The sequence below is a fragment of the Ostrinia furnacalis genome, unplaced genomic scaffold (assembly GCF_004193835.3).
Source record: "Ostrinia furnacalis isolate ACB-3 unplaced genomic scaffold, ASM419383v2 OfSCF0313, whole genome shotgun sequence".
In the NCBI taxonomy this organism is placed as follows: domain Eukaryota; kingdom Metazoa; phylum Arthropoda; class Insecta; order Lepidoptera; family Crambidae; genus Ostrinia; species Ostrinia furnacalis.
Window position 1 is genome coordinate 26837 of NW_021130552.1, and position 283159 is coordinate 309995.

Here is a 283159-nt window from a genome sequence, read left to right on the forward strand (position 1 = left end):
TGGGCATAGGCCCAACCACTTGCTATTCAATAGTCTAGTCCTTGGTAGAAGATCCGGTCCAGTCTAGGTCAGTCAGCCATTCAATGACTTTCCTTCTGATTCCGCTGCACAGTCGAGTACGAGGCGCAATTTGGGTTTGTACGGGTTGTAGACAGCAAAGTGAGGGAGCCACCAACTTTTGTTAGTCAGCTTCGTCGGGGTCTATTTTTGACACATAGCCCTTGTTCACGTTATGGATAAATCTCTCTCTGTATTTATTCGCAATGTCATCGGACTTATGCATTTTGAGCTGGATATTCCTGAAACGTTTCCTCGCTTGCGGTAGACTGTCAAGAAGCACGGGGTCGTCGGTCCTCCATAACAGCCCCGTCTCGTACCGGCCCTCAGGAAGCATCCGCGTCGTGCGCTCCATTATTTGCAGCGCCAGCTGATCGGCCCTTGACTTAAAGTTCAGTTTTAAATCTAAGGACCACTTGAACCGTCGTCGTCGTGACGGTTTAAGAAAAAGTCAGGCTTAAATAGTCGGACTGGATTATTTGTCTTTTTAAACAATATTAATTAAAATTCAAAATTTCAAGATAACAATTCCCTACATTTTTCCTCGACTGTCAAAAGTCAGTCGTCTTGTTTCTTTGTCAGCTAGTCCTCGTCGTCTATGTCTCTGACCATGCAGGCTGGACGAAGCGACAAACATGAAATAACTACCTAATCGCTAAAAATGCGACACTGAAATATCTACATAATTATAGTAATTGTATCGCCCAAAGGAAAGATCAATTTTCCCTTATATCTTTTTTCTACTGAATGATGATATTACACTGATTTGAGTTCAACAGTAGTGCGGTTACACACGTATCGTACTTTTTTTAATAATTAGATTCAAAAACTCGTACCTTCTCACATTGCTAAAAAAATTTCAAGATGATCTTGGCTCATTTTCGGGCAAAATGAGAATATCATTGAAAAGGCCTTTAGCACTTTCAGAGCATACACAAAATCCGAGGAAGCCGGTGTAACGGTATGAGTCCATAATACTGGCTGCATCATTTTAAGGATGTTTTATGTTTTTGCTTTGTCCAATAACCTGAAAACTTTGGTTTTCAATATTCAAAGCACGTTTGTATCCGTATTGATGTGTCCTGGTTTTCAATATTCAAAGCACATTTGTATCCGTATTGATGTGTCCTGGAGTAAAACATCACATTGGCCATTGATAACTTTTATACAATCAGCTGTCGCTTGTACGAAATTAGGAATGTTTAGTTGATTTTCACACAAGTGCATCTGTCATACTTTGGCTGAAAAGTTGAGATGCGAGACGGACATTCATTAATTGATCCACAACTGGGATCAGAACATCGACGGCTAATGAGCGTTGACTTCTGGCGGAAGAGCCACGAGGCAAGAGCGACGGCAAATACTCCTTTACCCAGCTACTCGCTCGCTGGGACTTGCGCCAATCACTCCAGCTCAGGAGATCGCCATTATCTACGCTCATTGGAACTGGATGAAGCACCTCGGATGAAATGAAAAGGTGTGAGGGCTTCAGAGCAATCGGGTTCAGCTGGTATATCTGTAAGTGGGCGGCTATTAACAACTTCTGCTTCCAGCAACGTTGTGTGCAAAAGCTCCTCCTTATGCGTACGTTCTCGGAAACAAAAGTGCGTCCAGTATTAGGTGCTTCGTCACATTCTATAATTTTCAATTCGTCTATGATGAGAGCTGCATATTTTTTTTTTGTTTCATACCCTCTCTTTAATAGCTTTTGAAGCTTCAGTGGTAATTCCTGGCTTGCCGTCAATAGTGCTATTACCATTTTTGCAACGTTCTGGGTGATGGCAGACAGGTTTGAAATACTTTTCTTACTTATTCGCATGCTCTTGCAAAATAAAAATGCAACGTCATCAGCGCAAATTTCTTTAGAATTTCGGTAATATCAACTGGGACTTCGCCAGATAGCATTAAGTTTACCAAAAGAGTGATGTTATGTAATAAAACTCTAACAGCGTCACCGACTGAGACAGAGAAGGTGTTAATCGAAATAACTATTCTACTAATTCATAACGTAGCAATAAAATGCAGTTTTCACCAACGTAGGTATTTCGTATATTTTCCAAACTTGACAGCCATAATAAAAAAACGAACATCGAAAATCAATAGACAATAAAAAACAGCGTAAAAAGTATAAATATTTATGAAAGAGTGTCCGTTCGTGGATAGAAAGTCTTTCAAATGTTGAGGCGAGAGACCGTCTAGGCCGCTGGCAAATCACTTTTGAAAAATAAGATTGCAGATGATACGTCATCTTCTTTGCAAATTATGTGGGCAACGGTAGGATCAGGAGGCGGAAGCAGGAGGAGATTCGGTGCTGGAGGTGGGTGCTTATCCTCAAGAGCACTGAGTGTTTCCTGGCAGTCGACGGCGACAACATCATTGTTAAATAAGAGATTGGCGGCTCCACTGAGATCACCATCGCTAACTTTAGATTCGATTAATTTTATGGATTTATTAGAATTTTGGGGCCGAGTGGGAGGAATAACAGTGAAATGAACAGAAGGATTTAGTCGGCAGTTTTCTTTTTTTCTGTTAATGACGTGCATGTATGAGTGGGACTTTTTTCCTGTCCGATGTTGAGGCGAGAGACCGTCTAGGCCGCTGGCAGACCCACTTTTGAAATATAAGATGGCAGATGATACGTCATCTTCTTTGCAAATTACGTGGGCAACGGTAGGATCAGGAAGCGGAGGCAGGAGGAGATTTGGTGCTGGAGGTGGGTGCTTATCCTCAAGAGCACTGAGTGTTTCCTGGCAGTCGACGGCGACAACATCGTTGTTAAATAAGAGATTGGCGGCTCCACTGAGATCACCATCGATAACTTTAGATTAGATTAATTTTATGGATTTATTAGAATTTTGGGACCGAGAGGGAAGAATAACAATGGAATGAACAGAAGGATTTAGTCGGCAGTTTTCTTTTTTCTGTTAATGACGTGCATGTATGAGTGGGATTATTTTACTGAAATAATGGTTCTTTTCGTAATTCTTTATTTTATTAAAATCGTACATCTTGTACTGGTTTTTTACAAATCTATAGATCGAAAGAATAAAGGTGTAAATAGAAATAGTTCCCATTTTACTCATGCTGAAAAAATAAAGGCCTTATACAAGATTGCTTGCATTTATTTCCTTTTTTTTTTGCTCGACCCATATACTTTATTTATGTAATTTACGAGGTACCTACTTGTTGTCATTCAACTACCGCTTAGCATGGTTTTCTGGAAGATAATACCTGCTGACTTTCCGCAAATTGTAGATTTTTGTTCAAAAAGGGTTTCCTGCCTGAAATACAAATAGAATGCTTTTCTTTGTCGATTTTCAGTTTTCAAGAGGAAGAAAAAAAATTAAAAAAAAAATCAAAAGCTAGTGAATATGTTGGGGCTAGACTGGCGTGTGATGGATTCGAACCCCCGACCGCGGACATAGTTCGCCGCTGTGCCAGGCTGAGCTAACACGCCGATGTTTGGTTCCAGGAATTTTGCCCTCCACTTCACCTCGGCGTACTGCGCAGGCTCGAAAACGAGGGAATCAATCTCAGCAATTACAGTCTGTCTGGGTGCTATCACGATGGAATATACACCTTAAACCCATGCGTTTCGGTCCAAATTCGACTGTGTTCTTATCGAAAGCTTCTAGAATGTTCGATGGCTACTGTGGTGAACTATGAACCTTAAGCCTGTAGGTTTCGATCCATATTCATTTGATGTTGATATACTGTTTAGCTCTTTAGTTCATTGGAGATCAATTTGTCTATTTTTAGAACTAGCTGTAGCTCTATCATATTCACATAATGGACTATGGTACTCTTGTACGAAACCATACCTGATTAAAAACCAATGCATGATTGAGATAAAATTCTTCAATATCACAAATAAAGAAGGGGTTAAAATAAATGTAAAAATAATTTGAAAAAAATTGGCGCAGGGAATTCAGTTACCTTTGTCTACATACCTCTTATTTATTACAGGAAATACCTAAGTGTCATTAACAAAACCAAATTAAAAGTACCGATTGGTACTATTCGAGGTTTCCGGACATAGGTAATAAATGGTTTGAGAGATTAATAAAGCACTTTGGATACTTGTAAAATTGTCACGTTATGAAATGATTTAGACCAGTTTAGGTATTTAGCAAACTCCAATAAAAAAAAAAACAGTACGAGTATCAACTGGAGAAACCTCTTATCCAGCTCCTCAAAATATTTTGAAAGACATTTTAATATTAATTAATTGTTTAAATTATCAAGTTGGTAAGCAAGTTTGAAGTGATTGTCTAGACTTAGGCTTTAAATATTTGTGAAACCCGTTCGATCGATTTAGCACAAAATTTGAAAGAAAATAGTCTATCCGTAACTTTGGACTGTGAATTATTTTTAATTCACCCATATTAATTGACTTGATTTTAAAAATAGAAGTAAATATTGTAGAGCACTTCAATGAGTTTAATATCTTAAAAAAGTTCCATAAAAGCATAATATTACGTAACGGTGAACATTTATTTTATACTCGAAGCCCTTTATTAAATAGGTCGCCTGTGTTACCGGGCTGCGAGCTAAAATCAATACAGTGCACAATTCCTGGAAATTCAGGTTCCGCCTCTGCATCGGTGGACCAATCACGAGCGACTACTGCATCAGGTGATGTGCCTGGCCAATCACAAAGTGGTTTGGGTCGGCCATTGCATTGACGTCATTGAAATAAGAAGAACAAAAGCCTTTTGGTGCTGGTTTATCATTATCATATTACTATTCGGTTGCGAACTACATAATTATGAGAATGTACCTACCTAAGTATGTTACGTAAGCTTTTTTTCAAAGTCTACATAGTGTTTTAAGCCTCAAAGTTTAAATTCAAATTCAAAATTATTTTTAAATTTTACTCGTATACATGACGATAGAATAATTTGTAGTTTGTCAAAAGCTCCTCACATCTTTCGAAAAACATCAATCATTAAGGGAATTTAAAAAATTACGACTACCTTAATTCTTGAGGAGTCAACAGAAAATAAAGAGGAGATTAAATTTTAAGCGACAAAAGGCACGTAATAATTAACATACTACATACAGTGGAACACAAAACTTTTTAACTAGCTCGAAGTCTATAGAATAGGAAAAATTGCCTTCACGGGCTTTCTACATTCTCCTCATCTGTGCTTAAAAGCTCTACAAGTTCGAGACAAACAATGGCACGTGTCGAAACGACGCCGCGACGCCGGCACAACAAACCGGACTCAACTTGTTGCCAGATAATTGTCTTAAAAAGAAAAATTTGCAAAAAGAGAGTACACCACTAAAGTGGTGACTAAACCCTAGATAGGTGACAATTTAGAGTATTAATCTTCTTCCAATGGTCAAGCAAACCCGGGCATAAATGATATATTTAAAGAAAAATGGAAAATTCCGAAGCTTTTGTTTGAATTTTCCGCTCCCTCCACCGACGCACTGAGCGAGGCCTGGGGATTTTAGGGTTGTCGCTCCTCGAAACAACAAGCAGACACTGGTTTTATCTATTTAATTACTTAATCAGATTCTATTTTAATCTCTTTATTCACTTTACTTCTTAATTTTAAATATTTTTTTACAATGTAAATTATCAAAAAAAAAATTACACTCGCGAGCAAAAGTATGGAATCACTTACATGAAGTTGTTTCCACGCGATCTTGTGTACTAACGAATTTGCTAGTAACTAAAAAAGTAGCACCATTTTAAAGATTAAACTTTTAACTTTAAATTGATACCAAATTCATTTAAATCACACCGGTATTTAAAAAGATATCCCGGCTGATGTGAAGAAGTAAGAAAAAAGACATGTACCAACTGTTTGATACGTCGCGAGTTGCGGCCTATTTACCCCCTATAAAAGCACGTGTTTTCGGATTTTTGCGTTCACACGTTGATCCATACACATCTCGGCTTCTTTTGACACTTTACCTGGGATTCTACACCTTCAGAAGCAGCACAAATCGTTGCACTATTGCAAGAAGGGCTAAGCCAGCGGGCTGTCGCACGTCAGCTCCACATAAGCCAGTCCTGGGTTTCAAAAGTTTTAAGACGCTTTCGGGAGACTGGTGGCTTTATCCCGAGACCAAGTTCTGAACATTGCCGGTGCACATCGCAGAGGGAAAACCGTTTTTTCATGTCAACTTCTCTACGAAATCGTCATTTGATTGGTATCGACGTCCAGCAAGAGCTCAGAAATGTTCGTAGGATAGCTGTTAGCGAGTGGACAGTTCGTCTAAGATATGAGCAATAAAATTTGACTCCAAAAAGGCCTGCCACAGGCTGGAAACTGACGGCAGGTCGCCGACAAGCACGCTTTCAATTAGCTCGCACTCGGAAGGCGAGTAATGGAGGCGAGTTTTGTTCTCCGATGAATGCAGACTGTTTTTGCAGTGCAGCAGTCGAAGAGGTCGGGTCTATAGACGGCCTGGGGAGCGATTTGTGCAGTCCTGGTTCGCTAAAACATTGGCTTATGGGGGTGGCTTGCTCGACTTCCCATCGAGATGTGTAGGAGCAAATTGAAAGCGTGCTTATCGGTGACCTGCCGTCAGTTTCAAGCCTGTGGCAGGCCTTTTTGGAGTCAAATTCTATTGTTTATATCTTAGACGAACTGTCCACTTGCTAACAGCTATCCTACGAACATTTCTGAGCTCTTGCTGGACGTCGATACCAGTCAAATGACGATTTCGTAGAGAAGTTGACATGAAAAAACGGTTTTCCCTCTGCGATGTGCACCGGCAATGTTCAGAACTTGGTCTCGGGATAAAGCCACCAGTCTCCCGAAAGCGTCTTAAAACTTTCGAAACCCAGGACTGGCTTATGTGGAGCTGACGTGCGACAGCCCTCTGGCTGAGCCCTTCTTGCAATAGTGCAACGATTTGTGCTGCTTCTGAAGGTGTAGAATCCCAGGTAAAGTGTCAAAAGAAGCGGAGATGTGTATGGATCAACGTGTGAAAGCAAAAATCCGAAAACACTTGCTTTTATGGGGGGTAAATAGGCCGCAACTCGCGACGTATCAAACAGTTGATATATGTCTTTTTCCTTACTTCTTTACATCAGCCGGGATATCTTTTTAAATACTGGTGTGATTTAAATGAATTTGGTATCAATTTAAAGTTAAAAGTTTAATCTTTAAAATGGTGCTACTTTTTTTGTTATTAACAAATTGGTTTGTACACAAGATCGCGTGGAAACAACTTCATAAAAGTGATTCCATACTTTTGCTCGCAAGTGTACATTATAAAAAATAGACTTAAAAATAGTTAATCCGCTGGCAGCAGAGCAGGGCCCAAGCTACCGGTGGTCAGGGTCACAGGCTGAGGAACCTCCGGATAATGCGTACCGTGCGTTTTAATTATTATTATACATGTGAAAGATTGTTGTATGGATAGTGAATGGCATGAATTTTTGTTACTGTTTAAAAACTATTAAACGGATTAGACAGAGTAACGTCATATTGAGTTAATTGGCTAATTAATAATGTTGAGAGTCAAATAGACTCATTTTCGAAAATTGACAGTAGTTATAACAATTTGGAAAAAATCCAAACATTTCGACTATCGAACTACTGGTAGGACTAGATGGAATACAGGGTGGCGCCGCGTACCGCTCGTGTGTCCACCATAGTTAATAATCTGGCTCTCATAAATATTTTAATTTGTTAGTATTTAGGATAGATTCGATTTCTGTAGTGTCTTTTAGTCCATCGTGAGCCACTAATCCACTAATAGCAAAATTCGTTCAAATTGTAGTTTTAAAGTTATTAGGAAAAAACAGATTTTGCTGCGGTAACGTTTCAAACATTACATTTATAAAGTCGTTCTATCCCGGAACCAAATACATGGATAGATAGCTTTTGTTGCGTTGTAATTAATTTGTCCACGAATAACAAAATTTGTTCGTGTTCCGGTTCTCAAGTTATTTAGAATTTTGCTGGGGTAATGTTTTGTGATGTCCCAGATCTCGTAAATGGCTCAGCGCAGAAGTTTGAAAAAAAAAATACCAATGATAGACCTTTTTTAATTTGTCCAAATTAGTTAAAATATTAGTTATTGATTTGAATGATAAACACCAGTGTAAATAAATGATTTCGAAAATCAGATAAAACGGATTTGTGAGTAAACCAGTACTCTTACAATCGAATAAAAAGGTGAAGCATGTGCCCTTCGTACACCTTTATAACCACAGTAAATACGAGTGATGTGGCTTGGCGCAACAGAGAGATTTCAAGAAATCTATTTTAATTTAACAGTCTTACTTTCGTGACCGAATACGCAATTCCCATAAAACAACATGGGGACATGAGATACGATGGACAAATTAAAATGTTCCTTGAATTAGCTATCCTGTTAATTTCAGCTTTATATAACGACTTATAAGAAAGTTATTGAACTGCAAAAAAATATCAGGAATTCTTCTATAAGCCAATCAAATTATAAAGGGTACAGAAAAGCGACCGCTCCATACATAATCCTTGTCATCTTAAATGAACGGTATAATATTGATGTTTCGTCAGTACCGTTGCGAACAAAGGTGTTGTGTAGTTGATAGGTCAGATTATTAAAATAATAAAACATTTTATTTTTAAATTACCTACATTTATGTTTTATACTAATTTTTTACATTCACATTGTACCTACAACTAGCGGCCAACAATTTCATCGTTCTAGTTGTTTCGGAGCCTATTCAATACAAACATATATAAAAATACAAATCTTTCCTCGTGGTGGTTTCGATTCAATACAAACATAAAAAATAGAAATCTTTACTCATTTTGTTAACCCACCAAAAATAAATTTTTGTTCGAGACGAATCGATCGTCTCCTCACATTAATTTAGCAGAAGTAGAATTTAGACAAATTATAAGCGACTTTGAATAAACAAACAAATATTACAGTTAAACTTAATTACAAAAATATAAAAGAAATAGAAATAGTAATCCGAACAAAAATCCAAGAGCAAGTCGTAGGCAAGTGTCAAAAGTGACAACTCAAAACTTTCTTTTTCATTTGCCGGCCAATGAGTTTTGATTGTGGGCGTACCTACATAGATCGCCACATTTTCATGTAAACACCTTAGTCAAAAATGTGGCTTGGCCATTTCGCTACATACATTCACATGAGCGCAAGGTGAAAAATTTATTTACTGTTTGTTCATCTTTTCTATTTTAAAATAGTTCTTGTAGTAATGAAAGGGCCAAGATTATTTTGGCTCTACATGAGATCTGATAACTTTTTTACAGTGCGAGTCATTATGATCTCGTCTTGGGATTTAATTTATTTTTGTTAGTTGATTGTTATATTATTTTTTTTTCAATAAAAAAATATAATAACTCGTCTTGGCGAGGGCACGGTAGAGCAGGCAGACTAGTATTGATGTACTTACCAAATTTCATTTAAATCGGTCCAGTGGTTTCGGAGCCTAATAATAAAACCTCGTGAAGGCCGAGAAGGAAAAGCAAAGCAAATACCTTGACTTGGCCCACGAGGTGACCGCCATGTGGGATGTTGACTCGACGATCATTGTCCCGATAGTTGTCTCGGCAAACGGGCTAATAGCGAAGAGCTTCGACCAACATCTAAAGAAGCTCTCGCTGGATGGTTGGCTCAAGGGTCAGATGCAAAAGGCGGTGATCCTCAGCACGGCACGCATTGTCCGGAGGTTCCTCAGCCTGTGACCCTGACCACCGGTAGCTTGGGCCCTGCTCCGCTACCAGCGGAATAACTATTTTTAAGTATTTTTTTATAATGTATTTTTATTTATTTTTTTTTTGATAATTTACATTGTAAAAAAATATTTAAAATTAAGAACCAAAGTTAATAAAGAGAATAAAATAAAATAAAATAAAAGTGTTTTTTAAGAGCTGCAGTGGAGTCGGCTGAACCAGCCAAACGGCGCAAATATAAGTCACTTGCTAATGATTACTTACTGGGGATATTAATTTTTTTTTAGTGTCATTTGTTTTTTTAATTGGTCATAATAATACCCTAGTGTTCCAGGAAATCAAAAAGAGCACGTTGTATACAAAAGCGAAATACCATTTACTGATTAATCATGCCTTCTCAGAAACTAACACTGTTGGTCCTTCGAGCCGGATCAACAAATGGTGTGGCGTGTAAATAGCCACACCAGGAATATTTGCGGAGAAGAGAAATGATGCGGGGGTTGGTTGGTGACTCCAAACAACTCAAAAATACAGCTGCATAAAACGGAAACCACCGACCTGCGGATCAGGAGACGGAGACCAGGCTTCGAGGGTAGACCCGTCGATATTTCTTGCGGTTTACTTGCGGTTTGATTATTTCAGTTTAAATTCAGCGGATTTTTCCCATAATTTTGACAGACGTTCTAAGACAACGAGTGCGGTTTTTTCCTTCATAATTTTCTATTGAGGTTTCTCGCGTGACACTTAACACTGGCCACTTGGCTCCTGCGAAGGTGCTGGTCCCGAATCCGATAAACAGATTGGTGGGAAACCAGCTAGATAATTTTGAGAGTTGGAGCCACCGAAGAAAAGGAAGAAATTTGGGCATAGGCCCAACCTAACACCTACAAACTTGAAATTTGGCAGGTACATAATTAGTTCCATAAAAGGTGTAGTTAGCACTCGCTAAGATGGATTTTACTAACTGCACCCAAAGTGGGGGTTGGAAGTTTGTACGAAAATCCATTTATGCATACGAAGTCGCGGGCGGCCTATTCAATATATTTAGAACTTTTGTAGGGTTGAGTTTCTCGGCTCACAAGCGGGGTGAAGGGCTCCAAATAACAACACCGCGTTGATGCAAAAATTCTGTACTTTTATTGCAAAGTACGGGGGCAGGTACAAAAATGTGGGTGCGGGCGTCTCCCGTCCGTCAACCAATTCACGCAAGGACGTTGGAGACAGACGCGGGAGAAATCGCTGGCAAATTGTAATGCGCCTTCGGAAGTCCCAATCTGCGATTCCCCTGCAGGTCTTTAAAGGAAAAAAAAGCTGGACACCGCGGTGCAGAAATCGGCACTCAATGTGCTAGTGTCATCTAGCGGCGAGCGGCGCAAACATTTCCCAAACTAGATATAGCCTGACCAGGAACATAAAAACCCTGGCATAGAGGCGCGTCAATTGCATTTGATAGTGCAACACTGAGTACAGTCGTACCTGTGTTAAATTAATAGGCTAACTTTATGTATCAGGATTTAGGATTACGGGCTAATTTGATATTTTCATAAATTAACGAAAAAATATTATTATAGGTAACCTGGTTTAAATAATTTAAATGAAACCATCAATCGAGCTAGTAGGATTTATTTTATTATTCATCAATAATCAAATTCAGAACTNCTCGTATAAGTATAACTAGATGTGCCCGTGACTTCGTAGTTCGTACTAGTGACAATAGGTTGAATAATATTTCCCGTTTTTGAAACATTTTTCTTAACTGTTCCATCCCTATTAGCCGTAGAGGTGACTTTATATAGCCTTCCTCGATAAATACGGGACTATTCCCACCTCTCGTTCCCACCACTGCAACTCCTGTGTAGCCAGGATCTACAGCTTGACCGCCACAAAAACCCAACCAATGAAGGTCAAGTTTGTCCCGGGGGAAAGTTAAACTGTCATTGGACCTGCAACGAAATTAATCAGAAGAACATAGGAGTTCGAAATTAAGGTTCGACTTCCCTCCATTGCAAAGCGGATGACAGGTGCCAAAAAAAGGTTTAAAACATGAGTGAGATGGCGGGCGCGTGCTCTCTGCTCGAATCGTCCGGCGCCCTGCGCGTGGGCGGCGGGGCGGCGCGCGCGCGGCGCCTGCGCCTGCAGTGGGACGAGGCGGAGCTGGCCGCCGCGCTGCGGGACAAGCCGCTGCTCGCCGCCATCCTCGCGGGAAACGTCTGCCTCTAGTCTGTATGTAGACTCAGGGCTACCTTAAATCAGTGTTTTTCAACCTGTGGGTCGCCAAAAATTTTTTCATACTAGGGGGTCGTGTCATGAAAAAGGTTGAAAAACACTGCCTTAAATAAAGCCCCGCTTTATACGCGCATGTTTATGGTGCCTACCCACTGCCATTTAAGTCACGCTCGTATAAGTATAACTAGATGTGCCCGTGACTTCGTAGTTCGTACTAGTGACAATAGGTTGAATAATATTTCCCGTTTTTGAAACATTTTTCTTAACTGTTCCATCCCTATTAGCCGTAGAGGTGACTTTATATAGCCTTCCTCGATAATAACGGGACTATTCCCACCTCTCGTTCCCACCACTGCAACTCCTGTGTAGCCAGGATCTACAGCTTGACCGCCACAAAAACCCAACCAATGAAGGTCAAGTTTGTCCCGGGGGAAAGTTAAACTGTCATTGGACCCGCAACGAAATTAATCAGAAGAACATAGGAGGAGTTCGAAATTAAGGTTCGACTTCCCTCCATTGCAAAGCGGATGACAGGTGACAAACAAAGGTTTAAAACCTTTAAGAAAAAGATTATGCACCACGGACAATAAATTAAATTAAGGGGACCTATCTTATGAGCAATTAGCAACTACCTGCCAATAATACGGTGTAGCGCTAGTAGTATTGATAGATAAATGTGATGTTGTTACAGAACTATTATTTAAAATAACATGAGAAACTACATATAATTTAAATATAAGAAATTTGGCAGGGCAGGACAGAGTGTAGACATCCGCTAAATTTATTTACGACACTGCATCCCAAGGGGGTAAAACGCACTTCAATTTATGTGGCACTATTGTTAGGTATTTTATTTTATACTTATTACGTAAGTGAACGTAAAAGAAAAATTATGCACTAAGAATAATTTCTTGTGATAACAACGATCACATCAATCGATCACACGATAGAGTGACAATGTTATTTTGAGTGGTGTTTTTATGACGTTGTCAAGAATGCGTTTTTTTAATTTTATTTTTAAAGTAGGTATCGCTCCTGGCTACCAGCCCCCCCGTAGACAAGTAGAAAAACGTGACAATTGTAATTTCGAAATCGCGTCGTCGCGGCGTCGTAGAGTCGCTACAGATAATCAATAGCCAATACGTTTATTGGTAGGTACATCTTTTATCTTTTTGGCTAGAAGATTTTTTTTAACTTGCAGCTTAGACCTTTAGTTACAGACCCTAGACAGTATTTTTGAAAAATACTTACGCATGGTGGAGGATGGAACGCTCTAGACTCTAGTCTACAAGGAGCCACATGAACTCCAGCCTTAAATCCGTTGATATCTGCTGCATCCGCCATCTTTTTGGCTAGAACATTTTTATATCTTGCAACTTAGACCTATAGTTACAGACCCTTGACAGTATTTTTGAAAAATACTTACGCATGGTGGAAGGACGCTAATTTAATATTTGAAATTTAATAAGAAATTTAAATACACTCAACATCAAATAAACCGCACCTTCCGCGACGCGAACTTTAATGATTTCCTTCTGACACAATCATGGTACCCCAACAATATTGGTGTTATTTGAAAGCCCAATAAATATCCTTAAAGAAAAATACATTTCATTTCTAAATAAATGATTAAAATATACCATAAATGTGACTTGAAAATAGACCTTACTTTGGGCTCACCTCTGGGATCAATTAGACCAATTTTTATGGTTATAAAACCAAATAAAGATCTCACGTGTCCTCTTTAACAGATGGATAGCGATTATTTCCCAACTTAACAGTTTTATAGTCATAAAAAATGGCTATAGCGTAACTACCTATTTTTTGAAGAAGTGACTCTGGATCCTTGTAAAGACACATTTTTGGGGTAAAAACCTTTCCTTTAATGAAATGAAGTTTAGAACTAGGCTTTCAAATGGTACCAATGTTTGTGGGAAGTGGAGATGCATACGTTTGATAAGTGCTTGTCGCGGGAGGTGCGATTTATTTGATGCCGAGTGTATTTAAAAATCGGTTGCACGAATTACAATATTCCACATAACACAACTGTACAAAAGATTGACAGCTAAGCTACTAATTTGCGAAGTTTATCTGTATGTAACCTTTTTAATTTGGTCGGCTTATAGAAGAATTCCTGATAATTTTTAGCAGTTCAATAACTTTCAAGTCGTAATATAGATAAAGCTGAAATTAAGAGGATAACTTATTCAAGGAACATTTTAATTTGTCCATCGTATGTCATGTACCCTTGTTATATGATAATTGCGTATTCGGTCACGAAAGTAAGACTGTTAAATTAAAATAGATTTCTTGAAATCTCTCTGTTGCGCCAAGCCACATCAATCGTATTTACTGTGGTTATAAAGGTGTACGAAGGGTACATGCTACACCTTTTTATTCGATTGCAAAAGTACTGGTTTACTCACAAATCCGTTTTATCTGATTTTCGAAAACTTTTGCATTGAGTCATTTACGAGATCTGGGAATTCTAAATAAATAATAAATTCTAAATAACTTGAGAACCGAAACTGCTATTCGTGGACAAATTACTACTCAACAAAAGCTATACATATATCCATGTATTTGGTTCCGAGATAGAACGACTTTAAAAAAAAATTGCCAGGGTAATGTTTGAAACGTTACCGCAGCAAAACCTGTATTTTTCTAATAACTTTAATACTATAATTTGAACGAATTAGCCTATTAGTGAACAAATTTCTGCTCACGATGGACTAATTATCTGCTTTACTCTCTGTTAGGGATATATTAAGTCCGCTACAGAGCAATAAACACAGTGGTTGGTAGTAACATAATAAATATAAGTGATGCCTTATACGAGGCAAAGGTTTGGTGAAAATATCTGCCAGCATATTTTCAGTTGCCAAATGTTCTAAAGTTATCGACTTATTGTCACGCAGCACATCCCTCATAAAGAAATGCCTAATGTCGATGTGCTTACTTTTCGCGTGATAAACACCGTGATCTTCAGCTAGACAGATAGCAGCCAAGTTATCAGCATGCATGCTTACCTTAGACCAATGGTGAAGACCAAGTTCCTTCAGTAAGCCATTCAAATACACTGCTTCTTTCATAGCTTCCGCTAAACTTACAAATTCAGCCTCACAAGTCGACGTCGCAACGATGCGTTGCTTTTGTGATGCCCATGAGATACCTGCTCCGCCTAAAATGAAAACATAGCCGGTAAAAGATCGTCTATCTGTTTCACAGTTACCCCAATCTGCATCCGCATAACCTTGAATGCACTTACCCATCGGTTTAAATGTTAAACCCTGAGTAATCGTACCTTTTAGGTACCTAAGGATCCGCTTTGCAGCTCTCCAATGAGTTTCCTGAGGATTCTCTGAAAATTGTGCGAGTTTTGCCGTCGCGTTCGCGATATCTGGTCTAGTCGCTACGCTCAAGAACATAAGTGCCCCTATGAGTTCTCGGAACGGAAAAGACTTTCCTCCTTCATCCTTCTCTTTGCCACTCATAGCTATCTTTCCCATCTCCATTGGAGTTTGTACAGGATTACAGTCCTCCATGTTAAATCTCTTCAAAATGGTCTTTACATATCTCTCCTGTGACATGTGATATTCATTACCATTTTTCTTTATGTCGATCCCTAGACAAAAGGTTGCTTGGCCAAAGTCCTTTAGTTCAAACCTCTTTGCCAGTTCCTGCTTGAATTTATTTATGGTTTCTCTCTTGCGTGAAGCAATTAATATATCATCAACATAGATAACGACAAATAGGTCTGCTCCATTATTGTCACATTTATGATACATACAAGGTTCACTCACTGTTGGTCTCAAACCCATTTCTCTAAGTTTCATGTCCAGCTTCATATTCCACTGTCTTCCAGCTTGCTTGAGACCATATAACGACTTCTTCAAAAGACAGGTGTCACCCCCTGCTTTCATATTCTCAAGCATTTTCACAGCTCTTTTGCCTATTTCGCTTTTTCTGCCATCCAAGCTTATCAGCTTTTCTAAACTTTCTTTGTTCTGAAGCCTGAGAAGACTTCTTTTTCTTGCAATCGGATGCCTTATGTCCAAAGTTATGACATTTGAAACATTTATACTTAAATTTTGTTTCAGGTCCAGTCCCATTCTTCTTCTGATGTTTATTTATATACATAGCTCCTTCTATCCTCTCAACTTGGGTATTGCCTCTCGAACTGTATTCTTCGATAATTTTCACCCTAAGTTGTTCAGGCTTTGGCAGCTCGTCTCTACTTTCAATGGCGCATCTGAAGTTCTCATAGCTTGCTGGTAAACTATACAGCAACATAATCGCTAAAAGATCATCATGGATCACGATGTCCATTTCTTCTAACTTATCGACAGCTTCAAAAAATAAATCAAGATGTTCGCATACGTTCTGATCCTCACTCATCTTGTGTAGCATGAGCCTTTTCATCAGGGTCGCTTTTTTCGCAGGTCCACGTGATACGAACAGACTCTCTAATTTCAGCCAAACCTCTCGTGCAGTCTTCAATCTTTTCACATGATGAACAACACTCGGATCCAATGACAAAATCAACTCCGATCTTGCCTTTCTGTCAGCAAAATCCCATGCTGTTGATAATGTCTCATCCGTGGGTTTTGACTTTTCTCCACTTACATATTCCCAAAAATCATTTCTGATCAATAGGGCTTCTACTTGCACTTTCCAACTATCATAGTTGTCTTTTCTCAATAACTCAATACGTACATTCGACATTCTGTTCACGTCACTTTATACGAAATTATTTTCACGACAAACTATTTTAAAATGTTACTTTGCTCTGGGGCTCTGGGCCCATAACCCTTGTTAGGGATATATTAAGTCCACTACAGAGCAATAAACACAGTGGTTGGTAGTAACATAATAAATATATTGGTATCAAAGCACACGTAGAATATTTATATATAGAGAGTTCGGCACAGCCATTACACAGCTAAAGACAACATCACATTTGAATATAAATGACAGTTCTATCATAGCGGTTCCAGCTAGCCAGCTCTACGTTATACAGCATGAAGGTGCTCATCAACACTCTCCACTCTCTAAAGCACAAAATTTATAAAAAAATTGCTGGGGTAATGCACTCGTGCGAAACCGCTCTAAGATAAAATATCACAAGCAGGCTGCACTATAATAATGGTTATGTTAATTTGTAATTTTTTGACTTATAATTTTATTGTAATCGATGTGGTGACTACACATGTAAGCGCTTTGGGTTTTCTTTAAGCTTATTATGTTGCTCATTAAATAAATAAACAGTCAAACTTGAAAAAGTGGCAACCCTATCTGTAAGAAGCCTCCGCTCCCGAACCCAGACGCCTCTGACTGCGCATGCTCAAACAGATTTATGAGAGGATGCCAATCTAGATCGAACTCTACCCTGCTAGATATAGAATACGTATTCCCTTGTATTACACTACACTACACTGGGATATCAAAACTAAAACAGAAAGTCCATCCTGCATGACTTTTTAGAAAAGGTTAAAAATAATACATATTATTATTATTATTATTTTAGTGAAAATGCTTTGTTATAATTTTAAATAATGTTGCAAATAGCTTTTCATCTTCTCAAGATCATTTTTTAAACAATCATAGATAAAAATAATGATAATTTAATTTTATTATTAAAATAAAATATAATCGTTCGTTTATTTAAACTCTAAATATTTTTTTAAGTAAATAGCTATTGTAGTGTAACTTGTTTGGCATGTAGGTTCCTTTAGAGTGTAGACATTCGCTAAGTACGGATTTTACGAAACTCCACCCCGTGGGTAAAACGGGATCCACACGTACAAAGTCGCGGGCGGCCGCTAGCAATGTACAAACAGCAACACTGTTAACTGACCATTCAAGACGCAAAGCTTAGTGCGAGAAAGGGATAAAATAAAGTTTTATAATGTCGTTGTGTGTGTGTGTCTTTAGTTTGACATAATAACTTGCCTTATGGCACGTTTATGGTTTTGACATGCTTTGAGTTGTTGCCGCTCTCCCAACGTGAAACACGGCAACGTCGCTACAAAAAACATACATTTTAAAAACGATAAAATTAAGTTTGTTGAGTTTTCAAGTGCGTTCGGCTGAGGAGAAATTTTAATTTTGTGATGCATTCAAAGAAAATTATTTTTTATATCATACTTGAGTCGTGCTTGAGTGCCTAATGAATGAAAAATATGCGATAATAATTATTTGTGGTGCTGAAAAAATTCACATAATCATAACTACACAATCTTTCTTCGTTAAATTAATTTTTCAATTATACAACCTATCAAAAACTGTTGAATGTCAGAAGAAGGAAGTAGAGAAACAGATAAGGAACGGTGATTTTGTTTTGAACTTACTTACTTTAGAAATTAATAAACTTTGACTCATTTGACGCTTTTTCATGAACAATAAAAAGAAAAAATATTAAAAGAAGCTTTATTAAGAGCCTTCGTGCGTGCCTTCACGCACAAACTACAACATTCTTCAATAATGTTTTTTCTTCGGGTAACATCTAAGGTAGTCAAACGAGCAGGGATTTTATTGGAGTTTTCTACTTCTCAGTCCTTTTCAACGACGTGGTTGCAGGTCTCCTTCAAGTTACGAAACCTTTCGTTCCTGAGCATAAGGGACTATTCCCACCTCTCGTTACCACCACTGCAACTCTTGCGTAGCTAGGATCTACTCTAATTCTTAGTACTTAATCTTGAATCGGTCTTGAGCAGCTTTCATCAACTTTCATCTGGCTTTTGTCTTGATGCAGTCGTGCCCTTGCATTTGCGGCCTTCCTCGTGTGCATTTCTCGCCCCGCTGTTTGCATTCTAGTAGCGCCTTGTGTTTCGGTCTCTCAGTGTAGACCTATCAGTTTTCTAATTCTTTCAGGCCACTTGGAGTTTTAAAATAAAATAATGTAAATTTATTAACACCTAAATATAAAATGTAACACCATCTATGTGACGAATTTTATGACAGTTATTGACAATACGTTTCTATGTCAAAAAATAAATTCGGCCTTCTTACTCAATTAAAAATCATTCACTATCAAAACTTTGTTACCTTACACACATACGTAGTGATTATTATCTCTTTCTTGCAATATTTTGATCACGTGATGGTGTATACTTAAGTGTGTTGCTGTTTGTACATATTTATGTAAATTAACCAAGTATTTAATTAGCCACGACCGTAACGTAGCATCTCTATTGGTTTCAACAAGTTGCACTTCGGACCATGTGCGAAGGAATCTAATAATTTAATCTAAATCTAAATATTTTATATTATAATTCAAAGGTGACTGACTGACTAACATAGTGATCTATCAACGCACAACCAAAATTTGGCATGCAGGTAGATGTTATGACATAGGCATCCGCTAAGAAAGGATTTTGTTTCGTAGAACATAAATTATAACGCTTTTTACGGTTTTACAAATATATTGAAATCATGACAATTCAGTACGATGACAAAAGCAAGAGAGAGAACAAAAGAAGTCCTATACTAATTAAAAATAAAACGCCGCGCCGCGCACAGATTAGAGCAAGGAGGCTGAACGCCGCAACAGATTTTACGAAACTACACCCCTAAGGGGGTATAACGGGATCCATGCGTTCGAAGTCGCGGGCGGCCACTAGTTACTCAATACAAATACAACATCTATCTACTGTTAGGTATACTGTAATCATTGTATCCTACTCGCATTTAGTTGACTATGTAACTAAGCAGTGAGAAAGATAAGGCAATACTGACATTGAAACGGCAAGGCTAGTATATTTTAGCTATTTTCACAGTGTATAATGTCATACGGTATATTGATATATTGTTGTGGGGCTCAGCCACGGACATTGAAACTGTGTGTTTCTTCTGCAGAAGAGAGAGCAGTGCGAGTTATTTATAACCTTGGACCCCGATTTTCCTTGAAAGAATTTTTCAAGGAAATCAACATACTGACAGGGACAGGATTTTGCTTTTGAGTTTCCTTTCAAGCTTAATTTTACCCCTTTAAAATTCCACAAACCATCTAAAAATTGTATCATAGGATAGAGTTAAGTTACCATATAATGCTGATTGTAACAGTTAGAACTTAATTGTTCATTAAACTAAATTTAAAACTGCATAGATCATAGCACGCTAATGTTCACGGTGAAGTTCCCTAGATTGGAATAAAAAATTGGCCAAGTGCGTGTCGTGCCACGCGCAGTGTAGGGTTCCGTAGTTATCCGTCGTTACCACAATATACAGTGTGAGTCACGTTAAAGTGTACATATGAAAACAGGTGAAACTGGACCTATTTTTATCGATAAAAAAGAGGTCAAAAATTTTTTGAGATTTTTTTAAAAAAAATTATAGATTTTTTTTCTTCCAGTTACTTATTGTAAAGAAATCGTAATAACTTTTTAACTAAGAGGTATATCCTGATAAAATAAAAACAGTAATAATTCTAAATAACAGGCAATAGTAAAAAAATACATAAAATACTCAGAAAATGCCAACAAATAATAAAAAATGATACTTTTTGAAAAAAAATCTGCTTTTAAATTCGTGTTTTTTTGGTTATTTGATAAATTTCTTCAAAAAATGCCCCTATAACAGGTGATTTTTATTACTTTGTATTATTCTCTATCGTATTACTTTGTAAAACCAAAAATCGCATGTCTCTATCCATATCACAATGTTTGCAATGATCGTTTAAACTAAGCCTCTCCGGGCGCTCCATTCAACGCTTCGTTAACAACGAAACTGAAAACGGCTCTAGATTTGTAATTTTGATAAAGACAAGTTAGATTTCAAATAAAAACAAAAGATTTCGAAGTAAAATAAGCATTTTAGTTAAAATTAAAATTGTCCCTACCTGTAGCGGAGAATAATATTGTGGCAGGCCTTTGTTCAAACGATCATAGCAAATGTTGTGATAGGGATAGAGACATGCAATTTTTGGTTTTACAAAGGTAATACGATAGAGAACAATACAAAGTAATAAAAACTACCTGTTATAGGGGCATTTTTGGAGAAATTTATCAAATAACCAAAAAACACGAATTTAAAAGCAGATTTTTTTCAAAAAGTATCATTTTTTATTATTTGTTGGCATTTTTAGTGTATTTTATGTATTTTTTTAATATTGTCTGTTATTTAGCATTATTACTGTTTTTATTTTATCAGGATATATCTCTTAGTTTAAAAGTTATTACGTTTTCTTTACAATAAGTAATTGGAAGAAAAAAAATTCCGTAAAAAATTTAAAAAAAATCAAAAAAATATTTTGACCTCTTTTTTGCCGATAAAAATAGGTCTAGATTCACCTAATTTCATATGTACACTTTAACGTGACTCACACTGTATTTCAGTGTGCTTACCATGAGTTTACGTTAGGTGTGCTCGCTAGCGACTGCGTAAAAAAATGACATTAATTGTATGACATATTGTGCAGCGTGCCTAGCGGCTACTTTCAAGAAACAAAATCTTCATAGAGATTTTTGACGTACTCGCTAGCGAGCACACTTAACGTAAACTCATGGTAGGTACACAGAAGCAAGCAATTACTTCATCTTAAGTCACTTTTCATATTTTCTTCTAAGTATTTTTTACTGGTTAAGAAATTTTAAAATACACTGGTCATCACAAAAATCGACCCTCCCGCGACAAGCACTTCATGCAAAGGTATGCATCCCCACTTCCCACCAATATTGGCACCATTTAAAAGCTTAGTTATAAACTTCATTTCACTAAAGGAAAGGTTTTTACCCCAAAAATGTGTCTGTAGAAGAATCCAGAGGCATTTCTTCAAAAAATAGGTAGTTACGCTTGAGCCAACTTTTATGGCTATAAAACTGTTGAGTTGGGATTAATCGCTATCCATCTGTTAAAGAGGACACGTGAGATCATTATTTGGTTTTATAACCATAAAAATTGGTCTAATTGATCACAGAGGTGAGCCCAAAGTTTTTTTCAAGTCACATAAATTTATTGTATAATAATATGTTAATCATTTATTAAGAAATGTGTTTTTCTTTAAGGATATTAATTATTGGGCTTTCAAATAACACCAATATTGTTGGGGTACCATGATTGTGTCAGTAGTAAACGTGTTTTCCTGTAAAACGTAGGTGGGCCGATTTTTGTGATGACCAGTATAGATGAGACAAATGACTAATCTTAAACTACTGATGTATTTTAAATAGCTTTCCGCCTGCGACTTCGCGCGCGAACCCTATTTTTTTCCAAAATAAAATTTAGCCTATGTTACTCGTGGATAATGTAGCTTTCGAATGGTGAAAGAATTTTTAAAAACGGTCCAGTAGTTTTTGAGCCTATTCATTACAACCAAACAAACAAACAAAGTTTTCCTCTTTATAATATTAGTGTAGATGTTATAGTTTTCCTTGCAAGTTTATGAAAAGCAGTATTATTACGAATTTTTAAAGTCCACAGTTTAGTATTTAGACGGGGGGACGAGGAGCAGCCTCCATCCATCACCGGGAACCAGATGCAGGTTAGCGTACCACCTGCATGGCGGCGTACTTGTCAGACGTAACTTGTATCGAATCCAGAGTTAACTTGTAGTAGAGATTGGTCAGCGGAAGTGGTTGTTTTACCTTCGATTAAATCTGCCACATACACGTCAATAAACTAGTTCCGTCTCCTTTTTGCGAGTGTTCCACTGATGATGTCAGTCATGAGCAGTCTGCCCATCATATTATTATCTTGGGGGAGTGTGATCTTTGGAAACATGAACGTGACGTGATATAATGCTTAATTCAATACAACATACATCTGTTTCCGCAATTTATTACACCGATCTTGTCGCGACAAGGAAAAATTTCCGTGCTTTTAAGCGATTTTGTGAAAAATATTATGGGCAGGTAGTTGCTAATTGCTCATAAGATAGGCCCCCTTAATTGATATTTATTGTCCGTGGTGCATAATCTTTTCTTAAAGGTTTTAAACCTCTGTTTGTCACCTGTCTAGGAACTCTAGGAACTAGAACCACTAGTAGAAGTGAAGAGTGCTGATAGAATTAAGATTTGAAGAAAAAGAAAGAGAGTGATGAGAGATAGACCGTGTATATTATAGAGAGAGAAGTGACAGATATATGTAAATAAACAGTACAAAGGTCATATTCAAATATAGCTATCAAAATATAGAATGTATGTAGGTACAGCCAGTTCTGGTTACTTATGCAAACAGGTTTTTACAACCTGTCATCCACTTTGCAATGGAGGGAAGTCGAACCTTAATTTCGAACGCGTCCTATGTTCTTCTGATTAATTTCGTTGCGGGTCCAATGACAGTTTAACTTTCCCCCGGGACAAACTTGACCTTCATTGGTTGGGTTTTTGTGTCGGTCAAGCTGTAGATTCTGGCTACACAGGAGTTGCAGTGGTGGGAACGAGAGGTGGGAATACACGTCAATAAGGAGATTATCTCGTGCGAATCTTTCTTTTGATTGCGACACCGCTTAGTCGTAATTTTCGGCTGATGGTGGGAAACTTTCAACAAGACTTCTGCTGATTAATTTTCTTTCATGCATTGAATCAAATACACTCGACAGCAAATAAATCGCACCACCCGCGACGCGAATTTTAAAGATTTTCTTTTGACACAATAATGGTGTCCCAACAATATTGGTGTTATTTGAAAGCCCAATAAATATCCTTAAAGAAAAACACATTTAATTTCTTAATAAATTATTAACATATACCATAAATGTGACTTGAAAAAAGACCTCATTTTGGGCTCACCTCTGGGATCAATTAGACCAAATTTTATGGTTATAAAACCAAATAATGATCACACGTGTCCTCTTTAACAGATGGATAGCGATTAATCCCAACTTAACAGTTTTATAGCCATAAAAGTTGGCTCAAGCGTAACTATCTATTTTTTGAAGAAGTGACTCTGGATCCTTCTAAAGAAACATTTTTGGGGTAAAAACCTTTCCTATAATGAAATGAAGTTTAGAACTAGGCTTTTGAATGGTACCAATATTGGTGTGAAGTGGGGATGCATACGTTTGAAAGTGCTTGTCGCGGGTGGTGCGATTTATTTGCTGTCGAGTGTATTAATACTTGTCGTACTTTACATAAGAGGGGCAACGTTTTCTCGGTATCAGTATGAAAAATAAAACGCGAATCAAATCAAATTACTTTTATTTTCTAATGTAATCTTCCATAACCTCAATACAATTATTACTTTCTGTTATTCCCTTTTACCTATACCTTACAAAAAATAACTTTTCTCCTTAAAAGAAAAATGACTACCTTATGTTCTTTATCGTTGGAAAAAAGCTTTCCACAAAGGCATTTTTAAAATTGAGGAATGAATAATTAGTTTAATCAGTCACTAGGGGATAGGTTTCATCAAAACCACAATCTCGCATAGCAGCGTTTAGTTTACCCCGTCTTTGTCTATAGTTGCATCCTTTAAGTTACACAGAGTGGTTGCGAGAGTACTCAATCAATAAACATCCCTTAGCATCCTAAAACATTATGGCCATTTTTCCGGACGAAAATAACTTCAAATTTCTTTGGAAGGTCTGCACCTTTCTTTTGCCACTGTACGGACTCTTATTTACTTTCAGGGCCATGGTAATGAACCTACGTATCATCTGCTATAGCAATACGGTAAAAAATTCTCACTGAATCGTCACCACAGAGCTCCAAAAAAGCACTCGACTCACACTTGTCTCCGAGGCGCAGTGAGCATTCGCACTCATCTTGCACACTTTTAGGAGGTTAAGATGGCGATGAAGAATTGTATGTATGGTATCGTTGGATAGATTAGTTATTTTTAATAATTTTTAGTCTTTATTCGAGTATCCTGAAGTACAGGTTTTTCAATTTCTTCACGTTTTCTCAGAAATGGCAGTAACTGGGCCGCCCGAGCGAGGATCATCTTCAATGCTTTCTGACCATTTTAAATATACTTGACCACTTTTAAACTGTAGTTAATAAAGAGACAGAATCCTTGTTAACAGTTGACATCCCTTTATGAATAATTTTATAGCCTTTTTCTTGTTTTGTGAGCAATTTTATCACAGCGCGATGTTCGATTTTCTTTAACATTGTCGCGTCAGTCGTTTCGATCGTCTTTCACAGTGGATAACTTGGGAAGTAAGGAGTCTTGGGAAGAGTGATTTTTTCTATGTATACTTTGAGATAGTGTAATTATTTGATAAAGTTATTGAATTGCCCCCTTTATTAGTGAATATCTTCGATACCGAGAATATATTGCACGCCCCTGTATCTATTGGTCCACGTGGACTCTTTGAATTGGCCCCAGAAACCAATCCAGCCCCTTAAATTTCCTTCAAATTTTCTCCAATGCCAAGAAACCATCTGCTGTGTTAAGTTGTGAAACACCGATGTAGCAGAACCCCGGCCAGTCCGCGTCATCCACGTCCTCGTCGTCACACACGTCGTCGTGAAAACAGAATCCCATCACTAGGGAGGATACCCGGAAAAAACCGAGCGAGTCCAGAAGCTCTGAGGTGGCAGCCCCACCACCGGACTAGGGTACAGAAGGTTAATCACCCACTTGCCCGAAAATAATCGATTAACGAAACGAACACCGACCCGTTAGGGCGCAGTAATATGATTAATTTTATCGACAAATCCACTGGAATGAAACATTTTATCTCTACTATTAAAAATTACAGCTATTTTTTTTTTAGTTTCCGAGTCCGAATGGATTCATTTATTTAGCAAATTTTACCAAGAACAAGACCTATAAGTATAAAAGTGAGTTCGACAGCTAAAAATTAGCAATAATAAGTAAGCAATAGTAAGTTGGTGTACCTAATAAATAAATAAGTTGACATCAAAAAGTTTACCAAAATCTCCCATTGGATTTAAATCTCTTAGAAACACTTGAAACGTAAAAAATTAAGTAAAAACTAATGCTTTTTTTAAATTTTTCAATAGTAAAAAAACTAGATTGTGAATATACCTCTTTTTCCACTTTTTAGATGCACTAAATCATTAGGTACCTAAAAACCAATGTTTTTTTTTTATGATTGCTATTGATATGCACCTGCAATTGGAGCTTGTGGAGTACTCGAATTGCAGTGCGGTGATTTAGTTTGTGATTTTTATTGTTGTAATGACAATGTGTTGGCTGCTTATGTTTGGTTGAATTTCTTTTAAATGATCGACTATATTGGTAATGTAGGCTTTAAAACTTTTTGCTGTATCTTCTTTTCTGATTATTTCTGAAAGATTGTATGGATCGATGTTTAACAAACGGGATATCATTTCATGATTATATCGGGCTGAAGCAAATCTAGGGCACTGTGTTAAAAGGTGTTTCCAAGTCTGTGGAGTCTGGTCATCGCAGGGACAGCGGTCATCTGCGACGATATGGAAACGATGTAGGTATTCCTTATGATAACCGTGGTTGGTTAAGACCTGGGTGGTGGCAAAGTCCGGCCGAACGATCTTTATGAACACCTGCAAGGTGTTGTATGTTGGCAGGAGAGATCTTGTATGGACGCAGGTGTTCGGGTCCATATACAAAGTTTTGGCCGATTCTTTGCATTTTTGCCTATTTTGATGTTTAACGAGGCTGATGGGTACTCTTTGGAAGTCTGGTATTCTGCGCAATGATGTAGGTCTGGCATGCACTAGCTCTTAGTCTATTAGGTTATCGAAGTGGACTTCTTATCCAGTGTATCCAAGACCATAGACCATATCCAAGACTGAAATATGTATGAATCTCGTTTAACATAATCTGCAGATCTCAACATCATCATCATTTCATCCATAAGACGTCCACTGCTGAACATAGGCCTCCCCCAATGTTTTCCATGTTGATCGATTAGTAACGGCCTGCACCCAGCGCTTCCCTGCTACCTTTATGATATCCTCGGTCGTACGTTACTTTCTCACGTGAAAACTACTGAACGGTCTTTGGTGAAACTTTACACCACTATTGTTTATACATCAGAAATAGGCTATAATTTATAACTAAGTGAATTTCACGCGGGCAAAGCCGTGGGCAAAAGCTAGTGTATCCCATAAATCACCTGCGGATATAATTTTCGGAGCCATATTGCTTACTTTCTTGGCTGGTCTCTACTACAGTTTATGGCGAGAAAAGTGCTTAAATTATGCCAAGGAATTTTCCTTGGCGTGTTTTTTCTGATTTGTTTAAGCTGTGGTTAGTTTGGGCAGGTGGGCTGGGGGGGAACGCATCCAGTCGCTTGGAACTGTAACGTCGTATCTCTCATGCAAGGGGTTGCTGGGGGTAGCAGGGGGAGAGACACGTTAAGAGTCGCGACCCCCGCCCGCCCTGCCTCATTCGACTCCGAAGCTCCGACCGGGTACGACGCGCGCTCTCGGTCGCTTCGCACTTTGCTATTTTTCCAGTTATTTCCATATTATCAGTGCTTAAAGAACAAAATAAATTTAAAATCAGTGTTGCTTGAATCGATCGGTGTTTCAAAGTACTTTTTAAAATATAAACCGGGTTTTCGACTTAAAATAAAAGACTTTTAAAACAAGTTCGAGATACCTGCTTGCCGTTGCTGAATCTTGATGGTAAGTGGCCGAAGTCTTTCAGGATTTTCTTGCGGCGATCCCGGTGCAAGCCGGCTTGGCAACAGGTAGGTGGTTTTCTTTAAAAGACATCAACGCGTCGATCTTGTTTTCTTCGTGCTGAAAACCCCTTTTCAGTATTGCCTCAACTCTTTTTTTTTTTCATTTTTTTTATATTCCATTTAGTGTTCCTATACCCCTCAACGGCTGTGTTTAATCGATTTTCCTTATATTCCCGTCTTATTTAACGGCGGTAGGTTAGTAAATAGTTAACAAATATTTTTGACTGTGTAAATAAATTAAGTAGTCCTAAATTAAGAAGATATTGTGCTAGAAAAATCAGAAACGTGTTTGAAATAGTTAAATTAAACTCTAACCATCTAATTTGGCTTATAAATGCTCGTGCTCGTCGAGTTAACAATTGATATCACCGGGAATCGAATCCCCAAAGTAAATAATTATTTGGACTATCAAATAAATTACAAAGTCCAAAACTACCAAATATTTTACTAGAAAAAGCATAAATGTACTTAAAATAAATAAAAATGGCTCTATTATACTCAAACAGCCATTTGCCAACAGCCATTGTTTGCTCGTTTGCCTTCTGTCACATAAAAAAAAATGTGCTCATCGCAGTAACGTTTGATATTACGGGGAATCAAATCCTCAATAAATAAATAATTAGGTATTTAAACAATACCAAAAAATTACATAGTCCTTAAATTGTAGTAGAAAAATCATAAACTTACTTGAAATAATTAAAAAATGGCTCTTTATATTCATATCACCATTATTTAGCTCACAAATGCTCGTGCTCATCACATTAACGGTTGATATCACCGGGAATCGAATCCCCGATCAAAGCTGGCGTTATAGTCCATTAAATTAACCACAGGCCTAGCGGCTGTCTTAAAATAAGCTGTGCGAGAAGCTTTAACTGGCAAAAAGCTTTGCTTTACGCGAATGAGGCAAAAAGATTGTGTATAACTTAACGCAAAGGCATATGAGTTAAACTTTCCCCCGGGACCAACTTAGCATTCACTGGCTAGGTTTTTATTGGCGGTCAAGCTGTAGATCCTGGCTACACAAGAGTTGCAAGTGGGATTAGTCCCGTAAGAAATAAATTAAAAAGGATATCTTTGAATCTAGACTGCATCCCACTTAATATCAGGTGCGATTGTGGTCAAATACCTGCCTTGTTATGCATAAAAAAAATCTACATTAATTTAATTCTTAGTAAATAAATTAATGTAAAAATGCTTCGCTAGGTTTTTATGATCATCGGGTTCGATTTCCCGTTTGATTATAAAAATGTGATCACGCATTAGCAACTTAATTAAATAAATAAATTCAAATCTGCTGTGCGCTCATTTTAATTGCAAAAAGTAATTAATTAATGATATATTCTCGCAAAAAGCTAAGTTACTAAATTATATTTGCTTAGGATAATGTTAAATATTAACTGGTATTGAGGTACAAATACTTTTGATGACCGCATAGGCGCTGTGGTTAAATAGGCTAGTTCGCCAGATGTCAAGGGTTCGATCCCCGCGCAATTAAAAAATTGTGTGCGCAAACACACCCGTTAAAAATGTACATGGATATAAATGACATTAAAAGATTTTTTCTGTATAATTGATCTGATTTTCAAAGTACAATATTTGCTTAATTTGGGACCTTTGAAAATAAAAAATAAGGATGATAGTCCACCGAAATATAATAAAGACATGATAACTAAACAAGTTCCTTCGTTGAAGCTAAATTATTACTTTAAAAAATTAACGTATACGACACTCTTGATAAAGTAATTGATTAAAATTTCATAAAAAATGAAGTTTTTACCATTATAAATTATGGTATTGATGACTTGGTTTTAAAATTTTCGCACTATATGAGGCAATAAATACATAATAAATTGCTCTACTTATGTCATCTAATGCAATTTATGCTGTTATAATGAAAAATAAGCAATTTTGCTAAATTTCGTGCCTTATTTGGCATAATGCATCATCTCTAATAAAAATACAAATATTAATGACACAAAATTAATCATATTGACTAAATTGAGTAAACTAATTAAATTAGGCTTTGGCCAAATGCAACACAGTTGCATAAAGAAGTAGAGCCGAGAGAGATAATGTCATAAAGGGGTTTTATAAGATACAAGAAAATATGAAAGCTAAAGCTCCTTTTAAAAATTCTAGTAGGTAACTAAGTTACCTTTTTGCCTTTTTAAAAAACATACAATTGTCCATTTGAAAAACCAAGAATTAAACAATTGAAAATAATAAAACTTGGTTATATCGGTGCAGGGGTAACTAGAATTTTTAATATCACGCGTATAAATGAAAATAAGAACATTTTTGATGCTTAGCAGAGGCTGTTTAGTTTTTGCTATATCGGCAGTAGCACACTGCCGTGAAACCGCGGAAACAAATCCATTTCAGTATACATCTCTGTGTTCGCTTCTCCATATTAGTAACGTGGCGAAGTGAACGCAGAGATGCGTATTGAAATATTTTTGCTGTCTTGGTTACGCGGCGGTGGTGTGCCACCGGCATAATATAGCGTAGGAAGAGCCGCCTACACGAATTCTATTTTGATCGCCAAATTCAAATGGGTCGATTTTACTTCTACATTGAGCAGAATTGAGAGCGAAAAGACTAAAATTGCTCAACCAAGCAAAATTTGACATTTTTTTGTAATAAAAAATTAAGAGGACCTTTGGGTTATCTTCTTTTAATAGAAAGACGCCATTAGGAGTATTATGACAAGTAAAACTATGATGTAAGTATTTAATAAAAGGTCGTTTTCGGTGAAATTAGTAACTATTTAGGTAAATAGGCATTGACAATACTCAAAAGTATTTACTTAAAACTCACCCATCTCAGCCAAATAAGCTTAACCCAACGCCGATTTTGAAATTGTATTAATTATCGTACATTTATAATATTTAGACAGAATATTGGTACAGAATGCTGTGAGGCAAAACCTATTGTCTTTCTTTGTCTTATAATAAAGTAAGCGAAGGGTAGGTATGGTCTTATCAACTTTTAGAATATCACCAGTAAGATTTTGGCCCACGAGATGTGGAAAAAAAATAAGACGTAAAATTATTACTTAAACTAGATGAAAACCCGGCTTCGCTCGGGTGAAATTTGACTCATAATACACAATCCTAGGTGCAAAAATATAGATAGATGTTTCTGTAGTCATCGGTTCTCAAAGAATATTAAATATAGATTCATATAGCTTCGTTAGTTGTGTTTAATAAATATGGTAAATAAAAAATGCAAAAGTTTTTACACAAATTATTTTTATTTTAAATCAACATTCAAAATAAACTAAGACAAATTAACAAAACAATCGAATTCAATCGTTAATATAGGTTATGTAAATAACTCTTATTAAGGCGGTTATCACACTGCAGCACTGTTTTGTTAAAAAAAATTAATAATCATTGTATGCAAGTACCTTAGTTTGTATAGAAAACACGCGCGACACTTCACACTGACAACGCGTCCGCGCGCGTGATTTTTTATATGAAAATCACGTTTTTCAGCGTAAAATAATGGGCTAAAATTTTTACGAACAGCAAGTCTATACTGATAAAATTGTAACATTGTAAGACGGCTTCGAGCAGTTCGACTCTCTTCTCTGTGTTGAAGATTTTCATGCCATCCGAGTTCTCCATTAGGAAAAAGTAGAGGAAAGGTTAAAGGGTCAATATTGGGACTGGTTGATTTCAAGTTTGAATTAATGGATGCCATTGCAAATGCTGAATTATATAGTCGTATATTAGCCTTAAAATGATTAGCATCAGACGTATTGCCTTTGTATAAATCTAATAATATTTCTGGATCTATGTATGTATACCTTACCATTATGACAACAATTTTTAAAATGATTTTTAATTTTTTCACCTAAGAAATGAAGTGCTTGACATTGAACACTTTCATAAATCATAGAACCAACTGAATGTACTGATACTTGAATGGTGTTATTTGAAAGTGCTAAATATAAATAGTTAGTCCTGGGGGGCTGATATTCTGTACTAAACCTGCTTGAATATTTACGTTTTTTCGGGGGTCTGCCCGCCATTTGATATGTTTTCTTTCTCTTCTTTCTCTTCTTCTTCTAAAGGAATAAAATCACTGCTGACTGACAGCAGCTGTTTTTCCTTGTTGTCCGAAGAAGCATCATCACTGCTGACTGACAGTAGCTGTTTTTTCTTGTTGTCCGAAGAAGCATCATCAATCATCAATGAATCCTCGATTAGCGTCAACTCCTTGTTATCAACCTTAAAAGAGAAATATATTTATGAATAGCTAATTTAAAGCTTTAATTTAAATTTTTAATGCTATATTGTGTTACTCTTATTAAACAAATTTAATAATTGAACCTACATCCTCGACTTCTCCGTTGTCGCGCTCTTACCATCTGAGCTGAGTTTAATAAGATAAATATATTTTATTTTTAGACAAATATTCAAATAATAATAAGTATTGTGAATATACAGGGTGTCCCAAAAACAATGGATAACCCTGTAACCATCGATAGGCCTCGCCATGGTCTCCCTAACGTCCAATTTTGACCCCAGTAAAAATATCACCGTTTTCAAGATTTTTAAGTTTTTGTGCATTTTTAGAAAATTGCCACCTGCGATTACTTTTTCTCATGCCATTTCTACAAATGAGGATACTTTTCAATCTAGTTTTTTTCCTTATCACAAGGGATAGTTGGACTATCAAAAGAATAGATTAAAGTTCAACAAACTAGTTTCAAAGTATGAAAATTTTAAGAAATTGCAGAGAAGAAGGGAAAATTAATTCATTGTCTTGCACTTTTGTTCAGCCGTCATGTAAAAAAAATGTAGGAAGACCATCGTGCCCATTACCTTAAAAACTTCCTTGAGCGATAAATTGTGGTTTTGGATGGGGCTTCATTACCAAATGCAGAAATCATCCGGTCAACACACTGTTTTTGTGTTAAACCACTTCAAAAGTCATAATAAATCATCGCTCTTGAATTTTCTCGAGTCAATTCCATTTTCTCAACGACTAAACAAGTTTGACAAGACCTTGTGATACGACCGAGAATCTTTTTTTAAATAAATAAATGGTATACGATTTTTAAAACCCTGGACTTTGCAATTAAATAGATTTTAATATGACTGGAACAGTGGAAATATTCCATTCCCGATACTTTTAGTGCAGCCCTCGTAATCGCAGGTGGCAATTTTCTAAAAATGCACAAAAACTTAAAAATCTTGAAAACGGTGATATTTTTACTGGGGTCAAAATTGGACGTTAGGGAGACCATGGCGAGGTCTATCGATGGTTACAGGGTTATCCATTGTTTTTGGGACACCCTGTATGTAGGTGTAGGTATATCCTCCCACCTCTATATTTATTTTACTTTACTCAGTGACCTACACTATTAACTTACCTAAATGAATTTGATGACTTCAAATAAATCTTGTGATTCAGCAGAAGCAGCTTTTTGCTTTTTAGGAAAAAGGTTTGATAGTGCCCGAGCCTTGTTTATTCTTAACTGCCTAATTGTTTCTAAGCCACAACACTCGCAATAATTGAAATTATCTGCAAAAATATATTACACAATTATTTATAATAAGAACCAGCCGAGCTCAAGTGGAACTTGCGCTTGAAGGAGTCTATTCCGTTATCAGAAAAAACGGTGCAAAAATCGTGTCTGTTTCTGTATGTTGATAACAACTCAACACAGGCTATGCATGTGGTCAAATATTATTATTTGTCGGGTTAAATAAAAAAAAATATTAAGCCGCTTACCGAGTATAATGTTGTCGCATTCCACACATCGACTGCACATTTGCATTTGTTTGCAGTTTCTTACAAATAAATTAACGAAAACATATTATTATAGGTAATCTGGTTTAAATAAATTAAATGAAACCATCAATCGGGATAGTAGGATTTATTTAATTATTCATCAATAATCAAATTCAGAACTTGAATATTCAACTGCAATGTCTGCTCATGAAGGCTTCAAACTCGGTACTTCTTTCCCAATTCCATAAAATTCAACACTTAGAAAGTGACAAAAAACTTCAAAATAGGTAGTTGAAACAAACCACAGCTAATTTTCATAGTGGACTGTACTATACGATAAACATGTCAGTCAATTTGACAACCTTTGTTGGAAACATTATTCAATGAAAATATTGTCCGAACCCTTGGTATTTCTCTTCGACAAATACTTTTACACATTGTGAACCACTTTTCTTTCACGACTATAAAAAGATTTTAGCAATTTCATTCACAAAATCAATTGCGCACATTTAAAATACAGTTTGTTTACACTTTGACAGCAATAGACTGACATGCAAGGTGACATGTCAATGAAGTTTTTAGTTATTGTTGCCATTAAAAGAAATTAGTACCATTAGATTTCCGCAACATGGCGAGGGTTTTTATGTTCCTGGTCAGGCTATAAAAGAAAAAACACATAACAAAGAGTGTATCATAAAAATCGCGAAACGCACTGATCTCCATTTATTTATGGATCGATGACAACCCAGCAAATATAATAGTAAGGTTTTGGCGATGATCGCATAGTGAGTGGATAGTGAACTACTAAAGATGGCGACAGCAGTTTGTTTGAAATTGTTTGTCAGTGCCATCGGAATTTAACGAAATTCTCTTTTATCCGAATTTTGCGGATATATGTTGTCGACTCAAAATCGTTATTTTTTTATGCTTTGTTATTCATATAAGGTTTCGATCCAGTCTACCGTACCCCTTGACGAAATTATTAATATAGATTAGTGAACGTTGTTCTTTTACCAAAATAAAAGATTTAAAGATGGAAATTTTTAAAGCCGTGAGAAAAGCCACAAAATACATTTTCACATCGTGTCGTGGCGGAATATTTTCAGTTTCCACGCAATATTCAAAATGGCGGACATGACGCCGCGTCGGGCGTCCTCCGCATGCGCTGAAACGGCGTCACTTTCTTGACACGTGTCGCGGCAGTATCCATTGCATTTTCTTTGGAGAAACTGGCCAATAAGTGTACGAAATAGTATTAATTACAGTTTTTTGTTTGAATAAAGAAATAAAAAGCTAAAGAGGCATCAGATTTTGGGTTTCAGTGCTAAAAATAGCACTCTATGGGTAGGGGGTGTGGAGTGAGAGGTTGCGTCATACCCGTCGCGCATGCGCGATGCCCAGGATAAATCAATAGCTGGGGCATAGCGACGCCATCTTTGCAACGCGGCCTCCGTAGTGAAAAGTCGTCGCTGGTGTTCCGGTTTCATACAGCTTTATCTTTTTTTAATATAAAATCAAGTTATAAAGCTTTAGACTGCTTATTGGTGAGTTAATTAACCATATTTAATGAATGTGAAATGTGCTTCTACCGTCCGCTATCCTTTACTCGATACGATTCCTTTGTTCTTTGTTTCCATGCATGTATTATAATACCCTACTAAGTATATTTATTTTATATTATTATTATTACTCCTTTTCAGGGATCTTCAGACGTGTTGATGTCTTTTAAATGTTATTCCGATCGATGTTGTAAATACTCTAGAATGAACATAGGTTAACTTAACATTAATTTAATATAATAATTATAATAAAATTTATGGTTCAATATTTCAATTGTAAAAAATTAAGACAATAAATATTTGCATAAAACAAATAGTTATATTATGTTCATTTTAGAATCTAATTATTTTTTATCGATATTTATACTTTTTTGGCACTCAAAAAATATTTAACAAATAATGATTTGCTCGCTGCAATTAAATACTTTAAAATAAACAAGTAACTTATTTTAAACAACTGGACTTTTTTTTATAAAATCGGTTAAAACAAAATGATGTTGATTGGCATTAAATGTTTTTGATTTGAGGCCGACACGCTTCCTAATTTTTTGAAACTTTGGAAAAACTAACTGATAGAAACAGTTATTTCCTTAAACTCTTATTACCGTTACATTTTTAAATATTTGATATTATAGCCACTTTTTATCTTAAGGAAATAAATTACGCATTTATTAAACGTTAGTAAGTCTTTTTCAATAAAATGGAAACCATTTCGTATGGTTCTCATATCATAGCGATGAATGTTACCTACATAAAATATTTAATCTGGTGTCACACAAACTACCATACATACACTTTGATAAACACAAACACTAATGCCCAGAACAGACGGTGAAACTCAACTGCAACGAAACTACAACTTTCTGATGATTCTGATGAATGAAACTGAAACTGAAAGTTTCAAACTGGTCGCGTCATGTGTGGTCTCTCAACGAACGCTTGGCAGAAACTTAGATGCAACTCAAAAGTAACTAGCAGTTGCAGTTTCGTTGTGTTTCACCGTCTGTTCTGGGCCTAACAGTTTTAAAATCAATGATGAGACGGTAAAATAAAATAAGAAAATATTTCTGTGATCTCGAAGCATTTATGACTAACATATTTATTTAACTTTTCTAAAGTGAACATTTAGACAGTTAAAACATTATTTATTTATTTCCAAATTATACAGTCAGATTTAAAAATTCCAACGAACATAATCGTTGGCCATGTTGAATTACCCAATTCCTGGGAATTTTTAAACAGATTCTCAATTAGAACCAAGATATTAAAATTATCAAATCCTAAATAACACGTTATCTCTGATGTCAGACTTAATAACACAATGATTCACATTTTTTTACTCCGTAAAAGTGCAGCTCAAAAAAAGACTATGTTTTATGTTATATTGGTATGTAGGTACTTTAATTGGTCGGTTTTCTGTTTCAATCCCGTGATACGTCATAATTTGAATTTGTCGTCATTTTCAATTTTCATTCGTTTTCAATTTTCATGTCAGACTTTATGAGGCACGGTAGCTTTTAACGTGCTCTCTGAATTACTGAACTATCATTTTAATTAGATAAAAGTATGTGATATATTATGATAAGTAGCCGTAGAAGGCTCAGAAGGGTGTTCCCATTAAGGGCTGTATATTCCCTAAAAAAAACGTTAGCAGTCACAAGCGAAAACCAGTCCGACCAGTGGATATGGTCATGGGTGGTTGGTGGGTTTAGCCAGTACCTTCTGCTTGCTCTGAAGTTGAGGAGGATAAAGTATCCACTTTATCCCGTAAGCCTCACTTATAGGGTAAATGACAGCAACGGTGGCAATCACAAAGATGGCGCGGTGGAGTGCAATATGCCCTAGGCTGCCACATTGCCGCCCATATCTCCCGCGATTCGGTCAGTGGATATGGCCATGGGTGGTTGGTGGGTTTAGCCAGTACCTTCTGGTATACTTGCTCTGAAGTTGAGGAGGATAAAGTATCCACTTTATCCCGTAAACCTCACTCAGAAGAAAAATGACAGAAACGGTGGCAATCACAAAGGAAAAAGGACGAAAAAAAACAATATGTAGAGTGTCAAGAAGTTCGGTACAGCGAAGCTCGAGACTGAAATACGAGTAGATCCGAAAAGCCTCATTTATATTTAGAAGAAAAATGACAACAATGGTGGCAGTCACAAAGGATGAAGATAAACAATTTGTAGGGTGTCAAGAAGTATAGCGCGGCGAAGTGCAATATGCCCTAGGCAGCCGCATGGGTGGTTGGTGGGTTTGACCAGTAACTTCAGGTATACTTGCTCTGAAGTTGACGAGGATAAAGTATCCACTTTATGCCCTAAACCTCACTTAGAGGAAAAAGTGACAGCAAAGGTGGCAATCACAAAGAACAAAGAAGAAAGAAAAACAATTTGTAGGGAGTCAAGAAGTTCGGTACACCGAAGCTCGAGGATGAAATACGAGTAGATCTGAAAAGCTTCATAGAGAAGAAAAATGACAACAACGGTGGCAGTCACAAAATACAAAGGACGGGAAAAGAACAATTTGTAGGGAGTCAAGAAGTGTAACGCGGTGAAGTGCAATGTGCCCAAGGCTGCCGCAATTCCGCGCACATCTCCCACGATTCGGCCAGTGAGTATGGTCATGGGTGGTTGGTGGGTTTGGCCAGTGAAATCTGGTATAGTTACTCCTGTAGCTGAGGAGAATGAAATACGAGTAGATTCCAAAAACTTCACTAAGAAGAAAAATGACAACAACGTTGGCAGTCACAAAAGACGAAGAAAAACAATTTATAGGGAGTCAAGAAGTGTAGTGTGGCGGAGTGCAATATGCCCTAGGGTACCGCAATCTCGCGCACATCTCCCACGATTCGGCCAGTGGATATGGCCATGGGTGGTTGGTGGGTTTGGCCAGTGAAATCTGGTATAGTTGCTCCTGTAGCTGAGGAGAATGAAATACGAGTAGATCCCGAAAACTTCACTAAAAAGAAAAATGACAGCAACGGTGGCAGTCACAAAGGACGAAGATAAACAATTTGTAGGGTGTCAAGAAGTGTAGCGCGGCGAAGTTCAATATGCCCTAGGCAGCCGCATGGGTGGTTGGTGGGTTTGATCAGTAACTTCTGGTATACTTGCTCTGAAGTTGACGAGGATAAAGTATCCACTTTATGCCGTAAACCTCACTTAGAGGAAAAAATGACAGCAACGGTGGCAATCACAAAGAACAAACAAGAAAGAAAAACAACTTAACAAGATAGAAAAACAACTTGTAGGGAGTCAAGAAGTTCGGTACAACGAGGATGAAATACGAAAAGCCTCATTTAGAAGAAAAATGACAACAACGGTGGCAGTCATAAAATACAAAAGACGGAAGAAAAACAATTTGTAGGGAGTCAAGAAGTGTAGCGCGGTGGAGTGCAATATGCTCTAGGCAGCCGCAATTCCGCGCTCATCTCCCACGATTGGGCCAGTGGATAGGGTCATGGGTGGTTGGTGGGTTTGGCCAGTTAAGTCTGGTATATTTTTGCTCTAAAGTTGAAGAGAATAAAGTATCCACTTTGTCCCGTAAACCTCACTTAGAGGGAAAATGACAACAACGGTGGCAATCACAAAGAACAAAGAAGAAAGAAAAACAATTTGTAGGGAGTCAAGAAGTTCGGTACACCGAAGCTCGAGGATGAAATACGAGTAGATCCGAAAAACCTCATTTAAAAGAAAAACGACAACAACGGTGACAGTCACAAAATACAAAAGACGGAAAAAAAACAATTTGTAGGGAGTCAAGAAATGTGGCGCGGTGGAGTGCAATATGCCCTAGGCAGCCGCAATTCCGCGCATATCTCCCACGATTCAGCCAGTGGGTATGGCCATGGGTGGTTAGTGGATTTGTACAGTACCTTTTGATAAATGTACTTGCTCCGAAAGCTGAGGAGGATAAAGTAGATCCCAAAAACCTCACTTAGAGGGAAAATGACAACAGTGGTGGCAGTCACAAAATACAAAGGACGGAGAAAACGATTTTGTGTGGCGCGGTAAAGTGCAATCTGCACAAGGCAGCGGAAATTTTGCGCACATCTCCCGTGTTTCGGCTTGTATGACCGAGAGTTTGGTTTGTTCATTCCAGCGCATTCGGGTGTTCTTGCTTCTATTTGAGGAGGACAAAGTTGATTCCAAATACCTCTCTTAGAAGAAAAGTAAGCAGTGACAAATATCATAACGGCGCTGAAATAATATGGAGAACGAATCAGGGTCGTGAAAATCAAATGATCGTGCAATAGCAAAGCTGCGATGAGAAACGAACTTTGTTGAAAAGGCTCCTGCATCATAATGCATTTTCTAAGCGTATATGACTTTCGTTTCTAAAAAATGAGTTTTTGTTTGTTATAATGTTTAGTTAGTAGGTATCCTATTTCATAGTGAAATTCCGTTAATTTAGCAAAACAATTAACGGTCATTAGAGTATCCATGAATATGCTACGAGGGCTGCACTAAAAGTATCGGGAATGGAATATTTCCACTGTTCCAGTCATATTAAAATCTATTTAATTGCAAACTCCAGGGTTTTAAAAATCGTATACCATTTATTTATTTAAAAAAAGATTCTCGGTCGTATCACTAGGTCTTGTCAAACTTGTTTAGTCGTTGAGAAAATGGAATTGACTCGAGAAAATTCAAGAGCGATGATTTATTATGACTTTTGAAGTGGTTTAACACAAAAACAGTGTGTTGACCGGATGATTTCTGCATTTGGTAATGAAGCCCCATCCAAAACCACAATTTATCGCTGGTTTCCTGAATTTCAACGTGGACGTGTCAAGCTCAGTGATGATCCCCGTCAAGGTCGTCCAAAAACTGCAGTCACCTAAGAAAACGTTGATGCTGTGCGTAAGCTGATTGAAGAAGATCGACATGTGATATACCGCGAAATTCAGGCAACTTTAGACATTGGCATGAGTCAAATACAAATAATCTTGCATGAACAATTAGGTGTAAAAAAGTTGTTTTCCCGATGGATACCGCATTCGCTCTGTGAAGAGCAAAAAGCGGCTCGCGTTACTTGGTGCGTCAGAACTCTCGGGAGATTACATGCAGGATCCTCAAATGCTGTATACAACATCGTATCAGGTGACGAATCATGGATATACGCGTACGAACCCGAAACAAAAAACCAGTCACGAGTTTGGGTGTTCGAAAATGAATTAAAGCCAACAAAAATTGTTCGTTCACGGAGTGTTGCAAAAAAAATGGTGGCCACGTTTGTCTCCAAAACCGGCCATGTTGCGACTATTCCTCTTGGGGGACAAAGAACGGTTAATGCAGATTAGTATGCTAGCATTTGTTTGCCACAGGTCGTTTCTGAACTCCGTAAAGAGAACTGCAACCGCCGCATCATCCTCCATCACGACAATGCGAGTTCTCACACCGCGCACTGAACAAAAGAGTGAGTTATGCAAGAAAACATAGAATTATTAGTCCATCCGCCGTACAGCCCCGACCTAAGCCCTAATGATTTCCATACTTTCCCTAAAATAAAGAATAAATTGCGTGGTCAGAGATTTTCATCACCTGAAGAAGCTGTGGAAGCCTACAAAACGGCCATTTTGGAGACCCAAACTTCCGAATGCAATGGTTGCTTCAATGATTGGTTTCGTGTATGGAAAAATGTGTCAAATTTCGCGGAGAATACTTTAAAAAGCAATAAATACATTTTTAAATAGTAATGTTGTTTTACTTCCTTGATTCCCGAAATTTTCAGTGCCGCCCTCGTAGAAGATACAACTACCATTTTTCTGACAGCCAAGTTGAAAATGTCAACAACAGTGTCATCACACACTGCTACGGCCATCAACACCATTTTTGTAGCAGATATTCTGGTTGGGATGAAAAGAATTGCATCGGAACTTTATGACACAAAAGACAAAATCACGTTTGTTATCATTACCACAGAATAAATAATAGTAGTCATTACATTGACAGTAGACAGATCCTGTTAATGTAAATCTATTTCTTTGCCATCTCTTATTTTTAGCGTTTTACATTTAAATGTAGCTGAATTTCTACATGAGACTGACCTGTATTATGTGAGACAGGCGCTTTAATTCCAATGCGATATTATCGCTTCCAAATACTAGGCACGTGCCATTCGTAAGCTTCGCGGATACTTTCGTGGTAGTATAGGGTCTTGCAGACGTTTTACTTGTATCACTATAAAACAGTCTGTTACCGTCTGGGTTAAAGGTTTAACCTTTAACCCAGACGGTAACGGGCAATCTAAACCAATACAAGCCTCTTAATGGAATATACTGCATGACTATAAATTAATAAATTGGGAGGAAGTAAAGAGAAATTCAAGGAGGAGCCATAAGGAAATAATATTGATAAGAAAAACAATGCTTGCGTGGCTTATTATCAGTTCAAGAATTTCAGATATTTATTTCTTTTTTATTGGAAATGTATTAGGTATTTCAAACATACAAAACACAATTTGTAGAGCTAAAATCTAGGTTCGTTTAAGAAATTCAAAAGACAAGCTTATTTATTCTTTTTTACTGTTTCGGAATGGTCTATGATTATTTCTAATCAAAACAGTAGATCTATGTAGTTATAAAAGGGATGATTTAAGAGAGGGTGTGAAAGCTTGAGGATTCTGTGAGAACGTTATTTATTTTAAAATTTATTATATTTTTTCGTGTTTGCACAATGAATTAATTCATTTTAAAGTGGGCTCATATTGATTTGTTTTATTTATTTTATGATGTTGTATACTCTTTGATAATTACGATTCTATTATTCTGTTGTGTAATTGTTTGTTAAAATTTCTGTCAAAACATTTGTTATAAGTTTACTTTTTATAGTTTACTACTTACTATTATTCATATTATTACTATTCATATTTTATTTTTACCAAGTGTTTCGCAAAGTTAATGTAAAATTTGACTTCAAATATTCGGCTGTTATAAGCGCTTTAAAAATTGAGCTTTAAAATGCTATGTTACAACGTGAAATATTTATTATTTTGTGCTGCTTTTAATGACAAGTCTGCTGTAGAATGTTTGGAACTTTTAACTGCCTAGCTCGCATCAATTTATAACTATGTATAAAGACTGTAAACCCTTGAAAAGGAGGCTGACAATAGTTACTGAGTTTCTTGCGCTGCTTCTTCTCAGCACTGGCCCATTTATTGTCCCGAAGCAGTGGTAGAGTTAATACTGGGACGTGCAAAAGTGCTTTTTAATAGCCTATTTGCAAAAATATATGAGTTTTTTTATTGTAAAATATCAGGAGCATTACAAGGAAAATTTTAAAAACAACTAGATTACTCAAAGCTCTCGTAATTTTTAAAATGAAGCAGTATTCTACTAATCTACACTAATATTATAAAGAGGAAAACTTTGTTTGTTTGTTTAGTTGTAATGGATAGGCTCAAAAACTGCTGGACCGATTTTAAAAATTCTTTCACCATTCGAAAGCTGCATAACTCACGAGTAACATAGGCTAAATTTTATTTTGGAAAACAATAGGGTCCCGTAAAATATTTGGGATTTTCATAATACGTGGAAAAGCGCCATCTATCGTCATTGCTTAAAATCTTCTTGCGCCTGACAAAAATTTTTGAGGTACGTAAATATTCATGAAGGCAAAGCTGTCAAACGACATCTATCGACATCATTAGTAAATTAGTAACTAAATATTACATGTACTATGAATAGCGCTGTTCGTAAATAATATTGAAAATTTAATAAATAAAGATATTTTATGTAATTGAACCATTCACTGTGTTTAAACGAGCAAGTCAAAGTGTTCATTAGTGACTTTTTACAAACTTCCTTGCAAATTCTTACTATGTGCTGCCATCTACCGAGATGAATATTAGGGTACGGTTCAGCGGCGGACAAATGGGATGGGCGCGTGGGCGATTGTAGTTAAATAGGATAAGAATTACTTCGTTTTTATTTTCTGTATGTAATTTGTTAGTTTTTTGGTAGGGTCTTTATTTTAATTACTTANCGTATACAGAAGCTCAGTTGCACAGCGTGCTATGGAGAGGGCTATGCTTGGTGTTTCTTTGCAAGATCGAATCAGAAATGAGGAGATCCGTAAACGAACAAATTAAAAGTCGCTGACATAGCCCATCGGATTAGCAAGCTGAAGTGGCAATGGGCAGGGCACATAGTACGCAGAACTGATGGCCGATGGGACAGAATGGTTCTGGAATGGAGGCCGCGTACCGGAAAACGTAGCGTGGGACTTCCACCTACAAAGTGGACCGACGACATCGTAAAGGTAGCAGGGAAGCGCTGGACGCAGGCCGCTTCCAATCGATCAATCAACATGGAAAGCATTGGGGGAGGCCTATGTTCAGCAGTGGACGTCCTATGGCTGAAATGGTGGTGGTGGTGGTGGTACATACTGAAAATGTATCATTAGAAATCAACCACGGGGGCTAAGGAGATAAAAGGAGGGTTGGAAGTTTATATTATGAAAGTCCTATGTGTTTAAAGTAAGAGAGTTGAAATTTAAAATGTATGCGCTATAGATGCTAAGAGCGGATTTTAAGAAACTCCACCCCTAATGGAGTAAAACGAGGTCCACGCGTACGAAGTCGCGGGCGGCCGCTAGTACATAATAAGGATTAGTCAAGATAAACAATTTCAGATTTGTTAACAATTTCAAAATTGATCTATACATTTAATATGAATAATTGAATAATTATGAGTAAACTATCTATCAGAACTTGTTAGTTGTTCACATGTTTGACGAATGTTATTCAAAAATAAAAATAAAAAATCAAAATCATTTATTCAGTTTAGACCACAAGTGGCACTTATGAACGTCAAAATGTAAATAATAAAAAAAGAAAAGGTAGCCCTTATGGGGCACTTTACATGTCTCCTTATCTTTTGGGCCCTACCAGCGCTTCGAGACAAACATAATATTATGTATGAATGTTACTCTTACTGAAATATAACTTTTGTAAAATTATTTAATTTTTAATGCCGAATTATTTACGTCGATACTGAAAAACAATAGGGTAGTTGACACTAGTTCTCACTCTTTATGAGTCGTAAAAGTCGTCGATTATTTTTTTCCAACTCAATTATTATTATTGATTTCAAAGATACTACATTATAATATTTAGTTAAAAGCTTATTTGGTTTTTAAAGCTATAATTATCATAATCATAATTTGTGCCTTAGAGTTATTGGGGTAGATACGGTGCCAACTACCCAATCATGTGCTTATTTTGTTGCATACCTAGTACCATGTATTTTATTAATTCGATTTGTGCATTCATTCATTCCATTTATTCATTAACGGGGAAGAAGATACCAAAAACAGTGCCATTGTATAAACTTTATGGTCTCTTCTTCATAATTCTTAATACTTAATACGTCGCCCTAGTAATTCTTGCCAAACATCACTATCATGTCTGAGTCATAATATTATACTATCGGTTTTCTAATTTATTCTAAATTGTGCCAATATCTGGGGTGGTGGGAGTGAAATATTGGTTAAAGTTCTGGCCACAAGTTGCATTTTTAATTTAGGATAGGTTTGGAGGGAGCCTCGTCAATGCGATGGTCAGTGGACTGATGTCAAGTGGACGGATGTTAAGCGGACCAGACAATATCAGCATCTTTACTGACATTATTTTCGGTAACGACATTCTAAATCACATTTAAATAGTCGCTTAACCGTCATTCCTTCCAACCACCACACTGTCGTCTTAATGCCATGTCATAATGTCACCATAATGGCATTACATTCAAGTAAATTTAATGATATTGTCTGATCCGTTTTAAAAGCGTTCTCTATTTGTCAGGGCTTCGTACGTTTTTGCTACAAGTCGCACGGTCTCCCACGCGTCGACCTGAATCCTTCCGGGCATACCCTAAAACTATCTACGGAGCTGACGTGTCGTGGAAAAATGGGAAAACCTACAGAAGTTGGAATAAGAAACCAGTCACAGCCATCTGCACACAGCCCTCCCTGTGATAGTGGGTTGTTTTTTTCTCCCACAGCACAGCGGGACTGTGACCCCAGAAGGCTGTGCATATCCAGCAGAAACTGTGAAGAAAAATCTTGACTTTGCCAAAATATTAAGTGAAATATCAAATAAAACAAACTTAATATGAGTCCTTAATAAGAATTTCAATAGGTCTCTGCCTATTGCAGATATTTTTTTTACTGCAAAAACGAAAAAATGATATAAAAAACATTTACCAGTTCTGATTCTCAGTCAGTTGGATACTTGCATCGCTAATGAACATGACAATAACACTGAAAAATCCATTGTGGCTAAGTCATGATCCGATTAGAAATACCAATGCTTACTGACCCTGAGTAGATAAACACATTCATTCAATTCGTCTCACAGCATCCTCATCGTTTTCATCATTATGACCTTTATTTTTGTCTGGTATGAACTTAATTTTCAAATTCACAAAAAAGTTTCATCTAATAATAATTTTGGATAATCTGGGGTTAGTTTGGAATAAGTACTATTTGCTTTATTTGATTTTTAGGGATTCTGGACTTATTTCATATTACAGAAAATTTGAAAGTGATAGAGAGCGAGAGTTTCACTATAGGTACAATGAAGCTATGTGACGTGTCGAACATAATGTGACGACGAAAAAAGTTCTTGTTTTTTTGTTTTGTTTGATCTTACGTATCGGGCTGACAACTTTGTTAGATTAACAGAAAAAAGTAATTATTACGTAATAAATTATCTAAATCAGCAGTACGTGTGATTCAAAGGACAATAATAGTACCTCTCCAAGTCTGTGCAAAGTTTTCTAGCCCAATCGGTTAACACTTCTCATACCAAGTACCTGAAAAAACCTTACGCAAGATAAAGCAAGTAATGTATTAGCCTCTTCCAAATTAGAGACAGGGGTTTACTCTACCAAACGACTGTGGCTGTCTCTATATCTCATCCTATGATGAGTGAGATGGCAAAAAACATCTAAAACGTTTTTCAGAGCTTGCCGTCAGGATTTACGATATTTTGATTTTCCAATCAATTAAGAACTCTGTTTATTATGTTACTGAACGAAATAACATTTAATGAGATCGCTAAAAAAATTGATATCTAGCAGTGAAAATTCGTTCAGTAATTTTCAGACCTATACAAACTAGAAAAAAATATACCTACATAATTGGGTGTTATAATTTTGGACTTCATTGGTCTTCTTAGTTATGATATAATTGAAAATCTTTTTTTAACTATACACAAATAACACTTTATAGAATTTTATGTAACAGATATTTTTATAGCGTTTTTGTACACAAAATATGTAAATGAGTCAATGATCATTACACATTTGACACGTATTGTGTAGCCTTTTATTGTACCTACATACATACATACTATTTTATACCTATGTACAAACATTTTTGTTTTCACAATACTTTAATACGTGCCAAATGAGTCGCTTATTACTTGCAGTTACACCAATTGTCAAATTTGTCAAAAGGTGTCTTATTGTATTAAACATTTAAATGTAATTAAAATTAAAATGTGTTTCTATTACGGCCATTCGTTCGCCATACTTGTCTGTACGAGTGTGGTTACAACGCTGGCCTAGATCAAAAGCAAGTTCCACTGTCGCTTTAGTAAAAATTTCTAAAGTGATTGCTACAAACTTGCGACAATCATATTATACTTTATTTAATTTTATTTTTTGTTTCCTTTTTGTACGCTTTACATTGACTCATTTGTATTTTTAAAGCTTTGTTTTATTGCAAGCAGTTTTCCAATACATTAAAAGCTCTACAAAGTGTAAACATTCCATAAAAGTCTCACTCCTATTTAAAACCAATATACTGCTAAATGTTATGAAATCATTACAATAAAATTTAAGTCTATATTCAGCTTTGTAAAGCTCAGAGATTTTTACCCGACTGTGGTAGAAGGAAGGTTATGTTTTTGTTATGATGTTTATCTTAACTAACAGTCTGGGGATTATTTTATGAATCAAATAAAAGCTAGAACTTCTTTCTACGCTCAGTTTAAAAAATAATAAGATCTTGATTGCCAAGTAACATAAATCATGAATACAGGAGTTCCACTCTGAAAACGTTTTCAATATAAGTATTCGACTCTCTATTATAGTCAAATGAGAGGGATAAAAATTTGCAGAGTACACCTCCGTCTTACAATTGAAAGCGGTTGTGTATGACATTACTTGCTACATAATGTATAAGTTTTTTTCAGGTATCGTCAGACTGAAGAAGAAACATTAGGAGCTGTGCTCGACAGTATTCTTCAACTTTTTCTTGTGAAGAAAAAATTGGGGAAAATTGTCGAAGCGCAAATCCAGCCATGAAAATACAAAAAAGGTGTTTACATCAAGAAAAATAATAACGGCAAAATAAGCTACTATTTTGTTAAAAAAGAAATAAAAATTAAAATATAAAAATAAATAAAAATATGAATAAATATACAAATGAAATAATAAAAATAAATAGATAAAACGCAGCGCTAGCCGCATCTTCTGTCGCCTCTCGGTTCCTCTAATGGCAACGATATCCTTTACTCTTTATTGTACTTAAAACGTAAAGGACTCGTTGTAATGTAGGTTTCTGAGACATTCCGTCGATATCGAAGAATTAAAATCAAAAAGCAGCAAATTGTGAGATCTTGGACTGAATTTTAAACATCGTTTAACGTAAAGTTGCTGCTACAGCTATAGTAACAGCAACTTGACGTTATCAAAGAAATAATAAGTATTTTTTTCATTTCTTTGTTATCAAAGAAAACTACCTCATTGATTTAAAAAACCGTGACTTCTGAATCAAACTTATAAGTCAATTCAAATATCGAAGTTGCTCAAGGGACATCCTTAAGTAATCATGAAAATATCGTCAACTAAGGTATTTCAGTAATAACTTAAAGAAAATATGAAATGGAACGCGCATCTAGAGCGTAAACGGATACTTACTTAAGTAATAAACTTAGAGATAATTATTAAAATTGTATTTCTTTTTTATTTGGTTATTGAATTGTTATTGTATTTTATGTAAGTTTTATAGTTGAAATTATTGCTAAGGCTCACATACACCTTTTGACAAATCGATACCTCTGGGCTCAAAGGTCGTAAAGGACAAAATACCGAAAATGAGTTATTTATACAGTTTTACTCAGAATTTAATTCTCTATCGATCTGTATATTTAGTTTGTCGAAATTCTCAAAAAAAGTGCCTTTACGACCCATCATTTTTGATAAGCTAAACAGAAATCATCCTGAAAATTGGGATGTAAATACCATTTAATTTTTTAGTACAGTTACCATGGTAGTAAAGAACAAGTAAACACATTTTTTTGGGCGTATATGTGCATGAAGTATATCTATTGTCCTATACAACCTAACATTTTCATACCAAAGTCTAAATAATTTGTCCTTTACGCCCTTAGATTATCTAAACAAATATATTAAAAATCTACAAAGAGAAGATATTATAATAACTGAGAAGGTTAATTTTATAGACGTTTCTTGTTGTATTTAAGTAGGTGCGTTTGGAACAATCGAAAGAACTAAAAAAATCATCAAAAATATGTAATAAAACTATTTTAGAGTGTATTTATGTGATTACTACACACGACAGCACATCAGGTTACCCATTTTTGTTGCCAAACTCGCCCCTATTACAACTGCTCAAGAACCCACAGTGGTTACGTTGACGTGCCGTCGTCTGTAATATTAAATGTTGATATCTACCTACATCGGGTAAAGAAATGTTGCTTTTTATTATTTCTCATATTTGAAGAAACTACGTATTTGTCAGGTAAAAGATCATTAAAAGATGATTTAAGAAAATGAAAACATGTTATAGCATGTTTTTATGATTTTTATGATGACTATCCTAACTTAATTAAGTTAGGATAGTCTTCATAAAATTTTAAAAAATGAAAAAGCTAGATTTGTTAAAATATTATGAGAAAAATTACCTTACTGTAGTACCTTAAGGTGTCATTATTTTCTATGCACAAATCGCACAAATGCTACACTTATCAATTGTTTTTAATGATTTCCTAGTAATTTTGACTAACGCCCTTGGTCAAAACCACTTTTACTGTAGGTACTAACAATTATAATAAATAAGTATAGTTTCTAAAGTTATTTGGATCAGCTAATATTTATCTAGTAGGAAAAATATTTACACAACGTGGGAAAATATAGTGTCAGTTCGGACTTAATCTACTAAAAACCGTGAATGCACTTTTTTTCGAACTTATATTTTATATTAAAAATAATTGGCTTTTAAAAACGGTATTATTACTCCTACAGTAAAGTAAGTGGATGTACTTTACTGGAATTAAAGCTTCCTACTTGTAATCTTACTTACCTAACCTTTCTACTTTTATATCAAGTAAAATGACATAATTTTAAGCTAGTATTAATAATAATGTTTAATTTATTTAGAATAATTTATAGTTTGGATTTCGCTTGTCCTTAATAATTCTATCCAATCTGCATTATCATAAGCTCAACTGGTTCACAGACTGCCCTATGGAATTAAGTCCGCCATTTGTAGTTTTTCGAAACAATAATAATGATTAAATAAATAAATAAAATTAAATTGATTTCGGCTTTTCGTATATAGTAGGTACACATTTATGAAGTTTTATTTTAAAGCGTCATAATATTTATTTTCTAAATTCGCTCTTATATCGGAAATGGTATCTTCTAGTTCGAAGATATCAAAACTTCTGCTTAAATAGTTTCATAAATTGTGTGCATTAAATTATGAAGCTACGAAAAATCATTTTATTTTATTTAAAAGACCATAATTCATTAAAAATGTGTGAAGAAATGGTATATTACATATCAAATACCATAAAACATTAAATATTTAAGCTAAATTATCAATTTACCCTTGCATAATACCTTACCTGGGTGTTCCGTTACGACCTATGAAAACCTATAAAACTACGTAAATTGTCATTTATTACCTTGGTTTTGTAGTTTTGTGAAATAAAAAGAGACTTACGTCCTGAGTAACTTGCCTAGGACGAATATTTGAGGGGCGTAAAGGTCTTTTTATTGTAATTTTGAGGACGTAAAGGAAATCTATCTCTGTAAATACAGCTCTAGTCCAGTTTCTCAATACCTCTTCGGAAAATGCTGTGAATTCTAAGCACTTTCTTCCTAAGTCATATTTTAATAGCTCAAAAAACAAAAAAGTTACTGTCGAATAAAAAAATAAAAAAACGTTTTTTGCTTCTCCTGAAAAGTCGTACTTTGTCCTTTACGACCTTTGAGCCCAGAGGTATCGAAATGCTCAAAGGATGTATGTGGGCTGAAGGGATAACTTTCTACCGGCCTATCCCTCCTCATGCACGTTCATTGCATGCATGGTTGGTTCCTTTCGTGGCCAAGATCAACAGCAAGAGAAACTACGATCACTATAGTTGTCCATCTATTGTGGTTGCCTAAACTTGCGACAAACATTTATTTATTTTTTAAAATATATTTTAGATAGCTCTGGTTTATTTTATTAGACTTTATTTGTTACTTATGTCAGGATTAGTGCCGTAATGCTCTAGGTCCGAGTGATTTTACGCCAAAATTAATATTTATCCATTGGCCCATGAACAACCTTTTTTGATATTTGCACTGTCTTAAGATTAGACCTTCAAATCCACGGTTACTAAAACTAGATTTATTTCGATCCTAAATAATATGTATCTTAGACATTTATCTTTTGATCTAATGTATTATTCAGACTAATATGTATCTTATAGTAAAACTTTGACAAACTAGCCATCATCTAACTATTCAAAATAGCAATGTTAGCCTTATTTTCTGAACCAGTCAAATATCAAACAATTTGAGTTCCATCATTAAGGACCTCAACTCACTAATTCTCACAAATTATATAAAAATGTCCAAGGATGGATAACTGAAATTTATCGCTCGTCTATTGAAAAACATTTCAAGACTTCAACTGAAATCAAGAGCCAGAATTCCTAAAAAGGAGACTAAGGAAATCGTCTACATCTTATTTCAGCCTTATGTTTTTTGCTTTACAGTACCTCTAGCATGAAAAACTTTCGACTTCGAATCGTTTGCGTATTCGAATCGCCATTAAAAGATTTAGTACGAAAACTTAAACAGCGCCCTTGTGAACGTGTCGTATAGAGTGAACTTAGTATGAGAAATGGTTGCATTAAACTTATTTTGACAATCAAAATAATTGTCACGTTATCGTTTAATTCGAAGGTTCAGTATCGAATATTGTCGAATACGCAAACGATTCGAAGACGAAAGTTGTTCAGGTACAGATGCTAAATACAATCAGAGGCTAAACGAAGAAGATAGGTGACAATTCTTGAACTGATATGGAAGCCTCAATATCTAAAGAAATCTGTCTTCTTTGAATTTGCAATAGCAAATTCCTGAGACCCGTATTCAATCTCCTCGTATCTTAAATTTCACGACTAATTCGAAGTTTACCGTAGAAATAAAAAAATATTTCTAAACCGTGTACTTAATTAATTTGTGTATAATCTACAAAAAAATTGAAGAAAACAATTCCATGAGGTTATCACTCTCACACGATTTTGCAACATAAACTTTTTATAACGGTACATATCTGTTTAAACAACGTCGGGAAGGTACTGTTGTCTCTGAGGGTAAATTATACGAAAAATTCAACATAATAGTTTAAAATTCCATGAGGCTCCTTTAGTCGTCAAACGGACGACAAATCTTTACATTTATTTTTTGTTTAATAGGTCTAAGTTGAATTTAATCGAGAAATGAACCAAAGACTTTCGATTTTGACCTCCTTGTGACACCACCTATTTGTGTTCATTTTAAAAATTTTGTAATTTATGAAAGAAACCTTTATAATCGATTTCTAATAGAATAGGATACCAATATACTTTTTGAGATTTTTTATTGTACCTGGGTAAGTATCCAGTAGGATTGGCATTACCATCATAACATAAATCACCAATTTTAACCTTGCTCATCTCAGTCAGAGAGAGGAGTATAGGGTTGGATATTCCATGGCCTACCCTGTACACCCGCCCTTTAGACTGAGTTGAGGATCGACCTCAGGAAAACTATAGTTAAATTCCTGCCTGTAGACAAAATCAGGGAGAGAACAAACGACACCATCTCACACTGCACCACGACCCTATCTAATTTACCAAAGGCAAATGAAAGAATAAGACGGATAAGCAAGCCGAAGTGGAAATGGGCAGGGCACATAGTACGCAGAACTGTGATGTGTGAACTGTGGAGGCCACATACCGGAAAGCGCAGCGTAGGACGTACACCCACAAGGTGGACCGACGACCATAAAGGTGGCAGCAAGGCGCTGGGTGCAGGCCCCGACCAACTGGTCATTGTGGAAATCATTGGGGGAGGTATATAGGCCAATGATTTCCACAATGTCCAGTTAGCCTGTGGACCTATGGCTGAAATGATGATAATGATGAAATGAAAGATTTGGCAAAACTGCCTACGTGGGTCATACTGTCAACCGAGCTTCAACGTCCACCGAAAGAGTGTGAGTACCTCATCCTGCTCTGCACTACCGGATCCGAGTTGCCAGTAGAAGGCACATAATGCTCTCATCACATAGTAAACAAAGATTTTGATGAAACTTTACAATATTTATTGTTTATCAGAATAACTTGTTGATTAAATTTATTGCGATCTGTGACAAACTAAAATTTTGGGCAAAAGCTAGTTATTCTATAATTTAATTTGATATGCATGTATCTATTGTCATGTCATGAACATTTTGTACGTGTTTTATTTTTATTCTATCACAGAATTAGGAACTTGTAATTTTCGGATGGTGTCACAATCAATTTGGTTCATTGTCTCAAACATCATCGAAGTGTCCTTGTTTCAAATCTGCCGGAGAGTTGTAAAATTTTACATAATATTTTTTATCATGTATAATAACTTTGTCACAACTTAATCTCTTACAATATTGTGTGTTCATGAATTCAATCGTTCGCGTCATAAAGTCTGACATCTGACATTGTACTCGTATGTACCTATGTACCTACTTGATATGGTATTCGGTAGAAGAAAAACTGACATTGGCTACTTGTACAAATTTCCTTTGACTATATTTTTTAATGCTTTTTCGGCAAAATTTTGTGGTCTTTTATGTCTGACACCAGGGTGAAATTTATTTCAGAATGCCAAATATGAAATTCGTAATATTATTTGGGCTGAAATTCGTGATCATTATACGAATACGAGTAAAGTACTTATAATGTATTAACTACTAATTAACTGTGTTCTACGGTAGGTATTACAGATAGGTACAATAAACACAGGAAGTGTGATTCATGGAGGCCAAAATATTTATATTTTCAAAATTTGTCTTTACATGATTCATTTGGGTATGGACTCGAATACTATTGAATGGATTTTATTTATTTCTACTCTTTGTGAAAAAAAGATTGCTGATTTGCATTGCACGAAATATTATTTAAAATCCCGCTAACCCCTCCTAACTAAGGTCTAAGGTTGTAGGTTCATCACAATTTTCAATGGACGACGGGTCTCGTACCGGTTAATCCGTGAACGTCAGAATGGCGGGTGTATGGTCACAGAAATGAATAATATAAATATGAATTTTTAATACCTGAGGTGTACCTTTATGTACCTTTAGTTATTAATTTTGTACTTCCCTAATACGGGAACAATTTAAATTACAAAATGAGCCGCCAACCTGATATCAGGTTGGCGGGTGTATGCTGAAATTGGACGAAACAGGTAAGTTATGGTTTTCTTATATTTACCATTATTTAGTACCTCAAATGTACCTCACAAATATATTATGATAAACCAAATGCGACGAATAATTAACGAGAAAATTGATACGAAAAATTTGATGTCCACCATTTTTTTGATGGCCACCATTTCTTTTAACAAGTTAGAAAGTTGACACTGACACAGATAATACATACCATACAGATATTTTTTAACCCGCTATTACACTAATGAAAATACACTTATTTACCTACTTATGTGGCTAGATTTTGTTTCTCCCAGCGCGTAGTACCTATTAACATGACATAACATCGTACATACTCACGAGTGATAATTTTTGGTAACGTAGGTTTAGTGTAATCTAACCTTTATGTGTGTGAACGTAGAATGAACGCGCGCGGCCATTGTTCGTACTCGTATGAATGAAATGAGTAAAGAAAGAGAGGGAGGCAGTGAGTGAAGACAGGATGGTTGTAAAAATAATATCTTTTTTTTGTTAGGAAAAGTAAAAACAAAAACTAGCCTGATTTTTTTTTAAAAACACTTGGGTTGTATTTGTATGATTTTATTAGATGCGTTGGTAAAGTATGATCAGTATAAAAAATAACACCTTATACAGGTAGGAAACGTTAAGTGATCTCAGTCGATTATTTCTAAACTATACAAGATATCGAAAAACTGATTACTGATTCTGAAAGTGCTTCACAAGCTCTTTCAAACGGTACCAATAATAGGTTATAGAATAAACTGGATCTATCCGAAAATTCAATGTTTCCAGCTTCCATACAATTAGTAAAACCACATAATATTAAAAACTATACAAGATATTCAAAAACTGGTTATTGATCCTGAAAGTGCTTCACAAGCTCTATCCAACGGTGCAATAATAGGTTACAAAATAAATAGGATCTATCCGAAAATTCAATGTTTCCAGCTTCCATACATTTAGTACAGCCACAGTCATGGCACTCATGTCTTGATAATATTATAGCAAGTAAAGCCTTAAACCAATGTTTTTAAAGAATAATTTTGAATAAGAATGCAATTTAGGAGTTCATTTTAAATGTTTATTATTTATAAAAAAAATAATTCAATATTGTTTGGCTGGCATACATTTAGTATGGAGGCTGGAAACATTTAATTTTTGGATAGATCCAGTTAATTCTGTAACCTATTATTGGTACCGTTGGATAGAGCTAATGAAGCACTTTCAGGATCAGTAACCAGTTTTTCGATATCTTGTATAGTTTAGAAATAATCGAATGAGATCACTTATCGTTTCCACCCTGTATAATAGAAGCGAGACTTTATGCACTATTTATAATTGATTATTTACACTGATCGTTAAAAAGCGTATTGACGCAACGGATTTCCCAACTACCCCCCTTCAAAAAATAGGTATTGCAGAAAATAGTGGGTTAGGTTAGGTTAGAACAGTGACCATTAACGCGCGAAGGCGAGCGAAGCGTGCCGCGGGAGCGGCCGCCGAGCGCCAGAATCACCTCTTGTTAATGAATATTTCGATAAAAATAATGAAATAGGTTGTTTGCGATGTGATAATTTCGGAAACGTTTTTGGCCAAACATTAGTAATCCAATCACGTCATATTATTAGTTACTGCACGCTATGGCTGTAGAAGATTTAAACAAGATGTTTGACGAGAAAATCAATTTTCGCAGGACATATCCGGTTAAATATCCGTGTTGTAGTTAAAGCTAGAACTAACTCTGACATTAAACTGTTAATAATTAAAATCCTAAACACTTCTTAACGTGTTTTGTTGCATGGAGTATTCAGTTTTTTTTTGAATACTGGGTTTTAATCAATATTTAACGAATACATAATAGTCCAAAACCAAATGATATAAAGATTTTTTAACAATTTTACAAGAAATTGTTTTTTTTTTATAACTTATTATCTGTGTCAGTGTCAACTTTCTAACTTGTTAAAAGAAATGGTGGCCATCAAAAAAATGGTGGACATCAAATTTTTCGTATCAATTTTCTCGTTAATTATTCGTCGCATTTGGTTTATCATAATATATTTGTGAGGTACATTTGAGGTACTAAATAATGGTAAATATAAGAAAATCATAACTTACCTGTTTCATCCAATTTCAGCATACACCCGCCAACCTGATATCAGGTTGGCGGCTCATTTTGTAATTTAAATTGTTCCCGTATTAGGGAAGTACAAAATTAATAACTAAAGGTACATAAAGGTACACCTCAGGTATTAAAAATTCATATTTATATTATTCATTTCTGTGACCATACACCCGCCATTCTGACGTTCACGTTAATCCAACATCAACATAGGGCTATTGTTACCTTCATTATTATTGATTGATTGATTATTCATCTTTTTAAAAAAATCCTGCTTCTTTTTTCTCTTTCATTAGCTGTTTATTTCTCTTCAGCCTACTCTAGTACATCTTGTAGACAATTAGGTATTATTATTATCCTATGAAATAGCCGTTTTGTATGAAAAGTTTAATGTTTTTAAAGGAACCACAAATCACAATTTTATCAAATTTTGTGCGGCATTAAACTATGTCGAATGATAAAAAATATTTTAAATTAATATTCATACAAAATTGTTTATTTATTTTCAACAGAATTGTTTTTAAAAACTGTCGAATTTTAAAATAAAAACAACAATGGAAATAGCCATTGAATTACTGTATTGAGGTATAGACTGGAATTGTATACCCATCAATAATTATGAAAATAGTAGTATGAAAAATACTTAATATCGGCAATTTCATAGGATAATATCTAATGCTTAGCTTTTATACATATTACATTATTTTAGAAGATTACTACTTGCCTGTTTTTTTACTTATTACTTCAACTTTGGAATAAAATATGGAATATGCATAAAATTATTATAGCATAGACATCCCCATTATCGAAATAAAAAAAAAACTCAGAATTTTAACATGACGTGACATAATTTTATATCAAATAGCTTTCCGCCCGCGGCTTCGCCCGCGTGGGATTTCGTTTGTTAAATTTTCCTGAATTTTCTTTGCTATAAACCTCACGGAGCCCGAGACCTTTCCAACGAATGCAAAACCGTGGAAATCGGTTCGTGCGTTCTGGAGTTATAGCGTCAGGAAGGAAAACCCGACTTATTTTTATACAGTGTGTCCGGGCATGTAGTGATCAAACTTTAAGGGCGTAATCTATGGACAATTTTATCGATGAAAATACTTCAAATTTGGGGCCTGACCCATTTCTCGAAAAATTACATCGATTTAAGTTTTTAATTTTTAGTTTACACCTCTTCTTTAAAAAATAAGTGAAAGCGTGTGTAGCTTAACATTAATAGGCAAATATTTTATATCATGCGATAGCCAATAAAATTATCTATTAGTTGAAGAAGAAACCAGACACAAGTTTCATACATTTTATGGGAGTAAGAATGGATTTAATTAGAAAAATACATTACTTTTTTCACTTCTTTTTCAGTTATTTTCCAACACAAGAAAAACCAGGTCGTTAAGGTATGTTTTATTTGCATTGTATTTTTAGTATTTGAGCTATTCTATAAAACAAATGTAAATTTATTAGTCTACGTCTATTAGTTTGGACGTAATTGTTGAACAAAGATACCCCTTCCCAGCGGTTTCCATAGTAATCGGAATAGGTTGTGTGATTCTTTCAGGCAGTGCATTTTCGCATGTCGCGTGCGCTATGGAAACCGCTGGAAAGGGGTATCTTTGTTCAACAATTACGTCGAAACTAATAGACGTAGACTAATAAATTTACATTCGTTTTGTAGAATAGCTCAAATACTAAAAATACAATGCAAATAAAATATACCTTAACGACCTGGTTTTTCTTGTGTTGGAAAATAACTGAAAAAGAAGTGAAAAAAGTAATGTATTTTTCTAATTAAATCCATTCTTACTCCCATAAAATTTATGAAACTTGTGTTTGTTTTCTTCTTCTACTAATAGATAATTTTATTGGCTATCGCATGATATAAAATATTTGCCTATTAATGTTAAGCTACCCACGCTTTCACTTGTTTTTTAAAGAAGAGGTGTAAACTAAAAATTAAAAACTTAAATCGATGTAATTTTTCGAGAAATGGGTCAGGCCCCAAATTTGAAGTATTTTCATCGATGAAATTGTCCATAGATTACGCCCTTAAAGTTTGATCACTACATGCCCGGACACACTGTATAGTAGATATTTTTAAGAGTAGCTGCCAGTCTAGAGTACCTACTTGTTACATCTACGAGTATTCTATCTTGTCTAAGCACCAAATTAGAAACTTTCCTAATTGAAGTCATACATTTCTTGGTTCTTAAATTTGTTTTACAGACTTGTATAATTTTTAACCCTCGATGTCAAAAGTGAGGGGTGTTATAAGTTTAACTTTGTGTTTAATCGTATATTAATGTGAAATGATGGTGGATTTTAACCTGTAATTATTCGTTTAAATGAGTGCAGGCAAATAAAACAAAACAGTGTTACGTCAAGTAAGTCAAGGGGAAGTGGGAATCATTAGTCATTCTTCAATCATCATTCCTTTAATGATGATTACTGATATGATAAACTGTATAATAATATGCATATTCCATATTACCTACAAATATATGCAAAATCTGGCTAAATGTTCTTCACTTTTAAAAAGTACATAACTTATCTTTGCAGTTGAAACACACATAAAATACACTCGACATCAAATAAATCGCACCTCCCGCGACAAGCATTTTCAAACGTATGCTTCCCCACTTCCCACCAATATTGGCACCATTTAAAAGCCTAGTTCTAACCTTCATTGCATTAAAGGAAAGGTTTTTACCCCAAAAATGTGTCTTTAGAAGGATCCAGAGTCACTTCTTCAAAAAATAGGTAGTTACGCTAGAGCCAACTTTTATGGCTATAAAACTGTTAAGTTGGGATTAATCGCTATCCATCTGTTAAAGAGGACACGTGAGATCATTATTTGGTTTTATAACCATAAAAATTGGTCTAATTGATCACATAGGTGGGCCCAAAGTGAGGTATATTTTCAAGTCACATTTATGGTATATGTTAATCATTTATGAAGAAATTAAATGTGTTTTTCTTTAAGGATATTTATTGGGCTTTCAAATAACACCAATATTGTTGGGGCACCATGATTGGGTCAGAAGAAAATCGTTAAAGTTCGCGTCACGGAAGGTGCGGTTTATTTGATGTTGAGTATATTTTTAACGATCATGTTTAGAACGTAGGAATTAGTAATAACAAAATATAACATTGGAAATATTATTTTGTCCCCTCTATTGTAACTATGATATTTATTTACAACAAATTATTAACCTTTATGAATTTCATAAAGGTTATTGCAACAAGCATATTTATGGTTCTATTGAATCCAATCAAAATTATATAAGCCCGTAAGCGTCACTAATTTGTAAAATCATCTTTTTAAACTTACATTGTTGAAGTAACTAGAGGGGCAAAAAAATCAAAATCAAATCAAATCAAACATATTTATTCAGTTTAGACCACAAGTGGCACTTATGAACGTCAAAATATTATTATAGAAAATAATAAAAAAAGAAAAGGTTAAGTGGCATTTACCTTTTAACTGAAAAAGTACCTATGTACTTTAACATAGTCACTTTAGCATGCGTCTTATTTTCGTGGCCTTTGATAACCTAAAATAATGTGATTCCCTCGCCATATTGAACACCTCAAATATTATTGTTAGTAATATTAGAGCACAACTCAGGTATTACCATGCGTTTTTGTGAGACTCTTTTTTTTTCTTTTCAGAAAACTTCAAGACTTTTTTAATTCCAAATGGCCTTTCATCAGAATGTAAGATACCTCAAACTACAAAATAGAAAATTGAATCAAAATGGTGTAGCCTCTCAATGAAAATGGCAGAGAGAGAGAGAGAAAGCCAATCATCATCAGAAAAAATCGAAGCTAATCCGCAGCCGTCTGTTAAAATCCCTGAACGTTTTGCTAATAAGAGGGTGGCAGTAATTAGAGCGCTGTCGCCTATTATAAATAGAAACGCATTGACTGAACAAAGCTCTATAATAGATATTGATGAAGATAACTACGATGAAGAAGATGAAGACGTCTTAGCTGTCCACGGGGACAGCTTGAACACCATGGCATACTCTAGAATGCCAGTGCAACACCAGCCTCAAATTATACACGATGGAAATTACGAGCTAACAAGGGACAGCCCGTATACATCCCTACCAGTAACAACAAATGTGATCGTGCCTCGTGGTACCCAAGGAATACAAAATCACAACCGATTCAACGAGTTCAATTTTAATAACTCAAACGGGTTCCAAACAGCACAATTTAACCAAAATGGACATCAAATTCAGCACAACTCTAGTTTAGCAAGACAACATTACATTCAACAGGTACCAAGGAATGAAGTACCCCATCACTCGCAATTAAACGATATTGATTATATTCTAATAGAGGAGATAAGTATGGATGGCTCAAACAGCTTCCCATCTACAAGGAATGATATGCTTGTGCCTTATGGTATGCCACAATTTATCCAAATTGGACATCAAATTCAGGACAGCTCTAGTTCAGCAAGACAAAATTACATTCAACAGGCACCAAGGAATGAAGTACCTCATCACTCGCTATTAAATAATATTGATAACAATCTAATAGAGGAGTTAAATATGAATAGCTCAAATAGTTTCTCATCTACAAGGAATGGCATACTTGTACCTTATGGCGTGCCACAGTTTGGACTAAACGAAAATCGAATTCAGCACAACTCATCTTCAGCAAGACAACGTGATTACATTCAACAGATTCAGCCGAATTATTCGGCTAACTCTATACCTAACACTAATTCCACCTTCGGAAGGAGAACAATGGATATTATGATACCACCTTCAGCAAATATAGCTAATATTCCCATGGGTTTTGACTCCAACCAAATATTATCTAATCAACAACAGCGACCATTTTATGATATATGTATAGCACAGTACAAGAATGTAGAAATATACGCTAGGCATTTTCCGGTGGAATGTGAAAACAGGAGAGGTTGTATGCCTTCATTTTCTATGACAACTAATGGACAAAACCCAAATGCTTTTTTTAACCACTCCCAAGCAAACCAAGGTCAAAATTTTGGCAATGTAATATGGCCATCAGCAGGACCAGTTGGTTTACCCACGATGGGGCCCTGTCCTCCAAGTACACCGACCATAACTCAAATGTGCTACAGTCAAGCACAGGCTGCAGAAACAAATCAACGTCCAAATTTTGACGTCGTTGAACCAACTGGTATACCTGTGATTCAAAATCTCCTCACCTCCACCTCTACACCTTGCCCAGTAACAAATGGTTTTCCAAATGGAGGAATTGTTGACTCTAGAGCTTCTGCACCTTCTCGGAGAGACCTGATGCACCCAACTGTTCACGAAATAAATGGGATGACTAACCAATATATCTTTGACACCGACGAATCAACGATTTCTACAAGACCTTTGAGTATATCATCGCAGTCTTCGAGTATAGACGAAGAAATCAGAGAACTCGAAACGGCTATTAGAAATACTACCCAATCGGTAATAACTGAAAATCATAGTAATAGCCAATCAGCGAATAGTCAAAATGAAAATAAAACGGCTTCAAACGCACCAGAGGAAAAGAGTACCAAAGAGAAAGAAAGGAGACCAGTCATCCTGAATAAGATATCGACTAAAGTGCAAGTTAGATCGAATCCTTATTTATTAATGGCGAGGGATATACCTACAGATTTGTCGACAGGACCCCCTATCGGTCCATTAGACCTCTCTATCGATAAATAAAATTTCAAAAATTAATCATAAGAATTCTTTGTTAGTTTTATTAGGCTCTTTTAGTCCACTTACGTGTAACTATAGCTAGGTTTAGACATTAATAAGTCTCTTTCCACTTTGTTATTTAAGCTTGTGTTTATCTGTTGATTATATTGAAATGCATTTACCTATATGCACAACCTGTCAGGTATTTGACCGCAATCGTACCTTGTTTTTAAATCAGATGCAGTCTAGAATGGTACATATCTGCACTGTAAACAAGTGCCTATTCACTCATGCCTTGAAAAGGCCCGAAAAGGAAAGTATAGTGTTCGGGAAATTTCAGTCCCTAACTGTTCGCATTATAAAAGAATTATCGAAACGCTTAGTGTGAGCTTATTGACTACAGATATTTCGTCATTGAATCAATCATGACTATTTGACAAGGGTACCTGTATTTTTAAATATATGAGATGTTTAATAGAAATGAAGAAAATAAAAATTATTTTAAAATACAACAAGTACAACTACTCGTACCAAAATAATACAAGTATAATAAAGGTGATAAGTTGTGTCTACAAGTTGGTGTGATATCAAAAATTTTAAAACTATTTTATCGACATGAGTCGATAGATATTAAGGTATGGGTCTGACATACAAACAGAACGTCATGATTGTTATAAGATAAAAAAGGCACAAGAAATCTGATGCCATGAAACACCTTGATCGGTTAGGAATAAGGCCAACACAAAGATATCAACGATGATTGAAGTGGTCAAATAGTAATGAAGCTGTTTAAGCTACTGGGCTTTAAACGAGTCTGTAGAAAATCGAGCAACTCAGCAGAAAAGCTGGTTAGTTCCATTTCAATTCTTAGCTTCGACATAATAAGGGCTACCGTATTTCATCTTACCATTTAGCGCCTTAACATACAGGATGTTGATTTCAATCCTCGCCATATTTATTTAGGTTATCTATAATTCAGTATTTAATGTTGAATTTGAGCAACCGTCTACTGAAAAAATATTATAATACCGCCATTTTGTTGTTGTGTTGAAAATGAGTGATTTTCGCACGAACAAAATAATTTCAAACAAAAACGCGTGAGCGGCGTGACTCAAGCGAACGTGAGCATTATTATCCACCAAAAAAAATTACAAATGAATGTGGAATTTTTAGCGAATGTTTTCCGAGCGACATTAACCCTATTGTGGATCGCAATACCGCGATACGTTTACACTGTAAAGTAGAGCAGATCGCTCGCTTATCATGACGGATAGCCTACTGAAGGAAGCTACATAAAGTAGGACTACCTACTATTTATTAAACTTATTTACACTAGTAAATAAGTATTTTTCTTTGACTAACTAAAGTTAAAGTTCGTTTTAAATTTTTTTCGAAGTCAATTTTTTTACTGATTCGTGACCAGAATAAGCTTCTTAATCAACTCTCTAAATATGGCGAGGATTGAAATCAACACCCTGTATAAAAAGCATTTACAAGATGGCACCACTATCTTAACCACGCGAATGCAAATTAATATGATAGCCCGAACTGCATGAATGAAAATTATGAACTATCTATCAGTCTTTCTATCACCTAATTTTGAACATCTTTCATCTTCAAAACACATTGTTTGAGTATGTTTATTTTAAACTTTTTCCATGTTATTTGCATCTTATATTATTATCTTTACTTATGAGTGTGATACAGGATATTACTCGCAAGAACTGGTTAGAAGAAACTTAAAGGAATACGTACGAATTTATTTTTTTACGCAATATTTAGTTAGTTTTATTCTTAACCAACTATGCCCACGCCTTCGTACACTTGAAATATTTTGAATAATATTTCTCGTTTTTGCAACATTTTTCTTTACTGCTCTGCCTGTAATCGCTGCAGGGTGATGTTATAATATAGCCTAAATAAAGTGTTCCTCGATAAATGCGTTATCCAACACATTTTTTTTTCAAATCAGAGAATTAAACTCATAATGTGGATTTAAGAGTTTAATAGTCCTAGGATGGATATTTTATGCCCATCCCAGGACTTCAAGCTATCTCGGGATATAATTTAATTAAAATCGGTTCAGTCTGTCGTCAGTAATTATTTACATTACTGTTGACCGTATTTCTGTTGCAGCCACATTTCCAGAATTTTATTGAGTTTTCTGTTTTTTTCACCAGTATGGTTGGGGTTAGAAAAATCATCATCATGATTATAACGAGTACCTTATGTTTCTATATTATTTAACGCTTTATTTATTATATGTCACTAGATACTTTCATAGCCGTAGACAGTAGGTAGAACCTTCTCGAATAACTAAAGTTCGATTCTATTATGTATACACACACAATACGCTAGCTCTGCATAATATACTAGAATATGCATATCAAGACTGCAGTGCACGCTTACTTTTGCACTTGCATGGAGATTCTCAAATATCATTCATAATCACAGTAAAAGTTTGCAGTAATCTCATTTAAATCGACACGATTTATTTATTTCTTTCAGAGTACATCAAGATACCTAATTAAAAAATAATCAAGTTATGACGACTGGCGGAAATAGTCATAATAACAATGATGATGACATAAACTGCTCCAACTGTTTCGGAGACATGGACGATTTCATCAACGTATCCAAGCCATCGCCATGTTGCGCAAAGGATACCTCAGCAAAGTATCAAAATACCTTAAAATCCTCTGCAAGTTCCGCAGAACCAACTGACGATAATAATGAAAAAGAGTTCGAAAATATCAATGACACTGGGCCCTCGCAGATTCCCTCATCATCAAAAATAGATGATAATGATAACCTGGATTGGATGGTTGATATTCCAATAGCTGGCCCTTCTAGGCAGACGGAAAACCTCTCTCCCATTCCCGAATGGGCTCTAGATACATCCGGTCTCCCCGATTACGAGTGGGAATGGTCCGCTTGTTCTGACAAAAGCCTTAAAGAATCGGCGCCAGTAATCGGACGGGAAAGCGTAATTGTTTATGACGATAGAAGGGGGACCTACAATTATTCCAGTAAAGATGACGATAATAGCCGCTCAAGGACCCCGATACCAGGCTATGACAGTTGGAACACACCAAACATAGACTGGGCTTCTTTATCAGCAGCTGGATCTTCTAGAGGATTTGAAAGGAATCCACCCCTTCCTCCAAGAACATCTACATTAACGTCTGGAGCGTATTCTCTTGCTTCATCACTCCCACTACCTACAATAAGTACTGATGAATGGATAAAAAGCTATCAAGAAAATCCCAACAACACCATAGCGGCAGCTTTATTGAGAAAAGTAGGTGAATTATATTACGAGAATTCATCGACCTACCAACCACAAACTACTATTCAACAATCAATTAACAATTTCAGTAACTTTGAAAATAGCCGTAATCTCCAAAAACCTTTAAAAAAACAAGTCAATTTTGATAGCTTTGTCAAAGATTATTCGAGGTATTCTGCACCAACCGTTAAACCAAACGCTTCGCCTTCCACGGCATTATTCCAGCCTATAACATCGCCAGCACCATTTACAAAAAAACAAACATATTACAATGCCCACATTCCCAATAGCGCGTATAATAATAATTGGTACTCTGGCTACCAGAGCGTACCGAGCACTTCTAGAGCCATACCTCCATTGATTCATTATGAACAAAACAGGGCCTTCAAACACACTGGCTATCAAAGCCCATTGGAAATAAATACAGTTATAAGGGACAATCGAAACAGAGAATCAGAGAATCAGAAGAAGAAGTCAGAATTTAAGCGGTTGGACAAGTATTCACCTCTTCCTCAACGATCGCAACAAGAACGTAAGAAAGGGAGGGGTGGTGGAAAAAAATTCAAACCAATAATGAGTCCGAGTACATCGGTGTCCACGACACTGACGCTTCAAACACAACCCAATCCAACAGCGCCAAAGAGGCACGACTTTCCGATGTTAGAATCCAGACTTAAAATTGACGAAGGTAAGAATATTTGTTTTTAACTTCTATCATGTAGTCTAGTGATGTTGAAACTAGGCGTTGTATTTCTATGCCACACAGACTGAACCGTCGCTTTAGATGTCAAGTGCGCACCTCGATTGCGATTTAGTTATAGAACCCCATCTAAACTTTGATCAAAAACATGTAGACACTACAGATATTTAGGAATTTAATGACTTCTGATATTAATTCCCCAAAGCTATAATATTTTGAACTGTCCTACTTATAAACCTATAAACTTATTATCATTCTAATAATATTACCTATTTAAAAAAATAGAATGAGAATAAAATATTAACTAAGTAGTTTTTTATACTATAATTAAAACCTGGTCAAATTTTCAGGTTCAAACCCAAAGAAGAACAAATAAGAGAAAACCGAGAAAATACATGTTACCGCCAATGGTATGGAACAACTATCATTTATCTCTGCAAAAAATAATTACTTAACCATTACTAACTCGTATATACCTAAACAAAAATATATTATATTAATAGTAAAAATAATTTTAGATACATTAACAATACATTTAAAGTTTAAAGGCATCATGCCCCACTAGGTGTTCTTACATGTGCTAGGACATTAAGTATAATAATAATAAACATAGTATTACAATTAGTAAGTTATGCCAACAAGCGATGACTAAGTGTTATTTATTTCGTTATTGCTTATGTAACTTATTTGCGTAGGTATTTTTGTAGAAAAAAATAATGTCTTTTATCCACTAAGTGTAGTATTAGTATTGTATATTTACCTTTGTTATAATATTACATAATGTAAGCTAGCCTACGTGTCGAAATACGACAATAGTTATACAAAACCGAAAGTTTCATAACTATTCAAGACAAAGACATTGCTCCTTTGCCATTAAAGCTTTAGATAAGCAATTCAAAATTATGTAACATATTGAAGGATACTTTTCTCGATAGGAACACAAAATTCATGGAATTATGTCAATGTATTATGACAAAACTACATGATTTATAAAAATAATTACGAAACAAAGTAATTGTCCACCCAATCTAGATGAAACCACCGCAAAATCAGGAGTGTACTAAGTTAAAAAAAATAGTAGTTTGAAAAAAAAAATGTAAATAACTACTGTTACATAAAATTGTGATGTTTTAAGACGCTTAAAATAAAATCGTTCGATTTTACGGATGCTTTAATAAGGTGGTGTATGATCCATCTGAAAAAAACAGGTTGGGAAAATTGACCAATTTTAAATAACATGTTCTTGTAGATATTAAAGGTTGTTCATTTTAAAAATGAAAAACTGTTACGACTACTCTTAAGTAATTTCAATCGTGCCAAAATTATTTAATTTGATTACTACTGTGCCTACTTGTTTGTACTCAGTCAAGTATAATATAATATGCTTGCATCTTTCTTTATTCACTCATCATCACACAACCATAATATTTAGGACAGATTAATCAATAACTTGTCTTCGTTTTATGTCAAATTAATTACTACTTCGCTCTTTCTACTACTGTTGCACGATTAACATCAAATATCAACAATTGTCTTGTGTTTTATCTACGAATCACCTACGGAAGAAACTAACTACAACAAGCACAAACTCCAAACTCATCACATTGGTGACCCCGACGTGATCTCCGTGATAGCACATCTCAAATTGGTCTTCCACCAGCGGATCTCGCCGATTTGAGATTCAAGAGGCGCAATGGATCTAATTCAAAGATCTTTAAACCGAAGAGGAAACAAGACACCGCATCATTAAAATGACACTTCAAGGACCACCCTCGCAAACGTCTGAAATATCAGCCAGTGACAGTTCCATCAAGACTTCCTGAATACTGGTGCGATCAACCTCGCTTATGATTCGTGCAGTGTGAAGCAATTTTGACACCACAGAAAATCTGCGACGGGGCAAAATTTTACTTAGTGGTAACAAAAATAAGAAAAGACAAAAGAAATGAGTGTCATTTTACTGAAACCACTGGAATCCAAAAAATATGAATGTTAGCCGTATATGAAGAGTCAGAAAATCGACTATAACAAAAAATACTCGACGAAATTGCCCTAAGAGACTAGAAGCCATCAAAGCGACACTTGGCGTGATTAGGCGAGAGGCAAAATACCAGTCAATTGTTGATTAATATTACTTGATTTTATTCGTGCAACAGTATTTAGTACAAAGAGTGAAGTAATTAAATAAAACAAAGACAAGTTTATAACATGATTAATCTGTCCTAATTATTTGGTATACATGGTTATCTGATGAGTGCATAAAGAATGAGGCAATCATATTATTTATCTGAGTACAAGTAGGCACTCTACTTGTTCTTTATGAAGAGAGAAATGGATTCATTTTGCCACAGATTTTCAGTCGCTTCTGCGGCTTCTTAAATAATTTCAGCAACGATTTGTGCTATTATTTAGTTAGGTATTATAAAGATAGTCGTAGTATCTCCACAAGAATTGTAAGAATCGAATAAAGTGTTGCGTACACAAAGCACGAATTAATATCGGAATATCAATCGAATTGCGCAACGATTTTTTTCGTCGACGACGTCTCATGATAAAGGACACTCTTATAATACGGATAGTTGAACTATTCTAGAGGTGACAAAATGACCCTCAAATATCGTTAATTGAGACAAACAAGAACAATTTTGGCCTTCTTGCCGAATGGAGAAGAAACCAAGATTTTAATGACAATGTATGAAAGTGCGCACATTACACCGATTTGGTGGCGCCCGATTCTTCATACGAATTAGAATCGGGCCAAACTCCGGCCAACTAAAAGTCGATGGTGTGTAAGGTTTGCTTTGGGAGCTTGTAAGTGCTATAACTTTGCAATTTATATGCAAGTTCCAAAAGGAAATGAAATGCTACTAAAGTAATAGAAATCTTTATAAAAATCAATTTTATTTGCATCCAACTTGCTTACTGCTCGTGAAGCAATCCAAATAATTATTATTCTTCATTTAATACAATGTAATTTTATGTGATTAAAATGTTCCTTCATTTTTTATATTATACCTAATTGACAATAAAATAAATATAAATATTTATATGATAGTACCTTAGGTCTTAATTAAGATGATTATATTTTATTTACAGTACTTATTTTAAATTAGAAAATCGTTTAAATCAAATATCCTTTGAAACTTTTTTATTGTGAATGTACCTTAGTCATTTAGACAATGTCCTATGACATATTTTTAAAAAATTAAGCAAATGCTTAGGGTTTGTCCAAATTATGTAACAATATTATACAGTGTGAGTCACGTTAAAGTGTACATATGAAAATAGATGAAACTAGACCTATTTTTATCGACAAAAAAGAGGTTAAATTTTTTTTTAGATTTTTTTTTATTTTTTTATAGAATTTTTTNCACACTGTATACTCGTACATATAATTATAATAACTTTTGCTATAAGTATAGCATCTTAATTAAAGAGTAAGTCTACGTGTCAATTTTTATCGAAAATGTGTGTTGTAGGTTGTGAGGAAGCGTAGCGGAGCGGAGCATAGCGGAGAATTGTTTTGATTAACCAATCAGATTTCATTATTCCCACTTCTCTTCTTCACCGCCGCGCCGCTGTCATATTCTAAAAGGCCTATTCAGACCTAAGCGGTATTCGCTACCGTCTGCGGCAGAGAAAACGCTCTAGCCGCGTTACTTGATACTAAATACCTGAGCGAAACCCGCGCGGTATGTACATACCTCGAATATCGCTCAGGTTTGAATAGGCCTATAGAAAAATTTGATGGCCCGACATTTCTCCGCTCCGCTCCGCCTAGCAGAAACCGGGCCTAAGTATAGTTAAGTACTAGGTTCCTCCCTCATTACCGTCCCCTACAAATATAGATATCCTACTTCGATAAAGTACCTACTTACCATATTTTGTTTTCTTAATATTCGATTAGGTATAATAATTATGTGCTTAGTAATACATTGAGTGTATTTTTAGGTTTTTGTGCCAAATGTGTTACGCAAAAACTAGGCTTAAAGACGTCCCCTTATCATAGCATTGGTTATTCTGCCAATTTCGACACATTATTTTTTTGTTTTTATGACGTATTGTTATCACTCGCGTTAAAGGACGCAAATAATTTACTGTATTATCTAGAGTCATCTTATGTTATATCGTTTTATGCTATTTTCCCCTTTTTAATACTTGTGGTTTCTTTACAAGTACTTTAAATCTTACGAAAAATTCAATTTTTTTTTAAATTGTTATTTTGAATTGTAATAGGTAATAATATTAGCTATAACAATACTAATATAACATACGTATTTATTGATGTGACGTATATTTAAAATTTGTGTATAAAGGGAATTTGTGCAATTCTAATCTGCCTTTTTTTCACTCTCCTGTCCACCTACACGAATCATGAAATCATTTTAAAATTCTAGATGTGCCGTAAATTGAATTAAAATCCATTCAATTGTACTGGGTGGCGCAAAAGTAAAGACCCTATTTGGTTCAGCTATAACATTTTTTCTAAATTAGAAAAGTAGATTTAGGTTTTTTTAAATGTACTATCGGGGACTCGAACGCCTTGACACCTTAAGGGCCTAAATTGTTTGCACACACACGCTCGATTAAGCTCCGCCCCCGTTCATTCATGTTTCGGGTCTAAGCAGCGTCGGCGCATCACTGTAGATGTTTGCCCTAGCAAACCAAGCTCTATGTAAAGCATTTAGGATTGAGTATTGCTTATTACCCGCATCCGTAGCGCTCGTTTGGCAACGTCGCATTTTAGTCAATTTGAAACTACAAAATATTATATGAGGCTTCGTGTAAAATTTGAACTAGCGATTGCCCGCTCGGGTCACAAAATTGCTATCGCACATTCCGAGGTAACTATGCAATTTCCCGAGAAAAAAGTAGCCCTTTCTACAATTATTGTTGATATTATGAGTGTAAATCTCATGATATTAGTTTAGCTAGTTAGGGTGAGAAATACAAAATCATACAGTTACTTAAGAATTTTACTTATTTAATAGGTATTTAATTTATTCGGAACTTATAATTTAAAACAATATGTTATTGAATTAATTGATAAAGAGTTAAGGAATATTTGTGGCTTAAAAACAATTATTGTAAGATCTGGCTAAAACTTTCTTAAATCCTTGAATGTAAATAAAAACTTATAATAGGTTTCTATTTATTTTTAATGCATATTTTGTTTTCCGTTTTAAAGAAACACTTATCTACGTTATTAAAATTTAATATCAATATTGCACTAGGTAGCAATGATCCAGGTAATTGGTTATCGTAAATATTATAATATTAAGTTAGTTTTATTTCAAATTCAATTTTTTATTGCACATTAAGTGTCTTTACACAAGGTCTTAAATCAATAACAATTAAACTTCAAACTAAATAATACTTAAACAGTTAACAATGTATAGATAAGTTTGTAAGTAAATATAAGAATTATTTTGAGAGGCATGGTTCAGTAATCGAGCGGAGGTCAATAAAAAGGCAATCAAACAGTCCAATTACTAGCACGGGTCAACACAAATCAATCGGTTATTGATCACGAAACTTCACAAAAAAACAAAGGAGAGAATATGTCAACAGATCGCCAAAGCAAAAAGCATACAGACCTCGTATAAAAACACATAGAGGTGTTTCTTGAATAATGCGCGGATTTTCAGTGCCCCAGAACCGAGTATTCTGCTTATTGACATGCCCTGAGAGATGGAAATGCGCTTCGTCACTCATAACCAATTTTGAAGGAAAATCATCCTCTTCAAGGTTGAGGTTTATGACGCGCTGGCAGTAATCTAGACGAGCTCGGTGGTCAGCAGGCAGCAGCTGATGAGTCATTTGAGTTTTATACGGGAACATCTTTAAGTCTTTCACCAAAATACGCTGCAGGGTCCGTCTGGAAATGCCCAATTGCGTGGCACGTCGCCTCGTTGATGTTTCTGGACACTCTTCCACATCTTCGCGCACAGCATCGATATTTTCAGCTGAACGGCCTGTTTTTGGTCTCCCAGACTTAGGTTTATCCAATGTTGAGCCAGTTGCTTCAAGGCGTGTGGCAAAGCGTCGAATTGTGCGACCAATCGGTGCCGGACGGTGGGGAAATCGTCGACGAAATTCACGTTGTGTTCTTATCACTGATGAATAATTATTCATCAGTGATAAGAACACAACGTGAATTTCGTCTATTCCGTAAGAACATTGACACAATTATTCCACGTTCTTGGGGAGTAAAACGGTCCATGTTTATTTTCAGTGTATTTTACATTTGTTCACTACACAATTTTCAACAACAAAATGACAGAAAATGTCATATAAAAAAAAAGTATTTTCTTTAGTGCCAGTACTTTTGCGCCACCCAGTATATCGAATCCGTATTCACATCAGACTATAAATTTTTGTTGCAAATTAGCACCTATTACAATCTACATAAGAAATCCACAATGTTTAAACGTGCTGCCGTAAGTAGGTACTCGTACACAGATTACATAAAAATTATATACATCGCAGATTTGGTCTCATCCTGATTTCGATTCAAAATTATTTCATTGCATAATAATAGTCAAAACACACATTTGAAAGTTTATTATTTAATTTTGTACAGATAATAGATTCATTAATAATATAATTAAACAGAACCACACAAATATAATAGACTACACACACATTCAATCTTCTAACAAAATTTACTTTTTTGCCTATCAAATCACACAACTTACGTTATTTTTCTAGTAATGGAAGCTTAAAGTCATTCACTATATGCGTAAAAATACCTAATCTCATGGCACTCAAGCTCCTGAAAGTATCATAACATATAAGTAAGTAGACCATCCTACTTGTAAAATTCCTAAAATTAGATAAAAAATAACTCTTTCAACAGTGTCGGTCTCCAATCACAAGGTAAATCAATTTTTTTTATAAAATAATTTTATTTTCAAATTGTTTCGAGCACGTGAAGTAGAATGTAACTATTCTGTATTATGGCCCTGAAGGTAAAATTGTATTAAGCCTTTATGAAGGAAAAATAAAAGAGCTTTTGGAGCCAGTTAAAGTGTCTTCGCGTCACAAATTAGAGAGTAAAAAGTTAATAAATGAGCATCAAAAGAGGATTGTTGGTGAAACTGCCAATACTCATTAATCTAATGAACCTCATATTTCTTTGAACCTCTGATAAAATAATATTGTGTGAGGTAAAGAGCGGCTAGAGGGGAGAAGGAAGCCGCTTTTATCACAATTTGAAGACAATTATTTATTAGAGTAAATCATTATTTAATTATCTATCTTATTATAACTTAAACTCACGTCAGTCTTCTTTTACATTTGAGTGCCCTTTTTATTATGCCTTGATGAAGAAGAAATAACCCAGCTTTTGAAGCCAGTTAAAGTGTCTTTACGATATAAATTAGAGAATAAAAAATATACTAAAAAGTTAAACATATTAAATTAGCATCAAAAGAGGATTGTTGGTAAAACTGCCAATACTCATTAATATAATGAACCTCATGTTTCTTTGAACCTGTGATAAAATAATATTGTGTGAGGGAAGGGGTGGCTAGAGGGGAGGAGGAGGCCGCTTTAGGGCTTGCAGCCCTTTATTTTATCACATTGATTATTAGAGTAAATTAATGATTTATTCATTTAACTCATATTATGATTTAAACTCACATCTGTCTTCTTTTAGATTTGAGTGCTTAAATATAAGTTTAAATACACGAACTTTAAATGCACCAAAAGTTTTTTTGTTTGCTTCAATTGATGTGAGTGAAACCTATTGAAGTTTGAAATCAAAGGAAACGTTTGTGTGATATTTCACTCACACCTCAAAAGGTCTCAAAAGGTAATCTCAATGAAAAATATTCTCTTTTTTATTGAGATTATCCGTAATTCTACGTTTAAACTCGATATAATTATCCTCTTTACAGGTTGTATCGTGAAAGACAAACCCCAAAGAAGCGAGAAGAAACTGCGCACTGGTTTGTTACGAGTAAGTACCTACTTATATTTTTTATACCGTTTGATCCTTTGAAAACTCGCTAATTATTCATCTTAGTATGAAACATGGAAAGTGCTTTAAAAAACTAAATCTAATCTTGTTTTGTTACAGTAACCGAGATTGGCAGTGGGACCGTAATTAAACACATTACATCACATTAACGAAGATGCAAAAAACCCGCTACCCACCAATTGTTGTCGAACAGCTTCCAGACTGGTCAAATCATTACGTGACATTGACAAATAAGCTAGGATATGAACCTAATATAAAAAAAATTGCAAATGGTGTGCGTTTCCTCCCCAGCAATCATGAGGAGTATAAATTAATAAAACAGCATTTGCATGATGCGCAGGTGTGCGATCCAGCCATTATATTTTACTCCTACGCCCTTTATAGTGAACGTCCCATTAAAATAGCCCTTAGAGGGCTACCCACAGATACTCCGATAGAAGAAATAAAGTTAGCACTTCAAGAACGTGGTTTTTACGCCACCTATGCACGCCCGGTACCGCCACGCGGTGGTGGCCCGAACCGCTTGTTTTTTGTCCAGCTGGTACATCTGAAAGAACCAGAAATACAACGTCTTTGTAGCATAACAAAACTCCTTCATATTAATGGAGTTAAAATAGAGTTATGGAAAGGTGCCATCCCTACTCAGTGCACACGTTGCCAAGTTTTCGGACACTTGGCGTCCCATTGCTTCAGACCCATTTTGTGTGCACACTGCGCTGGCAATCATATGTCCCGCGACTGCCGACAGCCACCTGATCGACGTATATGTATTAACTGCAAATTTTCACACTCGTCGAACGATCACAGCTGCCCCGAATTTAGACGAAGATATAAAAAATTAAATAAAAGACCAGCATCAGATTCAAACCCTACAATGCCAACCCCTAGTGCACCGATGCCCGTGCCAGGTACAAGTACTACTTCTATTAGTAACCTAGCAAATGCGATGCAGAGGGCGACACTTATGTCAACGGCGAATGGCCCGACAGAGCGAGGAAAACCTCTGAAAAAACACCGTCGTCGTGGCAAGCGGCGCCAATCTCAGCGATCATATCCACCATCTCGTACCGATGTCTAGACACCACTGCGCATCTCCCAGTGTGTCTCCGACTGCCCGTCTCAGAGCACAACCTTCTCAACCAGAACCCAGAACTTTACAATAAAATATTTAAATACCTAGCTAATAAAAAGACATACAGACTTCCTGAACATGATCGACAGGTTTTCTCAATCATCGTAGTCACACAGATACCACAGCATAAAGCTTTAAACTAAAATTGATTGGAAAGAAGACATCTCAATATTGATCAAACCGCTACTTCAGATGTTAAGACGTGGTGCGAACACCACTAAATCCAGGTTTCAATAGATGCCGTCGCTATCACTCGTTCTGCAGTTTCTCTCATGACTTTGCTGCAACCACACCTTCACCATACTCGTAAGCTGCGCTCCTAGTGGGGGTCTTGCTGCTGCCAAAGGGTTAAGAGAAAACTGAAATAAGAAGCTTTTCGGGAACATGTTATCTGCCTTATATCAAAAGAAAACATATACAAAAAAAGAAGATTGAAAGGCCACTGCCACACATTGACAAAAGCAGAAGTGGTTCTGCAACAATTCTTGTGGAGAGTCTAAAAACATTTGTCGATTTTTCCAAAGCCCCGTCACGAGAATATATCCCCATAATTGAAGGCATCATTGAAGATGACGATGATCCGCCATCGTCCCTTCAGCCATGGAGCTCGCCGTATACCACCAGTAAGTCAGCCATTCGTTTCATTTGTACTACTTTATCTCTCTTTTGTCCCTTTAAAGGTGTCAACTGCTAATCCCTAAGACAGTCATTAACCGATCCCACATTATTGACATAATAAAGTTTAGACTTTCTGATTGATGCACACATGAAAAATTACCATTACTTCATAAAAGTTGAATCTGCCTTTTAGGGCATATAAATTAATACCTACATTAATCCTTCAAGCTCTGCGAATCTAGACACAATAGATAATCAATTGTTATGACATTAATTAATGCCGTCTGGGACTCAATCGGTTAATAGTAAAAAATGCCGAAAAATGATTGGTTATGAATCATTATTATTATATTAATTTGACAATTTTATTTCAGATTCTACCGGCGACACCTCATCCTTACGTAAGTATTACACATTGAGTTATAATGTACGTAGTAATATTACTTCAATGGTATTACATAAGATTATATTACAATACTACAGATTAAATTGATGTTTATCGTCCGTAGTGTATCTTTTCATAAAGGTTGTTTGTCACCTGTCATCTTCTTTGCACTGGAACGTTAACTTCGAACTCCTCCTATGTTCTTCTGATTAAATTCGTTACGGGTCCAATGACAGTTTAACGTACCCCTCGAGACAAACTTGACCTTCACTGGTTGGGTTGTTTATTGGCGGTCAAACTGTAGATACTGACTACACAAGCAGCGGTGGGAACGAGAGGTGGGAATATTCCCGTTTAAAAAAACTACAGTTAACCCTGTGATATTATGTTTCTTGTACGAGAGAGCAATCTAACCCTCGAATTCTGTAATATTAACATGGAACTTAATTTCCTTCATAATTTTCTCCTTTGTTAAGAACGAGAGGAATTGCGGTTAATTAATTATGTTTTTTTCTTACCAGGCATGCACAACGACAACGCCTGTAACCAATATCACCTACACCCGCCACCTTCAGAGATGAGGCCCTTGGCTGCGCCCGCGCAAGCTGCCGAGGGTGGATTGCAGAATATACCAGAAATAACGTCTAGAACCACCAATGTCAGGATGAAGAGCCTGTTTCTGACGGATCTTCACCCTGAAACAGCACCCTGCAAATCCAACTCTAGGTAAGTTTTATCTCCTCTACACAGTTATAATATCTAAAAATGATAACATTATTTTCTTAAAAATTATAAAATCATCTTCATAAGGGCAAAATTACCTTTATTTTTTCTACATAATTAACTATTACTAAATGATTACCAAGATATTTTTTTGATTAGAAATAGACAAACTCATTACAATAATTTGTATTTTTCTTAACAATAGGCAATGGAGCCATCTAGCAAACAATCATTTACTTCTTACTCGCCTGAGACCAACATAATTATGTGATGCGAAAGAGTAGCATCTACAAACTCAAAGATGGGACTATCTCCACTGGAATTTCCACTCGTGCTCCTTCCTTGAAAACATGTTTACTGCCATAAAGATCTATGGAATTATATCCAAAATAAGAAAAAGGCGAGTTCCTGGAATCTCACATTTCGGCGAAAAAACTTGAAAACCAATCTAATGGGTCTTGTATAGTGTCAGGTAGAGCTTTACACGATAACGATATTATCATAAAGAATACCGACCACATAATATACCTACCTACTGCAGCATCGATTTGTCAGATCAGTTTCATAAATGCCATGCTCGAACTTAAGATCAACTTCGACTTTCTTTGAAAAAAACTGTCTTTGACGTAAATACGGGAGCTCCACAATTTGGAGTTACTAACATTTTGTGAATACCTTCTACCTAATATTTAACTAACAACTTGTTACAAACTGATTTTAAATCTGACTGGATACTTGTCAAAGTAAAGCTATGCAGTGTGCATAGTGAACATGAAAATAATATTAATTTAACTTGTTCTTTGAATAGCATGACATGAGTGAATAAATTATTAAAAGATTTAATTGAATTAAGTAATACTACATTAGGGTATTGTCATGAAACTATTAGAAACTGATTCCGACTAAACATGCCAGTAATACCGATGCCATAAATATTCAATTGAAAATAGCACATGTACCTATACTTCGTGAATAATTCGACGTTATACTCGCTCGACATGTGTCATTTTTGATTGAATAAATAATGGCATCGGTAGCTCTCAGGGGAGCCTTGACCCTAGAGAGCGCGTCCCCAGGGTGGCGGATTGGGGGAAGCTCGCCGGTGGCCGTCAGCTGTTAGCCGCTGGAGGGTAGGAGGGAAATAAAATACCTCCCGTGGACCAAAAGGCCGGAGAGAAAGAGAAAACTCCGATATCAAACACTCAGCAGGACCTCTTCAAAAACACCCAATTCAGAGGTCCTAAAGTAGATATTATGTTGGTCGATCTTCTTTGTGATAAGGATCCTCCTTACGATCAATAAAGTCAATTAAATACAAACACCTTCAAATAACTTGAAGGTAAATGAGATAAGTTATGACATTCAGTAACACCTAGACGAGAATTTGGTCATAAAATCATCGTATTTGGCTTTTCCACTCTACCCACCCAAGTAACATTTTACTCCATTTAAGAGTTCAATAGTCGTTCACATGTACTCCACAAGCTGTGTATGTCAGCTGTATACGAGCTGTATAGCTTGCTATAATGGTTTTATAGAACCAGTTTGGGCACAAATTAGACAGCTTTAAGTTCACTATGGCTGTACATTAGCAGTATAATAGCATTATAATAGCAGTTTAAGTAGTAACATCGTACTTAAGGCTGACTTACAGCACTATATGGGACGCAGTGTGAACCATACAACGTACGTGAGGACAATAAAGAGTAGCAAGTGGCTAAATGCACAGCTTTCAAAGTTATAAAGTCCGACAAAAGTACTCCAATGCTACCTAAAGTTCACGTGTGTCTTCAATTATTTCCACATTTTAATATTAGTTTGGTATTTGTACGTGAGTGCCAATAGGGAAACAACTCGGGCGGATAATCATTTATGCAAATAATAACACGGGTTTTATATACTGAATAATGTTAATGCCATTGGGAATGCAACTTTATCGTGAAATGTATACATATTTACAGCTAAAATATTTACGCGCCTCTGTAAAAACGCGATATTCATTTTAAAATATTTAAAACTGGCTGAGAGGAAATCTACAATTTTCAGTTTTTGATATTGGATTGACATTATAATTATATTACGGTAATTAATTATAACATGAAACCAAAACTCAATCGCTCTATCTGCGAATTTTGTGATAAATCTGCATTAATTTTGGAGATTTATTTGGTAAATATTTTAGGTTATGTAGAACAAAATGGTGGAAATGAAATACGGCCATGTGAACTGTTATAACTCCAATTTAATGCGGTGAGCGTATATTAGGTTCACATGTGTTCTGTTAGAATGCTGTTATCTATATGAAGTTCCACATTTGTACCACTACAGCGCTAATGTCTATAAATTTATTCTAATGTGAACTTATGTACAGCTTTAAGATGTACCTAGTTCAGGTCAATTGTGTATCTTTAATTCTTTCAAATACTGAAATTTTAGAGATCCACAATAAAAATTATTAATGTCCGTTAAATCGCCTAGCCCAGGTACTAATAGTCAAGTATGAATACCTAAAGCATCAGACGGTAGTGTTCCCGGTTTAAATTCGTTTATTATGCTTGACAATTTATTCAAAGCGGAATGAGGAATACGATTTTCAATAGCCCATGTTCTTATTTTTTTTTGCGAAAGGTTAAATAATTGTCCAAATCAAAATGGTATTCACTATCACAAGAACTGCAATCATCACACTCTGATATCTGGTATATTTTGAAGGGAAATTTCAGGTTCAGGCATAATATTTTCCTCTGCATCATGTACAGAACCACCATGAACAACTAAAAACAGGCTTGGGGAAATGTGTAATAGAATATCACATTCACATTCGTGTTCAGCTTAAAGCAAATAAGAGTAGTACTTGTGGACAAATAAACTGCTATTGATGTTAATGGACAACACATATAGTCCTTTTAACAGCCTACAGTGTACATGCGAACCATTGAAACACTTTTGTACAGATAGTAAAAAAAGGTTATTTTAATTATCACAAACAAGTCCTACTAAAGCTACTAGCTGTATAACAGTCTAAAACAAGTAAACATAACAGCCTTTGGCTTTATAAATGACCACGTGTGTTCTATTAAAATGCTAGCTCTATAACATCGTACAAGTAGGCCGTTAAACAGCGGTTGCCGTATCTCTACCCTCCTATAATGCTCTTAGTCAGATGGCTGACTAAAGGATAGTTGTTAGAGTATTATAACACCAACAATCGTATAAAAGTATAACTCTACACTAGTCTACACTCCTATAAGTCCCTTAGACAGGTATAGGTGTAATTAATTGCAATAATACAGCTTATACATCACGAGTGAACTGTACTAATGCTTTAAATACACATTGGAACTAAATGTGAACTCTTAAATGGAGTAAAATGTTACTTGGGCAGGCACAAAGACCTAACAAGATCCTCTAAGCAAATAACCATAGCAATTGCTCGGTTGAACCGATTCCTTAATGGACTGAAAGAATTTCCCAAAATGTCTTGAGAAGAAAATCTACCTACTTAAAGGAAACTTGCAGCAAGAACAAAAATTTGATTGTCAAAGCCAATGGCATTTTCGCTTGCCACCCGAGAGAGACCCTTAGTAGAGACCAAACAAATAAGGCTCAAAGAAAGAGACCGCCCAACTAATAGTATTTACGAATTTAAGAAACCCTGATAAGTAGTCACGAGTGGAAAACAGCGGCACGTGTTCAACCACAAAATGAAACGTAGAAAGCAAAAATTAATAAAAGACTAAATTGAACACGACCCTATAAAGGAGCAGAAAATTTGAAAATGTTGTTGCAGACGTGTTTCGTTCAGTTCCATTTTGAAGTCTAATGACGTATTAAGAAGACGGACTGAGATGGACATAATATTAAGGCACTGGTCTTCGATCTATCGTCACCTGTCTACTTTTCCAATCATAAGATCTTCACGACTGCGAAAAATTATAACAAAGACTTGTTCTGCAACTAAAGATAATAAAATATCTCAAATAGCTTAATGAGAGGAGATCACAAATATTACATATTATTTCTGTTGAGAAGCTAAGGTATTTTTATACAAAGACTGTTCTGTGATGTGCAATGGTGACAGACTGATAAAATAAGTGTTTTTATGTGTGTATTACTCGTATGATACTCATGATATATTACTCATATGATAAGACAGGTGTTGTAGTACTTTTTATTAGATAACATTTGACGAAATTAACTGTGTATTACAAATATTATATCGTAAGAATGGATATAACTTACTATAGGTGCATAAGGTTTAACTTTATATTTTTTAATTTTTTGAATAAGTTAAAAATCTTGAGCAAATATTACTACGTTTCTCACTCTTAGATCTAAATTTCATTTTGATCTGGATTGACGTCACGGACATTATTTAACCTCCTCTAGGCCAGAATTTGGATATGAGTTGCCCATGATATTGATATTGTGCAGGAGCCTATTAGACCCACTTTCTTCGGTTTGTGCCCCCTCCATTTTGGACCTAACGTCAATGTAGAAAGGTTTATGATAAATTCACGTTGCTAAGTGCCGTGCGACACGAAACGGTCCGAGATCGGCACGTGTTTTAAGGTGGGCGGGCGCACGTGCTCGCAAGACACTTGACATCTTGCTCACTTAAAAGCTGGGTGAGCAAGATGTCGAGCGTGCGAGCCTGGCGAGCCTTGCGCCCGGTATGGAAGCACCTTAACGATTATCGCACGTTCCACGCACGGCACTCTACAATGTGGCTATGCTTGATACACAACAGAAAGCAGGAGCGCTATTACGCGTTTTACACCCGCGCTTAGGTCGTTTTAGCCGAGGCCCGAGACCGTTATCATGAGAAATTATCCAGTGTTCTGTGTGTACCATTTAATAACAAAAAAAAAAATAGAAAAAAAAAACTTTTAACCCAATTATTCTGCATTGAATTAAAATCATGAATGTTTGCTACCAAATATAGCTCTAAATGTTTCAATTCATAAAGGCTCTCTGCGATGCCTATTGGGCGAAATGAAAATTCGTCGATTACTGTAAGTTGTCGACTATCGTCCATTCTCTAGTTTTACTAACTCGTAAATAAAACTGGACCATATTAGATGCAAACAGTGCGAGACTTTACCCACATTTGCCATTTTGAAACTGGATTATGTGTACGCTGTGGATGGAAATGCGGTAGTTTCAAAGTACCTACGTGTCGGGGAAAACCCGTTATGATATCAAATAGTCGGTAGCTAAGGAAGTTCTCGCACAGTTTTAGGATTTATGAATTGGATCAAAATGCCTGAGTTAACGAATAAATTCCCATTGCGCACTTGTCACCTGTTAGCATAAAAAAAAGGCACTTTACATAACAGCCATTTGTTCCTTCGAAATATGCACACGGCGCGTGTATTGGCTTACTTACTGCTGTTGAAATCAACCCTTTGCTGAGTCAGATTGGAATAGATTTAAAGAAACATTGAGAGGCATATAGCTACAAACATTCACGTTTCGAAGCAGGATATGAAGGCCTGAAGTTTGGTATCGAACCTTACTACGTTGACTTTGGACCCAAAATGGAAGTGTCAGAAGAGACGTATAAAAGCTTCATTAATGACTGCAGCGGACATAGGTTTGTATTTTAAAATGTGACTCAAACTCTATTCAAACTCAAGCGTAGATTCAATTTCGTAATTGGTCGAGTTTAAGTATTGAACCTGTCACGGACATGAACCTACATATTTTGAGTAAGATTCGTATTTGAGTCTCATTTTAGAATACAAACCCATTTGTTCAAAGTCCTTTAACGCGATAAAATAGAACATCTTTTACTAAATCTGGAAGAAGGAAGAACTAAAGCCCGGTCTGTGAGCACGTAGAATTTTGTCCAATGACCCCAAGCTATCCATCCTTATCGCTCGCGCGTAATTATATTGCTGTCGCGACTGTGCGACGGGCACCCGCAGTGAGTGTGCGAGCGCGACAGCAATATAATTACGCGCGAGCGATAAGGATGGGTAGCTTGGGGTCATTGGACAAAATTCTACGTGCTCGCAGACCAGACTTTTATAGTTCATGACAAGTCTTCGGGGCAGTGTCGTACTTTTAAAATACAATCTTGCTTCAAAATAGCACTCGAAATACTTGTATTACCTACACTCACTTTTGTTAATTAGCTAGTTTGACGTTGTTGTTGTAGTTAATTGTTCTTTTAATCTTAGTGCCGATTTCTTTCAATCGTTAGATAACTTTTAACTGAAGAATAAGTTTGGCGCATAGACAGTTTTAGTATGGGAAATATGTCAAAATGACAAGGTTATTCTTCAGTTAAAAGTTATCCGACTATTGAAATATCAGCCCTTAATCCAATAATTTTATTTGGCTTTATATGTGCTTAGTCTCGGTGTCCACCAAGGCGGAACAGAGCGGACGGATCGGAGCGGAGAAGTGTCGGGCGGACGAATTTTTCTATACAATGTTACAGCGGTTGCGGCGCGGCGCTGAGCGGAGCTGTGCGGAGCGGAGTTGTGCGGAGCGGAGCTGTTCAGAGCGGAGAAGAGAAATGAAAATAATAAAATCTGATTGGTCGTTCAAGACACTTTTCCACTCCGCTCCGCCTTGGTGAAAACCGGACCTTATTCTAGAATGTCTTTTTCTCCGTGATTCCGTAGTTTATGATCATATTTTTTCTCACAGGGTCTTATTATAAAAAATAAACGCACGTTGAACACTTGTTTAAATTGAAAATTATGTCGGAAATATCAATTTAAACTAACGTTCAACGCGAGTTTACTTTTTGTAATTTCACTGACAGTGTTTAGCTTGACGTAGTTGTTGTAATTGTTCTTCTGCTTGTTTTTCTGCTTGTTCTTTTAATTAAGATTAATTAAGATTTTTCTTTTAAGTAAGATCCAATAATCTTATTTGACATAATACTTAGGCTCGGTGTCCACTAAGGCGGAGCAGAGCGGAGCGGAGAAGTGTCGGGCGGACGAATTTTTCTATAGAATGTTACAGCAGCGGTTGCAGCGCGGCGCTGAGCGGTGCTGTGCGCCGGAGCTGTGCGGAGTGCAGCTGTTCAGAGCGGAGAAGAAAAATGATAATAATAAAATCTGATTTTTCGTTCAAAACACTTCTTCGTTCCGCTCCGCCTTGGTAGACCACCAGGCCTCATTCGAGAATTACTTTTTCTGAACATAATACTTTTCCTTTTTAATGTTGACTTATCAAGTAAAGACTACGTTGTGCCCCAAAGATTTGAGCGATGCTGTAATGCTTCAACCAAACTATTTTTTCTTTTCAAGAGGACAACAATATTATTATTGAGTAAAAGGACTCAAATTCTCACGCGACAGTCATTGAAACTGAACCAGAACTTTTATCCGTCTCTTCTTACAATTTCACGTCCAAAATCAATGTAAAATGGTCCGATATCAAACTTTTGACCTTTGTATCTTGCTTTGAAATGTGAATGTTTGTTTTTGTTATTCAATTTATCTGCGAATACCAATCTGACTCAGCAAATAGCTGATATATGGCAGCTTTATTAAGCGTCAACATCAATAGGTCATACACGCGCCGTGTATTACACTTTGTAAGGAAAAATGGTCATCAACGGTACTCTTATGTCAGCAGTGAGCGTCTTATAGTTCGTGATGGCCAAAGTAGCCAAAAAATTCGCAACACTTCATTGTTGCAATTGGAATAAGATTGTGTTGTCAAATTTTTGGTCACTTTGGCAGTCAGGAACTATTTGACGCTGGTCACAAGAGGTCACGGTCACGGATGCTGAATGGGAATTTATCGGTTATTTCAGACATTTTGATCCAATCCATGAATCTGTAAACTGAGTCTCAAAGTCCAGAGCTATCAACCTCTTGGCCTTCTAACGATTTTTGCTCTACACGTAGTTGGAAGGTGCCGTAGTTCTTTTAGCATCGTACACATACCCCCATGTTCAGAATGGCAAATGTATTTAACGTATCGCACTGTTGGTATATACTATGGTCCAGGTTTCTTTTCAAGTCAGCGAACTGGCAAGCGAGCCAGAGATGGCAACTAATTGGAATCGGCGAAATTATATATCGTTCAATAGGGATCGCAGAACATTTTTCTGCAGCCCCAGAAGATTCCAGAATTTATTGCCGATTTGCTGACTCGAATCGCATTAAAAACTCAATGGACGATGGAGTTATAGAATAATGTACTTAGGTAAGGTGTAGAATCGATGTGCAAGTTAATGGTCTAGTTTGTAAGTTTATATTAATGGAAATATTGTTACAATGAATAAGGTTTCGTGATGTTGGACTATGATGACTGGAAAGTTTTTCTGAGCTTATTGAACTTAAGGACATGTTTTCATCTTGTTATATTTTTGTTTTTTACCCACTAATCGAACTATTAGTATTATATTCATGGCCTGTGATTATTTTTATGTTAGTGTAATAATAAAAAAATACCTAATTAGAGTGAGTAGAGAAGTTTTGTTAACGAATTTATGAAATTGTATTAAAATACAAAAAAAGACATTAGTTACATTGGTCTTTAACTATACTTTTATTGGAAATTTTTATGCTTTAATAATTTTAGGGACCAGATATTATTGATTATTTTTAATGGTTTTTATTCAAATATTTTGTATTATATTCTAAGACATTAAGTTTTTATACATGTTTAATTAAAAATATTAAGAAGATTCAAGTCCTAGATATTTTTTAGAAAAACGATTAGTTTAATCAATAACTAAGAACGTCTCGTTTAAAAAAAATGCATAGCAAGAAGGTATGTAATGAGTTATTCATTGTGGTTTGGATAAACCTTAGAATTAAGATTATTTATGATATCTCTATATAATAATCATAATATAACATTAAATAATGTCTCGTACAAGTAAGCACTTTGTACTGCTTTCAATTAAAGAGAGCAATTAGCAAGTAATCTCAATTATATAACCTTTTGAATTTAAGATTATTAAGGGACAAACAGGTGCAATATCTTGCCCTCCCACTATATTAAATGTTTAGGCATTAACTTAACGAATATTGTATTCTCTGTGTCGTAATAAATAAATGGATGTCTTGAAAAAAATATATTTTCATTCACTGCCTATTGACCCTATTACCATTTTATTAAGCATGTTCTTCCACAAAAGATGAGCTATAAATTATTGAGTATTGAAGAAAATCTATTAATGCTTGACTAACACAACTTACATGGGTTAGTACATCTTTTGTGGGAGAACAGTCTTAATATTAACTTAGGTACTCACCTGTAGGTACACCATACTAGTTTCTTCATAACACATACAATTACAACACCTAGAAACCGAGTAGGTATATGCAAGAAAAGTGAGGCATTTCAAACTAGATCTAATAATATCTTATTGTTGCTATACGTACCGACTTTGTCAAAGTCAAACACTATAAAACATTTTTGATCGATCACTAAGGCTCTTATGATTTTTGTCTCACTTTATCTGGAGTTCTTATAAAGACTTATCAGTGAAAAGGAAAAAGACCAAGATTTGGCAAGAAAAAGACAGATATCACACTAAAACTTGACTTAGGGGAGACCAAGGAGAGTTGTAACAGAGGAGAGTTGAGACATTGTCGATTTTTTGGAACATATTAACTACTAGCGAGCTCGTAACAGTGCGCTCTTTTTAGTTCAAGTCTCTAGCTAACATAATACGTGCTGTTGCGAGCTCGCTGATCTATTATTATAATAAATCTGTATAAAGGTCAATTCTGTACATGAAATATATTTTCAAAATAACTATCAGGGGGTGATTAGTGATCGATACTGATGCCAACAATGCAATCAGTAAGATTTTTGTCTGTCTGTCTGTCTGTCTGTCTGTCTGTCTGTCTGTCTGTATGTTCCTTATAGAAACAAAAACTACTCGACGGATTTTAACGAAACTTGGTACAATTATTCTTCATACTCCTGGGCAGGTTATAGTATACTTCTTTAGGAATTCCCACGGGAACGGGAATAAGCGGGAAAATCCTTTTGTATGAAAAATCTAAACCGCTTAAGCTAGACGCTTGAAATTTGGCATGCAGGTACCTTAGTAAACTTAAAGCTTAGTTACAACAGGATATTGCAAAATTCCCACGGGAACGGGAGTTAGCGGGAAAAAACATTTGTATGAAAAAATCTAAACCGCGTAAGATAGATAAAGGGGGTAAAACGGGAACCACGCGTACGAAGTCGCGGGCGGCCGCTAGTAGTTAATAAGTTCGAAAAAATCGACAATGTCTCAACTCTCCTCGGTCTCCCCTACATATTACAGGAAAATTCAACTAGCTATAACTCGTCTCACTTCTTACTAAAACCAGCGTTGTAACCTCAGTTGTTACAACACACGTAGGTTAGGTAACATGAGTCTTATATTGAAACCTATTAATTAAAAAAAATATTCAATTTCCTACTTAATAGCTGTAAATAGATATAGCTTTGCTGAAATTTGTGCTAGGTAGGCAATAAAAAGTTCATCAAGCTGCATTATCGAGCAAGTGGCAGGTCCCGCGTGCACCGCTGCTCAGTCTTCAACCATGTTACGTAAGTATTCACGAAGGTAGGTGCTAATATCAATTCAAAATGTGAAATTAACTCTATTTGAGCCTTTATTAATCAATAGATCATGGACTTTATAGACACAAATAGAATCTTAGAGCAAGACATAGACTAGGCTTGTTGCAAAATTACCTGAAACTCAAAGGGAGTAAAATAGGGGATGAAAATATACCTGTAATCCTGTGCGTCGTAGACGTCTTATTCGAGGTAGAACATAGATAAATAACACAAGTAAAGTGTATCATTCCTTGATGATTCAAGTGTCTTCACTCGACTTGCTGCTCCATTTTACACCAGGGTTGTAACCTTAGTTGTTACAACACACTTACTAGAAGGAGAAAAGGAGAAAGAAATAAACATTAATTTCAACAAACAAGAAGGAATTACCAAAATTAAAATGAAATAAAATAGTTTATTCAGTACATAGACCTTTTCCAGACGCCTTAAACCGTGTTATGACGATAGCTACCCCCACAAGTAGGCTGATATTTAATGATGATAACATAGAATATTTTATAGATGAATGTTCGGTAATAAAACTGCTCAGCTTTGCCCACATGTTATACACTAGCCACTAAAACCAAACGAGTATAATACCTTGATATACAGGTTATACAAATACTGAAAAGTAATGCCAGCCCGCTTATTACTTGTAGCAACCTTCAACTCCCTATCTTGAACTCGTCTTGCTGTTCTTACTAACACCAGAGTTGTAACCTCTGTTACAACACATTCAGGTACAACAAAAAAAAAGACGACAACTTTGAATTGCCTTTTAATTTGATTTTGATTTTGTAGGGACACATTGTATTTCGTTGAGTTTGCAATATTGTATTTCAAACGAGTCGCATTCTGTGGCGCTCGCCAATCGTTCCCTGCATCGCATAGAGTAAGCCCGCTACCAAGCCACTATTGCAATTGTACGCATTTGATTTGATTTAAAATTAGTCTCAAATTCAAATTCTATTAACTAAATGTTATTCAATCACCTTTAATAGTGTAAATGGATATAACTGCTGAAATTTGTACTAGGACAGGTAAAAAGAAATCACCAGTCTACATTGTCGAGTAAATGCCAGATCCTGCGTGCACCGCTGGAAAACAGTCCAACCCTGTACGTAAGTAGGTATCCACGAAGCAGGTAATTTATGACATAATAATTATTAACAATACTATAATACTAGGTCCTCATAAAATGTGAAACTGTTTGTTCACGCCTGTACTTCACATGAACACAAATTTTGAATCTTGGAGAAAGACATCTACTTTTTATTGCAAAATTACCAAGAACTTTAAGCGAGTGAAATATTGAATGAAATGATCGACATAGGTACCCACCTGTACGCGGTAGACATTGCTTTTTTGAAGTAAAAAACAGTTAAAAACATACCTCAATTATTCCTTGAAAATTCTACTGTCTCAAGGGGATAGGTAGGTAATCGAATTCGCGATCTTTCACAACTCTTGTTGCTTTTATAACACAAAAGAAGCACATAATATTCACATTATTTCTAGGCTAACCTGTTAAAATTACAGAAGATATTTTCTTGGTAAGCCAATTTACGAATAATTGATGGGCCTAAATCTTGCTTGTTTTTGTTTCGTGGAAAAAAGTACATTATTATTGTCGACTCGTTAAAAACGTTCATTTACAAAAAAAATATCGTGACGCAGAAAAATTTAAACACGGGAGTGTCGAGAGCAAGAGAAAAACAAAAGAATATCAAAACTGGTCGTCGACAAAAGCACGCAGTCCACGCAGTTTTCTTGGTGGCCAGTGTCACGCAATCAGGGAGGCGATGGTTTGTGGCCGCAACATCTGCTTATAATGCCCAGTTTTTTTTATTCGTATTTAAAATAACCATTAGTCAAAATTGGCTACTGAAATAATGTTTTATACTATTTATGACTTTTTAGATTATTTAGAAGATTATTAAGTTGTTAGGTTTCATAATAATGAGGGCTATCGTTTTAGCGCTTACCAGTTAGCGCCACTGTAGAGTAAGGTCTTGTCACTTGCTAGTAGCGAAGACAGTGGCACCAACTGGTGAGCGCGAAAGTGGTAGGAAGACTATCGCATTTGCACTCATCAAGATGGCGCCACTGTAGAGTAAGGTCCTGTCAATCGCCAGGGGTGCCAACTGTTAAGTATAAAAACGATAGCCCTCATTAGGTTAGGTATAATTTAACCTCACATGAAATGAACTTTTGTCTTTCGAAGCCTGAATAAATCCAGCGCGGTGAAACTACTACCGCCATCTATTGGTTTCACAGTTTTCAGTGGGACAGAAAACTCTGTATAAAATTGAGTGTGTTCAACTAATGTAAAAGCAAAAGTAGCACTGTCTGTCTGTAAAACTTTGCTGCAAGGTTACGAAGGTTTCATATGGATGTATATTTGCTGAAATTTGTGCTAGGATAAATATTAAAAAAGAATTTCACCAGTCTGCACTATGGAGTAAATGTCAGTCCCGCGTGCACCGCTGGAAAACAGTATCCAACCCTGTGCGTAAGTATCCACGAAGCAGGTAGGTAAAGTACAATAAGTACTATAGACTGCCTCATACCTTGTAAATGTAAAAAAACTCTATAAAATTTCATGGATTTTGGTACAGAGAAACTAAAAACGAAAAATGGTCATGAAATTAAAACTCAACCAAATTATATTAAATTTTTATGAGACCAAATGGCAACCATTCCGCATCGATCATATACCTAAAGAATCACAGAAATCGGAGCAGAAACCTCGCGTAATCGGTGTCGTCGTTTCAGCCGAAAGACGTCCACTGCTGGACAAAGGCCTCCACCAAGGATTTCCACAAAGACCGGCCCTGCGCCGCTTGCATCCAGGTACTTCCCGCGACCTTCACCAGATCGTCGGTCCACCTAGTGGGAGGCCTGCCCACGCTACGTCTTCCAGCTCGTGGTCGCCACTCAAGAACTTTCCTGCCCCAGCGGCCATCAGCTCTTCGAGCTATGTGCCCCGCCCACTGCCACTTGATTTTAGGTGTACATACATAAAATAAACAACCGAATAGATAACCTTCTCTTTTTGTTGACGTCGGTTAAAAAATAAAAAAGGATCTTAGAGAAAGAATTGTGCCCGTTTTTACCATCAATCCCTAATTTTTAAGTGACCCCTATGTAAATAAAATTTCTGTTATTTGTTACTAAAGGGGTCACTTAAAAAATTGGGATTGATGGTGAAAACGAGCATTAGACTACTTTTAGATGCAAAATCTATACTAATATTATAAAGCTGTGTGCTTACCATGAGCACAGAATAAGTAATAGTACAGGTACAGAAGGATTACTCCGCAAGACGATTTAAATAAATGCGAGTCTTGCTACGACGCGATACAGTGGAATTCAGCTCGCACAGCACTACGTACCTACAATTTTATTCACCTACAAGTTTTGTCTCTTTCTATCGCGTGCCTCTGAACTCTTCTTACGTTGTTAGGGTTGCTGTCTAGTGAAAAATTAATTAATCTACTTATAATTATGTAATGACAATGAGGTACGTATGTAGGTAAGTACGCATTCATTATGGAAAACCTTGGGAGAGGCCTTTGTCCAGCTGTGGACGTCATTTGGCTGAAACGAACGAACGCATTCTGAGCACTGAGCAGTAGTCATGGTAGGTTAGGTTCCTATACTATCCTAAGAATTATTGATTACCTACATGACCAACATACCTTTCAGCATCTTTGGGAAGCGAAAAAAAAGATAAATCCGGTGTAGATTTCTTTTCGAATTTTAACACCCGAACCCCGCACAATATTTATTTCTTTTTATGTCCATTTTTAAATAATACTTCGATCATAGAATTAGGTACATACTACAACGCACGCCAGCGTCCTGACGGGCGCGCGCGTGACACTCGACTGATATAATACCCGCCGGCGGGGCGCTTCGCTGTAGGTAATTATCGGATGTACCGCGCGGAGTGAGCCAGGCCTGCCATGAGTTTACGATAGGTGTGTTCGCTAGCGAATACGTCAAAATTTTTTATGAAGATTCTATTTATTGAAAGTAGCCGCCAGAGGCGCTGCACAATATGTCATACATTTACTTAAATGTCATTTTTTTACGCAGTCGCTAGCAAGCACACCTAACGTAAACTCATGGTAAGCACACTGAAGAGTTTGTTTGTTTACTTGAACGCGCTAATCTCCGGAACTACTGGTCCGATTTGAAAAATGAAGCCCATTTATCGAGGAAGGCTTTAGGCTATACAACATTACGCTACGATCAATAGGAGCAGAGCAATAATGAAAAATGTTGCGAAAACGAGTTTTCACGCGTACGAAGTCGCGGGCACACGGGGCACAGCTAGTTATCAATAAGTAAAATAAAATTTAACAAGAATTAAATTATTGACAAAGGTACTCCTGTACAGTAAACATTGCTTATTCAAAATAGAGCATACATAAAAACAACACAAGAAAACTGTATTATTCACTTGAAAAAAAACTGTTTTATGGGACATACCAATGCACAACTACACTCGTCCTGCTGCTCTTAACATCTTACCTCAGTGGTTACAACACAGACGTTAGATGAAGAAACAATTTTTTAGATTCACAGCTGTTAAAATTATAGAAGGTATAATTTTAATAAATTGTAGGTAAGTCAATTTACGAATGTATTGGTAGGTACTTACATAAATATGTATTTATTGCAGTCGCTTGATGGGCCTAAATATTTTTTGTATTTACTTACACTGGGTAGAAACGCTCTCATAATTTACAGAACATTTATAAAAAAAACATCGAGACATAGAAAATGTATGCGTTAAAAAACGAGAGTCAAGAGTGTTGAGAAAGAAACAAAAGAATATCGAAATTGGTCGTCAAAAAAAGAACCTTTTCTTGGTGGCCAGTGTCGCGCAGAAGGATGCGGTCGTGTGCGGCTACTAAACTTATTAAAAACTTAAATAAAACTATTTTTTTTTGGACTGAAAGGCTTTCTTTCACATAGCGTTCATTTGCGACGCAGTGTGACATCTTCCATTAGATTAACATAGACGATCACATTGTCGTAGCAAGAGGACGATAGGTGCTTTAAGACTAGGCGCAGACCATCGATTTTTAGTTGGCCGATAGTTAGCTGTGCCCGATTTTAAATTGAATGAAGAATCGGCCAAATCAAATCGGCGTAATGTGCGCACTTCCATTACATGCCCATACTGATCAACTGCCCGACTAAACTATCGGTCGACGAAAAATCGATGGTCTGCGCCTAGGCTAAATTAAACTGTTGTTAAAATCTCTGTGAATAATACAGACAAAGCCTACTATTATACGTAAATGTGAAAGTTTTGAGGATGGATGTCTGCTGAATCATTTTCATGAAATTTTCAGAGTAAACAAAGATTGGAACTTCTACAAAAATGAGAAATATAATATGAAGTCGAAACTAAGTAGGTAGGCATTTTCAGATAAGGTATTGTGTATTTTTTAATAAAATATAATTATATTTCGACCGTAATTTCATTTGAAATTAATGTTTAGTGACATGCGGACAGTCCAGTACGGACCCGCTCCGCACGGCCAATCTGTATGAACTTCTAGGGAGCAGCATTTTAGAGTAATGCGGTCCGGAGGAACCGCTCCGCTCCCTAGCAGTTCATACAGATCGGCTGTGCGGAGCGATCCGCACAGACAGTCTGCGTGATACTAAAACCAGCCATATTGGTGGTAAATAAATAATAAATAATAAATAATAAATAATAAATAAATCTTTGGACAATTTCACACAGCGCCAGCTAGCCCCAAAGTAAGCAACTTAATGCTTGTGTTATGGGTGCTAGCTTAACGGATATACTACTTATATACTTTTTTTTTTTAAATACATAAATATTATACATAGTCACACCCAGACCCGTCACAGAAATTAAAATTCATCATATCAATTTCTGCCCGGCCGGGAATCGAACCCGGGACCTCTCGGCATAGTAGTCCGTTCTGAACCACTACACCAAACGGCCGACTTATCCCTTCAAGTACCAATGAAAGTGAAATATAAATTCGAATTTCTTGCTTACATACTAAGTAATTGATAAATGACACAATAGAAATCAATTGTTACAGTCTCATGCGACCACGGCCCAGAACAGACGGTGAAACGCAACTGCAACGAAACTGCAACTGCTAGTTTATTTTGAGTTGCATCTAAGTTTCTGCCATAGCGTCCGTTTAGAGACCACACATGACGCGACCAGTTTGAAACTTTCAGTTTCAGTTTCTTTCATCAGAATCATCAGAAAGTTTCAGTTGCGTTTCACTGTCTGTTCTGGGGCTAAGGGTTTATTTATTTATCAATTAATTTGGTTATTAGCAACATACTAAATAATTATGCATCATAATTATAAACCCTGTAAGGGTGTGGCAATAATTATTATTATTAACTAAACATAAGTGCTTAAATAATTAATTATTTAGCCTTAAAATTTAACCCAAGAGTTAAGATGACATAATTCATAAAAACCTACTAAAACATGTTTTTTCATCTGAGCGAAACCAGCGATTAAACTCTTAGCGCCACCTGTTGGTTTCATAGTTTCAAGTGAGTAGGACTGAAAGGCTATCTTTTGCACTGTAATGTGTTAAAATAATGTAATTCTCAAATAAAAAATAATACGAAATCGTTATTTTCCATGTTATGCGAATATAATGTGAAGACCTAAAGGATTGAAGCTGGAAAGTCGTCACAAAAATTCCAAAATCAAACGTAAACTAAAAAACAAATGTTTTAATATGAAATGTTATAATTATGTAATGAACCTAACTAATAACAATAGGTGTAAGTAGTTTTCCGATTAAAAATAAATAAAATATTCACTATGGATAAATTAGTTTTATGAAATTTTGGCGTACCTAGACAACTAGACTAAACTGGACCTTGTATAAAAATAACAAAGGCATGAACTCGAAACCAGGCATTTTAGATATCATTATGTAAATTTTTTGTAATAATCTTATCGACTTATCGATACTTGTATTAATTTCATTAAATTCATTAAAGTTATTCAAATCGCAGTTTGATTAATACATATAAATCAAAATGTAGCTAGAGGATGGCATAATCAATAAAATTCTACAATTATTATAACATCGCATGAAAATAACTTTTAGAAAAGGTATTTTTCATGAACACCACCAGCGATGGAACTCTTAGCGCCATCTGTTGGTTTCATAGTTTCAAGTAAGTAGGATTGAAATTGAAAGGCTGTCTTTTGCACTGTAATGTGTTAAAATAATGTGATTCTCTTTACAAAAAATAATACAAAACCGTTATTTTCCATATTATGCGAAAATAGACTGTCTTTGTAACCTTTTTACAAGCTTTTCTCTACTTTCAAATGTCTGTACCTCTAGTAGGAAAAACTTTCGAGTTCGTTTCGTTGCGTATTCAAAGTGTCATCGAAAAATTTTGTATGAAAAATTAAACAGCGCCCCCTAGGGCGGCTATAATATAGGGGGCGCTGTTTAATTTTTAATACAAAATTTTTCGATGACACTTTGAATACGCAACGAAACGAACTCGAAAGTTTTTCCTACTAGAGGTACTGGTGTAGGTGTCGTCAAATCTTGCAACTTCAAATTGACCCACTTCCCGACTTTCCATTGAACTGAAATTTTATATGCATGTGTAAGTCGAATGACTATGCAATATTATGATGACATGGAGCTGATCTGATGATGGAGCTGGAAGGCAGCCACAGGAACTCCGCAATAAAACGACACAACCCCATTGTGTTCGGACTCGTTTGATACGTATTGACAAGTACTTACTTCCAATCTTACCAGGTAACCAACGTGCAAGATGAGCTGGAAGGTGGTCATAGATAAGTTATGTCGCAATAGACCGTAATATAAAAATTTTAAAATAAAAAAGATTGTCTTCCACATTGGTTTCATTAAAAATACAAAGTAGATACCTTTTATTTATTATCCTATTGATACTAAAAATGTGAAATATTTCAAGATGGATAAAAATGCTGAATCATTTTAATTAATTTCAGCGGAGACAAGGATTGGTCGTTGAAGAAGTACCACGGCTGAATGCATCAACATAGCAAAATTAAAACGAATATTGGTCATTAATTTATGAGCATCATACCTATATCATGAAAGCAATAATTTATCTTAACAAAGACGAAATAAAGCCAGCGATGGAACTACTAACGCCATCTGTCTTCACAGTTTGCGTAGGACTGGTGGGACTGGAAAACTATTTTTAACAATTTCAGGGAAACTGGACAGTAAAACAATTATTCAGTCTAATGTTTTTACAAATTAAAAAAGCTCATTTACAGAAAATTACAATTACCTGAATATTTTGAGTAACTTTAAGGTACAAAGTCAGTGCGCAATTTCATATTTTTTTGTTCAAAGTTACCTTAAAAAATATCCAAGTTTGGGTAACTTTGATATTTTTTAAGGTAACTTTGTAAAGAAACAAAGATCGAATTTTAATTTTCTAGTAACTATCTGAGATAGAATCACGACGAAGATGTTTAAGGCTGAGTTACCCCATCTAACTTTGACCATAACTATAACGATAACCGGTGATTTTGTATGGAGTTTGACAGATTTTTGACGTTTGTCAAAGTTATTATTGCTGCAATCCAGATTAATTAACTGACTTGGACTAGAGTGGAGAAGAAAATCATTTCGTAGTTTCTTCTTTTAATATGTCCCTGATTACTCTAAGACGTATAATTTCTATATTAATGCCATTTATTCAGCAATATTTCAGCTAATTCACCAGTTTAACCAAAATACTGAAAATACAATGTAGTTACCACAATTATTATTATTTTAGAACTATAAATAATTTAATAACAGAGTCAAATTGTCATTCATAACTTGAGGCGTCGATATTATCTTCGTGAGTTAACCGCCTCTGTGGTCTAGTGGTAAGACCACCTGCTTCAGACGCAGAGGTCCCGGGTTCGATTCCCAGTGGGGGAAGATTCTTCTGTTCGGTTTGGTTGGTGGTATTGCTTGTTCTAAGTCCGCCTGGCTAGCTACCACCATCTTATCTAAGTCTGTCGCCATAACAACAATGTTAACAGCATTGTTGTGTTCCGGCAGTTAGAGGTAAGGTAGCCAGTTCCTCCGTGGTTGTGGATTCCGGGTGAAGATCGCTTCCACCTTCGGTCTGATCGTCACTTACCATCAGGTGAGATACCAGACCAAGAGCTTCCTCGTTGTGGATAAAAAAACTAATATAAACGATTCTTTATTCAGGCGTTATAGTAGGTAATTAATTAGGTATTGCAAAAAAACTATAAGTGCTCACCTCACCAGAATGAGAAAATAGGTACAACAAGAGTTGTAAATCAGGAAAAGTCAGTAATAAGTAATAATATCTAAATAGGTTTAAGGAAATTATAGGTTACAAATGGTGAAATAGTTTTTCAAATCGGTCCTGTAGTTTCGGAGTCTATTCTATGCAATCAAACAAACAATTCAATATTTCCTCTCTAAAAATATGGCATTGAAAACTCGTGAAAACGTAATGATACAAAGCCTGAAAATCAGCAATGAGTCTCTCACCGCCATCTATTGAGTTTGCGGATATTTAAGTTCTACTGAAAGGCTGTCAGTTTTGGGTGCGTTCAAGTTACTAAAAATGTACTGAAGTTTTATAACGAATCGGTGTTGGTTTTCACGGTAACGTTATCGAAATAACCCTATAGCGTTGTTCGTTATAACGAAAATAAATTATAACTTAGCGTGATAATAATTTTTCCTTCTTTATTACGAGTACAATGCATTTCATATTATGTAATAGGTAAAAATAATATTGTATTCAACCCTCCAACCCAAGGGTTGAGGTTGGAGGAGGGTTTCCGAGCAAAATGCATTAGTTTTATTTCATACTAGCTGACCCGGCGAACTTTGTTCCGCCTTAACGGCAATAAATAAGCAGACTTTTTTTTATTTCGAACGGGATAAAAAGTATCCTATGTCCTTCTCCTGGCTCTAAACTACCTCCCTGACAATTTTCAGCTAAATCGGTTCAGCCGTTCTTGAGTTATAAGCGAAGTAACTAACACGACTTTCTTTTATATATATAGATTAGATGCAATAGGTACCTACTTCTGTTTTTTAATTTGACGCCAGCATTATGCAATATTACAGAGGCGATGCAACATAACCCCATTGAAAACTATGATTTAAATGTTACTTAACACATTGTGGTATAAAATCAATTTCCAAATCTTACAGTAGACCAGGTATTAAACATTTTTTTATGCATTATATCAGTATTTTTAGGAAATTAATACTAGCTAGATGAAGGCCGTTTAAACCAGCCAATCTGAAAATCATTGGAGGATACCTATGTTCAATTGTTCAGCTGTAGACGCCTATTAGTCCTCATTATACGTAGCGTTACGACTGTAATAACTAATTAATTAGTACTGACATAAATAAAACATAGCAATAACAGTTACAATTTTTATTTCATATAATTCCCAGGGTCGTGCTCTTTGGATGTCTATCTAAATAGGGCAACACAGCTTATAGCAAACAAGTAATACTCAAATGTATATAAATATACACTATTACAACAAATTACAATGTTGTAAATATAACGATTGCTTCACACAGTTTTTCTCAAAATATCTACAAAATTTTTTGACTAAAACAATAAATTATCTCAAACGATTCCACTAAACCTTATCAACGTGTGAAACAATAAAAAAGCATGGAAAATAAAATAGAAACAAAAACTTAACATTGTGGTAACTCGACTACACCAAAAACGATGTCGATTCACAAAATAAATAAAATGCATAGAAATAAACTTAAAACACAAATCAAATTAGCTTCTTACGCGCGCTGTTCCTTCGATTTAATATTATCCTGAAATAGAAACGTTAAATTACAATCTGAAAGTGAAGTCGCTCAGCTATCGACAATGCTATCGCCAAGCAAAGTAAATGGGTACCCAGAATTCGCCGTGGCCAGAACTCGAATGCAACTTACATCGGCCAAGTCAAGCTTGGACATGGCATCGAAGCTCAAACTGTGCATCAGTCTTGTCGAGACGGTCGTCTTCTGTAAGTGAGAGACTTCCTCGGAGAAGCGCTGTACGACCTGACTCCAGCGTAGAACTTCCCCTTCTGAGTGATCACCTCAAGCCTCGCAGAAGCCTCAACTCTGCCCAAATCGTTTTCCAATGTTATTCTGTACACGCCAACGTCTTCGATTGTCACTTCCTCGATCTCCAAGATCCTTAAGATTTCGTCTTTTTCTTTTATTGTTATTCTAGAAGACGGTGTGATGATGACGCCGTCTTTGTCCCACGTGGCCCATGGGGCAGGCAGGCCTTTCACGGCGCATTGGAAGACCACGTGGTCACCTTCTTCGACGACCTTATTGAATGGGTACGTGTAGAATTTGGGAGGCATCTGACGTGACGGGCTGCAGAGACGACGAGGGTCAGGACCTGGAGTGAATGAAAGAAAGAAAAATAACTTATTTTGTTCAAAATACACAACTTACAATATGTGCACGAATTAAATAATTTCTGAACTATTGAAAGACCTAGAATTTCGTGAGTTACGTGGGCTAGTTATAAATCTTTTTAAACTTTAGATTTTATCTGTCTCCTTTGCTGGTTCTTTACAATGTGGGTTTTGACGCGCATTCTAGCTTAAGTTTTAAATTGTTCCACCTAGACAAAAAAGTTCTATGTACATAAGCTAGATGGCGTTTAGGCTTGATTTCCTCCTACGCTGACGTCGGTCGCGTACATCGGTCGAGCGTACGAATAAACACAATGTTCTATGAAGCACCGCACTGCAACGCCGTCGTCAGCGGCAGATGATTACATAGAACTAGTGTGTAATCGTGCGCGCCGCTGACGCCGGTCACCGATGTCAGCCTAAAAGGAAATCAAGCCTTATCTGTCTTACGACTTAGGGACCTCAAAAATCAAGTTTCCCATTGAAATGAGCTGCTAAAAATATTAAAATCTTACCAGGAGTTCTAGTTCTGGACATTGATCTTGCAGGGGTACTCCTGGGCGTTGACCTGGGAGTGGATGCAGCAGACAGAAGCGCTGGCGGTCTCCGGAGCCTTTGACTGAGGGTGTTTGGCTCTCCAGGTGCTGGAATAAGTCCGTTATGACATTAAAATCTAATCAAATTAGTACTTACAAATTGTGAAATGCTTTTAAGGAGCTTATTATACATGTCTCATTCTTTTTTGTTCTACCAGCGCTTCGAGACAAACATTTCGCAAGTACTGAGAAGAAGCTCCGCAACAAACTCAGTCACCACTGTCTGCCGGTTTAATAATATAAAGAAGTAGAAAGTTACAATACATTCAGAAGCAAGTTACTTACAACGCGGTCCCATTGCATTGATAGAATGTGGCCATAAGACTCATCTAGCACGAGACCGCGTGGCAGTTTTAAATATTATATTTCTTTAGTGCCGTGCTAATTTCTAGTTAATTGTAACGTTTTTATGGGATTGATTGTAACGTTTGAAAGTTATTAAAATTAATTATAATGTTCAATATTTTTGCTATTTATCACAATAATACGAGTTTAAAGAAAGGTTTCATTAAGACCTACTTGCTACAACTCCAGCTTATCTAAGTACTTTCATTTGCAGTAGGTAGTAATAGCAGAAATTATTTAAACAATAATCGGGTAAATGACCTATTTATGATTTTTACAATATGGCCGACTCGAGATCCGAGGAACGCGGGTTCGAATCCCACCGCCGCTCGACTATTGTGGTGAGCCCACTCGTAACACAAGCTTATTTAGCTTAAAACGAGGGGCTAAGGTAAGTGCCCCCTACTTCGGTATATTAAGGCTCTTACTACTTTAACAATTTATTTAAAAATAACCAAGCATGATATCAGTATGAAAGCTTTTGTATGCTAAACTTTGGTCTTTTGACAGTAACTTAATACATAAATTATAGTTATATTGTTTGAACTTTTTTTAATATTAATTGTTTTGCGGACCTCTTGTTTGGATCCTGTTTCGTGATAAAATTTTGCTCTGTTTCTAAGTTCGTGAACTCATGTCCCCTATTTCGGGATAAAGCTTTACGCATCGAGTTACGATATTTTAATAATGAATAAGGGTTCAATAAATTTAAAAACGATAGTATAAATTTAGAATAAAAGAATTCTGTGAAATTTACGATATTACTTACCTACCTGAAATATTCATAAGAAATAATGTGAGTCTAGCTAGGTAGGTACGTACCTTCGTATAAAGTTTTGATTTATTATTCTAACAATATGTGAAAATATTTATATAATCATTAGAAATGTAGGGGGGCCTTACCCCCCCCCCCCTTATCTATCCCATATAAAATACAAATAAACCAAGAAAAATAAAACGAATCGAATTAAAACCAAAATTACGCTGGTAGTACTTATGCTAATTTATCTTAAAATTGGTCATTTATGTGAACTTCAAACTCGTGTCATATAAATTCTAGTGAACGAAACATATACCGAATTTAGATCATGAGAAACTTAAATAAATGTATTATTTGTTTCATAACTTACATTTTAATTAACATAAATAATTATTAAAAAACCAAGCATCAAAATATTATCCATAATATCCTTGATTCGGTAGTATCACGAAACAGGGGACACCCGAAAAATAATATGTACGCTATTTCGTGAGTCAAATAATCGCAATTTTAAAGGAATTCTACGTTTTCATATAACTTTTTTCTAAGCCAAATCAATTGTCAAGGAACACATGAAACCACTATTACAAGTTTTATGCAAATGGACGTTTCTTCGCCTTTCTATAAGCTTTTAAGAAGTTGGAGCGCTAACCTTACGGTGAGAGCAACATTTTCACGCCGCACGGCTGTTTTTGGCTCTCTGAGAGTTTGAAGCTTCGTATTGCTCTCATTTTTGGCGCCACAATGTTGGTACTTGGTTTTTTAGATAGCTTAAATAATAGAGTTTTTGTAGTAATAAAGAATTTTTATAAATAATATTCCATTTGCTTATTATTTGAGCTAGAAAAAAAACTTACGAACTTACGTACTATCACGAACTAGTAGCCGTTTACCTTAATGGGACTATTAGTAATTTGGGCAATACAGATTGCTAATAATCTTTAAAAAAATATGTTTGATGTAGTCCTACAGTCGTCAAAAAATCTTTTTCCAGATTAATAGACAGACTGTTTGAAGAATGTAAGTAAAAGTATCAACGATTTCTTCTTCATAGTTTTATTTTTTATCTCAACACTAGTGACCCACCCCTACTGTACATTGTAACTTAAAAAACCTTCCTCTTGAATTAGGTACTCCATCTATTAAAAAAGCTGCATCAAAATCCGTTGCGTAGTTTTAAAGATCTAAACATACATAAGTGACAAACAGGTAAGCGACTTATAATAATTGATGATGATGCTTACGATAAACTACGAGGCAAGCGCTGGTGGTAGCCTTCCCGAGGTTGTTGGACGCCTCGCAGAGGTATGTGCCCTCGTCTTCAGCGGTCACCTGTTTGATCTTCAGGCGAGCTGTTCCGTCTACCAGCGACCATTCAAAGTCCGGATTTTCTCTGATCAACTGTAAGCAACGTTAAGTTCGTATTAAATACAGATTTGAAGGTCATGCGTGTCGTCTTCGGCGTCGTTTCAGCCGAATGACGTCCACTGCTGGACAAAGGACTCTGCCAACGATTTCCACAAGGACCTGTCCTGCGCCGCTCGCATCCAGGCACCTCCCGCGACCTTCACCAGATCGTCGGTTCACCTAGTGGGAGGCCTTATTTTGTGAATTAGCAATTATTTTGCTAATTGTTTAAGCCTCTCTAAATGTTTCTAACAGCAACTAAACGGTGTCGTGAAAGTGTTTGTGTCGATCGCATAGGCGCGTCCATTATTGTATTATGTAGGTACCTCACTTGCCATCCAACTCTCATACTGTAAAAGTATATCTGAATAGATTTGCGTTACTAAAATATAAAATTTGTCAAGTCAAAAATCAAGTTTTATTTCGCTACCATACTGTGCCTAAACACTACAGTATTTTTTATGAACAAGGTGACAATAGCTACGATAGTGTTGGACTGATGGTCGCGGCATTGCCGAGGTCGGTACTTCGAATCCTGTCGCTGCTGGACCACTCTGGGGAACCGACGCATGTTACCTTGTCACACTTGTGATATCTCGCGATGTTAACGGGACTAATAAGTAGTAATTTGTGGAATACAAAGATTTAAAGCCACTCAACAAACCTCTGTATAATGGAACCATCTGATGTCTGGCTCAGGATGCCCGGAGACGCGACACTCAAACTCGATGGCGTCACCATCGTAGCACAGGAGGTCTGTCAGCTCCCTCTCGAACCTTGGGATGACGTCCACTCGTCTGTAAAAATACAAAAAGATACGTTTAAATCTGCAGGAGAACTAAAGTGACTGACATAGCACGAAGAATGGCTAAAATCAAGTGGCAGTGGGAGGGGCACATAGCTCGTAGAGCTGATGGCCGCTGGGGCAGAAAAGTTCTCGAGTGGCGACCATGAGCCGGAAGACGTAGCGCGGGCAGGCCTCCCACTAGAACTAGATGGATCGACGATCTGGTGAAGGTCGCGGGAGGTGCCTGGATGCGGGCGGCATATGATTGGTCTTTGTGGATATCCTTTGGGGAGGCCTTTGTCCAGCAGTGGACCTCATTCGGCTAAAAAGAACGAACGAAAAAACATAATCACTGCTATAAAGTGTCCCACATTTGTGGTTGTTCTTTTATCAATCGTATAATTTGTAAGAAGGGCACAATCTAGTTCCAAAACCAAATCACGAGAGTTGAACTCTCACCTCAGCCGCGGTTTGCCTGCCATTTAACACATGTTCACAAAAGAACTTATTTAAAACATTAATTAAAACTTACCCATATCTTATGTTGTGCTCTTCGGTTGAACTGGGGTCTGCAAGGAGAATAAGTTATTTTAGTTAATTGGCCCAGTGAGTGTTGTTGGATAGAGATCAAAACCCTGCTGTCAGATTAAAAGGATAGTGCCAGGGTCTGGACGACAGTGCGATTCGGTTTACAAATTAGTATTGGCCTGAGGAACAAAATGCACTATGGTTTCATTCTGGGCAGCAGTTGGTCCAACTTCCATACATGGATTGGCACTGTCCTTTCATGTGATGCCCTAAAAGGTGTCTTCGAACTCTGACAGTAGGGTTTTGGGTGAGTGAGCTTACCTTTAGCCAAAATCTGCAGTGATATGATAGCCTTGGCCTCTCCGTGCACGTTGCGAGCTACGACCGAGTACGCTCCGGTGTAGTCCAGCTTGGCGTGCGGGATCTCAAACCGATACTCGGGACCATCGCCCACCCTCTTGAAGTGAGTCGCGTCGCGGTAGTAGTCAGGCTGAAGAAAATGATATTGAAAAATTGTAGGGCATGTTACGGTCGATAGCACGATGATATTAACCTCTCTGGGCTGTCATAAAGCACCAGTCCTTTTTCACTACATTACATATTTTATGACATGGTCACCCTTCTAGACTAGTAGGGCAACGATGCGCGCCACGCTACGTAAATCTTATCGTTTTCAGACCACTAGCCCATACTTTTGTCGTCTTAAATCGATAAAATACTACAATCCTACGGCTATCCTAGCACGGCTGACCAAACCAATTAGGCAAGCCCAAAAGGAAATCTTGCAGCTATAGAAGACGAGTTAAACAAGCAACGAGGCGTAGGCCCAGACCACCAAGGCGGAGCAGAGTAGAGAAGTGTTGGGCTGTCAAAAATTGTTCTATAGAATTTGACAGCGGCGACGGCGCGGAATTGACATGAAAAGTGGAAATAATTAAATCTTATTGGTTACTAGCGGCCGCCCGCGACTTCGTACGCGTGGATCAGATTTTTTCATACAAATGTTTTTTCCCGCTAACTCCGTGGCAATTTTGCAATATCCTGTTGTAACTAAGCTTTAAGTTTACTAAGGTACCTGCATGCCAAATTTCAAGCGTCTAACTTAAGCGGTTTAGATTTTTCATACAAAAGGATTTTCCCGCTAATTCCTGTTCCCGTGGGAATTTAGAGAATTCCTATCTTGGTGCACCTCTACGGTACTTAAGCTACGTCACTTCCAAATTTCAAGTGCCTACATTTAGCCGTTTAGGCTGTGCGTTGATATGTCAGTCAGTTTCTCCTTTTATATATTTAGATTCAAAACACTTCTCCGCTCCCCTCCGCCTTGGTGGAAACCGGCCTTACAAGCGACAAGGTAACAAAAGGCGTACCTTCAAGAAGTCCCTCAACCAGTACACGTCAGGCTTTGGGTCTCCGACCACCTCGCACTGGATGATAACGGTGTCTCCTTCTCTCGCCTCGCTCGACCGCGGCTTGCGGACGAACATCGGCTCTTTGGAGTATCTATGAAAGAGCAAAAAAGTAAGCCTTTTATATTAAACGTCCCATCCCACAAAAAAGGTACAAAATCAAAGCAGACGATCGTGTCGCCGCGACTCACAGGTTTCTATGGATGGCGTTTTATTGAAATAAGTACATATGCATAGAAACCAATAGTGAATAATACACCGACACAGTTACACGAGCAAATGGAATGCTTAGGATTTCTGTTCAAGGAAAAATGTGCTTAAAAATCAACTGTAGATTCAAGAGATTCGTCCACTCTTCAATCTACATAAAAATATTTCGTTAAACAATATAACTCACGGCACATCAGGACTGATAAGCATCGGCGGTGTCTTCTTCTTCACGACAGAACCGTCTGCGATCACCTCCACCTTCCCTGACGTGGTGGCTCTGCCCACTTCATTTGATGCTGTGCAGGTGTACACGCCGGCATCCCTTGGCGTCACGAAGGCGAGGGCAAGCTCGATCTGCCCGTCTCGATCGAGGGTCATGATGGCCCGGCGACTCGGTCTGAGACGCACCCCATCACGGTACCAGGTCACCCCGACTGTGGGGTACGCTTCTACTACCGCTGATATTCTTAGCTCTTCTCCTGTAATTTAAAGTGTACCAGTAGATAAGAGACTCTAAGGAACAATAACAACATGCACGCTTGCGTCCACAGATCACAGAAACTAAAGGGAGATGTGAAAAGGGGGCGGGACAAAAACAAAACACATTATTCATGACAGCAATGATGACAGCAGCGACGTTATATGTGTAAACAGTTTACATTGCTTTCGTAGTACTAAAGATTACCTATTCTAATGCTGAGCTACTGATACCACAGTGGATAATGAGCACGTTCAAACCTCAGGTTCAAACTAACAGAATACATTCAAGCGCACGCTCAATGCAATGTGTGCATTACACATACCTACTCTTCGCTACGTGTTGTTTTTATTTTGATTACTTTGTGTGTCTGTATTTCTTATGACACACTGGGTTTCAAACACAGCGCACTAGTTGGCATCTCTCTAGCTTGATCTCTATGCTTGCGTCGGTACGTAGGAAATAAGTCAGTAAGAGAATTAAGAGATTTTTGGGCTTCGGCTATTGATGTGCACAAAAGCTGTAAGCTGAACATCACAGCCACGTACGCCTTGATAAACTTATCAATCACGAGATTACAATAGCAGAACATAGGTTTACAACTGTTCCAGAAAACAATCAATTCTACGGCCTACGCATGAGTGTACTAAAAAATTTACTTGTTACCTTCTTTTAGTCGGTACAAGGGTTCCAGCCCACAGCAGAATTCTGGAGCCACGTACGCCCTGATGCCCTTGTCGACCACGAGGTTGCAGTGGCAGCTGATGGCTCCACAGCTGTTGCGCGCCATAGCCTCGTAGATTCCACCATCTTCGAGGCTGGTTGGAGCGATCTCCAGAGTGTGGAAGTGCTCGTCTTGAGATTTGGTGTGGCGACCTGGAAAATAGAAATAGGAAAGGTTTAAATCAAATATTGCAATAGTTTGAGGTCTTTCCACTCGTTCTGTGAGACACTCCCTCACTCACCTCATTACTTCAAATGTGATTAATTTATTTTGCCATGTCTTTTTACGTAAAAACATGTATTCCTAAATACCGCAGCTTCTAAAGGATCATCGAAGTCCCAATATCTTGTTTAAAAGCTTTTTTCCCTCATAATACTACAGTTTTTTTTATTTGCCTTACAAAACTGGGTACAATCAGATAACATACACAAGTAATGAATTTAAAATCAACACACTGATTTACTCTACTCGACGTAAGCACAGCATGCATACAATCAAAACACTGATGCTGGAATCACATCATTAATGAACCTATTAGTGTAGATAAAGCTAAGGTGAATTCCCCTACCACCATAAATAAACCAACACATTTTTACAGTCATAAAGAATCCCGCATTTCAAAAGTATAATAACCTAATTTTAGATTTTCGATAGGAAACCGATGATGCGTTATTGGCAGACGTCGAATATAAACATAGTGCGACACTTGGCAGCCATTCTGGTGCAAAAATAGCGTCGTGACCGACTATCCTTTCATTGTTGGACTGGGATGTAATCAAACATTGTCGGTGTTACGACGTTATGATAAAAAGAGAACACATACTCGTATTGTTTGATACTATAGCTATCTTTATTCAAGACTAAAAATGAGAAGCAAAATCATTAATTTTCAAAATTGTACTTAATTACCTTCATATTTTGACTTCTCGATCTCAAAAAAGGCGTGGTGACAATTAAAAGTTTCAAGATTCTTTAGAGAAGATACAAGGCCTAATCGTTAAAGGCTATTTCTCATCGCCACGGTTCTCATCGTCACCTTCGTGGCGAATTTTATTTCTAACTTATTTCAACTTTTTGTAAACAAAAATTGTAGCGCTTGATGTGAAGATTGTATTCTCAGTAACTCAGTCAAATAGTGAGTCTCGTTTGGAAGCTTTAACGTTTTGAATTTTTTGATGCCACGAAAGTGATTCTGTACTTCACAGCAATATTTTTTTCAAACTTTACTACTGTAAATGACTCTTAAGTGTTTATAACCTCCCCAATGGTCGAAGCGCGACTGACGTTAACCGAATAGAACGCTGTGATTGGTTGCTGGTGTTCGGTTTAACGGCAATCTTGTATTATAACTCAAAATTTTAGGTACCTAAAATCGTGTGACCAACGTATTTCGCTTTCTCAATTCAAAATAATTATAAGAAGATATTTTTTTGACTATTGTGTGGAAAGCATATTTAATTACGATGATTTTAGTATATGCTGCACACAAATTGAATGAAAATTGTGAATGCAGTAACCAAATGTTTCATTGCAACCGAAGGTGTGACACGATGAGAACGCGAAAAATGACCCCGTTTTTTATCGTTTCATGTGATTTTTTCGTATTATTTTTGCTTCTATTACGATAAAATTTATTTTGTATGTAGCTAAATAGATATTTTATCATCTGATTTCAAAGTTATTGTTCTAACTTATACCGTTTATGAACTATTATTGTGTGACCATCAAATTTGAGTGTAAATGAGAAGTACCCTAAAGCAATATTTTATTACTGCCTTTAGTTCAATTCAATGTTCAAGTAATAGCTCAAGCAAGCTCAAATGAAGGAATAAGCTTATTCGCAATGCAGATTAAAATCATTCTTAAAACACAAGATCTCTTTCTGTTTTAACATTTATCACAGAGGTCTTGAGATGTCTTAACATTACTGCCATTTGGACTTTACTACTTACCACAAAACAAATACCACCCATCTTTACCAATGGGAATAAAAACGTCCCTAATTCACAACAAACAATTCTAACAGAAAATCTCCAGTGCATAAGTTACTCACTGTCAAGTATAACATCCTCTCCATCCTTGAACCACGTGACTGTAGGTGAGGGGCTGCCCACAACTTGACAGGTCAGCCTGACAGGATAGGTAGCCTGGACCCGTCTGTCACGGAGACGCATCGTGAATTGGGGGGGATACTCTCCGGCCGCATCGGCTGATCTTTCCCTGGAATTAAGATTAAGTTCATATAGCAATCTTCTTTGACAATGAAGAGAGGTAAATTAGAGCAGTTGCTTTTTTACATTCGAATATAAATCCAAACAAGAGATCGTGTACAATATTAACAACAAAAGCCTACATAACAAAGGCTGGCCTATATTGAGAACAACGCACATTGAAAATACACTTTTTTTTTTTGGAAATTCGAAATATTATAGTTTGCACAATTACATACCTCTTGAGCTTAGCATCGGCTTCCCAAATAAGTCTGTCAGTGACCACCGCCAGCCGAGCGTAAGTTGAGGCCCTTCCATGCACGTTGGTAGCTTCACAGCTGTACCGCGCTTCATCCTCAGGGTTGATCCCATTTATGGTCAAGCTGCAGTTGAACCCATTGAACGAGGTCTTCACCCTAGCGTCGTCATCCTCCAACTCATGTCCGTTCTTCATCCAAACAACTTCCGGGGTCGGCTTGCCTTTGACACTACAGCTTAAACTAGCCGTCTCGCCGACCAAAACCTTTAATAGACCCGGGAGAATGTCGACGAATTCCGGTCTATCCCCTGCTAATCCAACGCCGAACGGTGAGGAAGTTTGCACAGATTCACCCCAGCCGTATCTGTTCCGTGGCGTGACTCTGAAGTGGTACTCCTCGCCCGACTTCAAGTTGAACGCGTCGAAGGAGTTCAAGGGCGTTATTCCTAGTTCTGCCCACCGCGCGCCGCCTTCCTTCCCGACCAGCCAACTCTCGACCTTATACGCTAGTACCGGCGCGGCTTCACTAGGCTCGGGCTTTGGCCACGCGAGGGACACCCAGTTGTTTCCACCGTCCACGACGCTCGGTTCGCCCGGGATGCGGTCAGGCACAGCTGAAAACAAGTTTCAATATCAACGCGACAATGACCTTATGAAGATACTTGATTGGGTGCCAGCTGACGATTTGTGCCAATCACCTAATTGGTATCTCGGCTTGATAACTGATGGATCAGATTATACGATTATATTGATATAGATCACCATAATGCCACCATTTTATGATGTTGTTTCTCAGATAATTTCTGACAAGTTGTTTAGCGAGTAGCGACTAACAAAAGGTGATTTTCTGTATTCAAGTCCCGTTAAAGTGATAAGTATTGTATTTTATGAGCTCGTAAAAACTAGACTAAACTGTTGTTGAGAGTAACTAACTACTTTTAATAACTTACATTTGTACTTCCTTTCGGTTATTGACAATGCTGAATCGTCCATAGGGTATGTCCAGTCCGATATCAAATTTTCTGAAGATGCACGCTGTCTTACCTGAAAATGAGAGAATGAAATAGTTATTAACCTATTCTAAAACATTTATTGTTAGAACATATTTCTAAGAAATAGGCACATAAGCAGAATTAGGCCACCCTAAAATGTAAATCAATAAAAAAGTTCTGGTAAACGCTGGAAATACTTACCACAACAGTCACAAAGGCCCTGTCGCAGCCGTATGCGTTTCTGGCCAAAATGCAATAAGTACCAGCGTCCGATACGACAGACCTCTTCACAGTGAACTTGACGTAATCATCAGAGGTCATTTTGCACACGCGTTGACTGTTGGTGATGTCTCTGATACCTTTCATGAATATTACTGCAATGAAAAGTTTAATATTAACGTTATCAGGCAAAACTATCACTAAAACCGAAAATTAAAAAATATTATCGCCCATATTCACAAACATTGCTTGCTTAAGAGAAGCAGAAAAACAAACGCACAGCGTTGAATAGAGCTCTGTGATTGGTTCGTGTGTCACCCTGTGCTCCCACGCGCACTATGAGTCTTCATAGTAAGGTTTATGAATACGGGCGTTAGAATCCTGAATTTGAGATTATTGCCTTCATGACGTGAGTAGTTTTTACTGATGTTTTGTAAGTTTTCCTACACGACTCGACACGACAGATATTTTAGTGCTTTACCTGTGCTTTTACTTCGCAGTAGCTAAAGCTTACCTTTGGGCCTGGGTTCTCCTTGTACCCTAAACGATATATTCAGGTCTTCACCAACAGATATCAACAGATCCTTTTCAGGTCGCCCTACAATAATCGCTGGTTTGCCTTCGAGCTCATTTGGCTGTACCACAGTAATAGCGGCATTCATATCCACAGTTCCATGACTGCTCCAAGCTCTGCAAGTGTATAAACCAGATTCCCTCTCAGTAACATCTGGTAGCGCCAAAGTGTACAAGCCTTGTTCTACATAAGTCTTCGCATTAGTGTAGGTCTCCACAACTGATCGACCTTCACGTAACCACTCGACTCTGGTTGGGCATCCTTTGATTTCCACTTGAAGTCCAATTGTGCCTCCTCTAGTAACTTTGTAATCAGTCAAAACATTGCTAAAGTGCGGCCTTCGGGATTCTAACGCCTGGCGGTTGAAGCGAGATCGCTCAATTGTAGCCAGGTTTGGACCTAAACAGCTTTCTCTACCTGTAAAATTGGTTTATGACAAATTAAATGATGTAATCTCTTCATTAAAAAAATCACAAAGTTGTAACCAATAATGATAGAACTCACCCGTGAAGTTAACAACGTGTGTTATTTGGTCTGACCATACAGAATTTTCAGCTTTGCAAGTGTATTTACCACTGTCTTCGGGCGTGGGAGATGATATAGCTAATCTGCAAACGCCATCAGCCAGATAGTAAGCTTGGAATCGCTCGTTTATGCTAACTGGCCTGTCGTCTTTCAGCCAGGTAATGGTGGGGAGAGGCTGACCCCGTATCCGACATTCAAGGACCAATTCATTTTCAGCCAAATGATAGGCATCTGTAAGATCATAAACGGTTAATAGTTATACCAATAAAATGAATAATTAGTAAAATCTAACATTTATTTATACGTACCGCGTATTGATCGAGTAAAAGTAGGCGGAATAGGTGAAGCTTCAAAACTAGGATACACTTTCAAGTTGGCTGACGTATTTATTGACCCGTTCTCGTTTTCAACTGTACAGCTGTACTCGGCAGAGTCGCTTGGAACTGCATTCAAAACTTCCAAAGTTATGAGACCATCCATCATTTTTGTTCTGTATTTCAATTTGTTGTCTAATAACACGCCGTTTTTGTACCAAGTGACCTTAGGGTCTGAGGAGGATAGAACGCTACAAGTAAGTTTGACTCGAGATCCTTCAACAGCAGTTCGGTCTGTCAGGAACGTGGAGAAGACAGGTTTCCTCTTGATATCGCGAGAAGCGCTCGTGCGTTTCTCAGAAAGTATGCTCCTAGCCTCACTCAGGGCTTTCGATCTTTTTATTTCCGACCTCCTTTCCAATGGTTCACTACTTCGGCTTGATTCAGGAACGATAGCCCTAGGAGGCGCCGACGATCTCAGTTGCGCATCCATCTTCAAGTTATTTGCTTTGTAAATATGTCCCGTACCAGAATTCGTATCAAAAGTCGTGAAGCTATCGACTTCGATAGTCTTCTCTCGATACGCAGAAGGCCTGGCGAATTCCATTGTATAATCTCTATGGTTATGGTCTATGAATCTAGGTTTCTCTCGGTCTTCGTGCTTTGGACGACTTGTAGGCTCATAATTATATTCCTTAATGTAATGTTGAGAAGTGTCACTTGGATGTGACCTGATTGATCTATCTATATCAGATTTGACGTCATTACCCAATTTTTTGCCGTAAGAATCTTCTTGATATGAATCTTTCTTCAATGACTTTTCATCAACTAACTTTATTCCGCTCATTTCTGTAATAGTTTTATCTTTATGTAAAATATCCTGTTGCGTCATAGTACCATCTTCAGTTTGCTTACTTTTCTTTTTCAAATCATCCGTTTTTTCATCGTAGCTTTCATCTCTAGGTAAAGGTTTTTGTTTTTCCGAATCCTCGGACTCAACTTTTCTAATTTTCTTCTTCTTTGTTTCAATTTCAGTGCCAACTTTAGCTGTCTCATCATCAGTACGTTCTGTGACTTCCGGTTTTGTGATTCCTTGTTCATGATTTTCCCCAGCAGTCTTCTTCTCAGACTCTGGCTTCTCTGTTTTTGGCCGTTCTTTATCATCCTTGAGCTTTTTCAAACGTTTCTTTTCAGCCTTTTCTTTTTTCAGTTTTTCAGCTTCGTCTTTTACTTTTTGAATTGCTAGTTCATCTTGTTTGCGCTTCTCTTCTTCTGCACGTTTTCTCGCTTCTTCCATCTGAAGTTTCTCGGCTTCTTCCTTCTCAGTTTTCTTTATCGATTCCTCCTCATTCCGCAGAGATTCCTCTTTCTGTTGCTTTTCAGCCTGTTCTTTCTCTTTTTGTAGTCGAGATGCTTCCTCTTTTTCTTTTGCGATACGTTTTGTTTCAGCGTCTTGTTTTTCTTTTTCATCCTTTAAACGTTTCTCCTCCAGTTCCATTTCTTTCTTTTGTTTTTCTTCCTCGAGATGTTTCTTTTCGGCTTCTTCTTTCTCCCGTTCTAACCTTTCCTTTTCCTTTTTTTCTTTTTGAAGCTTCGCTTCCTTTTCTTTTTCTTCTTCTGCACGTTTATTTTCGGCTTCTTCTTTCTCTCGTTCTAACCTTTCCTTTTCTTCTTTTTCCTTCTGAAGCTTCGTTTTCTTTTCTTTTTCTTTTTCTTCTTCTGCACGTTTCTTTTCAGCTTTCTTCTTTTCCATTTCTTTCTTTTGTTTTTCTTCCTCGAGACGTTTATTTTCAGCTTCCTCCTTCTCTCGATGTAACCTTTCTTTCTCTTCTTTTTCCTTCTTTTGTTTTTCTTCCTCTAAACGTTTTTCCTCTTCTTCTTTCTTTTCTCGGTCTAATCGTTCTTTCTCTTCCTTTTCCTTCCGAAGCTTCAGTTGCTTTTCTTCCTCTAGACGTTTCTCCTCAGCCTTTACTTTCTCTTCTTCTACACGTTTCTTTTCAGCTTCTTCCTTTTCGCGTTCTAACCTTTCCTTTTCTTCTTTTTCTTTCTTGAGTTTCGTTTTCTTTTCTTTTTTCTGCTTTTCTTCCTCTACACGTTTCTTTTCTGCTTGTTCTTTCTCTCGTTCTAACCTTTCGGTTTCTTCTTTTTCCTTCTGAAGCTTCGCTTTTTTTTCTTTTTCTTCATCTAGACGTTTCTTTTCAGCTTCTTTCTCTTCCTTTTCCTTCTGAAGCTTCAGTTCTTTTTCTGCCTCTAGACGTTTCTCCTCAGCCTTTACTTTCTCTTCTTCTACACGTTTCTCTTCTGTTTCCTCCTTCTCTCGGTCTAACCTTTCCTTTTCTTCTTTTTCCTTCTGAAGCTTCGCTTCCTTTTCTTTTTCTTCTTCTACACGTTTCTTTTCAGCTTCTTCCTTCTCTCGTTGTAACCTTTCCTTTTCTTCTGTTTCCTTCTGAAGCTTCAGTTCTTTTTCTTCCTCTAGACGTTTCTTTTCAGCCGCTAACTTCTCTTCTTCTACACGTTTCTTTTCAGATTCCTCCTTTTCGCGTTCTAACCTTTCCCTTTCTACTGTTTCCTGCTGAAGCTTCGCTTCTTTTTCTTTTTCTTCATCTAGACGTTTCTTTTCAGCTTCTTTCTCTTCCTTTTCTTTCTTTTGTTTTTCTTCCTCTAAACGTTTTACCTCTTCTTCCTTCTTTTCTCGGTCTAATCTTTCTTTCTCTTCTTTTTCCTTCTGAAGCTTCAGTTCTTTTTCTTCCTCTAGACGTTTCTTTTCAGCCGCTAACTTCTTTTCTTCTACACGTTTCTTTTCAGCTTCCTCCTTTTCGCGTTCTAACCTTTCCTTTTCTTCTTTTTCTTTTTGAAGCTTCGCTTCCTTTTCTTTTTCTTCTTCTACACGTTTCTTTTCAGCTTTCTCCTTATCTCGGTCTAACCTTTCCCTTTCTTCTGTTTCCTGCTGAAGCTTCACTTCTTTTTCTTTTTCTTCCTCTACACGTTTCTTTTCGGCTTCTTCTTTCTCTCGTTCTAACCTTTCCTTTTCTTCTTTTTCTTTTATAAGCTTCGTTTTCTTTTCTTTCTTTTGTTTTTCTTCTTCGAGACGTTTCTTTTCTGCTTCCTCCTTCTCTCGTTCTAACCTTTCCTTTTCTTCTTTTTCCTTCTGAAGCTTGGCTTCTTTTTCTTCATTTAGACGTTTCTTTTCAGCTTCCTCCTTCTCTCGTTTTAACCTATCCCTTTCTTCTGTTTCCTGCTGAAGCTTCGCTTCTTTTTCTTCTTCTAAACGTTTCTTTTCTGCTTTCTCCTTCTCCTCTTTTTCCTTCTGAAGCTTCAGTTCTTTTTCTTCCTCCAGACGTTTCTTTTCAGCCGCTAACTTCTCTTCTTCTACACGTTTCTTTTCAGCTTCTTCCTTTTCGCGTTCTAACCTTTCCTTTTCTTCTTTTTCTTTCTTCAGTTTCATTTTCTTTTCTTTCTTCTGCTTTTCTGCCTCTANGTAAAATAAGCATTTTAGTTAAAATTAAAATTGTCCCTACCTGTAGAGGAGAATAATGTTGTGATAGGCCTTTGTTCAAACTATCATAGCAAATGTTGTGATAGGGATAGAGACATGCAATTTTTGGTTTTACAAAGGTAATGCGATAGAGAATAATACAAAACAATAAAAACTAGAGATGAAACGGATATCCGGTAACTATCCGGTAGGCCGGATATCCGGCCTAATTTTACTATNGTTCTATCCTTTCTTTCTCTTCTTTTTCCTTCTGAAGCTTCGCTTTTTTTTCTTTTTCTTCATCTAGACGTTTCTTTTCTGCTTTTTCCTTCTCTTTTTCCTTTTGAAGTTCTTTTTCCTTTTCCTGCTGAAGCTTCACTTCTTTTTCTTGCTCTAGACGTTTTTTTTCTGCTTCCTCCTTCTCTCGCTCTAATCTTTCCTCCTCTTCATTTTCCTTTTGAAGCTTCTCTTCCTTTTCTTTCTTTTGAGTTTCTTCCTCTAGAAGTTTCTTGTTAGCTTCTTCTTTGTCTTGTTCTAACCGTTTCTTGTCTTCGTTTTCTTTCTGAAGCTTAATTTCCTTCTCTTTTTCTTCTTCTAGACGTTTCTTTTCAGCTACTTCCTTCTCGCGTTCCAACGTTTCCTTCTCTACTTTTTCCTTTAGAATCTTTTCTTCGTTTTCTTTTTTTAGTTTTTCTTCCTCTTGAAGTTTCTTTTCAGCTTCTTCTTTCTCTTGTTCTAACCATTTCTTGTCTTCTTTTTCTTTCTGAAGCTTTATTTCCTTCTCTTTTTCTTCTTCTAGACGTTTCTTTTCAGCTACTTCCTTCTCGCGTTCCAACGTTTCCTTCTCTACTTTTTCCTTTTGAATCTTTTCTTTGTTTTCTTTTTTTAGTTTTTCTTCCTCTTGAAGTTTCTTTTCAGCTACTTCCTTCTCGCGTTCCAACCTTTCTTTCTCTTCCTTTTCCTTTTGAAGCTTCTCTTCCCTTTCTTTCTTTTGAGTTTCTTCCTCTAGAAGTTTCTTGTTAGCTTCTTCTTTGTCTTGTTCTAACCGTTTCTTGTCTTCCTTTTCTTTCTGAAGCTTTATTTCTTTCTCTTTTTCTTCTTCTAGACGTTTCTTTTCAGCTACTTCCTTCTCGCGTTCCAACCTTTCCTTATCTTCTTTTTCCTTTTGAATCTTTTCTTCGTTTTCTTTTTTTAGTTTTTCTTCCTCTTGAAGTTTCTTTCCAGCTTCTTCTTTCTCTTTTTCTAATTTTTCCTTCTCTTCTTTTTCTTTCTTTAGTTTAGTCTTCTTTTCTTTCTTTTGCTTTTCTTCTTCTAAACGTTTCCTTTCTGCTTCCTCCTTTTCTCGCTCTATTCTTTCTTCCTTTTCTTTTTCTTCTTCTAAACGTTTCTTTTCTGCTTCTTCCTTCTCTCGTTCTAATCTGTCTTTCTCTTCCTTTTCTTTGATTTGTTTTAGCTCGTTTTCTTCCTCTAGACGTTTCTTTTCTGCTTCCACCTTTTCTTGTTCTATTCTTTCCTTCTCTGCTTTTTCTTTTTCTGATCTCGTTCTTTCTGCATCTAATTTGTCTTTTTCCTGCGATTCTTGTTTGTTTTGTTGTTCACTTGTAGCCAGTTCTTCTTGTTCTTTTAAAGATTCTTCTGTCTTTTGCTTTTCTTTGACATCTTGTTGTTTTTCATCATTATCTTGTTTCTGTAAATGTTCTTGGTCTGAAGATAGAACTTGTTGGTTTTTCATCGTTTCTTCATGTTCTTTGGTTTCTAATGCCTTTTTGGTTACTTCTTCCTCTTTCTGAATATCCTTATCTTTTACAATTGCTGATTTTTCTTCAAGATCCTTAGTTTCAGTAGCTTCTTTTTGTAGACTAGTGTCTACTTCTTTCTTCTTCTTCTCTGATTTACGCTTTCCTTTGGCATCTAGTTTCTCTTTGCCAGGCTTGGTATCTTTTTCTTCCGTACTAACTTCATCTTTTTGTCTTTCGTCTTTGGCTGCAATGTCATGTTTTGAATCTAATGAATCTTCTTGTACTTTTTGTTTTGTTTTTTCTTCAGACAAAACTTCTTTTTCTTCCTTGAGCTGTACCACATCTTTTGTAGTAATTTCTTCTTTGACCATTTGTTCTGTTATTTCATGTTTAATTTGTGGAACATCTCTAGAGCTTCCAGCCTCTGCTACATCTTTTGGTGAGATAAAATCTTCTGAAGACTTTTCAATCACCTTTTGATTGTCTTTTTCTTGAGCCTGACTCTTTGGTACATCCTGTTCTGGTTCAGTTGCCTTGACTTTTTGTTCCTCACTTTGTGTTTGCAAGGCATCTGTAGCTAAAGTAGTTTTTTCCAATGTTTCTTCAATTTTGTTTTGGGTTTCTTTTTGATCTTCAATTATTTTTTCATCTTTGTCCTTAGATATTTGTTGTCTTGAAGAAGTAGACGGCAACTGTATTTGTTCATCTTTTAAATCTTCTTCTTGTTCAATCTTTCTTTGAGAATCAGTTGATTTAGAAACTTCAGATTTATCACTTTGTGCTGTTTTGTCTTTAATTTCTGATGATTCCATTTGTAGATCTTCTTTAACTACGTCAGATTGAGTTGAAGGAACTGTAATTTCTGTTACTAAGTCTTGCGCTTTTGAATCTTTGACTCCATCTTGTGTTTCTGTTTGCTTATTCGTATCCGAAATCTTATCTTCTAACTGTTGAATTTGTTCTGGAATGTGTTCATGTTTACTTGAAAAGTCTTCTTTACTTACAACTTCCTGTTGATCAACTGACACAGAAGTATCTTTTTCTACGAATGCCACTTCTGCTATTGATTCTTTGATTTCTGTTGCCAGCTCCGACTTTTCTTCAATCTTTTCAACCTCAGATTTTTCCATGCTCATAGTTTTTTCTTCAATTTGCTTACTTGTTGATGGAACTCCAATCTCTTCAAGCGTTTGGACTGTTTGCACTTTAGATTCAGCCTGATAAGCTTCTTCTATCTGTTCAGTAGCACTCTGAGCTGTTAAATCAGTTGCAAATTCTAAAGCTTTTTCTACTGGTACTACGGACGAGGTTTCTATTTCTTCTTTTTCTACAGGTTGTACTTCAATCTTTGCAACATCTATTTCAGGTACTTCGACCACTTTATCCTCGGCGATTTCTAAAACATGTTCTTCTTTTTCTTCAGTCTCTTGCTGTATAATAATTTCTTTTACTTTTACTGGTCTGTTTTGTAGAGCAACTTGAAGATTTGACGTTAAATCCAAAACTCTTGAAGCAATTTCTTTGAATATAGGTATTTTTTCTTTTACCTCAAGGGTAGAACGCTCTTCGATGTTTTGAAGATTGCTTTCAACACATTTTAAGGTGTTATTCATTTTTATTTTAACTTCAGAATCAAGACCCTCAATCATGGATAAAACTTTAATATTTGATTTAAGATCGTCGAGAATAATTTTGGTGAATGCAGCATCACTTGGCAGTCGTGCAGTTTTATCAAGGTTAATATAAAACTTAATATCTTCAAAGTGATTCAAAACGCTCCGTAAGGATTTCGAAAACTTTTTCAATTTGGCCAATTCTGCTTCATCTTCAGACATTTTGGATAAGGAATTAACATTTTTCATGGAGCGAAGGAGGCTTTCAGAGGGGTTGCCATAGTTCTCAAACATAAATTGTTTCTGTGTGCTTGATACTGTACTGCGCATATTCGATATACTACCATAGACTGAATGCACTGCCGTGACAATAGAATCTTTAATTGTCGGTGATAAAGCCTCTGCTAAATCTAATTCCTTTTCAATTGAAAACACTTTCTCTTCTATCTGGTCAAGATTCTGCATAATATCAATACCCTTTTCTATTACAGTATCAGCATTCCCAATAAAGCCAGATTTAAGAGATTTCATAGTTTGAGTTAGATTACTTAAGCTCGCTACAATATCGATCAATTTTCTTTGGCCTTGTGTATCCACTTTGGAAGCTTTTTCCAATAACTTCACAGTCTCACTAGTCTCTTCCGAGCATTTATCCAGTGTGTCTTTAAGGTTGATTTCTTTGTTCACAGTTTCTGATACAGAAGTTTCATTCGTTTCACTCATGTTATTTACCAACAGCTGCAAAGTAGCGCAAGCTTCTTTGAGTAACTCTGGAGGACTATCTTCATTTATTTGTAATTGGACACTCCTCACACTGCACTCTAAATCTTCAAGAGTTTCATTGAGAGTGTCGTTTGCTCCATCAAAGTCTCGTTTGAGTTTGATAATGACAGTTTGTACTTCGTCCAAGCTGTCTCTGAGCACTTCAGTGTCCTCTGGAACTCTGTCGGTTGATGAGAGATCAATTTTGTCTGTCACCTCTTGCAACAGGCACTCAAGTTGTTTCATTGAATCCTCTTTCGTGGATTTGGTGACTTCTGAAAAATATTAAATCATTAATTAGTCAATTGATTTCCAACGTTAATAGTTATTTACAAATTGTACATGAAATATTTACCTGTTTCTTGCGTTAAGATAGTTTCAGAAACGGTAGCGGCCACTAAGCTCTCCTGTAAATGTGTAACTGCTTCAGATATTCGCTCAAGTTTCTCAACCGGTAGGACTGCGGTAATGTCTTGTGTGGTATCCATTACTTTGGTTTGTAGAGTTAACAAGGCTTCATTTAATTTTTCTTTTAGTTGAGCCTGTTGCATTTGAGTTTCTTTTGGTATGGAAATAGTTTCTTCTGAACTATCTGTTTGACTTATGCTTGCAATGCTTTCGAGCAATTCCTTAGCCATTTCCATTGAACTTTTTAATACTGTGACATCAGCAACCTGTGCCAATTCTTCTATTGCTTCCACTACATCTTCGGAAATAAATCCTTCAATATGCTGAAGGAGATCACCTGATACTGTAAAAATAAATATTTTTATCGATTATTACACGAATTCATTGATACTGTACTGCACATCGAAAGCAGTGATTGTGCTTTTGCCAATATTCTATGTGCGGTGTGTGTGTTTGTGATTGTAAGTAGCATTTTTTCCTGTAAACTACTGTGTTAAGTGTAACTTACATAAGCTTGATGATTATAGGTATCGACACATCGTTCATCCATTATGCCTAAATTAGTTCCATTTGTGCATTTGTAACTATGAGCCATAGAGTAAGTTTTAATACACTTGCTAGTTTTTGTTTTATGAGTTAGAGTTTGTAATTAATTAGGGTTGGATACTAAAGTAAGGTTTTCATAAAAAAAACTACTCATAATTTCATATTATTATGATGTATTTTATAACAATTTATTTATAAGGAAACTAACTTATGTACTATGTTGTACGCTTTGTTGGTTGTCCTTGAATAAATAAATTAATACTGGCTCAAATTATGGCATCGGCATATTGTTAGAACAGACAGTGTGTCGACTCCTCAGCATGGTGCTACGAATACATTCTAGGTACAATAATAGCGTAATAATATATGTACAACATCATTGTGTATAATTCTGCGTTATTTTTGTGTGTACTGTTTGTGTATTCGGGTTTTGTGGTTTTTGTGAAGAAAGATAGTAATGTAAATACACAACCCTAATTAATATAAACAAGTGTAAATTAAGTGCTAAATATTTTTGTTAACAAGTAAATCTTCACTTTTGAACAGACTTTAAAAATGATCCACCATATCCATCCATCCAATAATCCATCCATAATATTTTCTTTAAAACATACGTTTTTAACTCGATCATTATTAATTATTTAGTATTAAAAAGCCAAATACTAAAGTTAAAAGCCGTGTAATAACAATCTACGATGTCAATCAATGATTTACGACAATCCTTTGTTTAAGACTTACGATGTGAAATTTCTTTATTTTTATCAGAAATCTCTTCAGCATCAGCCCCAAATTGATCATAGTGATGTAGGCCTACTTGCGTCATGTTTTCCGTATTTGTATCTTGTAGTTTACTACTTTGACTTTCTATTTTTATGTCTTTGAAAGAATGTTGATTGTCTTCAACACTCAATGAATTTTTATCAACTATATTTTGGTTTATAATCTCATCATGACTTTGAGTATCAATGGCTGAAGGTAATTCAGTCTCAGTTTCTATAATAGGTGCTGATATTATTTCAGATTCAAAGTCTTCAATCGACGAGCTAGCTTGCAATATTTCCATGCAGTTTAGCTCTGCTAGCTTAATTAAATCATTTAAAAACTCAGTGGCAGTTAGAATTATTTCTACCGGAGGATTAATTTTGACATCACTTAAATTGGGGTCCATCAACTTTATCTTCCTCTTATCTTTTTTACTTTCCGATGAAGAAGTTATATCGCTGGAAAGAGAATCTCTGTGAATCATCTCGGACACAATTTCTACGGACTCTGTGACTATATCATCAATCACTTCTGTAGCAACTTGAATAACATCTTCAAGTGAGCTATCTCGCTCTTCAGAAATCGAATCTTGAAACATGATTCTTTTGGTCTTTGGTCTATCTTCCAACATTTTATTTTTTAAAATTTCATCCAAAGAAGACAACACACTTTGTAAATTCCTTGCAGTGTTCAAAGATGATATGAGTTCAGTTGAAACTTCTGCGGTTTTCACATCTTTCAAACAATGTTCTGTGTCCGCTATTAAGTGAGTAAGCATATCGTTTAGTGTGGCAGCACTTTGGTGTATGTGTGTGTAGCTTAGTTGTGGGTTTTCGCACTTATCAAGTTTTACAATTTCCTTACTCAACTCTGTTGCATTATTCATAGTTTCAGTGATATCTCCATGTAATAACTCTTTTGCTTCTTTTACACAAAAAGTATAATCTTCAATGTATTTTAAAACTTGGTCTGAAATTTATTTACGAGTAAATAACAACGTAATATTATGCGTGTACCTTATTTATTTTGCAAAAACGATTAAAACCAAAGCAAGTTTTCGTTAGTATGTACAAAGTTGTGTTTATTTCTTAGTTAGAGTTTGCAAAGCTATTAATATTTACTGTAATGCGGATTACCCTTTCTTATTGAAGTATTTATCATTTTAACTACACTAAAATTATTATTTATGTTTATTCTCAATTTTATAAAGAGTTAGGGCTTGTTCCCACGGAGACATCCCGTTTTTTGCAGGATTAGTATACGATACGTAACTTAACATTAACGTTCACACGAACAACCCGTTTAAAATTAAAATCCCGTAAAAAATTGATCCATACGAATTTGTAAATCGAATTTCTATCATTTATTACAATAATATGAAGAGTGTTCACACCTGGATCCACTGGACACACGATCCTGGAATGCCGTGGGAACGAGCCCTTCAAATATTTTAACTACGTGAGTTTATACGAGTAATTTAATCCACTTTTACTACACATTTTATTGACAACCACTTGCGACTATAAATAGAAAGTTCACTGCGCTATTTTGTTATCAAAACACAAAGAACAAAGCATAATCGATTTGCAATATTACCAAATATATCTCGAAGTATGTTTTCATTTGATAATGTTGTTTGTCCATCACGAATTGCATCGCTCACAGCATCTCCCGTAACTTTGACTTCATCGTCATCTAAAACTTTACTTATAACATCGAACTCAAGGGCAGTGTCATCACCTTTTCTTTCGATTGTTTGATCTAACAATTCATCTTGTTTGTTTGGAGGTGAAGGTTCTTTTGCACTAGTGGTAGAAGGTAATTTTGGTTCTACTACGCTCATCGTTTCATTTTGTTTTTGTTTTGAGATGTCAAGATCTAGAATATCAATTAAGGCATCATTTGTATCAGCCACTATTACCTCAATTTGGCCAGCCGTGTCTATGTTTATAAGACAATGCAATAAACGTTGAGAAACTTCTGCAATAGAATCCAGTGTATTCTCGTCAAAACATTCTCTAAGATGTTCTCTGTTTTCTTTGAAATGTAGAATCAAGCTTGGTAATGTATCCTTTAAGTATGAAATCAACTTAACATGTTCTGTGCATACAATGTTTAACATTTTATCAGGGCTTAAAGTTTTCGTTTTTAACTCCTCGATTCTTTCAAGAAGTAAGTTTGCAGTTGACAATGAATTGGTATACGTGTCGTTTCGAGCTATTGTTGAAATCTCAGTAATAACCTTTGATGTGTGTGCAACTGTGTACTGTTTGATATTTTGTACAAGATTTTCTGTAAACACGTGAAATGAGTGTGAGTATCACTATGATTTGCAAATGTGTTCTGTATTTACAATAACTGTAACAACAAGCTTTGTTAAGGCATTGCATTTACCTCATAATAATGAGGTAAGTAGGCAAGAATATTAGGAGTGTATTTCTACGAGTATTATCTTTAGGACAGTGTTCATAGCTACCTATAATAAGAGAAGGTACATTATAATGTCTAGGTACTCTTGTGTCCAAAAAATAAAGTGTGTGTTTTATTTATGTAGAAAGTTTGTAACAATTTATTTTCAATACAAAAATATAATACCTTTGTTTATACAATATAATGTAATATTAATAATGATAATTTAAATAAACTAGGTATCTGTGGAAAGTAACTTATCCCCATAACTTACTACTGTATTAAAAATTATACAATAATGCTCGTTTATGGGCCTTATGTGCATTTAAACATTCATAAGTTTCGTGAGGATCTATTTAAAATTAACCATGTTATTACCCAAGGAAATTAGCTAATACAATGACATCGACCGCAGCTGAAACACTTATCTTTGCGTTAATTGAAGCAAGCTACACGTAACATAGAAATGTAAAATTACCAAGCGGCATCTTGACGATGTCTACTGGAGCACTGCTAGTTTTGGACAAAGATGAATCTTGCAAGACTTCAGATTGAAATACTTTAGCTTCATGAACTTCTAAAGCTTCTTGTTTACTTTCAGTTACAGATTCTTCAAAGCCCATTTTTGTATCTGTTGGTTCAATTGACTCGGACATTTGAATTGTATCCAACGTGGATTCAGTAGCCTGTTGAAGAGTGTTTTCAACTGCGACAACTTCTTGCAAATTTTGCATTTCTTCTGTCGTCTCTATCGGTTTATCGACGCCTGATAAATCAAGTTGACTTTGGGCGATTTTTTGGTCTTGTATGGTTTCCATAATTTCTGCAGGTTGGGTGGTTGCGACAGATTGGGTGACTTCAATAGGTTTGATAATTTCTTTAACAGTTATGACAGAGCTTTCAGTTTCAGTGGGTTGTCCTTCTTTGACAGCTTCACTTACAATTTGTACCTTTTCTATAGAATCTTGCTTAGTTGGTCCAAGGGAAAGTGAAGGTTCCATAGTTTCGACTTGCTCTGATTTTGTAGTTTCTAAATCCGATTTAACTAGCTCGGTTTCTATTATTTTTGACTCTATTGCATCTGAATTAGTTCCTTCTGTTACAGTTAGACTTTCCTGTTCAATATTCTTTACCGTTGCAATTTTTTCAATTAATGGTTTTTCCATGTAGTCAGCTTCTTCTAGCGAAATTTTAGCTTCAGTCATTGGCAGTTGAACACCATTAGTAGCCTCACACAGCTCAATGGCTACTACTTCACTGGTTTCAAATGGTTCTTTTAATTCCAAGCCCGCTTGACATATTTGAGGCACCGTTGTAATAAATGTTTCTTCGGCAATCTCTTGAGGTAAGTCAAATTTATCGACAAGAGTAGATTCCTTTGTTTCGACACTTTGCAAAACAATCTCAGCTTTATTTGTAGGATCTTCTTGAAGAGACTGAACAATAATATATTTTACTTGATCTTCACAAGTTTCAGTATCGGATGTTAGCTGTGTAGCAATAGGTTCATTTACTATTACAGCTTGTGAAATCTCTACATTCATAGTTGCTTGATCAACGGTTGTGGTAATTAAGTCATCGATAGATTCAAGTGACGCCATATCCGCTATATTTTGCTCAGATGTGACAGCAACATCCTGAATCTCACTCATTGAAAATGATTTTACTTCTTCATTGGTCGGCTCAGAAATTATGAGCCCTGCATCCTTACTAACTTCACTAGTAACAGCAACATTAATACCCTCTTGGGTGCTCAGTTGTACTTTAGATTCATCTACTACATTACTAATAATTTCAACCTCGGAAGCACTTGATGTAGCCTTTTCTATTGTTTGTTCTAAGAGGTCCGCTTGTTTTAATTCTTCAATCGGTTTTATCACAGATCCTGAACTAATGGTAACTGATTCCGTAACTTGTGTTATCTCTCCTGTGATAGGTGTAATCGTATCAATCGTATTCATATCTTCTTTTAGTAAATCCTGAGCAATACTTTCACCAGTTTCTTCCAAGATCATTGGCTGAGTAACTTCCATAACATTTTGTTGCACTATACTCACATCAATCTTTTGTTCTTGCAGTTCCATTGGCATGTTGGTTTGAACTGTTTCTAATGCAGAAACTTCCTCTGTAACTGTAACTTCTCCCATAATTTCAACACTAACATCTGATTTTTGAGATTCTTTTGACATCGACTTACTTTCATTTTCTCCTTCATCAGCATTTTCTTTAGGTATTGCTTCTTCAAGAGGTAATGGATGCTCAACTGTGATAGGTTCGTTTATTTCAGCTGTTACTATGACATCATCAAGTGTAACTTGTGGTTCTTGTTCAGATAGTGCTTGTGCTATAACATTAATCTGTTCTATAATTCTAGACTCTTTGAGATCTTCACCTTTATCTAACTCTGGTAACTGTTTAGTAACCGTCTCAGTGTCTAGTTTTTCAACACAGAGTGATGATTTTAATTCATCATTTGATTTCGGTACAGTAACTTCAGATTCCACAAGAATTTCAGCTGCCATATTTTCTTGCTGCACTATGTTGACTAGTGAATTCTCAACATCCGTTGGCGTTTTTAATGTTACAGTTTCCTGCACGACAATTTGGTTTTGATTCATTTCAGTATCAACTAAGAGTTCCTTGGCAGCAACAGTCTCCTCGACAACATTTTTTAATTTAGTTAGTTCACACAAAGATTGTTTTTCAACTGGTTTTATTTCTTCTCCAGGCTTACAGATTTCCTGCACTAAAGGCTCGGTTACCTTATTAACTTCTTTTTGGAGAATATCAACTGTATCATTCGTTGATATTTCTTGTTGAATAGGAGAAGTTACTTCATCCAAAGTCATGTCTTTTCCTAGTGTGCATTCTGAATCTACTGACTTTGTTTCATCTTGAATCTGCTGCTGCCTTTCAGAAGTTGGTGCTTGTTGAACCACCACAGGTTGTGTAGTAACTAACATACATAAACTACCACCTAACTCTGCAACTATTTCTTTCACTTTTTGCATGTTATGTTCTTGTAAAATAGGCAATAACTCAAGTTCGTTGTCTTGTAATTGAGTCTGTAATACATTCAGAGAATTTTGTAGTTTTTGCACTAAATTGGCTTGATGTAAACGCATTTCTTTTTGTGTTTCGTCTAAACTAACATTTTCTTCTTTATCTACGATAACTTGTAATGCTGCAATATTTTCTCTTAATTCGTTTGCTGCACGTAGCGATTGCCTTAACTCGTCTAAGTGAACACAATCCGATAAGTCACTGACGATTTGTGATATATCACCGGATATAAAAGTCTCGATGTTATGTAATAGTGTTTCTGAAACATTATGAAATTTTGTAATTTTGTTACAAATGGTGAGTGTAGAAGTTTTTATAAATCAGTTCAAATATTTAAACGTTACCTTAATGTAGGACAATTAATTTGGTAGGTATGTAAGAAAAAATTAAAAACAGAAAATGTGTAAGTCTTATTACCTACTTCTACCTTTACTCTAGTCTTTAACACGAATTATAATGGGAATGGAATAAACCTGAACATTCATAAACATACCTAGTTTCGGTTTTTCTTGATCAGCCTCAGTAGTTTCTGTAGCTTGTACCCCATCGGTCACACTATCTGTAATAGTAACACTTTCCAAAGCGATTGGTTTCGTTTCTTCGCTGATTGCTACGTGCTCTTTTTCAATTACTGTGCCAATTACTCCAACTGCTGATTCTGATGAAATAGTTTCGTCGGCTACTGTTTGTAAAAATATTTCAGACGAATTACCCTTAGCAATATTTTCGGATTCAACAGAGGATGTAATTGCTTGTTCTGTACTACTTTCATCGGTTTTCAATAGTTTTGTTTCTTCTGAAGTAACCGTTTCTGCTGTTTGTATTGCAGGGTGTTCAGTTACTGATAAACTTGATTTTGCTGCAGTAACAGAAATTTCACCTTCTTGAACTTCTTGTGACGCCGTGCTAACGACAGCTAAGTTGGTTTGTAAGTTGACAGTAACGTCAGCAACTTGCTGCAATTTATTTGTGTCGCAAACTGCCTCCAGCTTTTGAAAGTTCTCAAATATCTTTTCTTGAACTGTTTGCAAAGCATTTTGCAGCTGCTGCACCAGTTCTGCCTGTTTTGCTTCTTCTGTCACCAAGTCAGCGCTTCCGATATTTTCTTCGGTAATCTTTTCGATGGATGCAATATTTTCACGTAGTTCTTTGGCAATATTCACTGTCTGTTTTAGATCTTCTGTGCTTATTACAGTAGCTAAGTTGTCCAACGTTTCACTTAAATCAGTGCTTATTAGCTGTTCTATACTTTGCTTGAGAGTGTCTGAAAAAACAAAGTCATAGATTCAATAAACAGTATACATATTAATTATCATCTACTTAGGCCTACCTGCGACTGTTGAAAAAATAAGTTTTATAAGTTTTCAACAAAACTTACCAACTATAATATTAGCCTTTGCTTCATCTTGTCTGGCTGTCTCAGTGGTCGCATCTTCGGATATTTTTTCCTTTGATTCATCTGTTGCCACAGTAACTTTACTATCTTGAACTTCTTGTGACACCGTGCTAACGACAGCTAAGTTGGTTTGTAAGTTGACAGTAACGTCAGCAACTTGCTGCAATTTACTTGTGTCGCAAACCGCCTCTAGTTGTTGATAGTTGTCAAATATCTTTTCTTGAACTGTTTGCAAAGCACTTTGCAGCTGCAGCACCAATTCTCCCTGTTTTGCTTCTTCTATCACCAGGTCAGCGCTTCCGGTACTTTCTTCGGTTATCTTTTCGATGGAAGCGATATTTTCACGTAGTTCTTTAGCGATATTCACTGTCTGTTTTAGTTCTTGTGTGTTTATTACGGGAGCTAAGTTGCCCAACGTTTCAGTCATATCAGGGCTTATCAACTGTTCTATGCTTTGCTTGAGAGTGTCTGAAAAAAAGAAAATAATGAATTCATTATGCAGTTATTGATGTCGAGACTAAATTAATTCATTGTTTCTAGAAAAAAAAAGCATTTTATGACTTTTTAACAAAACTAACCTAATTTATCAGCCTTTGATTCATCTGGCCTGGCTGTCTTACTGATTGCATCTTCGGTTATTTTTTTCTTTGATTCATCAGTTGCTACGCTTGGAATGTTTTTACTTTCTTGGACTTTTTGTGACACCGTGCATACGACGGCTAGGTTGTTTTGTAAATTGTCAGTAATGTCAGCAACTTGTTGCAATTTACTTGTGTCGCAAACTGCCTCCAGTTGTTGATAGTTGTCAAATATGTTTTCTTGGACTGTTTGCAAAGCACTTAGCAGCTGTTGCACTAATTCTCCCTGTTTTGCTTCTTCTGTCACCAAGTCAGCGCTTCCGATATTTTCTTCGGTAATCTTTTCGATGGAAGCGATATTTTCACGTAGTTCTTTGGCAATATTCACTGTCTGTTTTAGATCTTCTCTGCTTATTACAGTAGCTAAGTTGTCCAACATTTCACTTAAATCAGTGCTTATTAGCTGTTCTATACTTTGCTTGAGAGTGTCTGAAAAAACAAAGTCATTGATTCAATAAACAGTATACATATTAATTATCATCTACTTAGGTACCGGCGACTGTTGAAAAAATAAGTTTTATAAGTTTTCAACAAAACTTACCAACTATAATATTAGCCTTTGATTCATCTTGTCTGGCTGTCTCAGTGGTCGCATCTTCGGATATTTTTTCCTTTGATTCATCTGTTGCCACAGTAACTTTACTATCTTGAACTTCTTGTGACACCGTGCTAACGACAGCTAAGTTGGTTTGTAAGTTGACAGTAACGTCAGCAACTTGCTGCAATTTACATGTGTCGCAAACTGCCTCTAGTTGTTGATAGTTGTCAAATATCTTTTCTTGAACTGTTTGCAAAGCACTTTGCAGCTGCAGCACCAATTCTCCCTGTTTTGCTTCTTCTGTAACCAAGTCAGCGCTTCCGATATTTTCTTCGGTAATCTTTTCGATGGAAGCGATATTTTCACGTAGTTCTTTAGCGATATTCACTGTCTGTTTTAGTTCTTCGGTGTTTATTACGGTAGCTAAGTTGCCCAACGTTTCAGTCATATCAGGGCTTATCAACTGTTCTATGCTTTGCTTGAGAGTGTCTGAAAAAAAGAAAATAATGAATTCATTATGCAGTTATTGATGTCGAGACTAAATTAATTCATTGTTTCTAGAAAATAAATAGCATTTTATGACTTTTTAACAAAACTAACCTAATTTATCAGCCTTTGATTCATCTGGCCTGGCTGTCTTACTGGTCGCATCTTCGGATATTTTTTTCTTTGATTCATCAGTTGCTACGGTTGCAATCATTTTACTTTCTTGGACTTCTTGTGACACCATGCTTACGACGGCTAGGTTGTTTTGTAAATTGTCAGTAATATCAGCAATTTGTTGCAATTTACTTGTGTCGCAAACTGCCTCCAGTTTTTGATAGTTGTCAAATATGTTTTCTTGGACTGTTTGCAAAGCACTTTGCAGCTGTTGCACTAATTCTCCCTGTTTTGCTTCTTCTGTCGCCAGGTCAGCGCTACCAACATTTTCTTCAGTAATTTTTTCGATGGATGCGATATTCTCACGTAGTTCTTTAGCGATATTCACTGTCTGTTTTAGTTCTTCGGTGTTTATTACGGTAGCTAAGTTGCCCAACGTTTCAGTCATATCAGGGCTTATCAACTGTTCTATGCTTTGCTTGAGAGTGTCTGAAAAAAAGAAAATTATGAATTCATTATGTAGTTATTTATGACGAGACTAAATTAATTCATTGTTTCTAGAAAAAAAAATAGCATTTTATGACTTTTTACTAAAACTAACCTAATTTATCAGCCTTTGATTCATCTGGCCTGGCTGTCTTACTGGTCGCATCTTCGGATATTGTTTTCTTTGATTCATCAGTTGCTACGGTTGCAATCATTTTACTTTCTTGGACTTCTTGTGACACCGTGCTTACGACGGCTAGGTTGCTTTGTAAATTGTCAGTAATGTCAGCAATTTGTTGCAATTTACTTGTGTCGCAAACTGCCTCCAGTTTTTGATAGTTGTCAAATATGTTTTCTTGGACTGTTTGCAAAGCACTTTGCAGCTGTTGCACTAATTCTCCCTGTTTTGCTTCTTCTGTCACCAAATCAGCGCTACCAATATTTTCTTCAGTAATTTTTTTGATAGATGCGATATTTTCAAGTAGTTCTTTAGCAATTTTCACTGTCTGTTTTAGTTCTTCTGTGTTTATTACAGTGCTTAATTTGTGTAATGTTTCTGTTACTTCTGAGCTTATTAGCTGTTCTATGCTTTGTTTGAGTGTGCCTGAAAAAAAAGGTCATATTGATATCGAGCCTCAATTCATGAATTGTACAATTGGTAAAAAAGTCATAAAACTAAACATACCTATTTTACCAGCCTTTGATTCATCAGTTACCACATCTTGCTGTGAGTCAACTTCTTTTACTGTAGCAGACTCACTAGTTTCACTAACTGCAGCAGCAGGCATGACTGTGTCCTGAATCGGTTTTTTATCGTCAACGAATAAAACTTCTTTGGCTTCAACAATACCTTGAGAAGCTGATTCTGCTCTAACCTTTTCACTTTCTAAATCACTTGACTGTTCTAAAACAATTGGTTTAACGGTTTCTGCTACCGCAGTGCTCTCAGCAGTAACAATGTCAAAAGATTTTACTTTCATGTCTTCAGAAATTAGAGCTATGGGTGCAATTATGGCTATCTGGACGCCAGTAACAGCAGCTAACTCATCTTGTAGTTGTGCAGTAATCTTAACGAAACGTTTTAATATTTCAGGATTCAACTCCGTAGCCAAATCTTGGGTGCTATCGAAAACTTGCACATGTAACGCAGAAATAGCATTTTGTAACTTGTGGGCCAATTCTGCGTGTTTTTCTTGTATCCTTAATTCTTGGTCTTGTATTGATACCTCTGATTCAGCTATAGCAATACTATCACGGAGTTCTCGAGCAATATGAACAGACTCTTGTAATTCGTCAATCTTTATTACTGCACTTATTTCTTCAACGATTTCAATCAATTCTATGTATTGATCGATGTGATGTAATAAGTCTACAGCCTTATCTGAAAATGTAACATTTGTGTATTTCAGTAAGTATTAATGTTTTGGATGCAACGAATAAGCAATAACACATAAAAGCTGGCTAAAAATGAACAAAAAAAAGCATAAAGACCTAAAAGATTTATAAAACAGTTATCTAACTTCGCTGATCACATACAACTCTGCTTTTATTTATTATCCTACATTTAATGCCACAATTTAATTACGATATTATCATAATTATCAATATTTTGCCACTGCTTTTTGTTAACAAAAGTTGACAAAGCTACATGAATCGCGTTATTTACAATTTCACCTCTCTGTATTAGCTTACTTGATTTCAGAACTTGACCTAACTCTGCCAGCAATTGATAAATCGTCAAAAATATGTGTTTTAATTTTTCACGCTCCGGCTGCGTTTTTCCTTCTAAATACTTATCGGTATTAAGACAATCTAATTTTGACAAAATACTTCGTAACAATATAACTTTTTCCGTTTTGATTTTGATAATATTTTCCGAATCTTCGAAATTAGTTGTCATAAGATCTTTTATTTGATTAGCCAGTTGAATACATTCATTAATGTCAATGTCACAGAATAATTCAGATGCTGCCAATAATTCAACTTTAATATTTAGGAAACGATCGATAGCATTTTCCAGTGAATCAATATTGGAATTGACATCTAGAAAAAAATTAGAATACCATTATTATGCTTGTTTAAAAATAAGAATGACTTAATATAACGATGTCTTACCTTTTGGTAACTTCTCTACACTTGTCACTTCAACTAAATCCGCAGAAATAATGCTATGCAGTGATTTTTCCACTTCTTCGATAGGTTTAGATAATTCTTTCAATTCTTGTACGGCAGGTATATTCTCCAAAGACTTAAAACTATCTTGTATAGCATGGATTTCTTTGTCAGCCTCCATGATTAGTGATATGTCTTCATTATCTACAGTTAATTTAGCCGATTCAATTTGCTGAACGATTTCTCTATGGATTTCGGACACAGCTTCTATCATTGATTCCGTGGTTGTGATATCAACAGACACTGATTTCTCTTCAACGCCCGATGTAACTTGTTCTTGAATATTCACTAGTTGACTGTGTAAAGCATGAAGTGGTTCCAACATTTCAGTCAACACGGCTTTTAGGGCACTATCTTCTAATTTAACTTTGACTTTTTCTGTCTTTGATTTTTCGGTGTGGCTCTCCTGTAAGATCTGCACACATTCAGAAAGACACTTCAAGATAATCAAATTTCTACCAGTCCCAGTTGCATCTTTATAATCTTGATGCTTATGTAGACAAGTAGCCAATTTCAATAATATCTCTTTAGATTGTGTATCCATAGACGTTGAGGCTTCCTGATCTTCAATATACTTAAGAACGTCTTCAAGATTTTCACCTATTAAAGCATTTTCTGCCTTTGACATTCGCACAGTAGGGAATTTCAATTCTTCGGTTATATCAGCTTCAATGTTTTCTAATACAGGTTTGACTTTTTCAATAATATTAATAAACTTAGATACAACTTCCTTAAAGTTGTCATTTACTGTTGCCAGTTGAGCTAGATTGTCACTAGCACTATAAAGTGTTGATTTTGGAGCACTGAAAAGAACATCAGACTGAGTAGCAACTAGTTTTAATAATGATTCCTGTATGGTTTTTAAATTTCCATCTGCTTCCAGGAAAAATATTTTCAAATACCCATCAATGTCATCAGAAAGTTGAAGGTCAGAGCGCTTCAATTTAAAATCTTTTATAATGTTTTGAAGAAAAGTAAATTCTTGAATAAGTCTAATGACTTTTTTATGACTCAAAGGCTTTGAAATTATTAGTCTTATTATAGTAAATTCACTTTTGCATGTCTTGAAAAAGTCTTCAAGAATCATCAAATCGGCAAGAGGTGTTTCTTTAGCTGAATCTTGTAAGACATTTACAGCATTTTGTAAAATGTCATCCATTTGCACAAGAGGTTCAGATTCTAATTCAACTGCGAGAGTTGATGTTGCACAAGAAGTAAGTTCAGAAGCTCGTGATAAATCTACAAAATCATACTGCTCTAATACAGCAATATTATTCTCAATTTCATCAATAGCTTGAATAAGTTTTGCTTCTTCTGCTAACTTCTCAGGGGTATGTGGTGTAAATTGTAATAGTTCTTCTTGCACAGATATCACCTTTTCAAATAATTCTTCAGTTATGATTTTGACTTGCTGAATTTGAATACCTTTCGATACATCTGTAGCATTTAGCAAATTATCAACTGTTTTTTCTAAAGTTATAACTTCCTGTTTCACGGGGACTTCAGTTGACATTGCTTTTGTGGTTTCAATAATACCTTTTAGGTTTTCACAAACCTGTCTTAATGCCTCTAGTTTATTGGATATTTCAATAGTTTTATCAGCAGTTTCCATAGCTGGGAATAAAGCTTCAATACATTTACCTAAATATTGCTTAAAATCTGTTATACTTTGAAGTACAGAATGTATTTTCTCTGTAGATATTTCTAGAATGTGTTCGTATATTGGAATGTTACTTGTATCTAAAACTGACAAACTTTGCTGAAGTTCTTGCATTGGTTCTGCAATAGCAGCTAGCTTAGAAACGTTGATAAGATTGCCTATGTCACTGGAATTCTCCATTACAAATGGATGGAGAATTTCTTCAATGCCAGTATGGAGTTCACCTAAACCTAAAGCTACAGACTTGAGGCTAGAATAATCGCTGACTTCTGATAGAGTATCCAGGGCATCAATAACTTCAGGATTTTGGAGAGTAGTTATGTGTTCGTTTAATGTCTGAAGGGCTTGCGCTGTTGCCGAGGGCGCAATTTCTTGTTCCAAAAATGCAACAGAATGCCCCACAGCTATTTCATCTGCTGTCGGTAGCACCAATCGATCAGAAGGAATGTTGTCAGCTGTTGTTTTAATTCCAGATATATCCTCCAACGTTGACATATCATCTACGCCCTCTACGCCAGGCTGTTCTTGAATCATTACCATACAACTTTGCAAGTTTTGTACAGCACTTGCAATGTTTACGCTGACGTCATAAGGAGCTACATCTTCACCATACTGAGAGATAACATCTTGTTGTAATATTTGAAGAGTAGTGTGCAGCTCGTGAAGTGGTTCAGCCATAGCGGACATGACCACAACGTTTTCTTTCAAACTTTCTATATTGTCGACGATCACTTGATTTAAAACTAATAGATTGTTATTTAGTTCCAAAAGAGGGGTAGCCAAAGTCTTAACAAATGAGACATCTGACATTTCAGAAATGTGTTCTTCGTCAAGTACGTCCGATGGTTTTGCTGATGCAATATTCCGTTTGAGTTCTTCTAAAACGGGACAAATGTTTTCCAAAATCGGTGTAAGACTTTTTTTCAGTTCTTTTGTAGTTTCCATTGATTTGACTGAATTAATGATAGCTATTGTATGATCGATATGTTCAACTACAACATTAGCTTTATTGTAGTCGTAAACTGGCGATGCAATATCCTGAACACGTTCAGATTCTAATCGTAAACTGATTTCTTCAGCATGATTGAGGGCTTCTTGTATGCTTAGTAGTGCGTCTGTTATATTAGTAAGCACTGAACAGTTCAATTCTGAATCGAAAATGTTTTTAATAAAAGTATCTTGAATAATTCGTAGCGTATTGTTGAGACTTGCCAAAGATAGAACATTATCAGAATCTATATTTTGTATAGATGTATTTAATCGGTTAACGGCGTCACATATTTCCATCAACGTAAAGTATTTTGGTGCTTCATTACTTTCAATTACATTTTCTAAGACTCGAGTTAAATTTTTGTGGAAAATAGCCATGTGAGTTTTAACCTCAGGCATTGGTTCTAAACGTGGTAGGCTATTTTCTAGTAGAATTAAAATTTGAGCCATCTTTTGAAGAACTTCCAATTTATTATCACTCTGTAAGATATCAAATGAACCTACGCTCTTTTCAATTGTTTTTATCTGTGAGGATATTTCGCTAAGATTACTTCTAATTGAAGTCAGCGCTTGCTTTAACAGTTGATCATCTTCTTCATTTTTCGTTTCAGTCGGTAATTGTTCAAACGAACTTCTTAGCTTTAAGACAGAATCCATCACAGTTTCAATTATTTCCGTGTTGTACTTGTGTAGCGACGTTGTAGATTCCTTTACAGATAATGACTCGATCTGTTCTAAAGCTGCTTGAAGGTCCTGGATTGAAGCTGACATGTCATTTAATATAACTTCGCAACTAGTTACCTTAGTAGCATCAGTCACTTTACCACTTTCTGCAGTATCTACTATGCTCAACAAAGAATTGAGCGGGCTTTTCAGTTCAAAGATCGCTTTTTGCGTATCCCTTAAATGCTTTGTTTCAATTGTGGCTTCCTCAGCTTTGATTTCACTTGCTTCGTTAAGAAGGTTTCTTGCCTTTATAGTATCACTCGAGAATTTTATCACATTATGTACGTCGCTAATCAAAGAATTGATTTCAGATAACGACCTCTGATCAGTAGTCAAGTAAGCTTTATCAATTATAGATGTAATTTCATTTGTGAAGTTTTTAACTTCTTCGCCACAAGTTTCAATAAATGCAACGCCGGTTTTCTTAACAAGTGTCTTGTTGTCACTTTCCACGTCTATACATTTTTCTATTATAGTTAGAGACTGTTGAAGGACTTTCATTGGTTGAAGTAGATTGCTAAATAGCGTGCTGCTAACTTCCCTAGATTCAAGAGCGGATTCTTTTGCTGCATCTGCTATACTATGAATTTCTGATAAAGGTTTTATCAAACTACTTATGATTTCCAAACTTCTGGATGCCGTAGCAGCAGACGACATTAGCTCAGATTTCAGAATAATATCTCTTTCAATTATTTGCACGTCGTTTATAACCTTCGAAAGTGAGGTGCTTATGTTAGTCATCTTTGTTTTGAATTCTTCATCAGTGATGGGTGTTTTTTCCACAACAGTCTCTGTTTTAATTGGTTCAGCCAATTCCAAGGAGGTTTGTGTTTTAATTGGTTCTTCTTTTGACTTATTGAAGGATTTTTCACTCCCAGAACTTGATCGTCTTGAGCTACGACTACTTCGGCGTTCCCGTTTTGGTTTCATAATAGGAGTTTCCATAGCAGTCTGCTGTTGTTCAGCCTGTTTTTGAACTTCATCTTTAAATAAGATGGTTTTCGTAACATCAGAGGACTCCTGACCATCTTCGAGAGACGGTTTGGATGATTTCGACTTAGGTTTTCCCAGGCTCTTTGCGCTGGCAAAACTTTCAGATATATTTTGGGTATCATCATCTCTTTTGTCTTCTGAGAGAGATGGGTCAAGGGACAAACTGTAAAAGTCATCAACACTTCTTTGTGAATCAGACTTCTTTCTAGCTACCTTTTTAGGCATGTCTGCCTTTTCATCTGATAATAATGCCATTGTTTTTTCTAGATAGTCTTCACCTCCAACATCTTGGTCAAGTGAAAGTTGAGGCGGGCCCATCTCATCAGCGATAGAAATATCTTCTACGTCTGCTTCCGTTCTTAGATCTTCTTCAGGTGATGCAAAGTATTCTGGGGAAACGTCAATGATGATAGCTTCCATTAACAAGTTTCCTGATGTAGAAGTTTCTTTAACAAACCTAAGTGGTGGCAGTTCAACAACATTATGTTCAGTTACATTTTCAGATAGTTGATCTGCATACATTTCAACTATCTGCAATGCCTCCTCTTCTGTCAAATCTGGTGTTTCGTATAAGGACACTGAAACTTCTTTGCCATCAAAGCTAAAGGAAATCTCTCCCTTGTCGTCAAGAGTGATATCCCCGACAGGAGTGTCATACATTTGCGATGTCCGCTCTTCGTGAATTGTGCTTAAAGACAAGTTTCTTTGTAAGGCTTGTTCTTCTGCTTTCTTCTTAGTCTTAGCTTTCATTGAATCATCAAAACCAAGGAGGGAGGCAGAACTTGCTGCTATTCCCATGCAGTTTTGAGCTTCACAAGTATATGTTCCGAGACAGCACGTGCCATCTTGTCCCGATATTATTCGGTGAATATCACCGGGCTTCAGCTCCTCTCCATCTTTGTACCATTTGAGCACTGGTTGTGGTACTCCAATAACTTTGCATTCTAGATTGACGGCGCCTTCTTCTGAGAGTATTGCTTGTAGGTTCTCCAGGAACCTAGGTTTCTTGTAATGCCTAGGAATTATAAGTTTTAGGAAACACGACGTGACGCTGTGGCCATAGTCGTTCATGGCGACGCACTTCCACTCGGCCTGGTCGAGGAACTCCAGGCTCTGGATGTCGAGGTAGAACCCTCCACGGTCCTCCTTGCCGAGGTGGCAGCGCGCAGAGTCGTCTACGGGCTGCTCATCGCGGTACCATTGTACTGATGGCTCAGGCGGAATAGCGACTGAAAACATAAAAAGATTGCGTTAGTAAGATCTTACAGATCGCAACGATAGCGCTATTAAACACTCATCTATACTAATATTATAAAACTGAAGAGTTTGTTTGTTTGAACATAGAAAGAGGCCCCTTTCTATGTTCTGTGGTTTGATCCGATCGTCAGCTTCGCAAAATTATTGTACTTAAACTTCACTCATGGATAAATTAGCGTATACCGATAACACTCAAACATTTATGGTAGCATGAAAACATAAACTACGAACTATTAGGATGAATTGTGGGCCGCGTCTTCGTTCATGGCATCTATACCTACTATAAAAATATCGGGTCACACAGCACACGCGCAGAGCCATCGTGTGTATGTCGTCTAACTAAATCAATCTGGATCCTACCTTTAATTGTAAAACGGAATGGTTCATCGATCTTCGCTTCAACGCTCTTCAACCCTTGTATGAACTTTGGCGCTTGGTTCTTTGAGAAGAGGTGAGCCTTCTCCTCTTCGTTGAGCTGGTTCTGTATATCTTCCACCGTCAGTTCTGCTGAACTGCTGGCCTGCCCCATGCAGTTTCTGGCTATACAGCAGTAGGAACCCAAGGAGTTGGTGCCGGTGAGCTGGTATACGTCGCCAGGCTTGAGTTCCTGGCCGTCTTTGAACCAGCTCAGCACTGGGGTGGGGAAGCCGACGACTTTGCATTCGAAGGACACGAGACCTTCTTCTGTCAGCACCGCTTGCAGGTTCTCCATGAAGCGAGGCTTGCGATAGTTCTTTGGCACTGAAAAAAGGAAAAAGGATATACAGGCTGTCCCAAAAAGTAGTGTCAAGCTGAAGCCCAAAGGTATAGCATCAGTAGGGCTATCCGAATCACACCCATGTATGTTCCGTGTTTTTTTATAGTTTTCGAGTTAAGATTGTTTTCAATTTCTGTGTTTAGGCAATTTTTTGTCACTGTGGCGCGAACAGATAGAGATACTTACACGAGTGATTTTTTTTTTTATTATTAGATGAATACTAGGCCTAGCTGATTCAGAAGTATTTACATCCATAACTATCAAAAGTCGCGGTGATTCGGGTAACCCTAGTGATGCTTCACTTATGGTCACAATGTATAAAATATGCGCCAAGTAGCGCCGCCCGCGATTTCGTACGCGTGGATCCCGTTTTACCCCCTTAGGGGTGGAGTTTCGTAAAATCCTTTCTTAGCGGATTCCTATGTCATAACATCTACCTGCATGCCAAATTTCAAACCGATCCTTCCAGTGGTTTGGGCGGTGCGTTGATAGATCACTATGTCAATCAGTCAGTTAGTCAGTCACCTTTGAGTTACATACAGGGTGTCCCAGAATGGGTGAATCAAACTGATAGAGTAGGTAGCTCTACTAATGTACTATCCCTAAAAATATGAAAAAAAAATAAAGCGCATAAGGAAACAAAACAAATATTTTTTGAAAAAGTGAAAATAAATCAGCTTTGCCTAAGTATCTGGCTATAATTGCTGCGTTTGGAGTTTATTTGTACTTTTTTCTTACTAATATTAATTGTACATGATCGCTTCGTTTATCTGTAAACAAACTTTTAAAAATAATGACTAGACATCGAGTTTAAGAGCACTTTATTTTAAAAAGAATCCGAACTACTTTTTTCTTTTTTTGGGATTGTACATTAGTAGAGCCTTCCTCAGTTTGATTCACCCATTCTGGGACACCCTGTATATTGAGTTGTATATTATTAGTTTCTGTGATCTGTGCTTACCATCCATGCTGACGTAGCAGGAGGAGATGCCGACGCGGCCCCCTGAGCTGGTGGCCACGCATTTCCACTCGCCCTCGTCGGGCCACTCCGCGGAAGGCACCTCCAGCAAATAGCCCCCGACCCCGTCTTCCACCACGTGGTATCTGGAAGCGAGCGATCATCAATAAGAATAAGATTAATTCCTATATTCATTACATGTCAATACAGGTTCTTTGTTATTAATAATAAGAGTACGCGCACACCGTTGATTTTTCGTCGGCCGATAGTTTAGTCGGGCAGTTGATCAGTATGGGCATGTATGGGAGTGCGCACACTACGCCGATTCGATTTGGCCGATTCTTCATACAATTTAAAATCGGGCACAACTACTCTAAGAGTAGGCGCACACCGTTGATTTTTAGTTGGCCGATAGTTTAGCGGGCAGTTGGTCAGTATGGGCATGTATGGGAGTGCGCACACTACGCCGGTTCGATTTGGCCGATTCCGACTTCATACAAATCAAAATCGGGCACAACTATCGGCCAAATAAAAATCAACGGTGTGCGCCTACTCTTAATGAGTTTTTTAAATGAAAAGTGTTGTAAGAAAGTTCAAATAAAAGAAGTCTATTGACGTGATTACTCGGGCATTTTCAGCATCAAGTCATGGTGAATGCCATATATGATTTATTATGTATTTTCCTCATCAAGCATGTAGAAATATTCATAATAGGAGGAGTTCCCCAAGTCTTAAGTTAGGGATCGATTTAGGGACGATACCCATTGACCAGCGCGCGTCGGAGCGCAATTACACGGCTGTAAAGAAAATAGTATTTTATTAACAGTTCTTAGGCTTGGTTGCACCATCTTACTTTAACTTTGAGAAACGTCAAAAATCTGTCAAACTCCATACAAAAAGCACCGGTTAGTGTTTTGTAACGGTTAAAATAAGGTGGTGCAACTCAGCTTTAGAGTCGTAATTGCTTACAACTGATTAACTGACGTTTCAATCCGGACGGATGCGCGAGCATGCGTCGGAAGCCGGTCGGCTCCGAGCGTATTCCAGCGGATACGTGCGTAGACAAGCGCATTCCACCTCATTTTTGGCCGAACAGACGCTGTGCTGCGCGCCGACACGCGCCGGTCAAGAATCCTGTCTTAGTCTCTCACCTCTCCCCAGGCTCGACCTTCCCTTCCTTGTTGTACCAGACGACGCTCCGCGGCCACGGCGGCACCACGATGTGGCAGGCCAGCGTCAGATGCTCGCAGATACGCACGAACTTATCCTCCAGCTCTTTGGTGAAGATCGGCGGGGATTCGGGTGTCACGCCACTGAAAGCAACAAAAAATCGTCATTAAGAACAGTGTAGATTTTAACCAATTATTTATAGATAGTAGAAAAGACGGGATTATCCCCACCTTTCGATCCCACCGCTGCAACTTCTGTGTAGTCAGGATTTACAGCTTGACCGCCAATAAAAACTCAACCAGTGAAGGTGGAGTTTGTCCCGGGGAAATTTTGGTAAAGACATAAAAACAAGGTCTTGGATAAGGTAAATCAAGTTACTGTTGGTAGAACCTAAGCTAGCTACACTCATATTGCCATTTGACGTTTCAAAATCGTTCTAGTTCAACTATAGCAATGATACCTGGATATAGGTCTGGCTGACCCCTCCCTGCTGCGGCCTACGACGTGGACCTTGGATGAGGAGTAGGCGCGGCCCATGCAGTTGACGGCCTCGCAGGTGTATGTGCCCAGGGAGGTCGGGTCCTCCGCGTTGGCTGTCAGCGCGAACACGTCACCAGCTTTGATCTCTCGGCTATCCTGGAATTAAAATATATCTAAATTAGTTACATTTAAAATTTTTAGTGTTAGGACTCCCACTCGGCATGGGGCACACTGAAAACCAGTTTCGCGGCCTTGAGTGGGATCCCATTTCGTTGGGCATCGCTGTGCGACAGGATAGCACTGCTCAGTACCTCTAGCATGAACAACTTTCGTCTTCGAATCGTTTGCGTACTCGATAAAATTCGATACTCAATCTTTGAATTAAACGATAACGTGACAATTTTGATTCTCAAAATAAGTTTCGTGCAATCACATCTCATACTAAGTTCACTTTACGACACGTTCACAAGGGCGCTGTTACAGTAGTTTCCTTACTAAATCTTTTGATGGCGATTCGAGTACGCAAACGATTTGAACTCGAAAGTTTTTCGTGCTAGCCATACAGTTCACTTTCTCTTCCAATGTATATTTACAGTCATGTACAATCAATAGTACTATGGTATAGATGAATATGACTAAAGACCAAATTAATGCCTGCCAGTGTGTTACTTCTTTTTTTTTATTTACCTACCTTTTTTGTCTTTCTTTGTGTGTTTTGTGTGTTTCTTTCTTTTTTTCTATTTATCGTTGCTAACGGTGTGCCAGTCGTGCGTGACTATATTAATATTATTATGTAGAATGTAGATAGTGCCACCCACGAAGACGCGCCCCACCAATTTTTTGTCGAGGGAAGCGCGGGATGCGGGGAGTTTGATCCCGAGCGTCAGTCGCGAAATTATTGGGATCCCCATTCGTATGGAACCCCACTGTCACCCCACACAGCATATGCCGTGGCCCACGGTGAGGAAGGCCACGACACTGGTTTTCAGTGTGCCTATATGGGCCACCCTCAAATATATACAAACCGCGCTCAGTGCGATTGGATGAAGATGGCGTAAGTTCCTATTTGTTTCAGGACTGGAGGCTGCGTGTCGGAAAACCATAAGGTGGACTGACGACATCATAAAGGTAGCAGGAAGGTGCTGGACGCAGGCCGCTACCAACTGGGCAGCATGGATAGCATTGGGGGAGGCATATGTTCAGCAGTGGACGTCCAATGGCTGAGATGATGATGATGATGATGATGAGTATGCCTGTAAGGTCTATTTACCTTGAACCAGCGCAGCACAGGGGTGGGGACGCCCACCACCTTGCACTCCAGAGACACGGTTCCCTGCTCCGTCAGCAAGGCTCGCAGCTCTTCCACGAACTCCGGCCTCTTGTAGGCTTTGGGTACTGGAATTTTAGATTTAAATCAGTTATAAATTTCATCTTTCAGCGCTAACTGACTCATGTCAATCATGATTCATAAAATAAAGGGATCACTCTTTATTTTATGCGTCAACTTTCTTCAAATACACTAATCCTCAGATCAAAATATTGACCTTTAAAATACGCTAATTATCCTATTAACACGGCCCACACGAGCTTTATGATGTAGAAATAAAAAACCCACACGCCTTGAGCAGATTAGAAACTGACTAATGCCTATTACCCTCAACTGCCTTGAGTTTGACCTGCGGGAAAAAGTGAATTTCTCTTTGACTATGACATTGAACCATAACCCGATTAACCATAAGGAAAATAACTCCCTTTTCTATGAGCACGGTAAACTGTTTACCCGGTCGTGACCTTTGTTTTCAATCTTTACCCCCAGACCTGTAAGAGGTTAAGTAGGTGCTCGTTACTGACCCAATGGTGTCAGTATCGGGTTGCTGACATCCCCCAAGGCATCCAACCACCGATTCTGCTTTATCAGCATCAAGTTTTACATAAACAAGGCCCAGCTATGTGGAGGCAACATTAACCAACATAACCCAGCGGTATCAGTTGGATTGGCGAGTATCAATCGAACTACCACTCGCACTAACGACATCAGTCGTGGTGAAATCAACAACATTCGCAGAACGACAGAGGAAGACGTCCACTGGCTGTTTTCCTTCCAAAACAAAAGTCTACTAGGTACTAAACAGAGGCATCCTCCAAGGGCGTCCAACGAGCTCTCCAGTGTTGCACCTAGCACAGAATCAAATTTTACAGTTCAAGTTCTAGCTATGGTCGCTCCCGCTCACCCAGCACGTTGAGATGCGCGGAGCAGCTGGCGCGGCCGCCGGCGTTCTCTGCGGTGCACGTCCACCGGCCGGTGTCGTCCACGCTGACAGCCGCGATGTCGGCGCACCAGAACGTTCCGTCGCGCACAAGCGACACCCTCTCCGCTTCCATCAGCCGGCGCTCGTTGCGGTACCATATTACCTGAAACGATATTTAGGGAAGATTATTCGATGGTGATAAGGTTAAAGTTAGTTAAATATTGAGGACCTACATCTGTGAATTAAACATAACCCTAATAGAAAAGGAATACTTTGAAAGAAGGTCTGGGTATTTTCTATGTGTAATGTGTATTTCACAACAAGAATATCCGTCGTTGTTCCTACTGTAGTACAAGCTTGCGTAGTTTGGGACTAGATGGCGCCCTGTTACATTCTCAAACGATATCCTTTCATTCATGCAAAGAACATCATGAAATAAATTGTGTTCGCGTATAGGTTTCCTAGTTTAATAAAGTTTAGTCCATGTTAAGTTCGAATGTAATAAATTGATTGTTTAACTTTTAACAATCCTAAATTACTGATAGTAGGTAGGTACTATCCAAACACAATATTGTTTTGTTTACGGAGTAAAGTTACTCCCTACTCGGTTAAATTCATTCAATATTTCCTATTACGACGACTTTTTCAGGACAGCTCAACTGATGAAGCTTAGTAAAAAATTCAGGACGTTTTTCAAATACATTCTTCGATTTTTCACTTGAAAAATACTTACTGGAAAATCCTGCGAATAATTTATTGCTAGTTTATATACTAGTAATAGTTCGGTACTAAAATAATAACGTCTTGTTCGCGTTCCTGTGCTCTAAGAGAAAATCATTTAAGGTACATTGGCCACACCAGAAACACATTTATAAAATTAAAACTGATCCCACAATGGTCTTGTAGGACGCGAGAATAGAGTACAATCAAGATTAAAAAAATTAAAGGTAAAGTCAAGAATACAACAGAAAAGGGTTGGAAAATGTTATACTGGTAATTTGCAAGATTTATACCTACATAACATTTTTGAAATGATTCGTCATCACGTCCATTGTCAGAGCACGACCTTAATATTCTAATTTGTTAGACTCAAATTGCGGATTTGGCTTGATTTTTGATTGATAAAACATTCAAAATTGAGGCAGCAATGGCTAATCATAATTATAATTTAAAATTAATGGCATTATATCCATTCCATATCGAATAGTTCCCATTTCTACTACAAAGAATCAAAGTTTCTAGTTACATTTTTAATCAAGCCATAAATCATTTAAATAGTTACAGTTATTCATAACGACTCTTTCTCGAGAAGAATATTATGCAATAAAGATTTTGAATTTGAATGCGACGAGCGAGGCAATAACTTTCCATGTTTACATTTATTGTCTGTCTACTACAATGGCGGATCCGAATACTTTGATTCGGATGTGCCCAAAATAAACGGTTAGGTCAGCACTACATTCTTGGCTTGGAAGTCTTGAAGGTAATAGTTTTCGTGAGTGCGTAAATCAGCTTTATGACAAATCCGTGTCGCGGTATCGTTTTGACAGCTAGTTCAAACGAAGCTGAAACGTTAACGGAGCGTAACTGTGCATTTACGTAAAAGCTGACAGAAAGCTACTTTTTCTCTAACTCAAGTCAAACGCTTCACGAACATTTGCTGTGTTTTAATCATTTAAGTTTCAAAAATTAGGTATTCGGACTTTTAATGGAAAGTGCATAAATCTGTTTCGTCTTTGTTAGCGCGTGAAAACTGTGATACCGGATTGCATATCAGCTGGAATGAAAATGAAGTGCAAGTCGAGCGCGACTGGAGTTGAAACGCGAATGAATTGAAGATTTTACCAATTTGTGCAATCGGAGCCCAGGGTCGAGTCTAGGAAGGTAATTTATCAAAAGTGTCTACTTTTGATAAATTACCTTTTTAAAATTTAAATCTCACAATAAAATTGCTCAGATGGAAGAGCAGTCGGCAAGCAAAAGTCGTAGGTTTTATTTCCCGCCTTAGGCAGTTCGATTATTTCATTAGTTTGAGATTTCAGATGCAACTCTTAACGTTTAAAAAATGTAATAACCATAGCTGGGCACCGTTAATCAAATAGTTAACTTCGTTAATCGTTAAACCGTTAATAAAAAAATTAACTTCGTTAAACGTTAAAACGTTACATTTCGCAACATTTAACGCAAGTTAACGTTAATCGTTAATCCGTTAACACATGATAATAAAACGAAAAAAATAATTGTATGCCAGGTTCAAATAATTTCGAAAGCTTGTATCGCGCATGGAATTTATTCCTCTTTTTTTGCGCTACAAACTTTCGAAATTATTTGAACCTTGCATAAGTACAATTATTTTTTTCGTTTTAGTACAACTGCATTTCAGAATAAAAGCTAGTTTTTAAAGAAGTTTTTTAATTATATTATTATAATTTTATTTTACACTTTTTAGGGTTCCTTAGCCACTTTTAAGTTGAATTAATTTTGTTGCGTAAATGAGTTAATGTATCCGCGGCCTTAGCGCCTGCATCGAACTCGATCAGCAGTTGAATGTTCGGCGTGTGAATGTTTTTATGTACCCACTTTTGTGTTCGCGCGTTTACATAGTTAATATTTTTGTTAAATTGTATTTTCTCTGTAAGTGATTTTTGTAATCTTTTGAGAAAATAAATATCTTAAACCATAAATGTCAAAAAACGGAACCCTTATAGATTCGTCATGTCTGTTTGTCCGTCTGTCCGTCCGTAAGTCACAGCCATTTTTTTCCGAAACTATAAGAGCTATACTGTTGAAACTTGGTAGGTAGATGTATTCTGTGAACCGCATTAAGATTTTGATGCAAAAATAAAATAATAATAATAAATATTGGGGGCTCCCCATAGGCCCCATACTTAGATCTGAAACTCAATTTTTTTTTCATCAAACACATACGTGTGGGTTATCTATGGATAGGTCTTCAAAAATGATATCGAGGTTTCTAAAATATTTTTTTTCTAAACCGAATAGTTTGCGTGACAGATGCTTCCAAAGTGGAAAAAAGTTGGTCCCCAACTTCTAAAATATAAAATAAGAAAATGAAAAATCTAAAAAAAACGTATGATGTACATTATGTACATACTATAAAAACTGCCAACGAAAATTGTTTTGAACGAGATCTAGTAAGTAGTTTTTTTAATACCTCGTATATCGTAAACCGCTTATTACCGCGTAATCTTTCATATAAATAGTGAACTTAAAAAAACCTACACTGAAAAGTAGAAAAATAAGTAATTATTTTTCTACTTTTCAGTGTAGGTTTTTTGGAGTCGGTTTTTTTTTTATAAAATTTTACTTATTTCTTGCTTTTTAGTTAACTAATTATTACCTTGATGTTACCACTGAAGGTAGGCAGTACATTGAGACCATATTCTTCATGTCTACTGTAAAATAATATTCCCTACAAAATACAGGTTACCATATAGGAAACCTAAAAAGACCTTAAACCGTCAGCCCACCTTAAAAACTTGAAAGAATACAACTGTTGGTCTATTTGTAACTATAATATTTAAAGAATTATCCTCCAACTCCTAAGCATTAAGGAGTTGTACCTACCATGACCAGTTCATCATGATGAGATGATGAATATCTGATGTAAACACTTGAATAACTTTAGAAACTATACTTATCTATTTAAAATAATTATCTTCCAACTCCTAAGCATTAAGGAGTTTTACCTTCTATCATCAGCTCATCAATATGAAATGATGATTTCCAGGAGCAAATACTTCAATAACTTAAGAAAAAGTTTGAAAAACGATGTACGTGCCTATAAAATTTGAGGGTTGCCCTCGATTTCCCTAGGATTCCATCATCAGATCCTAACTTGGTGACAATGGGACCACCTCAGAAGTGTACCCTATCGAACAAAAAAAGAATTTTGAAAATCGGTCCACAATTGACGGAGTAATCGGTGAACAACATACATAGAAAAAAAAAATACATACAGTCGAACATATAACCTCCTCCTTTTTTGAAGTCGGTTAATTAAAAAATATATCACAAATCAATGGTACGGAACCCTTTGTGCGTGAGTCCGACACGTACTTGGCCGGTTTTTAGTAGTATCTCAATCTCAGAGCCTTGGTTCAATTACAATAGGTACAATTTAGCACCAAAGTGCTCGAAAAGACAAATCCAGCAAACCCAAACTCGATAAGTTTCCACCGTTTCGTTTAGGAATTCCTATGGCCACCTCCTAATTCCATCATCAGGACCCTGGACATCATCTAGTACTAAAGTGCTCGAAAAGACAAATCCAACGAAACCAATAAATTCGATGCGATGCCGCCGTTTCATTTAAAAGTTTCTATGGCTGAACTCCATCATCAGACCAGCTCAATGGTACCATAACATTGCATTGTCATCGTACTTACATAAGTATACCAAATTTCAGCTGAATCGGTTGAGGAAAACTGGTCTTAAATTCAGTTGCAAGAGTTATCCCACACATACTAAGAAGTGTCGTTAGTGATCTGGTTACAAAAACTGTTGTTTTGGGTTCTGGAAGTTCTGGGAGCCCGAACGTACTTGTCAGAACGCGTTTTTCAGCGTGCCTGTTGTATCTTTTTGGTAAATAGTAGGTACTGGATTAACGATTAACGGACTTAGGATAATTTAACGGAAGTTAACGAGTCCGTTAACATTTTTTAAAGTTAACTTAAAAGTTAATCCGTTAATAGAAATGTTAACTTCGTTAATTAACGATTAACGAATTAACGAGTTAATGCCCAGCTGTGGTAATAACTGCATACATAGGTATACATTTAAATCTCACAGTTTAAAAATCTACACTCAACATCAAATAAACCGCACCTTCCGCAACGCGAACTTTAAAGATTTTCTTCTGACACAATCATGGTGCCCCAACAATATTGGTGTTATTTAAAAGCCCAATAAATATCCTTAAAGAAAAACACATTTAATTTCTGAATAAATGATTATCATATACCATAAATGTGACTCGAAAAGAGACCTCACTTTGGGCTCACCTCTGGGATCAATTAGACCAAATTTTATGGTTATAAAACCAAATAATGATCACACGTGTCCTCTTTAACAGATGCATACCGATTAATCCCAACTTAACAGTTTTACAGCCATAAAAGTTGGCTCAAGCGTAATAGCCTATTTTTTGAAGAAGTGACTCTGGATCCTTCTAAAGACACATTTTTGGGGTAAAAACCTTTCCTTTAATGAAATGAAGTTTAGAACTAGGCTTTTAAATGGTGCCAATATTGGTGGGAAGTGGGGATGCATCCGTTTGAAAGTGCTTGTTGCGGGAGGTGCGATTTATTTGATGTTGAGTGTATTTAATCGCATTTTACTGTAACTAAACAATAATATCTGCTTAAACCATGGGTAGGTATTGTAGGTAAGTTACCTATAGTTAATTATTTTTTACGAACAAGCTTCCCTGGCTCTTCTTATGATTCATAATAGTATTACTAAGTATTTTTATCGATAATTTTCCATGTGTCTATAATAAAAAGTTTTCCGAAAAGACTGGAAGAAAACATCTCAGAAAATCTCGTGCGTCAAAGTCCCGAGTGGGTGTAAACATCGGAGGCTTTCAGGTTCTATTTATAACTTAAATTTTCCAGGAAAGAGTCATTAATATAGAATATTCCTATGTCCTCGAAGCTTCAGAAAATCAGAGTCAGTACGTTTTGCTTGAATTATGAATCATCGTAATATTACCCAATATTACCTATGTTATAATTTATCTTAAAAGTACATATTACCAAAGAATATAAGTACTTACAAATACTAGTTACATGCTGTCTTTATGAAAAACTATGGAAAACAGGAAGGCCAGAACCTATATTGACCATCAAAAACATAACAGTCATAATATTTAATGTTATTAAGATACCATAATTGGCTATCTATAGCATATTAAAAATGTGTTTGATTTGTATAAGGATATAAGCTATACTTACAATTCTTATAGTCACGACAAGGTCTCTCTAAAAATGGTATTAATTACATTTTCGAAAATAAAAATCCCCCTCCTTTTTGAAGTCTAAAGACATTTTTTTTTTAAATATGGAATAAATCCTTGCAGTTCCATCACAACAAATAACAAAATGTACCATGTAACCTACTGGCATACATTCCCACCGTGATATCTACACTCGGCATCAAATAAATCGCACTCTCACGACAAGCACTTCCAAACGTATACATCCCCACTTCCCACCAATATTGGTACCATTTGAAAGGCTAGTTCTAAACTGCATTTCATTAAAGAAAAGGTTTGTACCCCCAAAATGTGTCTTTAGAAGGATCCAGTCTCTTCTTAAAACCACAGGTACTTAGTTACGCTTGAGCCAACTTTACTATAAGACTGTTAAATTGGGATTAATCGCTATCCGTCTGATAAAGAGGACACCTGAGATCATTATTTGGTTTAATAACCATTAAAATTGGCCTAATTGGTCCCAGAGGTGAGCCCCAAGTGAGGCCTACCTGTTAATTGTTTATAAAAAAAGTTAAATGTGTTTTTCTTTAAGTTTATTTATTGGGCTTTCAAATAACACCATTATAATTAGGGCACCATTATTATGTCAGAAGAAAATCTTTATGTTACCTATTTTCGCGGGAGGTGCGATTTATTTGACGTCGAGTGTATTTTTTGAGCTTTAAAGCTTTAATTCATATCGATTGCATTTCCGTTGACCTTGGCCGTGACATTGAATCTTCCATGCACCCTTCTCTCAGGCCCTTTTCCCCTACTTGAATTCGAAATGTCATTTGTTGCTTCCAAGCCTTACTACCTTTGTAATAGGGTGTCATACTTGCTATCGAACGTTGAAGTATCTATTGTCTAGATATCGACAACTATGCATCAACGGGTCGCTACATCTACGGTACTCCATATTAAAAGTCATGAAATCAACAGGTCGCTACATCTACGGTACTCCATATTAAAAGTCATGAAATCAATCGGTTGTTTAATCAGTGTCATGACATCAAAAGTCGCGGTGGGTAAATAACGAACTTCTCAGGGTGGGTAAGTAATATTTTCCTACCAAAGAAGAACGGTCACGCCCCATACAAAAAAAACCCAGACCCGACAGAAACGAGACATACCTCAGTTTTTTTGTCATGTCTTAATTAGTTAAATTATATATTTTTTATATTCGAAATCTATGTATAACACCAAAATATTACCCTTTGTTTTTGTTCAGGCGTCATACAAAAACTAATACAAAATGCCTATTTGTCACCAAAATTGGTAAATGTATGTACCTAAATGTCTATTACAGCTGCTTTGGAATGTATCTAGGTGACCTGGAGATACAGCCGGATTATACAGGGTGGAAACGAGAAGTTACAAAATGCAAAAATTATATGTTACCAGCTTCCATAATCTGTAACCTATTATTTGGTACTATTTGAAAGAGCTCGTGAAGCACTTTCAGAATCAGTAACTAGATTTTCGATATCTTGTATAGTTTAGAAATAATCGAGTGAGATCACTTACCGTTTCCACCCTGTATAATCCGTCTGTATCTCCAGGTCACCTAGATACATTCCATAGCAGCTGTAATAGACATTTAGGTACATATATTTACCAATTTTGGTGATAAATAGGCATTTTGTATTAGTTTTTGTATAACGCCTGAACTAAAACAAAGGGTAATATTTTAGTGTTATACATAGATTTCGAATATAAAAATATATAATTTAACTAATTAAGACATGACAAAAAAACTGAGATATGTCTCGTTTCTGTCGGGCCTGGGTCACAGATGACCGTTCTTCTTTTGTACTAAAAGGTAAAGTATTAAGAAAAAACAATTTTTTAATCATACATAATTGTGTATTTAAATAATGAAATAAAGTAATTAATTATTAAATGCCAATTTATTATTAACAGTTCTCGATAATTTATCGATTGAAAAATATTCGGTATTTGAATCGAAAGGTATATTCAATTTTATCAATATCAAAATATTCAATTTTAATGATAAAATAATTATTATTTACTACCACCTATTTAACTTGCATTCTTATTTAAAATTATTGATGGAAAACATTGGTTTTAGGCTTTACTTGCTAACATTATCAAGTAATGAGTGCCATTACTGTGGCAGTACTAAATGTATGGAAGCTAGTAACATTAAATTTTCGGATATTATCCAGTCTGTAACCTATTACTAATATCGTTTGAAAGAGCTCGTGAAGCACTTTCAGGATCAGTAATCAGTTTTTCGGTATCTTGTGTAGTTTAGAAATAATCGAGTTAGATCACTTATCGTTTCCACCCTGTATAGGTACTTAATATGTATTTGAAATGTATTACTAATTATTGCTATAAGAATTTTGACCGAATAAAACTTTCAATTCTATTAGAACTTTAGACATTTCTCTCACTTTAAGCGGCATTGGATTTTTAATCGGATTTTGAAACTGTTACAGATATAATATATCTATAATATTATTAAAGATGCTCCCATATTGCTGTCAACGGAACGGGGCAACAACGACTAGGCGCTGCGGAGACATTTGAGTACATACGCGTGCGTGTGTGTGACGAAGTCCTTGCGAGCAAATCCGTGGGTTGCGCGTACGTTAAAAAACCCATGCCAAAGCGGGAATACAAATAGATACAGCAACATTCATTGTAACGTACCTACTCATTATTATGGAGTACTGTAGATGTAGCGACCCGTTGATGCATAGTTGTCGATATCTAGACAATAAATACATCGACGTTCGATAACAAAATATTCATTGTAACGTACTAATTAATATAGAGTACCGTAGATGTAGCGACCCGTTGATGCATAGTTGTCAATATCTAGACAATAGATACTTCGACGTTCGATAGCAAGTATGACACCCCTTGTAATAACGATCACTTTTCCATGGCGTACCCGGGTAAACACAGACATGTGAACTATGGTTAGGCATAGATGTATCAATGAAGGAGAATCAAGGGGAGGGAAAAGTACTGAAGCATGTTTATGTAATTAAGATGTTGTCTTCCATATCTTTCAAAACTTTTAACACTACTTAATTGTAAATACCAACTGAATATCAGTAGTGCAAAATAAAATGAAAGAGAGAAAGAAATATTTTTTTATTTAGTCTAAAATCCTTAGACTACAACATCAATATACATAATTTGTTTAATTAAAATGTTTTCAGTCCACTTCGGAATATCTACAATACCTACATTATTATAAAACAAAGTCGCTTTCCTGTCTGTCTGTCTGTCCCTACCTACTTATGCTTTGATCTTCAAAACTACGCAACGGATGTTGATGCGGTTTTTTTTAAATAATTAGATTAATGCCCGTTTTCACCACCAATCCCTAATTTTTAAGGGACCCCTATGGTAACACGTAACAGGAATTTTTTTTTCGTAGGGGTCACTTAAAATTAGGAATCAATGGTGAAAACGGGCATAAGTGATTCAATAGGAAAGTTTTAAGTATAATTTGTACCTGTGCAAAGCAGCCCGGTCGCTGGTTTATAATAATTACTGCACATCACAATCTAGGACTATTACCATAATAAATTTAATATTGAAGTGAATGTAAAAGAAATTTAATTATCCTACTTACGGCGCACTGAAAATTAAGAAGAAATTTATTTCAAAAGATTTACATTTAAAATTAAGCCCTTTGAGGGATTGAAATATAAACCCTATTCATCATCCGTACGACATTAGTGATTGAAATTGTGAGAGTTTAGGCCCCACGCACACGATTGATTATGATGTCCCAAAATAAATTCTTTAAAAAGAGTCTGTTACCACACAAACATTTGACTGTTTATAGATGTTGAATGTTGGTCTCTAATATCTTAACAGTATTTTTAATATCTTTAAAGACCGACGACATCGTAAAGGTAGCAGGGAAGCGCTGGACGCAGGCGGCTACCAATCGATCAACATGGAAAGCATTGGGGGAGGCCCATGTTCAGCAGTGGACTTCCTATGGCTGAAATGATGATGATGATGAAAGACTAGACAAAAAGCATTTTACGTTTTGTCGGCACTGGAATTCATGGTATATGCTTACCCTTACACATATTATTTACTTTTATTCCAGTAAATAGACTCCTGAGTAAATTAATTGGAAAATATACTTCATCTGACTGTAAAATAGGTTTCTTCTTAGTAATATTTAAAATGTTTAGAAATACCTTTATTTTATTATTTAACAAATTAATGTTTCGACGACTGGTTTTGTACTTTATTGTGGTTTGCGTTTGAATTCCAATGGGAGCATGGACAAAATATTAACTTACTTATAAGTAATATTATTAAATATTTATATTCTCATGTTGTAACTTCAGACGAGTTTTACAAGAACTTCATGAAACTTCTTACACGTGTTTGAAATCTTCATCACAATTTATGAAATGTATATAATAAATAGCAAGCGCATTCTTACCAAGCGGCCAATTTTTCATGATTAAAATGATCGCAACTGTACACAAATGTGGAGCTAACCACGATTGCATTGCAACTAGCAGCGACATCTTGTGTCTTACTTTTGTCAGCGACCGGTGCGACAGCGCCGATGTGTTTGGCGACATTCAAAGGTTTGGCCAAACCAACGCGTGCAGCCCGCGTGCGCGATGTCGATGGCGATCGAAATCAGTGCCCCGATTGCGCTAATTTTTAACGTCTCCAATACATTGGCGCTTCTTCACCGGTTGCGCTCCGTTTTTCATTCCACCTGAGGTGCAAATTCGGTATCGCGGTAAAGTTCACGCGCAAACAAAGACGAAACATCGGATTTAATCACTTTCCAATAAAAGTCCGAACACGCCGTCTCCACCGCCATCGTGCACGAGGGCTGCACGCGTTGGTTTGGTCGAACCTTAAAACAGTATTCCAGACACTTCTTTTATGAATCCCTCCACTCAATCTTCGTGTCGTGAACAAAATTTTTTTATGCAGAAAACCAATATTATCCGATATCAAAGGAAACGCAAAATATGTGTGGCTTGCACACTCGGACATCACAAATTGGCAGGCTAATTAAAATTTCGCATTGATACGGAAAACATGGGGAAAGGGGTCTGGCTTTCCCCTTTGATTTCGGGAGTCGGCTTGATGTCGAATTCAAAGAGACGTATTTAATAGGAATGTGAAAACACATCGACTGTCGATGAATCGTTTATTCAATTGCATCATTATTAATTTTAGTGCTAAGCTTAGAGATTAGCTTGTACGTCTGCGAATGAAAAAAAACCTAGGTACGTACCTACTTTGTTTCTAGGTAGATACATCTATATTTCCATAGGATTTTTTCCCATGTAAAATAGTTGATCACTTGACTAGGTATACAAGTTAAAGACATTTCATAAATAAAACTCTTAAATTTCGTATTTCGTTGTTTTCTTGAGACGTTACAATTATGATGCTGTCCGATCGGACATTCGGAATCCAAAAGAGAAGTGAGTTTACACATTACATTCAATAAAAAGTTATCGATATCAATGTAACTCCAAATATAACACATCCCTAGGCATTACACACTATTCGAATTAGCTGCTGCCGAGCGAGCCATACGGTTGCGTTCTTATATGTAGACACGCTGAGCGTGCCGCGTAGCTGGTTATTAAGTAAGGCTGAGTTACTAGGGCACTATTTAAGTTGTGAGCCTCGACAACATAACGTGTTGTTAGACAACATCTGATACTTTTAATGAAAAGTTTGACATTTTTGACTACAACCTTATTCAAAACTTTTTATCATTTGAGCACGTTTTGTACTATTAACATTGAATTGAAAATTATCTTGACTACAAAAACATGGAATTGACTTGCGGAAATTTTCGCGCGAAGATTTATTATGACTTTCGACGTGGTTAATCAATACAAAACTGAAGCGGTCAGCTAAATTTCACTTTTGGTGATAAAGATCTGTTCTTTACCATTGTAAAACGCTAGTTTAAGAAGTATAATATTGTATGTCATTGGCTCACCAGTGAACTTTGCGAAAGTCGTCCAAAATGACTAATAGTGGCGGAAAACATTGATGTTGTCAGAAAAATGGAAGAGAAACCTCGTCATGTGATATATCGTATGATTGAGATAATCCTAGGCATTAATTCCACTAGCAGTAATAATCTATTGTATGACCATATTATGGTTAATACGTTTTTTTCTCGCTGGATGTCACAAAATTTTTCAAACGCTCAATAGGACGCTTGTGTCGTTTAGTCCTTGGAAATGTTTGATAAATACGTTTAAAAAGCTTTAAAAGCCGTTTTTAAAATTGTGACAGTTGACGAATTAAGGATCTATGCATAATGATCCTGAAAATAAACAGCTATCGACTATGGAGGTGTTTTAAGATGAACCAATTCCAACAAAAGTCCCATGCGCTCGGAACACTTTGAAACTTACGGTCGCCTATTTTTCCGAAATATCCGATTATATGACAGAAACGTCACTAGAGAAATTTAGAATGGTTAATTCTTAATAGTAAACAGCCACTTTTTTTCCAAAAGTCTTCAGTTTAATAAGGGAAACTGACCAGCATAGTCGAATCGCCATTCGTGACGAAAATGTGAGCTTTTACACGTCTCGTCAAACAACTGACTATTTGAACACTCAAAATATGAAATAAACAGGTCCAACGCTACAAAATTCTTGCTTGGAATCTAAACACTTCTTTTGGTACCCAAATATTAAAATTAAATGCGTGAACAGCGATTTATGTAGCCAGAAGCAACTGTCGGTGCGGTCAAAAACCATGCTTTGGAGGTGCCTCAAGTTGAGTGGAAAAAATGCTATGAAAAGTGTTTCGGACACATTAAAAAGTACATAAATCATGAAAGACAATACCAATAAACGCAATCAATACCATTTTAATAATAAACTACTTTGTTTTCATAGTTAGGCTCACAACTTAAATAGTGTCCCACGTACACCATCTTACTGTAACTTTAACAAACGTCAAAAATCTGCCAAACTTCATACAAAAAATAGCGGTTATCGTTATAGTTACAGTTGAAGTCAGCTGGAGCAACAGCCTAAGTCATTCATAATAACGCAGCAGTGAGAAGAATAATCAAGAAAAAAAAGGAAACAAGAACTTATTTTTGCAGGCCAGTGTATTAGTCAATTATTCAGCTTTAGCTTCATAAGAGTAAGAATTAACAAACCTTAAACACTTGTTACATAGCTTCGAATCCCGCCGCCGCTCGACTGTTGTGGTGAGCCCACTCGTAACACAAACTTATTTAGCTTAACACGAGGGGCTAACGGGACTATTAGTAATTTAATTTTGTGCAATACAAATTTCTAATAATTTTTTTTATTAAAAAAAAGCTTACCGAAAGTCATTGGAGCCCCCATGCTTACAATAAATTGGCCAGTCTAGAAATCATCGGGGATGGCAGTATAGCGGTGCACGTCGAATGACTGAAATGATGATAATAATGAAAACGCAGCACGCAGAATTGACGGCCGTTGGGCCAGCAATGTTCTGGAGTGAAGGCTATGTACCATAAACGTAGCTTGGGACGTCCACCCACAACCTGAGACGACCTGAAGACGACCTGTTAACGCTACGCTTCCAACAATACGACGTGAAGTCTTTGGGGGAGGCCTATGTTCAGCAGTGGACGTCCTGTGGCTGAAATGATGATGATGAATGAGTATTCATCATAATCATCATGTCATTTCATTAGTACTTTCTTACACGCTTGCCGCTCTGCTCCACGCTCCGCGTATGAACAAGTCGCCGCTAACTGGAACAGAATGGCCAACGTAAACGGATATACGGATATGTCCACGGCCACGAATGAAGAACGTGGGGGGTAAGGGTGCCAATCACCCCCCCCCCCTCACATCTATCTGGGGCATCGCATTCAAAGGGATCCCGACTGTGATTAGCCAAATGCGATCGCATTGTCCAAAATAATACCATTTAGGATGCCTAATGGAATTGTATGTTCGATATATGCACATCGCATGTATGAATTTCATAATTGTGTAATTCGAATGATTAACAGAGAATTTGTCAAGTTTTAACAATGTAAAGAGAATTTTCGGAAATCTCTGATTGTTGAATGTTATCTTTCTTTAAAAAAAATGAAGGAATGTTTTCTTCGAGTAAAATTTTTCAAGTGGCATTACAAAATTTCACCTGTATACTCTCTATTCTGCATAGAAAGAATATAAAATTGGCCAAATTAAGCCATAATAAGGATACCCAATCCTATCCTACAATATTTTTTTGACAAATAAAAAATTAATGTAGGTAGGTAGGTACTTTATAGTATACCAGCTTTTTCCCGCGACTTCACCCTCGTGAAATTTAGTTTGTCATAAATTATAGCCTATACCTATTTTATTCTGAGTTATAAACAAAATACTGTAAAGTTTCATCAAAATCCGTTCAGTAGTTATTGCGTGAAAGAGTAACAAACATGTAGACATCCCGACAACCAGACATCCATACAAACTTTCGCATTTAATATTAGATAGTAGGATTAATCTATAAGATCATAGCATGTCAATGTCCAGTGCAGAGTACACGAGGTGGGCGATACTGACATTACTGACGTGCGTCTCGCGCAGGACCGCAGGGCGAAGGTGAATAGTGTTGTCGGACTATCGATAAAGTAAAGTAAAAGCAAAAACTCATTTGCCAACAAAAGGTTATAACGATATTTTCCTAGCGGCTGCTCCACTAAGCTCTGCGTTCTCTAACTGTCCTGATTTAAGTCAAAGTCAAAATCAAAATTTCTTTATTTGTATAGACTATTTAAATTTTTAAATAGGACACACTGTTAATGGCATTTAACAGTACTCGTATTAAACTCTTAAACTTGTGTGAAAATATTCCCAACCTTAATCCATACTGAACTCTATGATACAACTTTAGAGTAAGGAGACTCCAAGCAGATCACCGAGACGTTAAACAATCAGTTGGACTGACGTACTTTATTGACTAACTGCTGGTAACAACACTAGCTGGCGCTAATGTACTTTATCGAACAACTGGCAGTAACAGCACTATGCTAAGGGCGCGTGTCCACCCACGCAGCCCACTTTAATTAAGATGCGCTCACTCTGTTTTATGCAGCATTCAATTTCGATTTTGCTAGTTAAACTTTTATAAAAAGCCTTTGAAATATTCCAGGAAGCAGGAAGCAGGACTCTACGAAGACGTTTTCAATTTACTCTGTAGGAAGAACCCTTTGACGGTGCTATTCTGAACGTACCAAGGTTTATGTTAGCACAAAGAAATAAATTCATTAAACCCGTGCTTTCCTTTACAGCACGCTCCTTTATTGCGCGGTAATGGAAATTATTTGGAAAAATCCTTCTTTAATTAAAATCAGCTCAAAATAGAAAATAGCTCACTCGCTGAAAATATTTCATTTTCAGAGCTTTAAATTTTTGTGCCGTATCGAGGTAGATAATTCAATAGCGGAAACGTGGCACTTTAGATTACCATTTATGTATTACTTACTTGTGTTATTTATGTATTACTATTACAAAATCACGATCACGATCGCTGACGCGAGCTGCACGCGTTCATTAAGGCCGAAGCTTAAGACTTAATTTGTCTAGTGCAAATTAAGACTAATTCCACGTAGACTCTTATTTAAATTATTTAAATAAGGCGTATATTGACATTTCGATGCTGCTCGTTTGATGCACCGCGAGTTTGCAGATTCACGTTAAATAATTAATTAAGCAATCTTAAACTTTGCAACAGCCGCAAGCATTTTCAGAGTTTGACAGTAAGTTGGTTGGGTACTTACAAAATTAAAAAAATGTAAACCACTAAATTGTCCTAAACACTAGTCTAGGAACACCATTTACTAAGTAACTATGATACGTGAATAGACATATTTGCTAATCCCAATGGCTCTCTGTCCTATGAATAGCCGTAGTGAAAATACCAGAACCATTTTATTATTCCATGGACCATCTAAAAATATAACAAAGCTGTCACGTGAAAAGTGCTTCATTTTTATCAGCGTGCACCCGAAGTGCTTTCCAATCAACTAATCCTTTCTGTGGGCGCGAGTTCCATTGTGAAGACCTTCATAACTGCGCTTTAATAAAATAAAACATAATAAAGGAGCAGTAAAGGTGCCGTTCCGACACTGACGACAGAATAAAACGCTTAGGCTGGGTTGCACCATCTTACTTTAACTTTGACAAACGTCAAAAATCTGTCAAACTCCATACAAAAAACGCCCGTCATCGTTATAGTTACGGTCAAAATTAGGTGGTGTAACTCAGCCTTAGCCTAGGCGCAGACCAGCGATTTTCAACCGACTTCAAAAAAGGAGGAGGTTCTCAATTCGACCCGTATGTTTTTTTTTCTATGTTTGTTACGCGATAACTCCGCCAATTATGAACCGATTTGAACAAATCTTTTTTTGGCGTATAGGTAATACCTCAAGGGTGGTCCTATTTAAATTTAATAATAGAAAAAACAACCCCCAAGGGTGGAAAATTGGGGATGAACTTTTTTATACGCAATATCTCCGCCGATTATAAATCAATTTGAACGATTATTTTTTTGTTGAATAGGTATTATCAAAAGGGTGGTTTCATGCGAATTTGAAGAAAATATTTCATCCCCAAGGGTGGAAAATTGGAGATGAACTTTTTTATACGCAATATTTTTAATTTTTAGTTTTTTTTTTGTGTTCACGCATTTGAAGTCGGTTTTATTAGTCGGCCGATAGTTTAGTCGGGCAGTTAATCAGTATGGGCATGTATGGAAGTGTGAACATTACTCCGAATTACAAATTGATCGGTTTTTGCGGGACATTGCAAACGGAATGAAACACTCGTACTACTGAACGGGATCCTTCAAAAAACTGAATGTCCCCGTTGGAACAAGCCCTTACTATATCAACTATAGGTCAGTAGAATTAAACACAAAAATTGATTAAATCGGAAATAATTCCTACAAAAGATTTTTATGCTTTAATGGCTTCATTGGTTGCCCATTAAGACTCTCCTAAGTTTTCGACTTCGACGGAGTTGTGCTTAAGTGGTGGGGGCCCCCGAAAGGGGCGTTTTTTCGGTTTTCCGGTTATACCGCGTAAAGGACTCACCCTATCAAAAAGTGGTCTTCCTGACGGTTAAAGGGCACTTAATCCTGCATTAAATAAGACCAATTTCATATGTTTTGAACAAACCGTTCTCGTGCCATTGTTCGGCAAAGTAGAAAATATGTGTATAATTAATGACCCTCTCTACGTCCAATGGCTCGTTACCCGCAGGCTTCCAAGTATTGAAAAGGAGTGCCTCAACCAGTGTAACCCTATTAAGGCTTACGAGCTGGATGCCCCTATCCTTGTTCGTCCCAGCCGTTCCTTAACTGCGGTTGCTGCACCTCTTCCTGGCACTCTCCTGAACGACTCTGTGTTACCTAATGTGGCTGCCCCTCTTCCTTGTACCCTCCTGTACGATTTCATTGCTTAGCCATATGCCTGGTCCAAGGTTCGACGCCACAAAATCAACTTCGTACGAGTGAAAATAGTTTAAATACTATTTCCCGTGCTTGCAACATTTTTCTTTACTGCTTCGCCTCTATTAGTCGTAGAGTGATTGTATATATCCTATAGCCTTCCTCAATGTATGAGCTATTCAACACAAAAATAATGATTTCAATCAAACTAGTAATTCTTAAGATTAGCGCGTTCAAACAAACAAACAAAAAACTCTTCAGCGTTTTAATATGAACTTGTTGTTGTTGATTTTTGGCGTCGAACCTTAGACCAGGCATACGGCTAGGCAACGTAGTCATGCAGGAGGATACAAGGAAGAGGGGCAGCCACAGTAGGTAACACAGAGTCGTTCAGGTGAGTGCCAGGAAGAGGTGCAGCAACCGCAGTTAAGGAACGGCTGGGACGAACAAGGATAGGCGCATCAAGCTCGTAAGCCTTGATAGGGTTACACTGTTTGAGGTGGCTCTTTTCAAGACTTGGAAGCCTGTGGGTAACAAACCATTGGACGTGGAGAGGGTCATTAATTATACGTATATTTTAGACTTTGCCGAACTTTAGCGCGAGAACGGTTTGTCCAAAACATATGAATTTGGTCTTATTCAATGCAGGATTAAGTGCCCTTCAACCGTCATGAAGACCACTTTTTGATAGGGTAAGTCCTTTACGCGGTATAACCGGAAAACCGAAAAAATGCCCCTTTCGGGGGCCCCCACCACTTAAGCAAAACTCCGTCGAAGTCGAAAACTTAGGAGAGTCTTAATGGGCAACCAATGAAGCCATTAAAACAATAAAATCTTTTGTAGGAATTATTTCCGATTTAAAAGCTAATTCTACTGGACTACTAGTAGAGATGAGATAGAGTAAATCAAAATAAACTTTATTCGGGTAAGATATATGAACAACAAACTACATAAATTACCCTTCGATCGACAAAACCAACTACATATCGGATGATCGGATCAGCGCAAAAAATTCGTCTCGGGCAATAAGAGCGCACTTGAAAGGTGAATTCCTTTTTTCGTCTGGCATCAATTTATTTCCACAATATTTTATAATCTTTAAAACACCCATCTACACCCTGCTAGCTGTGAGTTGGCATTAATTAAATAAGAAATCACTTCTCAATTGCGCAATTATTTCACGAATAACGTAATTTTTCGATAAATATACCTACTCCTAAGCATTGATGGTCCCAAAACTAAGTCAAACGTGTCTCTTGGGAATTGGAGTGAGGCTTGATTTTATATGACATGGAATTTACAAATACGTAAAGTTAAAATAATTATCATAATCCACATGACAAGAGCGTTCATGAGTGAGCCAAGTGTGCTCAGTAAAATGGTTTCCAAGAATTTTATATGTGACTAGCGGCCGCCCGCGACTTCGTACGCGTGGACCCCGTTTTACCCCCTTAGGGGTAGAGTTTCGTAAAGTCCGGTCTTAGCGGGTGTCTACTCGCTATAAGACCTGCCAAATTTAAAGGTTTAGGTGTTATAGTTTCTGAGATTTCGTGATAAGTGAGTCGTCAGTGACCTTTCGATTTTATTTATATTACTTGACATTCTGTGAGTGCTATTATTGTTTATGTTTTATTTATGTAGTTTACATAGGTACGTGAAAATTATGTAATTTATCGACTGCATGATCCCGACGCATCTAAATATTGTATAAAATTAAGATTTCAGTAATGCCATTGCACTATAAAAAGCTTCACGGGCCAACGGATTAGAGAGTCCCTAACTCTACAAAACCAGTGCCTGGTTTTGATTCCTTTATTTGGACACAATCTTACGGGGTGATAGTATAAAATGTATGACTTACACTATCAATAAAATTTCTGTTGATGTTCTGATACAATTAAATGCTAGTCTATTACCTAAAGAGTGATAGAAAATGATAAAGTTTTATTATCATTCATCCACAACGACGTAATTATCTATCCATGTGACCTAATTTCGTTGCGGGTTCAATAACAGTTTAAAAACTTTCCCCCGGACAAACTTGACATTCAGTGGTTGAGTTTTTTAATGGCGGTCAAGCTGTAAATCCTGGCTACACAGGGGTTGCAGCGGTGGAAACGAGAGGTGGGAATAGCCCCGTATAATTACGTAATTATCTTTCCATGTGACAGATCCTATGGCTTCATTTCGCGGTCACCAGTCACATACGACTGTCGCAGGCGCTTATATCAAATCGCCACCTTAACGGTATTAAGTTTGCACTATGCAGCCAGCATATCAAGGGTTATGCACTTACTATAGTGAAAATAACTGCGATTCAGGGAGCACTGGCGGAATTCTCTCCTTTCAAGTGGTATTCCTTCAACGAAAAGTTATTTGGAAATTAAATTTCGTTTCTGCTTTAGCAATTTATTTATAATTAGACATAGGGAATTTAATTTTGAATTTCCTTTAGTGTGCAATTAATGATAAAGCTTCTGGTGCAGTAAATATTTTGCTTATTTGTACAGGTAAGCGATAATTTAAAACTCTTTCGTGAAATTGGAGATTGCTACGGACTCAGATGAAATATCGAATGATTGCTTTATTAATAAATTGTGCCTTTGTTGTCAATACCGTAGTTGTAAAAATGTAAGACATTATTAAACATTTTAACCAAACAAACTTTTGATTTTTTTCTGTAGTGAGCTGACGATCTCAACCAGGAACCGGGTGCGCGTGCCGACCTTGACGGTGAGGTCCTGCAGCCGCCGGAAGGAATTAAGGTCGTCCCCAGTGGGCGCCTCGTCGGCGGACACCTCCAAGCGCACGCGGCTATGTTGGTTTCTTAAATGTAATGGGTTGTCTAGAACAGATCGCTTACCTTGCATTCAGTGGAGCTGACGATCTCAACCAGGAACCGGGTGCGCGTGCCGACCTTGACGGTGAGGTCCTGCAGCCGTCGTAGGAAGGTGGGCGGGTCGTCCCCAGTGGGCGCCTCGTCGGAGGACACCTCCAAGCACACGCGGCTGTGTTGGTTGCTTAAATTTAATGGGTTGTCTAGAGCAGATCGCTTACCTTGCATTCAGTGGAGCTGACGATCTCAACCAGGAACCGGGTGCGCGTGCCGACCTTGACGGTGAGGTCCTGTAGCCGTCGTAGGAAGGTGGGCGGGTCGTCCCCAGTGGGCGCCTCGTCGGCGGACACCTCCAAGCGCACGCGGGCCGTGTCCTTCCCGGCTGCGTTGGTTGCCTGGGCAGAGACAAAAATGACATTCATGGTCATGAAATAAATTTAAATAAGGGATACTGTCTTAACCCATCATCTCTACACATTTTAATACAAAAGTCAGTTTGTAAAGATATTTTGAATTTGCAAAACATAATCACATTGTCATTACAAAAGGGTAACCTAATGAAAAATGATTTTACAAATCTATACTACTTAGATTATTATTATATTTATGGAAAGAAGTACTTCATTTATGGTAAGAATATAGGAATATAGCTATTGCAGAAAAATATGGGTGCATTAATAATCCAGTGCTTCAACAATCGGTGTCTGAGAGACGTAACTTTATACGTATGGTATCGGTATCAATATTTTGCAGAAGATGATAAATATTATTCAACAGAAACATTACCGGTACTCAGATACCAATACCGGTACGTATTTTATTCTTATTTTAACGCCTTTTCGTGTGATAATAGAAGACGCACCATGTCACATCGTAAAACATCTTTACACGCATCTTTGCGAACTGAGTGTACGACTGTACGTTGTATTTAGACCTGACAATAAAGTTTTAATTACAGGTCTATTTGTGCTAAATTCCATTCTACTAGTCATAGACCGTTCAGTCTGACAGTTAAACTATTAACTAATCGACTGGAAGCCTGCCAATGACACCGCTAGTTTACCTTAGAGATGCGTTTGCGCATCATTAATTTCACGCACGCAGATCTATTATCTATTACTTGTTACGTTTTTTGAGAATAGAAAAATATATAGAGTTAATAATTCGCCAAGTTGCGCATGCAATACGTAAATTACGATTAGACTAGGCGCAGACCACCGACTTATAGTTGGCTGATAGTTGGGTATTTGTATGTATGAAGAATCGGCCAAATCAAATCGGTGTAATGTGCGCTCTTCTATACATGCCCATACTGATCAACTGCCCGACTAAACTATCTGCCGACGAAAAATCGATTAGATGCTGTAGATTTTGATAAGCGTGGGTATAATTGTATGGAGTATAGAGTCAAATAGGTATCAATAGTCTTTTAAAAGAAACTTATGAATGTAACTACATTTTGACCGCAGCTTCGCTCGCATGAATTTCAGTCTGTCAGACAGATACTTAATCTTTTTCGCAGAGCAAAAACTAAAAAAAATAGTACTCGTGTTATGGAGATACGAGTACCTACATACCTATTACTTTCCTGTGAAAATAACTCTATACTGAAACTCATCTAATCGTTCTGTGGCTTGATCATGAAAGAGTAATAGGTAAGTAAACATCTATCCTTCCATCTTCAAAAACTTCTACTTATTTATACACTCGGCATCAATTAAACCGCACCTCATGAGACGCGAAATTTAAAGATTTTCTTCTGACACAATCATGGTGCCCTAACAATATTGGTGTTATTTGAAAGCCCAATAAATAAACTTAAAGAAAAACACATTCAATTTTTTTATAATCAATTAACAGGTACCATAAACCTGAAAAAAGGCCTCACTTGGGGCTCACCTCTGGGACCAATCAGACCAATTTTTGTTGTTAAAAAACCAAATACGATCTTACGTGTCCTTTTGAACAGATGGATAGCGATTAATCACAATTTAACAGTTAAATAGCCATAAAAGTTGGCTCAAGCGTAACTACCTGTCGCTCTAAGAAAAGAGTGGATCCTTCTAAAAACACATTTTTGGGGTAAAACCCTTTCCTTTAATGAAATGAAGTTTAGATCTAGGCTGTCAAATAGTAGGTACCAATGTTAGTGGGAAGTGGGGATGCATACGTTTGAAAAGTGCTTTTGCGGGAGGTGCGATTTATTTGATGCCGAGTGTATTTTTTTTTATCCACAACGAGGAAGCTCTTGGCTTGTATCTCACCTGATGGTAAGTTATGATCAGGCCGAAGGTGGAAGCGAGCTTCACGTGGAATCCTCAACCAGGAGGAACTGGCTATCTTACCTCTAACTGCCGGAACACAACAATGCTGTTAACATTGTTGTTATGGCGACAGACCTAGGTAAGATGGTGGTAGCTAGCCAGGCGGACTTAGAACAAGCCCTACCACCAACCAAACCGAACAGAAAAATCTGCCCCCACTGGGAATCGAACCCGGGACCTCTACGTCTGAAGCAGGTGGTCTTACCACTAGACCACAGAGGCAGTTACATTATACTAGGATAGCATAGGATAGAAAGTATACTAACTTGTAGCGTGTAAACGCCACTATCCCCGGCGCGCGCGGCGTTCACGGTGAGGCGGACGCCGCCCGCGTCGTCCGAGGTCGTGAAGCGGTCGTCTAGCGACGCCCCCGCGCGGCTCCTGCAAACACTTGCATAGTAAATAACCTACACATGCACTGCCAATGTCATTGTTGTCAATATCAAAAAGTAGTAAAGTCCGGTCGCCGAGCACGTAGAATTTCGTCCAATGACCCCAAGCTACCTATCCTTATCGCTCGCGCGTAATTATATTGCTGTCGCGACTGTGCGACGGGCGCGGCAGCAGTGAGTGTGCGGCGACCGGACTATAGAACTTGTAGGATCGGTCCAACCCCGTCGCTGCACGATTGTGGTGAACCCACTCGGTGCTTATCTCGCGGGGTTAGCGAGACTACTAGTAGTTTGTGCAATACAAACTGCAGTTCAAATGACACTGTCTTCGAAAATAATTATAATATAATTACACATCCACGGCTCTCGACAGTCGGTTTAAGACTGCCAATATAGAGCGGGATTCATCCCTGCTAAAATTTCTAGAACCGGTTTTACCGGTCCCAGTTCCCACTAGCGAGCACTGTCATGACATGCCACGGCATCCTTTTAAATCAAAGCTTCATCATTTCAATATAGTCGGATCTTTACAATGTGAGTATCATGTCACCCACTCTTCATGAATAGAACCGATTATAATGAAACCGATGAACCCATGTTTACATTTAAGCTATTTTGAATAAAATTTATTTCTATTCAATTTCACAATACATAACAAAAAGTAATTTGTATAGGCTGTTCATCAATTTGTGGACAAGTGACTACTTTCAGAGTGAATATTGTTAACAATATTGCTTTCTTGTCCACTCTATGGACAGGCTATATTTACAAAACATTTACCACAGTGCCACAACTAAAAATTTGAAAAAAATTAAAAAATAATTTAATTACAGAAAATTGAAACACCTCTGAATCTGTCATAAAACTTCAAGTAGTAGGTTTGTGGCATTGTATATTTGTTTACATATTAATGAATGATATTCTAATAGAAATTGACATACTTAGTGGCTAGTGAGTGAAGTTGTGGTAAAAATAAAACAATGATTTTTGTCTAAGCTATAAATGAGAAACAACAAATAACTCTTACGTTCGTTTCATATTTTTATTGTTTTTCTTTGCTTTTATACTGGACACTGTTTGTTGTCAGCATCGAAAAGATTAACCTTTGCCATTCAGGAAAGTTCTGAGTCAAAGTAGACATTCAGAATTACAATAACAGCTTGAAATCGGTACCAAAAGCAGTGAACACAAAAAGTCCTAAAGTAAATACTTACCAGTCCAAAAAAAGTAAAGGTTTTAATGGTAATAAGTTGTAACTGGGTCACCTACAACGAGAATCTTCAAACAATATTTTGAATTATGGTACCGATACGTAATGCCATGCAATTGGTATCGGTACCAAAAATGTGGTGTGTCAAGCCCTAGCTTCATAAGAGCGCGGCGAGCTACCTTCGACATACTGAGCCCATACCATAGTAAATAAAAGTTTTATCAAACGCAATGTTTCTTTATTGCCTCCTTGAAGTAACTCCGCGTTCAATAAAATGCTTTCTTTCACTAAGAATACTTGGAAACTTGTATTGCTGCCCTATTCTTAAATCGTTAATTGTATAGTTCTTTATATGAGACTAGCGGCCGCCCGCGACCTCGTACGCGTGGATTCCGTTTTACCCCCTTAGGGGTGGAGTTTCGTAAAATCCTACGTCATAACACCTGCCTGAATTTCAGCCCGATCCGTCCAGTGGTTTGGGCTGTGCGTTGATAGATTACTATGTCAGTCAATCAGTCAGTCGGTCACCTTTGAGTTTTATATATTTAGACTATTGTATTGTTTGTGGGTATTTTGTTGTGGTGGTGGTAATTTGTGTTTGTTTGGCCGTAGAAGGAAAGGGCGTCCGAAAACATGATGGAAAGACGATTCCGCCTAACCTTGGGACCTGGGATCCTGCTGGACCAGAGTTAGAGAAAATAGAGCTCAGAAGGCGCTGGAGGAGGCCTATGCCAAAAGGCACGCCGAATAGGGATGTTTCCTGGGCCAAAAAGCAAGAGTTTTAATTAGTCCGTCAGTTAACTTATCCAAAAATACTCTACACGTATTTTTCATTTTATCAAACTAATGAAAATTTAAAGAGATAAAGCGCGCCAAAGTTCATAAGAAGAGGTCCGTGACGTCAATGCTTGCATAAAAGTGCCGCACGTTGTGACGTCGTGCGGAACTTCAACGCACCATAACTATGTAATTATTTGTTAGATTGACAAATAAAAATATACGTGTCCAATATTTTTTGATATTAAACATGACGGACTAAAAAAATTTTTTTAGGAAACTAGCCTATTACGAGATAGGTATACAAATTTTAAGTACATAATGGATGCAGTAAAATATTGAGTTATTGAGTATCTATTAAGTATACTCTAATTCGAAAAAGAAGGGTTTCATTATTATTTGTATTTATTGCAAGTCTGTTAGGAGAAAACACTTATATTACATGAAGATTTGTATTTAGTGAAGAGTAAGTGAAGTAGGTACCTTGTTAAGTTAAATAACAATACTGGATACTTACTTGTATTCAAACAAGGTGAAAATAATGTTTGATCTTTTGATAGCTTCTTTAGCTTAGTTCTTTAGTTCCAAAATCTAAGGATTCGATTTCTGAAAATTTATTAACCGCTTACAATGATGTGAACTAATTTTGGTTGAAAAATGTAATGGTGTAAGACTGCCTATATATGGTAGCTAAACTCCATGACGCGCGACCTAATTACAGGCGGCAGGAGGCGTTCCAGAGAACCCATCAAGCCCTACTAAGGTGATAACTTAGTTACGCTACACATTAGGCTTGATGCACTATTGATCCATGCTGGAATGAGGACGCCCCAGGATTAGATATAGGGTACCTACCCACCTGAAATCAAATGATAACAGCTGATCGCAGCGCGGGTTTTGTTTGCCAAATATAGTAAAAGCGGGTCCGCTTTTTCACGGCAGCCATGCACGTTTTCCATCAAAAAACCACTTTGAAAAAGACAAAGGGAATTCGAACTTTGAACGAATATTGGTTTTAGTAAAAAAAAAAGCTGTTTGAGTTGAATTGCGCATCCCATGGAGTTTGGAGTTAGGCACGAACCGTAGTGATAAATTCTGTCCTTACCATGAGTTTACGTCAGGTGTGCTCGCTCGCGAGTTTGTCAAAAAATCTTTAAAGATTTTAGTTCCTGAAAGTAGCCACTAGAGCTGTACACTGCCATACATCTAATGTAATTTTTTACGCAGTCGCTAGCGTGCGTAGCGTAAACAGACTCATTTTAAGTACACTTCAATTTACTTTTGATCAAGTTAGTTGTCTAATAATGGGACTTTGTTCAATAGAGCAAGTATCCCATTGAGTTGGATGAATGAAAAAGAACTACTTCTCCAAAATTAGGACCAAAATTACCGCTGAAATTGTGCCGTTTCTTTTGTGGATTCTTTTTTCTTTCCTGTTTTGTGTGCACAATAAAGTTTGATCAATCCATTTATTTATGTTTTTTTTCACCTCTAAAGACCTTATTTTATCTTGGACTTGATTCCAGACCAGTTATAACTCTAACGGGTTGAGCGCATCGACGCAGGCGCAGAACAAAGGAGTGTTAAGTTGCAATGAGGTCACCAGTTCGAGTCCTGACGACACTGTGACGTGTGTATCTTTAACAGAGTTGTTATTGCGTACCTCGAACAAAACATTATTGTATCTAACATAATAACGTTAGGTACCTACATCAGTTTTTGATAAATTGGATTAGGTTTTCTGGGTTCCAATCCCAGATGAGACTCGCCAAAGACGTGTTGACACCACCAATCAATTGACGTACTTTTTAAAACTGTCAAAACGAAACTCTCTCATATATTTTGTATGGCTCTACAAGCACGTGACGTCACTATTTTATCAACTCAATTAAACTACTTTTTTCAATTGCAATGCGACTAAAAATCGAAATTTAGAGGTAATTTAAAATTTTAATTAAGTTTTTAATACCAGTATTAAGTATCTTTTTAAAAATGTTGTGATTTTGAATTATTGGTGAATGGTGTCAAATTGTCTATTGTCAGGAAACATACTAATGTTTTATTTAGAATTAGGTATATTAAGACGTAGCAGAAATTAACCAAGCTGTTTCTCTAATAATAACACGATTCCGTGCACCAAAGGGTCCTTATCATTTAGACCAGTGGTTCTTAACCTTTAAGTCATGAGGGACCATTTTACCAAATTTCTGTCTTGTCAGGGATCACCTCATAATCATAATCGGTCAAAAGTAAACCAGTTTGACTGCAAAATTCAGTTAAAAGTGGTTTTGACCAAGGTGTGCAAGTGCACTTCGTGGACCACTTGGAATGCCTCCAGGGACCACCAATGGTCCGTGGACCAGCGGTTAAGAACCACTGATTTAGACCATCGGTCCAATGGAAATACAATCGGACGCCTTACGCTCATGAAGTCTATAAAAAGACTTAGGCTGGGTTGCACCACCTAACTTTGACCGTAACTATAACGATAACCGGTGCTTTTAGTATGGAGTTAGTCAGATTTTTGACGTTTGTCAAAGTTAAAGTAAGATGGTGCAACCCAGCCTTTTGCTCTCAGTCGAGTCCCACGCGATTTATCGATTAGGTATCTTTTAGATTGTGGATAAATAAATAAAACCTATTGCATAGCTAAGCAAATCACGACCTTATCACTATGACTTGATAGGATACACAAATAGATATTCCGCGAACGTCTCTCGAAGCTAAATATACGACCAAAAGTATGGAGTCACGCCGTTGTGTTTGGTTTCAAGCCATCATGAATATGTACAGGGTTGAAATCACAATTTTTATTAAATGATTTTTTTAATAATAATCACTGATTTAAATTAATATCCAAAAATGGAATTAATGCAACGCTGGGAGTGCATATTAATCAACTGCTATGATCGAAATAAATGTTAATATTAGGTGTTCAAGTACCTATAAAATAGCCGTTTTATATGGAAAATGAAAAAAAAATCCTACACATTTTCATTTGCGAATTTTTTTTTCGCAAATAATGAAAATTGATATTTGTAATAACATATTCCTGTGTTTGTAATGAAAACTGACACCACGCTGTTTTGACGAAAGTTTTTTCTTGTTCCAGTAAAAATATGACATACCATCCTCCATAATTTTACTTTTTTGGTTTGTTACCTAAATAAACGCGCTTAGAGAAGTTTTTAAAGAAATCAATATATTGACTGTGGCTTCGCAATACATATTTGATAACATTATGTATGTCCGTAAACATATACATTTATTTACTAAGAAAAGTGACGTCCACTCATTTAACACGAGACATAAGAATAAACTTGCTGTTCCATCATTTAGGTTGCATAAGATAGGTAATTCATTCTTGGGGAAATGTATTACCATATTTAACAAAATACCACACAACCTTGTCGAATTGCCAATAAACAAATTTAAGATACATATAAAAAATACCCTTATGTCCAAAGGGTACTACAAGGTTCGAGACTATATTGATGACAAGGATGCGTGGTCAGTTCAGTCTGCACATATTTGATGTACTTAAATTTGACTATTCTTACCGTTAGATAATTCCTGGCAATAAGTGGTGACTGAGTTTGTTCCGGCGTTTCTTCTCAGCACTTGCCATATGTTTGTCTCGAAGCGCTGGTAGGGCCCAAAAGATAAGGAGACATGTAAAGTGCCCCATAAGGGCTACCTTTTTCTTTTTTTTATTATTTTCTATTGACGTTCATAAGTGCCACTTGTGGTCTAAACTGAATAAATATTTTTGATTTGATTTGATTTGATTTGAAACATGTTTTCCGCATGAAAAACTAAGCCAATTATTGCAAAATGTACTAATAAAAATTAAAAAAAATCAACATTAATAACATAAATATCGATTTAAAAAAAAAACAGATTTTTTTTATTAAAATAAAAAACAATGATTTTTTTTTTCACCCTGTCAGCGAGACTAGATATGATTCAGTTTGTATGCTCTATCACGTCTTAGTATGTCAATGTAGCGTCTCCAATGCCACTCCTCTACATCACACTGACTAAGTTTAGCGCTAAACAAATAGTAAAGACTTGTTTATACAAGTTGTGCTAATCTTCATATTTTTGGATTTTACAGCTACCAACCCAACCAACTACGCTTGTACTATAGTTACAAAATGGCTGTTAAACATAAGTACTATACAGACGACAGCACATCAGACAGAAGTCGCCCTTATCGCAACTACGTAACCACAGTGTTTACGTTGACATGCTGTCGCTGTACATAGCGTATTTAAATAACACAAATAATATAAATATTGGATTACTAATGTTTGGCCAAAAAACGTTTCCCAAATTATCACATCGCAAACAACGTTTCACAAATTTTCATTTGGCAAATTCTCATTTGGCAAAACAACTTATAGCAAACTTTTAATTCGCAAATGCCGTTTTTGGCATATTGTTGTTTAGCAAATTATTGTTTGGCAAAGTATGTTTTGGCAAATGTTTCATTTGGCAAAAATATTTCACGATACATTATTTATAAAATAATTTGATTGGTGCATAGAATGGAATACAAATTAACTTGTGATTATTATTTTGTTTAGTGGGTAGTTAATATAAAATTTGTTCTAAATTAATTTTCATATTTCATTCTGTTTATGGAAATTTCCAAATTATTCATTAACAATAGATGTGATTCTAGCGCTCGGCGGCCGCTGCCGCGGCACGCTTCGCTCGCCTTCGCGCGTTAAGGGTCACTGTTCTAACCTAACCTAACCTACTATTTTATGCAATACCTACTTTCTGCAACCATACTGTTTTCTGCAATTTCTTTGTTTTACATAAAATTCTTGTGAAAACCATGATCATCTGCCTTATGGTTTGATTTGTGGGTAACGGTGGGTTAAGTATGTGAAGTGCAATTTGACCAAACAAATTATTTGGGATATAATATTTGGCAAAATAAAACATTTGCTAGATAAACATTTGCCAAGTAATATTTGGCCAAATGATAATTTGACCAAATGAATTAGTTGCGAAAAGTACAGTTGCTAAAAGTTCATTTGGAAAATGAAACTTTGGCGATAAGTTGTTTGCGAAGTGAAATTTGGCGAAAAGTAATTTGGCCAAACGGAAGGATACCATAAATATTATAAACTAAATTACTTGCTTATAAGAGCTCGCTCTCATCACACTGACAATTGCCCCCGATGGGATCCGATCCCGTTACCGCAGCTGGTCTTACCATGATAGGTATTTCTAAAATCCTAATTAGGTCTCCAAAAAATTTAATTACTCGTAGTCCAATTTCATAACAAAACTAAGGCTGGGTTGCACCATCTTACTTTAACTTTGACGAACGTCAAAAATCTGTCAAACTCCATATAAAAACACCGGTTATCGTTAAAGATACGGTCAAAGTTAGGTGGTGCAACTAAGCCTTAGCAGTGCTCGCGACTTCGTACCTACGCGTGAAAATAGTTTGAATAATATTTCCCGTTTTTGCAACATTATTCTCTACTGCTCCGCCCCTGTTAGCTGTAGGGTGATGTTATAAAGCCTATAGCCTTCCTCGTTACATGGGTTATACAACACAAAAAGAATTTTTCAAATAGGATCAGTAGTTCCTGAGATTAGCGCGTTCAACCAAACAAATTCGTAGATATCTGCCATGATTACATAAGCCTCGCTGAATTTCGGTATTTCAATGTAAATTCAATTATTGGGTTTTCACGTGACTGATTTCGTCTGTTTTGTTTACATGCAAAATAGGTCAATCCTTTATTTGAAATGGCAAAGGCCACGCACTATCCAGGCTTTTCGAGAACCCGAATTTTAACATTTAGGATATGACGTCATCACTGCATTGCATCCCGCTGCCGGCAGATGGCGTGACTTACACCGGATTCAAATTCGAATTGCGTTCGTTTCTTTTTTGTTTTAAATGTTACAAGTATTTTCTTTTTTGTCGCCACCCAAGTAGGCCTACTAGTAATTATGATCTTTAAAAATACTCTTCGATAAAATCTACTTAGGCACTCGTGTGTTTTGGGCCTAACTTAGGTATGTAGGTAAGGAAATATCTACCTACTAAATAAATTGAATCCTTAGGCTGAGTTACACCACCAAACTTTGACCGTAACTATAACGATAACCGGTGACTTTTGTATGGAATTTGACAGATTTTTGACCTTTGTTACAGTAAAAGTAAGATGGCGCAACCCGGCCTTAGACTGTGATTCACATATTTGACCACAACTCTAATTCGACTCCCGCTAGGGACAAATTTCAAGTCAATAAAGCAGAACGCTTTAATAGGTACTTTAATACGATTCTAAAATAACAAATCAATGACGTAACAAAATAATTTATTGTGCAATCAAACTTTTCCGATAAACTCGTAGGCTTGACCTTTTTGCAATCATATTGGGCTTATTTAATCAAATGAAAATAATTCCTCGCCTTCGTATCGTTATACTCTCACAAAAGGCTAAATAAAGCCATATTACCTACATTTAATTGGTTGGTATTTGAAGATTATTGATTTTGTATTTACTTTGATATATTAAATTACCTATTAATTATATTTTTTCTAAACCGACATTGTGCCTAATAAATGATATATTATTGTAGAAATAAAATACGAGTATACCTACTATAATTAAGGATTTTTGGTACACTGTCTGACTTTAGGACTAAATAGAAAGAAAGAAAAATTGTTTATTTGGTTCAAACGTAGGTAATTAACACAATTGAATAATAATTATAAATAAATTATTGAACCAAAATGTTAATGGCTCCTACTCAGCTTGTATCATGTTCCTTAAAGAACATGATGCTGGTATTCTGTAGGAACCGTTTTGAAAAGAGCGTCACCAGAGACGCAATCAACATTGGCATTTCACCATAAACATTTTAATAAACTTTTACATACCTAAATAAGTTTTTTAAGTATGTTGTTTATTATACTTAACAGGGAAACAACCCAAAGAACGACTTAGGACATAGAAATAATGAAGAGCCAAACATAAGATACGTTCCTATGTTCAGCAGTGGTATGATGATGATGATGATGATGATGAAACATAAGATATGGTCATGTTTATCAAAAATGTTTGTTCAAGTACAGATCAAAATAAAAGCTTTGAGCAAATGTAAGTAGTTTAGTTATGTTTTAAAAGAAAATAGTGTTGTTTTATGAGTGTAAATCTCTAAATTAAGTTTATATTATTGTAACAGGCATAATAATTATCGAGATTATTACCACTGTTTCGTTTTAAGCTGCTTAAGTGCAATTTAATTAATTACTATACTAATTAGTTTGGATTCCAATGAAATAAAATTATCGAATAGTCAAAGCATTCTCTGAAATGAGGGATTATGCATTTCATTAATTAAAATAGGCCTGTGGCACAGTCGTAACTATGCGATAGACTTTGTTTAAATACTGTGAGTGATTTGTTTGTCCGTGCCTACGTTTTGATTCTGAAATTACTTAAATTACAATTCCCTCAACCGACTTTGACTGAGTGTGCATGAGCATAATATTTTTGTCTTTCATATTTATTAAATATGAAAGATAAACAATATAAAGATAATAAATCATGGCTCTTTTCTCTGTTCTTAGAGACAATAATTATAATTAATTGGCAGGAAGGAAGTCGTATTTTACCCCTGACTGACCTCAATTATTATTCTCGACACATCTCAAGATCAATATCAAATATATGAATATTTCCAATTACGGCACTACCTCCCGGATGTTCGGGCCACGGCACTTCCTTCCCAGGAACTTCAATTACTTACAGTTAGAGAGATGACGGGCGTTGTAACGTCAGATTTAAGCTTCAGCCAAACCAACGCGTGCAGGCTTAGTGTGAGTTTACATCAAACGTCTTCACTAGTGAGCGCGTTTAAAAAATCCTATTAAGATTTTAGTTCTTGAAAGTATCCGCTAGGGGCGCTGTACAATCCGTCATGCGCTCACTAGGGACGACTTTTAAGGCTGGTTTTAGAGTCACGCTGACGCACGCTGACCGTCAGCGCTGACAGCCGAAATGTATGAAGCGTCGGCGCCGAACGATCAGCATCACTCAGAAACGTTCCCTCCAATTACATACATATTGATCTGTCAGCGCCGACGATCAGCGAGCGGTCAGCGCGATTCTAAAACCCGCCTCATGTAAACTCCCACTAACCCACATACGCGTGAAGATCGCCATCGCAAGCGCGATCAAAGATCAATGACAGGTCGCGAGGACTGTCATGGATCGCGCGATCTCTCATTATCTATCCTGTGATCGCGTCGGAGATGGAATAGAATAGAATAGGTTTACTGACAAAGTAAAAAAAGACACAATACAGGAAAAAAAACAACAAAAACACATATGTAGGCTATTTAAACAAAGAGGTAAAGGTGAGAAAAAACTGTGACAATAGGCACCCGCTCAGCATTTATCGTGACATGCTCAAAAGGGCAAGTCACGAAGCTGGTCTTCCGCGGACGCCCTTGCTTATTGCGCATCCCAAACAGGACGCGCGTCCTGTCATTGATCGCGCGCTCTTCATTGGCCTATGCACGTGCAGTGATCGCCATCACCGACGCGGTCTACACGCGTTGGTTTGGCCGAAACTTTATACAGGACCGATAATGAAACCCGACGAGGTTGAATAGCCTAGCTAGAAGATAGCTTAATTCTTGAGCTCGCAACAAATTTAATCATGGCAATATAGGATGAGTTCGTAGTAGATTGCAACCCGGTATGTTTCTCAACCCGGCCGGGCCCGGTTGCTTCTGTCGCCAACCGGGTCCGCCGGGCCCGGCCGGGTTGTGTGTTAGCGATGAAACCATTAAAGTATTTTATGAAAATGTTCTAATATCAATGCAAAAAGACAATGATTATTCATTTTACAAGTTTAAACAAGCAGCTTTTAAGCGTGTCATAACAACTTAGATGAGATAAATAAATAAACAAATATTTCAGTCGGAAAAAAAATGATCATAAAAAACAAATTGTATTTATTGACAGTTCTATCACTTAACTTGGTTCGCAACTTACTGCAAATATACCCTGCCGCCGAAAAAGCCCTCTGGGTTTCAATACTACTCGGTTATATGGACATCATGTAGTCTAGAATAAGAGATAATAGTGAGACCGGGTCCGGTGACCGGGCCCGGTAAGAATGGCCGGGCCCGGTGGTTGCCAAAAAGCGCACTGGGCCCATTTTGCAATCTCTAGTTCGTAGTAAGACTTCCCACAGTATGGCAGCATTTTGTAAAGACCAACTTAATTTGCTACGAAATTGAAAACTATTTTCGTAGCACATGTAGTGTCCGTAGTCCGTAGCACGAAATAGAGCTTAAAGTAGCTTTCAGTGGCGTGATGAACTAGATATTACAATTAACCCTTCACAATGTTGGAAAATCCGTTACACGTGTATGCACGTCCTTTTATATTAAACAAAGGTTAAAGGTATTATTTTATTTTATCCTTATTTGTACAGTCTTTTGCACTCTGCATCGTCAGTAGTGCTTGAAAAAGCTAGGGCTTTCTCAACCTTTATCTTAAAGAGCATGAAACATATTTTTAGGAAGCGATTTTACTGTGTAGAGCACGGAAGATAAAGATTAAAAATTATTTTATAATTCATTCGAGACTCGCTTACATAATGTAATTTCAATCACAAACTTGCATAATATGTAGGTAGAACAGGATTATAACATTAAGTTTAACATAACATAATCTTCCAGAAAATTCATATTTTAAGTGAAGCATAAAGCCATGTATTCATTAGGCAACATTTGTTGATAAACTGTTTATGACTAGTGTGAAACAAGTTTACCATAAACACAGGTTTCTGAAACTTGGCCGTCCACACTTGCTCTCCGGTAGCGGGGAGCACGGCAACATGTATCATAAACAATGTTTCATCACCTATGTTTATGGACTGTTTATAAACTGTTTACAGAGATGATGAAACATTATGAAACATTGTTTATGAACAGTTTATAAACAGTGTTTATCAACAAATGTTGCCTAAGGCTTAAGCCTAGGCGCAAGGCTAGTTTCCTAAAATTTTTTAGTCCGACATGTTTAATATCAAAAAATATTGGACACATAGGTATATTTTTATTTGTCAATCTAACAAATAATTACATAGTTATGGCGCGTTGATGTTCCTCACGACGTCACAACGTGCGGCACTTTTATGCACGCATTGACGTCATGGGCCTCTTCTTATGAACTTTGGCGCGCTTTATCTCTTTAAATTTTCATTAGTTTGAAAAAGTGAAAAATACGTGTAGAGTATTTTTTGATAAGTTAACTGACGGACTAATTAAAACTCTTGCTTTTTGACCCAGGAAACATCCCTAACTATCGGCCGACAAAAAGTCTGTCTGCGCCTAGGCTTACAAGAACTTTAATGCTGCTCTAAGGAGCTTTTCTTCAAGAATATTAAAAAGTTGTATTAAAAGAGCTAGACATCGAAGCCGTACCAGTGTTGTCATCACGTAGATATGACGTACTTTAATCTGTGCAATTTTATTAAAATGAAAAATTATTTAATGAAAAATTAGATCATCTATTAAACTTTAGTCGCAACAATTTCAAGAATTCACCTTTCATCGGACAGGCTTTGCGTGCACGGTTGACTTTTTATCGCCGTGACAGTATAATCTGTCTCTTTTACACCTATTGAAAGAGAAAAAGAGAGACATACTGTCACGGTGACAAGTCACCCGTGCTCGCGCGCCTTAATATAGATGACCCAAGCTGAACTGTCCCACCAAACTCAATGACAGGGGGGCGCTACCATCGTTCAACTATATGGTTTCCAACATGGCAAAAATCGGAACCAGCGATTCGGTATTGACGGTGGCGCCCCACTGTCAATGTCATGCATAGGACAGTTCAGTCACGGTAATACTATCTATACAGTATTCCAACTCAGCCATATTTTTGAAATAAATGTCAACAGCCCCGCGGTGGAGATGTCATATCTCCGAAACTGTTCACCACCGCCCTGGAAGATGTTTTCAAGCTTCTGGACTGGAGCGGATTCGGCATAAATATCAACGGCGAGTATATCACCCACCTTCGTTTCGCGGACGATATCGTAGTCATAGCTGAGACCGTGGAGGACCTAAACACAATGCTCGATGGCCTCAGTAGAGCCTCTCAACAAGTGGGTCTTAAAATGAACATGGACAAGACAAAATGCGTGGCCTGGATGCGAGCGGCGCAGGACCGGTCTTTGTGGAAATCCTTGGGGGAGGCCTTTGTCCAGCAGTGGACGTCTTTCGGCTGAAACGAAACAACAAATAAAAATGTAAAATAATATTTATTTTAAGAATTTACAATTCTGCGTTCTCACTATCGGCGCTAACGCACAACTGCCGCGCGATCAGAATGGCGTATGACGCAGCGGGTGGAGGGGGTTTGTTTTGCTAGAGTGACGTATTACTTGCTGTACACAAAACAAGACTCTATTCTAATGATGTTAGTAAGATTTTCGCTATTAGATGATACGTTTGAAATGCAGTAACTATTTTATAAGTACTCACGTCAGTTCGGCTCATTTGCTGTATGTTCGACATCGTAAGATATTAGGGCGGCTGAAATGCTGTATCTCCTTAAAAATCAATGTTCGACTCAGAAAAAGAGTGCTGTAACTGTTTAACATACTAGTAGTGTGGTCGTATCTATTTTATTTTCGAAAGTTGCGTTTTTTTGACCAGTTACAGCAATTGGTCAAGTAAATTGTAAAAAAACTGGAAAAAATTCTATGACGTATCTATATTTTTTTTCATCGTAGAAAGACGATACATACACCATTCGACGCGGCTTTTTTTTCTTAATACAATACAATTAAAAGTCATTTTAGCCAATTTTTGAGATACGACATTTCCGCTTTCTGCCGTCGAAATGACGATAGGATGATTGTAAGGGGGGGGGGGTCTAAAATCTGAAAAAATCGATAACGTAATTTATGGACGGCCCCTAAGGCCCCTCGCCCACGGCGACTTTTTGTAGCGCAGTAGCGATTCTGTCGCGCGTTCACATCGATACAGTCGCAATGCGGTCGCTAGCTGTGTGAACGCAATACTGTCGCGCTTCAGTCGCGATGCAAACGCGATTCAGTAACCCTCCCTCCGTTCTCTCCCGATGTCGTCCGACACGGTCGCGCGTTTGCATCCATACAGCCACGCTGCTGTAGTTAGTAACACGTTGGCATCGCTGCAAATGCGACTAACGCGCGACAGCATCACTACAAAAAGTCACCGTGGTCGAGGGCCCTAAGTGTATTCTACAGTCGACAGCACATCAAGCTAAACACTAGCTTATGTAGTCGTAATACGAGCGGTTTTACAGCAAAAATATGCACCTACTCTGATGTGCTACTGACTGTACAATGGTACAGAGTATCTAGTGTATGTGGAGGTTCTTCTCACACGAAACAAAACACTGTGGACGCAAAATCTAGTTTGCGACCACCTGTGGGTTAGTTTGCGGCCACTAAGGAGTAGAAGGAAATATAGAAAAACCAGTTTTGCTCGCAGCTTCACCCGTGTAAAATTCAGTTTGTCGCAGAAAATCCGACTTACTTGTCAAGTATTATTATTCATAGTCATTTATTATTGTTGACTTGTAGGGCGAACTTGTCCTAACCTAGTATTCAATTTGCGACTACCTCTGAGCCAGTTTGCGTCCACCCATTTAGTAAAAGGAAATTATAATATGTGAGGGCCCGCTTTTGCCCGTGACTTGAGTTTATCACTGAAAAACCAAGTTACTATTTAGGTACACAATTTATCTGCGTGATCGAATCGGAAGTGACGAGATCCGCAGGAGAACCAAAGTGACCGACATACTCGTAGCTCGCAGAATTTCTAAAATCAAGTCGCAGTGGGCGGTGCACATAGCTCGTAGAGACGAGGGCCGTTGGGCCAAGTTCTCGAGTGGCGACCACGGGCTGGAAGACGTAGCGTGGGCAGGCCTCCTACTAGATGGACCGACGAGCTGGTATAGGTCGCTGAAAGAGCCTGGATGCAGGCAGCGCAGGACCGTGCATTGTGGAAAACCTTGGAGGAGGCCTTTGTCCAGCTGTGGACGTCATTTGGCTGAAACGAACGAATGAACACAATTTAAGTAGGTAAATACCTATTTGTGGTGATGAACTGAACCCATAGGGACCCCAGTATATTGTGATCGAGAACTGGGGCCAATTTGCGACCACCTGTGGGCTAGTTTGCGGCCACCCGTTTGGTAGAAGGAAATGTTTTGCCCGTTCAATTCAGTTATCCGACTTACTTGATACTTATTGATATTTTCTACCTACTTGATACCTAAACCTTCCCTCATACAACAGCTTACAGTCATACAATAGCTTAATAATTATACAGGGTGTTTGGTGGCAATTCATTATCACCTTTAATTCTAAGTTGAATTTTTTATCGTGGTTTGTACTTTTGTTAAACTTTGGCGGCTCGTAACTAGCTATCCAATCATTATTTAGATCTGAAATTTATTTTATTTGAAAAGACGTATTCGATATTAATATTACTAATATTATAAATGCGAAAGTTTGGATGTCTGGATGTTTGTTACTCTTTCACGCAAAAACTACTGAACGGATTTTGATGAAACTTTGCAGTATTATTGTTTATAACCCAGAATAACATAAAATATAGGCTATAATTTATGGCGATCTGTGACAAACGAAATTTCACGCGAGTTAAAACGCGGGCAAAAGATAGTATCAAATAAAAAATCGGTTGAAAACACACGAAAAAAAATTTTTGCAGTTTTCAGGTCAAATTTCAGAAAAAAAAGAAAAAATCAATTAAAAAAAAGTAGCTCACTTAGGGTCAAATGGGCGAACTTGTATTCTTAAAGGACCTTACCTATACACCCACGAAGTTTGTCTAACCTTCCGCCAAACACCCTGTATAAATTTTCCATGTATCAACAAGTAGTAATTAGGTACGTTTCATACAGCTGGTTACACAGTTGCGTTTTATGAAGGCAAGGTTTAATAAGAGTTGCATTGTGCATATTAAAATATTTTCGCATAAACTTTGGTAGGCAATATCATTTTGTATTTTGACCTGGCACGAGTGACATTCAAACTATACAAAACCTTCTAATTTTCCATTCATTTAAACGTAGACTCCATGGTCGACGTGTAAAAAACAACGTGAGAACAGTTTTACGCATTCATTTAAAAATAAGACATTCTTGTTTAAAAATAAAAATCTCATAACGCAATGATGTCATCTCGAATACTGATACAATAATATACTTATTTACGTTTGGTAATCTTACCTAACGGTTTAAAAATTTGTTAAGTAACCAGTATTTAACTTTGTTCTATTAAAATCTTAGGCTTGGTTGCACCATCTTACTTTAACTTTGACAAACGTCAAAAATCTGTCAAACTCCATACAAAAAGCACCGGTCGTCGTAGTCACTGTCAAAGTAAGATGGTGCAACCCACCCTTAGTAAGATTAGGAGTTATTCTGTTAAAGTCATCCATAATCTATTACTCTTAGGCCGGGTTGCACCATCTTACTTTAACTTTTACAAACGTCCAAAATCTGTCAAACTCCCTAAAGATTAACTTTCTTTCTTTACGTGTGCGATAGCTAATGTACGCGCCTTACAAATTAGCAATTCCACTCAAACCGCAGTTGTGATTTGATATCGTATCTGATTATAACATGGTGTTTAGTTAGCGCTGACCGCAGAATGCCAACCCAACAGAACCTAACTTCGGCACCCAACGCTTTGAGCTGCAATTAAGAACTAATGAAGTGTTTATTAGGAACCATTGTCGGCGCAGTTACGTGATTAGGGTATGTCAAAGGCCGCATGTCTGGGGAATTGACTGTCAACAACACATTTAGGCTGAGTTGCACCACCTAACTTTGACCGTAACTTTAACGATAACCGGTGTTTTTGTATAGAGTTTGACAGATTTTTGATATTTGTTAAAGTCAAAGTAAGTTGATGCAACCCAGCCTTAAGGACGTAGCACATTTATCAATACGGAAACGGATCGTAACCGTATCAACTCGAGGCGGTCAGTATCTTTGTATAAAACTCCATACTGCAACGCACACTTATCCGCACCGTAACGTAAACGCCTCGCCTCGCGTTGACAGCTTGCGAAAGGCGAAACGATAAGTGATCTCACTCAAATATACAAGATATAGAAAAACTAACCAGTTTTCAGTTTCAATGACCACTGATCCTGAAAATGCTTCACGAGCTTTTTAAAACGGTATCAATGATAGGTTACAGAATAAACTAAAAAAAACGACTGTTTCTTAGAGATGGAGACAAAGCGACCTCATTTATATCACTCATAACTTTTCTTAAGAAACCATTAAGTAAGTAATCTGATTAATTTTATAGCCTTCACCAAAAGAGCTTTTTCTCTTTCATCTTTATGTAATCAGAAAACTACAAAGTGTCCACCAAATTGCTTTTAAATACGAGGAATTATATCTACATTCATGAAAAGAAATTAAGAACGTCTAATTGGTATTTAATATTTCTGTAAAAAGATTAAGGTGTACAAAAGATGATGGAAAAAAATCCAATTAGGTAGATATTATGAATCATTTTATCTCCAAGTAAATGTCGCAACTTGTTAATAGGTATTACTCGTATTAGTCATAATTTTCCATTCATTGCTGTGTAGGATGTGGAGCATTTATTTAAAAAAAAGGCTTCACATTTAGAAACAAGTTTTAAAACCAATATTTCATCAATTACTAGTTAATACCTAAACAGGATTATTTACATTTTTAGCGTTAATTTAATAAAACAGCTCCCTAAACATTTCTTAAGGTTAAAAGTTTCAGTTACAAAGCTTTTATATCACCGCTATAAGACCCCTGTAACACTAATAGCTAAAATGCAAGTGCAGTCGCACACAGGTAACTTTAAGGCGCTTAGGGAGGCGGCCATGCTGCCAAAGTATTCTCTTTGTTTCCTATAATGAAAAGGAATAATTAAGCTTCTTCAGATAATGAACGAGCCGTTAACGAAATAATTAGTTATAAGTACCTACCATTCAGAGGCTATTTTTACATTTTAATCCCTTAGAAAACAACAATATTATTGGAATCAAAAAATATGGAGGCTGTGTTAGAAAAACTTATAATTCGCTAGCATTAAAGATAAAATACGACGGTAAACATTCGAAGTCACTCCATTTAAATTGCCAGTTTCAAAACAATATAGCATTGTTGAATTAATTAAAACAGGGTTTAACGCTATATATACGCGAATAGGTAACCTGTTTAAATTAATTCAATTATGCAACGCGAAAGTTTAAAATAAAATATTGCATTTATTGGATCGCTTTATTAGGTCAAGTCAATATTTGCTATCCGGTAAATAATCTGCTCGAAGTTTGGAGCCTCTGATACTTTAGTACCTAACTACTAAAAATTTCCGTTTATGCAAAATTTTTTCATATCAATTACATCACTTATGCAATTTTTGTAACTAAACCGAGTATGAGGATTTTTTTTATAGTAATTAGTAAGAGTTTGGTTTTACTTTAAAATGAAGTTCAAAGTTATCATTTTATTTGTTTAGTCAAGGAGAACCCAACCAAGAAGAGAATTTGCCAGAAAAATTACACCATTTGCATATGACGTTATTGTATCGTAATGTGCGATAAAGCCTTAAAGCCTTCCTCAATAAATAGGCCAATACAAAAGATTTTTTCAAATCGGACCAGTTTTTTTCCTGAGATTAGCCCGTTCAAACAAACACTGCAGCTTTATAATATCAAGATAAATCCACCGTAACAACTCCCACGATGCGAATAAGATTTTCCTGCAGGTGACAGATCATTCAGGCGCGTGAACTAACGATGCATCGTATTTTAATGAAGTCTTGTTAGCATATCCTTGCGAGAAGGGTTGCCAGGTCCAAAAACACATGAGCCGGACTCTTGTGCTTCATTTGGCCGGACATCTTACCCTAAAAGCCGGACATGTGACCGGGGGGGGGGGGGCCGGACACCGATTATTTTGGCCGGACACGCAATCAAAAAGCCTACCTATGTCCGGCTTTATCCGGACGCCTGGCAACCCTGCTGAGCGAGTTACGAATGAATACCAGCTTGTTAGAGTTAGAGACGGTTTAGACTGTCTAACGAGTAAGGTTTGTTTGGCAGAACAAACAACTGGATTTTGCATGGAAAATATGAGTTTACTAGCTTTCCGCCCGCGGCTTCGCCCGCGTGGAATTTTGTCTGTCACAGAAAAACTTTATCTCGCACGTCCCTGTTTCAAAAACCGGGATAAAAACTATCCTATGTCCTTTTCCGGGACTCAAACTATCTCTATGCCAAATTTAATCAAAATCGGTTCAGTGGTTTAGGCGTGAAAGCGAGACAGACAGACAGACAGACCTACAGACAGACAGAGTTACTTTCGCATTTATAATATTAGTATAGATTTGGCTAGTATTGGAGGGTACCCAAATTTTTCCCTTGTTGTGGTACAAATGTCACATTGCGATAAAATCACAACTTAGTGCAGCAATTTGACTATTTTTTAAATACTTTTTATCTTGCATTCTAACGTATAGCAAAAGCTTGTGTAATTTATGAAGATGAAATACCGAATAAACACTTTTTATTAGTTTAAATTGGCATATCACATTTCAATAAACCACCAGGCAAAGGGTTAAATCATTTCATAGGCTCTGACAGCATTCGCTTGCGTCATGCCTGTCATTCCCGCTGAAAATCCAACGTGAAAAGCTCGGCAGGTTTTCAGAACTAGATTTGTAAATTCATTTATCATGACAGAAAATCTGGTTTTGAAATTGTTACCTAGGCTGTGAATATCCGGAAAAATTAATTAACAATAACATTGGAAATGTATCTGAAAAAAGCACGTCATTAGGTTATTCTTGTTTGTTTTATGATGGCGTTCTCTAAACGAGATTTACGTTCAATGGCTGCTGAAATGATGATGAAATGAAAGTAATCAAATTTTATTAATACTTATTATATATATATAGACTCTACAAACGTGATGAAAGGATTTCCTACCATATATGAGTATATAGGTTGCATTTAAATGAAATACACTCAGCGGCACGGAATTTGGCCCAAGCCTAAACAACCAGATATGAGGCCAAATAGGTATTGTATACCTAAGTTTCGTGTGACATGTTAACAGAACATTTGTTTGTGTTAATTTAAGAGGCTAGATTTATAAAAAAAATGGGTCTGTTTAACTTTTTTGACTCTAGAAACGCATTTCGTTGTTGGAGCGTAAAGAGTACGGGTAAGTTTAAATTCGACATTAAATGTTGTAAGGGTTTAGCATTTTGTTTTTTGTTTTTAAATTAATCTTAGGGTTATTCTCGTTTCCATAATTTGAGAATGATGCCCATTACTCAAGCTCAAGTTGCTCAAATAGTGTTGCTTAGAAATCAAGGGCGTATGCAGCGGGAGATGGCTGAAACTTTCAATTTATGGCGTACAAACTTAAGATACACGTAACAAAGGCATAACCAGACCGCCATTTACACAAAAAGACCAAGAAGTGGGGAATTAAGGTGTAAATCAGCGCGCGATGACCCGAATATCCTGCTTGCAATATCAAGAAATCGGGTTCTAACCACGTTTGAGATACGCCAGCGTTTACAAACAGCAAGCTCAGTGAATGTCAGTGAGCACACAATAAGAAGAAGGATGGTGAATCATAACCTGCATACTCGAAGACCAGCTCGAGGAACAGAACTTCTCCGATACCTTCGCGAAGTGCGACTTACGTTTTCTAGAGAACATGCAAATTGGACGCAAGGCTAATGGAGTAAAGTTCTATGGATCGATGATTGCAGAGTCACCTTAAGAGCTCCAACCGGCCGTAAAAGTTTATAGAGAAGGTGCGGAGAAGAGTTACTACGCAAACAGACAGTTTTCATAAAGAGTTTGCTTCATAAGTCTAACGTCCAATTTGCATGTTCTCTAGAAAACGTAAGTCGCACTTCGCGAAGGTATCGGAGAAGTTCTGGTCCTCGAGCTGGTCTTCGAGTATGCAGGTTATGATCCTCCATCCTTCTTCTTATTGTGTGCTCACTGACATTCACTGAGCTTGCTGTTTGTAAACGCTGGCGTATCTCAAACGTAGTGAGAACCCGATTTCTTGATATTGCAAGCACTATAATCGGGTCATCGCGCGCTGATTTACACCTTAATTCCCCACTTCTTGGTCTTCTTGTGTAAAAGGCGGTCTGGTCAAGCCTTTTTAACGTGTATCTTAAGTTTGTACGCCATAAATTGAAAGTTTCAGCCATCTCCCGCTGCATACGCCCTTGACTTCTAAGCAACACTATTTGAGCAACTTGAGCTGGAGTAGTGGGCATTATTCTCAAATTATGGAAATGAGAATAACCCTAAGATTAATTTAAAAACAAAAAACAAAACGCTAAACCCTTACAACATTTAATATCGAATTTAAACTTACCCGTACTCTTTACGCTCCAACAACGAAATGCGTTTCTAGAGTCAAAAAAGTTAAACAGACGCATATTTATTATAAATCTATCCTCTTAAATTAACAAAAACAAATGTTCTGTTAACATGTCACACGAAACTTAGGTATACAACACCTATTTGGCCTCATATCTGGGTGTTTAGGCTTGGGCCAAATTCCGTGCCGCTGAGTGTAGATACAAATTACTAAATGGAACACCCTCTTAACTCACTCCTAATATTTGTCCCCATATTTTAGAAGCATCTCTCTGGAGTTGTAAACTGAGTAAAAAAGTAAGTAATATTATCCTTTTTTCAATATTAAAAATTACTCACATAGACGAGTTAGCACCACAAATAAAAACAAACAGAGCTACAAACTAGAGCAGTGAGTGTGTAGATTTTCATCGCATCCTTTAAATTAACGACTTTCAGCGCTTAAAGCTCAGTTCGGTGCAATTAGAGCTTTCGACGGAGAAGCCTTTGATACGAGTTCTATGAATTCGCGGAAAGTTTCAGTCAGATAGGGATGTTAGTTTTATTTACTGGAGACCAATACTAATCTGCGTTTGAAATGACTCATTTGGGGATCATACACTCGGCGTCAAATAAATCGCACCTCTCGCGACAAGCACTTTCAAACGTATGGGATGTATTCTCACTTTCCATCAATATTGGTACCATTTGAAAGCCTAGTTCTAAACTTAATTTCATTAAAGGAAAGGTTATTACCCCAAAAATGTGTCTTTAGAAGGATCCAGTGTCTCTCCAAGCGGCAGGTAGTTACGCTTGAGCCAACTTTTATGGTTATAAAACTGTTAAATTGGGATTAATCGCTATCCATCTGTTAAAGAGGACATGTGAGAGTAATAGTGATGATAGATGAATAATTGTCGAAGAAATGGTATCTCACCTGAATATAATAAATACTAATGATAGATTTTGATTTAATTAGCGGCATAGTATAGGTACCGCGTGGTGGAATATGGCTTAGTTTACCTCACAGTTGGACTTACATAGGAATTTATACAGGGTGAAATAAAATTTAAATCATTGGCATATAGTTAGGGTTATATACCATAAAATAAACCAAAGTAAAATTTCCGTACTTTATCCAGAAATATGTAAACAAAATGTAGCTATCCCCAGGAAGAGGCAGGGCGGGCGGCCTCGCTCCAAGGGCGGGCGGCCTTCGCTCGGCTGAGGACGCGCCCTTGACTGCTTAGGGCTGTACCATCGGCCACAATGTTAACTATCCATTTCCGTTTCTCTCTCTCGCTCTCATCAAATGGTGATTCTTTGCGATAGAACGAGACGACATGACAGGCAATGGATAGTTAACACTGTTGCCGATAGTACCTATACCTACCTAGAATTTTAATTCAATGGATTTCTAGAAATTAGGAGACCGTTTTTGATTGCCCGCAAAATGATTATCGTTAAAAGGCTTTATCTGAACCGGGACATTAAATACTAGTATTACCTACATTATTTTATTATACTACGACAAGGATGGACTAGAATGAGATGTTAAGCTATCTAGTTATCTAGCTCCACTCCATTGATTTTTATTCCATATGGAATCGTACTAGTTTGCGAATTCAATTGACTAACATTAAGTTAATTTTACATATTAAAATCAACTAGATTTTCAGAGCTAACATAAAGGTGTTAACGGTGTGTTAAGTTAAAACTGGTGTTAATGTATAAACCACCCTTTTCTAAACTTTAATCTTGATTATGCGGTTTAATAGTATGTGCCAGCCCTAGCCCCGTTTATCCCGAGGAAATGCAGCCGGAAATAACGAGTTATGTTGTTAGAGGTACGATGTTTATTTACCTTTGGTTAATCGCTAAAGTTTATTAAATTGAAATACAAATAATATTATAACTCCTATGTTTTGACGAATCCTTCAATACTACAGCTTATAAGTGCAACGATATAGTATAATACATAAGTTTAGTTTAATAAAATAAAATACATTATTTATTGATACAAGTGAATCGCAGAAGAAAGTAGTGAAAAAATATTTATTATTTAACTAGCTTTTGCTCGCGGCTTCACCCGCGTGAATTTATCTTGTCACAGATCGTCAAAAATTATAGCCTATGTGTTATTTTGGGTTATAAACATTAAGACTGTAAAGTTTCATCAAAATCCGTTCAGTAGTTTTAGCGTGAAAGAGTAACAAACATGTTGACATCCAGACATCCATACAAACTTTTGCATTTATAATATTAGTAGTTTATAATATTAGTAGGATAGTAGGATGAATTCATATAGGTAAGTAAGTTATACGTAAATTTTAAATCTGCTATCTATCCGTTCAATTAAGCTATCTGAGGAGCTTTATAAGCTTTTCTTATTACACGAATTCATTAGTAAATTGTTTGTTTACGGGACTATTCCCACCTCTCGTTCCCACCACTGCAACTCCTGTGTAGCCAGGATCTACAGCTTGACCGCCACAAAAACCCAACCAATGAAGGTCAAGTTTGTCCCGGGGGAAAGTTAAACTGTCATTGGACCCGCAACGAAATTAATCAGTAGAACATAGGAGGAGTTCGAAATTAAGGTTAAATTGTTTGTTTGGGGCCGTCCATAAATTACGTCATCGATTTTTTCAGATTTTAGACCCCCCCCCTACAATCATCCTATCGTCATTTCTTAATGACCCCCCCCCCCCCCTTCTCCCAAAATTGACGTCATTACCAGTTTGACAAAATTAAAACACTTTGTTATAGAATCACCTTTTTTTTAATAGAGTGATTCTTAAGGAAGGTTTATATGTATAATACAAGTACCACGGGCGAAGCCGGGGCGGGCAGCTAGTATTATATGTAATACTAGCGGCCTCCTGCAACTTCACATGGATCCCGTTTTACCCCCTTCATCTACTTTACGCGGTTTAGATTTTTTCATACAAATGTTTTTTCCCGCTAACTCCCTTTCCCGTGGGAATTTTGCAATATCCTGTTGTAACTAAGCTTCAAGTTTACTAAGGTACCTGTATGCTAAATTTCAAGCGTCTATCTTAAGCGGTTTAGATTTTTCATACAAAATGATTTTCCCGTTAATTCCCGTTCCCGTGGGAATTCCTAAGTATACTATAACCTGCCCAGGAGTATGAAGAATAATTGTACCAAGTTTCGTTAAAATCCGTCGAGTANCCCCCCCCCCCCTAATTTAGAATGACGTAATATATGGACGGCCCCTTTAGCAAGATGAAGTGAGGGGTAAGGCGCGCACTTATACTACTCGATATTTTTAGAAGCAGAATACCGTAGTATAATAATTGGCCGCCAAGAATAGAATGTTCCAGATCCCGTCTGAACGAAAATAAAGGAAGTGAAAGAACATCTTCTGATCTTATTATAAACTTTAGCCTTATATTCTCTTTGAAGAGGAAATATCCCATAAACATTGCGGAAGTTTTGATGTCTATACGTTTATTACTTGGACTGTACTGTCACAGTAAAAGAAAATAGTATAATTTAAATCTTTGTTTTTCGTCTAATGTTTTAACTCTATGCTAATAAACTATAAAAATCGATTGAAACAGAGATTGAATTGTTTCAGTACTTCACATTGAAATTAAAAGGTTTAGGTAGGTACGTATAGATCGTTTCATCCACGAAGACGCGCCCCACCATTCTTCCGCTAATGTTTGAGTATTATCGGTATTCGCTAACAATATGCAAAAATGAGAGGAGTCGAAGTTACACAGTAGATTATCTGATTTGTTTCAAAGATTCATGTTGATAAGCTTATGGCTGTAAAGCTTTGTATTCTGTTTTCTATACGAATTTAGGGCGGTAGCACGAAGTTTTCTTACTTTTTCTCTTCTACTATAATAATGTTTTATATTCTGTGACATGGGCCAGCCTGGCGACTCGGGCTGACTTTGTCAAAACTCGGAATTGAATTCTGAATGACTCTACGCTCACATATCGCAAGTAACACCGCAGAATGTGCCGCTGTGTTTGAAAGTAACTTTAGAGTGATGCATAGAAACTAGGGGCATGCAATTCCATTTCAGTTTATGTTTAGCCGGGACTCCAACTCGCGTTTTGCTGTACACAATCCACAAAACATCTCAACATTCAACAAATTTTCCTACGAAAAATGTTGAAAGTTCAGACGTTTTTGTTGATTATGTAGACTAAAACATGTGATGGCCGATAGTTGTGCCCGATTTTAATTTGTATGAAGAATCGGCCAAATCGAATCGGCGTAGTGTGCGCACTCCCATACTTACATGCCAATACTGATCAACTGCCCGACTAAACTATCGGCCGACGAAAAATCAACGGTGTGCGCCTACTCTTATACGTACCGCACTTACCGCAATAAATTCTATTCTATTCTTTGGTGCCTACTACGGATTCCATGAAAGAAAATGAGCCTATTACAACCTTTAAGTGTTTATCTTAAAACAAACAATCGTGGGTTGGCTCGGATCATACTCCAACGCGCGGTCCCAAGAGGGATTGGGAGTTAAGTAGCCAACTTTAATGTCAGATGTTATCAAATCGCTCTAGACTATAGGCTTATTAATAGTACGTGGGTTTTATATTAGTCATAGAACACATTTCATCATAAGATACTGAAAGAATTACACAATAATTTTATTGTAAGTGCACCTCTTTTAATGATACATGATCGCATGCATTGTAGTTACGCAGAGCGTAGAAACTAACATTAGCTACCATCTAAAAATCACATGAGAAGTTTACTTGATTGAAAATTAAGTTAGCGCTTTTGAAATCTAATATGCAAAAGTTTTCAAAATTCATTTTCGTTAATTGGCTTCATTATTTATCATTTTGCTCTTATCGGTGGAGGACTTCTCAATTCTGTCTCATCATCATCATCATCATTTCAGCCATAGGACGTCCATTGCTAAACATAGGCCTCCCCAATGACTTCCACATCACACGGTTGGTAGCGGCCTGCATCCAGCGCCTTCCTGCTACGTTTATCAGATCGTCGGAGCTAAAACCAATTCTGTCTACGTTTCGACATTTAGATAGTACGTTTTATTTCAATCGCTGTAACGTTTTTTCAGAGCCTTTAACATTGACTTCTACCTTCATTAAATTGCCTTCCAAACTATATTTTAGATGACAAATTTCTATTTCGATGACGAAATTGTAGAAAATAATTAAATAGCTGGCTCAAATTCTTTTAGAAAAAAAAGTTTTTCTTTGCATACCTGGCATCCATTACACGGAATTGTAAATTATATAAAACCTAAAATAAAGTACAGTGTAACATTATAATAAAAACAATTGAAAACAAAATAAAAAAGAAGGAAACATTCTTAGTAAATACTGAGGTACTGCAGCTCTATGCAGCCAAGATCTAAAGCTTCACCGCAAATAATAAATCCCAACTACTGAAGGCTAAGCTAAGACTGGGGTAAAGTTCAACTGGCAACGGATGCACCAGGAATTTAATCACGAGAAAATAGAGGAGAAGCTAAGGAAGAAGTGTTTGTTATACAGATATAGTTAATTATTATCCGAGCTTCATGAAGCAAAGTTTCGACGGTTCCAATACCACTACGGCTGTGTCGTTAAGTGACCATTCCAAAAAGTTGTTCTATACTCAATCATTTAGACTAAATCAGTATAAGGTTTTAAAAAACTTTACTTCTTCAAAAACTAAAACAATAAACTTTAAAAAAAATAATGACCACAATCATCTATAAAAGCTTTAACTCCTTGTAGGTAACAGAACGGACGCTAACGTTGTCTTGTATACAGTCTTACGTTATGTTAACCTTTAATGACCGTCGTTTGTGTAACGTTTGCTACAAAACACGGCGTGGGGTGAAAGGTAACGCGGCGCCTTACATCTCTCCCGTTCTTCCACCCTGTTGCACAAGTATACAGGGTGTTGCTTTATAACAACTTATATTAAGACTAATTAAATTATCACTAAGTCCAGGTTACATTCGAACTTATATGGATAGGTAGTACCTGAGTAATTATTAATTTGGTATTCCGAAAATGGGTAGTTGACATTATAGACATAATTTTTATGAACTGTATGTATATAATCACGATTCCTTTTTGGTTCACTTGTTGGCACAAACTTTACATTTTACTGTTAAATCAAAGGATTTTTAGAGACTTTTTTTCTTTGATGGTTAAGTAGTTTAAAGTTAATATTTAGTTGGATAAAAGACATTCTTTTACCTATACAAAAAACAAAAAAGGTCAACTCACCAATAGATTTATTCACGATTCTTCAACCCCACTATATTGAAAGAATCTTTTAACATAGAGAATCCATTTTATACTACACCCGGTATACTCTATCCCGTTTTAAACTTTTTAAGTAATCCTCAAATATCACCAAAGCGCCTCTTAACAGATTAACAACAGAATGTCAACAGATGCCTAATTAATTACATATACTTACTAAAACAAATACATCCAAAGACAAATTGTCTGAAATTGCTAATTAAAAGGTCGCCGACCCTCCCCAAATTAACTGTACAGTCGGCTTTAGAAACTTATCTCTACTGATTTTTTTTGACTGGGTATGTAATTTGTCCGAAAACTATACTAATATTATAAATGCGAAAGTAACTCTGTCTGTCTGTATATCTTGCTTTCACGCCTAAACCACTGAACCGATTTTGATGAAATTTGGCATAGAGATAGTTTGAGTCCCGAGAAAGGACATAGGATAGTTTTTATCCCGGTTTTTTAACAGGGACGTGCGCGACAAAGTTTTTCTGTGACAGACAAAATTCCACGCGCGCAAAGCCGCGGGTGGGAAGCCGCGGGCGGAAAGCTAGTAAATAACAAAAAAATAATGAAACAAACTTACGATATTTCCGTAATAGTTACTTATTTACCTAGGCCTTAATTTAAAGTGTTATTTTTACTACATAATTAAAATAGCACACATAAACTATCGTGTTTAAAAAAATGATACATTATTTATGTAGGTAATGGACTGATAACTGAAATAATTGTATTAAATAATTGCAATTGTGATAATATAAAGAAAGTAATAAAAATTGTTAATAGTTAGTAGATAGCAGCCCATTCGTGGAAATGACGCGCGTAGTACGTATTACATAGGTACCTACTTATAGCTTGATATTTACCTATGGGATGCAGAACTGCGCCTGCGCTGGTACCCAATTGCTTATTCATAGCAGATTTGACGTCAATGTTGACGGCAAAATAGAATTTCATTATTTAATTGACACCATTGACAATACTATTCGGAACCTGCACAGCACCGAGTCTATTTGCTTTAAAATTCAATTTTAGTTCGATGCTATAAATTCTCTTTGCGATTGCATCTTCAACCTATGGGAGCGTTGCATTTTAGCAGCTAATAAAAAGATGGCTTGACTAACTCCTGTTTTCGCACCCGAGATTTATTAGTATAGTTTACCATGTAGTACCCCCGTACGACTAGCACTAGCCAATATAAATTAATCTATAGGTATTTTCTCGCCCCATTTATTAACTTTTTACGTTCTTTCACATTACATTTAATTTTGATCTAAAAGCTATAAAGCCACTCTTGTTCTATTCTAGTCTTAGACTCACACCAGTCATTAATCTAATTATCTACCTATGTAGATTTAATTAATCACAGCATTTAATGTACATTGGAGCTAGAATTGAGTCTGAGAGCTGAGAGCTTTGGTTTAACGCTCCATTTTCGGGAGAGACTGTACCCTGAAATTACTCGAGGCGACAAGTTTATAGGCGTTTGAAAGATGGCGCTCTATAACAAAAGAATATCTGACTCCGATTTTAGCCTACAAATGCTGATAATGTTTCCATTTTGGGTTAAATAATGCACAATTAATTATTACGCCATTAAGAAAGAAACGGAGTGAAATATCTATCGAAGTGAATAAAAAAGTTTCGTAACTGTGCGATTGTAAAATTGTAAACAATTTAACGAGATAAGTTAGAGTTTTAACACTTCATAAGTTAGCAAGAGCGCATTTGTTAGCGTATTCTGTAGAACTAGAATCTTTTATAGCTACGAAGTTTATTTAACTGTCAATGTGAATTAAATCAATGATTTTTTAAAAAAAATTTTTTAAATAATTTGCTCTAAACTCGAAATCTAGTCATTATTTTCAAAAGTTTGTTTACAGATAAACGAAGCGATCACGTATAATTAATATTAATAAGAAATAATTAACTTTTAAAAAAAATAAAACCGACTTCAAATGCGTGAACACAAAAAAAAACTAAAAATTAAAAATATTGCGTATAAAAAAGTTCATCCCCAATTTTCCACCCTTGGGGGTGAAACATTTTCTTCAAATTCGCATGAAACTACCCTTTTGATAATACCTATTAAACAAAAAAATAATCGTTCAAATTGATTAATAATCGGCGGAGATATTGCGTATAAAAAAGTTCATCCCCAATTTTCCACCCTTGGGGGTTGTTTTTTCTATTATTAAATTTAAATGGGACCACCCTTGAGGTAGGACCTATACGCCGAAAAAAGATTTGTTCAAATCGGTTCATAATTGGCGGAGTTATCGCGTAACAAACATAGAAAAAAAAACATACGGGTCGAATTGAGAACCTCCTCCTTTTTTGAAGTCGGTTGAAAAGTACAAATAAACTCCAAACGCAGCAAATATAGCCAGATACTTAGGCAAAGCTGATTTATTTACACTTTTTCAAATATTTTTTTTTTGTCTCCTTATGCGCTTTATTTTTTTTTTCATATTTTTAGGGATAGTACATTAGTAGAGCTACCTCCCCTATCAGTTTGATTCACCCATTCTGGGACACCCTGTATAGGTTGATAATTATTTGTCACCGTGATTAAGAAGTCTCTTACGTCAGAAATTGTGAGTTCGAGTCTTCCCACTATAAGCTAGGTATCTTTAAAAACGAGTTACTCATATCTTACGAGTACAATCCTTCTGAACCATAGATGTCTCATATAAATATGGCATGCAATTAATTATCATTTGACTGAAAAAATGTAATGACTGTAATTTGACATTTACATTTACAATTAAATTGTCAACTAATGAAAAAATATTGTAGCATTACTACTTATTTATTAACGTGAAGTAAGAATTATTATATTGATTTTTATTAAAATAAAGACTTGATTTACATAATAACTATAAGTAGTATCTAATTGGCGTAGTTTAGTCTATGTTTAGCATACGTAATTAGCTATTAGTTTACTTCAAAATAAATAGAAAATATAGTGTGCCTACACCTAATATTTCATTTAGTTTCCGCGATGAAAAAATGTGTGTCTAATAAACAACTCGTATTTTTTTTAGAAACCAATTAGGTACTAAAGTAATAATTATTACCGATTTGACGTTACACTTTGTGTCAATGTCACCTATTTAGTACTTTCCTATGACCTCAATAGCGAAGTGTTACGCTGAAAACCTGTTTCAGGACATCATCAAAATCAAAATTATCTTTATTTGTATCTAATTAAATTAATACTTACAAATCATCAAATGCTCTTAATACACGTCTCATTATTTTTTTGCCGTACCATCTAAATAGTGATGTCCGACTTAAAATCAAAAATCAAAATCAAAATTATCTTTATTTGTTTAGACTAATTAAATCTGGGGGCACGGCAGTGCCCCCACCAAGTCGAGCAAAAAAGCGGCACGGCCGTACCATCCTTTTCTCGAAGCAATTCAGGCCATTTTCGACCGCCTGTAACTTCGTTGTGGATAAAACTAGAAGGCTGAATTTTCATTAGCTATGCAGGCATTGTAAAGACACGGTATATTTAAAATTTCATTCAATTTGAACCAGTAGTTTAAGAATTATAACGGGTCAAAGTTACTTAATTTTGTCACTCACTGACTGACTCACTGACTCACCGATCATCAAAACTCTAAGGCACTTCTAGCAGACCTAGAAGCTTCAAATTTGGAATATAAGTAGTGTTTGGTGTATGAATCAAGGAAAAACTAAAATATTTGGGNTGAGCATGAACAACTGAGTTGCGAGACTTGGTTTTTTTGATTAGTACTTACAAATCATCAAATGCTCTTAAGGAGCCTATACCTACATGTCTCATTCTTTTTTTGCCCTATCAGCGCTTCGAGACAAACATTTGGCAAGTGCTGAGAAGAAGCGCCGCACTCAGCTGGTGGTACTGCCTTATTTTGTGTGTTCCTACTTATTATGTGTGTGTCAATATTATATTATTATCTTGTGTGAAAAACGAAACAGCCTGTATATGGAATATTTAGAGCTACCATGATTTTAGAGGTAGTGAAGTGAAAAGTCTGTCAATTCGTATTACGATACCTTTTAAAATAATACGCTTAGGTGTTTCTCGAGACATAGAGGTCACACTTAAAACACCTTGTTTGTGATGTGCCTAATGGATGAAATTGGGAATGTCACGGCCAATCAATTGACGTACTTAAGAGTAGGCGCACACCGTTGATTTTTCGTCGGCCGATAGTTTAGTCGGGCAGTTGATCAGTATGGGCATGTATGGGAGTGCGCACACTACGCCGATTCGATTTAGCCGATTCTTCAAACAAGTTAAAATCGGGCACAACTATCGGACAACTTAAAATCAACGGTGTGCGCCTACTCTAAGAACTATCAAACCAATGGACGTCAGATTTTAAAATCAAATGTCATTTTTCTATAAAGTTAATGGATTTTTTTTTAGTTTTAAAAACTTGTCTTTTAAATAAGCTTTTACACACGTCTAACATTTTAACGATATGACAGCATTAAATAACAAAATAAATTATTAGTGTAGCTTTGCCGTGGAATGAGAAACATGCATCTATCCTCATTATGTCGGTACGGATTGGCCCATTAACACGTTGGACGCCACGCGACTCTATTTTGTAGTGTCTCCGCAGTAAACGACTTAAAATATTTTCATAAACCTTCGTCAATTCCATGTATAAATAACTTTTTCCTCATTGTTCGTTTTGTAATTAACACGTTGGACGCCACGCGGCTCTATTGTGCCTAGTGCCTCGGCAGTTAACGTTTAAAAATATTTTCTTTAACTTTCGTCAATTAGTTTATAAATAACTTTTTCCTCACTCTTTATTTAAACTGGGAAAATGTTTAGTGCTTCTTAAACCCTATTTTTTATACTGCTTACGTCAAAATGTGACTTGCGAGTCACATTTTTGCTAAAATTATTATTCAGGTATAACAAAACAGCTAAACTTCAAAGTACTTATTAACCCATTTAGACCGATAATTATTTTTGTAAATAAAAATTGATTTTTCAGCAAAAACTTACAAAGGGGAGCCAAAAAATCATGAAAAAAATATTTTAAAAAATATTCCATAAATAGGGGGCCGTGGGGAGCCCGTACCATATAGGGTACAGTAGGTCTATAAGCAAGCAAAACATAGTCGTTGTTCAAAGAAGGTTTTTATTTATTTTTGTATGATATAAAATAATAATAAAATCACATAATCACTAGTATCACACATGGCATATTTTGTAAGACGTTTTCTGTGATACTAACTACATTTGGTTCTTTTTTCCTACCTTCTCCGAAGTTAGTGAGGTTAGCTGAAGAAGACCTGGCTACTTATGATTTGTTACGTTTAGTGCTATCCATAATCGCATTTAGCAACACGACGATGGAAATTTAGCAAATCCATCGAAGAAAACTTTGAGGGTAATTATTTACATTAACACTATCTTTATCGCCTAAATCTTCGTCAGTCTGATCATCATTTGCGGTCATCTGACAAGATAGCAGTAGATAAATACCAATATTGCTTTATTTTTGCTATATTTAAGTTATGGCAATATAGTGAAGCATCAATAGCCTAAAACAAATAAAAATAATAAAAATAAAATTATATTTTTTCGCATGATGTGCTCATGCATAGACCTACTGTACCTTATACGGTACACCTATTTTAGACTGGAATAAACCCTATAAAAATAATCTGAATAATATTTTTTTTGTAGTCATGTTATCTATTGTACTCTATTTTTTAAATAAAATTGATAAATAACATAATTTACCATGAACTATAAGAAATTATACCTTCTTAAATACATTGTAAATATATTTTTTGTTTTCTGTCGAGGAATTTTATAAATATTTCCAAAACCACTTGTTAAAACATATTTTTAAATATTTTTATGTAAAATAATCACTTTAAGCTTACTGTCTCAATCATTTTTACAAATGGCAATGCCAGATTTTGTATGGAAGGTGGCGTCTTTTTTTTTTCGCGCGGCCATCGACCAAACTTTGTTTTTTGATTACAAAATAGTGTAATACACCAAACTTACTACGGCATGTATACCTCTAAACTCAGTCTGAACTGAGTTACGAGCATTAGAAGTTTAATGATTTTCATACTAGATTTGCTTTTTGCGCGCAAGTTTTGTAAGAAATTGCAACAAAATATTGCGCTATTTTTTTATTGCGCTGATTCTGCTGCATACTGATGTCTGGAGCTTTTAATGGATGGTATTGTTTGTTTACACATACAATGTCATTATTTTGTTGCAATTTCTTACAAAACTTAGAAGTTTAATGATTTTCATACTAGATTTGCTTTTTGCGCGCAAGTTTTGTAAGAAATTGCAACAAAATATTGCGCTATTTTTTTATTGCGCTGATTCTGCTGCATACTGATGTCTGGAGCTTTTAATGGATGATATTGTTTGTTTACACATACAATGTCATTATTTTGTTGCAATTTCTTACAAAACTTGCGCGCAAACAGCAAATCTAGTATGAAAATCAGTTTCGAGACAAGCCCTGGCGCGGTCTTGATGTATGCTGAGCGGGTGCCTTTTTGTCAGAGGGGCTCAAGCAGCTATCTGTACATTAATTTGTGTATCTCCTTCATTGTGTATCTATGTTTTTCCTGCTTGTATGTCTTTCTTTCAAAATAAAAATTATTCTATTCTATTCTAAAATCATCAAACTTCTGATGCTCGTAACTCAGTTCAGACTGAGTTTAGAGATATACATGTCATAGTAAGTTTGGTTTATTACACTATTTTGTAATCAAAAAACAAGGTTTGATCGATGGCCGCGCGAAAAAAAAAAGACGCCAATTTCCGGCATTGTCTTTTACAACAGTTTGGTTCTTCGAAATATTTTCATAAAGGTACCGTACCACATAGGGTCCGGTAGGGCTAAATGGGTTAAGATCAAAACAAATACTTAATAAGTATCTAGATACTGTTAATTGTGAACAATCTAAAAACTTTAAAATGCCGGTATTGTTTTGGCAAATGAGCTGTTGTCATAGTGACATTGAGGTACTTATGTCAATGTCACACTAGGATCAAACGGGTAAATAGGGGGACGCGCGGTGACGACTCCGCGCGCTTTTGTGCTAAGTGATGAATTGTATCTCTAAATTATGGCAATATAATGTGAAAGTTAAGTATCCAGTGTTTTATTTATGAGAATAGATCTACCGGCATCTAATAGTACTTATTTAGTTTTTATTTTATTTTTATAAAACTTATTTTCAACCGACTTCAAAAAAGGAGGAGGTTCTCAATTCGACCCGTATGTTTTTTTTTTCTATGTTTGTTACGTGATAACTCCGCCAATTATGAACCGATTTGAACAAATCTTTTTTCGGCGTATAGGTAATACCTCAAGGGTGGTCCCATTTAAATTTAATAATAGAAAAAACAACCCCCAAGGGTGGAAAATTGGGGATGAACTTTTTTATACGCAATATCTCCGCCGATTATAAATCAATTTTTGTTGAATAGGTATTATCAAAAGGGTGGTTTCATGCGAATTTGAAGAAAATATTTCACCCCCAAGGGTGGAAAATTGGGGATGAACTTTTTTATACGCAATATTTTTAATTTTTTTTTTTTTGTGTTCACGCATTTGAAGTCGGTTTTATTTTTTTTTAAAGTTAATTATTTTCACTTACAATGTTGACCTGGAAATATAACCTCTAGCATGTTAACCTAATAAGTATTGAGTTCATAGCAAATGGTTTTATTATTTTCTAGATAACTTTAGATATTTTGCTCTTAAGCAACTTTACTAATTATGGAAATGACAATGGAATGTATAATAATATAAAGCTACAAAAAGATAAAAAAAAAATATTTTATCAGAATATACAGATAATAAAGTTCTTTGAATCAAAATAGTAACCATTCAGCATGTTGGTCGTTTGATGCAGTGATTCGCACTGGAATAATTATATATGCCAGAGGTCCCGGGTTCGATTCCCGCACAACAATTGTGTGCGTGATCATAATCTATTTGTATTGGTCCCATATGTACCTGATGTCAAATAGCAATACCGATACGTCAGTAAATATCTGAACCCCATCAAGAACCTATAAATAAACTACGTGCTAAGGGGAACCTATGAACTATTGCTAAGGGTTCCTTATGGCCTGCCTTACTATCATGTTCCAAAACACACCCTGTATCACTAATTAATCCTGTGATTAAAAAATAATTGTATACAATTAATACGAAGCCAGCAGAGTTAATTACTATAAAGGCGTAGTGGGAACTCCACAGCGTGATAGTAATATACAGGGTGGCAACGATAAGTGATCTCACTCGATCGATACACAAGACATCGAAAAACTGGTTACTGATCCTGAAAATGCTTCACAAGGTCTTTCAAACGGCATTAATATAGGTATTGTATGGCTTTTCAAAATGTATGGAAGTTGGAAACATTGAATTTTCGGATAAATCCAGTTTATTATGTAGCCTATAATTGGTACCATTTGATAGAAATCGTGAAGCACTTTCAGGATCAGTAACCAGTTTTTCGATATCTTGTATAGTTTAGAAATAATCGAGTGAGATCACTTATCGTTTCCACCCTGTATAAAATATGTCGACACAGAGCTGGGGATTAAGATAATAGTACTCATTTTATGGTTTCAATACCAAAGTTAATCAATAACTTACAATTTGGTCGGTCCAGAGGTCACGCGTTTGACTCTCGGTCAAACCATTTCTCAAACAAACCTCACTAGAATCTAAATAAGAAATAAACTGCCCGATCAGCACATTGTCTAGCTAGCTCGATGGTTGACTAGCAGATACACAACATTAATTCTGCCTCTAGTTGATAAATACTTATAAGGTATGCAATAGAGATTAAATACGTAATAACTATACTGATACTGCCCATAAAATCGCTATCTGGGACTTACTTAAAAGTTCTGTAAGCATTTACACGTAAAGCAAAATTCAAAAAATAAATATAAGAGCGTTTACTTACCTCAAAACTAGTAATGAGGCGAAAGAAACACAAACATCTACCAAAAAAAGCACGTTCCAGTAGTTTTTTGTAAGCATCGAAAGGCATTTTAAATTCTTAATCACCAATTAACGTGCATAGGCACAACAAACAAAGTATTAGAACCTTTTCGATATTTAAAAAGAAAAAAACTCTATTTTCAAATATTTAAATTTAAAAAGAACACCGAATAAGCTGAAAACAGCCGGCGTCCCCCACTGACCGCAGACTAGTGCAAAAAAAAAGAAATAAATCGTGATAAAACGACGAGCGGGGACATCGCGTCGCGATTTCAAACGACTGAAGTCATGTAAGCTATTCGACAGTCAATACGAGTATTTCTAGAATTGACTGGGACTAAGCAATCAGCCTAACATTTACTGCGACTCGCACAACGGTAGCTCGTATAGATCGATAGTTTACATATAAAATGCATCGGGAAGGCTTGCAATAGACCTCTATTAATCTATCGTTCATTAATTGCACTTTAGGGGTGGAACTTTCCTGTGTATTTGTAGTTAGCACAAAACATCCTTCGAAGTAACTCCATACTAATATAGGTATGTACTTACATACCCTTTATGGAAAAGCATTTAATTTTGTTTGACTCGTTTAGTTAGATTTTTGCATTCAATTGGTTTTTTATTATTTGTTAATTGTTAACAATGTCAGTTAATGCCTTTAGCAGATAATGTGTAGGATCTGTGAAACATTTTTTTTTCTACAGATGACATACTGACACACATACAGACACATCAAAGATTCCCAACGCGAGTTAAAATATATCTTTAAGATGCGTGTACAAAGAAAATCGATAGGTCTACATCTGCTAGGGGCTCCCTAATCTGTTAAGCGTATCAGTACGACGCAGTAGTGAAAGAATGAAAATTATCTGAAAATTGTTTACTTAAACCCAACTCTACAGTATCAATAATAAGCGTTACTCTCGCACGAGCCAATTCTGAATTAGTACTTTGCGTTGTCAAGTTGTTTACGACTGCTCAGTGATTGAATAAAAAGGTGCATTGCATCTACAAGTCGGGGACTTACATAATTTTGAATGTATACTAATATTATAAAGCTAAAGAGTGTGTTTGTTTGGTTGAACGCGCTAATCTCAGGAACTACTGGTCTGATTTGAAAAAAGATTTTGTGTTGGATAGTCCATTTATCAAGGAAGGCTTTAGGCCAGTGGGTCTTAACCGGTGGTCCGCGGACCACTGGTGGTCCGTGGAAGCATTCCAAGTGGTCCACGAAGTGCATTTGCGCACCTTGGTCAAAACCACTTTAACTGATTTTTGCAGTCAAACTGGTTTTGACCGATTATGAGGTGGTCCCTGACAAGACAGAAATTTGGTAAAATGGTCCCTCATGACTGAAAGGCTAAGAACCACTGCTTTAGGCTATACAACATCACCCTACAGCCTATAGGGGCGAAGCAGTAAATATTTTTTTTTTTGCAAAAAACGGGAAATATTGTTCAAACTATTTTCACGTGTACGAAGTCGCGGGCACAGCTAGTAATAAATAAAGATAACCTTAACCTTGAAGGAAAATGTAAAAATGTCCTGAGTTGTACAGAACTGGAAAACTGACACAAATATAAAAAAATACTAGCCACTTAAAAGCTTTGTCAAATAGTGGGTAAAGTGCAGTGCGGCGCTTCAAATTTCCAACCATTTAACAGCCCTGACACGACAGATCGCCTGACACGACCTCTTCAGTGAGAACTTTTATTAAAATTATCTTACTAATATTATAAATGCGAAAGTTTGGATGTCTGGATGTTTGTTACTCTTTCACGCAAAAACTACAGAACTTTTTGATGTAACTTTACAGTTATTATTGTTTATAACCCAGAATAACATATAGGCTACAATTTATAACGATCTGTGACAAACCAAATTTCACGCGGGTGAAGCCGCGGGCAAAGGCTAGTTCTTCCATAAAAAATGCCGGGCAGACTCGAGTTGGCACATTCGTATGATCATTTTATTTATTTTATTAATAGGTACATGAAACGACTAGTAGACAAATAGTGACTGAGTTTCTTGCGCTGCTTCTTCTCAGCATTGGCCCATTTATTGTCCCGAAGCAGTGGTAGGGTTAATAAAGTAATTTTTAAAAGCCTACTTGCATAAGTTTTTAAGTATGGATCTAACTAGACTCAGTGATATATTAAGACCTGGTAAATGCTGAAATATTAAAAACTAATGGAGTACTTGAATCGGTTTCTTGACTTCATTAACTTCATTTTCACTAAACGAGCTTAGATAATATTGTAGCAGCCAGAATTAGATCCTAAATGGGTTACTTAAAACAACGTTCGCAACTAATAATATCTAAGTACTCTTTGCTTCCAACTAGGGGCTTAGCGCCAGGTACGAGTAAAGTCGTTTTCCAATATTGTTTTCGTTTCACAAATTATAAAGCCTCTGGCAGCGAGACCGTGGGTGTGCGGCTCGATATGAACAAATCTGAAATGTAGCGCGCTCGTGCTATGACGCTCTTACGCTACGCTACTCTCACACTACGTCACGCACGCCACGATACCCTCACGCCACGCCACGCGCACTCTACGACGCAATGACGCCACGCTGCACTCACACCACGCCACTCACACACCACGATACTCTCACGCCACGCCACGCGCACTCTACGACACAATGACGCCACGCTGCACTCACGCCACGCCACTCACACGCCACGATACTCTCACACTACGCCACGCGCACTCTACGACGCAATGACGCCACGACGCTGCACTCACGCCACGCCACTCACACGCCACGTTACTCTCACGCCACGTCAATCACACGCCACGTGACCCGCAAGCCACGCTACTCTCACGTTAGACTATGTTTATAACGTCGGCATTTTTAAAGCCAATGAAAATTTCAATTAATTTCTTCTGAAATACAATAACGAGTAATTGAAAATCTGCCTTTAGAAAAAACGATGCTAAAAGAAAAAGCAAAGATGTTGCAAAAATGTAGTATTTAGCTAATTAAGGCTCAGTTGCACCACCTCATTTTGACAGTAACTATGACGATAACCGGTGCTTTTTGTATGGGATTTGACAGATTTTTGACGTTTGTCAAAGTTAAAGTAAGATGGTGCAACCCAGCCTTAGACAGTGCGAGCCAGGCACGTATGCATGTTTCATCAACTCAAGTTGTCATGTTAACTTCTGCGCGTAATTTAACGAATCGTCATCTGAAATTCACACTCTATGCTAACGGGATACAGTTCATTTCTCGGTATTGAATAACTTTTCTGCTCTGTTCTGTGTCGTATACATCAAATTGCCTTAATGACATTGTTAGCCTTCAAAGAACCAGGCGTGTAGGCATTGTTTCTTTCTCTTGTACAAACTCTGCGTCTCAATTTGCCTGGTTTATTATTGAAGGGTCGTTACGCCGTTTGACGTCACGTTCTGAAACGTCATTCATAGTTTTTCAGTTTGAAAGTCAACGCATGCCATACCATTGCATTGTTCATAACCATTTTAAAGTACAGGCACAGAATAATAATAAGTACCTACTGGTACAGGTTAAGAAAATCCTTATGAAAAAACGTACACGATTATTTAAATCACAAGAGTGCGTGGACTTCACCTGCCTAGCTGGCACTTATTACGTGTCATGTAATTTATAAATTACTATAGGTATTTGATTAAAAAGGAAGCTGATAAAGGTGACTGAGTTTCTTCCGCCACTTCTCACCACTAGCCTATATGTTGTCCCGAATGGTGGTAGGGCAAGCTATATTTGGGACGTGTATAAGTGCCCTGGAAAGGGTCTATGTACTGAATAAACATTCTTGGGGTTCCGTAGCCAAAATTGTCATGTTTGTCTGTCTGTCCGTCCGTATGTCACAGCCACTTTTTACCGTACCTATAAGAGCTATACTGTTGAAACTTGGTATGGAGATGTATTCTGTGATCTGAATTAAGCTTTTTTTAAATACAGGTAGGTAGTGAATATCTACAAACAATTAAGAAATAACCTTACTTAATATTTACATGAGAATAATTTTATCAATACAAAATAATATTTTGTATTGATAAAATATTATGCAATTTACTTTCGGCCCGAGCTACATCTGGGCTGAGCCATAGAATAAAATATTGTATTTGGGCACAGATACGTCACGTTTTATTTACCCACATTAATTGTAAATAAACATGTTCTGTAAATAACGGTTATTAAATAAATTATCTATGTCATTAGAGACTCTCGTAACAATATTCAATTACACCCTATTCATTAACAGTTATTTACACAAAATAATTACCAAACTCCGAGGGTCTACGCAGTACCACTCAATAGGTTAGATTAACTACTTACCTACAAGGGGATTTCCTCTATAAATATACTCAAAACAAAAAAAAAATAGGTTTCATTACATTAAATGCATCTAGTGGGGCATCCACCCATCGACCTACATTCATCTGTGCACCGGTCGACATTGATTTACATAAACTTCCACCGTCCTGTTTCCAGGTATTCTGTTGAACTAGGCGAGTCCCGGTTGCCTAGGTGAAACCTGGCCCCTCACCCTGGGAGTATTGATTGAGTATTGGTCTGGGATGCGACTTGCTGCGACACTCTTGCCCCCTCCCATGTGGGTCAATTTCCCAAACACATTTTTTGAGCGGCGTAGCTGAAAATCATATGTTTTTTATGACATAGAACTTTGATTTTTTTTTACACGAAAATATACAGAGATTCCATTTTGAGGACAACATTATTAATGAGTATTTTCTTTTACAAATTCGACAAAAAATAATTGAACTAAGCGTTTCTAATTTTGGTGCAGTGTCCACATCCTTAATTTCTTACAATATGTATTTTTTTAGCTGAAGATCAAAACAGAACTTAGGGAAAAAGTATATTTTTGGATTATACAATCTATCTATTATCTAAGATTACCAAATTAAGCAAGTTTCCCAAATAACTGTGATCAAGCCACGTCCTTAAGTTTTGTCCGCGAAAAATTTATGATTTTGGTGTCAATAATGAAATAGCTCGTCAGTTTCTTTAAAGATCAAACAGGATTTAAACACTCCCATCATTCGTTAGGTTTAGTACCGCCCCCGCGAGCAGTGACGGCAGACGGGTGCAAGACCTCTGCGTCTTCCCGCCAAAAACGTAAATGTGTTGTTTTTTTTACCTGTACAAATTTAGTTTGTTATTGTTTAATAAAGCGATAGAATAAACGTTAAAGCCCTGCCTGTGATGCACCACCGTTACAAGCGCCATTTTAAAGTCCCCGGGAAAGATTCGTAGCACTCGGAGCAGCCGTAGCAATAGTTCGCAGCTTTCGTAACGAATTCATGTTTCATGCTTTTCATTTTGCAATCCTCAGCTCCATTTTAATTGAATATGCTTTGTATGGTTTCATTGTAAATTGAAAGAACTGTTTTTTCGAATCTTTGTTTCTATTGTTAGGATACTTGGCGAGGAATATTTTGTATGGCTTTTTCGGAAAGTCGAGTTTTGCAATTTAATTAACAACGGGGTCCGTCTACGTTGTTGCGTGTGCTATTTTAGTGCTTTTGATAAGTTTAGATACCTACCTACCTACAATGTGATTTGAACTTTGGCAGCTGAGGACTGGGTCTAAGGACATGCATAAGGGGGAAAGCATGGGTTGAAGATAACAAGAATGATAATGATAGATACCTATTTTTTTTTAATGGCTCGCGCGGCTTGCGCATGATGATAAAATAAATGTATTTTTTGTATCGTTATGTCGCTTTTCAAGACGTTTTAATGAATGAATTAAATAGGAGGGCTTTGTATTTTAATTGCAATTAAAAATAACATGTCAGCGCTCTTATTATAAGAACTTACCTTTTTTACCCAAAGTAAAACATGGTTGGAATCATTTAAAAAAATATGTTACTTCAGAGAATATATTTTAACGAAATGCTAACCGTTATTGATCACTTCTAATGATGGTTATTGAAATTATTTCTAAGAATTATTATCAAAGTAGTTTCTTTTGTAAACACAAACAATCACGCGTGGTAATGAAAGTGAATCTCACCCAGGCTGACAACAGCAAGCTGTAAGCCGGCAATCACGTGACCCACATAAAATAGGGCAACACTTGTTGAGCAGTTCAAGCTGTGTTGCCACCTGTAGCTGACTCCCAAACAATTTTATATCAACAAACATTAAAAACATACAATTTCGCGTTTTCGCACTCTATTGGTTATCACAACATTAATAGTGATTTAGATCTAATCTATCGATAAATGAACAAGTTGTAACAAAACCAATACCTATGAATATGTTATATTGCGCATGAGTCACTTTGTAAAACTATGCAGTAGCGTTTAGGGACATATTCTACACCTTTTCCAGTCGCATAGCCGGATCGGATCGGATAGGATTTGGGAAAACCGCGAATTTTGACAATGAAAAGTCAACACAACAAGCGCAACGGCAGAAAAAATGTTACTAAAAAGGATAACAGGATACACACAGATCAAAGACGATGCGGGAGCTTGTGGTAATGTTATTGTTTGTGACGTCATGGGGAAAAGGACGCCTCTCCGCGCAGGCCATGACCTACATAAAGTGAAAAGCGGTGAATCGAACGAAGGTCACACTCATACGTGCTGTAAGTTGGTAACAGATAAAACGACGAACGTAAGCGTTATCCTAATTCCTATCCTTCTACCAGTAATTATGTAAAAACCTGTTTGCTTAAGTAACCAGAACTGGCTGTAGGTACATACATTCTATATTTTGATAGCTATATTTGAATATGACTTTTGTACTGTTTATTTATATTTGTCACTTCTCTTCTCTCTCTGAAAATACACGGTCTATCTCTCATCATGCTCTCATCACTCTCTTCTTTTTCTTTAAATCTTAATTCTATCAGCACTCTGCACTTCTACTAGTGTTTCTAGTTCCTAGAGTTCCTAGAAATTATAAACGAGAAAACTTGTGAGAATTGATGGATGTTTGTTACTCATTCAGGCAAAAATTATAGAACAGATTGGAATGATACAGTACAGTAGGTATTATTCATTACTCATCACAATTGCTAGCATGTAGACAATAATTAATAATGATATTGGGTCTGTGACAAACTAAGGTGGGCAAACCCGCGGGAAAAGGCTACTCAAAAAAGAAAACTAAATCATAAATGACAAATATGTAAGAAGCTTATGAATGATCAGTGGCGGCGTAGCATGGGTTGGCACCCGGGGCGATCACCCCCCGTCCCCCCGTCATAAGTCCTAAGGCACCCCCTGTCACCCCCCAGGATTTTGGGGTTACCTACCGATTCGAAGATTGAAAGACAATCGTACCCCCCCCCCCTATCATGACATANACTAATCTGCGCGACTTGTGTCACCCCCTGATGCTTGGCACCCGGGGCGGACCGCCCCCCCCTTACGCCGCTACTGTGAATGATTTTCCAAAATAAGCTCAATAGCTCTGGGGATTACCTTCATCCTAAAGTTATTTACTCACAAAACAACTCAGTCTCTTCCAAAGGTAAGCAGGTTAATCGGAAATTCTCAGAATCCTACGAATAAGTTTGGTTATTCAAATAAAAGCCAGACAGACTTCAATCGACTTCATATAAGAAAAGTAACACATCAAATTGTATGGTAGAAAGCACATCATGTGGTGACTGAGTTTGTTGCGGCGCTTCTTCTCAGCACTTGCCAAATGTTTGTCTCGAAGCGCTGGTAGGGAAAAAAAAAGAATGAGACATGTAGGTATAGGCTCCTTAAGAGCATTTGAAGATTTGTAATAATTTAATTTGTCTAAACAAATCAAGATAATTTTGATTTTGATTTCATCAGGACCCTTACCATGAGTTTACATTTAGGTGTGCTCGCTAACGACTGCATAAAAAATGACATGAAATGCATGACAGATTGAACAGCGTCTTGGTTACTTTCAAAAACTAAAATGCTAATAGATTTTTTAAGTACCCGCTAGCGATGGACGTGTTACTTTTTTTAGTTCCAGAGGCACGCAACTTTCTTGTGCAAACTAAATCAACTCGAATTCAATTACAAAATAAATATCGAAAATGAAATTTTGAGGTCAGACACTTTAGTTCTAAGTAACTAATTGATTGGTTACATCATATCCAACGAACAAAACAAAATTCCTAAAATAATTTTGTTCTAAGCATAAGTCAAATCCATCATCAGAAATAATAATTTATAACACTCATTTCATTTTATAACTCACACTTTTTAACTCAGGAATAGGTATAGCCATACAAAAACAACATTGACGAAATGCAACCAATTACAGTTAGCTCTACATCAGTGGTTCTTAACCTGTGGTCCGCGGACCACTGGTGGTCCCTGGTGACATTCCAAGTGGTCTACGAAATGCACTTGCACACCTTGGTTAAAACCACTTTTAACTGATTTTTGCAGGCAAACTGGTTTCGACCGATTAAGAGGTGGTCCCTGACAACACAGAGGATGGTCCCTTATGACTTAAAGGTTAAGAACCACTGCTCTACATAATTCTGTGTAGGTAGAACTCAGCATTCCTATCAGATTATCATAAATAGCAACAAATTTATATCAAAGTGTATAAAAATATTATCAAACACACTGCTTAAGATTGATAGCGTTTCTCGACTATCGACTGATCTCCGCAAAGGCGCATCACTAGTCCCGACAGCTGTTCGATGCTTGTATAAATTTTTACGATTTGTTTTGAAGACCCGGCACTTATTGTGAGCTGGACGTTTCGGGCGTGATAACAAATCATGTTAAAACAAATAGTCGGAATAGTCCAGTATTTTTATCTGGACACAGTTGTTTTGGATCAACTTGTTGATTGCTCACGTTGTAAAACTTGATGCGTCTTGTGAACTGAACATTTTATAAAATTAATTTTGAGTACTTTTTTTTAATTCATTGAGTGAAAATCAGATTTCAAAATACAAAATCGGGACAGTTCGCTTTTAAAATGCAAAAGATTTTGTGTAAGCCAACTTATTCCGCCTCTGTGGTCTAGTGGTAATACCACCTGCTTCAGACGCAGAGGTCCCGGGTTAAATTCCCAGATTTTTCTGTTCGGATTGGTTGGTGGTAGTGCTTGTTCTAAGTCCGCCTCGCTAGCTACCACCATCTTACCTAAGTCTGTCACCATAAAAACAATGTTAACAGCATTGTTGTGTTCCGGCAGTTAGAGGTAAGATAGCCAGTTCCTCTATGGTTGAGGATTCCGGGTGAAGCTCGCTTCCACCTTCGGCCTGATCATCACTTACCATCAGGTGAGATATAGGCCAAGAGCTTCCTCGTTGTGGATAAAAAAATCCATTAATCCCGTGCATTTAGATATTAAAAGAAAAAAAACTTACTCATTCTGGGCATCCATGGTAAGAAAACAAGAGCGCCGAGCGTTGTTACTAAGAACCATTTCATCGCTTAGGTCCACGTTCTATAGGTGAAGTGGAACGCTCTGTCTTCAGAAGTGACGATAGAAGTTCGCTCGCAAAATGTGCAACAAGTATCTCACGCACTTGAAAACCTGACCCGTCACCTTTGACGTCAATTGCATCGATCGAGTACATCGCAGGTAAAATCTAGGTCGTAACACTGTTCCATATAATTTTAGGTCACAGGGATATTGGATTTATTTCGAGCCCCCACTACGGACCTGACCTGTCCTGGATACTGACCGGTGCTGCGACCAAACCATCAATACGCGTGCGCTTGACATTTGAATGACCTAATTCTAGATTTCCATGAAGAGGTTCTACATATAAACAAAAACAGAGGGGCCTAGTAATGAGCCCTGCAAAGTTCTTGGGTCGGGATGAGCTGATAAGCCTTGAGAAATTCTTAGTTGCACCACCTAACTTTAACGGTAACTATGACGATAACCGGTGCTTTTTGTAAAGAGTTTGAAAGATTTTTGACGTTTGTCAAAGTTAAAGTAAGATGGTGCAATTCACCCTTAGGAGTGGAAAGGAGTAACTATTACAATCCTGACTTCACTTGTTGATTGTTTTGTTTACCATCCAGTAGGTATGTAAACAGCGTTAGTGCATGCAACTCATAGCCTTACACAGTGCTCACGTTGGACGTTAAAAGACCTCTTGAGATTTTTTGATCGCTGTTAATCTTCAAGACATTATGCTTATGATAGAGTAACATTAATTGCCGGCCGTTTGACCTGGTGGTTCAGATACTGGGTTTTAAAACCAGTGGCCATTATACGGCTGCGATTCCCGCCGGGGGCATTATTATTGTAATGAGCTTAAGCATTGGAGTCAAAGATGTTTTAATAGTGATGAAATAATTATTCATTAAAATTATATTATTTAAGTACCTTTATTATCGTCCGATACTGACCTAATTTTACAATTAACCGTTAAAATTAACTTGGGCTCCCAATAAAGAGACTGACAGCTTTTAGCCGCGCTTCCTCAACTATAATACTGCTTATTTTGGGATAGGGCTGCCATCACTGTCACGTTTTGTCACTTGTGTAGGGTAGCAGAAATTTTACAGCTTTTATTAATACGACAGAACTATTGCGACATAAAAGAATACACTGCAATTTGTTATGACGTCAATTTGATTAATTTTCTTAGCCCCCCTTAAAAATATTTAAAAGATCCAGATGGTAATGTCGTACGCAACAGGAGATTGTGAATAATTGACATCTTCCTTTTCATTAAAATGATAATAAGGACCCATGAAACCAAAACAATATTTGATTCTTATTTTTACCGCTAAACCAAAGTAAATTTTTTTTTATTTGTCTTGACTAAAATAGTGCTTACAATGGTGTTAGAAGAAGACAAACTATTTCAAGAACGCCCGTCCGGACCGGACGCTTAAACTAGAGCAGAACCGGGTTGACCCGGACGGGTGGCAGCCCTACAAGAGCATCTGCCCCTAAAATAGGACGGGAAACTTGCAGCGGATGGGCATAATGCAATTATAGATTTTTATAGTCAGGTCGGAAAGTTGCGGACGGTGTTATGTAATATGCGACGCGGGAACAAAGGATGACCTAATTGCGGTGCCCTTATAGCTAGCGGAACGCGTTAAATATACAAACATTCATCTTCAAAAGGAGAGATTCATTGATATGCAGATTTTTTTATCCACAACGAGGAAGCTCTTGGCCTGTATCTCACCTGATGGTAAGTGATGATCAGGCCGAAGGTGGAAGCGAGCTTTACTCGGAATTTTTAACCACGGAGGGACTGGCTATCTTACCTCTAACTGTATACTGCAGTTTCCCAAAAAGGGATTGGTTGCAAAGTAAGAAGAAGAGGATAAGGCTAGCTTTATAGCTTAGTTAACAGCGCCCTTCATAACGCAAAGCTTACGAAAGCTGGAGAAGTACAACTTAGGAATAGGATCCAAGAGAGGCATAAGCCTAACAGGGGACGAGAACAAACTTAGAAGGTGATAATGATGGCAAAAATAGTGCGTAATCAAAACTAGTTCGAGGATTTAAAAAAGAAGTTATATTTTTTTCAATGAAGTTTTGAGTGTGTAGCATAAAACTGCGGTAGTAAGGAAACAATTCTAACCGTAACATACCCAAGACGCATCAAATAAAAGCGCCGTAAAAGCACCAAAACGGTGAGGTCTTATACACTTGTAATAGGTGCTATTTTCCAAAAAAATATAGTCAGTACATGCATGTATATTTTATTAACTCGAACAGTTACAGACTCGCATAAATACGCATGTAATATGAATGTAATCGCTCGCCGCCTCACGCCAAGGGAGCAGCGCGGTGCATCGGTTAGGGTCTGCGATATTTATTTACCCACCTGCAGGCTGTGTTCGACCTACATACTGAAATAACCACCCCTTGGAAAATCGTTACTACATGAATAATCGAGAACTCGGGTCAAAGTTCGCACATGACACAATTCTATGTGGTCAGCCTATTCTTACAGTTCAATGCATTTTTCTATTCGTGTCAGCAGATTATCAATAAATAACATAATATGCCGATCAACGCCGCAATTTGTTTATTTATTCATTTATTATTTATTTTAATATCCGGCTCGAAGGACCATACAATATTTTTATTCAAGATAAGAATTGATGGTATGAAAAATTACAATTTGTTTATTTTACTTTCATGTGACACTATAAAAAAATATCTGTAAGTACGTATCAAATTCATATTATGAGTTATTGATTGACATCGAAGATGCCGATGACAGTCATCGATAGATTCTGTTTATCGTTTAAAAATAAGGCGTTATTGCACCAGACGCGCATTGGCGGCCGCGCGCTTTGCGCAAGATGGCGGCGCGCCAGACGCACGCGCAACCATACACGATAGGCGGTGACGTGGCTGTCGATCTAGTTTTTATCGATCTAGTACAGCTGTTATTGTAAACACAAACAATGAACTCAGTTATTGTAAAATTTACAAGAGGCCAAAGGAAAAGCTGGTGCATTTTCTTCAAAGTTTCCTTTCAAGAAAAGCACTTACTTTTCCATAGCTGAATTAAAATCTGGTCTTAGGAGTGGCAGATGTGATTTTGGGGTATTACAGTGGTACACATAATATAATGTAGAGGTACATACGCTCTGGGTTAATCTCAATTCGTTACTTTTAACGCTTTCTCAACATGTTGGCTCGAACGACAGTGAATCTTGTCATCGACTGTTCCTCACATAGCGTCGCGTCGTTGGCGTATTAAGTATTCATCCTTAGAAAAATCTCAAGCCAAAAAATGCTAGATGAAATAAGCTTGTAGCTAATTAGCTAGAAAGACCTAATTACATAAATCAAAGGCTATTTACTACCTATTTCCATGTGAGATGTCAGTTAGTCATATAATAATTGGAACGTAAACAAACGCTGCATCCAGAATTGTATTAAACTAAGGCTGTATTCGCTTCGCCGTATCACTGAGCCGTCTGGATAATCCTACCCCACCGGGTGCCGTGTGGATGGGAGGCTAGTTGTCACATATCATGAACCACCCAAGTTTCTAAACTACACTCAACATCAAATAAATCGCATCTCCCGCAACAAGCACTTTCAAACGTATGCATCCCCACTTCCCACCAATATTGGCACCATTTAAAAGCCTAGTTCTAAGCTTCATTTCATTAAAGGAAAGGTTTTTACCCCAAAAATGTGTCTTTAGAAGGATCCAGTCACTTCTTCAAAAAGTAGGCTATTACGCTTGAGCCAACTTTTATGGCTATAAAACTGTTAAGTTGGGATTAATCGGTATCCATCTGTTAAAGAGGACACGTGTGATCATTATTTGGTTTTATAACCATACAATTTGGTCTAATTGATCCCAGAGGTGAGCCCAAAGTGAGGTCTCTTTTCAAGTCACATTTATGGTATATGATAATCATTTATTTATAAATTAAATGTGTTTTTCTTTAAGGATATTTATTGGGCTTTCAAATAACACCAATATTGTTGGGGCACCATGATTGTGTCAGAAGAAAATCTTTAAAGTTCGAGTCGCAGAAGGTGCGGTTTATTTGATGTTGAGTGTAGAATTGATTTAAACACTAATTAACAGCCTGGCCTGGTACTTGGCATGGTACAGGCAGCGTCAAATAGTTTATGACATTGGGACCAAAAAGTTCATAAAACTTATTAGCAACTAGCGGCCGCCCGCGACTTCGTACGCGTGGATCCCATTTTACCCCCTTAAGGGTGGAGTTTCGTAAAATCCTTTCTTAGCGGATGCCTTCGTCATAACATCTACCTGCATGCTAAATTTCAGCCCGTTCCGTCCAGTGGTTTGGGCTGTGCGTTGATAGATTACTAATGTCAGTCAGTCAGTCACCTTTGAGTTATATGTATATTTAGATTTTGGATTCGGTCGTGGGATTGACTCTCACTGATAGCAAATGTCAGGAAAAATGGGTACGAGCTTTTAATATCTGCTCAAGATGAAATATTACCTATATGTTTATTACTTAGGTTCTATGAAATTAAGATACAGGTTTTGTACTCAAATTAGGGCGTAGGAAAATGTAGGTTTAATAACTCTTAATTGTCATAGAATTAGTACAGAATAATTCAGAATCATAAATGTACTATGTGTGAGATACTTAAATAAACGTAAAATTAAAGCGCGAAAAATTCAATTATCCCTGCGAATGTCTGTCATAAGCAATACCTTTATTACCCACACCCCCCACACCCACAGCTTATTCGGCTATGATGTTGGAATATTATGTTTCCCAACAAAAATATTATTTTAGGAATTCATGTTAAGCTTTACCAAAGGTTAGGTCCTTCCTGGAAAATAAAGGATTTTCATGCTCGTTTTCACCATCAATCCCTAATTTTTAAGTGACCACTATGAATACAAAATTCCTGGAGTTACCATAGGGATCACTTAAGATTAGGGATTGATGGTGAAAAGGGAAAGTGACGTACTGACGTCACAATTCAGGTTTAGACCTACGATAGATGGTGATTCCATGTCTTTAAACAAGATATCTAGCCTACACTGTCCCAACTAGAGATGTGCCGCTGAGAAAGTTCTCGTTCCCGGCAATATTCCCAGTGAGAATATTCTCGAGAACCGAGAACGCTCCCGGGAATATTCTCAGTGTTCTCGACAGAATGCATTTAGTTTTAATTTTTATTTTGTTGTTCATATGTGATATTATACATATGTAATGTTTCGATGTTTTATTAACTGGGCGTTATGACTGGTCGTTATAAACAAGGCATGAAACGTGTGAGTGAGATATTGCTGTCTTGCTCACTCTTTTCGTGGCAAACGCGTATCGCGGCTTTAGGACTCGGCTACGGTATTTGAACATCAGTGTGCCTCTGAGTTTTAAGGCCCTTGCCACCCTGGCGGATTGCAAGCGGATTCAAAGTGGATTTAAAGCGGAGTGGCGACGCGACAGAGAAGCCGCGTGAAAATATCGTTAAGCTTCCCAAAGGCTGCCCAGCCGAGCTGGATTCGATGATTGACTTTTTTTTTTCAAAGTTGGACCTACCTAACTGGACTGTTTGTCCCAGGTATACATTATTGTCAACAACCTCGAGTGTAGAGTCTCCAACTTATAGAGGAGTGGGTGCAACACGGTCTTTAGACATGATTTTTAAATCTTGTCCATGTTCATTTTGAGACCCACTTGTTGAGAGACTCTGTTGAGGCCATCGAGCATTGTGCCTAGATCTTCCACGATCTCAGCCATTTAATTACGTGTAAAAAGAAATTTCTGTCATCTTACATATCATTAAAACGACATTTCACCACGAAAACAATAAAATATAATAAAGGTGCAGTTGCCAAGAATATTGCCGAGAAAGTTCCCGAGAATATTCTCGGGAACACTGAGAATATAGCCATTCACTGCAAATAGAGTGTATTGTTTAATATACACTTATCTGTTGACTTAATTTAATACTATTTTACTTAAGAAAGTTTGTTTATTTCCATTTGATAAACATGATTCTGAACCTTTCTCACTTAGGAGAACGCTCCCGGGAACGCTCCCGAGAATATTCTCAGTTGAGAGAGCGTTCTCGGGAACGGCACATCAATAGTCCCAACACTCCCAAAGCTTCCTCTCCACGCAGGAGATATCCAGTTATCTACTCCCCTTCCTGCAAAATCTGTTAGTTGCAGCTAATGTATCCATCAATATGCTTTTGGTTCAACCTACCTAGAAACTAATTACAACTACATACAAATAAGTAAGGAAGTCATGATTACGTTGATATAATGAGGATTCGCAAAGTCAACAACACACCACAAAATTGATGTGAAAGAAAAAAGTTCTATCCATTATATTACGTAAATAAAAATAATTCTGTCGCTAAACAATCGCACGTAAAACGTTATCACACAATTTAAAAGAACTCTGAAAGATTGGCTAATAATGAAATCTTCAGTAATATTATAGAGAGGTAAAGATTTGTTAAATTGTAAGGGGCAATGTCGAGATCTACTGAACCGATTTTAAAAATTCTTTCACCAATCGTGCTACATTATTGCTGAGTGTCATAGATTATTTAAACAACCGAAAAATTCCACGCGGGTGAAGCCGCGGGTGGAAAGCTAGTGTTTTTATAATATACAGGGTGGAAACGTTAAGTGATCTCACTCGATTATTTCTTAACTATACAAGATATTAAAAAACTGGTTACTGATCCTGAAATTGCTTAATGAGCTCTTTCAAACGGTACCAATAATAAGTTACAGAATAAACTGGATCTATCTGACAATTCAATGTTTCCAGCTTCCATACTAAATGTATGCCAGACACAATATTAGAAGTGTAATTTTTTAAATTTAATAATTAATACTTAAAATAAACTCGTAAATTGTATTCTTATTTTAAATTATTAATGAAAAACATTGGTTTTAGTCTTTACTTGCTATAATATTGTCAAGAGATGAGTGTCATGACTGTGGTAGTACTAAATGTATGGAAGAAGGAAACATTGAATTTTTAGTTAGATCCAGTTTATTCTGTAACCTATTATTGATACCATTGGATAGAGCTTGTGAAGCACTTTTAGAATCAGTAATCAGTTTTACGATATCATATGTAGTTTTTAAAATAATGTGACTTTACCAAATGTATGGAAGCTGGAAACATTGAAGTTTCGGATAGATCCAGTTTATTCTGTAACCTATTATTAATACCGTTTGATAGAGCTCATGAAGCACTTTCAGGATCAATAACTAGTTTATTGATATCTTGTATAGTTTAGAAATAATCGAGTGAGATCACTTATCGTTTCCACCCAGTAGAAGAATATTTTAATCATTTTTGAAATGAAATTCTAAAATATGGACATCCCACTTAAGTAACATAATATAGTAATTTTAATTAAACATAAGTAAACTGTTGGTTCAGTGTTAATTAACATCCATCCAGTTTTGACAATAAATGACTATCTATCTATACTAATATTATAAAGCTGAAGAGTTTGTTTGTTTGTTTGTTTACTTGAACGCGCTAATCTCAGGAACTACTGGTCCGATTTGAAAAATTCTTTCAGTTTTAGAAAGCTCATTTATCGAGGGCTATATACCATCACGATACGAGTAATGAGCAGAGCAACAATGAAAAATTTTGTAAAAACGGGTTTTCACGCGAACGAAGTCGCGGGCACAGCTAGTCTATCTATAATTTATCAATGTAATATTTTTCAATATCTGTCAATTTAATGCTGGACTGAAATGTCTTGATTGGCGACTTATGTAGTAGAGAAACGAAAAAAAACTTATTAATAGGGGTGTAATGGGATGAAAGTTGCATAGAGCAGAACTAATTCCAATTGTAAAGACGTAGGTATACTTTATGCTTTTTGGCTACTTTGGGTGTCACGCATTATTCGACGCTCTACTTTGGGTACTTATTTGAAACTAGCTGACCCGGCGAACTTTGTTCCGCCTTAATGGCAATAAATAAGCAGTTTTTTTTAAATTTCGAACGGGATAAAAAGTATCCTATGTCCTTCTCCTGGCTCTAAACTACCTCCCTGACAATTTTCAGCTAAATCGGTTCAGCCGTTCTTGTATAAGTGGAGTAACTAACACGACTTTCTTTTATATATAGAAAGATGCAGTTGTTTGTTCTTGAATCCTAAATAACTATTCGATATAAATAGTGACAGACGAAAGAAATCCGTTGCTCGAGTAATAAATAACGTTAATGGAACGTCAACAGGAGGCACTTCATGCCTCGTCAATATTGAATCTTTTTACACCACACATTTACCACGACATTTTCATCTCCGCTAGCGCCCTATAAAAGTACTTAAATTCACCTCGCTGCTATGCAGGGTTACCACCCCTACTGCATAATTACGGATTTTTCAGTTTTACTGAAAATTGTCTTCGATAAAATTAAACCTAATATCTGGACTGAGTAGGTATTTAACGTGAAAAACTATTCATAAGGGTATTTTCAAGATATATTCGAACATAATGGTTATGTGGCACAAAATATTTATTCAAGTCATATAAAATGTCATTCTCTACGATTCCAATTACCCATTAACATGCCATCGACTTGTGATAGTGTGATTAATAGACGGTCTGGCTCGTTCTGAATTAAATGATGAAACCCTTAAACGCTCTGAATATCGGAGGACTATGAAGGAGCTATGCTAGATATTCATGGGGACTCAAAAAGCCTAACACCAGCATTGATGGACCAGCCAAAATGTGGATTGTTTATGCCAGGGGTAGCCAACCGGTTGATCGCGATCGACCGGTAGATCGCGAATATTAGTCCAGTCGATCGTGGCAAGGCAAAAAATACTACATGATTGTGTACTAAACTATGCTGTTCCATTAAAGATTTTAAGAAGTATGTAAGTGGTAGATAACCCAGGGTTTCGTTAGTAAACAGTAGATCTTATGTATAATTAAGTTGGCCACCCCTGGTCTGTAATATATGGTGGCCTATAATAGTCCAGGAAAATCCAGTCATATGGCCACTCTTTCCCTCGGGAAGCGCGCTGCAACAATGTTTGACGAGCGGAAATCGACGGGAGTAAAGCTTTCAGCGATTGCTAGACCCAAGTATATAAAATCTAGGCTACAAATATGTACACTCGTATTGATATTTTCCACTGCAAATTGCAAAGGAAGTGGTCTTGTTAGGAGAAAAGGAATTGCCAGGATGCAATCCGGAAAATGCTCGTTTAAACATTACTGGGATAGAGTAAAGAGTCGCAGAAACTATTTCTGAAATGAAAATATTACTTTTTAATAAAGAGATTTTTCAAGTTGTTAAGTACCAACTAGTATAAGTACAATAGCTAAAGAGTAATAGGATTTTGATTAAAAATAGGTAAAATAGACACACGTTCTGCATCACACTAAACGAGGACTTTTGTTATTTATGTGTATTTTCCAGCCTGATAATTAAATATTTTTTATTTAATGTGCAGTCCGCGACCCATTAGGTCACTTGCTGAAAACAAGTGTCATCTGTCACGACTTAATGCTAAGTTGGGAGCCTTCTTGGTACACAAGTTTTTTACTTTTCTTTTAAAAATCTTATTGAGTATTTTAATGGAGTGAAAACATCTGCCAGCATAATTTAAGGCTATCTAAAGCTTCCAAGGCAAAAGTGAATAGGCATCATCTTATCAAGATCGTTCTACCTAGATTGCAAGCGCCCCTCGGAGTAGCATTGTTAACAATAGCAAGCTTGGCCCATGAATGAAAAATAATACAGTTAGTGCTCCTGAACTAATTTGATTGAGAATGGCATAATAAAGTTAAAGTTAACATAGCTATTAACGGTTACGACTTTCTGCGAGCTTTGATTTCAACTTTCAGGAGAAAGCTGTGGTTTAAGATATTATGTTGAAAGCCAGTTCATAAATAATACATTATATCATAATTCCCATAATTTTATTGCATAATTTATGAAATCTGGTGATAAAAGGCGATCAATCTTCGCCGTCGATTGTTTTGACAACATAATAATGATTGAATATTGTGTGTCTACCCGCAAAGAATTTGAAAAGATTTCAAATTATCTGACTCTCTCTCTTATGATTAGTCCCTGAAAGAGTGAGGGAGGTGGAGAGAGCCTAATGAAAACGTATTAAACGTAAAAGTTGTAGGTACTTAGGTACGCAGACGCACTTTCGCAACCTTCGTGGAATTTTACCAGTTTTCTTTAATTTTGTCAAGTAAATGACATTGTTTCAAGGTTAATAGAGCATTAGTAACTTTTAAAGATGAGTGATGAGTAGCTACTCTGTTATTAATTTATTTTGTAATGAAGTAGATATACCTTGATTGAAATTTTGCATTTAGTCAATCTTGATTAATTTTAGTACGGGTCTGTCTGTTTAACTTTCCGTGTAACTTGATGAGTTGCACCACCCCTTACTTTTTGTATGGAGCTTGACACATTTTTGACGTTTGTCAAAGTTAAAGTAAGATGTTGCAACTCCGCCTTAGCTTTCATTGGTTGACTTTCATTAGCTATACGAGTATACACAACTTTACCGCCAATGAAACTGTTTGGTTACAACGATGGGTATGAAAATTAGGAATAGCGCCGTTCCTAGTATTGTGTGAATGATATTATCAATAACGTTGCAAATAATCTAAAACTGCTTTCTTTGGAGCTCATGCGCACACGCATTATTCAGTTAAAAATCTATGTTTCATATTCATTTTAACCATAAAACTGAGGGTAACTTTGTCAGTGGTAACGAAAGACCACCTACTGAGAACACAAAAGACATTTGCGAAGTAAGTACTTGCTACACAATGTGTCGGATACGTTAGGTTCGTACTTAGCTCATTGTTTCGTAACACGACAGATACTACTGGAGGTAGCAAAACAGGATCAACTTACACCACTGTGGGTAAGCACAAGTACACCACAAGTAATGGATTTACTGGTTCAGTATTTTTAAATGTAAGGGATATGTACCTACAATGCTAGCATATTAATTTAACAGCTTTATTCATCCGTTCTTCACTATCTCTACATACTATAAATCAAAGTCGCTTTCCGCTGTCTGTCCCTAACTATGTATGATATTGATACGATTTTTTAATAGATAGAGTGATTCAAGAGGCCGGTTTAAATGTATACTTAGCACCCGTGTGAAGACAATGAAAAGAAAAATAATAATGTTCATAGTTAACTGAAGTTATAATCATGTAGAGTAGCCAAACAAAAAAATATCTGCTGCTCTGTAACAAAATATGGTGATGGTCATCGTAAATTATTATCTTAACTCAATTTTCTTGAGATCTCTAATTATATTAATTACAATATTCAACTGCAGTTATAAGTTTATAATCATCGTAAATTCTAATTTAAAATACTTACTATCATTCGATTGTTTCAACACTATCGCACACGATCTCTCTCGCGTAAACAGTTGCTTGGTATTTGCCAACTAGTTTTTAGTGCGTTGTTTATGTCTTACCACTTAAAATATTGATGAATCAAAAACGTTATCTTTTGAAATACACATGAAAGATCAAGAATGTTCAGTCGTAATAGTCGTAAGCACTCAGACCTTGAGATAGAAGATGAATAGTTCGAAGAATACACCACATAGCTTTGGCGACCCATTTTATGAAAAATGTTCAAGGCCACTACGAGGCAAGATTATAAAAAACCCATGACTTACGCCGTGTTTATTTTCGCTGCGGACTGTGAGATTTATCATATTAAATGAATGGACTTGACTCGCTTTCGGCTGTTGGCAAAGGTTGGGCCTCAGACATTCGCGACCGCATTATCGAGGACTATAGTTAATTACAAATGATGATGACGTTATCACATCGATACCACCAACATGCTGACAACTGACGACACCGCCATCGGATCGAAATTTACCGATTCGCCTACCACATTTTCTAACTTGATAAACAAGCGCCACTACACTATTATGTAACTAAACTACACCACACTTCACTTCACTGACACTACGTACGGACAGGGGGTGATTCGTAGGACCCAGGGTACGCCGTGGTACTCCTGGGCGATTGCGATGGCCAGGTTAAGGTACCTGCTGTAGATGGATGAACTGGACCTAATGGGCCTGGAGGCGTCTCCTTTACAGCAGTTACTGCCCATCGCGGGAGCTCATCTCGTGAGTTCGCAGGCAGCGATAGCTAGGCGCGGACTGCGCCAGCGCTTGGTGTATTTCGGTCAGCTACAGTGGCGCCGCCTGTTTATGTGCCGGACCCGCTTTTGCAATGTTTCTGTCGTCGATTCGCGAAGATTAAAGAGATACTTCGTAGTTTTCAGTTTGACCGGTAAATAAATAATGCGACTATCGTATTCGTAGCACACTTTTCTCTATTGATTTTGTAAGCTCATAAATAAGAACCAAGAACTTAGACTGAAAATTTTCTTGCTCTACACTTGATGTGATATGATGAAATAAATAAATTAAAAAAAATACACAAGCTATTATTTGGAAAGTTATTGAGACCACGATAATATTAAGTATAATAGAAAAATAAGTGGTTGTAATAATAATAAGTTCTAGGATACTTAACTTTTTTAAGTCTTGTTATTTGATGAAATTCAGCTCATCAACAACATTTAAAACCGACTATTTTAAATCCTCAATTAACGCTTAGGAATCTTAGGATCTAATGATCAAATAAATCTTATTTCAATAACATTTATATTTTACTAGCTGACCCAGCGAACTCTGTTCCGCCTTAAAGGCAATAAATAAGCCATCGCAATTTTTCCTTATTTGCTCACCGTTTAGACCTACCCTGGACTACGAAAAACATTTTAAAACCAAAATCAGCTCAATCGGCCCAGCCGTTCTCGAGTTTTAATCAGACTAAAGAACAGCAATTCATTTTTATTTTAAACTAGCTGACCCGGCGAACTTCGTACCGCCTTAGCGTAGAGATTTTCTTAATATTTTTTTCCGTAAGAACCATCCTTGGACTTCCACAAACATTTAAAAAAAAGAATTATCGAAATCGGTTCAGCCGTTCACACGTGATGCCGTGACAACGCGAAACGGGTTTCATTTTTATATATATAGATATAGATAGATAATTTCCGATGAAAGTTGAATGGGGAATCTTTAGAATCATTACTGATGAGCAACTATATAAATAGTTAAAACTGCTTAAATATGGCACACTTTCAGTAATAAGTAATCAACCAAACCAAACCACCCGCAAAGAAAATTGGAACTTCTTTTCTCCCTGAAAGGATCAATGAGAATACTGAAGCGAATAGTACGACTGCTATCCACGAGATGTCACCACATAAGTAGTACCGTAGATCATCGATAGGTGTCGCTAGTAGTCCACAGATAGAGGGCGTTGCTCGTTTAGCAATGAGAAAACATTCTTGATAACCTCATATTTATTTTTGGTAAGTAAATGGTAAACGTGTCTGGCATCGTTATGAAGTAGACAAAAAATTAAAAAAGCAATTTATAAATCTCCAATGAAGAAATCTGAGACAGCCAAATGTTTTCATTCCTCCATAACAATGTAGATACATGTTGTTGCAGTTAATATTAATGATAAATGACCTAGATTCATGATGGTTCCGAGTTCCAGATCTTCGTAATAAGGATGCAATATTACGACTAGAGATGAAACGGATAGTTGTTTGGCCGGATACCGGATACCGGATATCCGGCCAGCTGCTAGGCCGGATAGCCGGATATCCGGCGGCCGGATAGTTGGCCCATTGTCTCGTTGCATGTCGTGACGAGTATAGCGCCGCACAGTTGCTACGAACGCGATCCGTAGGTCTATTAGTAGACTTGACTAGTTACACTTTTCAAAAATCGAATCCGTCCGAATAGAATGTCAGATTTTGCCACTTGTCTAGGGGGCAGATCAATTCAATTTCGGTTGCAATCGTGAGTGTGAGATTGAAAAGCGAAAATTTAATTTAGTGACATGATGCACATTTCATCAGACCATCAGTGAAAAAAAATCGCATATTTTATTTGACAATATTTCGATATTAACAGATATTTACTATGTATGTATTCGTCATTAGAGTGAATAGCCCAGAAAAAGAAATTAGTTTTGAAAGGCCTTAATATGGCTTTTTTGTAATTTTTTGGACTTTAAATAAAAGCCGTCATTATTATAAGCCATTTTATTGATATTTACCTCAAAGATTAATGTATTTCATTTTATTATAGGAAATTGTCGTAGTTTTTTTAACATCCGGTATCCGGCCGGATAGTGAGTTACTATCCGGTATCCGGCCGGATAGTAAATTTAGGCCGGATATCCGGCCTACCGGATAGTTACCGGATATCCGTTTCATCTCTAATTACGACCCGATAATAAATTTGACTTTCACCCATTTGAATTTAGATAGAAAGATAATTTATGGTGTATGAACATTAGCAAACGTTCAGGAGATTCAACTCTTACTCTAAAACATTAAAACAAAGTGGGTAAGTACACCAACATTCACGACGAAATGCTATTTATTTTTGATCACGTATAAGAATGTATTTAAATGCGTATACGAACAGGTGCAGTCGTGGAGGTGACTCAATTATTTCAACAAATCTCTATCATTTTCACTTTAGTTACATAAATGCAAACTTTTATTAAATTATTTTGATGATTATCCTGAAATCTCACTCCACTAACTTAGATATCAAGAAAAGCAAATACGTAGTAGGAAGATTACTGAAAAAAAAACTGAAACGTAGGTACACATTGCCACGCACGATTCTTTCACATGTGCACAAATTACAACTATCACCGGGCGCCGTGACTTGATCGGTTATTTTTAAATAAGCTTGATTAATACACAAAAAACTAGTGATGAGCACATGTCACATCACTGGTCCCACATTTACGATAAACCAACCGTTTGCCGTGGCATTATTGAAGTCATAAAAAATTTAATTAAATAATTACATTTGAAACACATGCCGTGTGTCTCACTGTCTAATGCACGACCAAGCCGCTTCCTGGTTCTGTATTTATACATCGACATGTGAAAAACAAACAACGCTTGCCGGTGCGGCGCACGCGCACCCACTCCCTATCTACACCTTAACTCGTCACTCTACGGTTGAAATTGGTTCGCGAAAGTTTAAGCGTAATGGAAAAAGTGTGTCCGAAAAATCTCAACAGCTGGAGGAACAGAAATAGCACGTACCATTCGTAGTGGATGGGTGGTGTTCCGGCTGGTAGCGGGAAGGCGAGGGTCGCGGTGGTTCCGGGCGCCGCCCTGTGGGTCTGGAGGGCACCAGGGCGGAACACTGGCGGCTCCATAAGATAAGCTCGGTGCTACCGGGCCGCGCGCGGCTTGCCGTGTGCGTAGCCACCAGCGCGCCGATGCTGTTTCTATAAATACTACGGAAAAATGTAACGCGCGCAGCGAATTTTGACGCGCGCGATTTTCGCCAATTCCAACGGCTGGATTTTTGCGAACAGCTGATCTGGGCGGCCTTCGCGCGGCGCCTGCGCTGCGCCCTCGTGGAAGGAAGGGCGCCTTGTCTTTTTGCCAGGTTGTCGACAGCTCGTAAGATGCTACCGTATTTGCCAAGTTGCACGAAGAAAATCACACTCTTCACTAAATTCTGTTCAGTAATTTTTAATTTGAAGTAGGTATCTACCTACTAGTGTCAAAAAACATAACTCTTCTTCTGGCGTAGTTGGATAGTAAAAAGTTGTTTTCAATTTAATTGGCACTCCAAAAGAAAGGTCACCTTTCCATATCTGTCAGAGAAAAGACTGGAGCAAAGTTATCACTAAAGATAAAATATTTCACTTCATTTCACACAAGTTACGAGGTTAGTGCCGTGGCTTACTGTAGTACCTACACTTTTATATTCTTCCCTCTGTTTATGACACAACTCCAAGTGCAATAAAACTACCCCTAAACGGCATCGTTGAGCATTCTGTGGTTTTTAGCAGATACGAAATCAGTACCAGCAACGTGATTATTGACAGACATTAATTTCCTTCTACCCTCTATAATTAGGTACTAGACAAATACCGAATTAAAGTAATGTCTTCTATCAAACTATAGAAAAAGTGAACTATCATTGATAGATATCTTTTATTTACGATGAACCTGTTTTTGAAGTTTTATAATAAACTAGCGGCCGCACGCGACTACGTACGCGTGGATCCCTTTTTACCCCATTAGGGGTGAAGTTTCGTAAAATCCGTTCTTAGTGAGCACCTACGTTCTAAAAGGAACCCCCAATGCAAAGTTTGAGACTCCTAGCACTTGTAGTTTCTGAGATGTCGTGATGAGTGAGTGAGTCAGTCAGTCAATCAGTGACCTTTCACTTTTATAGATATAGAAAGATGGAATGGAAAATATATTAAAATAGAATGAAGCTTGTGTGGGTGTTAACTGCTTAAAGCCGTTTAGGTAATGACTATTTTCAATTTCTTACGAGTAAGTTTGTGAGTAAATATTACGAGTATTGGTAGGTAGTTGCTAATTGCACATAAGATAGGCCCCCTTAATTGATATTTATTGTCTGTGGTGCATAATCTTTTCTTAAAGGTTTTAAATCTTTGTTTGTCACCTGTCATCCGCTTTGCAATGGAGGGAAGTCGAACCTTAATTTCGAACTCCTACGTTCTTCTGATTAATTTCGTTGCGGGTCCAATGACAGTTTAACTTTCCCTCGGGACAAACTTGACCTTCATTAGTTGGGTTTTTGGTGGCGGTCAAGCTGTAGATCCTGGCTACACAGGAGTTGCAGTGGTGGGAACGAGAGGTGGTAATAGTCCTGTGAGTAAGTATGTGAGGTAATTTGAGTTTGGAAAAAAATGCATATTTTGGAATAATCTTTATTGATTCACATACGCTACATGTAATATGAGCTAAACTTACATGCTACAAACCCAGGGTCGAGATCATTTCACCGACAATTCAAAACACATAACACCCTGTAAATTAATTTAAAGACCCTGGGTGCATCAAACAGAAGATGACTGAATCTTAGCTACAACAGAACGCCTTCAGTTAACACTGGCGGTTGAGTGCAATCACTCGGTCGAATGCTTGATACATTGGTGTGCTTTAGAATCAGTCTTAAAACTTAGTACACAGGGCAGTACAAATAATAATGACATCCACGATTCGCAAAAATACTAGTTCGAAAAGCCAGTTCTGAAAACTCTGGTAACGAATCCGATATTCCCAAAAAAAAACTATTTAAAATTAATGGCCAGAAAGAAAGGGAGAGAAATTTTTGATTTTAATTTTATTATCTTTTTGTGCCAGCGTAGTGAATTGTTGTCATTCTGGCTGCGTATGCGCAGGTGATCGGTCACTCAAGTTATACACCTTACGCAGTAGCGATAAGTACTATATTACTCAAGTGCCTGCGACTGTACACCAGCGTATTGATGATGTTTTTTATTTGAAATCTAGGGGACTTTTAGCTGGTTATGGTATTTGCGCAAAGGTGAGATGACAACTCACACTGTCTTAACTTTCCCATAGATTAATGTTTTTTTTTTTAATAATATAAATGGTTTCAAAATGACACCAATGAACTGTAATAGTTTTGGAATCGATTTTTGCATACGTGGATTCCACGCAGCTTTTTCACTGTTAAAATATCTTCTTTTGTTTCAGTCACAGATTTTTGTTGTCGTTTTCTTTTCTTTTTTTTACGGCTGCCACATAAATCGTCTACATTATAATATCTTTGCAAATCGCAGATGGCTAACATGATATCTAAATGCTAGAATAATGACTTATTAAGTACTTATATCTAGTCCAAATTTTCATAAAACCACAATAGGTCACTAAATTGTACCTAGAGAGTAATTGAACGGTAACTCAAACTTTATCTCATAACATAACTTAGTTAAAATAACATGCGCTGAAGTATAAATACGACTTATACAAACAATATGAACGAATCAAAAATCCTATTGTGTTTTCATTGAAATGGACTTAACTTAATTTTAAACACCGATTTCTAAGGCTCAGCACGTCACGGTTTTTCATTTAGGACGAAAAAAATAAATAGAACTTAAATCCTTACTCCAAGGCAGTAAGGTCCAAAATGAAATTGGCAACGTGCTTGAGCGAGAGTTGAAGAATACCCGTCAAGATACACGCCGGACTTAGAAAGAGGTGAGATCGACCAGTATTTCGAATCTTCAATCTTAAACTTAACTGACATAAAGTTCAGAATAGTATAATTTGGTGGTTATCATTACCAGTTGTATTCAACGTGAGTTTTCTGAACGGGTATATACATATAATTGTAGAAATAGTAAAGTCGCATCAAAAATACTTGACTTGTAGCAGTCTTGTAACAAACTTATGTTAATAAAACAAACAAAATATTTGGAACTTAAATATAAGAGTAAATGGGCTGGCCTTTGGCTTTATATAGTAAACGTAATAGACGTGAGTTAATTTATTTATTAAAAGGACGAATTTAATGTACTGTTAAATAATGACTATACAAAAAATGAGATCTTACTTTTTGGAATCGTCATCAAATCCATGCATTTCGTACACCTTTATTTGACATCTTTGGTAAAGAATATTAAAAAATAGTCAGGCTAAAGTCACATTATTTTATAAAATTTAAATGCATTTCGTGTTAAAGGCCAACGTTAGAAAAAATAAACCTTTTAGTTTAAACACAAACCATACGTTTTTAATTTTGATATCCGAAAAAATATTTTAAGCTGAACCGAATGGTTATTTTAAGTATATTACAATTTTCACAACTACAGATCCTACAAACGATTTCCAAATACACATTCCATGCATCTCTTTCACACATAATATACTCAGTGGGAGCGAGAGAGATGAATAGTCGAATAAATAGAAATCGTTTCGTGATGTAAGGCCTATCACATAAAAGCCTGACGTAATGACAGGCTTATATGTACATATGCGTGCGTTAATTTTTAAGTGAAAAAATACTATTGCGCATAAACGCGCACGCATGCGTCCCTACGCCTCCCGCGTCTCTGCCCATCACTAACATATACTTTGCTTTGGCGTGTCAAACAGGCCGATTCAACCTACGTTAAAATAGTACTTTTCAAGCCTATTCAAAGTGGTACGCGCAGCAAAAAATATGTTACAAAAATATCAATATCAACTACTATCAAGTCACTTCTCTTCTCCAATATAATTCATATTTGCCAAAACCATAAATGCGTGCACGACGCACTTACCAATCGCCGAAACTGATCAAAAATCATACAATATAGCTAAGAAATAACGTGCAAAAGCACCAAAATATAACTTTATAACAAAAAAAATATGAGATTACATTTTCAGGCAAAATAAACAAAATAAAATCACAACCTATACAAAAAAATGTGCAGATCTAAAGAAAATTCGATCATTATAACCAAAACTAGAAAAGTTTTAGGCCAGCTAAAACTAAATTAATATAACAAGAGTACTTAATAAAATTGTAAAGCTGATTTCGATAACCATTTTTACAACTTAAATAATAAATTAAATCTTAACAAACGATACTATGCGCCATCTTAATTTAAAATGTCAGTTGAATAAATCCAACAGGCATGTTAGTTCGAGATCTAAAATTTGCATTAAAATAACATTATGTCATTGTAAAAAAGTATTTTAGACTAGTTCTTTTTGACTAGATAACCTGTAGGTCATACAGATACAGATATAGCGCAAGTTCGTGGAGTAAACACATGATCGAAGAATAGGTAACACTTATCAAGGAAGTACAGTTGTTTAACGCCTATCCAGATTACAAGGTAATCAAAAAGGAATAAATCATAATGGGCTAATTCTTCACAATATAAAAAAAAATATTTCAAGAGTCCATATTCATGTTTAAAGCCAAGATATCACTGTTATTAATCTCAAACGTAATAAATCAGAATTGCCCTGAAAAATGATTTCTTTAAAATTTCCTAGGAAAGAAATAAATCCCAGATTTTCTTAGAAGTAGTGTATAAGGGCACGAAAAGGGTCAGTGCCTCGGAATGTAGAGCGCTCACCTAGGGAGCTGAGCAATATGTTATTGTATTGAAACATCTATAAAGGATTTGCAGTCTTTTCGAATCCGTGTGACGAAAAAGATCATAAATCTGTACGTTTGTCGTTACTCATAAAATAACAAGAATGATGCCCAAGCGCAGGCGAGAGATGTCAAAGAATAAAAAGTGGAGTAGCTCAGGTCTTCTTTAGGCACAAAAAGACTGCAAATGTGCATCGAAAGGATAACATACAGTCCATCATGCTACAGTAAAACGACAGATACGCCGTATATAATCGACACGTACACCAACTTTTTTTTTGTATTTTTTTGTTTATTTTTAACGACTTTAAAAAGGTCCCTCTATTTATAGGGTTGCCACCTTTTTGAGCAAATAAATTAAGTACATACCGGTTTGGTATAAAAAGCTTTTTATGGATGAGAGAGCAATCAGGTATGAGGGTTCATTTTAAACAAAATACTTTCGTGAGGTACGTAAATACGTAAGGTAATAGCAGAAGACATAACATGGTGACAACCCTCAAATTGCATTAAAGCATGACCCCAATTGTTAAGTTAAAAATAACAACCCTATAAATCTTTGAATAATACGGGAGGGGGGCGTGAGCTTCCACATATCTGCAACGACACAAAAGTGACCGTAATCTCTCGGGCCACGTAGTGAGAAGTTGGAATCGACGTAGTCAATCTGCACGAAATCTAAGTCACACGTATCAATGATTACACAGCTATAATAATTATAATAATGTCATGCGACTTCCCTAAGGGATCATTAACTAAACTTAGTTGCACGCCCTCCTCACCTCCCTGTAATATCTCAAGCCGAAAGGACTTCAGACTTGAGCCACGTTGGACATGTAGTTGTCCAACTTCTGGAACTTCTCGACGAAGTCTACGTTACCGTTTTTCTCAACCACCGTATCTTTGACGGTGGCCATGTTGTTGTTCTCGAAGCGGTCATCGCAGCAGTCGCAGCAGGTGCTCTCCTGTTCCTCCTTTACGACGACGGAGATCGGCTGGTCTGGGTTGTTCTCGTCGAAGCTTAGCAGCACTTGGGCGGGGATGCCCTCGGACTTCTTCTTGCAGCAGCCGCCAGCGTTGGCCGGAGGGCCATAAGCCTTCTTCAAGCCGTCGGATGAGGAAGACAGCTGACGCTGGAAGAACTTCTTCCGGAGGCCGCAACGGCAAGCCTTGTTGAGCGCTTGCTCACGTCTGGAACAATGGGACCGGTCAGTCGGGGCTTCGAAGACCTGGGCACTTGGGGAAGACTGACACAGAAGTACAAAACCAGTGACGATTTGTAAATCGCCAACATGTATGTTGGCAGCACAAAATTTTGTTGGTAGCAAAAACATTTTGAATTTTATTCAGTGTTGCCAGAAGGTTACTTTTGTAACCTTTTAGGTTACTTTTGAACTGCATTGGTTACTTTTAGGTTACACTAATGAAAAGGTTACTTTTAGGTGATTTTTCAGAAATTGTAGAATTAACTTTTACAGGTTTATCAGTAAAAAATATTAATAGTGACAATTTAAAAATTATGTCATAAACTGCATTTAAACATGAATTAGATTATTATTTGTTAAAAAAAATGAGATTTAGCGAATGTTTTTCGGTAATAAAACGCAAATCCATGAAACGTTTTTATACGACCGCGACCGGTCACTTTTCGGTCTTCATGGAATGGTAAAAATTTTAAATTTAGGTAAACGTTATTATTAGTGTGATTGTATTACTTGAGTTGGTAAGAAGGAATTCTTGACTTCAATTTCTTTCTTTCGTTCTTTCAATTGTACATTTTTTTATTGTTCTTTTATTATTCCAGTTAAGAGCTTGATATTAATTTACAAAATCACACACACGTGAATGCCACTTTTTATTGAAGCTATTTTGGAGTATCTTATGGTCTTGTCTCGGGAAGCTAATTTTACACCATCTGGCGCCGCTAGTGTGAAGTCCGAAGTTTGCACTGTCATTTGTTTTCACAAATGGGATTAAGAGACGCGTCTCGTCGCCATATTTTGTAGTGTTTTATTTGGCGAAAGATTCTCGAGTCGTTAGGTACAAATTGGGCAACTTGCTTGAGTACAATTTAATCAGAAACCAGCAATGTTTGCTGTTCAGCATTTCTATTTCACTGAAAAGGTGTACACAAATAAATAATGAACACGAAATCTTTTTTGTGCTTTCAGTTTGTGAATACTCACTCCAACAGAGCCTGCTCGCGCTGTTCCAGCTGAAGCCTCACGGAGCATACCTCCATGTAGAGCTCATTGGCGCGCGACAGCTGGGCCTCGTACACCTCGCGAGCGCACTGCGCCTTGTTCAGCTCCTCGCGGCGTTGCATAGCGTCCGACAGCGAAGGCTGCTCCGTCCTAGAGCACCAGGGCACTTTGTAGACTGGACCAGCTCTAATAGGGGCAGTGGCGCAACTACAGGGTGGCAGGTAGCAAAATGCCCAGGCCCCCGACCCGTGGCCTTGGCTCAAGTGTTGAACTCGTTAACTTTTATCAAACCCTAGTGGTTTCTCAATGCTAAATGTAACTGTCTTGTTTACTTGTTAAATAAATGAAAAAAAGATGTAGGCAGCAGAGCTCATTTTTCAAATTCAAAATGTGATGTAACTAAAATGCCTCATCAAAAGTTACGATTTCGAAAATTGTAGTTGATAGTACACACTCATGAGCTAAGATATACAAATTATATATATATTAAAAGAAAATTTCGAAATTTTTTGTTGTGTTGCGCAAACGCAAATACAAGTTTATTGACCGAAGACCATATCGTATCAAGATTTTGTCGTTTCCAGCCTGCGTATCTATCGCTTTCAGATTACATGATTATGGGGTATTGTATGTGATTTCAAACTATCACACTATAAGTAGGTACGTCACGTTTGCCTTTATAAATCGCATGTTTCAAGTCACAAGTCTTTTGGGATCAATATTATTGCTTTTCATTCTATTTTTATCCAATTCCAGATAGCACGCATAATTAAATTAAACATAAAAACAATCAACAACAAAAACTAGAACAATCTTAAGCACTTTGTTTATAGAAAGAACGGCTAACGCGCACATGAAATGTGTAAATACTCGATAGCAACTTCAAGCTGTAGACAGGTTATAAGTATATGCATTTTTACTTGTTTTTCTGTTTTATTGTGTAATGTTGAGTAACATGAGGCCGACAGGTATATTAAATGATATTGATAAGTAATGGAACTCTTTTCTTTTTAGTATTTTATTTAATATAGCTGACCCGGCGAATTTTGTTCCGCCTTAATGGCAATAAATAAACAGACTTTTTTTTAATTTCGAACGGGATAAAAAGTATCCTATGTCCTTCTCCTGGCTCTAAACTACCTCCCTGACAATTTTCAGCTAAATCGGTTCAGCCGTTCTTGAGTTATAAGTGGAGTAACTAACACGACTTTCTTTTATATACAACGTGTCCCAAAATTCAAGGATAAGCCGCCGCCGCAGGATGGAAATAGTCATGACTACTTTAGGAAAAATAAGAAAAAAAATCTATCTCAATTATTTTTTAAGTTACACAATAAATTATAAAATTCGTCGAAAATTGACACCCCTTATGATATTTTACATTACCACGACTACAATTTTTCAAATACTTCTGTTTTTTTGTTTGTATTGGCAACTTAAGTAGTGCTGCTGTCCACTTCAATTCTTAAAACCCCCAGAATCCTTGCAGTTTTTACACAAAAGTTAATCAAAATATGATATTTCCTTAAAATTTTAAACGATTTTTACTTTCACTCCACTTTGACTCGTCGTTTTGTAAAAAAACAGTATGAACACTATTGCGGCAAGTTTATTATAAAGTTGACGCAACTATCCAAGATTCCAAAATGGTATAATACTCTAAGAAAACTAGTCGCAAAAAAGATATGCGTACCATTTTTACAAGCACTTCGCTTGTTAGTTAGTATGGGATAAATCTTGCAATTAAATTTAAAACCAGTTCTCCTCAACCAATTGAGCTGAAATTTGGTATACTTATGTAAGTACGATGACATTGCAATATTATGGTATCATTGAGCTGGATGGAGTCTGGAGGTGGCCATAGGAACTTCTAAACGAAACGGCGGAATCGCATCTAGTTTGGGTTCGTTGGATATCTTTTCGAGCACTTTAGTGCTAGATGATGTCCAGGGTCCTGATGATGAAGTCAAGAGGTGGCCAGGAGCTGGCCAAAGGAACTCCTAATCGAAATGGCGGAAGATTATCGAGTTTGGGTTCGTTGGATTTGACTTCCCGAGCACTTGGACCATGAGATTGAGAAACAACTAAAAAGTGTAAAATAAAGTTATAATAAAAAAAAACTTTTTTAAAAACAAGCATTAATGCGAAATTTTACGAAAGAATTTAACGATAAAATAATTGTATGCAAGGTTCAAATAATTTCGAAAGTTTGTAGCGCAAACACTTTTTAGTTGTTTCTCAATCTCATGGTCCAAGTGCTCGGGAAGTCAAATCCAACGAACCCAAACTCGATAATCTTCCGCCATTTCGATTAGGAGTTCCTTTGGCCAGCTCCTGGCCAGCTCTTGACTTCATCATCAGGACCCTGGACATCATCTAGCACTAAAGTGCTCAAAAAGATATCCAACGAACCCAAACTAGATGCGATTCCGCCGTTTCGTTTAGAAGTTCCTATGGCCACCTCCAGACTCCATCCAGCTCAATGATACCATAATATTGCAATGTCATCGTACTTACATAAGGATACCAAATTTCAGCTCAATTGGTTGAGGAGAGCTGGTTTTAAATTTAATTGCAAGATTTATCCCATACTAACTAACAAGCGAAGTGCTTGTAAAAATGGTACGCATATCTTTATTGCGACTAGTTTTCTTAGAGTATTATACCATTTTGGAATCTTGGATAGTTGCGGCAACTTTATAAAAAACTTGCCGCAGTAGTGTTCATACTGTTTTATTACAAAACGACGAGTCAAAGTGGAGTGAAAGTAAAAATCTTTCAAAATTTTAAGGAAATATCATATTTTGATTACCTTTTGTGCAAAAACTGCAAAGATTCTGAGGGTTTTAAGAATTTGAGAGGACAGCAGCACTACTTAAGTTGCCGATACAAACAAAAAAACAGAAGTATTTGAAAAATTGTGGTCGTGGTAATGTAAAATATCATAAGGGGTGTCAATTTTCGACGAATTTCATAATTTATTGTGTAACTTAAAAAATAATTGAGATATTTTTTTTTCTTATTTTTCCTAAAGTAGTCATGACTATGTCCATCCTGCGGCGGCGGCTTATCCTTGAATTTTGGGACACGTTGTATATAGATTTATTGGTGGTTCAAACATAAATTGGTGTCATCTTTTTACTAGGCGTCTTTTTACCATAATAAGTTCGTTTAATATTTGTTGTTACTAGATATCAACTTCTCTTAATCGCTTTTCGACTCAATATGAAATTTTAATTTTCAAGAAAAATACCTTTTTGTGAATTTGAAAACGTAGAACAAGTTGTTTATGTTTAATAGTGAGAAACACCTAAAAAGAACCCTATACTTACTTCACATAGAGTCTTTCCATAGCATCTTGCACTTCCTCCCGCCAGACTCCTTGGGTAGCCACAAAATCATCTTCCAGAGCTATGAAGTCATTAGCCGCGATATCCAGGTGAGCGGCAATGATCTTAAACGGAGGCCTATGGACAATCACAAATTGGATAAATACTGATATTCATTTATGTAGTAACAAAGTAATATTATTTTGAGCCACCACACTATAAATTATGTAAGAGCATAATCCGGCTCAAAGGACCATGAAGGTAGTTCAAAAAGTAGGTAGTAAACCAGTGTTGAGCCTACCTGTTCCTGGGCGTACGGTTCCAGCACTGATTCAGCAGCAACTGGAAACTCCCTGGGATGGTCGCGGGGACATGAAGGCGCACGGTATCGGTGCCCACACCCCACATTATGGCATGAGTCTCTACGTTCTTGTAAGGGATTTCTTGGGTCAACAGTTCCCACAGCACCACGCCATAAGACCACACATCCACCCGCTCAGAGCAGGGCTCGTGGCGAATCACTTCGGGAGCCATCCAGGCCACAGTGCCGGTGAAGCTCATGATCGTGCTAACGTCATTCCATTCGCGTGACGTCCCAAAGTCGGAAACCTTGAGCACCAGGTTATCAGCGACCAGAATGCTGCAAAAGTTTGCTTGTTTAGACTCTTTGTGTCGCCGCACCGAATGCGCATCAAAAAGAGCAATGTGAATAAGGCATTTTTTATTTAAAACAAAAAGGGGTAGAATGAATCAACACACAACTTTTTTATTATAATCTACTAGCTGACCTGACGAACTTTGTTCCGCCTTAATGGCAATAAATAAGCAGACTTTTTTTTTAATTTCGAACGGGATAAAAAGTATCCTATGTCCTTCTCCTGGCTCTAAACTACCTCCCTGACAATTTTCAGCTAAATCGGTTCAGCCGTTCTTGAGTTATAAGTGGAGTAACTAACACGACTTTCTTTTATATATATATAGATAATATAATTGAATTACTCTTTTATTAACTTACTTAGGGCTTTTCAAGTCCCGATGAATGATCTTGTGAGTATGCAAGTAGGCCAAACCCAGCGCTATCTCCTTGGCCCACTTCAGAAGCTGCTTCGGAGCGAACTGGTTGGATCCATGGATGTAATCGTACAGCGGCCCATACTGACAGTACTCCATAATCACACCAAAATTAGGTGACTTGGTGCAGATGCCACGGAATTGAACTAAAAATTTTTTTTCTAATTAGTATGTAAAAAAAAGTATATAAGTAGTATATCCGTTAACTAGCACCCATAACACAAGCATTAAGTTGCTTACTTTGGGGCTAGCTGGCGCTGTGTGAAATTGTCCAAAGATTTATTTATTTATTTATGTAATTAAACATGCTTCTCCTTTAAAATGTAAGCCGTTTACTTTATAATAGTTGTAGTTTTTAATATTTCTATTATACTGTTTGACATAGTGATAGGTGAATTAAATCAGAGTTAATTACCAATGTTGTCATGATTCAATTTCCTCAGATGTTTTATGTTTGTCTCAGAGTGAGACTTCACTTTTTTGAAGGCGACGATTTCACCACGCAGTAGGCCTTTAAAGACGGTGCCTTGGGCCCCCGAGCCGACATAAGACATTTCTGTGAGCTCCTCATACGGCACGACCCAGCTTTCGTCTGTTGACAAAATTAGAGTATAATTAATTATAAGATAGATCATTATCTAACATACCAATCAATTGTGTAACATAAGTAACTCGACATTAGCAGTAACAAAACAGAATTAAAGTAGCAAGCTACACTAAAAAAAACTTTAGCTCGCACTGACAAAATTATTGATTTTATTTGTAGCCCCTCCATATTTGTGTATATTTCTACACTTCCAATATATTTTCTTAATGTTATTGTTTATGAATTAAATGACTATGACTATGACTAATGCCAAATTATTCCATATATGTATATTGCAGACCTATGATTCTAAAGAGACAATCATCAATGAATTATTTACAACTCAAAACCCTCACTTCTTTCTTTCAACCATCGGATATTGCAGCTGCCTCCTATCCTGTCTCCCATTATCAATCAATCAATACATCAATGAACCTTTCGGGCTATATTTCACCGGGACACCATGGCGGCGCAACCAGTCGCCGGATACCAACAAAATGTATAGAGCTTTGCGCAACCAAACGGACACCAGGTGAGTAACTCTCTATAGAGCTGTATACATTTTGTTGGTAGCCGGCGACTGGTTGCGCCGCCATGGTGTCCCGGTGAAATATAGGCCTTCTTCTTCCCTCTTGCCATCTCATGTTTTCAGTATCTTCTATGTGATCACTGAGATCAGCGCTGGTAGGGCCCAAAAGATAAGGAGACATGACAAAGACAGACAAGTGCCCCATAAGAGCTACCTTTTCTTTTTTGAATCTAACCTGAATAATTTTTTTTTTTATCAATCAATAAAGTACTCCATTCCCTTCCCTACTTTCCAGTGGCNTTCACGAACGCCTTCAGGTGTATGTCAATAAATGCATAATTATTAATATTCAAAGAAAAAAAACACAATATCTATTAACATGAAGCCAAAAATAAAATTAATATATTTTAAATATTACAAGGTCTTTAAGCCTTGTGCCGCCACAATGTAAGTTTTAATACCAGGTTTACAGACCTTGTACCGAAGGAATGGAAAGTATTAGAAAGTTACTGCCGCAGCAAAGGTGTTAAAGTGTACATATGAAAATAGATGAAACTAGACCTATTTTTATCGACAAAAAAGAGGTCTGGTTTTTATTACTTTGTATTATTCTCCATCGTATTACCTTCGTAAAACCAAAAATCGCATGTCTCTATCCCTATCACAATGTTTGCAATGATCGTTTGAACTAAGCCTCTCCGGGCGCGCCATTCAACGCTTCGTTAACAACGAAACTGAAAATGGCTCTAGATTTGTAATATCGATAAAAACAAGTTAGATTTCAAAAAAAAACAAAAGATTTCGAAGTAAAATAAGCATTTTAGTTAAAATTAAAATTGTCTCTACCTGTAGCGGAGAATTATGTTGTGGCAGGCCTTTGTTCAAACGATCATAGCAAATGTTGTGATAGGGATAGAGACATGCNATTATTTGTTGGCCTTTTTTGTGTATTTTATGTATTTTTTTAGTATTGCCTGTTATTTAGCATTATTACTGTTTTTATTTTATCAGGATATACCGCTTAGTTAAAAGTTATTACGTTTTCTTTACAATAAGTAATTGGAAGAAAAAAAATTCTATAAAAAAATAAAAAAAAATCTCAAAAAATTTTTGACCACTTTTTTGTCGATAAAAATAGGTATAGTTTCATCTATTTTCATATGTACACTTTAACGTGACTCACACTGTATATAATTTAAGATAATATTTACTCTCAATTGACAAATAAATACTTTAATACTTGTTATTATTGTTTATTGTTATACACCTAGTTTTACATAATAAAGCTGAGCTATTTAAGAAAATCAAACTTCCTGTGGGTTTCAAGCAATTGCTTCTCTTTAATGTATTTTCCTTCTGAAGCAGTGCGTGGTAGTTTATTTTGACTTTCAACAAATAAGGTGAATAGTGTACCTGAAGTCCATTCAATATAATATTTAAACTTTAAAATATTTATAATTAAAATAAAGGGCGGCGGATTTCCGGACGGCCCCGGGCGGCGAAAAGCCACGCTACGCCACTGCTACTTTCCTGTTGCCCTATGCTCCTGTTAAATCCTCAAGATCAATCAATAAGTACTATTCCTATCCCTCCTTCCTATTGCTATCTCATGTTGAAACTACCATCCTTTTTGATCCTCAAAATCAATCAATAAATCACTGGAGTACCTACTCCGTCCGTTCCCTCCCTCCTTTCTTCTTGCCATCTTTTGTTAAATCCTCAAGATCAATCAATAAGTACTATTCTTATCCCTCCCCTCTATTGCCATCTCATGTTGAAACTACCATCATATTTGTTCCTCAAAATCTATCAAATCAATGGAGTACTCCGTCTGTTCCCTGATCATTCCTTCTTGCCATCTTTATGTTATTAACTACGCTCGTGTTAAATCCGCAAGATCAATCAATAAGTACTATTCTTATCCCTCCCCTCTATTGCCATCTCATGTTGAAACTACCCTCCTTTTTGATCCTCAAAATCAATGGAGTACTCCGTCCGTTACCTGATCCTTCCTTCTTGCCATCTTTATGCTATTAACTATGCTCCTGTTTGATCCTCGAGATCAATCAATAGATCAATGAGTACTATTTCTATCCCTCCCCCCTATTGCTATCTCATGTTGAAACTACCCTTCTTTTTGATCATCGAAATCAATCAATAAATTAATGGAGTACTGTGCCTATTCCCTCCCTCTTTTCTTCTTGCCATCTATGAGTACTATTCTTATCCCTCCCTTTTATTGCTATCTCATGTTGAAACTACCCTTCTTTTTGATCCGCGAAATCAATTAATAAATCAATGGAGTACTCCGTCTCTCCTTCACTCCTGCCATTTTATGTTTGAATTACACTATTGATTTTGCTGGACTGGATCTCGCATTAGCTTGCTCAGCATCAGGATAAATAAATCGCATTTGAAAAACACAGCATTGGCCAAATGCCTTAATTTTATAAATAGTTATAGCTGATTTCATCATCATTTCAGCCACTGTTGTCCACTGCTGAAGATGTGCCTCCCCCAATTTATATTATTACTAGCTTTTGCTCGCAGCTTCACCCGCGTGAAATTTAGTGACACAGATTTGCATAAATTGCCTATATGTTAATCAGGGTTACAAATAATAATACTTTAAAGTTTCAACCAAATCTGTTCAGTAGTTTTTGCATGAAAGGGTAACAAACATCCACACAAACTTTCACCTTTATAATATTAGTAGGATAGTAGGATTAATTACCTGATTCAATTATGAATATTCATATAATTCACCCAAAAGAATAGAACATTTGTTTTAAGTCAAATCAGCTTGTTTTGAAATATTACATTACAGTCAATTATTATTTTGATTGATGAAAATTTTAATTAATGGAATACTATTTTTGTTTCCATTTTTTGACTGAAATTTTTATTCATTATCATCATCATTTCAGCCATAGGACGTCCACTGCTGAACATAGGCCTCCCCCAATGCTTTCCATGTTGCCCTATTGGTAGACACCTGCATGATGTTTTCAGTCCAGATTTTTATATTAAACCAAAGCTTTTATTAAATGCTTGGCTTTCATGAATAATAAATCTAAGATTGCTGTGTGTAATGATTGTATTTCAGTCAGTATTGACCATAATTTTAATCAATATGTCCCTGGGAGGAATTGTATTCAATTTAGCTGCCTTGTTTTGAACTATGTAACTTCAATTTTTATTACTTATGCCCAGAGAATAATAATTTTGCAAGCACAAAAAAATTCTAATAAGAATCAACTTGATTTGACTCTGTCATAGACACTGCAGCACAAAAAATCATCAAAAATTTAGCAAAAAATTCGTAAATAACAAGCTAGCATCTCTAAAATCAATCAACTCTTCGAAAAGTTGCGTAGCAGGTCGACCTTGACAAATACAGTAGGAGATTATAAATTTTGTAAAAACAAAAACACTTACCCTTCGAAATCTTCAGATCAGCGCGCCCAAACAGTGACAGCACAGTTGTAAAACACTCCGCAACGCCGCCCATCCACAACAAATCCTTCTTATCCGTCTCGATGGTGCCTTGCTCAACAACTACTGCATCTTGAGGCTTTTCTTGTGGTGTTTCTTGTGGTGCCTCTTGTGGTGCCTCTTGTGGTGCCTCTTGTGGCGTCTTTTGTGGCCCTTGGTCAACCACTTCCTCTTCTTGGCTCACTACCTCAATGTTTCGTAAGTCGCCCATGTTTAAGTCACCACCATCATACAACAACACTTTAATTTAAAAACACTGTCTCTTCCAACAGGAGCACTCTTCAGTTCCCGACTACACTCGACGGTTGCCAGAGACTGAATGAATTATTTCACCTCCTCCCCTAACTTGACTCACGCACGACGCGAATGCACCCACGCTGCGCCGCAACCTTTTTAATTTTCATGGGGTGGAAATCCTAAACTGCCTTTTCGTACTATTGAAAACTTACCATGCAAGTTTATTTTAATAAAACTTACTACAGACATTAAATTATTTGTAAACATTGACATAGGTATTTAAAAGAATATATGACAGAAAATAAAAATTTGAAAAGGCAAAAAGTCAATCATAATTTCTGAACGAATGTGTTCCAATTTACATGACTAGAATCTGGATTTTAGATATTAAAATCAAAGCATAAATAAAATGCGTGTACGTGCGGATACACCAAGTGTAAATTATTTGTATTTTTAATAAAAATTAATGTGATTAAAATTCAATCAATGATTGCTGGTTAATTTGAATAATGGCATAGGTAGATAAAATCGAAAACTGCGTGAAATGAATCACTTTCACGTAACTATTTTTAGGATTATGGGCTTGGACATCGAGGGTTTTGCACATTTAATCAGTGTTTCAAGTCAAGTATTTCTTGATTTTGAAATAAAATTGTATTGCTTACAACTATTTATGTAGATGACGATGGATGGATGATTGATATTAAATTCATTACAAAATTCATTCATTTCAATTCAATAAATTAAGTGACTGATGCTGATTGATACTATGGATTGATACAATTAAACATTTATAGCCTGACCAGGAACATAAAAACCCTGGCATAGAGGCGCGTCAATTGCATTTGATAGTGCAACACTGAGTACAGTCGTACCTGTGTTAAATTAATAGACTAACTTTATGTATCAGGATTAAGGATTACGGGCTAATTTGATATTTTCATAAATTAACGAAAAAATATTGTTATAAGTAACCTGGTTTAAATAAATTAAATGAAACCATCAATCGAGCCAGTAGGATTTATTTTATTATTCATCAATAATCAAATTCAGAACTTGAATATTCAACTGCAATGTCTGCTCATGAACGCTTCAAACTCGGTACTGTGACAAAAAAAAAATTAAATAGGTAGTTGAAACAAACCACAGCTAATTTTCATAGTGGACTGTACTATACGATAAACATGTCAGTCAATTTGACAACCATTGTCGGAAACATTATGATCAATGAAAATATTGTCCGAACCCTTAGTATTTCTCTTCGACAAATACTTTAACACATTGTGAACCACTTTTCTTTCACGACTATAAAAAGATTTTAGCAATTTAATTCACAAAATCAATTGCGCACATTTAAAATAAAGTTTGTTTACATTTTGACAGCAATAGACTGACATGCAAGGTGACATGTTAATGAAGTTTTCAGTTACTGTTGCCATTAAAAGAAATTAGTACCATTAGTTTTCCGCAACATGGCGAGGGTTTTTATGTTCATGGTCAGGCTATAAATACTCAAACAACACCATGCATTAAACATTCAAGTCCAAATAACGAATAGGTACACACTAGCTACTTCGCTCCTGTTAAATGTCTGTAAGCGAGAAAAATGACGAGATCCAACCGACCGATCCGAGACTGACATAGCCCGCAGAATCGCTAAAATCAAGTGGCAGTGGATGCGGCAAGTAGCTCGTAGAGCTGATGGCCGCTGGGGCAGGAAAGTTCTTGGGGGTGACCACGAGCCGGAAAACGTAGTGTGGGCAGGCCTGGGTATTTCGCCAAAAATGGTCAATTTTGCCTAATTTCCTTGGCACGAATTTTATTCTTGTTTTTAACTATTTTTAGTTTCCCATTGCATTAAGTAGTAAAAACTAAGCTAATATATCTAGAAGGGGTGTCATAATTCGTTTTAGAAACAAAGTTATGAGGTCATAAACTTTTGGTAGCCAAGGAAATTATTACAAATATTTTTTTCTCTAAGTTTTCTTCTCTGGTTTGATTTTTTTTTGTTCGACCTATTTTTGTGTACTTTTGCAAGCAAACATGCCAATGAATATTATATCATTACGACCTTTTTACACAACTAAGGAAGATAAATGCAGTAGATTGAGTTAAAAGTTAAAAACAAGTTTTTCTATATCTATTCTGATACCTATTTCTTAAAATGTAAATTTTAAACTTATTCCAATAAAGAAATACTCAAAATTTGACTTTACGCCGAATTATTAATGGTCTTTTATAATTTCCTAGGTCATTTTATGCCACGGAAAACAAGGAAATTAGGACCAAAGAAATTAGATTTATGCCTAAAAGACACCACAGACAAAAACCTATTTACCCTATACATTTACTATTTAAATCATGGGTTTACCCCTACAGACACTACATTTGTGTAAATAAACAATAAAATTAATCCGTTGTTTAGTTGCAAAAAACCGTCCAAAGAAATTGACTTTTTAGTAAACAAAAACCCAAGGAGGGACCTATTTATGCGATTTGTCGCGATACTGATCAACGACGTGCTGTCCTGCCTCAATGGCCTCTTAGGACGAAATGGCCGATTGTAGTGGTGCAGTGCGTTACATTCTAAGTTTTTTCGTTTCGTTACAACAATGGTCGAAACGAAGACCCAGGGAAATTATACTTTTGACCTGGACAAGAACTTAACTTCACTTTATTTTCTTCCTATAAGTATTTGACATTTAAAGTTTTTATTTTCCGATAGCCAAACGTTTCTCAAATGTAAAGAGAGTATTATTACTATTACTATTAGAATTAAATTACGCTTCAATTTGTTATAATGAGAATTTTGGCAAACAACAGTAATGGACATGACAAGGAAATTAGAAAAACGACTTTTGATTAAGTTTTTCTACGGTATTATTTGTAGTTTCTGCTATTGTAATAGCAAAAACAAATAAAACTTTTGATGAACTTTCCCATAAAAATAGTTTTATACAGATAGATATAAAAAAACATGTGTTCGCCTGCCTGGACACAGAAAATTTACTGTTTCGGCGAAATACCCGCCTCCCACTAGGACCGACCATCTGGTGAAGGTCGCGGGAGGTGCCTGGATGCGAGCGGCAGGGCCGGTCTTTGTGGAAATCCTTGGGGGAGGCCTTTGTCCAGCAGTGGACGTCTTTCGGCTGAAACGAACTGAACGAACGAAACGAGACAAAAAGCACTTGCCAGTACGACTGCCAGAGATGTCAACGTAGACAGGAAACAAAAATATTTGCTTGTGTTGATGGTCTCACTCAAGTTGAGTGACTCAACTCGTTTTGCGTGACCTATACTATTTTTTTATTTAGATCTTGGCTGAATGTGCAAACCATGCGAAGCCGTAATAAAAAAAAACTAATTCGTGTCAGATTTGACAGCACGTTGAATGACAGTGGTTGTCAATTTTTAATAGCTTTTTGTCTGTGGTGTTTGGTTTTTCGGTCATCATTTTGGTTCGACTGTTGAAAAATAATTTATTGATCGAGTCACGCTCTTATCACTAATGGGTTGTTGGTTATCTTAGTAAAAAATAATTACTGTTACTACATTGAGTACACGGTGATATTGTTTACGGGCTACGGCTAACATAATTCAAAATGAACAAGAAGTATTCTCCATCAGAACTGTACGAACTTTACAAGAAGTGGGTGATCAGCAACCCCAACGTTGTGACCGATGTTGAGACGGTGGCAACATGGTCGTCTTACTTCGTCGCCGGTAAGATAAACAAATCACCAATCGTATCAGAGTTCGTCTACGCGGTGTCTAAACTTCTTGCTCTATTCAACGATAGACTCATTAGAGAAGCCTACGGCAATGAAGTTCAGTATTACGGGCTGCGGGAACAGATAAAGATATGGCTGACCGTGATTCACTATTGTGAAGTGCTTGTTGAACTGGTGGTCAAGCACAAGTACAGCTCCCGAGCTAAATGGACAGTGGCTACTCTTCTACAGCTGTTCAAGTGCTCCTCGGCGCTCATTCTCCTGTACAAGTATAAAGAGATGCCGATATCGCACCCGCCCATCCCTATGCTGCAGAGGAAAAAATTCACAGAGGGCAAAGAGACTGACGAGAACTCCAATGCATTCTTCACTCTACGGAGGTCGGGCCGAGTGGTGCGCCGCGTCGAAGGCGCGCCCCCGGTGTCCTTCCGCGACTGGCAGCCCATTAAAATCAAAGAAGACCATCCCAACCCTAACATCAATCTCAAAGATCTAATGTACGCTGAGACTCTCCATTTGCTAAAACCCCTCATACATCTTGCTGCCATGAGAGTATTTGGCTCAAAGGCATGGAAGCAATGGTTCATTGCTCTCGGACTTGACTTGGCAAGTATGAAGCTATACAACAGACATGTAAACAATTTGCCATATGAACAAAGAATAGAAATAAGCCGTAGGAAGTTAGGAATGATTCTGTACTTGCTAAGGAGTCCGATGTACAATGGATACTCACAGAGAGTTATTGAGGGTTCTCTTACATCCCTTTCAAAATCCATCCCACTGGCTTCATTCATTGTTAGTCCAATTATACAATATTTGAATCATTGGCAAGAAATCTACTTCTATATGTGGGCTTCATAAATCAATTTATCCGTTATAAGGTGTTGTAAATGGTGGTTTTGTTAGTATTTAATCCAAGTTCAGGGGATACATTTTATAATCTATCATTTTCATAATTCCACTGCTTATGTTTTGATAACATTCGCCAAATTCATATCTCTTCAAATAATGTTTGTATTGCTTTGAAGGATTTTATGTATGTAGGTATAATTTAATTAAACAATTTTGTGTACCTGCAACATTTTTAGTTTTATATCTTCTGTGTTTAATACATTATAATGTTTAGGGTTGTGTTGGTAGTTTATACCAACCTTTGCTGTGCAAAAGTCTCCCTTCAACATAACATTCCTCTTTAAGTTATTATTAATAACTTCCAGGCGGTAAATGATAGACGAGCAGCACTTTCACACTTTTATTGATTACAAAAATCACAGCGAGCAAGAGCTCCGATCAGTTCGATGTCTTATTTCCGACTGACGCTCCGACATTGATTTCCAGTATAAGTCGATCAAAACAAGTTCACAGTGGTGGGGAAAACGGAAACGTTAAACACCACCTGATGTTTTGAGAGACTTATTGATTTTACATTTAATTAATAATTTTGTAGACATATTTATAAAATAGTAAATGATGTAAAATAATTATTCATGCTTATTAAAATACAATATAAAATTTATAACAAGTTTATTATTTAACAAGTATAAGTCGATCAAAACAAGTTCACAGTGGTGGGGAAAACGGAAATGTCTTGAAACACCACATGATGTTTTGAGCGACTTATTGACATCATATTTTATTAATTAATTTTGAGAAATACATTTAAAATAGGAAATGAATTAAAATAATCAATCATGCTTATTAAAATAGAATATTTAATTTATAACGTGTCTTATCTAACATTATAAGCGAAAGTGATTCTACTAGTGTGAGAGCAGGAGGAATTTTCATTCATTGAACCTTTGTTTTTGTTTAACCCTTGAAAATATACCTATGCCTGTCACGATTATGGTGATTATGGTGTTATAGGAATTCTACTAATTTTCAATACAAAAACACATTTTATTTACCTATACAGTAGAATCTCGATTAACCGGACTTCGATTATCCGGATATCCGATTGTCCGGACTCATTCTTCATGGTTTCTAATTACCGATTCAGGATCTGGACCCATAAAAACCGAAGGCGCTGCCAACGTAACATAGTACGGACGTCTTTTTGGTTCATTGTTAAAAGAAATGGATGTCCAAATTGTCCAATGGTCTAAAATTTAGATTTTTAGCCTCTAAAATGATGTATTGAAAACCCTTTCTGTTGTGTGTAAAAAGTTAATTATTGTTTGATTTTACTTTGGAATCGATTATCCGGATTTTCGATTATCCGGACCACCCCTGGTTTTAATTGATCCGGATAATCGGGATTCTACTGTACATTATCTTATATGCTGAGCGATAAGACATTTGTAAAAATTGTGTATGTTATAAAATATTGATTCAATTAACTCCAACATTTATTATTTGAATCTGGAAGTGTGAGAAAGTGATATTTCAAATATTTTATCAATAACAACGTTGAATCTTTAAATTATATGTAACAATATTATTTAACCAGAGGTCAAAAACTTGCAATTTAACAAAAATATTGACAATTTTGACAAGGTTTGTTTGTATCCCTGTTATAATTAACTATGTAAAATATACATACATAATTTACACATGTTTATTTACATATTACATAAAATGTATTGGCACTGGCTATGCTATAACAAACAGCGAATGCAGGTACTATGTTACCATGTTTAGTATTGCAATGTTTATGTTTTGAATAGCGAAAATATTATTTTTGTAGAACTTTCAAGCTTTTTTGGCAAGTCAGAGACAAGACAAACAAACGGAGGTTAGGACGATAATTATTATTATGTTATTTTTTTATGGGTGATGGAATTGTGCTGGTATTGCGTAAGATTCATCGAGCTGTAGGCTAAGTTTATACAGATATGCATTGTAGACAATATTAATAAAGCCTTTGTTATTGAAAAATATTTCTTTTTTATAATTGAACAATACAAAATGTGTGTTTAGGTATGTAGTACTTATTATTATTCTGTGGTTTAGGTTACATTAAACTGCAATTTGATGATGACTGGACTGCTAAAGACCATTAGAGTATAATTACAATAAATGAAACCTGTATAAAAATCTTGTTTAAGTGACATTGAATACGAAAATATACAAGCTCCATTGCACATCTTGTACTCATTCATGTGATAGTTATGACATTTTTATATAGATTTTTACTTTTTTATGTTGTAAGTCAACTACACTCGGCATCAAATAAATCGCACCTCCCGCGACAAGCAGGGTTGCCAGATATCAGCTAACTCAATTCGCCTAATTTTTCCTACCGAGTAGCCTAAATCGCCTAATATTTTTTTTTCCTGAAGTAGCCTAATTCGCCTAACATTTTGAGGTAAGTATACAAAAATACATATCAAATCGACACATTAATGACAAACACAGTGGGTCTAGACAAAGTGCAAATTATAATCGCAAACCAGTCGAAAAGTGGTCGAAAGCCCCTTTTTTGTATGGAGTTTTGACCATGAAGCTACAGATAAAAATGGAGGCCACACTCCGAATACCTACTTGAAGCACAAACTAAGTATCACTATCTCGCTCTCTGTGGGCAGACTCGCTCTTTCTAAATAAACAAAAAATATAAAATTGCTCAAATTCAATGAAACCAATGTAAAATCTTTATTTCTTGACATAGGTATCATTAAAAATGATAAGCGTAATTACTGGTAAAACGTTTTAGGAAGAAATTACTGTAATAAATGTGAAAAATGTTTACAATGATCAAATGTCGGAAATCACGAAATAAACACTTACGCGTGGAATCTTATGTCACTTCCAGGACACCACGTACTACCGCAACCACGCACTACAAAATTTTGCACCAATTCTTGTGATAAAACAATGATTATTTCCTGTAAACAATCTCAAACGAAATTAACTGCTTAATAAACAAAATAGTAAACAACCGCCATGATGGGCCGGATTGGGCCGATGTTGCCACATGGTACCGATTACCCAGGAATTGGGATTGTAATTCCCTGATTCGCCAACACATTAAGCCTAAATGGCCGACAATTTTGTGATTTTTTATTTAACTAGGTAATCTTAGTTTCAAATATTAATTATTTATTTGTTTAACTTCTGATTTGGTTAGTGAATTGGCTATTTCGAAGAATTTACAAGGAGATTTAAATCAGAAGATAGCAATACTACAGTTCACACTAAAAAGAGAGGTAGGGCCGCAGAGAGCGAGATAGATATAAGTAGGTATTTGACTCAAGTTTTTGTTCCAACTCTGCCCTCCATTTTTATCTTTAGCTTCATGCACACACACACACACACACACACACACACACAAAACCTGTCATTTCCTATATTGCGGCCATGTTGTTTTGTGTATTTATATTGCGTGTAAATAATAAAAAAAACTTAGAAAAAAATTGACGGATTTAGTATGGAGTTTGGACTTTTTAGAGTAGTAAAAGGGGGTAGGGGTCATTTTAAAAAACTAACTGAATTACAGAATACTAGGTTAGGATTTATTTTCCAAGGTAATCCTGAATTAGCCTAAATAGCCCGATCTTATTTTCTAGGTAGCCTAAATGGCTACCGGTAGCCGTTTGCATTTTTTGGTCGCCATTTGACCCCCAGAGGTAGCCTAAATGGCGATAATTCGCCTAATCTGGCACCACTGGCGACAAGCACTTATCAAACGTATGCATCCCCACTTCCCACCAACATTGGTACCATTTGAAAGCCTAGTTCTAAACTTCATTTCATTAAAGGAAAGGTTTTTACCCCAAAAATGTGTCTTTACAAGGATCCAGAGTCACTTCTTCAAAAAAGAGGTAGTTACGCTATAGCCATTTTTTATTACCTACTATAAAACTTAATTTGGGATTAATTGTGATTAATCGCTATCCATCTGTTAAAGAGGACACGTGAGATCTTTATTTGGTTTTATAACCATAAAAATTGGTCTAATTGATCCCAGAAGTGAGTTCAAAGTGAGGTCTATTTTCAAGTCACATTTATGGTATATGTTAATCATTTATTTAGAAATGAAATGTATTTTTCTGTAAGGATATTTATTGGGCTTTAAAATAACACCAATATTGTTGGGGTACCATGATTGTGTCAGAAGAAAATCTTTAAAGTTCGCGTCGCGGAAGGTGCGGTTTATTTGATTTTGAGTGTATTTCACATAGAATCCCATTCACTATTCGAATTTCTGTCTGTGTGTTGATACCATCATAATGGTATAGTAATAGATAATGCGAGAGAATGATTTTTATTTTTACACAATAGTAACAAATGAATGTACGTACAGCAATAAATAAACTCATCAAATATTTACATAATTACAGAAGATTAAAATGTGATTAATTTGCATTTTCTGACATGTTTTTTTGTGATTATTTTTCAATTAGAATTATCATAATCATTACAGTCTGCATTCTGCAATCTTTTTGTACGAACTTTGTTATTATTTAAGTACATACGACACCTACCTATGTAACCGTTAGTACTTTTTTACTTGTCATGTTATTCTAAGGGACAGTGGTATATAATAAAAACATTCTTAATTCAGTAACTAGTTTATTTATTTAATTGAATATGTATGTTTAAATAATGTTACATCATTAAAAAGTCCTAAAGACTATTTCCAAAAAAACAAAATACACTTATCTAAATACTCATAATACTATTACATTTTCAAATCTATAAAATCTCGCTGTAATACGAAGCCAGTGCAAAATCATTGATGATTAGCAATTTTAACACAATTAACACTATTAATATTGTCACCCTCCTTATGCAGTCGAGTAATAAACGTAGTATACATGATTTGTACATAAAATTTACGTAAATAATTAATTAATAGTAAAGTAAAATTCGTTCAAGTTATATAATATATATTCACCTATCTACTTGATTTAATCATATTAACTTTTCCAACAAAGCTCCTATGACACAATTTAAAACAACTTTCCAGAGAAGTGTGAGAAAATATATTAGGTCTGTCATACTGTATAACTTAAATATTGTGATAAGAAGTGAATTTTACTGATACACACAAGGTGCAACATTGCAATAAGTACAACAAATTTTTCATTTCTTTTAGTCATTCTGGAAAGCCTTAGCGAATAAAAACTTAATGATGGATTTGCCTTCTATTCCTTCTCCAACCTAATGTACTTAAAATAAGGAATAACATACTAAATTAAAGTTGCATATGAAAATAAATGCTCAATCAAGCATCACAGCTCTCTGGGAGCGCAATTTAATTTAACTACAAAATTAAAATAAACATTCAAACAGGTTTGTTATTCGAAACTGATCTTAAAATAAGGGATAGTTTTAAGATCTTGGAGTGATAGTCCATATTTTAACAGAAACAAACAACAAACTTGAGTTTTCATGTTAAATAATATTAACTTTACCTTTGAAATCAATTTCAGTATTTTTTTTGGAATGTCTTTCTGAAATGGACGAACGAGCTATTTTTTTTAAATAAACAACTAATGTAAATAATTTTAAAATTTCTCTTAATTTGAACAGGTGTGTAGGAACATTTCGGCATTTTCTAAGGTAAAGAGCTAATATTTTTATAAGTAAATCCAGAAATCAACGTGTTACTTCATGCTTGTGGGACGACAGTGGTCACAGGTTGACATTATCTAAGCATGTTGCTGTAATTACAGTATTTACCTACTTATAAAAAAAATTAAACTAATTTAGGACCTAAAACATGGGGCCGTAGTTGAATGTTCACTGCTCAGAAACGTTCGTGTTTCTCCCGAGAGTTGATTTAGCATAGGCGCAGATCACCGATTTTTTGTCGGCCGATAGTTTAGTACTTTAGTCGAGCAGTTAATCAGTATGGGCATGTATGGACGATGTCATACAAATTAAAATCGGACCCAAAAATATTATTGGCAGGTATAGTCTGGTCTGTGAGCACGTAGAATTTTGTCCAATGACCCCTAGCTACCCATCCTTATCCCTCGCGCGTAATTATATTGCTGTCGCGACTGTGCGACTGGCACCCGCAGTGAGTGTGCGAGCGTGATAGACCGGGCTTTAGTTGCTCATAAGATAGGCCCCTTTATTGATATTTATTGTCCGCGGTGCATAATCTTTTCTTAAAGGTTTTAAACCTTTGTTTGTCACCTGTCATCCGCTTTGCAATGGAGGGAAGTCGAACCTTAATTTCGAACTCCTCCTATGTTCTTCTGATTAATTTTGTTGCGGGTCCAATGACAGTTTAACTTTCCCCCTGGACAAACTTGACTTTCATTGGTTGGGTTTTTGTGGCGGTCAAGCTGTAGATCCTGGCTACACAGGAGTTGCAGTGGTGGGAACGAGAGGTGGGCCCAACCCAACTATAAGTTGGTGGTCTGCGCCTAGTCTTACCGGACGACCTTTTGAGATTACTTACAAGTTACAACTACGCTGCGCCCCAAACAATTATATTACCATATAACTAAATTGTAGAATTCGCGTATAAATAAACATATTTGATGCCTGTAGCTCCAGGCTAGCCATTCGATGTGTTTTAATTATTCAACATGCAATTGTGGCAAACTAATAACTTTTTTCTGAAGATGTTAGGGACAAGTTGGTATAAGTTTCTACTTTTCAACTGAATTCGAATCGCCATCACGAAACCGATATCAGTATAATATAGCAGTCAATGCAGTCGACAGGGTTCGAATTAGCGACCTCTCGAACCGGCACTCACTTTGAGCTGTGTCGCATATTTATAAAATACATAAAACTACTCCATATTTGTCAAATAATGTGGTTTTTAAATTTCGGGATGTTTATAGGCACCTTGATCGTGCACTACAAACTTTATTCACTTTCGAATATTGGTTTTATGGATCCATTTCTAATTTTCAACTAAGTATGATCAGAACCAATTGGGTAAATAAGAACTTATCCATCACATCCAGTAACCTCCATTAGCTGATAAACTTAAACAAGTCCTAGCTGCGACAGATACGAGGCTTTATTTAATTAAATCAATTCGTGAACCTAATAAACTCCACAATTATAAACTCCTAGTGTAAAATATACTATACTTTGAAAAAGCAGAATATAAATTAATTATAATTTGTCCAAAATAGAGTTTTATACTTAACGATCGATAGGTTACTTTTATCAACATATATCTCATAAAATAATGTTCTTTTTGATTACAATAATAATGAGCGCACCTCTAAAAAATGGACAGATTTTTACATACAAGTAAAACTGCTTTCGAGCTTACAATAGAGTGGGATAAACATTAAACTATTTAAAAATGGCCACCATGTAGCCCATCATTGCAACTTAAGTCCAAATTAAAAAGAAATCGTATTTCATAACGCAATTTCTAAAATAGCCTGGCCGACCGTTACACACATCAGCTACTAACATTTACGGTGAGATAAAACTGTTATTAATATGCATCTACTGACATCAAACTTGCTGAATATTGGCTACGTGATATAACGTAAGCAGCATTGCAATACTACTTACTCGACGAATCGACTTACACCATACAAATCTTATTTTAAAACTGCTTATTATTAGATGAAAGAGAATATCGGCCAGGCTACGTGATCGTTAAATCCGCACGGTACTCAAAACCATATAAATGTTATGCAAGAAATATTGGTTCTAATAAAAATATCTCAATAAAATCGAATTTAGTAAGTCAGAATTAATTTGCAGAACAAAATGATTGAATTGCAAACTTTACTATAAAATGCAGATGTACCGTGCAGATTTGAAAGTAAATAGGATATACAAAGAATTAAACATTAGGTAATTGTCCGAAGCGTGTGAAGTCATTCCATGAAGTTTGATCGGTCAGCGTAGTTCATCTGTAAGCAACATAATACTAATTTAGTATTTGATCATTTTTATGTATACCTATAACTAGCTATAGTTACGCGGCTGCGCCCGCGTCACATCTCTCGATGAATGAACACATGCGTTGATAGCCGTCGTGTTTCACTCACGCTCCTTGTTCCCATACATATCATATTTATTACCTTAAGAGTATGCGCACACCGTTAATTTTTAGTTGGCCGATAGTTGTGCCCGATTTTAAATTGTATGAAGAATCGGCCAAATCGAATCGGCATAGTGTGCGCACTCCCATACATGCCCATACTGATCAACTGCCCGACTAAACTATCGGCCGACGAAAAATCAACGGTGTGCGCCTACTCTAAAATGACAATGAGCCTACTGCTGGTGCACCGAAGAGTGGACCTTTAGCTTTTCTCTTCTGCACTCCGATCAGTTTTCTTCTAGATCAATGAAGTCAAAATATATTTTTATTACATTATCAAAATACTTATGATAAATTTTTGGTCAAATATTAGAACAAGGAACAAGGAGGAACAGATAGCTCGTATAGCCGTTGGCCGTTAGGGCAGAAAAGTTTCGTAGAACTACGGATCGGAAATCGCAATAGGCCTCTCCACTCGGTTGACCGACGATCTAGTGAAGGTCGCGGGAAGCATCTGAAAGCGTGCAGCACAGTACCGGACTTTGTGAAAATCCTTGGGGCAGGCTTCTATCACGGAGAAGACTATTCGCTGGNGTGAAAAATGTTTACAATGATCAAATGTCGGAAATCACGAAATAAACACTTACGCGTGGAATCTTATGTCACTTCCAGGACACCACGTACTACCGCAACCACGCACTACAAAATTTTGCACCAATTCTTGTGATAAAACAATGATTATTTCCTGTAAACAATCTCAAACGAAATTAACTGCTTAATAAACAAAATAGTAAACAACCGCCATGATGGGCCGGATTGGGCCGATGTTGCCCAGGAATTGGGATTGTTTCGCCANTACTATACAACGCGGTAGTACAAAAATGAGTCACAGTAGTTGTTGTGCACAGATGTTTGCCGTATGATGAGAGCGTGAATTATTGAACTCTGCCCTTGTTTTGTTCTTAATTCTTCTACATCTCGGACTTGTCCAGCCAATATCAACAACTTTCCTTTAAAAACGGTTTGTGGTTGGAATTTGATATTGTAACACTCACAAACCCGGTCTTCAAAGCAATACTCATTTCGATCTGAAAACGATATTTAATTTATTACTAGCGATACAGGAACATTTAAATATGTTTACTTTTATAAAATGAAACCATTAAAGTAGCTTTTTCTTTTTGTTTTATTGTAAAACTACAACTATAAATGAAGTAAACAAACCCTGACACAATCAAAATTAAACACACTTTTCGGACTTACCTCATTTGATTTGAATGACCAAAATGATTTCAAAACCTTTTTTCCACCCAAATCGTGGTATTACAACAATTTATTAGTCGAAAATAGGGTAAACCACCCAATCATTGGCACTCTACCAATTTATTGGCATGCTCCAGTTTTTTAAGAAAATTAAGGTTTTTTGTAGCCAAATCTTATATTTTTTAGTAGAAATTGTACAGTAATATCATTTATTACTCAACTGGCTACACACGTTTTTAATTTTTTCAAACATCGCGTCTCATCAACCATTTGTTTGACAAACCGCGACCTGTGCGATAAAAACAATCGAAATATTCGTTTTTTACTAAGGTAAGAGCTATCATAATCATTTAAAAAAATGCAAATCTATTTTGTTGTCCCTATACATAATCATTTTGTCTTATTATTGAATATATTAACTGCCTTTTTAAAACATTATTTTATAATTTAACCGCCAACTTTTAATTATTTGTGGTGTGCCAACGTTTGGTATGCGTAAAATATGTTTATCCATTTTATTGGCACACATGCCAATAAAAGGGTATTTAAAATAATTTGAGTTTATTAAAAATTATACCTTCTTTGTCTCAAAATTGAGTTTAAATTGCATTTAAAATATTTTTTAACGTTTTGGATACACCAATCCAAATTTTGGCCCACTGCCAATTATATAAAATCCATTTATTGGCACGGGTGTCAAACATTGGTTAAAAAGGTGCCAATAAAAAATATTATCTTTTCAGCCACTTTTAAAGCCTTTCAAAGTCTTATTCCACTAATCCCCGTTGACAATCCCCGTCAACGGGGATTAGTGAACTTTTTGTTCATTAATTCCCGTTAACGCCAATCGAGTTTACGATGGGGATTAATGAACTAAAAAGTTAATTAATCCCCAGTACGTTAAAAATAAAATACTCATGTAAGAATCAGGTACCTTCTATTTATTACTGGATAAGAACTCACTTATTATTTTTATTATCAAATTAAATTAAATTTAAGACTGATTACAATACTTAAAAAAATTAACACTTACCTGATTAACCAAAAGCACTATGGATATTGAATCGTTATTCCCCATTCATCATTTAAAAGAAGATGGAAACGATTACATACAAATTTGGGCCAAGATGTAACAAGATAAAAATGGTGTAAATTAATAGTTTTGTAATCAGGCTTAAAAAATTAATTTCATTATAAAAATAATAATTAGCGGGGATTAATGAATAAAAAGTTCACTAATCCCCGGGATTAGTGGAATAAGGCTTTGAAAAAGGTACCACGGTCTACTATACAATTCAGATTGAAACATACTTTTGGTACTTTCTGTTTGTAATGTGTGTTTCTGTTATGCAAATAAACGTTTTATCTATCTATCTATCTATCTAAACATCCCGATCATCGCTCTAAGCCCGGTCCGTTTACAATTTTAACTGACGAGGACTAGCAGCTTTTTGTTGACTGGATAAAATAAAAATCAGTAGCAAAAAAGTATTTCCGAAGAGAAAAGAAGATTTGATAAAAGTGTTTATGGAAAGTTTAAAACCATATTTAAATATAAGCGTTTGAACTGATATGGTATGTTCCTATACAAATAAATGTTACTTTTCTTATAACAAAGGATTTTATTTTGTTTATTTCTATCATGAATCTCTTTAAAACCTCTACATAAGACCTAGCAGCTATTTTTCAGTCTTGCGAGAACAGTGCCAATAATAGGTAATTATCACTGCCAATAAAAGGTTTGCAGAATTAAAAATAACACCTGTAACGCCCCTGGGTCTGCGGGTGTCTATGGGTGACGGTAATCATTTACCAACAGGTGATCCGTTTGCTCGTTTGCCTCCTGTCACATTAAAAAAAAATTAAGTTAAAGTGGTATTGAATTGTTCTATAGAGCTTATTAAAAATTTGGATACTGATTACAAAATTAGCCATTTTCGGAGTCGGTGTCGGTGTCCTACCTTTTGGTGATGCGTTTTGAGTTGGTTTTAATTTTAAGTGAATTTAATCTATTTCATGCCTTTAGCAGACTATAGGTACCCAGTAGACCTTGTTGTTGCCACTGAAGGTGCATAGGTACTCAGTACATTGATACCATATTTTTCATGTTAAGTGCAAATAAACTTCCCTAAATTACCAAACCATGCAACGTACCTATATTATTAAAAAGTTTCGCAGATAAAAACTGAAATCCTCTTATAAGGTGATGAATTTTAGGAGCATGTCATGAAACCAAAATTATTAGCATACAAGAGCTTGTTTTAAAAAAAAAAACTTTTTATTTATGATGGGGAATTTACTGCGGCGTAGTAGCAGAGATTTTCCGTTTGTAGATCGTAATAATTTCGAAGAATAGGGATGTTTCGTGGATAAAGCAAGAAAATAACAAGAGTTTGAATAAGTCCGAAAAAAAAACTCTAAATGTATTTTTCACTTTTTTAAACTTATGAAAATTTAAAGAGATGAAGCGCACCAAAGTTCAGAAGATGAGGCACATGACGTCAAGGCATGCTTAAAAATGTGGCGATTTGTGTCTTCACGCTGAATTTCATCGCATCATTATCTTCGTAGTTACTTGTNGTAGAACATGTTAAGTCTTATGTTCTACTCACAGATCACAGAAACTAAAGAGAGATGTGAAAAGGGGGCGGGGCCGGTGTCGCAGCAATATGCCCAAAAACAGAACACATTGCTCGCGACAGCTATGATGACAGCGACGTCATAATGTAAACAGTTTACATTGCTTGCGTAGTACTAAAGATTATTCGAATGTTGAGTACTGATACCGCAGTGGATAATGAGCACATTTTTTGATTACTTTGTGTGAATTTCTAATGCGACACTAAGTTTCGAACTCGGCGCATTAGTTGGCATCTCTCTATATCTCTATAGTTCTTTTATAGACCATGATACATTCTAAGTGGTTGCTATTTTCGCGCGAGTCTGGATTGTTGCTATAGTCTAGATCAGGGGTGGCCAAAAATACTACATGATTGTGTACTAAACTATGCTGTTTCATTTAAGATTTAAAGAAGTATGTAAGTGGTAGATCACCCATCACCCAGATGGGTTTTGTTAGTAAACAGTCGATCTTATGTCTAATCAAGTTGGCCACCCCTGGTCTAGATGGATAGACCTGCCTGCTCAGTTGTTCAGCCAGTCCCAGGAGTCGTCGTCGGGCTTCTTCTTGATGGTGAGGCTCTTGATGTCGGGCGGCGGCTGGAGATGCCAACTTGACATAGACCGCGCGAGTCTAGGTTGTTGCTATAGTCTAGATGGACAGACCTGCCTGCTCAGTTGTTCAGCCAGTCCCAGGAGTCGTCGTCGGGCTTCTTCTTAATGGTGATGCTCTTGATGTCGGGCGGCGGGCTGGAGATTCCGACCTGCGACAGGTCGCGGGAATCCAGGTTGTTACGGGTGGTCACCGACTCCTTCCACGGCTGGCTTTGTTCGTTCCTGGAATTGAGAAGCATTTATATCAGAAAGTATTTGGGTTAGTACTATTCAACAGCATTTCTACTTCTTCGTCGCTAATCCGTCCGTGGTGCATAATCTTTTCTTAAAGGTTTTAAACCTTTTTTTTTGTCACCTGTCATCCGCTTTGCAATGGAGGGAAGTCGAACCTTAATTTCGAACTCCTCCTATGTTCTTCTGATTAATTTCGTTGCGGGTCCAATGACAGTTTAACTTTCCCCCGGGACAAACTTGACCTTCATTGGTTGGGTTTTTGTGGCGGTCAAGCTGTAGATCCTGGCTACACAGGAGTTGCAGCGGCGGGAACGAGAGGTGGGAATAGTACCGTTCTTCGTCGCTACACCATCATGTACACTCCTGTAGTGAACCTTTAGCAGGGTACTCATCTAGCCGTGTAGCATGTAATGTATCAGATACTGTATCAAGTGAGTACATAGACACGAGCCCGCTGCTCGCTGCTCGCGCGTAGTTCGCAGGGAGATCGCAGCGACCCGCCGAGTGGCGGTATCACTGCGAGCACAAAGGCGGCTCGCAGTAGGATCCAGGAGCTCGCAGCTAGATACGCGATGACCGTGGACGAGCCGTACTCACTTGAAGGTTGGATACGTTACATGCTACGTTACTTGCTACATGACAGGTGAGTACTGCCTTTGAGTCACGCCACTCGCTCTTACAAATTACAGACTTAATGTGGAATCACCTGGATGCTGGCAGCGCAGGGCCGTTGTGGAAATCCTTGGAGGCTTTTCAATCTAGCAGTGGACATCACGTTTGGTTGAATGGGTGATAAGGAAGGTTGTAAGAAGAAAGGAATCCGATCGCGTGGCAGGTCACCTATGCGCTGGACCGACCAAGTGAAATCAGCAGTGGGAGACGGCGATGTGACTGCACCAGACAGTCTGCCAATAGAGAGAGATGGAGGGAGATCGTGCGGAGAGTTTTATCCGCCTCTACAACTGATGTGATGTGAACAACGCCTCAAAGTGACCACGACCGCTCTGCCAAGATCGTAAAGAAGAAGAAGAAAGTGAGGGTACCATTGAGAGTAGGGCTCCGAGGTGGAGCTCTTCATGGCTCCGTAGCTCTGCGGCTGGTGCTGTGCGCTCGAGTTGCTGGCGCGGCGCAGCTCACTGGCACCTCCCAGGGAGCTCCAGCCTCCGCGGTTGTTCACCTGGAATTAGTATATTAAACGGCTTTAGGAATTACTAGTATACGACTTAAAGCGCTGGTAGGGCAAAAAAAGAATGAGACATGTATATGCTCCTTAAGAGCATTGGACGATTTGTAAGTACTAATTTAATTAGCCTATACAAATAAAGATAATTTTGATTTTTAAAGAACTGATCATTTCCACAGACGTAAGTACGTTACGATCTGAAAACCAATCACTGTATTTGGTTACAGCGCAGGAACTTCTTTAAACATTGCATCAAGTCAGTATCATCAGGTTTTTATAATACTTTTAAATGCCACAACGTGTTGCTTGGTATGCTGTGGTAAGATCTAAAAGATTTTTTCCAAACAGGGTCAGTTTTCGGGAGCTCGCAGTTACTCTTTGTTGGTTTCTTGTAAGCTATGGAAGGCACAGCGTTACTTAACCAAATGAGTTTGCTTTACGCTCCATGCTGGATCCTTACTGCTGTGAAGTATGTAGACCGGGACCTTCTCTTCGAAGATAAGTCGTGGTGAATTTGGGGCAAAGAGGAAACTTCGAATACTGAGGCTGTTGGCTGTCATCCTAAGGAATCACTATTAGCCCTCACCGTGGCACTTGAATTATTAAGAACATAAAAGCCTCCGTCATTCTGGAGAAGACTGCCTCATTACACCCTCCCTGAATTGCTCCATGAAAAAACACAAAAGGACTTCCAAATTCACACAGTGTTTCCATTTTAATTATTATTACAAAATCAATAATGCCTTTGCAATTTCACTGCAGCAGGTACATTTTATCAGTGCAGTTTACGCATGACTACTGAAAAGCATCGCTCTTGAAACTGAAACAGAACTGGAACAGCGCCATCTCATTGCATTCAACTGCACCAAAGCGCACAGGTGGTGCTTTAAATTTTGAAAGTTGCTATTAACAGCAAGTCCAGACGCATTTAGTACCAGTACAAAGCAAGTGAAGGCGCTAGGCTACCACTTTTAGTTGAAGCGCTCTGAATGTTTAATAGTTTTCGCAGTTTTCAATTAGTTAGAAACAACAACAAAAGGCGAAGTTGAAGTTTGCTGCAAGATTTAATATGATGAAAACGGTCTATGATTCAATTTGCCACCTTTCAATGAGCACGTATCTATTTGGGAATTTGTTTATCCGGTTTTTAACTTAAATTCTTTTCAGCTTTCATTTCTACAACTAATTACTCAGCAAAACTAACGGATCAAAATAATTATTGGCTTAACAAACGTTTGCTGACACTGTCATTGCATTAGTGCTGATCTGAATTAGGGACCAAATGCTTATTGAAGTGATCAGCGGCGTATTGATCACGGTCGTATTCGCAAACATCACTATGAAGTCTCATAGTGCGCATGAACGCACAGGGTGGCATATGAAACAATAACAAAGCTCTATTCAACGCTGTGCGTTCCATTTTCTGCTTCACTTATGCAAGCATCGTTGGTGGACACGGGTGTCAGTGTCGGCGTAAGAGGATCGCTGAATTATGATCTTAATAGCAATTGTTATATAAAACATTACATAAAACATACTAGCGGCCGCCCGCGACTTCGTACGCGTGGATCCCGTTTTACTCCAGTGGTTTGGGGTGTGCGTTGATAGATCACTATGTCAGTCAGTCACCTTTGAGTTATATATATATTTAGATTATGTTAATATTCGTGTAGTAATGAACGACGACTAAGAGCGGTTACTAAGATTGACAAACAAAGATTTTTACAACTTCGCTCTTGCAATCGAAAATTGTGTTAGAAGTAATTTGAAGTGAAGCACGAAAAACGGAGGTTATTTACATAATATGTCAATGTATTATACTTATCTTAGCAAAACCTTTGATTACGAGATTCAGAATTCAATGAAAAAGAACTTTGAAAAACATTTTTTATCAAAAGGTTCACATAAACTTCCAATAAGTTATTCTTCGTTCCACTCCATCATCGTACAGACAAGTTCCATCACAGATTCTATTGCATTGTTATCTGACTAGGGTTGCCAGGTGTCCGGCTTTAGCCGGACATGTTTGGCTTTTTACGGTCTTGTCCGGCCAAATATTGTGTCCGGCTTTTTATTTGGCTGCCGCGCCAGGTGAAAGTCGAGCCACAGAATAATATGAAGGGCACGTATCAGGATATTCAGGATGTTGGTTAGCAACTGATGATGATAGTACTCACTCACTCACACTAATTGCAATTCACATGTCCTGCCAAATGAAGCAAAGAGTCCGGCTTTTGTGATTTTGGACCTGGCAACCCTACATCTGACTAACCATTATTATGTAAAATTTCAATCGGCTCCGGAAAGCGGAGAATTCCCACTTGAAAGATTTGAATTAGCCACAGGCTGACATCGGCACAAGAGGAGCCAAATTAAAGCTCAAAATAAATTGTAAGTCTTCGTTAAAAAGGTTTATAGATTTTATATACATATTTTATCTAAAAATCAAGTTCAAGTAACTAAACCAACTATAGTGATTTTCGGTGTGACAAAGTTTAGAACAATTTTACCAATTCTTTTTTTTAATGTTCGTTAAAGTCCGAGGATGGTTTTTACGGCGAGAAAAATTCGAATAATATCCGGGAACTAAAGTCGCTGACATAGCCCGACGGATTAGCAAGCTGAAGTGGCAATGGGCAGGGCACATAGTACGCAGAACTAACGGCAGATGGGGCAGCAAGGTTCTGGAATGGAGGCCGCGTACCGGAAAACGCAGCGTGGGACGTCCACCTACAAGGTGGACCGAAGACATCGTAATCGATCAACGTGGAAAGCATTGGGGGAGGCCTATGTTCAGCAGTGGACGTCCTATGGCTGAAATGATGATGATGATGATGAATATCCTAAAGCTAGTACTAAATAAAGAAAATATATCCAATCGAGTTCAACGCACTAATGCGTACGGTATACATTATACTTCTTGAGATTTTCGTAATGTGTAGGTATATTTTTCGTGTACTTTTTTATAATCATGAATAGCTAATAATTTCATATTAATCCCTAAACGAGTAATACGTAAAAAAGCAAAGAAATGCAGTCTGCTGAAGTGCTCTATAATGTTAATAACAAGTTTGTTTAAGTCAGTGTTTTTCAACCGTTTTCATGACGCGACCCCCCACTAGCATGAAAAAAAATTTTTTTTTTCATGCCTTTTACAAAGATGTTGTAGGGAACGAATTCTTCAAACTATACAACATTAATGCATTTGCATAATTAGATTTCGGATAAATCTAGCTTTTAACTTCTCTGGTTTTTTTACTGAGGTAGTTTTTACGACCTCTCGCGACCCCCCAGGGGGTCGCGACCCACACGTTTATAAACACTGATTTAAGTTCTAACAGAAGTAAAACAGTTAACGAGGATCGAGCGGCTTACTTTGCTGTACAAGGGAAAAATACAGCGGAACTTTATTATGCACTAGTTAAATGTTAGCGATTTCCACTTATTGTAGTAGAAACGGAAAATATAACATACTCAGCGGGAATTCTTTGAAGTTGCAACGCTGTTGATTACACTGTTTTAAAACAGTTAAGGCGATTAGTGTCCTCAATCCGCGCCAAATGGGCATTTTGTAAAGCCTACTCCTCTTTTACTGCTGGATAGAAATAGTTGAAAAAAATATATGTTATACAACAGTTCAAGGACTACATTTGTGACGTTTGAATTTTCGCTACGTCTCTTTGTTTTGGATTAAAAAAATAAATACGGGACATCGATTTTTTACTTAAATTCCCTACTCCTCCAAAACGGCTATGTTAATTTAAAAGATTTTTGCACGAATAGATTGGGAATTCTTTAATCTTTAAATGACACGTTGCGTTTTTCAATCGAACATTACTTTCATTCATAAATTTTACTTTTGATAAATTCCGAACGTTTTGCTGTTGAGGGGGCCTTCGCGGGGTGCGGGCGGCAGTCGGCCGCTGGCCTTCAGACGGGGAGGTTGTGTCACTCGCTGCAAACTGACATTAGCGATCAAAATGAATTTTTTCTTTGGCTAACTAATTCAGCTTGCAAGATTCCACCCGAACAAACATTTATGTAATTACCTACATACATCATAAATTGCAAGCTAAATAAAAGCTTGTAATAAAGTCGGGTTTGTTCAAATTTCGAGAACAACTGACTGAACCGACAAAAGCATTAGAAAATTTACGAAAAATAAAATAAAATTTTATCCCGTACAAAATGTTCATGGATTTTGTTATTTTTATTAAATACCTTTACGCCTGAGTTAAATGACACCGACATCAAGGTTCATGAATTTAAGTTTAAAATAATAGGCAGTAATGTATGAAGAAAGAGCTTCTATTCTGTATCTACCTATTCCCGTGTATTTTTGATCGGTGTCAAATCGGAGTTTTTGGTGCGGGGTACGCGGGTGTTGCTCGCGGCGTGAAGGTCAAACGCCCAAGGTCATTGAGGACTCTAATCGCCTTAACAGACTATTTAACTGTTTCTTTATTGTTTTGTTAGTGCAGCTGTTTGTTAAATTGTTTCGAATACTTAAATACATTTGTAGGTAATAGTGTTTTTAGAACAAACGGTCTGCGAAAAACATTGTCGTTCGCTGAATTAAATAGGGTCATGTCGCCTGTTTGCATCCATCGCAATGTCCACATCCTAATGGTTTATTCTTTTAAAAATTGTGAAAAATAACCATCCTTAACGCCACCGAAAGCCTTCTATGAATGTCTGGAACACACTGGTTATGACAGGATGCTAATAAGTTAATACAAAAATATATTGGAACTTGTAAAAGTGCTTTTTAAAGGTCTTTTCTTTTTTTCTTTCTTTTTTCAGCCAAATGACGTCCACTGCTGGACAAAGGCCTCCCCCAAGGTTTTCCACAATGAACGGTCCTGCGCTGCCCGCATCCAGGCTCTTCCCGCGACCTTTACCAGATCGTCGGTCCACCTAGTAGGAGGCCTGCCCACGCTACGTCTTCCAGCCCGTGGTCGCCACTCGAGAACTTTCCTGCCCCAACGGCCATCGTCTCTACGAGCTATGTGCCCCGCCCACTGCCACTTGATTTTAGCACTTCTGCGAGCTAAAGGTCTACTTACAGATAATAAATTATTATTACCAATTTATAAGTATGTATTTTCCACTCTTTAATTTATCGTTTGGATCTACTAGGTGGACACAAACAGGCGTTGTGACCCTAAGACCTAAAGTCGGAGTGGTAAAACAGTCGGTTTTAATTCGCTAGCCTAACTTACGTTGAAGCACTACCCGCAGTTGGTAGTGAGCTCGTGGAACTTCACTAACGCGATTTGAGAACTGACTGCGAACGTTTAACGCGAACCGCGGGTATTCCCAAATACTGACAGGGTTGTCACGTCGCAAATAATCAATTGACAAGAACTAAATAGTGTTAGTTTAGTACTACTTTTATACTCGTACTCAACGTCATTGTCTATCTATCTATGTTATTATAATACAGGTTCCATTTCCACCGAAAAACATGTATTGTTGAATTAAATAAATTCAATGATTTCAATAAAGGATGGCCTCAATCCAGGAGCTATTATACTGCAAACTTCATTCGTCGTAATTCCTGGTCAAAAGTAAAGTATTGATTGATCAATGCTAAAAAACATTACTTTTTAAATTAGTCATCCAACAAAATTACCAAAAACTTATGGATGGTATTGTATTGCAAATGCACTAGTCTTGTTTGTACGTTGAAATTAATAAGCTTAATTATCTGCAAATAATCGCAGTTGATCTACTAGGCTTATAAATAGCCAATATGGCATCAAGCACTATCGTGAGCGTTCTCAATAGACAAACGCCATAATATAAGAGTAAATACAAAAGAGTAGGTCATCTGCATAGAAACGCCCGAGCGCGGTTTGTATGCGGCGCGCACGCACACACTGACATTTAGCGTGGATTAGCGGTAAGTTGCCCCGAATTTTGTCAGTGTGTGCGTGCGCGCCGCATACGTATTGGCGCGCGCTCACATACAAACCGCGCTCGGTGTGTTTCTATGAAGATGCTACTCATTTGTATTTAATCTGATAATATTCTAATAACCCACGCAATCAGGTATCGACGCAATTACTTAATGCCCATCAACATCTCGGGACTAGCGCCTGATACTATTAATAGCGCTAATGAAGCTATTCTGATTGTTGGAAAGATAGTAACTAGCTATTTCCCGTGACTTTGTGCGCATTAATTTCTAAGCACGAAATATCAAGTTCTCATTTGCTGGGCTACGAGTACTAAATGTGGCGGAGACAGGAAAACTTTTGTTTTTTATATCCGTTCGTTTCAGCCAAGTGCCATCCACAGCAGGACAAAGGCTTTTTTCACGAATTTCCACAACGATCGGTCATGTACTGCCCGCATCCAGGTGCTTCTCGCTGCTGATCGTCGGTCCACCGAGTGGGAGGTCTGCTTATACTACGTTTCCCGTTTTATTTTTGTTTATTTTAGAATCATAATAATTCAAAATATAAGTGACAGCCCTAATAACAGATTCCGTGCCGTAATTTCATATGCGAGATTTTCCAGCGCATATTGTCAAAGCTAATGGCATTCTTGTTTTGGGAGCGTTCAAGTTACGAATGTGTGTTATCTAATTATGCAGCTCATATAAAATGCGCTGTAAGCTTGTGTTTTGTTAATAATGCAATGATTTTACATAAACACATTGTTTAGTACAGGGTAGGCATTCCAACTAAAATAACCTCCGGACCCCGGTGCTCCGTCATCGCCTTGGTGGAAAAAACTTTGGGAAAACATTCAAAGCATTCAAATACCCCAATAGGGATGTTTTCTGGGTAAAAAAAGCAAGAATTTTAATTAGTCCGTCAGTTAACTTATCTTAAAATAATCGACACGTATTTTTCACTTTTTCAAACGAATGAAAATCTAAAGAGATAAAGCGCGCCAAAGTTCAAAAGAAGAGACCCGTGACGTCAATGAGTGCTTAAAAGTGTAGGACTTGGTGACGTTGCGCGGTACTTCAACGCACAATAACTTTGTAATTATTTGTTCGATTGACAATTAAAAATATACACGTGTCTAATATTTTTTGTCATTATAATGGACGCACTAAAATTTTTTTTTAGGTAAAGACTAGCCTATTCATCCCGGTACCATTTTTGTACCTAGCCTATGTGAAATTCGCAAAAGTTTAGATTCTTTGCACAACTCAAAGCAAAAGATACTAAATTCCATCCCTGTTGTTAGATAGAAATTAGCGTCAATCAATTCACCACGCGTTCCTGTTCTATGACAATTACCGGCGTTCCAGTTTTGGTTCTTCTTCTTCTTCTTTTCAGCCAAATGACGTCCACTGCTGGACAAAGGCCAGTTTTGGTTATTCCACGTGGAATTCAATAAATGGAATGGAATTAGTATTTCATAACGGGACCAAGCATGTGGAGTTCTGAACCAATATGTGGAATAACGGCCGATGCGATGATATGATAATAGGACATTATGTACTTTTGTGGTGGACGTGGCTTTTGATCGCGCTTCCTGTGTACATTTAAGGCACTTCAACCGTGCGTTCGTCAGCGATTGATCATTAATAGTTTAGCTCTATTATTATGTCTACAATGTGACTAAGCTAAAAATTTAAACGTTTGATGATACAAATATTGTTAATATACGCATCTTGTCGAAAATATGCAAGATCTTTGTCTAGCACTAAGCAGTGCCCGTTTTCAGGTTGAAAATCAATTAAAAGACTTTATTAGTATTCTAAATATCACCATTTATATTTTAAGTATAATAAAGTGCTGAAAATACAACCATACTGATATATTATGAAATCAAATGCACATCGAGCGTCAAAGCTACTTGTTGATCGGTAACTCAATTTGAACCGACGTCGCGACGTCTTTAAATCTGTTTATACCGCCAGATAGAGTATATCGATGAAATCCACAAAAAAGTAAAAGCATAGAACTACATGGAATCATTTTTATTATGCAATAATTATTTATCAATATTATACGTGACATAGCAGCATTCAATCTATAGTCACTGACTGACTCACTCACTCATCACGAAATCTCAGTAACTACAAGTGCTAGGAGTCTCACATTTTGCATGGGGGTTCCTTTTAGAACGTAGGTGCTCACTAAGACGGGATTTTGCAAAATTCAACCCGTAAGGAGTTACGAGTAAAACGGGGATTTTATTTTATTTTATTTATTATGATGTTATGCCCTGAGTTCCCAAGCAACTGCACTCAGGAGGATTTGATGAGTGCTACTGACAACGCCACTCTTGTGGCGGAGTTTTGGGCTGACACTGTGTAGGTTTGTTGTCGACACGAAAAGAAGAAGATTACGGTATACCAACAAAATTACATACAAAGTAATTGAAGGGATTGGAAGTTTCCACGCGTACGAAGTCGAGGGCGGCAGCTAGTCTCTTTATAGGTACATTTTTCTTTTAAATATTTTAAAATAAATCTCTCATAGAGCTTTCTTTTGAAATAGTGAAAGGCTTTCCGCATCGCAATTGAGCAAAATTTTAAATTAGGAGAATGCGAAATAGAAAAGTATGTGAAATGGAATGGAATTTCATTAGGATATGAAGCTATCGTTTTTGTAATTTGATATTTAATGGATAGGTATGAGATTTACAGAATTTTACGTTCCAATTAATTAGGTTTTTCCGATCCTTTGGCAAGTTTCCCCTTTCACAAAGAACATTTTTGGTATTATTAAACAAACTTATAGAATATAATAAAGAGTCTTTTTAGTAAAGAAATAAAAGTGGAAAAGTTTTGCGTATACAAAATTGGAAAATGAGATTGACAAGACTTCTTTCTATAAATAGATTTTAGGTCAAATTAATATTGATAAACCAAAGTAGTCCTGCTGTCTTATTTTAGTAAGAATATAACAATCTATACTAATATTATAAATGCGAAAGTAACTCTGTCTGTCTGTTTGTCTTGCTTTCACGCCTAAACACTGAACCGATTTTTGATGAAATTTGGCATAGAGATAGTTTGAGTCCCGGGAAAGGACATAGGATTAGTGTCCGACCGAAACAAGTTTTACGACCGAAACCGAAACCGAAAACGAATTTCGGCAACGGTGTCTATTTCGGCCGAAACCGAAACCGAAACCGAAACTTCCTTACAAGGCTCATATTTTGAGGGAAAAATAAAGAAAACGTTATTATAATCAGTCAGTCTTTATTGTTTTCTCTTTATATTGCGTTAAAATTGAACTTATAAAGTGCCTTTTTACTCTAAAAGGTATCAAATTATGTATTAAAAAAGAAAAGGAAGGATTTATAGTCTAGATTTTTTTTAATTACTCGCAATATTCAGGACATCTACATAACCCGTCCCATGGTCAAGTCTTTTACCTTAATAATTTCTCAAAATAAGATTGGTAGTACGTAAGTTAGTATCTACTGTACTTGCCACTGGATACTTTGGTGATAAATACTAAAATGAACTTTGAAACTCTGAATCCATAATATTATCACCATGAAATGCACTATAGTCATTACTAACTACTTAACTAAATTGTTTGTTTACGTATAGCATTTGCGAACCAAAAAAAAATTATAGGTTAGATTAAACTTGATTATACTTTTATCAGTCATATTTTTTTTTATGTTTACCTACACCCGCTCTTATGTTAATAACGACATAAAACGATATAAAACTTACCAAATTCAAAATAAATCACTCGAAAACTCGCCACAACAACAAAACAAAACTAACAGCAAACAAACAAGCGAGCGAATCACGACATTGGCTCTGATCGGATTCATTCACTAATTCAACGCGCCGAACATGACCGATAACAGCGCGGAAACTCCCGAATGCACATTCGGTTTCGGTCGTAGTTTCGGCAAGTTTGCCGCCGAAAACGAAACTAAACCGAAACTCGTGTTTTTACCGAAACTCAACCGAAAACGAAACCGAAACCGAACATCCGGTCGGACACTACATAGGATAGTTTTTATCCCGGTTTTTGAAACAGGGACGCGCGCGTTAAAGTTTTTCTGTGACAGACAAAATTCCACGCGGGCGAAGCCGCGGGCGGATAGCTAGTAAGTTTGATATGCCAAAGCATATCAAAGAAAAAGGATCTTTCACGCGTCAACACAAATGTAATACATACATTTATGAGTGCACAATAACATCACAATTTCGAATTTCACGCGATACATTTGGAAGTATTTGACACGTTAATAAATAATTATAATAAGTAGGTATTTATGATAAAATAACAACATGCCCTTCAGACATTTCATAACTAATAGTAATAAGTAATAATACTAACGCCCGTATTCACAAACATTACTATGACGTCTCACAGTGCGCGTGGACGCACAGGGTAACACACGAACCAATGACAGAGCTCTTTCAACGCTTCGATTTGCTGCTTCACTTAAGCAAGCATCGTTTGTGAACAGACGTAAATCAATGGCACGTCTTAAATATAATACAGGGTGGAATATTTCATATCAAAAATAAAGGAATGTTTTCTTTGAGTTAAATTTTCTATCTACAGTTTCAAGAGTACTTTCCCTTCAGGTGGCATTTCAAAATTCCACCATGTATACCTACCTTTAAAATTAGTCTATAATTCGTTCCAGTACTACCGATTGTGTGAAGCAGTTTCATTCACGATCTGTTATTCGTGTTTCATCCCTTGCTATACAAATAAAGATTAGAGATAATAAAAGTGACCCGTGTCTTACTTTCACGTGACCATTGAATCGAGGACCGGTCAGTCGTTATCTGGTCAAAAAACCTTTGCTGATTCAAAAAAACATTAAAAGACTTGTTGATATCGGTATCAGATTAAAACCTTTTGTAGGTATCCAGTTGGTATTCACCCTAAGACACTCAGTGACCGTCTGTTGAAACTTGATTCATGGGAAAGTTCGGTGCTCAAGTTCGATCTCAAAGCCGGCTTTCTTGCAAACTAGCAGGGATGTTATGGATATCCGTAACCGTAACCGAAACTTTCGGATATCCGAAATAAAAAAATATCCGAAACCGTAACCGATTAAAAAGTTTCGGATAGTTTCGGATGTAGGCAGTTTAAATTGTTTTTTGTATATATTATATGTAAAGGCATAACAGCCTGATTTACCTTTATAATGCCATCTAGTATCAATTTTTATTTTTTTATTACTTTTTATACGATGTAAAGTGTGCGGTTATGAATGAACCGTGTTGGACAACTATTGCAAATTGCATTCTAAAGCACAGATATACGGATATCTGTAACCGTAACCGAAACCGATATAATATTATTCCTATATCCGTAACCGTATCCATAACCGAAACTACATAAATATCCATTACTATATCCCTAAAAACTAGTTAGGTCTCTGTGGGAAGAAAAACCCGATCTTAATAATGAATCCACTCTCCCTTCGGTTGTAAAGGTGCAAGGTGCAAGGTGCGGGTGCCAATTTCGCATCTCTGCGATTTTCGAAATTCGCACACGATACTGTCAGATGTGAACTTGCGAACACTTTATTCAAGTGCGTTTTAAAATGTGATATTGAATGGACTTTTAATGTGTATTCTTGCTTTTGTCTCCTCAACAAAGTGATGATAATTTCGACATTAACTGTTATAGGATTTCATGAAATATTTTTTACCCATTTAGTTTTAAGTAAGTAAGTTACTATAATGTTTTATGTAATAAGTAGACTGGTAATACCATTAGCTACTAATTACATAATAATTTTAATTGGTATTGATTGTTCATAGCCGGATGAACGTGACTTTTAAAAAACAAATTACGAGCATTTACTCTGCATCGGTCTTTATGACGATTTTAACCTCTTATCATAAACTAGTTTCTTTGTAACTTCACATTAACAAACTTATAAAGAGCGCAGAGATTAGTTCCATCGCGCTATCGATCAAAGTTATCATAATTAACTTTTTTTAAAAAATATAACCGACTTCAAATGCGTGACACTAAAAAAAAACTAAAAATTAAAAAAAATGATAATACCTATTCAACAAAAAAATAATCGTTCAAATTGGTTCATAATCGGAGGAGATATTGCGTATAAAAAAGTTCATCCCCAATTTTGCACCCTTGGGGGTGAAATATTTTCTTCAAATTCGCATGAAACCATCCTTTTGATAATACCTATTCAATAAAAAAATTATCGTTCAAATTGGTTTATAATCGGCGGAGATTTTTTTTTTTTTTTTATCCACAACGAGGAAGCTCTTGGCCTGTATCTCACCTGATGGTAAGTGACGATCAGGCCGAAGGTGGAAGCGAGCTTCACCCGGAATCCTCAACCACGGAGGAACTGGCTATCTTACCTCTAACTGCCGGACGGAACACAACAATGCTGTTAACATTGTTGTTATGGCGACAGACTTAGGTAAGATGGTGGTAGCTAGCCAGGCGGACTTAGAACAAGCCCTACCACCAACCAAACCGAACAGAAAAATCTGGCCCCACTGGGAATCGAACCCGGGACCTCTGCGTCTGAAGCAGGTGGTCTAACCACTAGACCACAGAGGCGGTTATATATTAGATATTGCGTATAAAAAAGTTCATCCCAAATTTTCCACCCTTGGGGGTTGTTTTTTTATTATTAAATTTAAATGGGACCACCCTTGAGGTATTACCTATACGCCGAAAAAAAAATTGTTCAAATCGGTTCATAATTGACGGAGTTATCGCGTAACAAACATAGAAAAAAAAAACATACGGGTCGAATTGAGAACCTCCTCCTTTTTTAAACTGTTGCCTTGAAAAATCTGGAAAAATTCATGATATTAGTGCTTTTTATGAACTTTCAAGAAAAACTATAGCGGTTAAGATAGATCAGTTAGTTTAAGAGTAATAGTCGTTTTACTCATGTATTATAAAATTTCTTAACCAGCAAAAATTCCTAAGAAGAATGCTTGCTTGCTTCTTAAATATAAAAATTCCTAAGAAGAAAATGCTTGCTTGCTTCTTAAATATATTGTCGTAACGAAGACAACTACGGAACCCTACACTGCGCGTGGCACGACACGCACTTGGCCAATTTTTTGTGACGTAATATCAGCCTGATTCAGCCGTCAACTTGGTAGATGAGACCCCGAAAGCTGGGATTGTGTGCAGTCATGTGTTTATGATATTATTACCGTGCATGTGTTCCGCAGTTACGTCATAACTCGTGATTTGCTTTTGAGCTGGTGAAGTGGTTACAAACGTTTTCGAATACTTTTTCCATGGAGGCAATTAACAGCTAATTTAAAGGCGTGACGTTAATATTTCTGTCTTAAGGCTTTCATATTGTGAATTTGTCAGTTAGAGAATACTTACAAATCCTTGAGAATTTCTCGTGATGTCGCGAACATTATCTCAAGGCTGAAAAAGGGCTAATCTATACTAATATTATAAATGCGAAAGAAACTCTGTCTGTCGGTCTGTCTGTCCGTCTGTCTGTCTCTTTTTCACGCCTAAACCACTGAACCGATTTAGCATAGAGATAGTTTGAGTCCCGGGAAAGGACATAGGGTAGTTTTTATTCCGGTTTTTGAAACAGGGACGCGCGCGATAAAGTTTTTCTGAGACAGACAAAATTCCACGCGGGCGAAGCCGCGGGCGGAAAGCTAGTTAGCTATAAAGGAGACGTAACACTCCTTCATTGCCTTGGAAAATGAATGCCTGTAATGGAGAATAAGACACTTACCTTCTCAGTCACAGTGGAGGCCATCTCTGACACTTTCTGAGTGGCGATCTCTCCGTAGCGCACTGCGTTCTCGGTGGCCGACTTAGCCACCTTGGTGACGGATGAAGTGAAAATGGACCAGCCCTGGAAAAAAGGGTTAAAGTTTGAATTATTTGGCTTCAATAACTATTGGGTTTATTCCAAAAAGTTAAGCCATGTTTCATTCATTAGGCAATATTGCTTGATAAACTGTTTATGACTAGTGTGAAACAAGTTTACCATAGATACAGGTTTCTGAAACTTGGCCGTCCACACTTGCTCTCCACTCATTGCGGGGAGCACGGCAACATGTATATAAACAATGTTTCATCACCTATGTTTATGAACTGTTTACAGAGATGATGAAACATTGTTTATGAACAGTTTAAAAACAGTGTTTATCAACAAATGTTGCCTAATGAATACATGGCTTTAAACACCCGATGAACACTTGTTTACATTGTCATTAAATGTGGCATTGTAAACCAATGTTTAACGTGTGATTAACTTTTTTTGTAATAAGGGCCTTTATGATCTTTAAAGAACTTAAAAAAGGAGGTTCTCAATTACGTTGTATTTTTTTAACAAGGTCTACTAAAATGCAAGAAATAAACGGAGTTGAACAAAATAAAAAACGTAGTAAACGAAGTCAAATAAGATAAGATCAAAACCCTGTATGATTTATTTAAAACACTTTTCTAAATCTAGAAATAAGTTCTAGGTAAAGACAACCATTTTTCCTTTGCACAATGTCATTACGATCGTCTAGGGGTAATATCGGAAATCGAATGGGAAGTGTGTCGCCGCTCAGTCGACCTGAAAGACAGTCGGATGTTGTCGCTCGTCATTGCACCTTGCCTGCGTGTAAGCCTCAATACCATGTTATTGCAGCGTATATTGATAATTAACTTTAAAAAAAAATAAAACCGACTTCAAATGCGTGAACACAAAAAAAAACTAAAAATTAAAAATATTGCGTACAAAAAAGTTCATCCCCAATTTTCCACCCTTGGGGGTGAAACATTTTCTTCAAATTCGCATGAAACCACCCTTTTGATAATACCTATTCAACAAAAAAATAATCGTTCAAATTGATTTATAATCGGCGGAGATATTGCGTATAAAAAAGTTCATCCCCAATTTTCCACCCTTGGGGGTTGTTTTTTCTATTATTAAATTTAAATGGGACCACCCTTGAGGTATTACCTATACGCCGAAAAAAGATTTGTTCAAATCGGTTCATAATTGGCGGAGTTATCGCGTAACAAACATAGAAAAAAAAACATACGGGTCGAATTGAGAACCTCCTCCTTTTTTGAAGTCGGTTGAAAATAGAGTAAAATTCTCCGTGCAAGTTTTCATAACCCGATATTGCATTGTTGCTGCGTCTCCTTGAACTCTCAGACCTTTTCTATGACAATATTGCTTGTTATGTGATATGACAAAATTCAGCTCGGAGATTAAAGTGGATTTTAAAATTGCAATGACTTGTAGTGTTTCCATATATTCCTTGCCTCTTCAGCTAAGCTTAGATGTTTAATTAGCAAAAATTTAATCACAAATGTTAAAAAATGTTTTAATGTTAGAAAATGTTTAGTATCGTTAGTTAACAAATTATAACAAAATTAAACATGTGTCTGTGGCACTATATTTTCCTCTAGCTTTAAGCGTTTGGCGCATCCAATAAGAGCGCTTTTTCTTCTTTTTTAAACAAAAAATGAAAGCTATTCCAATGAGCAAATCCTCTTCCATTTTCGTGTAGACGCCCTCAGAACGCTAACCAAACTGCGAGCCAACACCAGATTTAAATGTTATAAAATGTTAGTAAACATTTTCTATTAGTGTAGGAGCACTTATAACATGTAACAGTTCCTAACAAAACGTAACAATTGACAACATTTGTTGGTAAATGTTTTTATGTTAGAAAATGTTTACAAACATACAAACAGCAATGTGGGAGCACCATTACACAAACGTAGTTGGCTAAATATACTTAGGTTTACTCGAGTTAGGATTCGGTTCACCACAATATTCCAGCGGTCGCCGGGGTTCAAACTAACCGCTTGAATTGGCAATCTGTCAACTACACCGGTACCCTGTTATCGACTCGACTCCAACATTATTAGACCTGGTAAGGTTGTATGAAGTTTTACCTGACTACGCCAGTAAGAGGGTTATGTTTTTAAAATACATGTGTATTTCTGAGACTGGACTGGTGAAGTTTGCTTAGCCACATTTGGCCAATCTTAGTGTGTAGAGCAAGATATATCTAAAGTGTAAACGGAGCTATTTACATTTCCTGTGTAACCAACACCTAAGGGCTATATGTCACCGGGACACAATGGCGGCGCAACCAGTCGCCGCTACCAACTAAATGTATGACATATGTCAACGTAAAATTGTGAACTCTGTCAGTTTATAATATAACGCGTTAGATTGTAAACTAACAGTGGGTTAGGTTAGGTTAGATTGTAATTTAACTACGTCAGATTATAATCTGACGGAATTCACAATATTACGGTGACATATACAGCTTTGCGCAACCAAACGGACACCAGGTGAGTAACTCTCTATAGAGCTGCATACATTTTGTTGGTAGCCGGCGACTGGTTGCGCCGCCATGGTGTCCCGGTGAAATATAGCCCTAAAGCTCACCAATAAAATCCGTAACGGAGGCTAACTTTCTCCAAGTCAAACTCGTGGACCCACGAGGAAATGAATCCGAAGAAAACAGAAGGAGTTCGAAGCTAAAGTTCGAGTTTCCTCCGGTGCAAAGCGGGTGACAGGTGACAAACAAAGGCAAAAATAAACCATAGGAAGATTTATCTCTATCTGAAGTTAAAGCAAAAACGGGAACTTCAATGTCAATTTTAATAAGTAATCAAGCTTTGGCGCTAAGAGTCCCCGCAGTTTACAGACTTTTTTGCCCGTTTTCACCATAAATCCCTAATTTTTAAGTGACTCCTATGGTATTTTTAACAGGAATTTGATTTTCATAGGGGTCACTTAAAAATTAGAGATCGATGTTGCAGTTTGGTCGGACTTTTAATTAGTGAATATGTATGAAAGCGCGCACATATGCGATGTAACACCGATTTGGCATCGGCCGATTCCTCACACAAATTCGAAGCCGACTAAACTATCTATACTAATATAATAAAGCTGAAGAGATTGTTTGTTTACTTGAACGCGCTAATCTCCGGAAGTACTGGTCCAATTTGAAAAATTATTTTAGTGTTAGATAGCTCATTTATCGAGGAAGGCTATAGGCTATACAACATCACGCTACGATCAATAGGAAGAGAGCAACAATAAAAAATGTTGCGAAAACGGACTTTCACGCGTACAAAGTCGCGGGCACAACTAGTCGTGCGATAAAAGTCTGCAGTCTGCGGGGAATCTAACTCGTTCAGAACAAAGCCCGAAAGTTTTCCACGCCCTCGCTTAGCTTCCATTAAGCGAAAACCTTTCATTGGCTATTCCTATTTATATTTACTGCCAATAAAGTAGTCAGCCACATCAAAAGCTGAGTAATAACGGCTTACATTTGCGCGGCTTCAAGTAAGGATGTGTTGGAACCAGCTTTGGATCAAATCTTGGCCGAATACATCTCCGTTCTTTATAAAGTCTTAACTTGTTTGTCATAAAAATAAGACTTCAAACTTTAGGGAAATGTTCGATTTGTTTGGCTAACTAAAAATAGACTTGATATTACTTAGTGAGCTGCCACACTAGCGGATTGTAAGCGTTTTCTAATGCGCTGAAACTAATTTTTGTTGTACACATAATATTATACGTAAACATTTGTCATTAAGCAGTTCCTTCATATCAATAATAGAGAGAGATCATCGCACATTAAATTGTTGGATGAAATGTTCCAATAATAACCTAACGTCTTCCAAGATTGGTGTGTTGGCTAGCACATATTGGCGTGGACACCACACTGTGTATCGTGACGATAAGGTCATGCCACTCTCATCGATTCGCGTTGAGCGAGCTCAATTATTTAATACTCTTGAGCCCGTTACATGACTGTAATTCCTCTCAGCGTTTTCATAATATAGCCTGACCAGGAACATAAAAACCCTCGCCATGTTGCGGAAAACTAATGGTACTAATTTCTTTTAATGGCAACAGTAACTGAAAACTTCATTGACATGTCACCTTGCATGTCAGTCTATTGTTGTCAAAGTGTAAACAAACTTTATTTTAAATGTGTGCAATTGATTTTGTGAATTAAATTGCTAAAATATTTTTATAGTCGTGAAAGAAAAGTGGTTCACAATGTGTTAATGTATTTGTCGAAGAGAAATACTAACGGTTCGGACAATATTTTCATTGAATAATGTTTCCGCAAAGGTTGTCAAATTGACTGACATGTATAATCGTATAGTACAGTCCACTATGAAAATTAGCTGTAGTCTGTTTCAACTACCTATTTTAAAGTTTTTTGTCACTTTCTAAGTTTTGAATTTTATGGAATTGGGAAAGAAGTACCGAGTTTGAAGCGTTCATGAGCAGACATTGCAGTTGAATATTCAAGTTCTGAATTTGATTATTGATGAATAATAAAATAAATCCTACTAGCTCGATTGATGGTTTCATTTAATTTATTTAAACCAGGTTACCTTTAATAATATTTTTTCGGTAATTTATGAAAATATCAAATTAGCCCGTAATCCTGAATCCTGATACATAAATTTAGCCTATTAATTTAACACATGTACGACTGTACTCAGTGTTGCACTATCAAATGCAATTGAGGCGCCTCTATGCCAGGGTTTTTATGTTCCTGGTCAGGCTATAAATGAATAGCATTCAGTATCGACCTGCACAAATGCACATCGTCCATAGAAGCGAACGAATTTAGATTCTTTATTCAATTGCCTTTTATAATGGCAGGATCGTGGGCAATCGTGGGTAATTAAAAAAGTATTACCTACGGTTAATGAAATAATTGGATTTGATTTTGTCTTCATTTCCTTTTCTTGAAAATGGCTCGGAAAGAGTTAGTACCAGTCATAGGACACCTAAGCAAACTTTGCTTTAGCCAGGGCATATTTCCTCGTGCTCTAAAACGTTCTGTAATTCATCCTATATATAAGAGTGGGGACAGAGACAACGTAAGCAACTATAGACCAATTTCTGTTCTTCCTGTTTTATCGAAGGTTTTGGAGAAACTCATCAACAACAGACTCACAGACTTTCTAAATAGATATGATATTTTATCAAACTCACAGTATGGTTTCCGAAAAGCGAGGTGCACGGAGGACGCCATCTCGGAACTTACTAGTGATATAGTTAATTACCTTGACAGTAAAAAGAAACCTATATGCATTTTTCTAGACCTAAAAAAAGCTTTCGATACTGTCTCTGTCCCTATTCTTGTAAGAAAACTGGAAAAGAAGGGAATAAGAGGAGCCTTTCTGGAACTACTCAAGGACTATCTGACTGACAGAACTCAGTGTGTTATGCTGGATAGCTCNATAAAATTATTGTGAAAACCATGATCATCTGCCTTATGCTTTGATTTGTGGGTAACGGTGGGTAAGTATGTGAAGTGTCAACATTAACATTAATTTGACCAAACAAATTATTTGGGATATAATATTTGGCAAAATAAAACATTTGCTATATATAAACATTTGCCAAGTAAAATTTTGCCAAATGATAATTTGACCAAATGAATTAGTTGCGAAAAGTTCATTTGGGAAATGAAACTTTGGCGATAAGTTGTTTGCGAAGTGAAATTTGGCGAAAAGTAATTTGGCCAAACGGAAGGATACCGTTTGAATCCACAGTAATGTAGAGAAAGTTAGCCAGAAACTATAGTATAATAGCTACATCATTCATCGATTCATTCATTCCTATCTTAATTTGAGGTCTTAGTTTTCTCTACCTTTCAAAACAAAACGAAAAAAAAGTAAAAACAGTGTCAGTTTTCCTTACAACGTTCCTTTATAACGTTTTTTTTCATATCTATAATATTATTTCTATAGGTTTTTTTGAGTTACCTATCTCTAAAATGTTCAGCCCTACAATGACACCCATTTGAAAAAGCGGCAGCGGTGCGTCGCGGGCGCAACCCGCGGTCAATGACACCAGGTCGCGTGCGCAGCCTGCCGCGCCGGCCCACTGCCGGGGCCTACTATTCACACCCACACCTTGATTTCAATATTCCTTAACTACCGATTGTCAGCGACTTCCACGACGTTATCTTTAAGTCTCTATCAAGATGTCACAATTATGTATTTCGATTCGACAAGATTGGACCCATCTACGTTTATGTAAGGTACTTAGGGTCGTAACGAAACAATCTTCGTCAAATAAACATAGCGGAATCAGTAGCGAATTTAACGGGTAGGTAGGATACATTGTCTAGACTTCTAGACGCACAGTTTACATAGCGAATGTAGAGTAAGTATTGTGTAGAGTTCCAATTACCTACATAGTAAAAACTCGTACATTACACGGCTTACTGCTTATACTCGTATATGTACAAATAAATATGTCACAGTACATTTAATTTGGAACAAATTGTTTGTTAAGCCATAACGGGGAGAAGTAGGTGGTACCAATTCTCCATCCACCCACCTTTTGTTTTCCCTTAGAAATAATTCCATTTCTTAATTATTTCGCCGAACAAGGCGAATCTTTTAGACATTTAGTGATCTCTATTCATTGTAAATCGAGCGAGAATTTTAAGTAAGTAGGTTTAAGCCGAAAATCGAAGCAGTCGAAGCTTTGATAGATGGGATTTAATTTATTGTGTGTACTTAGTCCCCTCCTACAGAATTTGTTAATCTTGTTATAAAATACGGTGATAATTAAAAAAAAAGAGATTGATCTATCTGACCTCGACGTTATTATTATTATTATAAAACTTTATTGCACAATAAAATAGTACAAAAGGTGGACTTAATGCTATTTAAGCATTCTCAGCCAGTCGACCCCTGGGTTATGCAGAAAGCTGTGAGTGCGAAGGTAGAGGTAGAAGGGTAGAAGTTAAAATTGAAGTTAAATTTTTAATTGATATAATATTTAAGATACATATACCTACATACATACATACATATACATACATATATACAGATACATACAAACATATATTATCACTTTGCCAACAAACATTTCCCATTTGTGACTAAGATGAGGACATAATATAGACGTTACGAAGTTAATGGTTAATTTGTGTACAAGTTTGCCAATTTCTACAAACTGGGTGCTGTAGTTCATATTAAGCTTAAACTTTGGCAATGTCGCAGGCAAATTGTATGATTCCGCATTTTACAAACGGCGTCGTCAGTTTACAAACGCTCGCTGTTCTGTGAAATGCCGAAGGCAAATTGGCGACTCGTTCAATTGATACAATTTCGACTATGATTGTTGCAATAGGGTGACCATCATAAAACACATGTAGGATAAATCGGACCTTATATCAGTAATTCAAATTCTATTCAAATAGACAATATCGATCTTTAATTTGGTACTGAATTTTGTCTCGACTACCATGTCCACTGTCCCTATGAATATCTAACAATATTTATTTATTTGGTCACCAACAAGGTTACACTTTAGCGTTCACATAATAATATCATAATAGTCTTCCATAGGTATGTTTTCCGTTGGGCTCTCAGGGCTGTCTTTTTTCAGAATAAGATAGTCCACATCGCCAATACTCATACATCATATTTTTTATACCATATATTGAAAGTCATGATGAAGAAAAACATTACTTACAGTACTAATCGAATATACAACGATACAAATGTGCTGTCTATAAGAAAATTATATATCCTGAACAGTATCCTTGCACTGCATAAAAAGACCTTCCCAA

The 283159-nt window shown here is 36.7% G+C and overlaps 4 protein-coding genes across 4 annotated transcripts; 1 reads left to right on the forward strand and 3 right to left on the reverse strand.

Annotated features, from left to right (window-relative positions):
* Positions 1-97238: 97238 nt before the first annotated feature.
* On the reverse strand, positions 97239-226927 carry LOC114359262 (titin homolog). The gene is made up of 38 exons (XM_028313571.1): positions 226772-226927; positions 165281-165395; positions 162912-163085; positions 142382-142562; positions 141421-141545; positions 140131-140306; positions 139652-139813; positions 138504-138646; positions 137146-137526; positions 131103-136757; positions 129673-130368; positions 129103-129591; positions 128502-128990; positions 127905-128390; positions 127304-127792; positions 126708-127193; positions 125823-126593; positions 122745-125588; positions 121454-122149; positions 119834-120826; positions 118497-118892; positions 115485-118416; positions 110547-113812; positions 110218-110469; positions 109654-110130; positions 109122-109294; positions 108879-108972; positions 107909-108542; positions 107513-107679; positions 105402-105611; positions 104445-104736; positions 104009-104141; positions 102960-103128; positions 102643-102679; positions 101988-102120; positions 101161-101317; positions 98731-98859; positions 97239-98196 (listed from the first exon to the last, which is right to left on the reverse strand). The coding sequence occupies exons 1-38, from the start codon at positions 226885-226887 to the stop codon at positions 97781-97783; spliced, it is 25734 nt and encodes an 8577-aa protein (XP_028169372.1). The 5' UTR covers positions 226888-226927; the 3' UTR covers positions 97239-97780.
* Positions 226928-228586: 1659 nt separating this feature from the next.
* LOC114359248 (mitogen-activated protein kinase kinase kinase 13) lies at positions 228587-243345 on the reverse strand. Its single transcript, XM_028313544.1, has 7 exons — positions 242775-243345; positions 238637-238813; positions 238166-238367; positions 237452-237790; positions 237154-237288; positions 233804-233971; positions 228587-232808 (listed from the first exon to the last, which is right to left on the reverse strand). The coding sequence occupies exons 1-7, from the start codon at positions 243040-243042 to the stop codon at positions 232430-232432; spliced, it is 1668 nt and encodes a 555-aa protein (XP_028169345.1). The 5' UTR covers positions 243043-243345; the 3' UTR covers positions 228587-232429.
* Positions 243346-246485: 3140 nt separating this feature from the next.
* On the forward strand, positions 246486-249676 carry Pex16 (peroxisomal biogenesis factor 16). Its single transcript, XM_028313557.1, has 2 exons — positions 246486-247998; positions 248538-249676. Exon 1 carries the CDS (start codon positions 246671-246673, stop codon positions 247658-247660), a length of 990 nt encoding a protein of 329 aa, XP_028169358.1. The 5' UTR covers positions 246486-246670; the 3' UTR covers positions 247661-247998; positions 248538-249676.
* A 4690-nt stretch (positions 249677-254366) lies between these two features.
* On the reverse strand, positions 254367-275469 carry ArfGAP1 (ADP-ribosylation factor GTPase-activating protein 1; the record flags this gene model as incomplete). Its single annotated transcript, XM_028313596.1, has 4 exons — positions 254367-255588; positions 260271-260441; positions 261497-261630; positions 275305-275469. Coding segments are annotated over 3 exons (462 nt in total), but the record flags the coding sequence as incomplete, so codon positions are not given.
* Positions 275470-283159: the final 7690 nt, after the last annotated feature.

Excerpts from the sequence above, each read along its gene's own strand:
- LOC114359262 (XM_028313571.1), bottom strand. The coding sequence starts at position 226,887 with ATGGAGCCGCCAGTGTTCCGCCCTGGTGCCCTCCAGACCCACAGGGCG. Across the intron at positions 105,612-107,512 it reads AGAGGATGTTATACTTGACA|GTCGCCACACCAAATCTCAA; the intron begins GTGAGTAACTTA and ends TCTATTTTCCAG. Across the intron at positions 101,318-101,987 it reads GATGGTTCCATTATACAGAG|TTGATCAGAGAAAATCCGGA; the intron begins GTTTGTTGAGTG and ends CGTTGCTTACAG.
- LOC114359248 (XM_028313544.1), bottom strand. The coding sequence starts at position 243,042 with ATGGGCGACTTACGAAACATTGAGGTAGTGAGCCAAGAAGAGGAAGTG. Across the intron at positions 238,368-238,636 it reads ATTGAATCATGACAACATTG|TTCAATTCCGTGGCATCTGC; the intron begins GTAATTAACTCT and ends AAAAATTTTTAG. Across the intron at positions 232,809-233,803 it reads CGCGAGCAGGCTCTGTTGGA|ACGTGAGCAAGCGCTCAACA; the intron begins GTGAGTATTCAC and ends CCATTGTTCCAG.
- Pex16 (XM_028313557.1), top strand. The coding sequence starts at position 246,671 with ATGAACAAGAAGTATTCTCCATCAGAACTGTACGAACTTTACAAGAAG.